This window comes from Scyliorhinus canicula, chromosome 16 (assembly GCF_902713615.1).
Source record: "Scyliorhinus canicula chromosome 16, sScyCan1.1, whole genome shotgun sequence".
NCBI lineage: Eukaryota > Metazoa > Chordata > Chondrichthyes > Carcharhiniformes > Scyliorhinidae > Scyliorhinus > Scyliorhinus canicula.
This window is the reverse complement of record NC_052161.1, coordinates 115,505,685-115,749,477: the sequence shown is the minus strand read 5'-3', so window position 1 is coordinate 115,749,477 and position 243,793 is coordinate 115,505,685. Positions and strand designations below refer to the sequence as shown.

Genomic DNA, 243,793 nt, shown 5'->3' with positions numbered 1-243,793 from the left:
ACTATATAAATGCAAGTTGGAAGGGGAAAGTCACTTACTTGGGGTGCAACGTTTGGATGTGGGAGAGCACCTCTTGGCAAGCCTGTTTGAAATTTTAATACCACATCCATTTTCCTTTATTCAGATTCAGAATCTATTACTTACACATAAATATATTTTAAGTTCATCTGAATGCACCATTTTCAGGTTAAAATACCATCACTTTTAAGGAACATGCTTCAACATTTTGATTATTACTTTCATGTTTTAATAATATCCCCCCCCTCCCACCCCCCCAGAGCTTATGAGGAAATGTGTTTATCTATAGCCTAATGTACAAAGCCCATAATAAATTTATAATCACGGTCATTCTTTAACTGTCAGCTCTGTGGAGTCTGCATCAGCTTTTTCTTGTTGCAGTTGTGGCTGACAGGCCATCTAACTCAGCTGAATTTCTGCATCATTTTACGCAATTCTGAATCACGTCTGTTGGCCATAGCTCAATGTGGTATTCCTGCTGCTGAATCAGACGTCATGTGTTCAAACCCCACTCCTAGGACATAAGGGGGGACTTGGAGATGAGGGGGTAATGTTGGGGGGGGGGGGGGGGGGGGGGTGATTGGGGGGATATGGGGTGGGGGATTTGTTAGTTTTGTTATCTTTGCCGAGGTGTTTGGCTTTTGTATTTTTGTATGTATGAAAAATACCTTCAATAAAAATACTTATAAAAAATATACCTGGGTCAGGAGCACGGAGTCAGTAAAATTTCCACACCTGGGCGAAAGTGCCCCAAATCTTCGGATTTCTGTTCCGGGGTGGGGGCAGGATCGGGTCAGCCAACCCCCAAAACAATTCAGCGGCAGCCGAAGGAACTGCCCGCTGCCATGGCAGACCGATTGAAAAGGCCCACCTTGGTCCACTGGGACTTTGTCCCAGCTGTTAAAAAATAAAACAAACTAATCCTCACCCTTCATGCTCCCTCACCTCCAGGCCCCCCTCCCCACTCCTCATCCATATCTTCTTAGTGAGTTGTTGACATATTCTGTATGCCAGTGAAGCTTTGTGGGGTAATTGTTCACAGTGCCATATAAATGCAAGTTGTTGTTGCTGTGTACAAGTTGGCTGGTGTGCTTTCTACATTATACCCGTGACTACTCTTCAAGAACACTTCATTGACACGTGCATGGCTATGGGTCATCTTGACATTGCTAAAGACACAGGAGGATGTGATTTCTAGGTAGGCCGTGAAGGGAGTGATCGCTCTAATTGGTATTTTTAAAAAGGAATATTTTTATTAAAGGCATTTTTCATATATACATAAATAGCAAAGATAATAAAACTCCCCCATCTCCAAGTCCCCCTCCCTAACTGGTATTATTTGTGTGCAGCCTGCCGTGAAGGAAGGACGTTCCCTTCCCCCTCAGGCGTCTGAACCAAAATGGACTCAAGACAAGAAGTCCAAGGCGCCTTTGCGACGCGTGCGCAATGGGAGCCTGAAAAAAAAAACCGTCTTGCGCGGCGGGCGTGATGACGTGGCGGCGGCGCTCGAGGAAGCCAGCGCACGCGCGGGATGAGAAAGCGGCCGGGCGAAGATGAGCCCAGGTGAGGGGAAGGACACCAGGTGAGAGAGGCAGAGGCAGGATGGGAGGGAAAGGGGGAAAAGACCTCCGAGTGCGGGGGCGGGGCGGGAAATGACCACCGGGCATTAACAGGAGGCCGCGATTCCGGCTCCTGGAATGGTCCGGTATCTTGTTCCTCTTTTCTAAATCTGGTTCACACCCCACCTAGCAACTCCTTAGCAACCTGCCCCCACGGAGCGGGGGGTGGGATGCTGCAGGGAAGGACTCGGCCCACCTCTGGAATCACTTGCACACAGGGTTAAAACACTTCGCCCCTTTCAGCAACGCCTGGGGAAGCTGGTGCAGCGGTTGAGTATCGAGGGTTGCAAATCGTCATTTGCACTGGTCACTCGTCGATCATTGATTATTTCTCTGATTCCACGCTTTATTGGCCGCGAGCAATTTGTAATTGTATACTACCTTTTAAAAACGATTATAGCCCAATGACAGCCCAATGAGACTGTGTGGGGGTGGGGGTGGGGTTGAGCGAGTGAGGACATTTAGGGAAGTGACTGAAAGCTCCAGTACACTCTTCGTTTTTTTAACCAGGCAGATTTAATTGACCGTTGTAGTTTACTTTGTTTTAATTAAATGTTAAAATGCACGAGAGCTGCAGCGAACGATAGCGTGTTATTAGATAATGTGTGTGGTTTTGCCGCCATTAACATTTAATCCATGTTTGGTGCAGTTCAATACTGGTGAATGTTGAGCTGGTAACTTCGAAACTAGTTTCCAGTTGATTCACAAGATTCTGTTTTTGCAATGTCTGCCAAGTTGTGACTGTTAACATTCGTACAACTACTGTGAAGGGAAATCAGTAATTATGTTTGTTGTTATGTACACTGGGTTTTGCAGAATTCTTTTTTCCAATTCTATAAATATTCTATAATTATTCAAGAATAGATAAGAATAAACAAGACTGTTAAGAGACCAAAGTTTTGGCTGGGGTTTTCAAAGCTATCTGGTGACAAAGTGGCTATGTTACTATGCTAGTAATCTGGAGGCTGAACCCAGAGAAGTGAGTTCACATCCCAACATGGTAGCTGGGGAAGTTAAATTCAATTAATAAAATAAATCTGGACTAAATCAGTTGGGAGACTGTGAAATGTTCAGGTTGCTGTTAAAAATACTTTGGGTTCACACACATCATTTTAATATCCTTTAGAGAAGGAAATCTGCTGCCCTCACTCAGCCTGACCTAAATTTGAGTCCAGATCCAAAGCAATATGGGTGACTTTCAATTGCCCTCAAACAGTTTAGCAAGCCACTCGGTTGCATATGGATGGGCAATAATTGTTGCACGAATCAATGATGTCTACATCCTGCAAATGAATTTTGGGAAAACAACCTCACTAAACCCCTCTGATTTGCTGCATTTCATGCATCAAGGGGCCTCCACAAACTCTTGACTGGAAAGCACATTCACCTCTCCTGTGTGAAATGCTCTAGGCTGTTAAATGCTGTTAAATACGTCACGCAAGTTCAAATTGTTATTGATCCAGAAATCATGTGGCCCACAATTAGTTGGCAAGTTGGAGCATTGAGTCTTTGAATGCTATCCAAAAATGCTGTGCTTGGATCTGTCTATAGGTCTGACGTGTGTGTCTGACAGATAATAGTGATTTGGAATTCTGTAGAATTCTTTTATTAAAATCTTTTTATTGGCATTTCTCCTATTTATAAACAATTGTATGTATACATCACATTCTTGCCCACGCTAATTTCCTTTATTATACAGAGGTTTATTTTGTCCTGCATTTAACTGGCCCTATGTACATTTCGCTGCCCTCTGAGTCGGTCTATAGTTCCTCCCCCTTCCCCATTATCGTCACCCCCCTTCGTGACTTCGGCTGTGTTTTTCTTTTGTTTTACAGAAAGAATGGTAAAAGAAGGGGGGTAGCCCTCCCCCATCTCTTGTGGTTTCCCCACCTTCTGTCTGTCTCTCTGCTCCTCCACATTCTTGAGAACCCTGTCGTTAACCCTGTAATCTGCATTCAAATTTGTCCGACCAAAATGCATCACCTCACACTTTACAGGGTTAAACTCCATCTGCCAATTTTCAGCCCAGCTCTGCATCCTATCAATGTCTCTTTGCAGCCTACAACAGCCCTCCCACATTATCCACTACTCCACCAACCTTGGTGTCATCAGCAAATTTACTAACCCAACCTTCAACTCCATCATCCAAGTCATTGATTAAAATCACAAATAGCAGAGGACACATAAATTGATCCCTTTGGTAAACCGCTGGTGACTGGGCTCCAGGATGAAAATTTACCATCTACCACCACCCTCCGTCTTCTATGTGATAGCCGGTTACTGATCCAGTTGGCTAATTTCCCTCTATGCCTTGCCTCCTTACTTTCTGCATGAGCCGACCATGGGGCACCTTATCAAACACCGTACTAAAATCCATGTATACAACATCAACTGCTCTACCTTCATCTATGTACTTAGTTACCTCCTTAAAGAATACAATCAAACTTGTGAGGCAAGACATACCCCTCATAAATCCGTGCTGACTATTCTAGATTAAGCTGTATCTTTCCAAATGATCATAAATCCTATCCCTCAGGACCCTTTCCAATAATTTACCTATGACCGAAGTGAGACAAAACGGTCTATAATTCCAGGGTTATACCTATTCCCTTTCTTGAACAAGGGGACAACATTCACCTCTCTCCAGTCTTCTGGCACTATTCCTGTAGACAGTGAGGACATAAAGATCAACGGCTCTGCAATCTTATCCCTCGTCTCCCAAAGAATCCTAGGATATATCCCATCAGGCCCAGGGGACTTATCTATCCTCGGGCCTCTCATAATTTCTAACACATCTTCCTTCCGCATATATACCTCCTCCAGCCTACCAGCCTATATCGCACTATCCTCAACAACATGGCCCCTCTCCATTGTGAACACTGAAGAAAAGTATTCAGTTAGGGCCTCTCCTATATCTTCAGACCCCATGCACATGTTCCCGCTACTGTCCTTGACCGGCCCTAACTTCACCTTGGTCATTCTTTTATTCCTCACATAAGTGTAAAAAGCCTTGGGGTTTTCCTTGATCCTACCCGCCAAGGACTTCTCGTGCCCCCTCCTAGCTCTCCTGAGCCCTTTCTTGAGCTCCTTCCCAGCTATCTTGTATCCCTCAAGTGCCCTAACTGAACCTTGTTTTCTCATCCTTGCATAAGCCCCCTTCTTCCTCTTGACAAGACATTCAACCACTTTTGTAAACTATGGTTCCCTCACCTGACCAGTTCCTCCCTGCCTGACAGGGACATACATATCAAGGACACGTAGTATTTGCTCCTTGAAGAAGCTCCACATCCCAATTGTGCCTATCCCTGACAGTTCCTGTTTCCATCTTATGCTCCCCAATTCTTGCCTAATCGCATTGTAATTACCCTTCCCCCAGTTATAAACCTTGCCCTATCGTATGTTCCTATCCCTCTCCATTGCTACAGTGAAAGTCACCGAATTGTGGTCACTATCTCCAAAGTGCTCAACCACAACCAAATCTTACACTTGGCCCGGTTCATTACCCAGTACCAAATCCAATGTGGCCACACCTCTTGTCGGTCTATCCACATATTGTGTGAGGAAACCCTCCTGCACACACTGGTTAAAAACAGCCCCATGCAAACTATTTGAATTATAGTGGTTCCAATCAATATTTGGAAAGTTAAAGTCACCCATGACAACTACCATAGAACATAGAACATAGAACAGTACAGCACAGAACAGGCCCTTCGGCCCTCAATGTTGTGCCGAGCCATGATCACCCTACTCAAACCCACGTATCCACCCTATACCCGTAACCCAACAACCCCCCCCCCCCCTTAACCTTACTTTTTATTAGGACACTACGGGCAATTTAGCATGGCCAATCCACCTAACCCGCACATCTTTGGACTGTGGGAGGAAACCGGAGCACCCGGAGGAAACCCACGCACACAGGGGGAGGACGTGCAGACTCCACACAGACAGTGACCCAGCCGGGAATCGAACCTGGGACCCTGGAGCTGTGAAGCATTTATGCTAACCACCATGCTACCCTGCTGCCCCCTGTGACTACTACACCTATCCAAAATCTGCATTGCTTCTCCACATCTCTGTTACTGTTTGGGGGCCGATAGAAAACACCTAACCAAGTGAATGCTCCTTTCCTATTTCTAACTTCAGCCCACACTACCTCAATAGACAGATCTTCCTCAAACTGCCTTTCAACAGTTAAAACCTTTGGTATAAACTTAAGTGATAACCCATAGCTTATCAGTAGAGAACAATTGTCAATATGAATTATACATTAACCCAGAAGCTGCAACACTTTCAAGAAACAATGGATCCACAGACCAGATTTTAATTCCATTACAATCAATAATCAGATTTCCGCATTTTCAATGCTCGAAGGAATATAGAGTCGAAATTAAAATATGTTTTCTCAAACTACAAACCTTAAGGTAAACCAATCAACTTCAGTACTTTATTTTTGGGTTACGTTTCATGCATTTCTGAATTGCACAGGAACGCGCGCTTCTGTTATCACTCATTAACTTTGTCTTGCTGCTGTATAACCTACAGCAGGAATCAGTGCGTTGCAGAGGGACAATCTGTGTAAAATCGCTGATAAAAGTATCTATTTCTTTTTCGGTACGGTGGAGATTTAAGCCAGGCCTCTACCCTGCTTCTGATGTGAAGGAAAAACACTGACATATCTTCCCACGAGCTTAAACCAATAGAAATGGCCATAGAACGGGTCGCTGGCCCCCATCATGCTCTCGCCGTCATCCTGTGGAAGTCGTTTCTCCAGTGCGATCATACATCTCATGCATTTGTTCCAATCTCTGCTTGAGTTTCTCCAAGGTTGTCTATATTAGAGAAAATATTTGCATTTTAAAAGAGATTTTATTGGATATTTTCATTTTTACAAATAAACCCTTAAAATTGGTACAGTACTGATAAATGGTTTTAGACAAACGAGTACGGAAAAAGACAACACAATTGTCGACAACGCGCCAGCACAATTGACTAACCTTAATCATTAAGCTTGGTGCCTCTGATTTATACAATTATAAAAATACAACAAAACGTATGAGCTAGAGGATGGAGGAGAAGAGGATAAGTCCATGTAGACATGGTGATGCACGTCATCACATGCAGTATTTCAACACCCTGGGCAAGTGCATGGTCAATTCAAGCTCTACTTGTCCCGAAAAATTCCCAAAGTCTTTGGCCCTTGGCTGACCGATGGTTACAGTTGCAATTGCTGTTTATAGGGCAGCACGGTGGTGCAGTGCTGAGCATTGCTGCCTCACGGCGCCGAGGTCCCAGGATCGATCCTGGCTCTGGGTCACTGTCTGTGTGGGGTTTGCACATTCTCCCCGTGTTGCGTGGGTTTCGTCCACACAGCCCAAAGATGTGCAGGGTAGGCGGATTGGCCAGACTAAATTGCCCCGTAATTGGAAAAAATTAATTGGGTGCTCTAAATTTATAAAATAAAAACAATTACTGTTTATATCCAACAAGAATAATGATGAACTATGCAGTAATTACCACTGGATGTCAACAAGCTAACCTACTAACCCCTTTAGCTGTCCCATCCTCTACCCCCACACGTACAAGACAGATAAATATCTGGCCGTGGGTGGGGGGGGTGAAAATAATAAGGATGAAGGTCAAAGGATAAGAGTCTTTGCTTCCAATGGCAGTTCTTTAGCATGCTTTCCTTACAGCACACCAACTGATTAAAAGTCTCCGGTTTACAGCTCGTCATGGTCTCCCTTGCAGAGTCATTCATTCAGCACTTGTATGCAGCAGGCATTCTGGTGATGCACTTTAATTCTTATCAAACTGAGCCTTCAGCTCAAGGTTCGCGTCCAATCATGTATCTTTCTGTATAGACACTTTACTTCACATCAAACCTTGCTTTCAGATCTTGGTTTGACTTCAAGCCTCTGCAGTATCAAGAGAATAACACAGGGTCTTGCTGGAGAGAGAGTCAGCCTCCTGAAGAGAGTTTAGCTGGATCTTTTGGGAGAGAGTTAATTGGAACCCTCCATCTAGGCTGCAGAATCAAAAGTGAAACTGGTGAATTATCCTGCACTGTAATTCACACTGTATTGCATTGTGTTGTATTGTGTCCTTGTGGGCTCTGTATGTGAGCCGTTGCGCTGCTCTGCCCATAGGGGGAGATGAGGAGCTTGTACTGGGCTTCACCCGTGGCTCCACCCATGGCTGCTCCCACTAACCAGAAGCATAAAGTGCTGCAGCAGTAAGCCTGCTCTCAGTTCCTCTGGTCACAGGCTGGCTCAGTTTTAAGACTATTAAACCCACAGTTTACTTCCAATCGTGTGTCTAGTGAATTGATGGTCACATCAATTTAATAGTCTTAGAAAACTTGGAAGAAAACTACGATGGAATCGGCCCTCAAACCTGATCGACTAGAACTCGACCCGCAGGCTGCAGAGGCGAAGGAAATCTTCCTACACTGGCTTTGATGTTTCAAGACTTACCTGGCTGAATCAAGCACTTCCGAGACTACAGAGGAGCAGAAACTCAGCCTACTGCACGCAAGGGTGAGACATCGTATCTCTTCGCAACTTAACTGTACCACCACATATACTGAGGCCCTGGCCATGCTCGACCGAATGTACGTGCGACCCATCAACGAGGTCTACGTGTGGCACATTTTCATGACCCGTCGCCAGCGCCCCATGGAGTCGCTAGAAGACTTCCTGCGCGATTTAAAAGCCCTTGCTCGGGACTGCAATTTTCAGGCCGTAACAGCCTCCCAGCATATGGAACTTGCTGTCCGAGATGTATACGTTGCAGGGCTCCGGTCCAACTATGTGCGCCAACGATTGCTTGAAAAAGGGGCCCAGAACTTGGAGGACACTGTAGAGTTAGCTACAACTACGGAAGTCGCGTTCCGCAGTTTGAACTCATTCCCCGAGGACCAAGCGACCCCATCGTGAGCCTCCGACCAGCGACAGCCCCAGGCCTGCGCCGCGCGGCCACCCACCCACTATGCAGCACCAGAGTGCCGTTCTTGTGGACAGCCCCAACGCGCACGGCAGCACTGCCCGGTATGCCTGGCAAAGTCGAAAACTCCAAACTCCCCCACAGTCCAGAGCACTTGCCTCCCAAACTCACAGGCCCGCAGGCCTCGTAATGCTGCAACGTGTCTGCCGACTCCGCCCCCACCCAACATGTGCGACTCATGGGGGCCACCATCTTGGCAACCTTCCTCCACGCGGCCGGCTACGTGCGACTCATGGGGGCTGCCATCTTGGATGCCATCTTCCTCGCCGCCCGCCACGTGTATCCACGGGGGCGGCCATCTTGGACGGCATCTTCTCCAGCCTCCGAATCTGATCTCGACGACTACAACCTCAGCGGACAGTCATCACGGGGCCACTCCAGCACAGCTGATCGAGCCGCCGACTACCCGCAACTCAACGCAGTGACGTTGGACCAGTCGCATCCGAAACAGCTCCAGAGCTCGATGATGTCCGTTAAAGTCAACGGGTACAGGACACCGTGCCTCTTCGACTCGGAGCACCGAGAGCTTCGTACATCCTGACCTGTTAAGACGCTGTTCGCTCCCTGTCTTCCCTGCACGGCAAACTATCTCCCTTGCCTCGGGCTCACACTCTGTCCACATACAAGGGCGCACTGTCGCGACCCTAACGATTCAGGGCGCCAGCTACGCGAATTTCCAGCTGTACGTACTCCCCGACCTCTGCGCCCCACTCTTACTTGGACTCGACTTCCAATGTAATCTCACGAGCCTCACACTCAGCTTCGGCGGACCCCTACCTCCACTCACTATCTGCAGTCTAGCAACGCTAAAAATCGACCCCCCTCCACTCTTTGCTAACCTCACTCCGAACTGCAAACCCGTAGCCCCTCGCAGCAGGTGGTACAGCCTGCAGGACAGGGTATTTATTAGAGCCGAGGTCCAGCGGCTCCTACACGAGGGAGTTATGGAGGCCAGTAACAGCCCTTGGGGAGCTCAGGTGGTGGTCGTCAAGACCGGGGAAAAGTTCCGAATGGTAGTGGATTATAGCCAAACCATTAACCGGTTCACACTCCTCGATGCGTACCCCCTCCCCAGGATTGCAGACATGGTTAATCAGATCGCCCAGTACCGCATATTCTCCACGGTGGATCTGAAGTCTGCATACCACCAGCTCCCAATCCGCCCGGAGGACCGCCACTCCATGGCGTTCGAGGCAGATGGCCGCCTCTTCCATTTCCTCCGGGTCCCTTTTGGCGTCACGAATGGGGTCTCAGTGTTCCAACGAGCAATGGACCGAATGGTGGACCAGTACGGGCTGCGGGCCACGTTTCCGTACTTGGATAATGTCACCATCTGCGGCCATGATCAGCAGGACCACGATGCCAACCTCCACCGATTTCTCCAAACTGTTCAGAAACTTAATCTCACTTTTATAATACGGAGAAATGCGTTTTCCACACTACCACTATCCTCGGCCATGTCGTGGAAAACGGAGTCCTGGGCCCTGACCCACCTCCCTCTCCCTCATTGTCCCAGAAACTTAATCTCACTTATAATACGGAGAAATGCGTTTTCCGCACTACCAGGCTAGCTATCCTCGGCCATGTCGTGGAAAACGGAGTCCTGGGCCCTGACCCACCTCCCTCTCCCTCATTGTCCCAGGGCCCTCAAGAGGTGCCTGGGATTTTTCTCTTATTATGCCCAGTGGGTCCCTCAGTATGCGGACAAAGCCCGCCCACTATTTAAGACCACACTCTGTCCTCTGTCAGCTGAGGCCCGCCAGGCCTTCAACTGCATCAAGGAGGACATCGCCAAAGCTGCCGTGCGGGCAGTGGATGAATCCGTCCCCTTCCAGGTGGAAAGCGACGCCTCAGCGGTCGCTCTCGCCGCCACTCTGAATCTGGCAGGGAGACCAGTCGCCTCCTTCTCCCGAACCCTCTCCGCTTCAGAACTTCGGCACTCCTCAGTCGAAAAGGAAGCTCAAGCCATTGTGGAAGCCGTACGGCACTGGAAGCACTACCTCGCAGGTAGGAGGTTCACCCTCACCACCGACCAAAGATCGGTTGCCTTTATGTTTGACAACTCTCAAAGGGGCAAAATTAAAAATGATAAAATCCTGCGGTGGAGGATCGAAATCTCCACCTACAATTACGATATTATGTATCGACCGGGGAAGCTCAACGAGCCCCCAGATGCCCTATCCCGCAGCACACGCGCCAGCGCGCAAGACAACCGCCTGAAGGCTATCCACAATGACCTCTGACACCCGGGGGTCACCCGGCTCGCCCACTACGTCAAAGCCCGAAATCTGCCTTTCTCCACCGAGGAGGTGAAAGCCATCACTAGGGATTGCCCGATTTGTGCGGAGTGCAAACCGCACTTCTATAGACCAGACAAGACCCACCTGGTAAAGGCCTCCTGGCCCTTTGAACGCCTGAGCATCGATTTGAAAGGGCCACTCCCCTCGACCAATCGAAATGTGTACTTTCTGAACGTCATCGACGAATTCTCCCGCTTCCCCTTTGCCATCCTGTACCCCTATATGACCTCCCACACAGTCATCAGAGCCCTGCACAGTGTCTTCACCCTGTTCGGTTTCTCCAGCTACGTACACAGCGACAGGGGTTCGTCCTTTATGAGCGACGAGCTGTGTCAGTACCTGCTCGACAAGGGCATCGCCTCGAGCAGGACTACCAGCTACAATTCCAGGGGGAACGGGCAGGTGGAGAGGGAGAACGCGACGGTCTGGAAGACCGTCCTCCTGACCCTCTGGTCCAGGAATCTCCCAACCTCCAATTGGCAGGAGGTCCTCCCCGACGCGCTCCATGCAATTAGGTCTCTCCTGTGCACGACCACCAACCAGACCCCTCACGAATGACTATTTGTTTTCTCTAGGGGCACTACCACGGGGGGTCTCGCTCCCATCCTGGTTGAGGACACCGGGCCCGGTTCTCCTCCGGAAGCACATCCGGGCTCACAAAACAGATCCGCTAGTAGAGAGAGTACTACAGTAGTCCCCCTTTATAACGCGGGTGTTGGGGTCCAAGACAGCCACCCGCGTTGTATCCGAGCCGCGGATATCCATGATGGGGGTTTTAAATTTATTTAAAAATCTATGCTAGCGCTTCCCATTGAGAGTCTATGGGGGGCGGGGGGGAGAGGTCAGACCCCCGTAGACTCACAATGGGAAGCGCTAGCATAGATTTTTAAATAAATTTAAAACCCCCATCGTGGATCCAATTAAAACAGTGTCAATTTCAGCGGCTGGCTCACTTTGATCCGGAGAGGGAAGCTGCTCTCACTGAAACAATCAGCCGGCCGCTGAAATTGACACTGCCCGCTGCTCTCTCCCTCCAATCCAACTTTTAAGTTTTAATGTTTCTGATTGGAGGGAGAGAGCAGCCGGCAGTGTCAATTTCAGCGGACGGCTCACTTTGATCCAGAGAGAGAAGCTGCTCTCTCACTGAAGCAACCAGCCGGCCGCTGAAATTGACACTGCCCGCTGCTCTCTCCCTCCAATCAGAAACATTAAAACTTAAAAGTTGGATTGGAGGGAGAGAGCAGTGGGCAGTGTCAATTTCAGCGGCCGGCTGATTGTTTCAGTGAGAGAGCAGCTTCCCTCTCCGGATCAAAGTGAGCCGGCTGCTGAAATTGACACAACTGACAGTTGGGGTCCATAAGCCCCCCCGCGGTATATCGCGAACCGTGGAATTGCGGAGCGCGGTATAACGGGGGACTACTGTACTACTTCATTCAAACCCCCAATACGCCTTTATTGAATACCCCGACAGCCGTCAGGACACCGTTTCCCTCCGGGACCTGGCACCTGCAGGATCCAACTCCACCACCACCACCGCCGAGGTACCCCTCACACTACACCCCACCCAACCCCCCATGCCCTGCGCCCCCGCGCCTATAGGTTCCCTGCCCATGCTCGGCGCACCCGCGCCTATATGTTTCCTGCCCCCCACCCCCGTCACACCGGTCAGGAATGAAGCTCAGCGGCGCTGAGGACCCGGGTTCGAATCCCGGCCCTGGGTCACTGTCCATGTGGAGTTTGCACATTCTCCCTGTGCCTGCGTCGGTTTCACCCACACAAACCAAAGATATGCAGGTTAGGTGGATTGGCCATGCTGAATTGCCCCTTGATTGGAAAAAAATAATTGGATTCTCTAAGTTTATAAAAAAGAAGAATGAAGCTCGGGCCGAAACACTCCCGGAGTCCACCATCATACCCTCACCGATCGTCACCACCCAGCCACCCGAAGAGGCTGCAACCCCGGTGCTCCGCCGATCCCAAAGGGCGATTCGGCCACCGGACTGACTCAATTTGTAGACCCGTCACCCCCGCCGGACTTGATTTTTTACAGGGGGTGAATGTGGTGAATTACACTGCATTGTAATTCACACTGTATTGCATTGTGTTGTATTATGTCCTTGTGGGCTCTGTATGTGAGCCGTTGCGCAGCTCTGCCCATAGGGGGAGATGAGTTCCTCTGGTCGCAGGCTGGCTCAGTTGTAAGACTATTAAAACCACAGTTTACTTCCAATCGTGTGTCTAGTGAATTGATGGTCACATCAGAAACCAAACTTGGAACCTCATGACTTTAAACATTCCACTGGAACCGGGTCCAATCACCACATGTCACTGGGCAGAGGACAGCCTTTTGGATCAGTTCATTGGCCACCAGCCAAATCAATCAAACCGAGTCATCACTGATGCTAGCCAGTCTAAAACGCACAGCCTTCTGGATCCTTCTGTTTGAATTAACGGTACAGGTCGCTTTCGAGCTTCTTTGTCTTAAAGCCACAGTCCACAAATATTCCATGGGTCAAATATTGAACAGCAAAAATAAAAGATAAGGGGAATAAGAGAATAAACAAGAAGGTCCCTTATAGTAGTGAGTTCAAGATGATGCTGCAAAACGTATGGAAAACCCTGTGGAGCAAGTCATGACATGGCCAACCCTATAAATTTGAGATAGGGGTCCCATACGTTTTGGAATCTTATTTAGAACAGCATATGCAAGTTAGGAACTCCATAGGGATACATTCTATGATTTTATACCAATTCTGCATTGAAGCATATTTCTCGCTAGTCCAGCAGCAAAGGATGTTCTTCCATGCTGCAAAAGGTAGGTCATTATACAGATTTTTTTCTATTTGCATCAATATTTCTCCTATCTGGGAGCCCCAGAATTAGGAATACAGGGTCTAATTCTAAGACTGTGCCGAATATCTCCTCAAGCTCTTTAAGTACACCAGACTAGTAGGATTTAATTTTGACACAGGGCCACACACAGTGTATGTAGTCTCCCTCGACTACCTGTGCAAAAAAAATACACACTTTATTTCAAGCAAGGCTTCTTATTTTTCATATAAATGAACTGGGCATCCTAACAGACAATATGATTGGCAACATCTGTAAAGGATACAATAATCAAGGCAACACATTCATCTTAATCAACAAAATCCTGCCCAACCACGATACCGGCAAGGAGCACTAACAGTTCAGGTGACTTTTTAAAAAATAAATTTAGAGAACCCAATTATTATTCTCTTAACAACCACTGGTTATCCTAAAGTGCTTTACAGCCAATTAAATATTTTAAAAGTGCAGCCAATTGTGATTTGGGGTTCGGTTAGCTCTGTTTGCTGGACAGCTGGTGCGTGATGCAGACGACGCCAACAGCTTGGGTTTCATCCCTGCACCGGCAGAGGTATCCGTGAAGGCCCAACCTTCTCAACCTCCGGTTAAATCACCACCAGTTAGCTCACTCAAAAAGGGGAGACCAGCTTATGGTCCTTGTGGACTATGGCGACTGTAGGATAGTGTCTCGTCCTGAAATAATAATTGTAGACCCACATTTTTATGGGTTTACGATTCTGTCATTGGGTTAAAGGAAATGGTTTTAGCAATAAAAAAATTGAACTTGGCTTTTCCCAAAGGCTGGATTATACAAACATTCCAGGTTGACCTTAAATTCTATCCTTTGTAAACTTGTATTCATCCGAAACTCTGCCGGCCATGTGCTCATTTGCATAAAATCTCATTTACCAGCATTCTGTCCTCGTTGGCCTAAATTGGCTGCCAATTAAGCAGCATCTGATTATAAAATTCCCATCTTTGTTTTCAAATCCCATCGTGGCCTCACCCTCCATATTTCTGTCATCTTTTCCAGCCTCAAACCCGTTGCGATATCTGCTCCTTCAATTCTGGCTTCTTGAACATCCTCAATTTTAATCGCTGCATTATTGGTGGCCATGCCTTCAGCTGCAAACGTCCTAAGCTTTGAAATTCCCTCCTTTAAACTTCACCACCTCTCTTTCTCCTCTTAGATGCTCCCTAAAACCTACACCTTTGATCAAGCTTGCCTGCCCTGATAGCTCCTCCTGTGATTTGGTGTTTGATAACACTCCTGGTACTTTGGGACATTTTGCTGCATCAAAGCCTCTGTAAATGCAAGTAGTTTGGTTTTTGACATTGAGTTTGGGTGTCAAGCAGAAACACTGGTCTGCGTCTGACCTAGGAATGCTTGATGGTGCCATTGTTGTGTCTGAATTGCCTCATCCACCTTTTAAGGAAGAGAACTTTGTGCGAAAGTCTCACAACCCTCTGAGGGAATATTTTCCTCAACTCCATCTTAAATAGAGATTCATATAAAAAGAGCAGCATGTTTTGCTTAATCTGGGAATTGCGACGATAATCCACATTCTAGATATCGCAAAACCTGCACATTGCGCAATTCTCTCAGTACTGTATACTCACTATCACTGTCACAAAGATCAGCTTGTATGTAAACAATAAACCTTGAATCATCTTCTATTTAAAGGCCCGTAAATATATATTTAAGATGTTTTGTTGCATAATGAAGTCTGGCAATAACCAATTAATATTGTTCTGAGGGATTTCACATTTTGTTCCACTTGCAGATAGACTGTAATATCTACATAACGGAAGCAGCACCACCACACAAAAGGGAGAAGTAACTCTGTTCCTTTTAGTGTCAGTTGTGGCTCGCTTGGAGTCAGAAGATCGCGGGTGAGGAATACTGCTTCCTCACTAGTAGGCTTTGTAATCTTGAGTATATTAACAGCAAGTCTTTATTAACTTGTGTGTGTGTGTGTGTGCACGCATACACGCTAATATACTCAAGACGACAATGCCTACTTCATGTGTATTACGTATACTGTATATTATATAGACAATAGAGGCTACAGGTTTGAAGCTGACTCCATCCTACATCTTTACATATCTTTGTCTATCTCTAGATCAACTCTGGCTCTAGGCGTTCTTGCATCACTGTAGGCAAAACTGTACCCCTTTTAGTGTCAGTTGTGGCTCGCTTGGAGTCAGAAGATCGCGGGTGAGGAATACTGCTTCCTCACTAGTAGGCTTTGTAATCTTGAGTATATTAACAGCAAGTCTTTATTAACTTGTGTGTGTGTGCATGCATACACGCTAATATACTCAAGACGACAATGCCTACTTCATGTGTATTACGTATACTGTATATTATATAGACAATAGAGGCTACAGGTTTGAAGCTGACTCCATCCTACATCTTTACATATCTTTGTCTATCTCTAGATCAACTCTGGCTCTAGGCGTTCTTGCATCACTGTAGGCAAAACTGTACCCAGTCCCAAATTAATCCTGTAGGTACCTGATCCTATTACTATACCTTCCCACAAGTCTTTATCCCACAAAATTAGAATTATTTTGGTTTGCTTTAAGTCTTATATTCTAGCTTTAATGTTATTTCAGCATTATTGCTATTACATTATTTGTATTAACAACAATCTTGCTTGACCATCTCCCATGTTCGAGCCCTTCAAGTTACAGGTTCAGAGCACCTGGATGCCTTCTAACCCTTTCGCATCCTGTTCGCCACTGGCGGGAGAGTGGTAGGCCCTGGTGGTTCTGGTTCTTGTTGTTGGCTTGGAGGTTGGACTGACATTTGGGAATGTTCTCGTCTGTTTCTCTTGTTGCTTGATGTTCAACCACACCTGGCTGGTTTGGGGGTGCATGGTTGTTGTTACTCTATCATTTCTTGTGGGGTGGACGATAATGGTATTTGCCTGTTTGGCTGTACCTTTTCTTCTTTTTCCATTTGGGCTGTCGGGAAGCTCTTTGAAGCTGAAGAGGGATATTCCAGTGACAAAAATAAGATTAAATGGTATGATCACCCTGTTATTTTGTTGTTGATGGTGTGAGACTGCTATGACGTTGCAGCATCCCTTGTGGTCTGACATGCTGGCTGAAATCTTCCATATGCAGCATGCTTTGAAAAATCTGGAAACAGGCACTATAAAGACTTCATTTTTTTGACATGTACACCAAGTATATTCACGACTAGATTTCTTTGTTTTATTTAAAAAAAAATATTTTTATTCTCCTTTTTCACAATTTTTCTCCCGAATTTACACCTACCAACAGCAAACAATAATCAACAACAAATATATCAAACCCCATATCAATAACAACGATCCCATCCTCCCACCAACCCCCTAACATCAGCCTGCATGTTAACATAAACAAATGACAAAAAAGGAATATGTGATTACCCATAGCTATCTTTAACATACATAGCCCCCTTCCCCCCCCCCAACTAATGTTCAATGTTATCCAGTTCTTGAAAGTGCAAAACAAATAGTGCCCATGACTTGTAGAACCCCTCCGAGCTTCCCCTCAGTTCGAACTTGACCTTCTCAAGGGTCAAGTATTCCAACAGGTCCCCTCGCACGGCCAGGGCACAGGGTGGAGAGGCCGCTCTCCATCCCAGCAGGATCCGCCTTCGGGTGATCAACGAGGCGAAGGCTATGATATCTGCCTCTGCACCCATTTCCAACACTGGCTGATCCGACACCCCGAATATGGCGTCCTGGGGACCCGGGTCCAGCTTCACATGCACCACCTTGGAAATTACCCTAAACACCTCCTTCCAGTACTTCCCTAGCTTTGGACAGGACCAAAACATATGAACGTGATTAGCGCGGCCCCCCCGCAACGTTCACACACATCTTCTACCCCTTCAAAGAATTGGCTCATCCTTGCCTTCTTGAGGTATGCTCTGTTCACCACCTTCAGCTGTATCAGCCCCAACCTCGCACACGAGATGGAGGCATTCACGCTCCGGACACCTCACACCAGACCCCCTCCTCTATAACCTCTCCCAACTCTTCCTCCCACTTTGCTTTGATCCCCTCCAGTGGTGCCTTACCCTTTTCCAACATAACTCCGTACACCGCTGACACTGTCCCCTTCTCCAGTCCCCTTGCTGCCAGCACCTCATCCAACAACATGGAAGCCGGTTCCTCCGGGAAGCTCTCTATCTCCTTCCTGGCAAAGTCCCGAACCTGCATAGATCTAAACACTTCTCCCTGCTCCAGCCCATACTTCGCTTCCAGCTCCCTCAATCCTGCAAATCGACCCCGAAGAAACAAATCTTTTAGCGTCTTGATCCCCTTCTCTTCCCATTTCCGAAAGCTTCCGTCCCACCTCCCTGGCTCAAATCTGTGGTTCTCCCTAATCGGCTTTCCCTTGACCCTGCCCCCAACCCGAAGTGTTGGCGAAACTGCCTCCAGATTTTCAATGAAGCTATTATTACCGGTCTCCCTGAGTATTTCCCTGGAGCTATCGGGAGCGGCGCCCTTGATGGTGCTTTCAGCCCCGACCCCCTGCACAAACTCTCCTCCATTCTGACCCACTGGGAATCAACCCCTCTGACCCAGTTCCGCAGCTTCTCCACATTCGCCGCCCAGTAGTAGTACATCAGGTTCGGGAGACCCAAACTCCCTGCCTGCCTTCCCCTCTGTAGCAGTACCTTCCTCACTCTGGCCACCTTCCCTCCCCATATGAACGAGGTAATCCTTCCCTCAATCTCACTAAAAAAAGACGTTGGCAGGAAAATCGGTAGACATTGAATAATAAACAGAAATCGCGACAACACATTCATTTTAACCGCCTGTACCCGACCCGCCAGTGACAGAGGGAGACCATCCCACCTTGCCAGATCAGCTTTCACACTCCCCACCAAACTAATGATGTTGTATCTGCGAAGCCTTCCCCACTCCCGGGCAACCTGCACCCCCAAATACCTAAAGTAGGTCCCAGCCCTACGGAATGGCAGCCCCCCCACCCATGCCCACACCCCCGGCCGAGACACCACAAAATACTCACTCTTGTCCAAGTTCAGCTTTTACCCTGAGAAAGACCCAAATACCCGTAGTAACTCCAATATTCCTCCTATCGACGCACTCCGTTCCGACACATACAGCAGCAAGTCGACGGCATATAAGGACACCCTATGCTCTATTTAACCCCCCCCCCCCCCCCGCACTATTCCTTTCCATGCTCCCGAACTTCTTAATGCAATGGCCAACGGCTCAATCGCAAGTGCAAACAGCAGGGGGGACATAGGACATCCCTGCCTCGTCCCATGGTGGAGAGAAAAGTACCTTGAGCTGATGTTGTTTGTGCGAACACTCGCCTTCGGCTCCTTATATAATAGCTTTACCCAGTTCACAAATCTTGGTCCAATCCCAAACCGCTCCAGCACTGCTATCAGGTACCCCATTCTACCCGATCAAATGCCTTCCCGGCATCCAATGCCACAACCACCTCTGTTTTCTTCCCTTCCATCGGTGCCATAACGACGTTCAAAACCCTCCTAATATTCGAAAACAGCTGCCTCCCTTTCACGAACCCTGTCTGATCCTCACCTATCATCTTCGGGAGGCACCCCTCCAGCCTACCCACCAGTACCTTCGCCAATACCTTTGCGTCCACATTCAGAAGTGATATGGGCCTATACGATCCACACTCCATTGGATCCTTATCCTTTTTAAGCAACAGTGAAATCGATGCCTGCCCCAAGGTCTACGGCAGCACTCCCTTCCCTATCGCCCCTTCAAACATCCCCACCATCATCCATTATTCTTAAATTTTTAATAATATTCCACCGGAAACCCATCCGGCCCTGCCACCTTCCCCGACTGCATCCTCCCAATCGCATTTTTTATCTCCTGCTCCAGTAATGCTCCTTCTAATGTAGCCCTGTCCCCCTCCCCTAGCTTCGGGTACTCCAACCCATCTAGAAATTCCAGCATCTCACGGTCTCCCCCGGGTGGCTCTGACCTGTACAACCTCTTGTAAAATTCCTCAAAAACCTCCGGAGCCACCACTAACTTCCCTTCCCTATCCCTTATCTGAAGAGTTTCCCTTGCCACTGCCTCCCTCCGGAGCTGACCTGCTAGCATTATCTTAGCTCCATGTTCATAAACTGCATCCCTTGCTTGTCTCAGTTGGCACACCGCCTTCCTGGTGGATAGTCGGTCGAAGCTCGCCTGTAGTTCCTTCCTCTTTTCCAGCTTCGCTGGGTCTCCATCCTCTGCATAACTCCTATCTACCTTCCAACATCTCATTTATTACCCTCTGCCGCTCCAACCTCTCTTTGTCCACTCTGGCCTTGAACGAAATTACCTCACCCCTCACCACTGCCTTTAGAGCCTCCCAGACGACTGCCTTCGACACCTCACCCGTACAGTTAAATCTTACATATTCCTTAATTACCTATTCAATTTTCTCACAGAATACTTGGATCCCCAAAAGCCCCACATCCAGTTTCCACCCCGGCCTCTGCACTACCCCCTTCTCCAGCACCATATCCACCCAATGTGACGCGTGATCTGACACAGCAATTGCAGAGTATTCTGACCCGTTGACGCCAGCCAGCAAAGCCTTTCCCACCACAAAAAAGTCGATCCGCGAGTATACCCTATGGACTGCTGAGAAAAATGAGTACTCCTGTTCCCCTATTTCTTTGTTTTCGATAGGTCTCACCTCCCTTCAGTGGTGGCGGCTGAGTACTCAGCAATCATTATTTCGGACGCTTTTTGTTGCTTTGTCATTAGCATCTGTCCCCAGCCAATGTCTACCATGGAGATTAGATGCACCACTGTTAGTGAATAAAACATTTTGTGAGCAGATGTCCACTGCCATTGAGGACTATATACAATTGAACAAAACCGAGCCAGTCTCACCTTCCACGCCTTGGAAGGCTCTTACGGTCGTCGTTAGGGGGGAAATTATCTCCTATAGAGTGTATTTGTTGTGGACAACAATGGTGGAAGAGCAGAGGCTGGTGGACTCCATTCTTGTGATGGATCACCAGTGCTCGCTTGATCCTATCCTGGGGTTACTGGCAAGTAGGAAAAAACTGCAAACACAGTTTGAATTATTGTCGACTAACAGGGCGATAAGTCAGTTGCAACACTCGAGGGGCATATTTTATGAATATGGGGAGAAGACCAGTCCCTTTTTGGCTCACCAGCTTAAACGGCAGGTGGCCTCCCTGGAGATCACACAGACACTCAATTTGAGGGTAACCTCGTTTCCATCCTATCTCAGGTTAACGTGGCTTTTGAATTTTTTTTACCGTGGTCCTTATAGATTGGCGCCTCCTGCGGATGGGTCAGTCATGTCTGACATTCTGAACTGCCTACCCATCCCAACTGTTGAGGTGGAGTGGAGCGATGGGTTGGAATTGTCATTACACCTCGATGGCATTTTAAAATGTATTGAATTAATACAATCTGGTCCGAATGGCTTTCCGATTGAATTCTCGAAAACGTTCTCGGAGCAGCTTGTGCCTTTAATTCTGGACATGTTCAATGATTCCCTCTCCTGGGGGTCGCTGCCCTCAACCCTCACTCGAGCCTCTATCTCTCTGCTTAATAGAGACAAAGACACGTCAAGAGTGTGACTTGTGCTGTTCTATTTCGCTTTTGAATGCGGACGTCAAGCTACTCACCAAGGTGTTGGGGCTTCGGCTGGAGCCTTGCCTCCCAAATATAATCCTGGAGGAACGAATGGGCTTTGTGAAGGGCCGACAGTTGTCAGCCATTGTATGTTAGCTGTTAAATGTTGCCCTTTCCCCCTCCTCGGTGCCCAAACCTGAGGTGATAGTTAGTGAAGTGGGAGTATTTATTTGAGATTCTTGTGAGGCTTGGTTTTGGTCACAAATTTATTAGAACATAGAACAGTACAGCACAGAACAGGCCCTTCAGCCCTCGATGTTGTGCCGAGCAATGATCACCCTACTCAAACCCACGTATCCACCCTATACCCGTAACCCAACCCCCCCCCCCTTACTTTTTTAGGACACTACGGGCAATTTAGCATGGCCAATCCACCTAACCCGCACATCTTTGGAATGTGGGAGGAAACCGGAGCACCCGGAGGAAACCCACGTACACACGGGGAGGACGTGCAGACTCCGCACAGACAGTGACCCAGCCGGGAACCGAACCTGGGACCCTGGAGATGTGAAGCATTTATGCTAACCACCATGCTACCGTGCTGCCCTTAACTTGTCTGTTGTACAAGGCCCCCACTGGCAGTGTTCATTCAAAAGTCTTCAACTCTGATTATTTTCCTTTGAATAGGGGCATTATGGAGAAAAACAGGATGGAAAGCGTGATGAAAAGGTGGATGGAGAAATGAATCAATAGGGGAAATAAAAACGGAGTAAAGGTGGAGGAGAGAGTTCACAGCCTGAAGTTGTTGATCTCTGTTTAGTCCGGAAGGCTCTAACATTCCGAATTGGAAGGTGAGGTGCTGTTCCACCAGTTTGCGTTGGGCTTCACTGGAACATTGCAGCAAGTCAAGGACGGACATGTGGACATGAGAGCAGGATGGTGTGTTTAAAGGCAAATGATAAGAATGACTGGGTCCTGTTTGTGGACAGACCAAAGGTGTTCTGCAAAGAAAATACTGGAACCCAAGTAAAGGCAAGATAAAGTCGCATAGTCCCAGATGACCATAGGCTGCTTTCCCCTTTTTTTCCTAAAATTTAAGTATCCTATTTTTTTTTCCAATTAAGGGGCAATTTAGCATGGCCAGTCCACCTACCCTGCACATCTTTTGGGTTGTGGGGGTGAAACACATGCAGACACTGGGGGAATGTGCAAACTCCACACGGACAGTGACCCAGGGCTGGGATTGAACCCGTCTCCTCGGCGCTGTGAGGCTACAATGCTAATCACTGTGCCACCGTGCTGCCTGGGAGAAAACTAGGGGCAGTGCCAGCTTTGTGAAGCCGTCTGCAAAATAATTGGAATAGTGCTGGTAATTGGAGGTGGGCAAATTGTACAGAACTTCCCAATGTCCGTATTTAACTGTGCCATGAATGGACGTTGCTGTCTGATTTACTGCATAATAACAGTGGATGTTGATTTTCTCACTGTTACATGTCACCCAAAATTCATGCTGCTCTTTTCTTCTCTGTCTCATATTCTTGTTTCTGCCATGCAGCAATCACATTCCTGTTTTTGTTCTCCCTCTGACGCAGCATCATGGCAACCTGGATATCATCTTGCCAATTTGCACCATAATCTTAATCTCCAGCTTTAAATGCACATTGACAAATTGAGAGCTTTTGAAAAATTGTTTTTTTTTTTTTAGAGTACCCAATTCATTTTTTCCAATTAAGGGGCAATTTTTTTAGCATGGCCAATCCACCTATCCTGCACATCTTTGGGTTGTGGGGGCGAAACCTACGCAAACACGGGGAGAATGTGCAAACTCCACACGGACAGTGGCCCAGAACCGGGATCAAACCTGGGACCTCGGCGCCGTGAGGCAGCAGTGCCACTGCGCCACCGTGCTGCCAAATTGAGAGCTTTGACGTGATGATGGGAAGGAATCCAGAGTCCATCCAAGAAAAAACATAATCCTGAGATATCGGCGCTAGTCTTGGGAAAATCTGAATTGACAGGCAACCTGCCCAACATCCATAGTTTGGACACCCCAAAAGACTGTGCACATATTAGAGTTTTTATGGTATTTTATAAATTGACTAAAGCTGGGGTCAACAGCACCCAGGCCAACTATTATTTTGCCTGCTTTGGTAATGCAGCTGCAAAATAATCTAAATACTTGAATTTCCATGAAAGGATTAGGCAATTGGGAATTGCCAGAAACAAATGATGCGAGTTAACAAAGGTTTCTGCGATAAGCATACTCTATTGTGACAAGAATATGAATATCTCCTAGCAACTGGCCGGAGCGTGCTACCAAATACCTCGTCATATTTTAAATGTGTTGTTTCCTAACAGAGGGAGATCGGAACTGACTCTTCGCTCATTGTAAAATAATCAATGTGAACCCCGCTGACAGAACGTTAGTGTGGCACTCCACTTCACAATGGAGACCATGGATACTATGGGTAGGAAACTTTGAACAATCTTTTAATTGCTTTAAAGTTTGATTGGTAGTGCAGCAGTGATTACAGATTTGTGGTCTGGGATCTTGCCTGATGAGTTAATGATGTTGGGGTTATGCAAAACGAGTGGAGTTCATTCACAGACGAGCCAGAACTGGGAAAGGCTGCTAGCAAAATTGAGAACTAGCCAGAAAAAAGTTCAGGGAGTGGTACAGGATGTTTATTGTGACTAACTACTGTCTGGGCAGTTCATGTGGCTGCTTCCTCAGAAAAGAGCATACAGTGTCATATAATGCTGAGCATTTTGAAGAACTCTCTTGCATTCTGTTTGTCCCCTTTTGCAGTTTTGCCAGGAAAGTTTCAAGAAGCTTGTGGTGCCTGCAAGTGTTGAATGCAGTATTTTTTGTGTCATTTTGGAACTAAGCAGAAACATGGCGAGCAACATATAGCAGTTTTCCTGGAGACTGCCCGACAATGGCCCTTTGCCCCTTGGCTGCACTATAGTGACATGTTTTGCTTTTTGAGTCAACCATTTCTGTATAGCCATTTGAGGGATGGTTTTGGATTTAGCACTGAGTTTTGTGCGGCAAGCATTACGATGATCTCAAACTTGGGTTGAGTGTCTCAAATGCATCCATAGAAGATAGAGAAGACGAGGCTGAATATGAACAGTGGTCCCCGATTCACCACACTTATACTTTGGGAATAGAGTTGTGAAGAAAAGCTTCATGAAGATGAAAAAGTTACAAGCTATTCTAGTATAAAGATATTGGAGACAAATTGCTTCAACAGAGAATTGCCTTGATTGGTGGCTGTTGGCTTTGGTAGTGCAAGTTAGATTGGGTTCGGCCCACGATGTTGTGCCGAACTTTTGTCCTAGATTAAGAACAAATTAATCTACACCCCATCATTCTACCGTAATTCATGTACCTATTCAATAACCTCTTGAAGGTCCCTAATGTTTCCAACTCAACTACTTCCACAGGAGTGCATTCCATACCCCCACTACTCTCTGGGTAAAAAACCTACCTCTGACATCCCCCTATATCTTCCACCATTCACCTTAAATTTATGTCCCCTTGTAATGGTTTGTTCCACCCGGGGAAAAAGTCTCTGACTGTCTACTCCATCTATTCCCCTGATCATCTTATAAACCTCTATCAAGTTGCCCCTCATCCTTCTCCGTTCTAATGAGAAAAGGCCTAGCACCCTCAACCTTTCCTCGTAAGACCTACACTCCATTCCAGGCAACATCCTGGTAAATCTCCTTTGCACCTTTTCCAAAGCTTCCACATCCTTCCTAAAATGAGGCGACCAAAACTGCACACACTACTCCAAATGTGGCCTTACCAAGGTTTTGTACAGCTGCATCATCACCTCACAGCTCTTAAATTCAATCCCTCTGCTAATGAACGCTAGCACACCATAGGCCTTCTTCACAGCTCTATCCACTTGAGTGGCAACTTTCAAAGATCTATGGATATTGTCCCAAGATCTCTCTGCTCCTCCACATTGCCAAGAACCCTACCCTAACCCTGTATTCCGCATTCATATTTGTCCTTCCAAAATGGACAACCGTACACTTTTCAGGGTTAAACTCCATCTGCTACTTCTCAGCCCAGCTCTGCATCCTATCTAGATCTCTTTGCAGCCGACAACAGCCCTCCTCACTATCCACAACTCCACCAATCTTCGTATCGTCTGCAAATTTACTGACCCACCCTTCAACTCCCTCATCCAAGTCATAATGAAAATCACAAACAGCAGAGGACCCAGAACTGATCCCTGTGGTATGCCACTGGTAACTGGGCTCCAGGCTGAATATTTGCCATCCACCACCACTCTCTGACTTCTATCGATTAGCCAGTTTGTTACCCAACTGGCCAAATTTCCCACTATCCCATGCCTCCTTACTTTCTGCATGAGCCTACCATGGGGAACCTTATCAGATGCCTTGCTAAAATCCATGTACACTACATCCACTGCTTTACCTTCATCCACGTGCTTGGTCACCTCCTCAAATAATTCAATAAGACTTGTGAGGCAAGACCTACCCCTCACAAATCCGTGCTGACTATCCCTAATCAAGCAGTGTCTTTCCAGATGCTCAGAAATCCTATCCCTCAGTACCCTTTCCATTACTTTGCCTACCACCGAAGTAAGACTAACTGGCCTGTTACCTGTTAAAGGAAAATACGAGGAGAAGGGGTGGGAGGGATTTGTTGTTTATTATTGGAAAGGGAGGGAAGGGAGTTTATTGCTATTATTGTTACTGTTTTTATTGATACTTAATATAAAAAAACTGAATAAAAATATATTTTAAAAAAACATAATGGCCTCTCAAAAAAAATGACATCAGAGTAAGCCATCCAAGAACTCATCGAATCACCATTGGTACACACTCAATGTTGTTTATTTTTGAGGTGAACGGGGATGCCACCGACGCCTCGGCCTCCGCGAGGGAGATTCCAGCATCAGCAGCTTTCAGAGTGCCACAATCATTGGCTCCATCTCCGCACATTCCCACAGAGTTGCCCAATTTCTGTAAGCTCTCCACCACATGTGCAGCCTAGTGAGAGCCTGTGTTTTCAGTGGAGCAGAGAGAATAGAAATGTTTTCACATTGTCAACAAATAGAGTAAACGTGTGAGCTAAACCTGATCTGTATGGAGCTGTGGTTCAGAGGAAGCACTGGATCTTTTGTTGGGCTGAGTTCAATTACAATTCAAGGTTAATAATTATTAAAGCCAGTTGATGTTCCAAAAATGGCAGTGTAACATCAAAGGAATCTTAGTAAATCAGCTCTGTTTGTATATTCAACATAAATGTACCTCTTCTAAACTTCAGAAGTGTTTCTAAATATGTACTCGAACTGCAGTTGAATGCATATTTTCATCCTCCCTTCAGTTACAGGTCCACAGTATCTTCATGCCTGTATTTAGGAGATTGCCTCTGTTTTGTTCCACAGTAAATACTGATCTCCTGCCAATAAGAAGTTGTTTTAAAATCATATTTGGCTCCATTTTGTGGACTGAGTAACAGACTACAAACTATACACCGAACTTTACCATTAGACTCTATGCTGCTAAAGCCGTTTTAAGTGAAGATCTAACTTTTTACTCATTTAAAAAAAATACTGCCTCCTTTTTTTTGAGATTTACAAAAAGAGCTGTATCCCCTTCAGGATATCACTATGTAGCGGATTGTCAAATGTGCACCCAGCCCATCCATATCGCCCATATACGCGCCTTCTATCAAACCGGCACTCCAAAAAGTCCTGCATTAACATTCATATACCTCAGTTAGGAATAGACCTAATAAAGCAACTGCAGTTTATTAATGTGGCTACTTTTATATGTCCCTTCCACCAATCAGCTAGAGATTTTTCTATTCTCTGGCTCTCTGTCGTGTTGCTGGTTTCCTGGATAAAGAATTTAACTGCTTGCTGTCTCAGTTTTAATCCATGATTGCCCAGTGCAGTTTCCAACAACTTAGCAGTAGAGAGGAGGTGAAACCATCCTTCACAACTAGTGAAAGGGCTGCACATGAAGGAAACATTTTTAGCTTTGGTGCAATAAGGATTAAACAACATGTCGAACATGTTTTTTCCCCCAGTAGAACATTTCCAAATTCTCTCTCTCTCCCTTCCTTTCTTCTTTCCTAATGTTTATTGGAAAACTATTTCTTGCACAAATCAGCCTTTCAGAATGCACATTAGGCTTGCTTTTGTTTTACGGTGTTGCTCACCTGTAGTTCCAACTTTTGTCATCGACAACTGGACGGAACCCTGCTGATGTTTGGTTTTGAACCTTGAGCAGAAGCAGATCTTTTGCGGTTTCATTTGTGAAAATATTTGTTCATGCATCCCTGCTACTGGACAACTGCACCTGAATGTGACATCCCAGGCAAGTAGTTAAAGAATGCTGGCACTGTGATGCCCTATTTCCAGCTGATACTAGCATTGGAGCTAATTTGTATCAACAGTAAAACTGTTTCCATAGACTTCTTGTTCTAGCCATTTGTTGTTGAAGTATGTGAAGGTGCTGGCAAATTCACCTGCTATACTCCTTAGCTGTGCCATAAAGCAGTTTCCTTTAGAGTTCCTTTTCGATGGTGGTGAGTGACAGGAGGTATGCCTGCTAACCAGCCAACTGTTGAACATCTGGACCTTAGTCTCAGAAATGCGCAAGTGGTTGATTTCCTCCTTCACAACCTGATGAACCAGTTGAGAATATTCAGTGAGTTTGTGAAATCCATTAGAAATGCATGGTGCATCAGCCATGTCATGTTGCAGAATTCTGGAAGAGGTCATCTGTTCTTTCCTCAAGGGTTGTGTTTGGAGACGAACTGAGGCATGGCTGACCCATTGAATGTCATTGTGATGTAGCAGGTCCATGAATTTGATTCTTCCTGCAGTTATTGGAACGGGAGCTGTTCAGGCCTATTGATTGGTTCAAATTGACAGCCTAAGTGACTATGACCATCTTTCACTCGAGGCTGTCTTATCTTAATGTATGCCGCAGTGATGCATGATGATCTGGATCAGGATACTTACAAAATAAATTAGCATCTAATGTTTTTTTTAAAAATATTTTTATTCTCCATTTTCACATTTCAAAATTTACACCCCACCAACAAACAGTAAACAGTAACGAATACAATATCGATCCCCTTGTTAACAACAATGATACCATCCTCCCACCACCCCCCAAACAATGGCCCACATGACAATATAGGCATCAAATAAAACAAAATCTCCCAAGGAGGAAAAAAAGAGAAAAAGGAATCGCCTATGGTCACCATTGACATATGTAGTCCACCCCTCCCCCAACCCTCTTAATATTCAACGCCATCCAATCCCCGAAAAAGTACCGTGACTGACACCCATGAAGTCTCCTGTTCACTGGCTGGCTTAGACTGTCAAGCGTGGAGGCCCCCTTGCCCTGTCCCAGGAAAACCAAGAAATCTCCATTAGCACACAACCCCCGCATACACACCCAGGCCCCAAAGAACCATCATTGCAAATGAAAGTCCCAACTCTTCCCTTGTCCAAATATACAGCATCGACTCATTTATTTCATACACACAAACACAGTGAAAAAATAAAGTTACATGAGGCTACATCGGTACAAGACCCGCTCTCAGTCCCATTACTCAATTCTGTCACAGTCCTTCTGCCTTCACAAACCCCTCCGCTGCTTCCGCCATCCCAAAATAAAAGTCCTTGGATTTGTAGATCACCCTCAACTTAGCTAGATACAGTATGCCACACTGCACCTTGGTGTTGTACAGTGCCTTCTTCACCCGGCTGAAGACCGTCCGCCTCCTCGCCAGCTCCACCGTAAAGTCCTGGAATATACGTATACCAGCTCCAGCCCTACTGCACCTCCCGCTTTTGCTTTGCCCAGCACAGGACCTTCTCCTTCACGCTGTACCTACGGAAACAAACTGTTCCTACTCTTGGCGGCTCACTCGCCTTTGGTATAGGCCTCCACGACCTATGGGCCTGATCCAGTTCGTATCAAGAGGGATCATCCCCCTCCCCCAATAGCTCCGCCAACATCATGGCAAAATACTCCGTCGCCCTCGGGCCTTCCACCCCTTCGGGCAGACCCACGTTCCTCAGATTCTGCCACCTGGATCCGTTTTCCAGGTCTTCCATTTTGGCTCGCAAACCCTTGTTGGTCTCTATCACCCTCCGAAGCTCCTTCCCCATTGAGGTGAGTTGATCATTGTGCTGCGGTAATTTATTTATTTATTTTAAAAATAAATTTGGAGTATCCAATTCATTTTTTCCAATTAAGGGGCAATTTAACGTGGCCAATCCACCTAGCCTGTACATCTTTGGGTTGTGGGGGTTAAACCCATGCAAACACAGGGAGAATGTGCAAACTCCATACGGACAGTGACCCAGAGTTGGGATCGAACCTGGGACCTCAGCGCTGTGAAGCTGCAGTGCTAACCCATGCCACCGTGCTGCCCCCTGTGTGCTGCGATAATGCCTCTTCCACTTCCTTCAGTGACTCACCTTGCTCTTGCACCTCTGTCGCTGCGTTCTATACCACCGTCCTCACCGGGGCAATCTCGTCCTCCACCAGCACTTTCAATACCACCCCCATCTGCTTCTTCATTGCTTCCATGTGCTTTGTGAACTGTTTTTCAAGTTTCACGGCCATCATCGTGGTCATTTCATCTGCCGTGAGCAATGCGGCCTCCCCTGGTGCCCCAGCCTCCGTTTTCCTTATAGTTCCCGCGCTGACTTTTCCACTCCCCAACGGACTTACATTGACCCCCTTTTGCACGGCTGTTTTTTTCCTCACCTTGAACATTTCTCCTCACTGTGCCTCCTTACAGCTTTTTCAGCCTCCGTTGCCCCTGGGACTGGGCGTTAAAACCCCAAAATTCTATTCCCGGAAGGGAGCCCTCCAGTGTGCGGCTGCCTCCCGCCCGCCATCGCCTGAAGTCGTCTAATTTACATCTAATGTTATCTCCAACTCTACCTGAGCTGTGGCTACAACGTCAGTTGGTCAATGGTCAGCTGGTAAGCTTAGAACAGGTTATCTTCTGGCATAAAGTAGTCTCATTCAGACAGAAAAAGAGATCAAATCCTTTTAAATAAAGCAGTTCACAATTCCAGAAATTGGAAATGCAATTCCAGAAATGAAATGGACTACATTTTTATTTGTAAATTCTCAAGCATCCTCGACTCCACTTTCCTGCCTTAACCCCATTACCCTTGGTTCCCTTACTGATTAAAAATCAGTCTATCTCAGCCTTGAACATACTTAATGACCCAGCTTCTACAGCTCTCTGCTGTGAAGAATTGCACAGATACAACACCCTCTGAGAGGAAAAAGTCCCTCATCTCTGTCTTAAATAGGCAACCCCTCACTCTGAGATTATGCCCTCTGGTTTTACACTGTCCCACAAGAGGGAACATCTGTCCTGTCAAACCCCCTGAGAATCCTTTATGTCTCAATATGTTCGTGTCTCATTCTTCTAAACTCCAATGGGTACAGGCCCAACCTATTTAACCTCCCCATATAAGAAAATCCCCCCCCATACCTGGGATCAACCTGGTGAATTCTGGCCTCTTGAGCATCTCTGATTTTAATTGCTCTGCCATTGGCAGTTGTGCATTATGTTGCCTAGGCTCTAAGCTATGGAATTCCCTTCCTAGACCTCTCTGCCGTTAGCATCTTTTAAAAAATCATTCCTTCAAGCCTACCTCTTTAACCAAGCTTTTGTTCATCTGCCCTAACATTGTTTGATGTCAAATTTTGTTTTATAACACTCCTGTGAAATATTTTAGCATGCTTTTTGTTTATTTTTATTTTTTTCATAAATTTAGAGGACACAATTATCTTTTTTTTTCAATTAAGGGGCAATTTGAAAATGAAATGAAAATTGCCTATTGTCACGAGTAGACTTCAATGAAGTTACTGTGAAAAGCCCCTAGTCGCCACATTCCGGCGCCTGTTCGGGGAGGCTGTTATGGGAATCGAACCGTGCTGCTGGTCTGCTTTCAAAGCCAGCGATTTAGCCCAGTGTGCTAAACAGCCCCCTTGGTGTGGCCAATCCACCTACCCTGCACATCTTTGGGTTGTGGGGGTGAAACCCACGCAGAATGTACAAACTGCACACTCACAGTGACCCGGGGCTGGGATTTGTACCTGGATCCTCAGCGCCACAGTCCCAGTGCTAATCACTTGCGCTACATGCCACTCCGTGTTGTTGCAATTGTGTAGGGTGTTGGTGAGACCACATCTGGAGTATTGTGTCCAGTTTTGGTCTCCTTGTTTGAGGAAGGATGTGGTGATATTGGAGTTCAGAGGAGGTTCACCAGATTGTTTCTGTGGATGTAAGAGTTAACGTATGAGGGGAGATGAAAGGGTTGACGTATGAGGAGAGATTAAACAGTTTGGGTTCATACTCGCTGGAGTTTCGAAGAATGAGAGGGGATCAGAATTAGCTATATAAAATACTAAAAGAGATTGATAAAGTAAACATAGACCAAATATTCCTCCTTGTGGGGCAATCTAGAACAAGAGGTCACAGATATAGGTTGCGAGGCAGCAGATTTAAAACTGAGATGAGGAAGAACTACTTCTCGCAGAGGGGGGTGAATATGTGGAACTCGCTGCCCCATAGTGCAGTGGAGTCTGAATCAGTAAATGGTTTCAAGGAGGAGATAGATAGATTTCTGATTTAAAAATGAGTTAAAGGAATATGGGGAACAGGTAGGGAGCTGCTTTTGAGACCAGGAAGAGATCAACCATTAGATCAGCAGGCTCAAAGGACTGAATTGCCTACTTCTCCTAATTCCTATGTTCCTATCATAGAAAGGTTACGGCACTGAAAGAGGCCATTCAGCCCATTGTCCTTGCACTGGACAACGTAGGCAATCACTTCCAGTTGCCTACTACCCTCTGGGTGGAAGAACTCTCTGTCTCTCTCTCTGTCTCTCTCTCTCTCTCTCTCTGTCTCTCACTCTCACTCTCACTCTCACTCTCACTCTCTCACTCTCACTCTCACTCTCTCACTCTCACTCTCACTCTCACTCTCACTCTCACTCACTCTCTCACTCTCTCTACCCCACCCAGCTTCTGACTGAACCGTAAACGTTCCTAGTTCCAACATTATTCACATGTAGACAACCCCCCAAAAGAATCGGTGCTGAGGACCAGACGTTTGCTTCCCTAAAGCACATATGACAATCTGGTAGTTTCATGATCACTATTGTAGATATTATCTTATTATTCTAGATTCTATGAAATTTAAATTCACCAGTAGCAGTGGTAGAACTTGAATTTGTGACTCTGGTTCATTAGTCCATACACTGAATTACTAATCGACTGAGATAACCACTATTTTAACATATGCCAAAGTCAGTCATTCAGAAAATGTTCATTTATTTAGAGTACCCAATTATTTATTTCCAATTCAGGGGCAATTTAGTGTAGCCAATCCACCTACCCGGCACATCTTTGTGTTGTGGGGGTGAAACCCACGCAAACACGCGGAAAATGTGCAAACTCCACACGGACAGTGACTCAGAGCTGGGATCGAACTTGGGACCTTGGCGCCGTGAGGCTGCAGGGCTAACCCACTGCGCCACTGTGCTGCCCGAAAATGTTCGTTTATTTTTTAAAAAAAAATTTTTATTCAAATTTTCAACAAATTTTAACCAACAAAACAGAAGCCAAGAGAAAACAGTAACCCTCCCCCAAATACAAAAGCAATAAAATAACAAAAATAATAAACATGAAATCAAATACCCATCCCCTGTAGCGAACAAGGAACACCCCCAACCCCCGGGTTGCTGCTGAAGTTGACCACCCCCTAATGCTCCGCCGGAAGAACTCTTGCACCGACCCCCTAACGGGCAAACTTGACCCACTCCAGTTTGATAAACCCAGCCATATCATTGATCCAGGATTCCACGCTCGGGGGGCTTTGCATCCTTCCACTGCAAAAGAATCCTGCGCTGGGCTACCAGGGACACAAAGGCCAGAATATCAGCCTCTTTCACCTCCTGCACTCCCGGCTCTGATGCTACCCCGAAAATTGCAAGCCCCTAGCCCGGCTCCACCCTGGAACCAACCACCCTTGACAACGTCCCCGCAATGCCCCTCCAAAAGCCCTCCAACGCAGGGCATGCCCAAAACATTTGGGTGTTGTTTGCTGGGCTCCCCGAACACCTGACACATCTGTCCTTCCCCCAAAGAACCGGCTCAGTCTTGTCCCAGTCATATGCGCCCTATGCAGCACCTTTAGTTGAATTAAACTAAGCCTCGCGCAAGAGGAGGAGGAATTCACCCTCCCCAGGGCATCCGCCCACGTCCCCTCATCGATCTCCTCTCCCAGCTCCTCCTCCTCCCACTTATCTTTCAGCTCTTCCACTGAGGCCTCCTCCCCCTCCTGCATCGCTTGGTAGATTGCCGAGATCCTCCCCTCGCCAACCCACGTCCCCGAGAGCACCCTGTCCTGAACCCCCCTTGGCGGCAACAGTGGAAACTCCGCCACCTGCCGCCTAACGAACGCCCTTACCTGCATGTACCTGAAGGTATTCCCTGGGGGGAGACCCCGCCTCCCCTTCAACTCCTCTAAGGTCGCAAACACCCCATCGAGAAAGAGGTCCCCCACCCGCCTGATACCTGCCCTGTGCCAGCTCAAAAACCCTCCGTCCATCCTCCCTGGTACAAACCGGTGGTTCCCCCGTATTGGGGACTAAACTGAAGCCTTCACCTCCCCCCATGCCGTCTCCACTGCCCCCAAATTTTGAGGGTAGCCACCACCACCGGACTTGTAGTATATCTTGCTGGGGGGAGCGGCAACGGCGCCGTCACAAGCGCCTCTAGTGCCCACACAGGACGTCGCCTCCATCCTCTTCCATGCATCCATCCTCCCGCTCCATCACCCACCTACGTATCATCGCCACGTTTGCGGCCCAGTTGTACCCACATAGGTTGGGCAACGCCAACCTCCCCACATCCCTACCCCGCTCCAGGAACACCCCCCTCGCCCTCGGGGCCTTCTGTGCCCACACAAATCCCATAATACTCCTATTGGCCCTCCTGAACAAAGCCTTCGGAATCATGATAGGGAGGCACTGGAAGAGGAACAGAAACCTCGGGAGCACCGTCATTTTGACCGACTGGACCCTGCCCGCTAGGGAGAATGACAACACATCCCACCTCCTAAACTTCTCCCCCATCTGCTCCACCAGCTTCGTAAAATTGAGCCTGTGCAGGGCCCCCCAGCTCCTAGCTATCTGGACCCCCAGGTATCTGAAACTCCTCTGCCCTTTTCAGCGGAAGTTCCCCAATCCCTCTTTCCTGATCCCCAAGATGCACCACAAACAGCTCACTCTTCCCCACATTGAGCTTATACCCGGAGAAGTCCCCAAATTCTCCAAGAATCCTCATCACCTCCGGCATCCCCCCCCCACCGGGTCTGCCACGTACAACAATATATCATCCGCATATAACGACAGCCGATGCCCCCCCCCCTTCCCCCCCCCCCCCCACCCCCACCCCGCGCACTATACCCCTCCAGCCCCTCGACTCCCTCAGCACCATGGCCAAGGGTTCGATCGCCAGCGCAAACAGCAGGGGAGACGGGGCACCCCTGCCTCGTCCCCGGTACAAACGAAAATTCTCCGACCACCTCCCATTCATAACCACACTTGCCACCGGGGCATCATACAACAGCCTCACCCACCTAATAAATCCATCACTAAACCCGAACCTCTCCAGAACCTCCCAAAGATCTCCCCTCTCCAGCCTGTCAAAGGCCTTCTCCGCATCCATCGACGCCGCTGTCTCCGCCTCCCCATCCACCGCCGGCATTGTTATGACATTGAGAAGCCTCCGCACATTAATGCCTCCCCTTCACAAAACCCGTTTGATCCTCGTGTATGACCAGTGGCACCACGTCCTCCACTCTCCTGGCCAATATCTTGGCCAGCAGTTTCGCATCTACGTTGAGGAGTGAAATCGGCCTATACGACCCACACTGAAGGGGGTCCTTATCCCGCTTCAGAATCAGTGAGATCAATGCCCTGGACATCGTCGGGGGCAAAGCCCCCCCATCCCTCGCCTCATTCAAGGTTCTCACTAGCAGCGGGCCCAGCAGGTCTGAAAACTTCTTATAAAATTCAACCGGGAACCCATCGGGTCCCGGTGCCTTCCCTGACTGCATGCTCCCCAATCCATTAACCAGCTCCTCCAGCCCAACTGGTGCCCCCAACCCCTCCACCTGCTCCTCCTCCACTCTCGGAAACTCCAGCTTGCCCATTCCTCCCTCCTCCACTAGGGGCACTGACCGGTACAACTCCTCATAAAAGGTCCTGAACACTCCGTTAATGCCCCTCGCACTCCGCACAAGACTCCCTCCTCCATCCCTAACTTCCCCATCTCCCTAGCCGCCTCCCGCTTCCGGAGCTGGTAGGCCAGCATCCGACTCGCCTTTTCCCCGTATTCGTATACCGCCCCCTACGCCCTCCTCCACTGCGCCTCCACCTTCCTGGTGGTCAATATATCAAACTCCGCTTGGAGACTACGACGCTTCCTTAACAGCCCTTCCTCCGGGGCCTCCGCATACCTCCTGAACACCCTCACCATTTCTTCCACCAGCCTCTCCCTCTCCCTTTTCTCCCCCCTCTCCCTATGTGTCCTGATGGAAATCAGCTCCCCCCCTAACCACTGCCGTCAGCGCCTCCTAGACCACTCCCACCTGCACCTCCCCATTATCATTAATTTCTAGATGCCACTCTATGCACCTCCGGACCCGCCCGCATACCTCCTCGTCCGACAGCAGCCCCACCTCTAGCCTCCACGTCGGGCGTTGGTCCCTCCCTCCACCAGCTCTAGATTTACTCAATGCGGGGCGTGATCTGAAATGGCTATCGCCGAATATTCCGCACCTTCCACCCCTCGGAATCAACGCCTTGCTCAAGACAAAGAAGTCAATCCGGGAGTAAGCCTTGTGGACGTGGGAGAAGAACGAAAACTCCCTAGCCCCCGCCCTCATGAACCACCACGGATCCACCCCTCCCATCTGGTCCATAAACCCCCTCAGCACTGTGGCCGCCGCTGGCCTCTTACCCGTCCTGGACCGAGAGCGATCCAGTGCTGGGTCCAGCACTGTATTAAAATCCCCTCCCATTATTAAACCCTCCGTCTCAAGGTCTGGAATCCGGCTCAGCATGCGCCGCATGAAGCCTGCATCGTCCCAACTTGGGGCGTACACATTAACCAGCACCACCCGCTCCCCCTGGAGCCTACTGCTTACCATCACATATCTGCCACAGCTATCCGCCACCACACTCTTCACCACAAACGATACTCTCTTCCCCACCAAAATCGCCATCCCCCGGTTCTTGGTCCATTCCCCACAGTGGCAGATCTTCGTCCCGACTCCTTCTAATACCTTCAGTTCCCCTTCGGCCCTTCCAGCAGCAACCCGGTACCCCCCCACCCCTCCTAGCTAGGGCCCTCCCTAGCTGCGTTACCCCTCTCATTGTACTCCCGTAAGTCAGCTGGCTCCTGCTGACCCCGGCTGCTCCCACCACCCCAACGACGACGACCCCCCCCCCCCCCCCCGGTGTAACACTACCACCCGACCGGCACAGTCCCCTCCTGTTCCGGCTCCAGCGCGGGGAAAAGCCCACGCCTCCAACTTAAGCCCCGCCCCTCAACCCAAAGCGCAGGAAGAAAAAGCCCACCCGCTCGGAAAATGTTCATTTATAAAGAATTCACCCCTGTGGCGCTGCAACTTTTGGGTTTGCTCCTGCCCATGTTTGACTTCTGATTCTAAAGAATATTTGTAAATAATCAAAGAAAATCCTTGTGCAGCAAACATCAGTGTCTCGTGTTGTAATAGCCATACTGGAAAATCAGAAGTATACATATGGCTGTGTATAAAGCCCAGCTTTATCTCACTGAATAGAACTGTGCTTTGTTTGTGTTGCCTGCCTAGAGTAAATGTCTGACTCCATTCAGACTCCAGGCAGACTTAAGTTACTGCTCAGTGTGAAAATCTATGGCAAGTTCTTTGATAATATACAGAGGAGCAATTACACCGAACTCCACTCACTGAACTCGTGAAGGGTTACCCAACATGTACATTTTGGGCCCAACATTAATAAGCTTGTGCTTTTTTTGAATTTTTGTGAGGTGACTTCCGATTGCAGCTATGCGGAGCTAAGCCGCATGGCTCTTTTCAGGGCCCCCAACGGTGCTTTTTCGACGATTCCTGATGTGGGAAGGGGTCTGCAGTAGATCCCCAGGGTTCTATGGTCCGGACCAGGAGTGGGGTGAGCAGAAAAGCGGTGGCCGCGCCCCTGGAAAAGCGGGGGAAGGGAAACAAAATGGCGGCCGGCGGTGGCCTCGAGGAGTTGAGGCAGTGGCCGCAGGAGCAGCAGGCGACTCTTCTGCGATGCTTCCAGGAGCTTAAGGTGGAGCTGCTGGAGTCGCTGAAGGCTACCACCAGAGAGCTGATGGAGACTCAGACAGCCCAGGGGGCCGCAATCCGGGAGCTGCAGCAGCAGGCATCCGAAAGGGAGGATGAGGCCGCGGCCGTCGCGGGGAAGGTGGAGATGAACGAGGCGCTCCATAAAAAGTGGCAGGAACGGTTTGAGGAGAAGGACAACCAGTCGAGGCGGAAGAACTAACGGAACCTGGGCCTCACTGAGGGGCTGGAGGGGTCGGACCTGGCGGCTTATGTGGTCGTTATGCTGAACTCATTGTTGGGAGCTGGGTCCTTCCAGGGGCCCCTGGAGTAGGAGGGGGGGCCCACAGAATACTGGCTAGGAGGCCCAAGCCGAATGAGTTGCCCGGGGTGGTGTTAGTGCGGTTTCACCGGTTCGTTGACCGGTAGTGTGTGCTCTGGTGGGCCAAGAGGGAACGGAGCAGCACGTGGGAGAACACGGAGGTGCGGATCTTCCAGGACTGGAGTGCGGAGGTGGCTAAGCGGAGGGCCGGGTTCAACCGGACGAAGGCGGTGCTCTACAGACGGAGTGTGAAGTTTGGCATGGTGCAGCCGGCGCGTCTGTGGGTCACCTACAAGGACCGTCACCATTATTTTGAGTCCCCGGAGGAGGCATGGGCCTTTGTGCAGGCCGAGAAACTGGACTCAAACTGAGGGTCAAGGATGGGGGTTTTGTATGAAAATGTAACTGTGTTTAATTTTTGCTCTGGGGGGGGGGGGTCTCTGTTTAATGCAGGATGTGTGTTGGCTTCAGGGTGATGTCTTTATGTCTTTTTGTCTGGGTCTGGTGGACAGGTTCGGGCAGGGAGGTAAACTGGGAGTGCGGGGAGCTGGTGGTGGGGACTGGCAATGGGAGTTGCCCTAGAGGAGGCGGGGTTGGGCAGGGCGAAAGCGCGGGCTTTTCTCTGGTTTCCTGCGCTGTGGGATGATGGGGGGCGGGGTCGGGGCTGCGAAGCGCGGGCCTTTGCTGGTTGTTATTTTCCCGCGCAAGAGCGGGTGGGGGGGGGGAGGGAGGGGAGGAGGGCCAGTTGATGGGCACGAAGAAGGAGGAGTAGTCCCACGTGGGAAGGGGTCGGTGATGTGGCGGCAGTCGCCGGGGTCAGCAGAAGTTAGCTGGCTCACGGGAGTGCTGCGGAGGGAGGGGCGCGGCCAGGAGGGGTCCTAGCCTGGGGGTGGGGGGGGGGTACTGAGTTGCTGCTGAAATGGCCAGGAAGGAGCTGGAGTATGCTTGGGGGGGGGGGGGGGGGGGGGGGGGGGGGAGGGGGGAGGGAAGAGTTACTGCCATGGGGAACAGGCTGAGCGGGGGATGCTGGCAGGGGATGGGTTATGGCTAGTTAGCAGGGGAGGGGGGCAGGGAGCCCTCTGATCCGGCTGATAACCTGGAATGTGACAGGGTGCTCCGCGTAATGCAGGAGGTAGATGAGGCCTTGGTGGAGGAGCTGAAGGGTAAATGGGAAGAGGAGCTGCGTGAGGAGATTGAGGAGGGGACATGGGCACATGCCCTGGAAAGGGTGAATTCCTCATCTTCCTGTGCGAGGCTTAGTCTCATACAGTTCAAGGTGCTGCATAGGGCCCACATGACTGGGACGAGGATAAGTAGGTTTTTCGGGGGCGAAGACAGGTGTGCTAGGTGCTCGGAGAGCCCAGCGAACCACGCCCATATGTTTTGGGCATACCCAGCGCTGGGGCAATTTTGGAAGGGGGTAGCAAGGACGGTGTCGAGGGTGGTGGGATCCAGAGTCAAGCCAGGCTGGGGACTCGCAATTTTTGAGGTTGCAGTGGAGCCGTGAGTGCAGGAGGTGAAAGAGGCCGGTGTCCTGGCCTTTGCGTCCCTAGTAGCCCGGCGGAGGATCTTGCTTCAATGGAAGGATACTAGGCCCCCAAGCGTGGAGGCCTGGATCAATGATATGGCGGGGTTTATCAAATTGGAGAAGGTGAAATTTGTCCTGAGGGGATCAGTGCAGGGGTTCTTTAGGCGGTGGCAGCCTTTCCTGGACAAACTGACGGAAAGGTAGGGAAATAGGCCGGCAGCAGCAGCAACCCTGGGGGGGGAGGGATTGGGTTTGGTGGGAGGGAGGGAGAAGTGTGTCCATAGGTTTGTGGGATGTGGCGGGTGTTATCTCTTTCCTTTCTGTTGTTTGCTTTTTTTTGTTTTCGATTTAGTAGTTGCTTTTGTGGGGGAGTGGGTGGTGTTCTTGGGCTTTTACAATGGTTATGCTGTTAATATTGTTTTGTTGTTTATATTTTGTGAAAAGCTTAATAAAAATTATTTTTTTTTAAAAAAATGAATTTTTGTGAGAAAGCTTGGATTGAGATATTCCTAGAGAACAAGAATGTGGGGTTTTGAGGGGTAGAGTAGAATCAGAAGAGCAGGGATAAGTAAGATGGGTAGTATAGAAAGCAGAGAATAAGGTTTGAGTGGGTCAGAGGTAGAGTTAGGATGATAAACAAAAATAATAGCAGGAACAATAGGCCAGAAATTGTGCAAAGGATGCTTCAGTGCACACAGAGCAGGAAACAGCAGAGTTCAAAGATTATTTTCTTTTTGTACAAATTTTGTCCATGATCCCATATTCCTTATTCTGCTCACGTGCCTTTTGTTTCTGTGTATTCTACATGAATTATATTCAAAACCTTCAACTCTTCCAAGAAAATTCTGAAATCTCTTGACTGTCCCGTGATCTTTTGGACATTTTGTGTCAAGGCACTGTGTGAATGGAAGCAGTTGTTGCGTGACAAAATTGCGGTGTGGTGCTGAAAGGGTAAACTCTTAGCTATTGGGCGTGGCTCTTAACCGGAGGTGAGGTGGTTCAGGAACAGAATCTGTCGAGGTGAGTTGGTGCAGTAATCTGATAGTTTACCTGTTAAATATTTTTCACTTTTTACAGTCGGTCTGAGTGCTTTTGTAGACTAAGTTTGTTCAGACCTATATCTTGAGTAAAACAGGTGCAATAACCTGAAACAGGGGTGTGCTTTTAGCTGTCCCTTGGCAATGGCTATTGGGCAAATTCTGCGTCTTTTTGGTTAGATACATGTCTGTGGCTGCTGAAGAAACTTTTCTCATCTTTTTAAGATCATTCCTTTTTCTGTTCTGCTTTCATTCTCAACTGGAATTTATCGTCCGATCTTCAGTGTTATGGAGGATGTGTAATTCTAGCATAAATAGCTGTTAGAAAATTAGACACTTGCAGCTAATGAACATTGGAATTCTTTCCTCCCCATCCCATTTTCCTCCATTTCCGAAGTAGTTGATTTGGACAGGACAATATTTTAAAATTGTTAACCCTTTCGGAATTAACCGAAATATTTTAACATTCCAAAGCAGTGGAATATTGGCCATGTGACATTGATATGGGCACGGCATTATTTGTGCTGATTGGTCAGGAGACTCGGGAAGAATAGAGTTTAAATGCAATTCATGTAATGTACATAGAAACAAAGTTAACTTAGCAGAACTAGGGGGTGAGGCGTCATGCAAAATGCAGTATCTTTTCAGAAAAAGTAAAATAAACCCAGAGTTTTTCTTTCATTAAAGTTACAGTGACCGACTGTAGATGACTGTAGAAAAGTTGTCACTGTTAAAAGTTAGGGTGAGGCATTTGGTGGGCTCGGCTGCAGGGTACAGACAGGATGAGTGAAGAAGTCTGTACGAGTTAGACTTGAACCAAGATCTCAAACATTTGTCAACACTTGAGTGCTGAGAAGTTAAAGTCAGAATAAACCTTGTTTAGTTTTAAAAATTAGTTCCTACATCATTTATTACTAACTCGGAATTGCCTTGCGAGTGTTGCGAGTCAGCGGGTGTTGAGGGTCTGGAATCACATTGACCAGGCTGAGTACGGAAACAGTTTTTCTTGGAGACTTCCTAACAGTTCGCCATCTTGCATGGTCATTTTCTGGTCCTAGTCCACAAGTTTTTGAATTCAATTCCCAACTTGTGATGATTTGAATTTGTTTTTTATGTTGCTAGTCCAGTGGCATTGCAACTTGGTTACAGTATCCCATATGGTTACAGTATCCAATGGAAGGAAATGGCTAGCGAGACTCGGTGGGGGAAGAACAGAGCCATGCTTCTAATGGTCTGCGAGTACAATTTTGCTACTTTGACTTCAGCCTCTATTAACAATGATATTACATTTGGTGCTTATGTTCAGCCGATATTTTCCCTCCTTTAATGCAATGTCTCTAATCTATGGAGCTTAATTGTCTGTAATCTTTCCTTATAGTTTATATATTTGTGATTATGTTTACTGCTTTTCCCTGCACTCAAGGAAGTTTTTGGAAATATGATGGTCATAATTGAACTCCCTACACCATTATAGAATATCTGATGAATGTCCTGGCATTATAATAGCTCTTTTAATTGTTTCACCGTATTGTGATAGTGAAATAAGTTTTCTCGTTCAAGTTGGCCATTATCTGGCAACTGGTGCAAATGTCTCCTGCCCCTTGTCAGCCCTTTTTTTTAAATTCCCAGACTGACATGCACTGCTTCATTCGAAATGGGTGATGCAGGGCTATGAGGAGAGAAGAGCCATGAAATTAATTTTGGTTTGCTCTAGTGAAGGCATGATAGGCTGACCTCTCTTCTGTACTGTAAATTTACATAGCTTTATTATCTTCCTTTTAACAATGTTTCTGATATTACCAGACCTCTTGCCAAGTCACCTTGTGTTGATTCATTTCCTTGCATTGTTTATTGATGGTGCTTAATTTTGGTGTAATGTCTAATACAATATTACTTGTCAGTTGCTACTTCTTGATCCAGCTATATATATTTTTTTGCAAATCTTCACTGCTGTATGTATTTTAGTTGCATGCAAGTTTGCCACTTTAATTTGGTTAATGTGTTTGTCAATTGTTTAAATGTGAGACAATGACGTGAGCACAGAATCCTGGTGCTCCACACCCTAGTCTGATATTCGATCTCCCCAGAGCCCTGGATTTCTGTTTTAAACAGCTTTGTTTGCTACCCTGGTTTTCGATATTTAGCTTACCTGGCAGTCTTTCTTTTAACACAAAGCAAAATATTGAGAATGCTAGAAATCTGAAATTAAAACAAAAAATCCTGTGACCCAGTTGCTCGACCTGAAATGTTAAATTCTGTTTCTCTCTGCAGATGTTGCCTGACCTGCTGAGTTTTTCCAGCACTTTTTGTTCTCTTAGTACCTTGTCAAAACTTTCTGTATAAGCCTTTGAAGGTCAAATAAGTCTTCTATCATAGACTGACTGTGTAGGTAACCAGAAGTTTGCCAACTTCCATTGCATCAGCATAACTAGAAATCGTGCTGCCGGAGAGGAGAAAATTGAAATGCTAAGTATCAGCAAGAAATGGTCAATGTAACCATGAGTAACTGTGTAACTATATATAAATGATGTTCACTTGGGATAGATGGAAGCCACACAGATACCAACACACTCATTAAGTTAAAGAGAGCTCAGTGTCCCTGCTACAATAACGATAGGTCCCCTCACCCTTAACTGTAGTTTGAAACTTACTCCTGACACATGCAATGGGCGAAGTCCATTTAAACAGTGCATTTAAAATAAAATGAACTTCGGGTAAGTTGCAATCATTTAAAAAAAAGGTTGTGAGAGTGAGACCCACGCAGACTCTGGGAGAGTGTGCAAACTCTACACGGACAGCGACCCGGGGCCGGGATCAAACCTGGGTCCTCAGTGGCGTGAAGCAGTAGTGGGGCAAGTGTAGCCATCTAAAATGGCCTCCCACAAAGAGTGATGGGAAATGTGGTCAAGCTTGGGACACAGCCTACAATTTGCAAATATACAAGCTGCAGCCCAGACTTTATGCAGAAACTCACACCTGCAAAAGGGCCATTAAAAGGCGATTAAAGGAACAATAGGACAATCCGGTCCATCACATCGTCTCCCAGATGAAGTGGCACCAGCTCCTGCTGTGAGCTCTCCCAGGATTTACCTACTGAGTGCCACCCCAAAATTGATGTGGCAGCCCCTGATTGGATGTAACCGATCAGGGGGTGGAGCCCTGATCACTTGTTGCTCTGTGACAAAGTCACTTCTAATTGAGTCCCATCAGAGGTCGCCAATAATGTTGCTGTTTTTGTCCCAACAGCATCGCCAATACTGTTGGTATTTTTATTTATCTCTGTGAACCACAAGCCTTTCCCTTATATCGATCAAATGACCACACAACCAGTTAGTTAGTTCAAAAGATGGTTTATTTACATACACGATAGTTATCTCAACATGCAAATACAATATCTATCAGCTACAATAACCTATACTTAACTTCAGGGCAACCGGCACTGTGCAAATGGATAAAGGCCTTTATCTGGATTTCACTTGGCTGGTTCGAAGGAAGTGGCTCTGTCTCTGCTGGGGCTCTTCTGTCAGGTAGCGATCGTGGTCTTTAACTTAGCTGGCTGTTCCTGTTGCAATTGGATTGGCACAGGCCGGATCCAAAAGAGACAGAACACATAGCTGCGCCCTCTTTTCTCCCTCTGGGATTTTGCGCTTTTTGTTGTGGTCCTTAACCTTGGACCCAGTAGTTTGACAGCGCTCTGATCACTCGCTTCAATTTCAGCCAATAAAGGGGTGGGTGCCTTGGTAGCTGGGCTGGTCCTTAGCGGTCATTGACCTTCGCAGTTGTGCTTTGATTAAGGGGAGTGGCGCCGATCAGTCTGTGGCTGTACCAGTTGCTTGATTGAGTTCTATTGTCCTGGGAAAATGGGCCATTAAAATACAAACGAGTGTGGGTTTTGGTCAGGTCTGGTTACCTGTGTTTCAGATACACATAGGCCGTGTATCTGTCTGAGTCCTGGGTTGGCCATAATTCCCATGATCCTTTGGCTACATTCCGTCCTTTCGTTCTTGAACGCGAAGCGTGGTGGAGCAACCTATTGATCCCTGTTCATCCTTGGTGTCCGGTCACCCGTGGTCAAGGCAAGGTTCTACTCTACTCTATCTTATGGTTTGGGACATTTACTGAATATTCCATTAATACATTCATAAATTAATTCATCTCTAACGGTTACTATAATTTAGGTCACTATAAAACATTTAATTTAGACGCACAGTTGATCTCTAGCAACGCTATCTAAGCTACTCTCATGCTGCTGGTAAATATCAAAGAACTAATATACAGTACAAATTTAAAACAGCAGCATCACATTTCTACTTAATCCTAATAAAGGTAAAGAGGTACATGGTTTATTTTTAGCAGCGATTGTTACACAAGTTCAATTTTGTTGAATTCCAAAGAAGGGGGATCGGACTGTATATATCGGCGGGGGGCGGGAGGCTTTTGTTCGGCATTTATGGAGTCGGAGTGTCTGAATGACACTGTAGATTATTGCAATTACTAGAAGGACCTCTACTATGTATGAAAAGGGGTTCTATTTGGCAATGTTTTCGCGCCAGGTGGGGGTTTCAATGTCTGTCTTTGTGTGGTGTAGTGTCCGGGCTGGTGTGGGGTTTGTAACAAAGGTTCATTGCGCGCGCAGTTGCAGAAGTCCAGCGATGATCCAAACGCATGTCAGCAGTCCTTGCTTCATCCTGTGTTGTCTGTTTTCCATGCAATCCTGGGGATGTAAGCATAGTATCTGTTATTATCTTTGGTTAATACCTAGTTTTATTAGTCTTTCCTTACTTCAATTACCTGTTATGATTGTCACCATGTGTGACTCGCTCATTTAAAAAAAAATAAATACCATTTTGGAGAGACAAGAAATGCAAATTCTTAAAGTACAGAGACTCTCGCAGCTTGTGGTCGATGCGGGAAGTGGTTGGACAATTACTTTGACCAGTCTTTTCTTTACTTGCAACCAGTGGTGGTTGAGGCTTATCTTAACCAGCCGAATTTCAGGGTGGCCAGTTTTATAGCGTTTCGTCCCAGGGCTCAGAGGTAGTTAGCGTGTAGCAGCGTGTATAGCAGCAGTGATCAGGAACCAATTGTGTCGTACGTGTAAATAGCATGTGGGGAACGACCAGGGGGTTGCGGGAGGTAAAGGAAAGAATGGGTGAGCGTACGGAACGTGGCAAAATACATTCTTTATACCACATCCAAAGAGAGAGTAGAGAAGGTGAAACTAAGGCCTGCCAAAGGCAACGCAGAGTGTAGAGAACCATTCCAGAGCGTATGACGTGAAGGGAACATGAGGTGCGTGTGGGCCTCCGCGGGAGAAGAATGGGTGGTCATGTGGAAACCTATCATAAAGACTGGGAGAACAGTGATCTGTTTCCCAACAAACGTGTGCCTTTAACTGACATTGGGCATCTTACCCTCGAATCAGAAGAGTTATTTTGTGTCGGGCGACATGAATTAAAACCATGTGGTAGAAGAAGAAGAAGGAAAAAGGCAGGCAGGCTGCATTAGAACGTTGGACACCTTAATACTTAGGCGATGTCTCTTTCTCATCATCTGGACACCTCGGGGTTCTGAACCAAACAGTGTTGAAAAAGCATTACTGAAATGAGACTCCGTATCTGAATCATCACCATCTCCCGGTTGCCAGACTCGTGTCTGCCGTTTCTTTGCCTTGGCCGCGTGGGCTGTCGGATGGTCCGAATTATCGTGCCGTACCAGTCTGCAAGAGTTGACGCGGTGCCAAAGAGGGGCTTGTTTGCCGTGAGGCGTAGGGGTGGTGGGATTGGAGGACAAGTTACTGTGGTCGGGTGGTGGATGAGGCAGTGGCTCGGAGAGGGCATATAGGTGGTCAAAGATATCGAAGTCCAGGTTCCGGGGGCTGGGGTGACTGGTGGCAGAGAGATCGCACCAGTGTTCAGGGATAGTAATCAAATCCAGGAGACTCTCGCTGTCGTTGGAGTCAAGTGCAAGGTGAAACCGGTCTGTGGGCGTAGACCAGGGATAAATGCCGTCACGGCTGGGGGAGGGTTGGCGTAGGGGTCGGACTAGGTTGCCGATGGGTGGGGCGTAATCATCTCCTATTGCCAGAGAGATGTGTTGGGAGTGGCTACATTGTGAACTGTAGACTTTTGAGTTGGTTGATGTGGAACCAACCAGTTTTACCGGTGGGGTACTTTGTCTTGTACACGGAGGGCTCACTTTGTCGGAAATGCAGTAGTCCTGTGTCATGTGAGAGTACCTTTAAGAAATGGGTGTTTTAAGAAATGTACCTTTACGAAATGGGTGTTTATCAGTGATGTCAGAGTGTGGGTGGAGCTGGGCCGTCTGTCAGCTTTTTACTTTTGTTTTAGGCTGTTTGCTGCAGGGTGTGTTTTAGTTTTGTTTTCTGTGTTGGAGCTGAAGCCAGACAAAGCAGGTGTACTGCTGTTCTCTCTGCCATGAAAAGACTATCTCTTGATCATTTGGTGAATTCAGAATTATAAATGTTCTCAGTAGTGAATGTAAACCTAATGTGCTTTTTTAAAAAGGTGTTTCTTTTGTCTTCTGGATGTTGTTTGGGAAGTCGTTAAGGATTACTTAGTGTTTTCTTTGGGGGTTGTGTTTGAATTGATGGTTGCTGAGATGTTCACTGTATGTTTTAAAAAGGTTAACTTGAGTTTATAGAATAAACATTGTTTTGCTTTAAAAAATACTTTTCGATTTCTGCTGTACCACACCTGTAGAGTGGGCCGTGTGCTTCCCATACCACAATCTATTAAAAGTTGTGGGTCAGGTAAACCCCATAATACACTTTGGGGTTCTGGTTCATAACACATGCAAATTTGGAGGAGAGGAAAGAACAGGGGCTGTAAAGTGAAACCATTACTTGCTGACCGATTGTGTACTCTACGGGGTTGACGGTTTTGTCTAAGCAGGCTTTACTCTGCTTCTTTCTAGCGCCTAATTGGACAGCTGCAGCGAGTTGTGCCACTTTAATGTTATCTGCAACCTGTTGGACTGCTTTTTCGTGGGTGAGGGTGGTTACTGTAGGGCTTGCCAGATCGAGGCCTAATAAATATTCAGTACCCTTCATGGGCCGTCGGTCATGAGAGTGAGGGGGGTGAAACCTGTGGAACTGGAAACGGTGTTCCGAATAAATATGAGAACAAATGGGAGGACTGTGTCCCACATGGTATTGTTCTGTTGCACCATCTTTCTAATGGTTGCTTTTCAAGTTCGATTCATTCTCTCGACAATGCCACTGGATTGGGGGTGATATGCTATATGGATTTTCTGCTATGGCTGCGAGTTCTGCTGCTTGTGAACCTAGGTGGCCGGGCAATATTAAAGAGATCTCTTCTAGTGGGCGTCCCTGCGCGTCTTCCACGTAAATTCCACAACCAGTAATTCTAACTCCATTTTCGATCGTGGATGAACCGTCTACATAAATTTTTTTAGTATCCCCTGTGGTTTGTGAATTCTGTGTCTTACTGCCTGCTCGTGGGTGTAGTGACTTTGGGATAAAGGGTCCTGTGTGGTGTTGGGCCGCTATGATCTGGCACTCGTGGGGTCCCTGCATATTGCAGATTATCAGACAGAAATGTGTGGGTTTTGGTGCGTTTTACCGTAATGTCCCTGCCTTGTAACAGTAGTGTCCAGCGAGCTGCTCTGATTTGGCTGACTGAACTGTCCTTTTATCTACCGTCTAGTAATAGTTGCGTGGGGGTGTGCTCGGTCAAGATCGTGACTGGGTTGAGGCCTGTGATGTACACAAAGTACTGTACTGCCCAAAAAACTGCCATGATGTGGAGATGCCGGCGTTGGACTGGGGTGAGCACAGTAAGAAGTCTTACAACACCAGGTTAAAGTCCAACAGGTTTGTTTCAAACACGAGCTTTCGGAGCACGGCTCCTTCTTCAGGTGAACGCAAAAAACTGCAAGCAAGTGCTGTTCGCCGGCTGAGAATCCTTGCTCTACGGGGTCTAATACTTTTGTGGCATAGGCAATGGGTCCTAAGTGATCGTGTTGTTCTTGCAGGAGCACGGCTGATAGGGTTCGGTTGGTGGTTGCGACTTCTATGGCATAGGGCAAATCTGGGTCTGGAACTTGTAAAGCGGGGGCTGTGCCTAGGGGGTAAATCATCAATGGCGTCTGTGTGCTGCGGAAGCCATTCCCATGGGGCATTCTTTTTAAGGAGCTCTGAGAGTGGGGCTGCTTTGGTGGCAAACCCATCTATATAATTTCTGCAATATCCTACTGAACCTAGGAATGAACGGAGTGCAGTGACATTTTGGGGCAGGGGCAATTTAACGATGGATTCGAACCGTTTTTGCTCAATTTTTCTCTTCCCGTGGGTAATGATGGTGCCTAAAAAAAGAACCTTTTCCTTTAAAAGCTGTAAGAAGTCTTACAACACCAGGTTAAAGTCCAACAGGTTTGTTTCAAACACGCGCTTTCAGAGCGCAGCTCCTTCCTCAGGTGAATGGAGAGGTATGATCCAGAAACAAAGTCAGAGGTGCCGGACAATGCTTGGAATGCGAGCATTTGCAGGTAATCAAATCATTACAGATCCAGAGAGAGGGATAATCACAGGTTAAAGAGGTGTGAATTGTCTCAAGCCAGAACAGTTGGTGGAATTTTGCAAGTCCAGGCCAGATGGTGGGGGGTGGATGTAATGCGACATGAATCCAAGATCCCGGTTGAGGCCGCACTCATGCGTGCGGAACTTAGCTATAAGTTTTTGCTCGGCAATTCTGCATTGTCGCCTGTCCTGAAGGCTGCCTTGGAGAACGCTTACCCGGAGATCAGCAGCTGAATGCCCTTGACTGCTGAAGTGTTCCCCGACTGGAAGGGAACATTCCTGCCTGGTGGTTGTCGCACGGTGCCCGTTCATTCGTTGTCGCAGTGTCTGCATGGTCTCGCCAATGTACCACGCTTCGGGGCATCCTTTCCTGCAGCGCATGAGGTAGACTACATTGGTCGAGTCGCACGAGTATGTGCCGCGTACCTGGTGGGTCGTGTTTCCACGTGTGTCTGGTCAACTGTATGTGTCTGTAACTGCTAGTCTGCCTGATTTGTCCCAATGTGTGTCACAGACCCAAGTTGTGGAGTCCGAATACCGTCAATCTGGGGAGTTGAACGCCAAGTCGTCTGAACGGGCGCTAACATTATGCATGGGCCTAACATTGTTCCTAGGTGGGGGATTTGGTTGTTGGTATCGTTGATGGTTCGGGGGGGTTTTGTCTGCAATCGTGGGCATAATGTCCTACGTGGCCACAATTGTAACAACCTCATGGTGCCTGTGCTCTGGGGTGCTGACCCTCGTGTCTACCCTCGTTTATCCGTGCTGGGTCCTGGCTAGTCCTAATTAGGTGCATGTTTGCTTCTATGGCGCCCTGATCTGTTTGTCGATGTAGGGTTTGTTCCCACGCTCCAGAAAGTCGTTTAAGTACGCAAACCTCATTGTATGTGTGGTCTGCGGGGTCGTAGTTTACAGAAGCCTTTTGTGGCATGCGAGACTAGGGTGCAGGACCATTTAGTGGTGTCGTCCTCATTTAGGTGTGCGCAGTTCAATTATCCGTAGACTGCCATGAAATTAATCCATAGACAACCAGCAAACGCGGTCGGGTGTTCTCCCTTCTTTTGCCTGCAGTGATTTAAACCCTCGACTGGATCTCCTTTGTTATACCCGATGTCATCTAATATGGCTGTTTTCATTTCCTGTAGGGTTCCTCCTGCTCCATTTTGGTGTTCTGGCAAAGCTGATCTTACGGACTGGCTAAGGCGCATACCTATTAGCTTTACTTCCTCCCTCTCATCAAGGCCGTACATAACTTTTTGTTGGCGCACCTCCTCAAAGAAGCTGTGCTGGTCTGCGGTGGGCTGGAATGGACTAATTTTCATGCAAGCTTCTCTTAATTGGATTATGGATAGTGGGGTGGTGTAAACAATATCAGGCTCCTCGTGATCTGATGACCTGCGTTGTATGGTAACCGGATTCATGGTGGTCGAATTGTGATTGGGGGTGTGTGATGCCTGTGCAGTCCGTGCTGTGGATGCTTTTCTTTTTGGGGCGTGGGGTGTTCGATTTTGATTTCCAGTGTCCTCTACGTATTTTTGGGCGCTTTCGTTTAACTCTTGCCAATTGGGAGTATCTTCCTCATCTAAATCCTGCCCGAAAGTGTACCTGAAGCCATTCTGTACTGAGGGTAGCGACTGTAACTTTTCGGCATTTAGCATTTTCAACGGTACTCTGCCTCTCTTCCTTAGTGGAGTTGTGGAGCACTCTCAAAGCTGCTTTTAAATCTGCGCATTTGCTAGTTAGCTGGGCGACCTGTTGTTCTGTTTCCTCTCTTACCAGGACTGCGCGCTGTGTATCTTGGTAGGCTTTATCATACTGGGTCTGGAAGCTACTAAGGTGAACTAGACAAGATTGATCTAGACAGGATTGATTTCCTTATCCTTAGCTGCTAACTGTTCCCGGAGTTGCTCAATTATCTTCTCGCTTTCGTTACTGTTTCCCTCGTTCTTTTCTTCCTTCTCAATTAACTGCTTACGGAGCGTCTTCATGACCTCCTCTGTGCCTCGCAACTGTGCCAAACAGGACACTATTGCCATCGGCTTTCTGACTTTCCCTACATTTTTCTTGTGGACCTCGCTTAGGTTCTCCCAAGTCTGCCCTATCTTTCCTGGATCTGACTCATCTTCAACGCAAAAATTCAACCAAAGAGGCAGACATTCCCCTTTTAAGTATTTCCTTAACTCTTCCTTCCATATGGGGCATTGCTCTGCTCTGTTGGTCACTGCGACCTCGGGTTCCTGTGGATTCTTCAACCTTTCCATTGCTTTAGTGGCCATTACTTCTCGTATCTCTCTACTTTTAATTTGGGACAGGTGAATAAGGCGGCGATTTGAACAGCGGGTTTGGCTTAAGCTATTTTCCGGCTCACAATACCTCGATAGTTGTACACAATTCTAACGGGTTTACCGTACTCTTCCTGTTAGGTACGCATGCGGTTTAGTACACACTCGATATGGGACTTGCACTTGTGGTTCTTTCTCTTTCTCGCAATTGGATTCAAAATTTGTGTGTTCTCTCGGAGTGACAAAGTCACTTCTAATCGAGTCCCATCAGAGGTCGCCAGTAATGTTGCTGTTTTTGCCCCAACAGCATCGCCAATACTGTTGGTATTTTTATTTATCTCTGTGAACCACAAGCCTTTCCCTTATATCGATCAAATGACCACACAACCAGTTAGTTAGTTCAAAAGATGGTTTATTTACATACACAAGAGTGATCTCAACATGCAAATACAATATCTACTACGAGTTAAACTGCACCTACCAGCTACAATAACCTATATTTAACTTCAGGGCGACGGGCACTGTGTAAATGAATAAAAGCCTTTATCTGGATTTCACTTGGCTGGTTCGAAGGAAGTGGCTCTGTCTCTGCTGGGCTCATCCGTCAGGTAGCGATCGTTGGCCTTGAACTTTGCTGGATGTTCCTGCTGCAATTGGGTTGGCAGAGGCCAGATCCAAAAGAGACAGAACACATGGCTGCGCCCTCTTTTCTCCCTCTGGGATTTCGCGCTTTTTGGGGTGGTCCTTAACCCTGGACCCAATAGTTCGACAGGGCTCTGATCACTCTCTTCGATTTCAGCCAATAAAGGGGCGGGTGCCTTGGTAGCTGGACTGGTTCTTAGCGGTCATTGAGCTTGGCAGTTGTGCTTTCTGAGTAAGGGGAGTGGCGCCGATCGGTCTGTGGCTGTACCGGTTGCTTGATTGGGGTTCTATTGTCCTGGGAAAATAGGCCATTAAAATGCAAACGAGCAGGGGTTTCGGTCGGGTTACCTGTGTTTTAGATCAGGCATTGTCAAACTCGGGGGCGGGACCCACGGGTGGGTCACGGGCAGGTGTCGGTAGGGTCGCGGAGCCATCCGTCGCGGCGCTCCCGATCGCGCAAATCTGCGCACAACAGCTGGTTTTTAATAATGCCGACTGCGAGCGGCCTTCAAAATGGCCAGGAACAGATTAAAAACAAATTCGGCTGCATTGAGCATGCGTGCGCGATCATCATTACGCCTGCGCAAAACCATGCGCATGCGCACCGATGATCATCCGCATGCGCAGTGCGGCCGCATTTTTTTTATATGGTCGCAGCCTTTTCTTTTCAAGTTCGGGGGCCAAAGGGACAAATGGACCATTGGGGCCAAAGGGATCCAAAACCGTTTCCTCCATTTTTGTCAGCAATAAACAAGGTAAGAGAAAATAGTGGGTCCCGAAGGTCGGCCGGGTTGGGTCCCAAAGGTCGGCCGGGTTGGGTCCCGAAGGTCGGCCGGATTGGGTCCCGAAGGTTGGCTGGTTGGTAAAAATGGGTCCCCGGAAAAAAAGTTTGAAAAACACTGTTTTAGATACAGAGGCCTTGTATCTGAGTCTTGGGTTGGCCATAATTTCCATGGTCCTTTGCAGGTGGCCATCTTAGATGGCTGCACACTTGATTGACAGCAGCGACCCAGAGACCGCCCAGAAAAGGGGCAGGGAAAACCCAAGCTGGTTAAAAGGCAACGCAGGCCTGCACTCTTTCTATCTTGGATTGGTCTTTCGCCTGATCTCCGACAGCAGCACAGCTACCAACATCAGCCAAGTTCAAGGACCCGCGACATCCATCGAAGGACAAAAACTGAAAGCAGACGACCTACAAGAACTCCAGCCGCCAGAAGTTAGGAAACAGATAAGGCCGTATCTACTCTATATCTGCCGATCACCTGGAAGTTAAGTTAAGGTCGTTTAAGTGAGTTATTGAGTCCCAGTGTGCATGAACGTGGGATTACTTAAGTAAATAACCTTGTATCTAATAAATAAACTCAGATTCAACTAAAATACTTGTGTGATTATTTGTCCACCGTAAGGGTTAAAACACACGCTGTGGTTATAAAAGAGCAACATAAGTAGCAACCATAGTAGACAGACATCACCAATATGCAAATGGGTAAAATTTCTCAAAGATGCAGGAATATTTCTGAGAGAAATCTTGGAGTGTGTTTTGAGGGAAAATTGGCCTTTCTTGCCCAAATAGGTGTATTTTTAGCACCCCACTACCCCTTCGATCATTAACCTCCTTTTCAAGGCTGAAGAGTCTGATGTTCTCAAACCTTCTTCAGATGGCCTTCGTCTACTCCCAAGGCTTTTATTTTTCCCTGTGGTTCAATTACCAAAACTGAACTTTTTTCGAGGTGCAACCTGATCGAATACTGTACCGCTTTGACATGATGGACTTGGTAGTAAGGGTATGTCACCACTGCATTGCACTGCACTACATTCTATTTCATCAATATAAAGAGTTAACAATTTTCAGGATGAAGTATGGACTACACAACAATTACTCTGTTTGATCCCTCATCTGCAAAACATTCAGAGTCTGCAATTCCTTTCACAACTCTTGGTATGCTCCCTATTCCTGCTCCCTCAAATACAGGGGCACAAGAATGTCACAAAACTGACTTGAGCATTCCATGTTGGACATGACGCGACTATAGGAAGCTCAACACACCATTGGTGTCTGCCATCATAATCAGACACTATTCTATCATTACGCTGCTGGGTAAAAATAACCCCAACCGCTTTTCACCCGAACTCTGTAAATCTCATTCTTTTCTCCCTTCCATCTGCATCTCTAATGCCAAAGGGTAAGAGCTAATGGATTCTTTGTGACTGTGATAGAGCCCACCCTGAAGCTGCCTGTTCCTATGATTCTGGCCTTTTTCTTGTCCTCACAATCTTTCTCTTCTTTTGCCCAATCAAAGGTGGTCATGCCTTCAGCTACTTTAGTACTACAGTCTGGTATTTCCTCCCCCAAACCCCTGCTTCTCTGTATCCCATCCATGGGGCTGGTTTAGCACATGGCTAAATCGCTGGCTTTGAAAGCAGGCCAGCAGCAAGGTTCAATTCCCGTACCAGCCTCCCCGAACAGGCGCCGGAATGTGGGGACTAGGGGCTTTTCACAGTAACTTCATTTGAGGCCTACTTGTGACAATAAGTGATTTTCATTTCATTTCATTCTTAAGACGGACTGTAAATCTATATCTTTGTCCACTTAGTAACTCTTATTTTTTTTCTCTTGCCATCTATTCTTCACCATGCCTCTGTCATGTGCTTTACTATGTTAAGGTTTTCATCATTGTCAGGTCAACCATCCACAGGCTAGCATCTGAGCTCTTCCCTGGCTTGTTTAATGTGTTTGTACTAGTATACTGTAGGATACTAGTGTTCACATTATGATATATTTGCTATGTTTGAATTGTGTAGGACTGGAGATTTGGAAATAGTTGTTCTTAGTTGTCTCGTTGGTGTTAAATCCGGAATCACAGTACCAAAGTCTGTTAGTATCAACAAAGGTATAGACATTCATTTGATCATAGATTTAAACCTTGTATGCAGCCCCCAAGATACCATGATATATCTGTGTGACCCATAACAATGGACAACTTTGGCACCCCTGATGTGGAAGATTTACATTCAAGCCAATTCATTTGTTCTGTGAAACTCTTTCATCCCTTAGAATGCTCCAAATGCTAGTAACCACAAGTGACAGAAATCCAACCACCAACTACAGTTCACTAGTTTTATGCCACTCACAATACACTCCCCAGACACAGCTCAGGTTTGCAAAGACTGAACCAAGTGTTCACATTCAATTGAACAAAGTGCAAAAATGTCACACTTAAAGTTAGACTTTACTGGAATCCTAGTGACTGCAACAATGTTGGCATTGAAGAAAAGAAATCTGTTTGAAAATTAAGTTTTATTGTGGGTCCTCTATAATCATCATCCTGGAACAGCTCAGTATGTGCTGATATAAATAATGGACTGAAATAGTTTTCTTTTCTTTCACAGATAGCAGTAAGCTGCTGAAGGACCAGCCGTCCTGTTATGGTACAGTCCGGCACACCGGAGCCATCATCTCTATGGTAATGTATTGTGGTGAGGCTAAGAAGAATTAAATTGAGTGTCCGGTATTCAATTTTTAAAATTCATTCATCGGATGTAAGCTTTGCTAGCTAGGCCAGTGTTTATTGTCCATCCCTAATTGACCTTGAGAAGGTGGTGGTGAGTTGCCTTCTTGGAGCCGCTATAGTCCATATCATGTAAGTACATCCACAGTGTTTTTAGCGAGGCAGTTTCAGGATTTTGACCATGCAACAGTGAAGGAACGGTGATATATTTCCAAGTCAGAATGGTGAGTGACTTGTCGGGGAACTTCCATGTGTTGGTGTTTCCATGTTACGGCTGCTCTGTCCTTCTGGTTGGTAGTGGTTGTGGGTTTGGAAGGTGCTATTTAAGGAGCCTGGTGAGTTCCCACAGTGCATCTTGTAGATGGGGGTGATAAAGAGCACCCTCTCTAAGCCCAGTCCCCTGCCCTATTCCGTAACCCCAACTAACCACATCTTTGGACACAAAGGGGCAATTTTAGAATGACTAGTCCACCTAACCTGCACATATTTGGACTGTGGGAGGTAACCGGTAACTGTAACCCAGGGGAAACTCAGGCAGACATGGGGAGAATGTGCAAATTCTTCACAGACAGCCAACCAAGGCTGGAATCAAACCTGGGTCTCCGGCACTGTGAGGCAGCAGTGCTAACCATTGTGCCACCCCTGAGGAACTCCTGCAATGATGTTCTAGGACTGAGATGATTAACCTCCAACAACCACAGCCATCCGCCTTTATGCTTGATATTGTGCTATTTGCGCTTATAGCGGCATGGTGACACACTGCTGCCTCACAGCGCCAGGGGCCCGGATTCAATTCTAGCTTTGGGTGACTGTCTGTGTGGAGTTTGTACATTCTATGTCTGCGTGGGTTTCCTCCGGGTGCTCCGGTTTCCTCCTACAGTCCAAAGATGTGCAGGTTAAATGGATTGGCCATGATAAATTACCCCTTAGTGTTAGGTTACAGGATTACAGGTATAAGGCGGAGTGCATCGGTGCAGGGCTGAATGGCCTCCTTCGGCACTGTAGGGATTTTAAGATATGACTACAACTAGTGAAGAGTTTTCTCCTGATTCTCAATTTTGCTAGAATTCCTTAATGTCACTCAGTCAACTGTTGCCTTGATGTCAAAGACAGTAACTCTCACCTTGCCTCTGGAGTTCAGCTATTTTGTCCTTGTTTGAACCAAGGCTGTAATGAGGTCATGAGCTGAGTGACCCTGGTGGAACCCAAACTAAGCATCATTGAGAAGATTATTGCTCGGTAAGTGCCCCTTGATAGTATTATTGATGACCCCTTCCATCACTTTATTGATGATCGAGAGTAGGGGGTGATAATTGGCTGGGTTGGATTTGTCCTGCTTCTTGTGTACAGGACATACTTGGGACAATTTTCCAAATAGCTAGGTAGACACCAATGTTGTAGCTGTACTAGAAGAGTATTCAGTACTGTTGCCATAATATTGTCAGGACCCATAGCCGTTGTAGTATCCAAGTAGTATCCAGTGCCTTTGGTTGTTTCTTGCTATCCCGTGAAGTGAATCAAATATTGGTAGCATATTTGTTTTAAAATGTTGACTGTATTTAATTCTCTCTTGGGAAGACATATAATCTTTTTTTAATGTTGCCCTTCCAGCCCCTCTTAGTTGTGCACCTGTATCTGACTGTGTGAGCATATGATCAGGGTTGCTTTTGAACTGTGTGTGTGTGTTTAAGTTCGTGAAGTGATAAAACCAGCTGAGCTGCAGCAAGTGCTTTGAAAAGAAAAGTACCCCTGTGCTTTATTTCCCTGTTAAGCGATGTATCATTAGGATTTTCAAATGTTCGATGTTAAATGTGCCAAATTATATCATGTCTTTGCAAATGGCCCTAATAGATACTGAGTGGCACAGCTAATTAACTGGAGTCCTAGGGTTTTTGCTGTAATATGAATAACTTGGTACTAATACTGACACACTGTCTGTGCAGGAGGTGACTGGATACCAGCGAGTGCAGTGGCGGGTAATTCTCTGCCATATTCTTACTGTGCTGACGGTGGGAATACTGTGGGTAATCTTTCACTGGAAGCCAATTCTGGAAGTGCTTGCCAAGTGCCATCCCTGCCACCTGCGCCAGTCTGATTGGGTTGTAATCAAGGTAAGTAATAACAAGCTTTTAACATGGAATATAGCTGACATTGTTGAAGATGCGTTAGCTTTCCTGAGGCTGCTGTTGTGATTTTTAGCCCTAAATGTCTGTCAAGGCAGCTAACCACCAATTGTTCAATTACTTGTTGAACTGTGCTTTCTATGATATTGTAGCTGATTGTCTCTCTCTCGCTCTCATGTAAATGGTTGACCTGTTATCAACACTAATGAAGTCTTGACATTGTCCTCCTACAGGATTGATTTTTATTGGATTTAGATGGAAGATAGGATGGTGAAAGCAATGTAGAAAGTTTCCAGACCTCATCCTTGCTTTCTATTTCATGTTGTGACCTCCTGTTTAACAACACACACCTGACTTGTAATGATGAGTCATTTTACTATAAGTAGATACTTGCCTGTAAATATGCTCATTTGAGTGAGTGAGCTTCTTAAAGGAGGGTCATGTTGCCACAGTTCTCTTTTAGGTTGTATACCGAACGTGCCGCTTTAAAGATTAAGGAGTAGCTAGTAAATATTTTTTGTTCTTCTAATATTTTTTGTTTGTATAGATTTCTGAAGATTATGTATTTTAATCATACAAAATCCTTATAATAGTTAGTTTTAAGATGTTTCTTTGATTTACTTCAATTGTTGGTTTCAAAAAATTACATTTGAAGAAATATGTAACGATCAGATTGACTGCAGCTTTTTGCTTAAACTGGTCTCTTGCAGGATTCATTTAACCAGCAGTTCGTAGCCAAGGTTTGGACAGAAGAGGTAGAGGATGACTGGTTAGTTATTTTACGATGACCAGAATTACTGTGCAAGTGGAATGATTAAAACTGCCCTGAACAAATGGCAGCTTTAATCTAGTGTTTATTGGATTTTTTTTTTAAGAAAATATTTTATTGAAGCATTTGGAATTTTCACAGTTATAACAATTTAACATTTCTTAAACAACCGAGCGGGCCAACACACGCAAAAAACATAAAAATAACATCCCCTACTACCCCGCCCTGCTTCCTAATTACCTGTATACAAAGTATCCTGCCCTTGTCTTACACTACCATGCCTCCCATTTCCCCCACCCCCTTTGCTGCTGAAGTTCAATTTTCCTTGAAGAAGTCGATGAACGGCTGCCACCTCCTGGCAAACCCCTGAAATTAACCTCTCAAGGCGAACTTAATCTGTTCCAGCCTGAGAAACCCTGCCATGTCACTGACCCACACTCCTGACTTTGGAGGCTCCAAGTCCCTCCATCCCAGCAAAACCTGTCTCCGGGCCACCAGGGAGGTAACGGCCAATATGTCGCCTCAGTCTCTTTTCCTCCCCCGTCCCAGAATCGCAAGCACCTCGCTTTTTCCCATATTTAGTTTGTAGCCTGAAAACTGCCCAAAGTCTTCCAGTGTCTCCATGATTCCTGCCCCCCCCCCCAACGGGTCTGTAATATAAGAAGTAAAACATTCACATAGAGCGAGACCCTATGCTCCAACCCCCCCTCTCACTATCGACGCCAGACATTTGATGACCAAGGGCTCTCTGGCCAGGGCAAACAGTAGTGGGGAGAGTGAGCATCCCTGTCTTATCCCCCTACAAAGACTAAAATATTCTGACCGGACCCGGTTGGCTCTTACATTGCCACCGGAGCCTGATATAACAACCGGACCGAATCCACAAATCCCTGCCCAAACCCAAACCTGCCTAGAATATCCCATTGGTACTTCCACTTCACCAAGTCAAAGGCCTTTTCTGCATCCATGGCTACTACCACCTCAACCGTGCGCCCCTCCGCTGGCATCATTATAACATTTAAGAGCCGTCTAATGTTGGACGTCAGGTGCCTACCTTTCACAAATACTGTCTGGTCCTCCCCGACTACCTCCGGGACACAGTCCTCTATATGTTTGGCGAGGATCTTTGCCAGCAATTTAGCGTCTACGATCAAAAGGGAGATCAACCTGTATGATCCACAACTCTCTGGGTCCTTATCCCGTTTCAAGATGCGAGAGATCAATGCCTGTGATAGCGTTGGGGGGAGCACTCCCACTTCCTTAGTCTCATTAAAGGCCTTAACCAGCAGTGGCCCCAGTAACCCAGAAAACCTTTTATAAAACTCCACTGGGTATCCATCCGGTCCCGGGGCCTTACCCGATTGCATCACCCCCAATCCGTCTATCACCTCCCCGAGCCCAATTGGGCCCCACAGGCCTTCAACCAGCTCCTCATCTACCTTCGGAAACTCTAGCACCCCATAAAAATCGCTTCATACCCTCCTCCCCGGCTGGGGGTTCCGATTTATAAAGTTGACTATAGAATTCGCGAAACACATTGTTTACCACTCCCGGGTCCACCACCACCATCCCCCTCATATCCTTTACTTTCCCAATTTCACTCACCTTCTCCCGCTTCCTCAGCTGATGTGCTAACATCCTACTAGCTTTCTCCACATATTCGTATATCGCCCCTTTTACCCTCCTTAGCTGCCCCTCTGCCCTACCTGTGGACAGGAGCCCAAATTCCATTTGAAGTCTCTGACGCTCCTTTAGGAGCTTCTCACCCGGAGACTCCGCATATCTCCTGTCCACCTGTAAGATTTCACCTACCAGCCTGTCCAACTCTTCCCGTTCAGTCTTTCCCCTGTGGGCCTGAATCGAAATAAATTCCCCCCCTGATAACCACCTTCAATGCTTCCCAAACCACCTCTGCCGCGGTCTCACCTGTGTCATTGCTCTTTATGTAGCCTCGAATGGCCTCCCTCACCCACTCACAGACCTTATCCTCCGCTAGCAGCCCTACATCTAATCTCCACTGCGGATGCTTCGTCTTTCCTGTGTTCACCCGTAGGTCTATCCAGTATGGGGCGTGATCCAACACCATGATTGCTGAATCAGCCGGTGCGAGTCCAGGTCCGGAATCTTCCCAGCACCTTCCTGACAAACGTGACAACATCCCAGTTTGGGGGGTATATATTCACCAACACCACAGCCATTCCCTCCAGCTTCCCACTGACCATAATAAATTTACCCCCCAGGTTTGCCTCTATCCTTCCCACCTCGAATGCCACCATTTTATTAACCAGAATTGACATCCCCCTTGTTTTAAAGTCCAATCCCGAATGAAACATCTGTCCAACCCATCCCTTCTTCAGCCTAACTTGGTCTCCCAGCTTCAAGTGCATCTCTTGCAACATGGCCATGTCCGCCTTCAGCTGCCTCAAGTGTGCGAACACACGGTCTCTTTTGACCGGCCAATTCAGTCCACGAACATTCCACATGACCAGCTTGGTCAGGAGCCACCCTATCCCCCCTCCCTTGTCGATCAGCCATGATCTTTCCTAGGCCAGCCCCTGGCCCATACCCTGCATCTCACCTGGCCCACCCCTCAGCAGCTACCGTCATCCACTCTCCTCCTCCAACTGGTCCCCTCCTCGTCAGCAGTTTGCCCCCCCCCCCATGTTAATCTTCAGCTCACTCTGCACTTTGCTTCCGAGAACTAGCCCTCCCAGCTAGCCTGCCAGCTCCCGCCCCAGGCGCCTAGCATCTGACCACCTGCTGGTTCCCCCCACCCCCACTCGTAGTATTGGTTCCAGAACAATTGCAAAAAGCACAAAAAAACAAACAAAGAATCCCTCCCAAGGTCCAAGCATAAAGGCCCACCCCTCCTCCCTTAACAAAACCGTATATAGTCAAACACCTTCAAACAGAGCCTGATGGAACAGACCGAGGTAAAAAAAGAAAAATACATGCAGAATCTCAAACAACTTTTTGAACATCGGAAAGTAAATTAGAGAGTGGAAAGACTTTGGTTTTTACAAGTAAAATGTCGCTTCTAACTCAGTTCTCCGCAGTCAAGGTTCAAGATCTTCGTTTTCCCATCAAGTTATTGTCCTTCATTAAGTCTGCCATCTCCAGCGAGCCAAAGTACAGCTCTCGATCCTCATAGGTCACCCTTAGATGGGCCGGGTAAAGAAGTCCAAACTTTATTTGCTTCTCATACAGGGCCGCCTTTACTTTATTAAAACCCGCCCTCCTCTTTGCGAGTTCTGTTCCCAAGTCCTGGTACACCCGGATCTCAGCATCTTCCCATGTGCATCGTTTCCTGGCCCATCTCATGATGCGTTCCTTATCTAGGAACCTATGCAGTCGTACCACCATCGCCCTCGGGGGCTCATGCCCCTGGGGCTTATGTATAAGCGCCCTATGGGCCTGGTCCACCTCCAATGGCTTGGGGACACACCTCCCCTATCAGCTTCTGCAGCATCTTCCCCACATACACACCAGCACCCGATCCTTCCTTCCCCTCAGGCAGACCAATGGTCCGGATATTCTGTCTCTGGAATGGTTCTCCAGGTCCTCCACTTTCTCCAGCAGTCGTTTCTGTTGGTCCTAGAGCATCCCGATATCCTCTGCCATCGTAGTGGACTGCTCCTCTCGTTCTGCCGCCAGCTCCTCCAGCCTCTGGATCGCCTGCCCTGGGTCGTCAATCTCTCCTCCACACGGTCGACCACAGTCCTAATCGAGTCCACTGCCCGGGCCAGGTCCTCCGCACACTCCTTGCGATGTTGAGTGAACTTCTCAGTCAAGAAGGTCCCAAATGGTCCGTTGACCATTAAGCTGGCGAGGTCAGACCCAGCGTCCCTGCCATTGCCTCCTTCGAACTCTGGTCTTGGCTTCCAACCCACTTTTGATTTCTCCTGTTTTGATTTTTCCCCGGGCACAGCTCCATAAAGTATGGTCACCTCCTTCTCTTCTTGCTTTTACACCTTTACTTTTGAAAAATTCCTGTGGAAATCCAGCTTAAAATCCACCAAGAGCGGGAGCTGTCAATTGTGCGACCTTTTGAAATGTGCGCCACCGAAAGTCGCCATTTATTGGATTATTGAGATTGTTACACATTAGATGTACATATACCAAGCCCGGTAGCTGGCCCCGGCCGGGCTAACAGCAGGGGTACCATAATTGGTATCAATGATTTGAGTTGTCAAGAGGGATTTGGCTATGTATTGACCCCTGCTGGGAAGTACACAAAGCAAATGAGGATCGAATCAGACTCTGCTTTAGTGCTCGCCACAGTTGTTTTTTTAGGAAACATTTTATTGAGGCATTTGTAATTTTAACATTTAACATTCTAAATAACAGAGCGGTCCAACCCACACATAAACCCCACAGTAACATACCCCATGCTTGTCACAGTTAAATAGCCCATTCACATTCGCTGCTTAGCCTCAAAAATGAAGAGCAGCTACTTGGGGGTGGGGGTTACTGGGGTCAGCTGGCAACTGTGGAAACCCATCCTAGCAAGAATACAGGAACTAAACATCCTGTAATTTTCCACTGCCAGAATGAGAGAAATTACAGATTATGTTGTCCCTGTTTGCTGAAGGTTATCTATGCAGAATCAAATCCTGTTCTCACCCCACCTTTGTTTCAGCAAAAGATTTAGCTGTTCTCTCCCCATCACCACCACCTCGCTGCATGCTCTAATTGTAGTATCTGCTCCCTACCTTGGCAGACATCCACTGTGCTAGAACTACCCTGACCTCTGCCTCTAGTTTTTAAACAACCAGCTGAACTAGAAGGGTAAACCTTATTAATCTTTGGTGGGTGATCTTCAGGAACTAGGACAATTAGCTAAAATTGGGCAGCACAGTTGCTTCACAGATCCAGGGTCCCAGGTTTGATTCCCAGCTTGGGTCATTGTCTGCGGAGTCTGCACATTCTCCCTGTGTCTGCGTGGGTTTCCTCCGGGTGCTCCAGTTTCCTCCCACAGTCCAAAGATGTGCAGGTTAGGTGGATTGGCTATGCTAAATTGCCCTTAATGTCCAAAAAGGTTAGGTGGGGTTACTGGGTAACGGGGATAGGTTGGAAATGTGGGCTTAAGTGGGGCGCTGTCTCCAAGGGCTGATGCAGACTCGATGGGCCAAATGGCCTCCTTCTGCACTGTAAATTCTATGAATTGGCTTTGATCCTGCCTTGGTCAAAGAACAATGATGGAATTAATGGATAGGTCAATGGTCCAATCCTATGCTTCACATGAAGGAGGATGGCGTAAATGCATGAGGGACAAAATACTGTAATATTTTGAACATTGGAATACTGCTGCTGAAACCTGTCTCGATCTACTTAACCATTACAAGTTATCAGAATGTGTGGCATGCCACCCAGTTCTCTCTTTAATGCTCTTGCTTTTCTGTGTCTCTTTTTTAAAAGTTTTACTCACCCAGTTGAACCTCATGTTGATGATAACCGAATTAATTTAGCCATAGGAGTGCTTGAAGACGATTGGAAGGACACTATTCAACTTCAGAAACAGGAGGAGGTAGGGGATTAGATACTATGACGCCCATATGTGTTATATAAATAGCTTAATATGTATAACAGAGGTAGAATTGTTAAGTGATATGAGTTTGGGCTATCTTTTCCCAATAAACTGCGGTCCAAAATATAAAGCATTTAAATGGCAGTCTCATTTGGAAAAGAGTGGGAAATGGGGGAAAAAAATGTCACACTGGTGTAGCAGTGGAAAAGCTTCTGAAGTTGAGAGTGAAGCATTTCTTTAAATTAGTTCATAGCATGTGGAGGCTGATGGCTATGTCAGCATTTATTGTCCGTCCCTGGTTTCACTTGAGAAGGTGGTGGTGGCCAGGTTTCTTGAACCACTGTAGTCCATGTGATGGAAATCCTCCTCCAGTGCTGTTTGACAGGTTTTCAAGACCTTGATTCAGCATCAGTGAAAACTGATGATATAGGTCCAAGCCAGGTTAGTTGGGAGTTTTTGGAAATGGCTTTCCCCATCTAACTGCAGCCATTGTCCTCTGCATGGTACCGGATTTGGCAGTTGTTGTCAAAGAAACCTTTGCCAGTGTATATGGTACATATTGCAGTCACGGTGCATTGGTGTTGGAGGGAGTGAATATTTAGCGTGGTATATGGGGTGCCGACCAAACAGACTTGCTTTGTTTTCAAGAGTTGAGCTGTTTGAGTATTGGAGTTGCATTCATCCAGGCAATGGAGAGCTTTCCATCACATACCTAACTTGCACCTTGGTGGGGAGGCTACGGGAATCGGGGTGAATCACTTGTTGCATGGTATTCAGTCTCTGACCTGTTCTTGCAGCTTCAGTATGTGCTGGTGCAGTTAAGTTACTAGCTTAATGCTGAATCGCAGGTGCTGATAGTGGGAGATTCAACACCAGCATATTGTTGGGTAAGAGTTTTGGAAATCCAAGTGCACTGTGTTTACAGGTTCCCTGTTATCCACTTTGCTTGTTGCTTCCTCCGAGCTCTGATAAATCAGTAAAACATGATTTCCCTTTCACAATCATGTTGATTTTGTCTGATCCCTAAGCATCTAGGTATCCTGCTATAACCTCCATAATAGAGTCTAGCAATTTCTCTAGTAGAGATGTTAGGCTAACTGACTTATGGTTCCCTACTTTATATCTCACTCCTTTCTTGAATAAAGGTGGTACATTAACTATTTTCCAATCCACTGCAACCCTTCTTGAAACTGAGGAATTTTGGAAGATTATAACCAATGCCTCTACTATCTCTGCAGCCTCTTCTTTTAAGACCCGAATGTGCAGGCTGTCTGGCTCTGGGGACCTGTCAGCCTTTAGGTCTAATATTTTTTCCAGCAGCTTTTCTCTGGTGATGGTGATTGTCTTAAGTTACAACCACCATTTTACGTCTTGATTTTTCTGGCCTTCTACTGCAGTCAGACACACAAAACACCTGTTCAGTTCCCCTGCCATTTCTTCGTTTTCCATGATCAGTTCCCCAGACTTGCTCTCTAGAGGAAAAATGACAGCTTTAGTCACTCTTTTCATGGAATCATAGCATTCCTACAGGGCAGAAGGAGACCATTCGGCCCATTGAATCTGCACTGATAGCTGAAAGAGCACCCTTCTGCGCAGACGGAAAGTGCAGTCTCCAAACAATTACCCAAGGCTGGAATTGAACCTGGGCCTCTGACTCTATGAGGCAACAGTGTTAACCACTGTGCCACCAAGCTGCCCTATTTCCGATTTAAACTCTTGTGGAAACTCTTACAATGTTATATATTATTGTTAGCTATCTCTCATACTCTACTTTCTTGCTCTTTAGTCGTTAAATTTTGTTGAACCCAATTAACAACTATCGTGGAAAAGATAAAATGTCCTAAGGCTGCCTTTTCTTATTATGTGTCATGACTAATTCAGATTTCAATAGTTATCACCACCTGAGCTAACCTGATACTGCTGTGATCGGAGTTTCTTGTAATTTTGTAGCAGGTTCATATTCTAATCTTTATAACACTGCTCTTTCTTTTGAAATAGAAAAATGTGATTCGTTACTACATTTTTGAGTGTTTACGCTACATTTGGATTGAGAAGAAACAAAGCTTCTGCAAACTCAGGTATGTAAACGCTTATAGAAATTCTTGGTGACTCCGCAGGTTACTCATTGGGAATCAGCCTGCTCCTCTTATGGGATTGTACTCTGAACCAGTTTGGAATAGATCCAAATAGTATGTTGGCCTTCATTGCGAGAAGTTTTGAGTACAGAAGCAGGGATGTGTTGTCGCCATTATACAGGGCCTTGGTGAGGCCATACCTAGAATATTGTGTGCAGTTTTGGTCTCCTTTTCTGAGGAAGGATGTTTTTGCTCTCGAGGGAGTGCAGCGAAGGTTTATCAGACGGATGGCGGGGCTGTCATATGAGGAGAGATTGACTAGGTTGGGATTGTTCTCGCTGGAGTTCAGAGGAATGAGGGGGGATCTCATAGAGACTTATAAAATTCTAACAGGACTGGACAGAGTAGATGCAGGGAAGATGTTCCCAATGGTGGTTGAATCCAGAACCAGGGGTCACAGTTTGAGGATTCAGGGTAAACCATTTCCGACCGGGATGAGGAAACATTTCTTCACACCAAAGAGTGGCGAGCCTGTGGAATTCATTACCACAGGAGGTAGGTTTATGCTAAAACTTTGAATATGTTCAAGAGGCGGCTAGATATAGCACTTGGGGCGAATGGGGTCAAAGGCTTTGGGGCAAAAGCAGTATTAGGCTATGTGAATTGCGCTTTCACGTATCTGATCGTCAGTCCAGAAGTAAAACACTCGAACACGTCAGTAACGAATATTCGTTTATTTACGGCCGGGACAAATCTCTAAGCAGTCGGGTAACTACCTTCGAGAAGTGCCAAAATCCCAGAATAAGGACTGTATTTTTATACATTTTACAGCTTAGGGGTGGTCCCCATAAATTCCTAGATACACCTATGATTTGGCAAGGATCCAGAACATGTACATATATGGAATTATTCTTCGAGGTCGGGAGGTTATTTTTGACATAATCATTAGCACAAGTCACTATTAATATTATACAAAGATTTTTGTATCCCATGGCCATCTGGCTTAACTCATTCCAAAGCCCATTCCTTTTACATTTCAATGTTTATTTGTTCCAACTGGTCAAACGAGCTTAATTACGCTATCTCTGCAATAAAGTAACGCTTCCCATTCATTCCATTCTTTGACTTTTTGACCTCTCTGCTTTCACAGATGCGGGTCAGAACATTAAATAGTACTAAAGCCACACTCCCCTCTTTCCATCCCATAACCTTCTGACATCTCTGCTTTCACAGATGCCGGTCAGAACACGCTCCCTTTATTTCATCCCTTGACCTGTTGACATCTCTTTCACAGAGCTTTTCAGAACTGTTATATTAACCCTATCAGCGAAGTTCCAAATGAAATCCACTTCTACATTCCCCCCTTTGATCATTCCTTGATCACATAACACTCAGGATACTTTAGACGGAAATGAGAGCGAGGCGGAGGTACTCCTCCTCTACTAGGCTCCGGCAGGATGCCACTTCCTCATATAGGTCAGGGGTATGTGGAACCAGTTTTTCTTTTTCGTCTAGGGCGGATCTCTGAAGCATCTGTGGTAATGCAGTGGCACCCAAACGGTTGCATAGGCATTTCACACCAGTAGCTATGATACAGAGCAACAAACAGATGGTAACGAAGATAATGAGCCCATGGAACAGGTAAGTGGCCCAAGAATTGGACCACATCCAGCTCCACCAGTCAGCCTGACCGGCGAGTCGCAAGCGCTGTACTCCATCTCTGATATGGGTTACCAGACGCGTGATATTCTCTGAACTGTCTGGAATATAACCCATGTAGCCGTCTGTTCGATCGAGAAAGGAACAGATATCAAGGGAACGCCTCCATGGGCATGGGTCGGGACCTGTGTACATACCCAGCAAGAGGAGACACCCACTTTCTTAGCATAGACATAGGACATAAACAGAAATGAATTCGCCGTTACATGGTGCGTTGCCCGCTTCCTTCTGGAAGGCGAGTAGGGGTGAGTAGTCCTTGATGGTAAAATTTGTACCCTGTCCTTATCAATGCACCGGTGGTTCCACCTGCATGTGTGGCGATCGTACATTAGAACCATGTACCTAATCAGGAATCGGCGCTTCTGGTCGTCGGGAGGAACGGTGGTCGGGCAGTTTCTGATAGCGGTGGTGATCCATCGGAGATCTGTCGTTGTTCCACATCGTGGGGTTCCTTCCCGGCACATGGGTGGGTGTCGGCTTCCGTACAGGCATCTCCTTCTTTCGGATGTAGCGAGAGAGAGCAGGGTGGCGAGTATTGTGACGGCGAAGAGGGGCCTCATCCTGGTACTCATGTTCCTAGGACTTAAAGGAAAAGTTTAGAACATCATGGATACTTAATTAACTTACAATGGTGCATATGTACCCATGCTCTCCGGCCCTCCACTTTTACTGCAGTGGGGGTAGTGAGTAGAACCTGTAGGGGACCCTCCCATCGCGGTTCCCAACCTTTACGTGTCCAATTTCGAATTAGGACATAATCCCCAGGGTTGATGGAGACGTCATGAGTAATGGATGGGACTTCTTCCTGGGTGGCACGAACTCGGGAGTGTAATCCTTTCAAAATTCTAGTTAGTGTTAATATATAATTAGCCATCTCGGTAGTCATGTAATGGAATTGAACATTCCGTGGAACACTGCTGTCCCAAGGCGTTCGAAAGGGTCTGCCATATAGTATTTCCGCTGGGCTTAGGCGAGTTTTTCCTGCGGGGGTGGCACATAGCTAGAAGAGTGCTAAAGGCAGGAGTTTGAGCCAAGTGGCCCCAGTGTCTGCTTGTAGTTTAGCGAGTTTAGTCTTTAGAGTCTGATTAGCCCTTTCCACCACTCCAGCGGCTTGTGGTCTGTAGGCACAATGAAACTGTTGCTTTATTCCAAGCAGAGCACAGAATTCCTTATTGATTTGACCTATGAAGTGGGGACCATTGTCAGAGCTCAGCCGGGCTGGAATTCCAAATCGCGGAACAATTTCTCGCATTAACACCTTAACTACTGTCGAGGCCTTGTTATCCGTAGTCGGGTAGGCCTCGATCCATTTGCTAAAAGTGTCCACAATGACTAACACATATTTATAGCATTGACATCTTTCCAACTCAATGTAATCCATTTGTAGGGTCTCAAATGGACCCTCAGGTAAGGGGGTTGTGCCAGGATCACAGGGGACGGCCTTACCGGGGTTGTGCTGTTGACAGATTAGGCACCGACTGCTAATTTGTTGGGCCATTTCTTGCAGTCGTGGGTGCCACCAGCTTTTTAACAATATGTCCACTGTGGCACGAGCTCCACAGTGAGTTGCAAAGTGTACACATTCGGTCACCCAGGCTGCTAATGCATCGGTCATACATGTTTGTCCTACCGGGGTGACCCACAGCTTATTTTCGATATCATATATACATTTAAGTTTTTCCACATATTTACAGCAGTTGCAGGAGCGTCCTCCTGCATTTGGATTATGTCAGCAATGGTTGGCATAGGTTTTTCAGAGGGAGACTTTTCCGGGGGGGGGGGGTTTAGTCTGCATCATCATTCTAGGCACCATTAGTTTGCCAGATTTAGAAATTTCTTTTGCCTTCTCGTCCGCTCTCCTGTTGCCCGTTTCCACCAGTCCCGTGCCTTTTGTATGCGCTGCGCATTTTATCACCGCTATCTTGTCTGGGAGCATAAGGGCCTGCAATAACTGGGTTACTAACTGCTGGTGTGAGATGGGTGTACCAGCGGAGGTTAGAAATCCTCTGTTTTTCCATCACCGTCTTGATCGATGATTGCATAGCCAGATTGTCTATCCCCCCTTTCGCCGACGGAAGAACTTCCATCGGTGAAAAAGGAACAATCTGCACTCGGGATGGGTATATCGGAGAGGTCGTCGCGAACCGAGGAGACTTCTTGCAACAGTTGCAGACAGTCATGAGTTGGGTCGAGCATGTCTGGGAGGATGCGTCAAAAAGTCAGCAGGGTTGATAGTGGTGCAGTGGGCAAACTGGACTTTCGGGTTATTAAGGAGAGCAATCTCATATTTGTTCTGACGAGCCATCGTGAGATGCTGAGTCTGTAGCTGTCCCAAAAGGGCCGTAACAGAATGGGAACTATAGACAGTGATATCTTGTTGGAGGGTAATATTAGCAGCCGATTGCAGGCTGTTGTAGATAGCTGCAAGAATTTGGGTACAGATAGGATAGCCAAGGGCTACCGGATCGAGTTTAGAGGAGTAGTATGCAACCGGGCGACAGCGGTCGCCGTGGCGTTGGGTCAGGACAGCTGTGGCGCAGTCGGCAAGGACTGTGCAATAGAGCTGAAAAGGGCGATCATATAAGGGTCGACCAAGGGCAGGGGCCTGGAGGAGTGCCTCCTTGAGGCGGTTCTGCTAGTGACTGTTTGTGATCAGCGGGCACTAGGACCCTGCGGAGCCATGCAGTGTCAATTTCAACGCAGCAGTTTCGAAACTGCCCAGCACAAATTCTTTATCTGTTTATTCTGAGACCAATGTAGTTCTGAACATACTGAGTTACTCATAATACTGATCACATTCCAGGGGCGGTGGCGGAGGTGGCTGTGGGGGCTGTGGGGGCTGTGGGGGCTGTGGAGGCTGTGGAGGCTGTGGGGGCTTTTGACGTCCCCCGCAATTGAACAGATGTTCCTCATCCCCATCGTCCCCCTCCTCCCAACCTTGCTTCGCATTGCTGACCGGCGCCGGGGTAGGAGTAGCATTCTTACGTTTCTTATATTCTTTACATTCCCTTTTTAAGACCTCTACTGTTTTAACAATTCCCCCTTTGGTGAGGCCAATACCCAATTTTGAGGCATTTGCCTGCCAGCTAGCCAGTATAGATGCATCTTTCATTAACTGACAGTATTCCCTCCACAAGGCAATTAATTTCTTTGCGGTGGGTTCTTGATAATACAGAAAAATGTGTCATTTGAAACATGAAAGTCTGGCAATATCTGGTTTAAGAGGGTACAGGGAAAGATCCCACAAAAGGTTAATAGCAGCTGCAAAGAGCAGGGTTATAAAATGCAGATTCTTGCTCACAAGCAGGTCTCAGCAGACACACAGGCTTCATGTGGTAAGCTAAAACAATGGCTCACACCTTCATGGAATGTAACTATCTCAGGAAGCATCTGAAAAGCATGGATGAGAGTTTCAATTGCATTAAGTGACGAATGTTTAAAACAGGCAAGTCTTTCAAGTCACAACCAAGTTAAATTTTAGCATACAGCTAAGAGCAAAGTTTCACACCTTAATTGAAATAAACTCTCTTAGTAAACAGCTGGAAAGAATGGAAGATGCTCAGTCGAATTTAGTGTCAATTTAAGGGGTAAAATTCTACGAACATCAAGTTAATTAAAAGAAAATTGGAGATGACCTGGCTACGAGAAACATCATTTAAGTCAAAATCAAAGGCAAAGTTATGAACTGGGGACAATTGGAAAATTAAACGATTTGAAATCACAGAAATAAAAGTTAACTATTGAAACAAAAGCATTTTTTAAATCAAATCTGAGAGGAGACGATATGCCTGAAATGAATAACGAGTTGTAGTAAGATGTTTACATCAAAGATACTTTTAAACTATCAAAGTGAAACAAGCCCATATACAATACAGTCGTTAAAACTTAATAACTCTTCGAAAGAGAATATAAACCCAGGGAGCAGAAGCAGCAGCACTCTGCAACAGCAACAGGAGAGAGAGAGAGAGAGACGCAGCCTGCTGGAGAAAGACAAGGAAAGCAGCCGAGTTTAAACAGCTAATACAACTCAAGAAGACCAGATTTTAAGTGGTTATTAGCTTACTTCACTTCCTTAATAACACAGGACCCAGGACACCAATGCTATTAAGGGGTAAGTAGGTAAAATTCTTCGGTGAAAGTATGGGTTATACCGGGGGATAAGCTCCGAGAACCCCGCCCGTAACTTCCAGAGAACGCTGCCTGGAATCACGGCGGCAGTCCCGTCCGGAGCCCACAGCCCGGAATCGTCCCCTAGCAGTCCTGAGAACTCCGCCCGTAACTCCAGCGAACGCTGCCTGGAATCACGGCGGCAGTCTCAGGCTGCCCCTAGCAGTCCTGGCAACCCCGCCCGTAACTCCAGCGAACGCTGCCTGGAATCACGGCGGCAGTCCCAGGCTGCCCCTAGCAGTCCTGACAACCCCGCCCGTAACTCCAGCGAACACTGCCTGGAATCACGGCGGCGGTCTCAGGCTGCCCCTAGCAGTCCTGACAACCCCGCCCGTAACTCCAGCGAACACTGCCTGGAATCACGGCGGCAGTCTCAGGCTGCCCCTAGAGACGATAACCGCAGGGTTCACTCACTTACCCTCTTTAAAACGGGTTCGCTGGACTGACCTGGATCTCGCAGAGGCTTCTCGACAAACCAACGGCAAGGCTGAGCAACGATCAAACTGGTAGTAGGCGAATACCAAGGTGGAAAACAAATTTTTACTCACGTTGGGGGCCAAATTCGTCCTCTACTTTGAACGAGCTCAGTCGATTACGCCGGTTAGTTGCGCAGACCCCTCTGGAGATCCCCGTACGGGCCACCAAATGTGAATTGCGCTTTCACGTATCTGATCGTCAGTCCAGAAGTAAAACACTCGAACACGTCAGTAACGAATATTCGTTTATTTACGGCCGGGACAAATCTCTAAGCAGTCGGGTAACTACCTTCGAGAAGTGCCAAAATCCCAGAATAAGGACTGTATTTTTATACATTTTACAGCTTAGGGGTGGTCCCCTTAAATTCCTAGATACACCTATGATTTGGCAAGGATCCAGAACATGTACATATATGGAATTATTCTTCGAGGTCGGGAGGTTATTTTTGACATAATCATTAGCACAAGTCACTATTGATATTATACAAAGGTTTTTGTATCCCATGGCCATCTGGCTTAACTCATTCCAAAGCCCATTCCTTTTACATTTCAATGTTTATTTGTTCCAACTGGTCAAACGAGCTTAATTACGCTATCTCTGCAATAAAGTAACGCTTCCCATTCATTCCATTCTTTGACTTTTTGACCTCTCTGCTTTCACAGATGCGGGTCAGAACATTAAATAGTACTAAAGCCACACTCCCCTCTTTCCATCCCATAACCTTCTGACATCTCTGCTTTCACAGATGCCGGTCAGAACACGCTCCCTTTATTTCATCCCTTGACCTGTTGACATCTCTTTCACAGAGCTTTTCAGAACTGTTATATTAACCCTATCAGCGAAGTTCCAAATGAAATCCACTTCTACAGCTATTGAGTTGGATGATCAGCCATGATCATGATAAAAGGTGGAGCAGGCTCGAAGGGCCCAAAGGCCTCTTCCTGCTCCTATCTTCTATGTATCTATGTATTCTTTGGTTTGCTCTTTTTCTTTTAAGCGTGTTTTCTCTATGTTTCCGTTACATTTTCGTGTGGCAATTTATATCTCGTAGTTTGTTCCTGTAACATGGAGATGAAAGGAGGATGTGTACACCATTTACACAAGCAACGCATTTTATGGTATATCATTTCTTCAACATCTTGATGTTTCTCTACATTGTGTAGTAGAAAACAGATTAATGAATCTTATGAGGTGAGAAGTATTCCTATCTCGCCCTACCCTCCAAAGAAATAGCAGTGGTAGACATATTGAGCAGGTGCTGGCAAAAGGAGGAAGTTCTATGTTGATTTAATTTGTATTACAAACAACTGTGTATTTAGGTTTGGGATCAAAAAACATAATTTATTGACTTCCGGTTGCGGCTATGCGGAGCTAAGCCGCACGTTCGGCAGCTCCCGCTACTTAAGGACTTTTGGGCCTTTTTGAGGGCCCCAAACGGCGCTGTCTCGACAAATCCCGGTGGGGGAAGGTGTCTGGAGGAGCATTCCCCGCAATTTATGGTGCTCACCCGGAGTGGGGCAAAGGAAAAGGATGCAGCAGCTCCACAAGAAAAGCGGGGGAAGAAGGACAAAATGGCGGCCGGCGGAACACCCGAGGACTGGTGGAAGTGGGCGCAGGAGCAGCAGGCCTCTCTTCTGCGCTGTTTTGCGGAGCTGAAGGCTGAGTTGCTGGACTCCCTGAATGCAACTACCAACAGGCTGCTTGAGACCCAGGCGGCCCAGGAGGTGTCTATTCGGGAGTTGCAGCAGCAGGCCGCTGAGCGGGAGGAGGAGGCCGTGGTCCTCGTGGGGAAAGTGGAGTTGCACGAGGCGCTTCACAAAAAGTGGCAAGACCGCTTGGAGAAGCTGGACGTTCGCACAAGGCGAAAGAATTTGAGGATCCTGGGCCTGGCGGAGGGGCTGGAGGGGTCGGATCTTCCGTCTTATGTGACCACGATGTTGAGCTCGTTGATGGGAGCGGGGTCCTTCCATTTGCCCCTGGAGCTTGAGGGAGCTCACAGAGTGCTGGCCAGGAGGCCCAAGACAAATCCGCGGGCGGTGCTGGTCAAATGCAGTCAGGTAAGGCGCCGGGGCCGGATGGGTTCCCGGTGCAATTTTATAAAAAGTATGCGGATCTGGTGGGCCCCCTGTTGGTGCGAGCCTTCAATGAGGCATGGGAGGGGGGGGGGGCTTTGCCCCCGACGATGTCGCGGGCTCTGATCCTGAAGCGGGATAAGGACCCCTTGCAGTGTGGATCATACAGGCCTATCTCGCTCCTCAATGTTGACGCTAAGTTGCTGGCGAAGATCCTGGCCACCAGGATAGAGGACTGTGTGCCAGGGGTGATACACGAGGATCAGACAGGATTTGTCAAGGGACGGCAGCTCAACACGAATGTGCGGAGATTGCTAAATGTTATTATGATGCCGGCGGTGGAGGGGGAGGCGGAGATAGTGGTGGCGCTGGATGCAGAGAAAGCGTTTGATAGAGTTGAGTGGGGGTACCTGTGGGAGGTGCTGGAGCGGTTCGGATTCGGGGAGGGGTTCATCAAATGGGTGAGGTTGCTCTATGCGGCTCCGATGGCGAGTGTAGTTACTAATGGAAGGAGATCGGAGTACTTTAGGCTCTACCATGGGACCAGGCAGGGGTGCCCCCTGTCCCCCTTGCTCTTTGCATTGGCGATTGAACCTCTGGCTATGGCGTTGAGGGAGTCAGGGAGGTGGAGGGGTCTGGTGCTGGGTGGGGAGGAACATCGGGTATCGCTGTATGCGGACGACCTGCTGTTGTATGTGGCGGACCCAGAAGGGGGAATGCCGGGGGTGATGGAGCTGTTAGCGGAGTTTAGGGGCTTCTCAGGCTATAAGTTAAATTTAGGCAAGAGTGAGGTATTTGTAGTACACCCGGGTGATCAGGAGGAGGGAATTGGGAGGCTCCCGTTTAAGAGGGCAGTGAAGAGTTTCAGATACCTGGGGGTGCAGGTGGCCAGGAGTTGGGGGACTCTCCATAAGCTTAATTTTGCCAGGCTGGTGGAGCAGATGGAGGAGGAATTTAAAAGGTGGGACATGGTGCCGCTATCGTTGGCGGGTAGAGTGCAGTCCGTCAAAATGACGGTTCTCCCGAGGTTCTTGTTCCTCTTTCAGTGTTTGCCCATCTTTATCCCTAGGACCTTTTTTAGAAGGGTGACTAGCAGCATCATGAGCTTTGTTTGGGCGCATGGGACCCCAAGGGTGAAGAGGGTCTTCTTGGGGTCGGGGGGGCTGGCGTTACCCAATCTCTCGGGGTATTATTGGGCAGCCAATGTGTCGACGGTGCGCAAGTGGGGGAGGGGGCAGCATGGAAACGGATGGAGAGGGCGTCCTGTGGGGATACAAGCCTGGGGCCCCTGGTAACGGCGCCGTGGCCGCTCCCTCCTACGAGGTATACCACTAGTCCGGTGGTGGCGGCTACCCTCAAGATTTGGGGGCAGTGGAGACGACATAGGGGAGAAGTGGGGGGCTCGATGGAGGCTCCGTTAAGGGGGAACCATCAGTTCGTCCCGGGGAACATTGATGGGGGATTCCAGGGTTGGCACAGAGCGGGCATCAGACAGCTGAAGGACCTGTTCATTGATGGGAGGTTTACGAGCCTGGGGGAGTTGGAGGAGAAATTTGGGCTCCCCCGGGGAACATGTTCAGGTATCTGCAGGTGAAGGCGTTTGCTAGGCGGCAGGTGGAGGGATTCCCTTCGCTTCCCGTGAGGGGGGTGAGCGACAGGGTGCTTTCGGGGGTCTGGGTCGGAGAGGGGAAGATATCTGATATCTACAAGGTAATGGAGGAGGCGTCAGTAAAGGAGCTGAAAGCTAAGTAGGAGGGGGAACTGGGGGAACAGATCAAAGACCGGACATGGGCTGATGCCCTGGAGAGGGTTAACTCTTCCTCCTCATGTGCGCGGCTTAGCCTCATCGAATTCAAGGTGCTGCACCGGGCCCACATGTCCGGGTCTAGGATGAGTAGGTTCTTTGGGGGTGAAGACAGGTGTGTCAGGTGTTCAGGGAGTCCAGCGAACCATGCCCATATGTTCTGGGCATGCCCGGCACTGGAGGAGTTCTGGAAGGGGGTGGCGAGGATGGTGTCAAGGGTGGTGGGATCCAGGGTCAAGCCAGGATGGGGACTCGCGATTTTTGGGGTTGGGGTGGAGCCGGGAGTGCAGGAGGCGAAAGAGGCCGGTGTGCTGGCCTTTGCATCCCTAGTAGCCCGGCGGAGGATCTTGCTACAGTGGAAGGATGCGAGGCCCCCAAGCGTGGAGACCTGGATCAATGACATGGCGGGTTTTATTAAGCTGGAGAAGGTCGAATTCACCCTGAGAGGATCGGTACAAGGGTTCTTTAGGCGGTGGCAACCTCTCCTCGACTTTCTGGCTCAACGATGGGGTACTGGGACAGTAGCAGTAGCAACCCGGGGGGGAAGGGGAGAAGGGGAGAAGGGGGGGAGATGACTATGTTTGTTTATTTAATTTTAATTTATTTTTAAGTTCTCTTGTTGTTCGCTGGGTTTGGGGGGGGGGGTGGGGGGGATGTGATACATGCGTTGATATGGTCTTGGGGGTGTTACAGTTATTATGGGGTTATTTTGTTGCATTTCATTGTTTGTTTGTTATATTTTCTGTAAAAAATTCCAATAAAAATTATTTAAAAAAAAAAGAAACATAATTTATTGAGCAGGGTGCCACAGAAGGTTAAAAGGCAAATTAGGAATGAGCTGACAGCACCGTGGCGGCAGTGGTTAGCACTGCTGCCTCATGGCACCGAGGTCCCAGGTTCGATTCCGACTCTGGGTCACTGTCCGTGTGGAGTTTGCACATTCTCCCCATGTTTGCGTGGGTTTCGCCCCCACAACCCAAAGATGTGCAGGGAAATGGATTGGCCACGCTAAATTTGCCCCTTAATTGGAAAAATGAATTGGGTACTCTATATTTATATTTTTTAAAAATAGGAATGAGCTAAATCAGAAAGTGCTGATTAGATGATGTCAAGTCTGGTTTTGGAAAGCTAAGGAGGAAGGAAAATTGTAGGAGTGAAAGAGTTCCACAATTTTGTGGTTTCAGGCTATTACTATAGCTTAGTTTGGTGACTAGTATAAGATGTGCCTGGACAGTTGACTGACCAAACCTTGAGTAAAACCTGGAAAAATATAGATCAATGTCCAGCCACGGTTTCTCATCATACCTTCATACCGTTACCTCCTATGTCCCCCAAGATTTATTTTTGGCCATCTGCTCTTCCCCCATCTATATGCTGGCCTTCGGTGACATCCACCGACTTGGGTCAGCTTCTACATCTACATTGATGTTGCCCAGCTCTAACTCTCTTGCTATTTCTTTTTTTGTCAGACAGCTTGACTGATATCCAGAATTATTTGTTTCAATTAGCCATTGGTGAGACCAAAACCATCCTTTTGGACACTGTCAAAAACTCCGTAACCATGCTGCTGTCCTAGTCTGGTAACAAACTTGCCTGATTGACCTCCTGCCCATCAGCCAGTGTAAACCCTTCTACTTCTCAATCTTCCCCCCCCCCCTTCCTTTAAGACTATCCTTAACCCACTGCTTCCACAAGCCTTTGCTCAGTATTCATTTTTCACCGTTGCAAAGCATTTTGGAACATTATCTGTACGTTATTATTGATATGTAAATGCAAATTTATCATGTGTACAATTTCAATGCTAATCAGATTTTTTTTGTTGCAGTGTTCTTGAAGAGTCACTGACATGCGAAGACATTCACAGGCAGCAGAGGGGTCTCAGCAAACACAATCAAAACACAAAGTGAGTACATAGCAAATTTATTGTATCTAAAGAGATGGAATGTTTTGCAGAAATATCCCTGCCGGGTAAAGCTCTGAGGAGGGGATCTCGCCTGTTTAATGGTTGCTTGTTACAATAACATGAGTGATGGTGATATAGTCTAATTTGTATCCAGTTAAATAGATAACTAATTTTTGCACATACTTCCTATTTTTTTCCAGAGGATTTGTGCTGTTGAGACATACACATTAGGGAATGCTGGAATTAACACTTGGTAGTTGACAACTTTATTTGCTTAAAATCCGCAAAGAGGAAGGTGCAACTCTAAAGAGTACATGCTGACCTGTGCTGAGTTAGCCATTATTTGCCGGGGCAGCTGTTGGAACATAGTCATTCAGCCCCCCGAGCCTATTCTGCTACGCTCTCTGGTCAAACTCCATTTGCGAGCCTGCCTTCCATATCCCTTGATACCCCTGCTCAACAAAAGTATATTAATCTTAGTAATGAACGTTTCACTTGACTCAGTTGCAGTGCTTACAATTTCTCTGCGTGTTTCTGGTCTACTGCAGGAAAATATCAGCTTGGATTTCAGGCTGCTTGCTTACCCTGGCTGAAAAGTGAATTTGTATTGGCCATAGGTGAGAGCAAGATCAGATTTGGATGTGATGTACTCCCTGGATGAATGGATTGCTGATATTCATTGTGTAGGTCCCACCACAGCAAATCTGGAATTAAAAGTCTAATGATAACCATGAAACCCATTATCAGTTGTTGTAAAAACTCATCAGCTTCACTAATGTCCTTTAGGGGAGGAAATCTATCATCCTTATCTGGTCTGGCCTATATGTGACTCCTGATCCATGGTAATGTTGCTGACCCTAACTGCCCTCTGAAATGGACTAACAAGCCACTGAGTTCAAGGGCAATTAGGGACGGGCAATAAATGCTGGCCTTGTCAACAATGCCCACATCCCATGAAAGGATAAAAAGATTATTGAGTAAAATCCCAGAGGGGTATTTGTATTCATGAAGCCTGGGCACCTCAAGAGTCTGCTTCTTCGGGAGATGAGGATATAATATGAAATAAAATAAAATACGTTTACTATTTAATTATGTCATCGAAGTAGACACGGGGCAATAACTAAACATGTGCGACACCATAAGCATATAATAGTCACGTGCTTATGTGTCCATTTCATCTCCAGATTCACACAAGGATAGTCAAGTATGCAGAAAGCCTGATAAGGTACAGAATATGTGCCCATCATGTTATCAGTTATTTGTTATTATCTTGCAGAAGACGGGTATATGGACTAAATGTGATTGATGTGCCTGTAAAAACATACTTAAGACTCTTGATTGAGGAGGTGAGTAAAGGTCTTACTTATAGAAAATAGTACAGTTTGTGGGTCAATTGGGAAGTATAATGGTTACTCATTTTGCAGGGACATGCTGACATAAGGTACTCGGGCTCCAAAATTCAGTGTGCTTCGTCAGAGATGGTTTGTACTCCCCGTGCATGCTCCTGATCTCATTCATGTTGTGCATAGATTGAAATGGGACTTGGCACTTCTGCACAATGGAATTAGTGCACCACACAATTGCTCGTAGAGAGGCAGTACCCTCATAGTATTAACCCTTAAAGATACTCTTCCCATTTAAGTGGGACGGTGGGGTTGCACACAGTGTGGGTCTGTGCACAAAAATGATTCTAGCTTTAGTGTGTGTGGTGTGATTGGTTGTGGCACTGCAGAGCAAATGATGTCTGTGGAACCTTCATGTAATGTTCAACAATGATGCAAGAAAAAAGGAATGAACTTTGAAAACGGTGACTCGCAGCCCTTTTGCTTTTCGGTGTTGCTGCTCTTTGGGCTTTTCTGGTTGGATAATTTTTCATTCAATTCTGAAGCTGTGGGTTGTAGTTTTAAAAAAAATTTAGAGTACCCAATTCAATTTTTCCAACTGAGGGACAATTTAGCGTGACCAATTCACCCACCCTGCACATCTTTGGGTGTGAAACCCACGCAAACACGGGGAGAATGTGAAAACTCAACTCGGACAGTGACCCAGAGTCCGGATATGTTGTAGTTTTTAAAAGTAATTTGATTTTTTTCCATTTCAGGTGCTGAATCCTTTCTACATTTTCCAGATTTTCAGTATTATACTTTGGATCACAGAGCGATATTATTACTATGCAGTGTGTATCCTGATCATCTCAATAATATCCATTGGTATATCCCTATACCAGACGCACAAGGTACAACATGAAGGAACAATTCACAGGATTGGCTTCTGTGTGACAGACCTGAAGACCATTACTGGAAAGATGATCAGTTTTGGTGTCTTGATATCATTTTAAATATGCTCATTTGGCTGCCCGGCTGGTTCGTGATGTGGAGCAATGCCAAAGCACGTGTTCAATTCCCATACTGTCTGAGAAACCACCTTCTCAAACTGCCCCTTGTTTGAGGTGGGATGACCCTCAGTTAAATCACCACAGGCAGCTCTCAAAGAGGAGAGTGGCCTATGGTCCTCTGAGACTGTGGTGCCATTTACATTTATTCATTGTAAACCACCTTTCTAAAGTGTGGTGCAACTGCAGATTCCCAGCATTTTGCAGTGTTTTTCTTGTAGTTTTCACAAATAATATGGAATTAGGTTAAATGGCTACAAATCAAATCAAATATTTTAGATTACACAATGAATCTAGACGTTGTATATTGAGGTACTGTTAACTCAGGAATCCATGTCACTACCTCCAAAACATTTTGATCTGAGATAGTCATTATTACTGTTACATTATTTGGTATGAGACAACCAAAGCAAATGTATCCTGTGATATGATACTGATACAGAGATGAGAGCTTCCAGGTCAAATCTCCAGAATTAGCTGAGCTGAGTCAGGGTTCATCACAAAGAACAATACAGCACAGGAACAGGCCCTTCGGACCTCCAAGCATGTACCGGTGACGATACCAACCTTTGCCGAAACCCTCAGCACTTCCTTGTGCTGTATCCCTCTACCCATCCTATCCATGTGTTTGTCAAGATCACCTCTGGTTTAAGGAAGGAAAACATCTGCCAGGCCTCCGCTTCTCTTTAGTGAGAACTGAGAAACGTGTGAAAGGTAGCTGATGAAAGATCGATCACGTTCAATTGTGATACCCTCCATGGCTTAATAACCAAATTGTCACTGTTAATACCAAGAATATGAAAGTCATTATGAGCTGCATAAGTGCATTCCATGGAGCCTCAAGGGTCTTGCACACAGTTTAAATCAATGTTCCCCATATTTATATATGTTTTGAGTTACTGATACCCAATAACTCTTGCTGTCCTGATTTGGGATTTAACCACCAATGAGGCATCAATGCAATGGACAGGTCTTTGCACAGCTTTGGACCCACAAAATGAAAACTGGAGAAATCAGTGAAGAAGGCAGATAAACACTGGTAGGACTTGAGCCCTTATGGCATAATTTGGGGGCCTCATTGCTAGATCAGAGTTGGGATAATCTATACTTTCACGTGAAGAATGACTATGTAAACGAGATGCGGCAGGACCTCTGGCCTGTCAGTGGTGGATTATAACCTACAATCAGCAGTCTGAATAAATTGGGGGAGATTATTTTAAAAGAAACAGTACTGATTTAATGTGCTGATTGCCTTGTAGACATATCATTAGTACGAGAACACAAACCAGAGGGAAGTATGAGCAAATCATTGAAATCCCACAGCTGCAGAAACAGGAAAGGCTTACACTTCACTGAGCAGCATAAATTCTAGATTGCAGGATTATGGTAGTCAAAAGGAAGCAACAGAGTAGCCCAATTTGCACCCAAAGCTTGATCGAAGAAATTAGGAAATAGACAAAAGAGAAATTGGATCAGTAGATTAAATTTTAAGAGGAAACAAACAATGTTGATAAATTAGTTTTCGTATTGAGCATTGTTTGAAAGTTTTGCTGCCTTCTACTTTTATGTTGAATTATTCTGTGGTATGATGGAGCTTGGACGTTTGACACTCGGATATAAAAATCCTAGAAAATGGCAACAACATTGTACAATCACTTTCAGATTGATATAATATCTTGTTGCAGCAAACATATATTTTTAAAAGAAAACCTGTACTAAACAAGCACAAGTATAATTACTGGCTTTGAAACAGTAGGGTGGCATGCACACATGCAAATTAGGATGAGGAAATAATTCAGTTTGTAGCATCTGAGGCAAGTTATTATTTAGTCATAGTCATAAGAGTTTTACAGCAAAAGGTCCTTTGCCCTTCATGGCTGTGCTGCCCATCAAGCACCTATTATTTTAATCCGAATTTCCAAACGCTATGGTGTTTCAAATGGGAAGATTCCCACCTCTACCACCATGGGTAGTGAATTCCAGATTCCCACCACCTTTTGGTGAAAATGTTCTTCCTCAAATCCCATCTAAATCTCCTGCCCCTTATCTTAAATTTATGCCCCCCCCCCTTGGTTATTGCCCCCTCAACTAATGGGAACAATTTATTTCTATCTATCCTATCCATGTCCTTCATAATTCTGTACACCTCAATCAGGTCCCCTCTCAGTCTTTTCTGCTCTAAGGAAATCAAGACAAGCCTAACCAGCTGAGTGCCAAAATTATATGCCCAACGGTGGTGTCTATTACCTTTTTTTATTTACTTATAAAGATTGCACTTTGTCTCATGTGGCTAATGTACTAGGCATCATAGCTGACATAGTCACTGATTGTAACTGTTATCTTCTGTGCAGCAAAGTGTAACATTACGGGATATGGTAAAGCTAACGCTCAATGTCCGGATCCACCGAGAAACTGGAGGTGAGTGACTGATGCTATTACTGTATAATACAGGGCAGTACATTGGCTGGATTGTCTTACATAATGGGCAATTGACAGTGTAAAATTTGTTTCCAGGCAGTAACAAGTGGGATGCAGGTGGTGCTTAAAAGAAATGAGAGTATCTTTGTTGATAGGGTATTGGCAATGCGCTGCTCATTCCAGTATTGAATTCTAGAGATAACGGTATCTGGTTCAGTCCCTTTACTGTTAACTAATCTCAGTTCCGAGCTTTAGGGATATAGAAACAGGAGTTGGTTATTTAGCCCCTCTAGCCTGATCAAATAGATTTGCACCTCAACTAAAGAAATAAAAAAATTGAATTTGGCGACCACATCCTGAGTACTGTGTACAGTGTTGGTCTCCTTCTTTAAGGAAAGATGTAAATGCATTCGAAGCAGTTTATGGGAGGTTTACTACATTAATATCTGGAATGGGTGGGTTGTCTTTATAAGGAAAGGCTGGACAGACTAGGCTTATATCCTATGGAGTTTAGAAGAGTAAAAGGCGAAACATGTATGATCCTGAAGGGATTTGACAGGGTGGATGTGGAAAGGATGTTTTCTCTTGTGGGAGAATCCAGAACTAGGGGCCACTGTTTAAAAATAAGGGATCATCCATTTGAGACAGTTGGGTAATTTATTTTTTCTCTCCGAGGATTGGGAGACTTTGGAATTCTCTTCCTCAAATGGTGGCTGAGACAGGGACTTTGAATATCTTTAAGGCAGAAGTAAGTAGATTCTTGATGAGCAATGGATTGTAAGGCTAGTGGAGGAAGGCAGGAATGTGAAGTTGAGGTTAAAATTAGATTACTGGCCCTTTTCCATCGCCGCAATGGGCCGCATGCACGCTCCTGACGAGGGCTTGTCCCAGTCAGCTTTACCCTACTGACATAGTGTGCACAAGCTGACATCGGATGATGTGAAGGAACAGATTCACAAACTGGCAAAGAAGGGCCTCACCCCATCACAGGTCGTTGTGATCCTTCGGGATTCCCATGGTGTTGCTCAGGTGTGTTTTGTTACTGGGAACCAGATTCTCAGGGTTCTGACGTCTAAGTGACTTGCTCCAGACCTTCCAGAGGAGTTATATCATTTGATAACGACTGCCGTTGCTGTCCGCAAACACTTGGAGAGGAACAGGAAGGATAAAGATGCCAAAATCTGTCTGATTCTTATTGAAAGCAGAATCCGCAGGCTGGCTCGTTATTACAAGTCCAAGAGGGTGCTTCCACCCAACTGGAAGTATGGATCTTCCACAGCTTCAGCACGGGTGGCCTAAAAAGTTTCTTAATTGAAATAGAAGCAACATGCTGCAGATGCCAGAAATCTGGGGGGAAAAGTGCTGAATAACTTAGTGTGGCGGAATCTGTGCAGAGAGTGGAATAGTTAACCTATCAAGTGAGCTTTCAACACTTTAACTGATTCTCCCGCCAAAGATGTTGCCAGGCCTGCTGTGTTTTTCCAGCACTGTTTTTATTTCATGTTTCTTCATTTGGACTTTTGGACCTGAAAAATAAAATGCTTATTGTGTTAACAAAAAAGCAGGCGCAAGGGGCCAAGTGGCCTATTCCTGCTCTTAATTCATATTTTCGTATGTGGACAGCGCAGTTATTCTGCCAATGGATTGGACCTGAAAAACGATGTGAAATAGTTTTTTTTTACATTTAGAGTTCCCAATTCATTTTTTCCAATTAAGGGGCAATTTAGCGTGGCCAATCCACCTACCCTGCCCATCTTTGGGTGTTGGGGCAAAATTCTCACAGACGCCGGGAGAATGTGCGAACTCCACACACACTGATCCGGGGCTGGGATCAAACCTGGGTCCTCGGTGCCACAAGGCAGCAGTGCTAACCACTGCGCCACAGTACCGCCATATGAAACATAGTTAATATGTTTTAGGTGGTTATTACTGTGATTATTTTAATGGAATGTTTTTTTTAACATATTTTATTACAAATGTATTCAAACAGTTACAAAACATACCGTCCAGAGAACATGCTCCCCTTCTCTCAATTTAAAAGTTTGTAGAATTTTGTCGTCATCCCCCGCTCCCACGATGAACAGCTCCTCGAACTGGGCACTAACAGCCCCCACCTTGCCTCAAAGCCCTCCGCTGAACCCCTCAGTTCATACTTGATTTTTTTCCAAACGGAGAAAGGCGTATAAGTTTCCTTCCCAGGCCGCCACTCCTGATGCCTTTACCGACCGCCATTCCAATAAAATGCTTCGCCGGGCAACCAGAGGAGCGAAAGCCTTGCCATCAACATTCCCCTCTCCTGCAGCTCCGATATCCCGAAGATTGGCACCATAGTGCCCGGCCCAACCTCCCCACCCACCATTTTTGTTAATGTCGCGAACACTCCCGCCCAGTATTTCTCCAACTTCTTTTAGCCCCAGAACATATCTGCATGGTTTGCTGGCTCCTGCCCACACTTCTCGCACTTGTCTGCCACCCCCTGGAAGAACCCACTCATCCTCCCCCGAGTCACGTGCACCCCACGTACCACCTTGAACTGTATCAGACTTCTCCTCGAACACGAGGAGGTTGAGTTTACCCTGTGTAGTGCCTCACTCCACGCTCCTCAGTTTATCTCCCCTCCCAGCTCCCCCTCCCGTTTCTCCTTAATCATCACCACCTGCTCAATCTTCGGCAGCTTGGGGAACCATTTCCAGACCTCCCGTGCAAATTCCTTACCTGAAGGTGTCTAAATTCACTTCCTTTTGGGAGCTCTAGCCTCTCCTTCAGCTCCTCTATGCTTGCGAATCTCTCTTCCAGGTACAACCCCCCCCAAAAGAAAATCCGTGGTTCTCAAATGCCCCCTCAGCTGGTACCACACCTTCATCATGGACTGTACAACTGGGTTCTCTGTATATTTCCTTGGCACCACGGCAACGGCGCTGTTACCATATCCCTCAGGCCGGACACCCTACAGGATTCTTCCTTCATCCTGACCCATTCTTCCCCCTCCCTCCCACCACCACCTCACCTTCTCTGCGGTCGCCACCCAGTAATAACGCAACAAGTTTGGCAACGGCAAACCCCCCCCCTTCTGCTGTAATAGTGTCCTCTTTACCCGTGGCACCTTCCCCGCCCACACAAACTCTGAAATAACTATCTAACTTCTGGAAAAAGGCCTTTGGTACAAAAATTGGGTATGTCTGGAATATGAATAAGAACCTTGACAGGACAATCATTTTCACCACTTGGACCCTCCCTGCCAGAGTCAAGTGCAACATATCCCACCTCTTAAAATCCTCCCTAGTGTCCTCCACCAGCTTTGTTGGGTGGCATTTATGCAATGTCGCCCACTCTCCCGTTACCTGTATCCCCAAATATTTGAACCTATCCCTGGCTACCTTGAATGGTAGCCCCCCCCCCCCCCCCCCCCCCCCCCCCCCCCCCCCGCTAAGCTGGCTTTCCGACCCAGCTCATTCACTGGGAACACCTCACTTTTCCCCACGTTCAGTTTATAACCTGAGAAAGCCCCAAACCCCTCTATTAGACCCATAATCCTTGCATGATCTTTTAATGGAATATGTTAATAAATACCCATCTTGCCCTTCTGTTCCTGCTGAGTATCTTATCAATCCTTTTTAAAAATAAATTTAGAGTGCCCAATTCTTTTTTTATTCCAATTAAGGGACAATTTTGCATGGCCAATTCAGCTACCCTGCACATCTTTGGGTTGTGGAGGCGAAACCCACGCAGACATGGAGAGAATGGGCAAGCTCCACATGGGCAGTGATCAGGGGCCAGGATCAAACCCGGGTCCTTGGTGCCGTGAGTTACAGTGCTAACCACTGCGCCCCTGTGCTGCCTATCTATCTTATCAATCCTATTAGAACCCCCGGATGTTCAGTAATTTGAAATTATAGAGCACCATATATAACTGTTCTTTTACCTATAAATACTAATCTTATTTCAAGCAAATTCCATTTTATGCTATGTCAACAGATGTCGACCAAATAGCACAGAGACACATTTGAGTACAAACAGGTTAAGTGTTTGTATAAGAATTATACAAAGTATAATTTCTACTATAGTGCTGATTTGCTCAATCTGTAAAAGCGCTCATTCTGTAAAAGCACTCAATCTGTAAAAGCGCTCAATCTGTAAAAGCGCTCATTCATTAAAAGCACTCATTCTGTAAAAAGCGCTAATTCTGTAAAAGCACTCAATCTGTAAAAGCGCTCATTCATTAAAAGCACTCATTCTGTAAAAAGCGCTAATTCTGTAAAAGCACTCAATCTGTAAAAGCGCTCATTCATTAAAAGCACTCATTCTGTAAAAGCGCTCATTCTGTAAAAGCGCTCATTCTGTAAAAGCGCTCTGTCTGTAAAAAGCGCTCTGTCTGTAAAAAGCGCCCTGTCTGTAAAAAGCGCCCTGTCTGTAAAAAGCGCCCTGTCTGTAAAAAGCGCCCTGTCTGTAAAAAGCGCCCTGTCTGTAAAAAGCGCCCTGTCTGTAAAAAGCGCCCTGTCTGTAAAAAGCGCCCTGTCTGTAAAAAGCGCCCTGTCTGTAAAAAGCGCCCTGTCTGTAAAAAGCGCCCTGTCTGTAAAAAGCGCCCTGTCTGTAAAAAGCGCCCTGTCTGTAAAAAGCGCCCTGTCTGTAAAAAGCGCCCTGTCTGTAAAAAGCGCCCTGTCTGTAAAAGTACTAAAGTACTCATTGTCATATACTGAATTCAGCATTTTTTAATGAACTAGACTGTGGCCTTGTCTTTGAGATATGCTAGCAAGGAATTGCAGACTGTCAACTGTGTGCTGATAATGGGTTAATTGTTTGTTTTGCAGAAGAGGAAATGGTAAATTCTCAGGACTTAGTACCTGGCGACTGCATTGTGATTCCTGAAGGTGGGATTCAAGTCCCATGTGATGCTGCACTCCTAACTGGAGAGTGTATGGTCAATGAGAGCATGCTTACAGGTGACACTCAAATTGAAACCAGTTATTTTTTTTCCTTCTTGCCATCCTAAAGGTGCTGTCTGTCTGGTCTATAGGTTCCACAGGTGCCAGTTACACTGCAGCAGTCTCACCCAAGTGACTGTTCATGTGTGAACCTAAATGATGAACTTTAGAGCATTATTAAGACACAAACCCAATTTTGTACGATTTAAGTCTACACAATTGCATTTTCCCATACGGTTGATTGATTCAAGTTATATAAAAGGATTCCTGGCTATTGTTTCTCCTCCCTGGTTCGTGAACATGCAGCACAGACTGAATTGTGGGAAATTTTCTTATTGAACGTGGACTGTTGTGACTTCCTCCCTCTGAATTTCCTCTTGAAATTGGTGACTGGCTTCTGAATGAAGCATCTGCTGCCCGGGTAAGGGAGATACTTTTGAAGTCTGGAAACATTTGTCTTGAACCCAAATGGGAATGTAATGCTACCAACACTGTTTCTTTAAGCCTCACATATTAGATAGACATAATTCCTCATAACTGTTGGGAATACTTCTCAGAACCGTGTTAATGCAGTGCGAGTAGCATAACGTATATCCTTGCATTTATCGGTTTGCTGGTTAAGAATGGAGTAAACAACTTATTCTGCTTGTGCAGCAATGACCTCATAGGCCAGTGTTAAAAGGCTTTCGTTAGGTAATATTTTCAGGTTTGTAAATTCATTTTTATGGGATGTGGAGTTCACTGGCAAGGTCGTCATTTGTTGCCCATCCTGTAGAAACAACCATTATCACTAAGGAGATGGTGTTGGGCAAACTAATGGGGCTAAAGCTAGACAAGTTTAGTTTTTTTCTTCTTTTTTTAAATATAAATTTAGAGTACCCAATTCTTTTTTTGTTCTCAATTAAGGGGAAATTTAGTGTGGCCACTTCACCTACACTGCACATCTTTTTGGGTTGTGGGGGTGATATTCACGCAGACATGGGGAGAATGTGCAAACTCCACACCGACAATGACCTGGGGCTGGGGTCGAACCCGGTTCCTCAGCATCGTGAGGCAGCAGTGCTAACCACTGTGCCACGGTGTCCCCCGCTAACCAGCTTATAGTTACCCGCCTTCCATCTACCTCCTTTTTTTTTTCTTTAAAAAAAAAAAATATATCAACAAAACAATATAATAATAAACACCCCCCGGCACCCGTAACTCAGCAAGAATCTCCATCACCTCCGGCATTCCCCCCACCGAGTCTGCTACATACAACAGCAAGTCGTCCGCATACAGCGACACTCGGTGCTCCTCCCCCGCCCTCGCACCAAACCCCTCCACCTCCTCGACTCCCTGAGAGCCATGGCAAGAGGCTCTATTGCCAGCGCAAAAAGCAAGGGGGACAGGGGGAACCCCTGCCTCGTCCCACGGTGGAGCCTGAAGTACTCGGACCTCCTCCCATTTGTCGCTACACTTGCCATTGGGGCCTCTTAGAGCAACCTCACCCATTTACTAAACCCCACCCCAAACCCGAACCTTTCCAACACCTCCCACAAGTACCCCCACTCAACCCTGTCAAAGGCCTTCTCCGCATCCAATGCCACCACAATCTCCGCCTCTCCTTCTGCTGCCGGCATCATTATAACATTTAGCAGCCTTCGCACGTTAGTGTTCAGCTGCCTCCCCTTCACAAAACCCGTCTGATCTTCATGTATCACCCCCGGCACACAGTTCTCTATTCTAGTGGCCAAGATCTTCGCCAGCAACTTGGCGTCTACATTCAGCAGTGAAATCGGCCTGTATGAACCGCACTGCAAGGGGTCCTTATCACGCTTCAGGATCAGGGAGATTAGTGCCCGAGACATCGTCGTGGGCAGAACACCCCCCTCCCATGCCTCGTTAAAGGTCCTGACCAACAGGGGGCCCAGCAGGTCCGCATATTTCTTATAAAATTCAACCGGGAACCCATCCGGTCCCGGTGCCTTCCCCGACTGCATGTGGCCAATCTCACTGACCAGCTCCTCCAACTCGATCGGCGCCCCCAGTCCCTCCACCTGCTCCTCCTGCACCCTTGGAAATCGGAGTCTGTCCAAAATATTCTCCATTCCCCCTCCCACCGCCGGTGGCTCCGACTGGTACAGTTCCCTATAGAAGTCCCTAAAGACCTCATTGACCTCTGCCCCTTGCCGCACCACATTTCTATCTCTATCCTTCACTCCACCAATCTCTAGCCGCGTCCCGCTTATGCAGCTGGTGCGCCAGCATCCTGCTCGCCTTCTCTTCATACTCATGGACCGCTCCCTGCGCCTTCCTCCACTGTGTCTCTGCCTTTCTGGTGGTCAATAAATCAAACTTGGCCTGCAAGTTACGCCGTTCCCCCAGCAATCCCTCCTCCGGGGCCTCCGCGTACCTCCTATCCACCCTCAACAGCTCCTCCACCAGTCTCTCCCTCTCCCATCTCTTCCCCCCCCTCTCCCTATGGGCTTGGATGGAGATCAGCTCCCCCCTAATCACTGCCTTCAGAGCCTCCCACACCATCCCCACCTGGACCTCCCCAGTATCATTGACCTCGAGGTACCTCTCGATACATCCCCGAACCCTCCTACACACCACCTCATCAGCCAACAACCCCACGTCCAGACGCCAAAGCGGGCGCTGGTCCCGCGCCTCCCCCATCTCCAGATCCACCCAATGCGGAGCATGGTCCGAAATCGCGATAGCCGAATGCTCGGCCTCCTCCACCCTCGGGACCAGTCCCCTGCTCAGAACAAAGAAATCAATGCGAGAATAAACCCTGTGCACATGGGAGAAAAAGGAGTACTCCCGAGCCCTCGGCTTCCCGAACCTCCAGGGATCCACTCCTCCCATCTGGTCCATAAACCCCCTCAATACCTTGGCCGCCGCTGGCCTCCTGCCTGTCCTTGAACTAGAACGATCCAGTAGGGATCCAGCACCGTATTGAAGTCCCCCCCCCCCCCCCCCCCCCCCCCCATGATCAAGCCCCCCACCTCCAGGCCAGGGATGCGACCCAACATACGCCTCATGAAACCAGCATCATCCCAATTTGGGGCGTACACATTAACCAACACCACCCTCTTCCCCTGCAGCTTACCGCTCACCATCACATATCTGCCGCCACTATCAGCCACAACCTCAGACGCCTCAAACGCCACCCTCTTCCCCACCAGAATCGCCACCCCCCCGGTTCTTCGAGTCGAGCCCTGAGTGGAAAACCTGCCCCACCCACCCCTTCCTCAGACGGACCTGGTCCGCCACCTTCAGGTGGGTCTCCTGGAGCATGGCCACGTCCGCCTTCAGATGCGAAACACCCGGGCCCGCTTAACCGGCCCATTCAACCCCCTCACGTTCCACGTAATCAGCCGGATTAGGGGGCACCCCGTCGACTAGCCATAACCCATCGACTGCTCGCCCCTGGCCATCACCCATTCGGCCCGTTTCCCACGGCGATAGAACCTCATCCCGACCCCCCCGAACTCTCCTCCCTGGCCAATCCAGCAGCAACCCGATATCCCCCCCCCCCCCCCCCCCCCCGGGCTAGGACCCCCTCCTAGCCGCGACGCTCCCTCCACAGTACTCCCGTGAGCCAGCTGACTTCTGCTGACCCCGGCAGCTCCCGCTCTAACTCCGACCCCTCCCGATATGAGGTCCCCCCTCCTCCCCTGCATCAGCTCCTGGGCACTGCTTCAGCACGGGAAACCGGTCCAGGGGCAGATGGAAGGATCCTGCCACCACCAGCGAGTTCAACATCACGGCCACATAGGCCGGCAGGTCCGACCCCTCCAACCCCTCCTTGAGGCCCAGGATCCGCAGGTTCTTCCTCCGTGACCGAAGCTCCATCTCCTCAAACCGATTTTGCCACTTTTTATGAAGTGCCTCGTGTATATCCACCTTCCCCACGAGGGCCGAAACCTCCTCCTCGTGCTCAGAGGCCTGCTGCTGCAACTCGAGTATCGCTGCACCCTGGGTTGTCTGGGTCTCCAGCAGCTTACTCGTCGTCACCTTTGGGATTCCAACAACTCCCCTTTCAGCTCCGTGAAATAGTGCAGAAGGGCCGCCTGCTACTCCTCAGCCCACTGCCTCCACTCCTCAGGGGCTCCACCAGCCGCCATTTTGTCCACCTTCCCCCGCTTTTCCAGGGGAGCTGCTGCCGTTTTTCTCCTCGCCCCACTTCGAGTCCGAACCATAAATCCCGGGGGGTTTTGCTCCAGACCCCTTTATCCACCGGGAATCGTCGAATCAGCGCCGTTTGGGGCCCTTAAAAGAGCCCACAAGTCCTTTTAAAGCGGGAGCTGCCGAACGTGCGGCTTAGCTCCGCATAGCCGAAACCGGAAGTGTCTCTACCTCCTTTTTTAAACAATGGCGTCACATTTGCTGTTTTCCAATCTGCTGGAACTTCCCCAGAGTCCAGCGAGTTTTGGTAAATTATCACGAGTGCATTTGCTATTTTCCCCGCCATTTCTTTTAGTACCTTGGGATGCATTCCATCAGGACCAGACTTGTCTACCTTTAGCCCCATTCGCTTGCCTAACATTGTCTCCTTGGGGACAATGATCGTTTCTAGGTCCTCAGCTGCCATATCCTCCTTGCCAACAATTATTGGTGTGTTATCTGTGTCTTCCACTGCGAAGACCAATGCAAAATACCTATTCAATGCCTCAAGCCATTTTCTCATGTCCAATTATTAAATGTCTCTTTTCATCCTATAAAGGACCATTGTTTACCCTAGCTACTCTTTCATTTGAGATATTTATAGAAACTTTTGCTATTTGTTTTTATATTCTGAGCTAGTTTATTTTCATTATCTATCTTACTTTTCTTTATAGCTTTTTTTGTTGTTTTCTGTTGTCCTTTAAAGATTTCCTAATTCTCTAGTTTCCTTCTAGTCTTTGCCACTTTGTATGCCTTTTCTTTCAATTTGATACCCTCCTTCAATTCCTTAGATATCCATGGCTTATTATCCATTTTCCTACAGCTGACGGTATGTGGTAACCAGTTGGAAGTTTCCTTGCCCGTGTTTGACCTGAAGTTATGAGACTTCATGGGGTCCGGAGTCGATGTTGAGGACTCCCAGGGCAACTCCCTCCCACCTGTATACTATTGAGCCATCCAGCCCTGCTGGGTCTATCCTACCAGTGGGGCAGGAGATACCCAGGCATTGATGTCTGGGACATTAACTGTTAGCCCTCAGATGTTAGTAAGGAGAACTTTGCAGTGTTGACTTTGGGTTTGCCGTTGCTGTTTCCAGTGCCTAGGTGGTCCATCACTGTTCTTTCCTTTTTATTGACTTTGTTAGTGGTTTTGATACAACTGAGTGGCTTGCTAAGACTTATCATTTAATAATCAACAATATTGTTTTGGATCTGGAGTCACATGTATGCTGGACCAGGTGAGGACTGCAGATTTCCTTCCCTAAAGGACATTAGTGAACCAGCTGGAATTTGTTTTACAACAATCGAGAATGGTTTTATGGTCAGACTTTTAATTTCAAACATTATATTGGATTCAATTTCCACTATCTGCCATCCACCATCTGGTGGGATTTGAACCCGGGTCCCCAGAGTATTACCCTGGGTCTCTGGATCACTAGTCCAGTGACAATGCCACTACACCACCATCTACCCATGTTAGTAATGTGGAGTGGGTTGTACTTTTTCTGACCTTTCTGGATCTCTCCTGCGAAGAGAAATCCTGTTTTGGTTTGTCAGTACCTCAACCTGTCCCAGTAAATCTTTGCTGGCGTGGGATTGTTGCACCTTGCAATATGTATTGAAATGTTTCCTTTTTTGCATCTGAAAGAATGGAGAAGGAAAATCTGTTTGCGATTTTTAAAATATGCTTTTTAGGAGCAAGGAAAATTAACTGTGCAGTTTCATGGCATTTTTGGAAGAGAAAATGGAGGTTAAAATAGGAGGGCAATAGTGATGGTTAAAGAAAATAGTTTTTATGGGATGATTAAAGAAAAGATGTACAGTAAAATGTTTTGAGGAGAGAATTTGAAAGGGATGCAGTAACTTGTCCAACCTGCGGCAAATGAGAACTGTTAAAGGGACACTCGTGTCATTAGCACTATCAGAAAATGTCCTATAATTTGCACTGTTTGAATGATCTTTGGAAACATTAGGGTGAACTATATTAATGGACCGAGGAAGAACTTGCTACAAACAGGTTCCTTATTGTAATACAGTGAAAAGGAATCAGTACTGCTGTAATATTTTGCCAGGTGAGTGCGTGCCGGTGATGAAGACCCCTATACCTGATCAGGATGTGAACTATTCCTCTGAAGAACACAAACGGCACACACTCTTCTGTGGAACTGAGGTCCTCCAGTCAAAGAACTACAGCATGGATCAACAGGTGGTGGCTGTCGTAGTGAGAACAGGTACTGAGTGGGCAGTGACAGCGGTCGGGTAAAGGGAAGGAAAGAATGCAAATGGCAACTGTAATTCAGGACATGCCTAGTAATAGATATTGTTAACATAATGGTAGCGGTGAGATCTTCCATTAAAATCATAAAGCATCTCATGAGCTTGGCTGCATGTTATCGAAGAACACAGTGACTTATTTTTGTGTTGTTCGATCACAAAATTTGATATGAGCACCCCTTCTGGCATGTGCCAGGAGGTAGTCTGAAACTTGATGGCCTTTCAGGGCTTCATACTTGTTAGTGTCACCACTGAAGATTGTTGATCTGAAAGTGGAGGAAGGCAAAATTGAGGATGTGACGTAAAACACCTAATTGTCAGAGATAAAGGTGGAAATAACAACAAAATGCCGTAAATATTCAGGTCAGGCAGCAATTGAGAGAGAAATTGCGCTAACATTTCAGGTCGCTTTTGAGTTGTGGGGGTGAGACCCACGCAGTAATGGGGAGAGTGTGCAAAACACCACACAGACAGTGACCCGGGGCCAGAACTGAACCCGGGTCCTTGGCGTGTGAGGCAACAGTGCTAACCACTGTACCGCCCCTTCTGGAGGACCTGATTTGTGAAGTGCTGGAAAACTTCAGCAGGTCTGGAAGTATCTGCAGTAGAATTACAGAGATAGAATTAACGTTCTGAATCCAATATGACTCCTCATTGGAAGAGTCTTTTAAGTGTTTACTCCACTTTTTTAGTGCTGATTGTTTTATCAGATTACCTTTAACTGTGCCAGTTGGATTAGGAAGTGTAGCATTTTTATTAAACATGCAGGTTTGGGTCATTGCTTTCTATTAAAATACTGTTCTCCAATAACTAATGTTCACAGTTGACTCTGAAGTGAATTTACATTGAAATGCCAAACTCATGTTGCAAATCAACATGTTGTAGTCTAGTATCGTGGCATTCTGCCTCATTGTCAGTTTTGTGCGTTTTCTGTTTGTGCTTTCTAATCTGAGACAAATCCTCATATCCCTTTGTTCCTGCAGGCTTTTGTACTGCGAAAGGAGAACTGACCAGTTCTATTCTGTACTCAAAGCCTCTAGGATTTAAATTCTACAAAGATGCTGTGAAATTTATCTGCTTCCTTGTAGTGCTCGGTAAGCTGTGTGGTTTTTGAAGGGGAGAGTTGTGCTTTTGGTGTATGCATGGATTTTGGAACCTCTGTTTCCCCCTTGGCCTGCACTCAGTTCCTCTCAGAACAACTGTAACAGAGATCAGAGATGTGTTTATCTTCAAAAATAATTGTTGTACAAATTAATAAAAGTATTCAGCACAATGAGATGTGAAGGGCCATTATGATTCACTAACTCTCATACCTCCTGTATTGGCAGATATAATGTAAGAAATGTAATTATTTCTGATTGGATAGACCTGTCTCTGATCAGGATCCTGTATGTAAAAGCTGCTTTACCCTTGCTGCTCATTTTAGTTAGATTCCAAGATGCTGTTATCCATCAGTTTGCGTCGTTAAAAACTCGTTCCCCTAACCCAGCAATGATTTATTTGAGAAAAAAGAGACAAGATTTAATAGGTTATATTGGGTTGCAGTGCATGGATGCTGTTCTCCCAGACTAGTACTAGTTAAGTTCACAATATCGAAGCAGTGTAGGATGTACTTTATAATGACCTAACGCTCTTGATGGCTGCCTTAAAGCCAGTGGATGGACTTGGGAAAGACAAAATCCAGTTTGGTTGTGATGCCATCTATGGTCAAACATCCTGCCAGTACTTACTAGATTCATAGGTAAAAAGTGTCCACTTGGCACGGTACAAAAGAGATTTCTGCACAGTTGGCATTGAACCCCAATATGATTCCATCAGGAGCGGAGACATATTAAAAGGTGTCAGCAAGGAAATTGGATGATGCAGTTACCACACTACCCAGCAATTGGAGCATTTGGTACAAGATATATAGTTGGTGATTGGGTGTAATTCAGGGTTAACAGTTTTTTTTTCTTTTTGCAGCTTTAATTGGGGACATATACAGCATTGTGATTCTAGAGAAGCAGCATGTAAGTATTTTGAGCTCTTCCCATCTTCATTGATTGCCAGCGTGTTTGCAGGTCTTGGGTTTATATATTTGAATATAGACCAGTCACACTTTCCTTGTAATTGTAGCAAACACATTGCAAATCCTCAACTCCAGGAGGATTGGATCCCAGAATGTGGTGTACCATAAGTATCAACATTCTATGGTTTGTAGAGCTGTCAGAAGGTTTCTCACCCACGATGCCCCACACACTCAGTTCTCTTGGTTGTGCTGCTATGGAGAGATCTTGACCAGAGATCAGGTTCTTCTCACTAAAGGGAACGGAGACAAAGTCAGGAAATGCCACTCTTTGCATGCCGTAGAAATTCAGAATTGAGAAGTAGACAGCAGGTCACAAACTTATGAATTCTTGTATATAGTTTATTTCTTCCTCCAGCCCTGAGATTTTAGTTTATTTTCAGCAGGAATTCTAAAATTGTGGCAAGTCAAAGTATAACTGAGTGAAATCTTTGCAGGCAGGCTGCCTAGCAGTATTGCTGCGATTGTCTTCAGAAACTCTATTTCCACTTTCTGTTCAGTTTGTTGTCGTAAGGGGCTGGTTTAGCATACTGGGCTAAATCGCTGGCTTTGAAAGCAGACCAAGCAGGCCAGCAGCACGGTTCGATTCCAATACCAGCCTCCCCGGACAGGCGCCGGAATGTGGCGACTAGGGGCTTTTCACAGTAACTTCATTTGAAGCCTACTCGTGACAATAAGCGATTTTCATTTCATAATGGCTCCTGCTGTTAATGCGCTGCGGCTTTGGGAGAACCTGGTATTCAAGGGATGGAAAGGCTCTTTAATGTCACCTGCCAGTTACTTTTAAAGTAGTAGCTCAAATAAGATAGGTTTATTGACATAACCCACATGGAAACCACCAGACATGAAGTATCTCAAAAGAATGATTCTCTATGACAAATGCTGAGAGCTCGGGAATAAATTTCCAATGTTGTTCTTGACATTCGAAACGTAGGAAGATTTCAGGCAAAATTGATAGTTCTAAGGGAATCACTCTGCTGCGTTTAAGATGTCACTGACCTACAACACCCAGAGAAACCCCAGATTTACAGGCCCTTTTGTAATAGTACCAAGGACAGTTAATTGAACAAGCAGATTTTAGGAACAGTAAAAAAACTGAACTTATTCACCCGTCAGTGGTCATTTAACGTGAATTTTTGGAATAAGTGATTCAGCTTGTGATATCTGAGGAGACTGATTTCACTGAGAAAAATATTTTCCACATATAGTCTATGTTCCAGGAACTAGTTGAGGCTAATGGGGAAGATAACAAAGTATTTTTAATTTACTTTTAGGTTACTGGCTGTTGCAATGGAGACAGACACTTGAGGGCCAGTGTTCCCAATACCTGCTACCAACACTGAGCCTTCCTGCCTGGAACATGAATTGCAAAATCCTAGTGATCATCCCGTGTTTCCTAATTTGTGCTCCCAGTGGGGAGGTTCCACATCAAGAATGCATTTGGGAAACAGCCCCTTTAATACTTGGATGCGATTCATTTTGTTGTCCTTTCCTGTAATACGTGTGTTCTCCCTCTGCTACTGCAGGTGTCTGTGGGACGACTGGTGAAACGTGTCCTGGATATCATCACTATCGTTATTCCGCCTGCTCTCCCTGCAGCTATGACTGTTGGGACTATCTATGCCCAGAACAGACTGAAAAAATATGGAATTTTCTGCATTAGTCCACCACGCATCAATATCTGTGGCAAACTAAAACTCATTTGCTTTGATAAGGTGAGGTAGATGATGGTTGATGCCAGTGATTGAATGGAATTGCGTCTGTAAGCACTATTGATGCATTGTTGTGTATGAAATGATGGCAGTCATTCTTAAAGTTATTATTTTTACTCTCAGACAGGAACACTCACAGAAGCAGGCCTGGACATCTGGGGAGTTGTACAGGTGGTTGACGAAACCTTTGAGCCAATTGTTCATGACATCCGGCATACTAGCGGTCCAATGCTTCATGCACTGGCCACCTGTCATAGTGTCACCCTTTTGAACAACCAGCCAATTGGTGACTCGCTTGACCTGAAAATGATTGAGTCAACTGGTTGGGTGAGTCGGCCATGTTTTCTAGTGTGCTTATAGTTCTAAAGGTGATAATAAAAGTAGAATCTTTGCATGACTCAAAAATGCAGCTTCCCAAAAAATATCTACGGTAGGATAGCTTGGACTCCAAATTTAGGGTGTGGTTTTCTAGTTGTTTGAGTAAGCTAATTATATTTGGAGTTATAAAGCATCTAATGTTGAAACATTTCCGACATGCTATTTATAGAGTAAACTATACAGTGATTTAGTGTTATTTGGGAAAACGTGCTACCATTCTGCCCACAAGATCTGTAAGCTCCCACAAATGGCAGCAGCAAGATGAATGAGCAATTGATTAGTTTGTGGTATTGCTGATTGATGGGGTGATGTTGACCAGGGCACTGGAAGAGCTCCTCGCTTCTATTTATAAAGTGTCATGGGATTTTTTTAATTCGTTAAACCAAACCAGGCACTTGCAACTGTAGACTAAAGGAAGATCTTTGACACTTCTTTTTCATTCCTGGCTCCTTATTTGACTGAACTAATGGCATCAAGATCAAACCGCAATGTAAAATGAATCATTTTGTTGTCCTGCCCTCCATTGCTCCTCAGCTTTTTTCACCCCAAGGTCATCCAACTTTAGAGGAGACAGAGTCAAGGTTATCTGGTGCATGGTGTTCAGTAGCACCTTGGTGGTCATTTTCCATCCAAATGTCTGATCCTCCCTCACTGCATGGGTAAACACCTGACTCCGACATGATTGCTCTCATCATGTGGCAAAAAAAACCATGTTCTGTTGACAATGACATTACTCCTGGGGCATCAACATTCAAGAGTGTATCTGGGAAATTGTGGTAGCTTTGTGTTGAACCTTGATTTCTCTATGTCTTAAGTTGCATTCAATGCAGCTGTTCTGACTGTGTAAGCTTTGCTGATTTTTTTGTATTATGAGTTGGTCTGTAAATGACTTCTATTTACACTGATAGAGCCTCCTCTACTTTTAGATTTTGACAGATGAGATTACAGAGTCCGATATTGTTTCAAGATTTGGAATGAAGGTTGTGTCTGTCATAAAGCCTCCGCCACTGGAAGAACAGCCTTATGGGAATGTAAGTATTGCTGGTTAATGCTTGATGTTGTGGCAGTATTTAGCAATGTTATTAATCAAGCCTCCAATTTCATAATATGGCTCATTTATGCTTGCTAGAAATGACATACATTCATAAACAGGAACCCATTTTCTGCAAGCAAAAGGAATATGTTCAAGCCTTGTCCCATTCCTTTCTCCGTGGCAACATCCTGGACAGTTGGATTTGATTTGGCAATCAATCAATTGTATATTCTTTTTCCCTAGTACAAATTATTGTCATCGTTTGAAATTTGGCTTTCTTTTTTTTCCCTTATGAGTGCATGAGGAAAAACTTTGGCAAGAATTTTCTGACAAGGCTTGACAGAGTAGATGCTGAGAGAATGTTTTCCTTGTTGGGGAATCTAGAACTAGGGGACACTGTTCAAAAATTGGAGGTCTCTCATGTAAGTTGGTGATGAGGAGAAATTTATTCTGAGGATTGTTGGCCTCTGGAATTTTCTTTCCCAGAAAACAGTGGAAGTTGGGCCATTGAGTATGTTCAAGATTGAGTTGGACAGAATTTTGATCTACAAAGATTTCTGAGGTTATGGGAGACGGGCAGAAAATTGGAGTCGATGCCATTGTTGGATCAGCCATGATATTGAATGGTGGAGCAGGCTCAATGGGCTGAATGGTCTGCTGCTCCTAATTCTTGTAATCTTATGAATAGAGACTTTAGTTTGTGGAAAAGCTGCAATGGTTCAGCTTCAGCATTATTCAATCTTTTATTATTCCTGACTGGCAAATCATTTAGTCATCGACTTATAATGATTAAAGTTAGCTAACACCAGTGTTGTCAATAGACCTCCGTAATTTCTAGTATATAGGATGACAAGGAGGAGCGAAAATATGTCAGACATAAATCTTTTTAAAAAAAATAATTTTTATTGAAAAATTTTGTATTTATACAACATCGAACCGTAATAAAATACCATTAATAACAATAATAGCAATCATAAACACTCGCCCCCTCCTCAATGAACAACACAACATATTGACAACAACTTCAATTAACACAATGTTAGGTTACGTAACCATAGAAAAAAAATAGAAACCACAATAAGGAACCCCCCCCCCCCCCCCCCCGGGGTTGCTGCTGCTTTTGACCAAGATACTGTACCTATCTTTGAGCCAGGAAGTCCAGAAAAGGCTGCCACCGTTTATAGAACCCTTATATTGATCCTCTCAGGGCAAATTTGACCCTCTCCAATTTTATAAATCCCGCCATGTCACTGATCCAGGTCTCCACACTTGGGGGCCTCGCATCTTTCCACTGCAGCAAGATCCTCCGCCGGGCTACTAGGGACGCAAAGGCCAAGACATCGGCCTCTTTCGCCTCCTGCACTCCCGGCTCCACCCCAACCCCAAATATCGCGAGTCCCCACCCTGGTTTGACCCTGGATCCAACCACCCTCGACACCGTCCCCGCCACCCCCTTTCAGAACTCTTCCAGTGCCGGGCGTGCCCAGAACATATGGGCATGATTCGCTGGACTCCCCGAACACCTGGTGCACCTGTCCTCACCCCCAAAGAACCTACTCATCCTAGTCCCGGACATGCGGGCCTGGTGCAGCACCTTGAATTGGATGAGACTAAGCCTCGCAAATGAAGAGGAAGAGTTGACTCTCTCCAAGGCATCCGCCCAAGTCCCGTCCTCTATCTGCTCCCCGAGTTCCTCCTCCCATTTAGCCTTCAGCTCCTCCACTGACGACTCCTCCACCTCCTGCATTACCGTATAAATGTCAGACACCTTCCCCTCTCCGACCCACACCCCCGAAAGCACTCTGTCCATCGCCCCCCGCGAGGGCAGCAGAGGGAACTCCTCTACCTGTCGTCTAGCAAACGCCTTTACCTGCAAGTATCTGAACATGTTCCCTTGGGGGAGCCCAAATTTATCTTCTAGTTCCCCCAGGCCCGCAAACCTCCCGCCAATAAACGGGTCCCTCAATTTACTGATGCCCACCCTTTGCCACCCCCTAAATCCCCCATCACTGTTCCCCGGGATGAACTGATGATTTCCACCTAATGGAGCCTCCATCGAGCCCCCTGTTTCCCCCCTACGCCGTCTCCACTGTCCACAGATTCTTAGGGTCGCCGCCAGCACCGGGCTCGTGGTATACCTCTTAGGAGAGAGCGGCAACGGCGCCGTTGCCAAGGCACCCAGGCTTGTACCTCTACATGACGCCATCTCCATCCCCCCCCCCCCCCCCCCCCCCCCCCCCCCCCCTCCATCACCCATTTACGCACCATTGACACATTGGCCGCCCAATAGTACCCCAAAAGGTTGGGCAGCGCCAGCCCGCCTCTATCCCTCCTTCGCTCCAGGAAAACCCTCTTCACTCTCGGAGTCCCATGTGCCCACACAAAGCTCAAAATACTGCTAGTCACCCTCCTAAAGAAGGGCCTGGGGATGAAGATGGGCAGGCACTGAAAGAGGAACAAGAATCTCGGAAGCACCGTCATTTTGATGGACTGCACCCTCCCCGCCAACGACAATGGCAGCATGTCCCACCTCTTGAACTCCTCCTCCATCTGATCCACAAGCCTGGTGAAATTATGCTTGTGAGAGTCCCCCAGTCCCTGGCCACCTGCACCCCCAGGTACCTAAAACTCTCCCCTGCCCTCCGAAGCGAGAGCCTACCAATTTCTCCCCGATGGTCTCCAGGGTGCACCACAAGCACCTCACTCTTGCCTAGATTTAGTTTATAGCCTGAAAAGGTCCCAAACTCAGCTAGCAGTTCCATCACCCCCGGCATCCCTCCCACCGGGTCCGCCACATACAGTAACAGGTCATCGGCATACAACGACACCCTATGTTCCTCCCCACCTCGCACCAAACCTCTCCACCTCCCTGAATCCCTCAATGCCATCGCCAACGGCTCGATTGCCAATACAAACAACAAGGGGGACAGGGGGCAACCCTGCCTGGTCCCTCGGTAAAGCCGGAAGTACTCCGACCTCCTCCCATTCGTGGCCACACACGCCATCGGGGCCTCATATAGCAGCCTTACCCATCTAATAAACCCTTCACCAAATCCAAACCTCCCCAACACCTCCCATACGCACCCCCACTCCACTCTATCGAAAGCCTTCTCCGCATCCAGCGCCACCACTATCTCAGCCTCCCCCTCAATCGCCGGCATCATGATGACATTCAACAATCTCCGCACATTCGTGTTCAGCTGCCTTACCTTCACAAAACCTGTCTGACCCTCGTGTGCAACCCCTGGCACACAGTCCTCTATCCTGCTGGCCAGGATTTTTGCCAGCACCTTGGCATCTACATTAAGGAGAGATATGGGCCTGTATGAACCACACTGCTGGGGGTCCTTGTCCCTCTTTAAGATTAACGAAATCAGCGCCCGCGACATTGTCGGGGGCAAAGTCCCCTCTTCCCACACTTCATTAAGTGTCCGCACCAGCAAGGGGCCAACTAGGTCCACAAACTTTTTATAAAATTCCACCGGGAACCCATCCGGCCCCAGCGCCTTCCCTGACTGCATCTGCCTGATCCCATTAACTAGCTCCTCCAGCTCAATCGGCGCCCCCAACCCCTCCACCTGCTCCTCCTGCATCTTCGGGAAAGATAGCCCGTCGAGAAACCTCCATTCCCCTCCTCTCCACCGTTGGCTCCGACCGTTACAGTTCCCCGTAAAAGTCCTTGAAGACCTCATTCACCTCTACCCACTTCTGCACCACATTCCCACTCTTGTCTCTCACTCCAGCAATTTCCTTAGCCGCATCCCGCTTGTGGAGCTGATGAGCCAGCATCCTACTCACCTTTTCACCATGTTCACACACTGCCCCTTGTGCCTTCCTCCACTGTGCCTCCGCCTTTCTAGTGGTCAGCAAATCAAATTTAGCCTGTAGGCTGCGCCTCTCCCCCAACAGTCCCTCCTCTGGTGCCTCCGCGTACCTGCTATCTACCTCCAGCATCTTCCCCACCAGTCTATCCCTCTCGCTCCTCTCCCTGTGTGCCTGGATGGATATCAGCTCCCCACGAATCACTGCCTTCAGGGCTTCCCAGACCATCCCCATCTGGACCTCCCCCGCATCATTCACCTCGAGGGACCCCTCAATACTTGCCTGGACCCTCCTACACACCTCCTCCGCCAACAACCCCACATCCAATGGCCACAACGTGTGCTGGTCCCGCACCTCCCCCATCTCCAACTCCATCCAATGCGGAACGTGGTCGGTGATTGCAATGACCGAATATTCGGCCTCCTCCACTCTCGGAATCAGTCCCCTACTCACCGCGAAGAAGTCGATCCGAGAATAAACCCTATGTACGTGGGAGAAGAAAGAGTACTCCCGTGCCCTCGGCCTCACAAACCTCCATGGATCCACCCCTCCCATCTGGTCCATAAACCCTCTCAGTACCTTGGCCGCCGCCGGCCTCCTACCCGTCCTTGAACTGGACCAATCCAGTGAAGGATCCAACACCGTATTGAAGTCCCCCCCCCCCCCCCCCCAAATCAGACCTCCCGCCTCTAGATCCGGGACCCGTCCCAGCATACGCCTCATAAAGCCTGCATCGTCCCAATTTGGGGCATACACACTAGCAAGTACCACCTTCTCTCCCTGTAGCCTGCCCCTAACCATAACATACCTACCCCCCTTATCCACCACCACCACCTCAGATGCCTCAAACGACACATTTTTCCCCACCAGAATCGCCACTCCCCGGTTCTTCACATCCAACCCAGAGTGGAAAACCTGCCCCACCCACCCCTTCCTCAGATGGACCTGGTCCGCCACCTTCAGCTGGGTCTCCTGAAGCATTGCCACATCTGCCTTTAGCCCCCTCAGATGAGCAAGTACCCTCAACCACTTCACCGGCCCATTCAATCCTCTCGCATTCCAGGTGACCAACCGGATCAGAGGGCGTCCTGCCCCCCTCCTCCGTCGACTAGCCATAGCCCCCACAGCGACAACACCTCACCTCTGTCCCCCCCGGCCCACGCCAGCTCCTTCCTGACCCTGCCAGCAGCAACCCGGTATTCCTCCTCCTCCTCTCCCCCCCCCCCCCCCCCCCCCCCCCCCCCCCCCTCCCGGGGCCGCGAACCGTCCTCCATTGTACTTCCGTGGGTCAGCTAACATCTGCTGACCCCGGAAACTCCCGCCAAGAACCCGACCCCTCCCAAAGTGGGATCATCCCCCATCCTGTCCCTCCTCCAGGCACCGCTCCAGCGTGGGGAAGAATCAGTTAAGGCCCCCCCCCCCCCCCCCCCCCCCCCCCCCCCCCCGTCATCGTCTCCACCCCCCAGCCCCGCAACGCGGGAAACCAGAGGAAAGCCCGCGCTTTCGCACTGCCCCACCACACCCTTCTGACGCAGCTCCCAAATACCAACCCCACTCCATACCCCCAACCCGATATAGAATACAACAAACCCCCCCAACCCTCCCCGCAAGATACAAAACTCAAACAATGCCCCCCAACAAAAAAAAACAGAACAACACCCCAATAAATAACCATATCAAAATTACAAAAATACAGAAAAAGAGAACACAGCAACAGAAGAAACCAACAATAAAGCATTACAACCGACCCCCCAACCCCTAGTTCGAGTCCAGTTTCTCCGTCTGCATGAAGGCCCACGCCTCCTCTGGGGAATCAAAATAATAATGCCGGTCCAAATAAGTTACCCACAGGCGTGCAGGCTGCAACATTCCAAACTTTATCTTCTTCTTGTAGAGCACCTCTTTTGTCCGATTAAACCCGGACCACCGCTTAGCCACCTCCGCACTCCAATCCTGGTAGATCCGTACTACCCCATTCTCCCAATTGCTGCTCTTCAGCATCTTGGCCCAGCGCAGCACGCACTCCTGATCACTGAACCGGTGGAACCTCACCAGCACCGCACGCGGGGGTTCGTTCTCCTTAGGCCTCCTGGCCAGTACCCTGTGGGCTCCCTCCAGCTCCAGGGGCAGATGGAAAGATCCTGCCCCCACTAGCGAGTTCAGTATCGTGGCCACGTAGGTTGTCAGATCCGACCCCTCCAGCCCCTCCGCAAGGCCCAAGATCCTCAGATTTTTCCGCCTCATGCGGTGATCAAGCTCCTCAAAGTGGTCTTGCCACTTCTTGTGGAGTGCTTCGTGCCCCTTCACCTTACTCACGAGGACCACGGCCTCCTCCTCTCGTTCAGTGGCCTGCAGCGCCTGGATGGCAGCACCCTGGGTCGTCTGAATCTCCGAGAGCTTTTTATTTGTTTCCTGCAGAGAGCTCAGCACCTCAACCTTGAAATCTGCAAAACAGCGCAGGAGAGCAGCTTGCTGCTCCTGGGCCCACTGCTTCCACTCCTCTGGTGCTCCGCCGGCCGCCATCTTGGAATCCTTCCCCCGTTTTTTCTGGGGAGCTGCTGCCGTTTTTTCCCCCTTTCCACTCCGAGTTCGAGTCATGAAATGCGGAGAAAGTCGATCAGCACACCTTCTCCCACCGGGTGACGTCGAAAAAATTCCGTTTTGTGCCCTAAAAAGAGCCGAAAAGTCCGTTTGAATCGGGAGCTCCCAAATGTGCGGCTTCCTACGTCATTGCCGCCACCGGAAGTCTCAGACATAAATCTTACGCACAACTGAACTAGACTTGTCCAGTTAGTAGGTGGTAAGGTTATGATTCACAGACCAATATAACTGAAATTAGAGAACTTTTATATAAAATGTATATTATTATTTCTAAGAAAAAAGGTTTTTACAAGTCTCCGAACCACCTCAACCAAAAAAATAACGAATGAATGTAATCTATTAATAAATATGTCCCTTGATTTTTAATCTAGCTCATCTTTGTGTTCTTGGCTGAGTCACACTCCCATGTTTAGAGTGAGTGATTCAAAATTGTCCTGGAGTTTCCTAAAGACTGTTCAAAAAGGCAGATAAGTCACACAGACTCCAGATACAATTATTTACAGTGTGTGCTATTATCTGATCACGTCAGCAAGGATTCTTGCTCCTGGTCCCCGTCTAGTGGTTGTAACTTGGGACAGAATTAAAGACAGAACTAGGCTTGGCTGTTAGATCTTCCATAATTAGCCTACTGCAGTTCACGGTTTTAACTCAAATATAAAGGATGCCCTGTTGGACGAGGCAGCAAAGGGTGGACAGTGTCCTTATAACTGGACCCCGGCTACAACCAGGAAAGATTGGAGAGAGAGAAAGGGGTGAACCTTGTCAAAGTTGTTAAAGCCCAATATCATATGTGATGTGTTAGCTGCTGCAGTGTGATATTGTTGAGATGGGATGTGGTTGACCTTCAGATTGTATTGATTTCCAGAGTACAGCAAGATGACATGAAAGCAATGTCCCTGAAAGTGGATGGGTAGCAGGGCCCAATCTATAACTTTGGTACATTTTTGTGTTTTCTCCCCATCTCCTGCAGAAACAGGGGGTGAGTTTGGGGATTCTCCGTCGTTTTCCCTTTGCTTCAGAGCTACAGAGGATGAGTGTGATCATAAAGAAATCAGACAGTTCGCCAGTAGAGGTGTACATGAAGGGTGCACCTGAGATGGTTGCCAGCCTCTGCATAAAGGAAACAGGTAACTGACTGAAACTCACAGCCAAGGATTTATACTGCATATCACAAAAATATTAAACAATTCAAGGATGTTTAGATTTAGTTGCATTTAGAACATAGAAAGATTTACGATGCAGAGCACACCAGGCCCATCATGTTCATGATGGTGAAGAGAACTATCCAGTAGTATGATCTCACCTTCCAGCTCTTGATCTACAGCCAGTAGGCTACAGCACTTCAAATGCATATCCAAGTGTTGTTTAAATGTAATGGGTTTTTGCCTCTTGTACCTTTTCAGGCAGTGAGTTCCATCTGGGTGAAAACAATTGCTGGAATAGTTTTATGATAACTATCAGTGGATTAGGCAGGGCTTTGGTCTATGGAATTGCGTATACGGAGTGAATGATCAGGTGTTTGATTCATGGGATTCTGTGCATTGTTTGAAATTAGACCGATTTATTTCTGTGGAGCTGCCTGCGTTTAGAACATAAATATATACACGTACACTTTTACTTCCAGTTCCTGTTGATTTCTCGGAAATGTTAAGGTACTACGCCAGAGATGGGTACAGAGTTTTGGGACTTGCATACAAAACACTGAGCCAAGAAATTACCTTTGGGGCAATACACAAGCTGGAAAGGTGCGTAGCTAATTTAATAGCCAACGCTTCTGAGTTTTCATCTCTTGTTCCTCACTCATGTCAAAAGCCCAGTTTTTTTTATTCTTTTTAAAAAATTTAGCGTACCCAATTCATTTTTTCCAATTAAGGGGCAATTTAGTGTGGCCAATCCACCAACCTTGCACATCTTTGGGTTGTGAGGGCGAAACCCATGCAAACATGGGGAGAATGTGCAAACTCCACACGGACAGTGGCCCATATCTGGGATTGAACCTGGGACCTCAGCGCCGTGAGGCAGCAATGCTAACCACTGTGCCACCGTGCTGCCCTCAAAAGCCCAGTTTAACAGACTTTATCAACCCCACACCACCCTGTGTGAAATTGAGACTCGTTACATCGCCTGCTGTTCTCTTTTCACAGGGCCTCAAAACTCTGGAACCCTTCATCCCTTGGTTTGTTTTTTATTCCTTCCATGATCCCAAAGTTGGTCTCAACTAGTCATTACTCTCTTACTGTGGTGCTGTAATATGAGCTTTGAACCCTCTCCTTGGTTTCTAACACATCCCTCTCTAATTTGAGTGTTTGAATATATTTAAACTTGAGTGTAACCCCTGGAGCAGTAGGTTCCACCTACGTGTGTTGCACACTGGGCTGCACTGTCTGACTGAATTGCAATAGTTATTGTGTTTTCTTTGGACAGAAATTCTGTGGAGAGCGAGATGATATTCCTGGGATTCCTCATTATGCGAAATATTTTGAAACCAGAAACAAGGCCAGTAATTGATAGCCTGAATCGAGCCAATTTTCGGACTGTAATGGTGACAGGTATGAGGCATGGATTGTGTGAGGTGACAGTTATGAAGTGTGGATAGACATCTCAGGCCAGAGGAAAACTCTTGGCTCAAGTATTTGACCAGCCAGAATGTTGATCAATCACACTGCCCTATGTTGGCCCCTGATCCTACTTCACCCGTGCAATAGTCAAAATCTGTATTTTTTGTTCTGTTGATCTATCCTTTTTCTGCACTTTTCTTAATCGTTTTCTCCTATAATTGGAGATGCTGATTTTCTACTGGGCTACGGTTCCACGGGTAGCAGCAATGTTATGGTACCTCACCCAAGTAAGGACTGTGTCTGAAAGTGTATTCAAGACATAACATCAAGGAGGGGCATCACAACACCCACATCTCAGCAGAAGTCCTTGGAAAATGATCAGAAGCAGGAGCTCTGATTACTCCCATTCCTGCTAGCCCAGAGGTGCTGTGTTAATTCCAGGCCATTAAATACAGCTACTGGCAGAGATCAGCTAACTTGAATCCAAGCCAAGCAGAGAGTTTAAACAAGAACAAAGAACTTCCCCCTGTAAAAAAAAACTTCCCCTGCACATCTCCACTGAACCTATCCCTACTCACCTTGAACTTCTGCCTCTTGTAATTGTAATTTTGTCCCTGGGAAAAAGCCTCCAAATGTTCACCCTATCTATACCCCTCATAATTTTTATGAACTTCTATCAGGTCGGCCCTTCACCTCCGTCTTTCTCGGGAGAACAATCCCAGTTTATTCAATCTTTCCCCATTGCTAATACCCTCCTTACCAGTCAACATTGTGATAAACCTTTTCTGTACTCTCTCCAGAGCCGCCTCGTCCTTCTGGTAGTGTGGTGACCAGAATTGGGCACAGTATTCCAAATGTGGCCTAACCAACGTTCTATATAACTGTAACATAATTTGAAAGCTTTTATACTCGACACCCCGTCGTATGAAGACAAGTATGCCATATGCTTTCTTTACCATCATTTCCACCTGTGCTGCCACTTTTAAAGGTCTGTGGACCTGCACGCCCAGATCTCTGTATGTCTAGGCTCCTGATGGTTCTGCCATTTATTTTATAGTTCCCACCTGAATTGGATCTACCAAAATTCATTGTCTCGCATTTTCCCGGGTTAAATTCCATCTGCCATGTCTCTGCCCCATTTTGCAGCCTATCTATATTCTGCTGTATTCTCTGACAATCTTCATCACTATCCACAACTCCTGCAATCTTAGTATCATCCGCAAACTTGCTAATTAGACCAGCTACGTTTTCTTCCAAGTCACTTATTTATATATATATATATATATATATTGTGTTGCTCTGTTTCTCTGGTTATAAATATGGCGGTCAGTATGGTCGCCTTTCTCAATCCGAATTATGTTTATGCCTTCGAGTCGGCAGGTATCTCTCGATACCACCACAAGGTTCAAACCCGAATACTGATCAAAGAGCCAATACACCAGTTAGTTAGTTCAAAGTCAATACTATTTATTTACACACACAGTAAGATCTACACATGCACAAAGTACTACAAACTAAACTATCTCTAATGCTAATGCCTATACTTAGCTTCGGGTGCCCACTCAGTCAGAGGAACATGGCCGTTGTTCGGATCTGGGATTGTTGGGTTCGAAGAGGTGCAGGAGAACCGCTCAGGTCGTCTGTCTGGTAGCGAGCGTTGACCTTGAACGTACTTGCTTCTGGTGATGCTGGTGGACGGGTCTTTCCGCTTTGAGAGCCAAGTCCAAGAGAGCGAATCTCTCGTGGGGTTCCTTCTTATATCCGGAGGGGCTTTGCGCGCTTTTAGGCGGGCCTTAAACTTGGCCCCAATTAATTGGGCCGTTTCTCGATCACTGGTATTGATCTTGACCAATAAAGGGGTGGGTGCCCTGATGGCTGGGCATGTCTTTGGTGGCCGTTGGCCTTGCTTTGTTTGTGCTTTCGGCTGGGGAACTGGCGCCGGGATGTCTGAAACAGTATCGGTTGCTTGAGTGTCTTTCCTTTGTTCCTGGAGGTGGGCTAATTGACCTATAGTTTCAATTCCGTCTGGGAGCTGTCTCCCCAATATGCATACAGGCTTTGTGCCTGCTTGTTTTCCTAACATTGTTCACAGTTCCCTATATTCTTTGATGTGGAGATGCCGGCGTTGGACTGGGGTGAGCACAGTAAGAAGTCTTACAACACCAGGTTAAAGTCCAACAGGTTTGTTTCAAACACGAGCTTTCGGAGCACGGCTCCTTCTTCAGGTGAATGGAAAGGCTTGTTCCAGAAATGTTTATATAGACACAGTCAGAGATGCCCCGGAATGCGAGCACCTGCAGGCAATCAAATCATCAAAGATGCAGAGAGAGAGGTAACTCCAGGTTAAAGAGGTGTGAATTGTCCCAAGCCAGTTCAGTCGGTAGGCCTCTGCAAGTCCAGGCTTGTTGGTGGGGGCCGAATGTAATGCGACATGAATCCCAGATCCCGGTTGAGTCCGCATTCATGCGTGCGGAACTTAGCTATAAGTTTTTGCTCAGCAATTTTGCGTTGTCGCGTCTCCTGAAGGCCTCCTTGTAGAATGCTGACCCGGAGATCAGAGGCTGAATGTCCTTGACTGCTGAAGTGTTCCCCAACTGGAAGGGAACAGTCCTGCCTGTTGATAGTCGCACGATGCCCGTTTATTCGTTGTCGCAGTGTCTGCATGGTCTCGCCAATGTACCACGCTTCGGGACATCCTTTCCTGCAGCGTATGAGGTAGACTACATTGGTCGAGTCGCACGAGTATGCGCCGCGTACCTGGTGGGTGGTGTTTCCACGTGTAATGGTGGTGTCCATGTCGATGATCTGGCATGTCTTGCAGAGATTACCCTGGTTCTTTGTTCTTTGTGAGCGTCCATTTTGTATTCTGGAAGTGGCCATCCCAGATGGCTACATTTGCAAACAGCAGAGGTCCCAGTACTGATCCCTGCGGAACACCACTAGTTACAGACCTCCAGATGGAAAAACACCCTTCTACTGCTTCCCTCTGTCTTTTATGGCCAAGCCAATTCTGAATCCATCTAGCTAGTTCACCCCTGACCCCATGTGATTTAATCTTTTGCACCAGCCTGCCATGAGGAACCTTGTCAAATGTTTTACTAAAGTCCATGTAGACAGCATCCACAGCCCTTCCCTCATCAATCATTTTTGTCACCTCAAAAAACTCAATTAAATTAGTGAGTAATGACCTCCCTTGTACAAAACCATGCTGTCTGTCGTTAATAAGACCATTCACTTAGCCCCTATCTGAGAATCCTTTCCAACAATTTCACTATCACTGACGTCAAGCTCACTGGCCTATAATTGCCCGGATTATTCTTGCTACCCTTCTTAAATAACGGGACAGCATTGGCTATCCTCCAATCCTCTGGATTTCTCCTGTGGCCAACGAGGAAACAAAGATTTCTGCTAGTGGCCCAGCGATTTCATCTGTTGTCTCCCTCAGCAATCTGCGATAGATGCCACCTGACCCTGAGGACTTGTCTACCGTTAACACATCTGACACTTCCTCCCTCGAATAACAACCTGTTCTAAAATGTTTACACATCCCTCTGAGACACCACCAAACAACATGTCCTTCTTTGTGAATACTGATGCAAAATAGTCATTTAGGATCTCACCTACTTCCTTTGGTTCTACACATAATTTCCCTCCTTTGTCCTTGAGTGGACCAACTCTTTCTCCTGCTACCTTCTTGTTCCTATTATATGTATAAAATGCCTTGGGATTCTCCTTAATCCTGTCTGCCAAGGACATTTCGTGACATCGTATTGCCCTCCTAACTCCCTGTTTGAGCTCTTTTCCACTTTCCTTTTATTCTTCAAGTGCTTCATCTGTTTTTAGTTGCCTAGACCTCATGTATGCATCCTTTTTTCTTTTTCACTAGACCTCCCCACTTTCCCTGGTCATCCACGGTCCTTGAATCCTGTCTTTCCTTTTCACCGGCACATGCCTGTCCTGCACTCCCAACAACTGCTTCTTAAAAGACTCCCACATGCCAAATGTGGATTTATCCTCAAACAGCCTCTCCCAAACAGCCTCCAAATCCTGCCTATTCTGGTTGTCGTTAGCATTCCCCCAATTTAGCACCTTAACTCTAGGACAATAATCGTCCTTTTCCATGAGTATCCGAAAGCTTACATGTTCCCCCACTGCAACTTTGATGACCTGACCGGGCTCATTCCCTAGTACTAGGTCCAGTATAGCTCCCTCTCTAGTCGGACTATCCACATATTGTTCCCAAAAACCTTCTTGGACACACTTAACAAATTCCTCACCATCCGGACCCCTCACCCTAAAGGATTTCCAGTCAATGTGGGGAAAATTAAGTCTCCCATTTCTACATCTATCCATAATCTGCTGTTGCTCGTTCTGGGTGAGTGTGCTTAACACTCAATTTGGCTCTGTTTCGTTACTTAGCTTTGGAGTCGCCAGGTATCGTTAAGATACCGCCACAAGTTTCAAAGTCAAGTTCAAAGCAATAAAACTATACACCAATTAGTAAGTTCAAACAAATGAGTTTATTATAATACAATTATAAACTACTCATGCACACGCTAAGATGACTAAACTATTCTTACCACTAAATAGACCAATACTTATCTGAATAAGGAACTGCCGGATCAGGGGACAAGGCCTCTTGCTCTGCACTGGGTCCGCAGACTTCAGGTTGGTACAGGTTAAAAGGGGTCAGGAGTGTCTATCTCTGGTAGCGATCGTTGTGAGACACTTACTTGCTGGTGGCTGCTGTCCGAACCTCTCCTCTCTCTCGGTCAAGGTCTTCTTCGGTAAAGGCTGGTCGAGAGGGCTGGTCAAGAGAGGAGGGTTGGTCAAGAAGAACAAACTGTTTGGGACCTGTCTTTTATAGGTCCCAGGGCTTCGCGCCCTTTTTGGCGGACCCTCTATCTGCTGGGGATCGATTGGGTCTCTTCCCAATCGATTTGTTTGAATCCCCCCAATAGTGAGGCTGTCCCTCGGCTACTGGGCGGGCCTTCAGGCGCTTTGTCTTCGAACCCCGCTGTTGCTGGGGTGTCTCGCTTCCCATACAATGTTGCAATCACTTCCCTATTTGTGTCCTTTGTCCCTGGGATCGTTCTATTACTATGCTAACTGTCCCGGAGATTGCCTCATTAGTATGCGGAATGTTCGTTTCGGTGCGGTCTGCTCTCTTAGCAGACAGAATACACAGTGGCTTGTTGCAGCCTGCTTGTGCTGCAAACTTTGTCCATTTTACCCTGCAAGCTTTGCGTTCCTCCATTTTGTATTGAGGGAATGGCCAACTTCGGTGGCTACACTGCTTGCATATCTGTTCTTCAATTTCCCGTGAGCTGTTGGGAGGCCTGTAATACACCCCCATCATAGTGACTGCCCCCTTCCTGTTTCTGAGTTCTACCCAGTGTCTCATTACTTGATTCTTCCAAGGTGTCCTCCCTCTGTACAGCTGAAATATGTTCTCCAACCAGTATTGCAACTCCCACCCTTCATGGTCTGTATAAGTAAACTCCAAATCCTAACCTCTAATCGGCTACTGCAATTCCAATTTTCCATTTTAACAGTTAACACAGACACACTATCTCACACAAGGAAATCCTCAGCTCTGTATTTTACATCTGAAGTCAGTACATGATAATGAGGGTCTTTTAATGCACAGTCTTTTCCTTTTTAAAAAAAATAAATATCTTTTTATTCTCCACGTTTTCAACAATTGCATCAAATAAACAACAAAAGAAAAACGAGCACAAAACCAATCCCCAGAAATCCCCTCAATATACAATCCAATACATCCATTTGTGCATTCCAGGTAAAAGTTAACAACAAACAGTAAAACGGTCGACCCCCACCCCCAAGTGTTCAATGGCAACCAGTTCTCCAAAGTGCATGATACATAGTCTCCTTGAATTGTAGAACCCCTCCTTCATCCCCCCTCAGATCAAATTTCACCTTCTCAAGGGTCAAAGATTCTAGCAGGTCCCCCTGCCATGCCAAGGCACAGGGTGGAGAGGCTGACCTCCACCCCAACAGCATCCGCCTCCGGGCAACTAGTGAGGCGAAGGCTAAAACATCTGCCCCACGTATCCACCTGCAGCTCAGGCAGGTTTGACACTCCGAAAATGACCTCCAAGGGACCCGGTTCCAAGTCCACATGTAGTACCCCTGAGATGATGCTAAAGACCTCCCTCCAATGCCTCTCCAGCTTCGTACAGGACCAAAGCATATGTACATGGTTTGCGGGGCTAACAGACATCCTCCACTCCCTTGAAGAGTCGGCTCATTCTCGCCCTCGTGGGATACACCCTATACATGACCGTCAGCTATATTAGCCCCAACCTCACGCATGAGGTTTACTCTTCGTAGCACCTCACATCACAAACCTTCTTCCATTACCTCCCCCAACTCTTCATAGAATTTACCGTTCAGAAGGAGGCCATTCGGCCCATCGAGTCTGCACCAGCCATTGGAAAGAGCACCCTACTTAAGCCCAAACCTCCACCCTATCCCCGTAACAAGTCGAACCTTTTTGGACATTAAGGGCAATTTAGCATGGCCAATCCACCTAACCTGCACATCTTTGGACTGTGGGAGGAAACCGGGGCATCCGGAGAATACCCACACAGACACTGGGAGAACGTGCAGACTCCACACAGACAGTGACGCAAGCTGGAATAGAACTTGGGACCCTGGAGCTGTGAAGCGACAGTGTTACCCACTGTGCTACCGTGCTGCCCTCTCTTTTTCCCTTCCCACTTGGCCTTAATCCCTTCGATGCACACCCTGTCCTCCTCCAGAATCTTCCCGTAAATCACCGACACCACCCACTTTTCCAACCCCCTTGGCGTCAATCCCTCTTCCAGCAATGAAGGGGCCGGCACTATCGGGAAGCTCAGAACCTCCTTCCTTGCAAAGTCTTGGAGCTGCAGGTATCGAGACCGTTCCCCTTGCCCCAGTCCAGACTTCTACCTCAACTCTTCCAACCTCGCAAAACATCACCCCCAGGAACAGATCTTTTAATACCCTGATCCCCCTCTCCTCCCATCTCCCAAACCTCCCATCTAGCCTCCTCGGCTCAAACCTGTGATTTCCCCTGATCAGCATCTCCTCTGACCAAGCCCCCAACTTAAAGTGCTGCCAGAACTGCCTCCAAATCCTCAGCATTGCCACCACCACCGGACCCCTAGAGTACATGCCCGGGCCATCGGAAGCGATGCCCCCCCCCCCCCCCCCCCCCCCCCCCCACACACACACACACACACACACACACACACACACACACACACACACAACGGCCCAACTCCCCACCTTTTCCACGTTCGCCGCCCAATGATAGTATAGTGAATTCGAGAAGTCCCCACTGGTGAGTCCATCTTCCTGAACCTGGCTTACCCCCCTCCCCCCCCAAACACACACACACACACACACACACACACACGAATGAGGTGACCAATTTGTTGTCTACTTTATAGAAAGCCTTTGGTTAAAAAGACTAGCAGGCACTGAAACAGAAACAAAACACACGGCAGCACATTAATTTTAATCGCCTGCATCTGGCCCACCAACAACAGAGGGAGGTTGTTCCACCGTGCCAAGTTAGCTTTCACCCTCCCCACCAAACTAGTCAAATCATATCGACGGAGCTTCCCCCCCCCACCCCCCAATCCCACGCTACCTGCATCCCCAAATACCTGAAGTGGGTTTCTGCCTTGCAAATGGTAGCCCCTGCCCCCTGCCCACTACTGGCTGGGACGCCACAAAATACTCCTCCTCCAAATTTAATTTATATCCTGAAAATGACCCAAGTCTTTAGAGATGTCCCATTATGTTCCCCACCGACATACTCGGCTCCGAGATAAACAACAATAAATCGTTCGCGTACAGGGATGCCCTCTGTTCCATTTATACCCCCCTCACGCACTATTCCCTTCCACAGTCCCGAACTTCTTAAAGCAATGGCCAATGGCTCTATTAGAACATAGAACAGTACAGCACAGAACAGGCCCTTCGGCCCTCAATGTTGTGCCGAGCCATGATCACCCTACTCAAACCCACGTATCCACCCTATACCCGTAACCCAACAACCCCCCCCTTAACCTTACTTTTATTAGGACACTACGGGCAATTTAGCATGGCCAATCCACCTAACCCGCACATCTTTGGTCTGTGGGAGGAAACCGGAGCACCCGGAGGAAACCCACGCACACAGGGGGAGGACGTGCAGACTCCACACAGACAGTGACCCAGCCGGGAATCGAACCTGGGACCCTGGAGCTGTGAAGCATTTATGCTAACCACCATGCTACCCTGCTGCCCTCAATTGCTAATGCAAATAGCAGGGGAGGGACAGAGGACACCTCTGCCTGATTCCCTGGTGCAGAGCAAAGTACCCCTAGCTCATTTTATTTGTGGGGACATTCGCCATTGCTTCCCTATATAATAGCCGTACACATTCTGTAAATCTCAGCCCAATCCCAAATCTCTCTAGGAACTCTATCAAGTACCCGCGCTCTACCTGATCGAATGTTTTTTCCGCAACGATCGCCAACACCACCTCTGTCTCCTTTCCCTCAGTCCGCATCATAATTACATTTAATAGTCCACTATTATTCGAAAATAGCTACCTTCCGTTCACAAACCCTGTTTGGTCTTCCCCTATCACTTTCAGGAGGCACCCCTCCAACCTAGCCACCAGCACCTCCGCCAGTATCTTGTCGTTCATATTCAATAATGATATGGGCCTATACGACCCACTCTCCGCCGGGTCCTAGTCTTTCTTTAACAGCAGGGAGATCGAAGCCTGTTCAAAAGTTTGGGGTGGCACACCCCCTCCCTCAACACCTCCTCAAACATCTCCACCATCAGTGATGTCAATTTGTCTTTGAACGTCTTACAGTACTCCACTGGGAACCCATCTGCCCCCTCCACCTTTACCTATTGCCTCCTTTACCTCCTGTTCCCTCACCAACCCTTCCAACCTGGCCCTATTTTCCTTCTCTAGCCTCGGATACTCCAACCCGTTCAGGGACTCCTTCATCCTCACGGTAGCATGGTGGTTAGCATCAATGCTTCACAGCTCCAGGGTCCCAGGTTCGATTCCCGGCTGGGTCACTGTCTGTGTGGAGTCTGCACGTCCTCCCTGTGTGTGCGTGGGTTTCCTCCGGGTGCTCCGGTTTCCTCCCACAGTCCAAAGATGTGCGGGTTAGGTGGATTGGCCGTGCTAAATTGCCCGTAGTGTAAGGTTAATGGGGGTTTGTTGGGTTACGTGGGTTTAAATCGGGTGATCATTGCTCGGCACAACATCGAGGGCCGAAGGGCCTGTTCTGTGCTGTACTGTTCTATTCTCTATTCTATCCCTCATTCCTCTCCCAGTAGCTGCAACCTATTCACCTTTAATAAAACTCCTCAAACACTCTATTAACCTGCTCCGGAGCCACCACCCAGTTTCCCGTCCTATCCCTTACCTGGACTATCTCCCTTCCGCCGAAGTCAGCATATGCCCCACGTTCTCCACATATTCCTAAACTGCTCCCCTCGCCCGCCTCAGTTAACGCACTGCCTTCCTCGTAGACCACCGGTCAAAACTAGCCTGGAGCTCTTTCTTCGGTCCAGAAGGGCCGGATCTGCATCCCTCATGTACCTCATGTCCCTCATGTCCACCTCGCAGCATCTCTTCTACCAACCTTTGACGCTCCTGCCTCTCTTTATCCACTTTGGCCTTAAATCATATCACCACCCCCCTCACCACCGCCTTCGGGGCCACTGCCTGTGATACTTCTCCTTTACAGTTAAACCCTCAATCACTTTTTTGCGATCTCATAGAAGCTTTGGTGGCCTAGCAACCCCGCATCCACTCTCCACCCCCGCCTCTGGGTTACCCCCCTCTCCAGGACGACATCCACCCAGTGTGGTGCATGGTCTGAAATCGCTATTGCTGAGTACTCTAATCCCTTAACCCCAGCCAATGATGTCTTCCCTACCACGAAGACAGGCTGCGACCTGTCCATCCTCGGCTCTTGCACTATATTCCAATTCTCTCCCACCATCAGCTTGTGTGAGTCCAAGTCCGGGATGGCCTCCAGCACCTTCATCACAAACCCTGCATCAATCCAGTTAGGGCCACGCATGATCGCCACTGCCACCAACCTCTCCAACGTCTGTGTTACTATTGCGTTACTATTACTAGCCCCCTCGTCCGCCACCACCATCTCCATCCGGAACCCCTCACGTTGTTACTCACCAACATCACTACCTCCCTGAGCCCTACTATCGAACCCTAAATTAAATGCTTGGTTCCCCCAGCCCTTCCTGAGCCTCACCTAATCTTTTGCCTTCGAGTGAGTCTCTTGTAACATACCAACATCAGCCGTTAAGCTTTTTAGTGCGCAAACACCCGCAATCTCTCAACTGCCCCCCCCCAACCCAAACCCCTCGCGTTCCACGGGGATCTGATCAGGGGTGTCTCACCCCCCCCCCCCCCCCCCCCCCCCCCGTCCCGTCCCGTCCCGTCCCATCTGCCATCATCATAACTCCGGGCCCTGCCCACTGGGCTCGGCACACTCCATTCCTTTGTTGCCAGCGAGTCCGCCCCCCCCCTGAATCCTCCCAACCACTTCCTCTTGAAACCATCTCTCCCAGTATCGATCCCCTCCCCCCATTTTTCACACCTCCCAGGCCCATCGAAACCTATTCGACCAGCTCTGACCGCGCCCCCCCCCCACCCCACCACCACCACACTCCCGTTCATTAGCCATCTTAATCTTGCTAGTGTGGAGGCCCATGCCCAGGACCCCCTCATCCCAATGCCGTCCCCTGCCCAGTACCAAAAGCAAAATTCCCTTCAAATAAACGAACCCATTGCAAACACGCAAACCCCCAAAAACCGCCATTGCAAACAAATCCCAACTCCGACCCTTCCCAAATAGTGGCGTGTGGCGTGGTGTATCCAGCGAAACTGGCATCTTCACACCCTTAAATCACAAATGACAACATAAGATAGAACTATATACAACCTTCTACCCCCCAACCCTCGGGCCAAGACCAGACCCTAGTACCATTTCTCATTTCTGCCCCAGTCCTTCCGCCTTCACAAAAGTCTCCACCATCTCAAAGTAAAAGTCTTGTGAGTTGTAGGTCACCCTCAACTTCGCTGGATACACCACGCCACACCGCACGTGACTGTTGTACAGTTTTGACATCAATTGCCTGAACGCGGCCCTCTTTCTCGCCAGCTCCACAGTTGAGACCTGGTATATGCTTATCCCACCTCACCTTGTGCTTCGGTTTCGCCCAACTCGGGACCTTGACAATCACATGGTACCTGTGAAAACAAATTATTACCGCCCATGGCGGTTCATTTGTCTTCGGTTTTGGCCTCAGTGACCGATGCAGGAAAACTATTGAGCCACATCTATAATATATATATTTTTTTATTAATTTTTATTGAAAATTTTTGAAAAATATATATCAACAAAACAATACCATAATAACAATAATAATAATAAACACCCCCCGGCTCCCGTAACAACGCATCTAACAACCCCACCCCGCAACCCCAATAAACAACAGAATAAATTAACAATAAACAAATTAACTTAAACACTATCCCCCTAAACCCCCCCCCCCCCCCCGGTTGCTGCTGCTGCTGACCTAGTACCTTATCGTTGAGCCAGTAAGTCGAGGAAAGGCTACCACCTCCTAAAGAACCCTTGTATCGACCCCCTCAGGGCGAACTTGACCCTTTCCAACTTAATGAATCCCGCCATGTAATTAATCCTGGTCTCCACACTGAGGTCTCGCATCTTTCCACTGCAGCAAGATCCTCCGCCGGACTACTAGGGACGCAAAGGCCAAGACATCGGCCTCTTTCGCCTCCTGCACTCCCGGCTCCACCCCAACCCCAAATATCGCGAGTCCCCAACCTGGCTGGACCCTGGATCCCACCACCCTCGACACCGTCCCCGCCACCCCCTTCCAGAACTCCTCCAGTGCCGGGCATGCCCAGAACATATGGGCATGGTTCACTGGACTCCCCGAACACCTGACGCACCTGTCTTCGCCCCCAAAGAATCTACTCATCCTAGATCCAGACATGTGGGCCCGGTGCAGCACCTTGAACTGGATGAGACTAAGCCTCGCACAGGAAGAGGAGGAGTTCACCCTCTCCAGGGCGTCCGCCCATGTCCCCTCCTCAATCTGCTCCTCCAGCTCCACCTCCCACTTAGCCTTCAGCTCCTCTACTGACGCCTCCCCCATATCCAGCATTACCTGATAGATGTCAGACACCTTCCCATCCCCGACCCACACCCCCGAAAGCACCCTATCCCTTACCCCCCCGCGGGGGCAGCAAAGGGAACCCCTCCACCTGTCGCCTAGCAAATGCCTTGACCTGAAGGTACCTGAACATATTCCCCGGGAGGAGCTCAAACTTCTCCTCCAGTTCACCAAGGCTCGCGAGCCTCCCGTCAATAAACAGGTCTCCCAACTTCCTAATGTCCGCCCTGTGCCACCCCAGGAACCCGCCATCCATGTTCCCTGGGACAAACCGGTGGTTCCCCCGCAGCGGAGCCTCCACCGAGCCCCCCACTTCCCCCCTGTGTCGCCTCCACTGCCCCCAAATTTTGAGGGTGGCCGCCACCACAGGGCTCGTGGTGTACCTCGTTGGAGCAACGGAGCCGTTACCAGTGCCTTCAGGCTCGTGCCTCCGCAGGACGCCATCTCCATCCTTTTCCAAGCTGCCCCCTCCCCCTCCATTACCTACTTGCGTACCATCGAGACATTAGCCGCCCAATAGTACCCAGAGAGGTTGGGCATCGCCAGCCCCCCTCTATCCCTGCCCCGCTCCAAAAAGACCCTCGGAGTCCCATGCGCCCAAATAAATCCCAGAATGCTGCTGTTCACCCTCCTAAAAAAGGCCCTCGGAACGAAAATGGGGAGGCACTGAAACAAAAACAAAAACCTCGGGAGCACCGTCATTTTAACGGACTGTACTCTACCCGCCAACGACAATGGCAGCATGTCCCACCTTTTAAATTCCTCCTCCATCTGCTCCACCAACCTAGTAAAATTGAGCTTGTGCAGAGTCCCCCAGCTCCTAGCCACCTGAACTCCCAGGTACCTAAAACTCCTCACTGCCCTCTTTAGCGGGAGCCTACCAATCCCCTCCTCCTGATCTTCCGGGTGCACGACAAACAGCTCACTCTTGCCCAGGTTCAATTTATATCCCGAGAAACTCCCGAACTCAGCAAGAATCTCCATCACCTCCGGCATTCCCCCCACCGGGTCTGCTACATACAACAGCAAGTCATCCGCATACAGTGACACTCGGTGCTCATCCCCCCCCCCCCCCTCGCACCAAACCCCTCCACCTCCTCGACTCCCTGAGAGCCATGGCAAGAGGCTCTATTGCCAGCGCAAAAAGCAAGGGGGACAGGGGGCACCCCTGCCTCGTCCCACGGTGGAGCCTGAAGTACTCTGACCTCCTCCCATTTTTCGCTACACTCGCCATCGGGGCCTCGTACAGCAACCTCACCCATTTAATAAACCCCACCCCAAACCCGAACCTCTCTAACACCTCCCACAAATACCCCCACTCAACCCTGTCAACGGCCTTCTCCGCATCCAATGCCACCACAATCTCCGCCTCTCCTTCTGCTGCCAGCATCATTATCACATTTAGCAGTCTTTGCACGTTAGTGTGAGCCACATCTATAATATGACCTTGTTGAAGAAATTGTCAACTGCTCGTTTTTTTTGTACTGAAACACTGATGTTTGGTGATCATTGATGACATCACAAATTGTGCTTCATTCTATTATGTGCAATTTCAGAGGATGTTATTCATAGCCAAAGAGAAAATGCTGGAAAATCTCAGCAGGTCTCACAGCATCTGTAGGGAGAGAAAAGAACTAATGTTTCGAGTCCAGATGACCCTTTGGCAAAGGTGTCATTCATAGGCCTGTGGTAACCAGGCAAGACCATTATCCTGACGGTTTGAGTGTCCTTATTGTCATTAATATGGTTGAATCCTCTTCCTTCCAGGAGATAACATGCTGACGGCTCTGAATGTTGCCAGGAATTGTGGAATGATAGATTTGAGGGACAGAGTTATTTTTGCTAATGCCTCCCCACCCTCCCGTGATAACCCTGCTTGTGTGAAGTTCCTGCCTTCAGAGCCGTCATCCGCCCAGCAGAATGGAACAGAGGTAGGTATTTATATTTGCATAGAACCGGTTTATATAATTAAGCTTCTATATATATATAATTATGCTAAATTATTAACTATGTTATAAAATTATTGTGGCAGCACCAGCGGATCTGGACTACACAGCCTGAATCAAAGGATTTATTTGTTGAAACAAGTCGGCCATTATTTTGTTACTGTGTATCTGAGGTGAAGTGTCAGGCTAATAGAATAGAAGAGGTACCATTGGCTTTAAGAACCTGTACTGAGGAAGGGTCAACTATGGAACGTATATTCCTCCATGTTGAACACCACTTGGACAAAACGCTAAAGGGTGGAAAGACCTCATAATGTACTCTGGTTCAAGGACTTCAGTGTCCATCACCAAGAGTGACTTGGTAGCACCACCACAGACTGAGCTGGCCACGTCCTAAAGGGCATAGCTTCTAGATCGAGTGTGCGGCCGGTGTTGAGGGAACCAACAAGGGGCATAAACACCCTTGAATTCATCCTCGCCAACCTGCTTGCTGCAGATGAACCATGACAATATCAGTAGGAATGACCACCATATATTCCTGGCAAAGACAAACTCTCATCTTCACCTTGAGAATACCCTCCACCATGCTGTGTGGCACTACCACTGAACTAAATGGAATAGATTTTAATCACATCTAGCAACCCAAGACTGGGCAACCATGAAGTGCTGTGGGCAGCAGAATTGTACCCAACCACAATCTGTAAACTAATGGCCTGGCATATTCTCCACTCTACCATTACCGCCAAGCCAGGGGATCAACCCTCGTTCAATGAACCGTGCAGGAGGCCATGCCAGGAGCAGCACCGGGCATACCTGAAACAGGTGTCAACCCGGTGAAGCTACAACACAGGACTATTTGCATGGCAAACAGCATAAGCAGCAAATAATAGACACAGCTAAGTGATTCCTCGACCAATGGATCAGATCTGAGCTCTGCAGCCTTGCTGTGAATGGTGGTGGACAATTAAAACAACTCACAGCAGAAGGAAGCTCCCTAAACATCCCTGTTCTCGATGATGGAGCCCAGCATATTGATGCAAAAGATGAGGCTGAAGTATTTGGGACAATCTTCAGCCAAATGTGCCAAGTGGATGAACCATCTCGGCCTCCTCTGGAGGTCCCCAGCATCACAGATGCCAGTCTTTAGCCTAGCCAATTCAATTCACTCCCATGTGAAACGGCTGAAGACAGTATATAATGCAAGGGCACCGACAATATTCAGGCAATAGTTCTGGAGACTTGTTCCCCAGAACTTGTTAAACCCATTGCCAAGCTGCTTCAGTACAGCTACAACACTGGCATTTACCTAGCAATGTGGAAAGTTGCCCAGGTATATCCTACACTGAAAAGCAGGACAAATCCAAACTGGCCAATTACCACCCCATCAGTCCACTTTCGATTATCAATAAAATGATGGAAAGGGTCACCAACAGTGCTCTCAAGCGGCACTTGCCTAGCAATAACCTGCTCACTGACCCTCTGGTCAAAGGCCTGGAATTCTGTGGTGAGTAACTCACCAAAACCTGTTCACCATCTACAAGGTACCAGCCAGGAGTGTGATAGAATACTTTATAATAATAATCATCTTTTTTACAATGATCTTTATTATCACAAGTAGGCTTACATTAACACTGCAATGAAGTTACTGTAAAAAGCCCCTCGTCGCCACATTCCTGCACCTGTTCTGGTACTCAGAGGGAGAATTCAGAATGTCCAAATTACCTAACAGGCACGTCTTTCAGGACTTATGGGAGGAAACTGGAGCTCCCGGAGGAAACCCATGCAGACACGGGGAGAACATGCAGACTCCACACAGCCAGTGACCCAAGCCGGGAATCGAACCTGGGACCCTGGCGCTGTGAAGCAACAGTACTAACCACTGTGCTTGCTACCGTGCCCCATACCTTGCCTGGAGGAGTACAACTCCAACAACACTCGAGAATCCTGGCACCATCCAGGACGAAACAGCCCGCTTGATTGGTGGTGCTTCCACCAACGACACACGGTAGCAGCAGTGTGTACCATCTACAAGATGCACGGCAGGAACTCGCTAAGGTTCCTTGCAGCACCTTCCAAACCCATGACCACTACCATCTAGAAGTACAATAGAACATAGAACAGTACAGCACAGAACAGGCCCTTCGGCCCTCAATGTTGTGCCGAGCCATGATCACCCTACTCAAACCCACGTATCCACCCTATACCCGTAACCCAACAACCCCCCCTTAACCATGACGCCAGATATATTGGAATACTGTCACCTGGAAGTTCCATTCTGACTTGTAAATATATCACCATTCCTTCACTGTCGCTGGGTCAAAATCCTGGACTCCCCAGCACTGTAGCTATATTGCATGGACAGTAGTTGTTCAAGAAGACAGTTCACCACCATCCTCTCGAAGGTAATTAGGGATGGAAAATAAATGCTGGCCTAGTCAGTGATTCCCACATCCCATTCATGAATGAAACAACATGAGAAATAGGACCAGGGACTGATCATTTGGCTCCTTGAACCTGCTCTGCCATTCAACAAGATCATGGCTATTCTGACATGGCATTAACTCCACATTCCCCAGGGCAGCACGGTGGCCTAGTGGTTAGCACAACCGCCTCACGGCGCTGAGGTCCCAGGTTTGATCCCGGCTCTGGGTCACTGTCCGTGTGGAGTTTGCACATTCTCCCCGTGTCTGCGTGGGTTTCGCCCCCACAACCCAAAAATGTGCAGAGTAGGTGGATTGGACACGCTAAATTGCCCCTAAATTGGAAAAAATAATTGGGTAATCTAAATTTTTTTTTAAAACTCCACATTCCTGTCGGCCCCCATAATTTATCACTCTTGTGTAGATTAAAGATCTATTAAACTCAGCCGTGAATATAATCAATGACCCGCTTCCACGGCTTCCACAGAATTTCAAAGACAAAATTCCTCATTTCCCTCTTCAAAAGGAGACCCCTTTTTTTTTCCAACTTGTACCCCTTCGAGGTAGACTCCTCCACAAAAGTAAACATCCTCTCAGCATTTAACCTGTCAAGATCCCATGGACTATTTTATGTTTCAATAAAATCATATGTTATTCCTCTAAACTTGAGTGAGTATCGGCTCAACCTTTCCACGCAAGACTTTATTTAGCCTTGTGAATCTTCTCTGGATGGGTTGCCTTGGAAGATGAAGTTTACCATAGCTTTTGAGATCCTGGGAAAAAAAACTGTTTAAGAGTAGGAATGACAGTGACGGGTCTCGAATTAAACATGCACGATGCACTGAAAAGGAAGGGCACATAATTAGGAGAAATTTCTTCACAACAGAGTTGGGAACCTTTAGAATTCTCTGCCCCAGAGGGTTGTGGATGCTCCATCATTGCCTATGTTTAAGGCTGCAATAAACAAATATCTGGTGTCTAGGGAATGCCGGGATATGGGAAGTAGATGGCAAAGTCCCATACTGGCTTACCCGAACAGGTGCCGGAATGTGGAGCTTTTCACAGTCACTTCATACTTTTGACAATAAAAGATTATTATTATTATAAGTGGGGTTGAAGCCCAATATCATTCTTGAGCAAGCTTGATGGACCAGGATGGTCTATTCCTGCTCCTATCTTCATAGAATCCCTACATTGCAGAAGGAGGCCATTCGGCCCATCGCGTCTGCATCGGCCCTTGGGAAGAGCATCCTACCTAGGTCCAATCCCCTGCTCTATCCCTGTAATCCAGTAACTGCACCTAACCGTTGGGCACTAAGGCGCAATATATCAAGGCCAATCCAGCTAACCTGCATATCTTTAGACTGGGAGGAGATCAGAGCACCCGGAGGAAACCCACGCAGACATGGGGGGAAAAAGTGCATCCTCCACACAGACAGTCACCTGAAGCTGGGATTGAACCCAGGTCCCTGGCGCTGTGAGGCAGCAGTGCTAACCACAGTGCCACCGTTCTCTTGTGTCCTTGTGTATACTAGGGACTAAATGGTGGAAATAAGGTGAGAGCTGAGATGTTTGTGTGGGGTGGTGGGGGGGTGATGGCTTATTTGCACGTGGCTGGTTTGTAGTATGGACTTGGCCTGTGACGTTTTGATCGATTGTCATATGAATTGTTCCAGCAGCAACAGCCTGGAAACCACTCTTTGGAGCAGTCTTGCTATCACTTTGCATTAAATGGAAAGTCTTTCGCAGTGGTTTACGACTATTTCCCAGATCTGCTACAAAAGGTGAGAAGTTTGATTTTCACTGTGCATTAACTGTAAATTTGGAAGGAAGACTGCATGTTGTTTAATACTCTGTCCTCCGGTTGATATCTGAAACACTAATGCTAATAAGAGAGGCCCAGAGTCTCGTAGTACTGAGGAGTGCAGAACTAACAGGGTGGTGTGGCAGAGAACTTTGTAATACTGAGGAATGTACATAAAACTGGGTTTGTTTGGGGATACAATACTGTTTAAATGGGAGAGGTGCAGTGTCTCTGAACCCTGTTGATTCAGTTAAGTACCTTTCAGTGTTACAAAGTCTGTGAAATTGAGGAGTACGGAGTCCAATGCTGAAGGTACAACTTGTATATTATCATAAGGCTCCTTGTGTGAAATCCAGTTAGAGTACTAACTGGAATATGAGAAAAGTCTGTATAATAATGGATTAATGTGGATATTTTTAATCTGCTTTATTTATTCATGCTTTTCAGATCCTGATTCGAGGCACTGTTTATGCTCGAATGGCTCCTCATCAGAAGACGCAGCTGGTGGAGACCTTACAGAAATTGGAGTAAGTTCACAATTGAATGGTTAAATGGAGTTGGAAAACAAGAGATGTGGCTCCAGCATTTTGCAGTGAAGTGCATATAATGTAATCACAAAATACTTTAATGTTTTGAGTTGAGATATATGGTGAGGTTGAGGGTCATGCCAGGAGCAGGCACTCATTGGTAGGCTATTAATAGCTGGTTACAGAACCTAAATGGTCAAGGCCAAGAACAAGGTCACCCACCTGTTGTTTTGACCAAAGGTAATGCAGGGACTAGGGAACACACATCAGATATTCCCCAGGAGACATTGGGCTGGATTCTCCATTTGGGAGACTAAGTCCCCACGGTGGTGTGAAACCGGTGATGTTTTGTGCCAGGAAAACGGGCGCAAAACGACCACCAATTCCCTGCTCCGGAGTGGGGGGGCTGCTAACAGGGAGGCAGCATAGAGCCCCCGGCTCTAGCTGCCGAAACAGCCTGCAGAATTGCCAGGTCCTTGGCCGTGCTTCATGGCCGCGCCATGCTTCATGGCGGACTCGGCCTGCGGACCCAGACCACAAAAATAGTACCCCCCTTCGGCCGCTCGCGTGCCCCGGACCATACCCCCACAGTGCCCCCAGCCCCGAATGAAGACTCCAGCCTCAGCTATGTACAGAAATAAGTATTTTTAGGTGGAATGAAGGTTTCCACATTTGATTATTTCTTTAGTGTGGTACAACCGCAAGTAGCCCACTGTATAATATGTGGTGTGTGTTACTAGTAACTCCGTTAACAACGATGGGCTGTTTCTAGGAGGTTAAATTCCAAGCATTAGATATAAAACTCCAGATACATCTTGTGCTTTTGTGTTTAAGAATCAGACTGCAGTGGGGTTTTGTGTATTGCTCGATGATATTGCAAAGTCCTGTTTAATGTTCACCCTGTTTCTCCAGCTACTCTGTGGGAATGTGCGGAGATGGAGCCAATGATTGTGGCGCTCTGAAAGCTGCTGATGCTGGAATCTCCCTCTCGGAGGCTGAGGCGTCGGTGGCATCCCCATTCACCTCAAAAATAGACAACATTGAGTGTGTACCAATGGTGATTCGGTGAGTTCTTGGCTTACTCTGATGTAGTTTTTTTTGAGAGGCCATTATGTTTTTTAAAAATATATTTTTATTCAGTTTTTTTATATTAAGTTTAAATACAAACAATAACAATAATAGCAATAAACTCCCTTCCCCTCCCTTTTCAATAATAAACAACAAATTTCTCCCACCCCTTCTCCTCGTATTTTCCTTTAACAGGTAACGGTGATCAACTCTTTAAAGTGTAAAATGAACGGCTGCCATTGACAGTAAAATTTGTCAATTGAGCCCTTTGTGGTATATTTAACCTTCCCAAGATATAAAAATTCCATTAAATTTTCAAGCCATAATGAGGCATTGGGTGGAGAAGATGATTTCCATTCTATTAATATCCGGCCATGAGTATTCAGTGAGGCGAATGCTAGAACATCAGCTCCTGCCCTTGTCTGCTACTCTGGTAGATCTGAAATCCCAAATAAGGCAGGTATTCGGTTTAATTTGTAGAATGACCGACATGGTGCTGAATAAGGAGACACAAAACTCCATGAGTTTAGGACATGTCCAGAACATGTGTAAGTGATAGGCAGGGCCAATTTTACACCGTTCACAATTTTACTCATTTTGGATTTAGTTAAGTGGGCTCTATGTACAACCTTTAATTGCAATAATCCTCATCTAGCACATGATGATGTTGAATTTATCCTTTGTGGAATTTCAGACCAAATCCGATATAGCTCGGATCCCAGTTCCTCTTCCCATTTGGCTTTTATTCTGTAAGGATGTAGCTTCCTCTGCAATAAGTTTCCTGTAAATTCAGACTTATTTCCTTCCTTCCCCGTTAATGATGGAATTCTTTCCAATAATAAGGCGGGTGGTCTTACCGGAAAAGATGAAAATATATTTTTTGTGAATTCATGTTCCTGCAAATATTCAACTTTGTCTGTTTGTGAAATCCCAAATGTCATTACTAATGCTTCAAAATTTGTGAATCGGTTCCCCACAAAGGAATCTTTCATTACAGTAATCCCTTTTTTCTCTCAACTTTGTAATTTACTGACAAGTTTCATCGATTTAAACATATGATTTGGATACATTGGCATCAGATTTGATACCTCACTAATTTAAAGTGTTGGCGACTCTGTCTTTTTAATATGCATGCTACTACTGGATTTTTAGAATATTTGCCAGGAGAAAAGGGTACGGCAGCGGTTACCATTGCCCGTAATCCTGACTCTACAGGAGCCCAACTCCATCCGTACCCACACCTCCTTTCAATGTATCATACCATCTTAGCACCTTTTCAGTGTTTGCTGCCAATAATAATACAAAAAGATCCGGTTGTGCTAAGGCTCCTGACTGTTGATCCTTCTGGAGAACTGTTTTTCGGATCCTTGCTACTTTTCCGGCCCAAATGAATGTCAAAATCAGACTCTTATTCCCAGAAAAAGAATTTGGGTAAAAATATCGATAAGCACTGAAATAGAAATAGAAAACAAGGCAGGATATTCATTTTTACTGATTGGATTCTGCCTGCCAAGGACAGAGGGAGATTATTCCATCTTTGTAAATCCGCTTTAACCGTACTTACTAAACTTGTAAAATTCAGTATCGAAAATGGGAACTTATCAGACAAAATGGCAACACCCCTAAATTCACTGCTATCTTGCTGAATGACAGGGAAACATTCAGGATATAAAATAAATTTGGGAAAAATGAGAGAGTCCCACATCGTTTCAGTAGTGTCATGATATCATCTATTGTGGGGATAGGGTCTGTTACATGTGAAAAAAGATCACTAGTGAAGAGGGATAGTTTATGTTATTATCCCTTACTATCTACTTGACAATCTCAAAGCAATCTCAGTTCAATTGCTAATGCAAATAGGGAGGGGGGGATCGAGCACCCCTGTCTCGTTCCCCTTTGTAACTGAAAATATTTAGAGTTCGTATTGTTTATGCGAACACTATAGCCACTTATGTAGTAACCAACCCCACTATAAGTTAAGGTCCTATTCCAAACTGTTCCAATACTGCCAATACTACCTCACGGTAGCATGGTGGTTAGCATCAATGCTTCACAGCTCCAGGGTCCCAGGTTCGATTCCCGGCTGGGTCACTGTCTGTGTGGAGTCTGCACGTCCTCCCCGTGTGTGCGTGGGTTTCCTCCGGGTGCTCCGGTTTCCTCCCACAGTCCAAAGATGTGCGGGTTAGGTGGATTGGCCATGCTAAATTGCCCGTAGTGTAAGGTTAATGGGGGGATTGTTGGGTTACGGGTATACGGGTTACGTGGGTTTAAGTAGGGTGATCATTGCTCGGCACAACATCGAGGGCCGAAGGGCCTGTTCTGTGCTGTACTGTTCTATGTTCTATGTTCTATCTTGTCAAAGGCTTTTTCAGCATCTAATGTCACAATCATATCCTGTTCTTTTCCTTCTGTTGGGGACAGTATCACATTTGATAGTTTTCTCACATTAGATGACAAGTATCTATTACAAACCCGTTTGGTCTTCCTCAATGATCTGTGGGAGACATCTCTCTAACCTAAATGCAGGTATCTCTGCCAGGATTTGGCAACTACGTTTAATAATGATATCGGGCGATATGACCCACATTCTAATGGATCTTTTTCTTTCTTTAATAAAAATAAGATTGATGCTTGCATCATTATTTCTGGAAAAAATCTTTTTACAACTGAATCTTCAAACATTTCTATTAGCAGTGGAATTAATCTATCGGCAAATTATTTATAAAATTCTACTGGGAAAATATCTGGCCCCGGTGCTTTCCAGTCTGCATCTGCCCTATTGCTGTTCTAACTTGATTTCAAATGGTATCTCCATTCTTTCTCGATCCTCCTCCTTTATTTTAGAAAAAAACAATTCCTGTAGAAAATTATGCATATCTGGTTCCTCGACAGGTAGTTCCGATCTATAAAGCTTCTTATAAAAAGCTTCAAATGCTCCATTGATTTTTGTCCGGTGTTGAGACTAAACTACCTTCAGATTCTCGAATCTGTGTTATCTCCTGGAGAGGTAGCTTGTTGCCTTAGTTGACCTGATAAAAGACGGCTAGCCTTGCCCCCATATTTGTATATTATCCTTTTAATAATAACAATCACTTATTGTCACAAGTAGGCTTCAATGAAATTACTGTGAAAAGCTCGTCGCCACATTCCGGCGCCTTTTGGGGGAGGCCGGTACAGGAATTGATCCAGCGTTGCTGACCTTGTTCTGCATTACAAGCCGGCTATTTAGTCCACTGTGCTAAACCAGCCCCGGAGCGTCATAACTGTTGTGTTGCTTTATCGTAGAAAGTAAATTAAACTGCATTTGTAGTGTTTTTCTTATAGCCATAAATCTCTGGTGTTGCATTTCTTGAGTATTTACCATCTATCTCCAGAATGTCACCCATTAAGTACTGGAGCTCCTCTCTTATTTCCTTGTCTCACTGTGCCTTAAATGAAATTGCTTTCCCTCTCATCACTGCTGTTAAAGCTTCCCAGAGTTCTGAAGGTGATACGTCACCATTTTTATTGAATCCCACGTATTCATCAACTACCCGGGTAATTTTTACACAAAATCCTGGATCAGCTAATAATTCTACATCTAAAGTCCAAGTTGATTGTTGAGCTGGACTTATCTCAAATACCACATCTACCAGGTGTGGAGCGTAGTCTGATATTACTTTGATGTGGAGTTGCCGGCGTTGGACTGGGGTGAGCACAGTAAGAAGTCTTACAACACCAGGTTAAAGTCCAACAGTTTTGTTTCAAATCATTAGCTTTCGGAGCACTGCTCCTAGATGTGGAATTCCTCAGATCCACCTGAGGAAGGAGCAGTGCTCTGAAAGCTAGTGATTTGAAGCAAACCTGTTGGACTTTAACCTGGTGTTGTAAGACTTCTTACTGATATTACTATAGCAGGGTATTCAGCATTTTTCACTCATGGTAACAAAAGCTCTCCCGAATATAAAAAAGACTGTGCGTGAATACACGTTCTGTACCGGAGAGAAAAAGGAGAATTCCTTACTCTCAGGCAGTAGAAATCGTCATGGATCTGTTCCCCCTCATCTCTTCCATAAATGCTGTCTTCGAAAGGACCAGTGATTTTGGATTGGATCGGTCTAATTTTGGATTTAGAACATAATTCATATTTCCTCCTATTATTAGCTGATGTGTATGTATATCAGGTATCATAGCAAGCATCTTCTTGATAAACTCTACGTCATCCCAATTTGGGGCAAAACGTTCACTAAAACTACCAACTTGCCTTCTAATGGTCCAGTAACTATGATACATCTGTCCCCGTTGGTCTATTATTACCATATCCATATGGAACTGAATCTTTTTATTAATAAGTATTGCCAGTCCTCAGTGTCAAAGCCTCAGTGAAATAATCTGATAAACCCAACTCTTCTGACGTCTAATTTGGTCTCTTACGCCTCTTACGCCGAGGTGTGTCTCCTGCAACAGCACCATATCATCCCTTAAATTTTTTAGGTGAGGGAAAACTCTTGCATGTTTAACTGGGCATTCCAAACCTCTTCCATTCGTTGCAACTAATTGAATTGGTGGTTTTTCACCCCTCCTCAATTCAGCCATTTATACCGTAAGGGCTCATCCTTTTTGTCCACCAAATTTCCGAAAGTGGAGCATATCTTAAATGTTTCATTATTCTGTTTTGTAAGTGGAATAGTTTATTGATCATTGTCAGCACTTTATCCCCCCCATATATCTTTTGTCCCTTTATCCCAAAAATCTATTCCCTATTAAACTAACCCTAACCCTAACCCCAAACCCCATTCCCATAACATTCAAACCTTCTAGGCTATAAAAAGCTGTACAGGTTACCTAAGCCACAGCTTTCCCCCCCTATCTCGCTCCAGTATACTAGCCATTTTAAATAAGCTAGTATGGTAGCTTCCCTGCCAGAGTCTGTTTTATCTGAATAAGTAACAAAGAACAAAACTAGAAATTATTCAACATTCTTATTCCCTTCCACTTAAAATATCCTCTTTTAAAAAAAAAAGACAAAAGGGAGCAAAAAACCTCCACATTAACCAATAGTCATTTCAAATTTAATTAATTGTATGGTTAAAAAAAAACACGGAGAGAAAAACCTCCACATTGACCAACAATCATTTCAAATGTAATTAATTCTACAAAAAAAGGGGGAAAAGGAAAAATGAATATATAAAGAAAAATATTAAACATTTATAACAACAACATCTTAACACAGGCACATCTCAACCACAAATTAAGTCTCGTATAAGTCATCTTGGTTTAGTCCAATACCTTCAGTTTCTATAAATGCTTTCCCCGATGTTTCAAAAAACTATTTTGGGTATTGTATGTAACCCTCAATTTTGCCGGGTATACATACCAAACTGCAATCCACTGCGATAAAGAGACTGCTTTGTTGCCAATTCCGCAACGGCGTCTTGATAAATACGAATATTGGTACCTTCCCATCGCACCCCTCGATTTTCTTTTGCCCATTTTAGGAATCAATCTTTAGATTGGAAGCTAGAAAACATATTATCACAGCATATGGTAGTTCATTCTTTCATAGATTTGCTTGAAGTGACCAATGGGCGCGATCAAGTACAATAGAGGGTCCTTGTTTCTCCTCTCCTATTAATTGATTATTAATTTCTTCAGCATCTCCTTGAAATATTTAGTCGGTCTTGAACACTATTCCTTCCTCGACCTTCCTTAGGTTATTCTGTCTTAATCTATTTTCTAGGTCATTAACCTTTTAGGCCTTTGTTTTGCTCTTCCATTTATCGTAATTCAGTATTATTAATGCTATTATGTTGATTCTTAGAATTATCACCAATTTTACAAGCTACAATCAAAAACAAGGGCCAGCACAATGGGTGAGGACTGGTGCCACTAAATACTGTTACCATACTCTATTTGTGCCAGTATGTGAATCACCTGCACAATAACTCATTCTCAGACCGTAGCAGCAGAGTCTGTGTTTTCTCAGATTGGATAGGTTTCTCTGTTCAGTCCCTTGGTGCCAGTTCCAGTGTAAAACAAGATCTTCCTCCGTTCCTTGCAGGGAAGGTCGAGCCTCTCTCATCACATCTTTTGGAGTTTTCAAATACATGGCCATGTACAGTATGATCCAGTTTGTTACCGTGCTCATCATGTACTCAGTAAGTATATATACTAATGGATATACGTATCAGTCATCGAATATGCTAGACATTGAATAATTTTGTCTGGCTTATTTCCTGGCGAGCAAATTAGCTACAGTGAGAATTAGAAAGAGGCTGGTTGGTACAGTGCTTGATTGGTGCTGGGCCCTGAAGCAGCGGAAGATGCGAATTTGCTGCCAGGATCATCCACCTGATCATAGTTCATAGAATTTACAGTGCAGAAGGAGGCCATTCGGCCCATCGAGTCTGCACCGGCTCTTGGAAAGAGCACCCTACCCAAGGTCAACACTTCCACGCTATCCCCATAACCCAGTAATCCCACCCAACACTAAGGGCAATTTTTGGACACTAAGGGCAATTTATCATGGCCAATCCACCTAACCTGCACATCTTTGGACTGTGGGAGGAAACCGGAGCACCCGGAGGAAACCCACGCACACACGGGGAGGATGTGCAGACTCCGCACAGACAGTGACCCAAGCCGGAATCGAACCTGGGACCCTGGAGCTGTGAAGCAATTGTGCTATCCACAATGCTACCGTGCCGCCCAAATGGCTGTTCTATTTGTGACAGCAAATTGGGCAGCTCCAATATACCTGCAGCTAGTTAAAGAACAGCACTGACCCAGGGTTACAGGAGATTCTCCAGTCATTTTGCCTGCTGGGAGATTTTGGTGGTTTGGGGAAACTGCAAAGAAGAAGAGTAAAAATAAGGAAACCCCCTCCTTCTGAATCATTTCACCATCTCCTTTTGAAGACATTGATGCACCCTGCGATCCTTTTCCATACATGCCAGGTGTTGCCCTACTGACCATTCTTCCAGGTTTGAGCCTACCCTCCCCTGACATCTACCACACCTGACTACTTCCAGCCAATGTAGAATCTCAGCTGCTGATCCAACAGGACCAGGATACTGATTTTATTTTTGAAGCTTTTTTTGAAGAAAGATATTATGTTATTATGTTGCCTCAGTGTATCACGTGGTTTCACTTGTGGCTATTATTCTAATTAAGTTATACTTTTTGTTTTAAGGTTTAAAATTTTTTATTAAATGCAGATCAATTCTGACTTGGGCGATTGGCAGTTCCTGTACTTTGACCTGATTATCACTACGACTGTAGCCGTCCTTATGGGTCGAACGGGGCCCGCAAAGGAACTTGTGGCACAACGACCTGCGGGGAGCCTGATCAGCATTTCGGTCCTGGGCAGCCTGCTGCTGCAGACCGTATTGGTTATACTGATTCAGAGCCTCACCTATACAGTCACTACCACTCAAAGCTGGTACGTATGCCACCGTTGTCACCAGATTTACAGCTACCCTCTAGAAAAAGGAAAGAAGTTGCATGTAAAATGTACTAAATACTGAGCCATAAGGATAGTTCTGTATTTGTCTAGCTTGATGTTGACTTGAATGATTCATCTTGGATGGCTGGTAGAGGTATTCTATGGTTAGCGAGAGGATAATTATGTGCGATTTTTGCTCCTGATCAGTATCTGTTGGAGGTTGTGTGCGAGAGTCAAATGAAGGCAAATCACTCACGCCACCTTTAAAAGGCAGAGACAGGACGTACGGACATCGACAGTTAGAGACCTTTACACCGACGGTATACAACACTGGACGAACCGACGGAGAGTTTTCTACTAATTCAGATATTCAGATACCTGCAGCTTGAAAACTTCCTACAGAAGGAGACAAGGACATACCCGTGGCCACCGCAACAGACACTATTCGAAGAAGTTCTGGACGTAGACATTTTAGACAGAGGGACTGTAATTACATGGACAGACGACTGATCGAGAGGGCTGACGCTGAACTGGACGCATTGAGAAGGAAATGGGAGGAAGACCTGGGGTTTGAAATAGGGTCAGGACTCTGGAGCGAAGCATTACATAGGGTTAACTCCACCTCCACATGCGCTAGACTGAACCGAGCGCAACTAAAAATGGTACATAGAGCCCACTTGACCAGAACCCGAATGAATAGGTTCTTCCCGGAGGTGGAGGACAGATGTGAACGGTGCCAAGGAGGCCCGGCCAACCACGCCCACATGTCCGTCTTGCCCCAGACTTGCTGGGTACTGGACTTTTTCGAGGCAATGTCCAAAGTGGTGGGTATGAGGGTGAAACTATGCCCGAAAGAGGGGGGGGGACACGAGAAAGTGTAGCCAAATCCAGCGAGAGAAAAAGGGGGCAGCGGGGGGGGGGGGGGGGGGGGGGGGGGGGGGGACAATGGCGGAGAAACAGAAGGGAGAAAAGAAAGGGGAACACTAACGGGGTAGAAAACACAGGAATAGACAACAGCCACAACAAATACAGCAAGATGAAAGGTGGACAAAAGAACAGGAAGAAGGAAAGGTCCAAGGTCGAAGCTCATGCAAATAAATAAAAAACTGACCGGAATGTAAATAGCATTAGGGGCACCCTCTGGTGTCACCACCTTGTAAAAAAAAAATACTCATCTTGTGTATATTTGTATTTATACCATGTATAACAAAACCCAATAAAAACATTTTTTTATTTTTTAAAAAAATATGGGCAAGGACAGATTTACCTGTGACTTTCGGAGGTTTGCCCGCATTCACTGTTTAGACTCCTGCACCAGCAATCAGTGTTAGATTATTCCAGTGGATGGGGGGAAGAGAGAAGATAGGAAACATGAAGGGGTCCCAACGGGGGGGGGGGGGGGGGGGGGGGGGGGGGGGGGGGGGATGAGAGAGAACCTCACATTGGCTCAATTTTATGAATTTTCCTGTTGTTGGATGCACCATTGTGCGAAAACTTTAGCATGCCTGTTCGGAAATTGTCCCGTCTATCTATACGAGCAGCTGGTCAATCTTCTGCGGTGAAAAAAACATGAATTTGTCAAAGTGTTCTGGTCATATCAAAACAAAAAAGAGAATTGAGAAGTAAAACATGAATTTTTTTCTACAACTGGACACCAGATGAGGTCACCTAACTAAGGCTTGGCCGCTGGCATTCCTGCTCTGGTGTTTGGTTTCCACCTCCCCTCAGCAGCAGTTGTCACTGTGCAACAGCAGTCAGGCTGAATTAAAATAGTTCAGATATAACCACGGATTCACCCTTTGTGGCTTTTGTGTTGTAAAGTGGCCTAATGTTATAGCGGATTGCATTGCACTGTCCCTATCAACAGTTTTATAGATGTTTTTGTGTTTATCTGAAGGTTTGTTCCTGGAAATGTCAGTTCTTCCAACAATGGACTCCCGAACTACGAAAACACTGCTTTATTCTGTGTGTCTGGGTTCCAGTACCTCATCCTGGCAACAGTACTTTCCCAGGGACAACCCTTCCGCAAACCACTTTATTCCAATGGTATAAGTATTGGAGCTACATATGGTTTGTAAAGGATGTGATAAAAGCATTGTGTATTTAACATTTTGCTGTTTTATTATTATCTCCCTATGCACCATAATATTATCTGAAAGACCAGGTAATTGATTTGTTCGCTTGGCTGATGGCACCTTCTGCTAGAAAATGTGTAAGAACAGCTTGAAGCTGCCAGTTTCTCTACCTTGGAGATGCCTGACATTATGAAATTCAGGAATATTAAGAGACATAAACATCAGCTGTTTCAGTACAGCTGCAACACTGACATCTACTGACACGTGGAACAATGACCTGGTGACTGAAAAGGACAAATATCCAAGTCCTCTACTTAAAGCTGCTGCAATATAATTATTATATTTGCTTAACTGCACCAGCCATACAAATGTGAGCTACAAGAGTTCTGTGGCAAGTAACTCGCCTCCTGACTCCTCAAAGCCTGTCTGCCATCTTCAAGGCACAAGTCAAGACTGTGATGAAATATTCTCCACTTGCCTGCATGAGTGCAGCTCCAACAACACTCGAGAAGCTCAACACATTCTGACACAAAGCAGCCCGATTAATTAGCATGCCACTCACCAAATTAAACATTCATTTCCTCCAACACCGATGCTCGCTGACAGACGTGCGGACTATCTACAAGATGCACTGCAGCAACTTGCCAAGCCATCTTCCAAAGCAGCGACCTAGGACGACAAGGGTAGCGGGTGCATGGGAGCACCACCACCTGCAAGTTCCCCTCCAAGCCATGCACCATCCTGGCTTGGAACTATATCCCCATTCCTTCACTGTTGCTGGGTCTCTATCCTGGAACTCCCTCCCTAACAGCACAGTGGATATACCCCTCAGGTGGACAGCAGCTGAAGTTCCAGGCGGCGGCTCACCACCACGTGCTTCAGGAAAATTAGAGATGGGCGTCCGATGCTGGCTGAGCCAGTAACACCCACATCCCGTGAACGAAATTTGAAAAATCATTCCGGCTACTGTGACTGAGGAAATGGGTTTGGGCCCCTTTGGCCCCAATGATCCCTTTGGCCCACCGAACTTGTTAAAAAAAAAGGCTGGGACCGTATAAAAAATATGCTGCCGCACTGCGCATGCGTGCCCGATCATTGATGCGAATGCGCATGGTTGTGCGCATGCGCACTGATGATCGTGCACGCATATGTAGTGCGGGCGAGTTTTTTTTTATATGTTCGTGGCCATTTTCAAGGCCGCAGCAGCCGGCATCGTTAAAAGCCGGCTGTTACGCGCGGATTTGCACGATCAGGAGCGCCCCGACGGATGGCTCCGTGACCCACCCGCGGGTCGCGCCCCCGAGTTTGACAATGCCTGCTTTATAGTGTTATTACATTGTTTGCTACATTAAAAGAAATGTTTGACTGACCTCTGCATTTTTCCTTCAGTGCTGTTCCTGATTGCATTGATTCTGCTCTACACTCTAATGGTATTTCTGACGTTTTCCCCACTTCAATTCATCCGCACGATTCTACAGCTGATGCACATCACTGATCTGAAGTTTCAATTTTTGTTGTTGGGATTCGCAGCATTGCACTTTGTCACTGCTCTTCTATTTGAGGTAAGAAACAGCTTTAAAGAACATTGTTAACATTTAACTCTTAACCTGCTCAGTTAACCACCCTAGACGGAGTGAGAAATCCATACCCTCCTAGATAAACAGGAACTCCATAAATGAACAACCAGCAGGAAGGGGCATGAGGTCCTGCAGCAGGAGTTCAGGGAGCTAGGCAGAAAGTCAAGGGTTGTAATCTCGGGATTACTCCCTGTGCCACGTACCACTGAGGCTAGAAATAGGAAGATAGAGCAGCTACACAGCTGGTGTAGGAGGGAGGGTTTCAGTTATCTGGACCACTGGGAGCTCTTCCAGGGCAGGTGTGACCTCTATAAGGACGGGTTGCATCAAAACTGAAGAGGCATAAATATCCGGGCCGCGCGGTTTGCTAGTGTCACACGGGAGGGTTTAAACAAGTACGGCAGGGGGGATGGGTACCGGAGCAATGGGTCAGAAGGTGAAAAAATTGAGGGAGAACTTGGAAATAGGGACAGTATGGCTCTGAGAAAGAGCAGACAGAGATGTTGCTGACAACGGCGGGACTGGTGGCCTGAAGTGCATATGTTTTAATGCAAGAAGTATAGCCGGTAAGGCAGATGAATTTAGAGCTTGGATTAGTACTTGGAACTATGATGTTGTTGCCATTACAGAGACCTGGTGGAGGAAAGGACAGGATTGGCAGCTAAACGTTCCAGGATTTAGATGTTTCAGGTGGGATAGAGGGGGATGTAAAAGGGGTGGAGTAGTTGCGCTACTGGTTAGGGAGAATATCACAACTGTACTGAGGGAGGACACCTCAGAGGGCAGCGAGGCTATCTGGGTAGAGATAAGGAATAAGAAGGGTGCAGTCACAATGTTGGGGGTTTACTACAGGCCTCCCAACAGCCAGCGGGAGATAGAGGAGCAGATAGATAGACAGATTTTGGGAAGGAGTAAAAGTAATCGGGTTGTTGTGATGGGAGACTTTAACTTCCCCAATATTGACTGGGACTCACTTAGTGCCAGGGTCTTGGATGTGGCAGAGTTTGTAAGAAGCATCCAGGAGGGCTTCTTAAAACAATATGTAGATATTCCAACTAGGGAAGGGGCTGTACTGGACCTGGTATTGGGAAATGAGCCCGGCCAGGTGGTAGAAGTTTTGGTAGGGGAGCATTTCGGGAACAGTGACCATAATTCAATAAGTTTTAAAGTGCTGGTGGACAAGGATAAGAGTGGTCAGAGGGTGAAATGAGCTAAATTGGGGGAAGGCTAATTATAACAATATTAGGCGGGAACTGAAGAACCTAGATTGGGGGCGGATGTTTGAGGGTAAATCAACATCTGACATGTGGGAGGCTTTCAAATGTCAGTTGAAAGGAATTCAGGACTGGCATGTTCCTATGAGGAAGAAGGATAAATATGGCAAATTTTGGGAACCTTGGATAATGAGAGATATTGTAGGCCTCGTTAAAAAGAAAAGGGAAGCATTTGTCAGGGCTAGAAGGCTGAGAACAGATGAAGCCTGTGTGGAATATAAGGAAAGTCGGAAGGAAGCAAGGAGTCAGGAGGGCTAAAAGGGGTCACGAAAAGTCATTGGCAAATAGAGTTAAGGAAAATCCCACGGCTTTTTACACGTACATAAAAAGCAAGAGGGTAGCCAGGGAAAGGGTTGGCCCACTGAAAGGCAGGGGAGAGAATCTATGTGTGGAGCCAGAGGAAATGGGCGAGGTACTAAATGAATACTTTGCATCAGTATTCACCAGAGAGAAGGAATTGGTGGATGTTGAATCTGGAGAAGGGTGTGTAGATAGCCTGCGTCACATTGATATCCAAAAAGACAAGGTGTTGGGCGTCTTGAAAAATATTAAGGTGGATAAGTCCCCAGGGCCTGATGAGATCTACCCCAGAATACTGAAGGCAAGAGAGGAAATTGCTGTGGCCTTGACAGAAACCTTTGGGTCCTCACTGTCTTCAGGTGATGTCCTGGAGGACTGGAGAATAGCCAATGTTGTTCCTTTGTTTAAGAAGGATAGCAAGGATATTCCAGGGAACTACAGGCCGATGAGCCTTACATCAGTGGTAGGGAAATTACTGGAGAGAATTCTTCCAGACAGGATCTACTCCCATTTGGAAGCAAGTGGACGTATTAGAGAGAGGCAACGGTTTTATGAAGGGGAGGTTGTGTCTCACTAACTTGATAGAGCTTTTCGAGGAGGTCACAAAGATGGTTGATGCAGGTAGGGCAGTGGATGTTGTTGTCTGTATGAACTTAAGTAAGGCCTTTGACAAGGTCCCTCATGGCAGACTGGTACTAAAGGTGAAGTCACACGGGATCAGAGGTGAGCTGGCAAGATGGATACAAAACTGGCTAGGTCATAGAAGGCAGAGAGTAGCAATGGAAGGGTGCTTTTCTGATTGGAGGGTTGTGACTAGTGGTGTTCCGCAAGGACCTTTGCTGTGCGTAGTATATATAAATGATTTGGAGGAAAATGTAACTGGTCTGATTAGTAAGTTTGTGTACGACACAAAGGTTGGTGGAATTGCGGATAGCGCTGAGGACTATCAGAGGATACAGCAGAATTTAGATAGTTTGGAGACTTGGGCGGAGAGATGGCAGATGGGGTTTACTCCGGGCAAATGTGAGGTAATGCATTTTGGTAGGTCTAATAGAGGTAGGGAATATACAGTAAATGATAGAACCCTCAAGAGTATTGACAATCAGGGAGATCTAGGTGTACAGGTCCACAGGTCACTGAAAGGGGCAACACAGATGAAGAAGGTAGTCAATAAGGCATGCTTGCTTTCATTGGCCGGGGCATTGAGTATAAAAATTAGCAAGTCATGTCGCAGCTGTGTAGAACCTTAGTTAGGCCACACTTGGAGTATAGTGTTCAATTCTAGTTGCCACACTACCAGAAGGATGTGGAGGCTTTAGAGATGGTGCAGAAGAGATTTACCAGGATGTTGCCTGGTATGGAAGGCATTAGCTATGAGGAGAGGTTGAATAAACTTTGTTCTCACTGGAACTAAGAAGGTTGAGGGGCGACCTGATAGAGGTCTACAAAATTATGAGGGGCATAGACAGAATGGATAGTCAGAGACTTTATCCCAGGGTCGAGGGTTCAATTACTAGGGGGCATAGGTTTAAGGTGCGAGGGGCAAGGATTAGAGGAGATAGATGTATGAGGCAAGATTTGTACACGGAGGGTAGTGGGTGCTTTGAACTCGCTGCCGGAGGAGGTGGTGAAGGCAGGGACGATAGTGACGTTTAAGGGGCATCTTGACAAATACATGAATAGGATGGGAATAGAGGGATACGGACCCCGGAATAGGATGGGAATAGAGGGATACGGACCCCGGAAATGTAGAAGATTTTAGTTCAGACAGGCAGCATGATCGGCGCAGGGTTGGAGGGCCGAAGGGCCTGTTCCTGTGCTGTACTTTTCTTTGTTCTTTGTTCCTCTCCATTCTTCAGCAAAGCATGTCAGTGATAAAAGCTTTCTCCAATCTGCATAAAAGGGATATCTGAAGATCCCAGAGAATTCAAGTGTTTTTTACTTTTAACCTTTAAATCTCTAAGTTTCTAGGTAGTTAAAAACGTGTCCAATCCCCCCTCCCATGTTGAGCTCCCTGGTGACAGAGAGGGTAAACCAATGCCCAACTTTCTGTGGTGTAGCAACTGCCATCCTGAATCGGCTGCTGATTTCTCTTTATCTGGAGGTGTCTGGGCTTGGTATACCCACTTCTCCACTGACGTAGGCCAAATTCAGGGACTTGAGGCATCAGTGACATGGTGGAACTCTTTCCCTAACAGCACTGTGGGTGTACCTACGCCACCAGGACTACAGCGGTTCAAGAAGGCAGCTCACCACCACTTTCTGAAGGTCAATTAGGGATGCGCAATAAATGCAGACTTAGCCAGCAACACCCACATCTTGGAAATGACTTTAAAAACACAATCAGTATACTGAATCTCTTATAGTTAGTATGCCTTACATCCAAATGTCAGGAAATGTAGCAAACTGCACCACCTGGTGGTATGGTGCGCAGCATTTACTAATTAGGTTACCAAATGCACAGTGTGTGGCACTGTTGCTTCACAGCTCCAGGGTCCCAGTTTTGATTCCCGCTTGGGTCATTGTGTGGAGTCTGCACATTCTCCATGTCTGCGTGGGTTTCCTCCGGGGGCTCTGGTTTTCTCCCACAAATCCCGAAAGACGTGCTGTTAGGTAATTTGGATGTTCTGAATTCTCCCTCTGTGTACAAGCGCTGGAACGTGGCGACTATGGGCTTTTCACAGTAACTTCATTGCAGTGTTATATGTATAAATTAGCTGGCCGTTGGAGTTGGTTAATGGATTAATGCAGATTAGAAGCCAAAGATAAATAAGAATCTTTAATTATGGATCTGTTTGTTATTGGCATTTAACTATGACCTTATTTGTTTTTTTCAGATAGCTATAGACAGCGGCTTACTAAACCAGTGCGTACGGCCCTTCTGCAAGAAAAAACATTCCAAAAAACTGTTCAAAAGACTCGAGAAAGAACTTTGCTGCAATTTCACATGGCCTCCTCTCAATGAAGTTATATATGCTGAATCAGGGCGGGTTGTCCACTTTGAATAATGCATTCCACAGAAACAGGCAGAGGGAACAGGCTCAGATTTTAACAAGGAAAACATTACCTGTATTTCACCAAGGATGTTTAAAATGTATGAATTTCTGCACAAAATGGCGTAAAAACAACATGCAGCTGGAAACGAATCAAACTTGTGACCCCCCCCCCCCCCCATAAAGTCTGGAAGGAAAAATGTCTGGTGGCTCATGAGTGGATCAGGCCAGAATTTTCCCTCTGATTACTATCTCCTCTATTGGATAGGCGTGTCCGGGCAATCTGAAAACTTAGGACAAACTCCAGTTTTTTTGGCATTGTGGCAAGTACTCCATTTTTTAAAAACAGGCAATGGTTTCCCCATATTGTGGGAAGCTGGGTTCTGAAGTTTGTCTCTAGAAACTGTTATGTCATTATTTATTTATGCACTACAATTTGCAAAGATTTTAACCAAAAAGTGGTGGGAAAATACAGGTTCGGGTCAAAATATTGTGTCGGAGTGGGTGGGCACTCAAAATCATTCCCTTTCTTGCAAAATTTGGCAAGCTGCATTATTAGATCCAGGTGAGCTCACTCCCATCAATTTGGATATTGTTTTGTTAAACTGATAGATGAAGAGTGAAAGTTGTGTTTTCTTGCGTTAAAAAAATATTCCTCCAACCCATATTTATTTTAATCTTAAGTGAAGACCTAAGTAGAGATTCAGTTCTACTGACGCTTGTAGCCCACATGTATCTAATTAGTGTCCATTTTCACTTCACCGAGATGGTGTATGTGGGGCCAGGATGAACGTGCTTCCTCAGTTTAGCCTGATCATACTCTCTGCTGAGTACTTTGCAATAAATTATAACGTTAGTTCATTTCTACCCACTTTTGCCACCCCCATTTGTACCATCAGACCAAAGATTGGGTGTGTTTATTACATGAATGATTTATGCCTACTGTACAAAGACACACCCAGCTAGTTAACTCTGCAAGCAGCAGCTTGGTCCTTGCTGGAGTAGGGATTAAATTATAAAATGATTGAAGTGATGAATACTGACTCAATTATGTTTAATCTGAGATTACTGCATTCTCATACAAGTGAGACTAGGTCAATTGAATCTCTAGATTGTTGGCATTTTACAGAAACTAGGAGAATTTTCAACAAAAATGTAATCGTGATTCCAGAAAACAAGTTGTAATTGATTTAACTCTGTGACCTGGAATATGTTCTAGCATGTGGAGTGGATGAGGTTCAGTTAGCCTTGATCATCTTCATTGGATTCCTATCTCACCATAATGTGTTACATTTACCGTGGGGAAAAATGATCACTATCCAGCATCACTGACATGACTTCAGTACAAAGGAAAATCTGGAAGATCATGGTCTCCAAAAATAACCTTGCAATTTAAACATGGCGTATTTTATCTGTCAAGGGATAACGGTGTCAACCATCCTATTACTTCGGAGGGTAGTTTTGCAACGCTGATAGGGCAAGATGACCGAATCTCTCTTGGCTGCTTTTATGTAAATAGTATCCCAATTTCAGACTCTCTCTTTTATTGGAGAACAATCCTGATCCACTCCCCTTGCTACATTTAACCAGTCTTAATACATGTAGAATATTTTTTGACTTGTACAAAAACTGATTTTATATTAGTTTTTATAGGGGGGGGGGGGGGAAACTATGTACAATTTACAGGATTTTTCTAAGTGCTGTTACATTTTGTGCCACTTTTTACAAAGAGCATTCCTGCTATGCAAATGCTTTATCCAACTGTACAGTATAGATATATATAAGATTTTATTTCTGTGCCTCAACTATGTCATTGAGAATCAAATCTGTCCAGCAACCCTCATTAGGATTTTCTGACCCATTTTCACAGATACTTCATTCCAGTGTTAATGTAAGCCTACTTGTGACACTAATAAAGATTATAATTGCTATGCATTAGAAGTTAATACATCTCAACCTGGACTGCAAATCTGTGGTCTCCATCTTCCCAGCTCTAACCTAATCTGCACTAAATTTCATTGTATTTGACAGTGAAACTCCCACCTCTCCCTCCTTCAAAAGAAACCCCCTTATTCTTGGAACAAGCTTCGGTCACCCATTTTAATATCACCTTTGTTACACATCTAATATGCCATTAAAGCACCATGGGATACTTTTCTTAATTAAAGATGTAAATTTCAGTTGAGTTCAAGAACAAAAGATGGGGTTTCTGTACTTGACTGTTTTATTAAAGAAAATACAGGTAACAAGCTGAATTACTTGGCAAAATTATTTATTTTGTCTTCCATACATGAAACAACCACTTGAACTCGTACAATAGATATATCCAGATATGCACAACTATGCAGCTGCAGCCTTGGATTTATACACTGTCATCATTTTCTTAATCTCAGCAATCGCTAGACCTGGATTTAGACCCTGAAAGGTAAAAGAATCAAATTACTTAATTCAAATTGACAGCCATCGATGAAAGGCATTGCACACATTGGAGACATTAAAGTTGGTGGCAAAGGAACAAGCTTGCCTTAAACTCAAGTGTTCATTCACTTCAAACCTTGTCTTCTGTCTTTTCTCCACCACCACCAGTCTCTCTCTCCCCTCCCATCATCTGACAGATTAGCGATCAACTAACTGTCTATCTGGAGGCTTGCTCCCTCCTGTTAATATTCAAGGTGGCCCCTTCCAACCCTGAGATATCTGCACTTGTACAATTCTGGCCTCTTTCCAATTATTTTCAACCATTAGCAGCCCCATCCTCAGCTGCCCATGTCCTAACCCATCATCTCCATTAAGACACTCTGCAAAGCTTACCTCTTCTAACTAAGCTTTCAGACACTTGTTCTGATATCCATGTGGCTCAATGTAAATTTTTTATTTGACAATGCTCCTGTGAAGTATCTTGTAAATGCAAGTAGCTGTTTTACTATTCAGTTCAACTATTCCAGGAAGTTGTTTCTAAGAATAATTATTCCTTCCATAAGTCCTTGACATTTGCAGTGAGATCTGGTCTTCCAAAATACCAGGCTTCTTGTAGTTGCATGAACACTTAGATATAGAGAAATACAGCACAGAACAGGCCCTTCGGCCCACAATGTTGTGCCGAACTTTTGTCCTAGGTTAATCATAGAATTTTGGACACTAAGGGCAATTTATCATGGCCAATCCACCCAACCTGCACATCTCTGGACTGTGGGAGGAAACCAGAAACCCACGCACACACGGAGAGGATATGCAGACTCCACACAGACAGTGACCCAAGTCGAAATCGAACTTGGGACCCTGGAGCTGTGAAGCAATTGTGCTATCCACAATGCTACCGTGCTGCCCTTAAGAAGAAATTAATCTACACTCCATTATTCTCCCCTAATCCATGTACCTATCCAATAGCCGCTTGAAGGTCCCCAACGTTTCTGACTCAACTACTTCCACAGGCAGTGCATTCCATGCCCCCACTACTCTCTGGGTAAAGAACCTACCTCTGACATCCCCCCTATATTTTCCACCATTTACCTTAAATTTATGTCCCCTTGTAATGGTTTGTTCCACCCAGGGAAAAAGTCTCTGACTGTCTACTCTATCTATTCCCCTGATCATCTTATAAACCTCTATCAAGTTGCCCCTCATCCTTCTCCGTTCTAATGAGAAAAGGCCTAGCACCCTCAACCTTTCCTCGTATGACCTACTCTCCATTCCAGGCAACATCCTGGTAAATCTCCTTTGCACCTTTTCCAAAGCTTCCACATCCTTCCTAAAATGAGGTGACCAGAACTGCACACAGTACTCCAAATGTGGCCTGACCAAGGTTTTGTACAGCTGCATCATCACCTCACGGCTCTTAAATTCAATCCCTCTGCTAATGAACGCTAGCACACCATAGGCCTTCTTCACAGCTCTATACACTTGAGTGGCAACTTTCAAAGATCTATGAACATAGACCCCAAGATCTCTCTGCTCCTCTACATTGCCAAGAACCCTACCGTTAACCCTGTAATTCCGCATTCATATTTGTCCTTCCAAAATGGACAACCTCACACTTGCCAGGGTTAAACTCCATCTGCCACTTCTCAGCCCAGCTCTGCATTCTATCTATGTCTCTTTGAAGCCGACAACAGCCCTCCTCACTATCCACAACTCCACCAATCTTCGTATCATCTGCAAATTTACTGACCCTCCCTCATCCAAGTCGTTAATGAAAATCACAAACAGCAGAGGACCCAGAACTGATCCCTGCGGTACGCCACTGGTAACTGGGCTCCAGGCTGAATATTTGCCATCCAACACCACTCTCGGTCTTCTATCGGTTAGCCAGTTCATTATCCAACTGGCCAAATTTCCCATGCCTCCTTACTTTCTGCATAAGCCTACCATGGGGATCCTTATCAAATGCCTTACTAAAATCCATGTACACTACATCCACTGCTTTACCTTCATCCACATGCTTGGTCACCTAAGGCAAGACCTACCCCTCACAAATCCGTGCTGACTATCCCTAATCAAGCAGTGTCTTTCCAGATGCTCAGAAATCCTATCCCTCAGTACCCTTTCCATTACTTTGCCTACCACCGAAGTAAGACTAACTGGCCTGTAATTCCCAGCGTTATCCCTATTCCCTTTTTTGAACAGGGGCACGACATTTGCCACTCTCCAATCCTCTGGTACCACCGCTGTTGACAGCGAGGACGAAAAGATCATTGCCAACGGCTCTGCAATTTCATTTCTTGCTTCCCATAGAATCCTTGGATATATCCCGTCAGGCCCGAGGGACTAGTCTTTCCTCAAGTTTTTCAAAATGCCCAACACATCTTCCTTCCTAACAAGTATCTCCTCGAGCTTACCAGTCTGTTTCACACTGTCCTCTCCAACAATATGGCCCCTCTCGTTAGTAAATACTGAAGAAAAATACTTGTTCAAGACCTCTCCTATCTCTTCAGACTCGATACACAATCTCCCGCTACTGTCGTTGATCGGACCTACCCTCGCTCTAGTCATTCTCATATTTCGCACATATGTGTAAAAGGCCTTGGGGTTTTCCTTGACCCTACCCGCCAAATATTTTTCATGCCCTCTCTTAACTCTCCTAATCCCTTTCTTCAGTTCCCTCCTGGCTATCTTGTATCCCTCCAGTGCCCTGTCTGAACCTTGTTTCCTCAGCCTTACATAAGTCTCCTTCTTCCTCTTAACAAGACATTCAACCTCTCTTGTCAACCATGATTCCCTCACTCGACCATCTCTTCCCTGCCTGACAGGGACATGCATATCAAAAACACGCAGTACCTGTTCCTTGAACAAGTTCCACATTTCACTAGTGTCCTTCCCTGACAGCCTATGTTCCCAACTTATGCACTTCAATTCTTGTCTGACAGCATTGTATTTACCCTTCCCCCAATTGTAAACCTTGCCCTGTTGCATGCACCTATCCCTCTCCATTACTAAAGTGAAAGTCACAGAATTGTGGTCACTACCTCCAAAATGCTCCCCCACTAACAAATCTATCACCTGCTCTGGTTCATTACCAAGTACCAAATCCAATATGGCCTCCCCTCTGGTCGGACAATCTACATACTGTGTTAGAAAAGCATCCTGGACACACTGCCCCATCCACTATTTGATCTAAAGAGTTTCCACTCAATGTTTGGGAAGTTGAAGTCACCCATGACTACTACCCTGTGACTTCTGCACCTTTCCAAAATCTGTTTCCCAATCTGTTCCTCCACATCTCTGCTGCTATTGGGGGGCCTATAGAAAACTCCCAACAAGGTGACTGCTCCTTTCCCATTTCTGACTTCAACCCATATTACCTCAGTATGCAGATCCCCCTCGAACTGCCTTTCTGCAGCTGTTATACTATCTCTAATTAACAATGCCACCCCCCCCACCTCTTTTACCAGCCTCCCTAATCTTGTTGAAACATCTATAACCAGGGACCTCCAACAACCATTTCTGCCCCTCTTCTATCCAAGTTTCCATGATGGACACCACATCGTAGTCCCGAGTTCCGATCCATGCCTTAAGTTCACCCACCTTATTGAAGTATACACACTTCAACCCATCTCCTTGCCTGCAAGTACTCTCCTTTGTCAGTGTTATCTTCCCCACTGCATCACTACGTGCTTTGGCGTCCTGAATATCGGTTTCCTTATTTGCCGGACTACAAATCCGGTTCCCATTCCCCTGCCAAATTAGTTTAAACACTCCCGAAGACTACTAGAAAACCTCTCCCCCAGGATATTGGTGCCCCTCTGGTTCAGATGCAACCCGTCCTGCTTGTACAGGTCCCACCTTCCCCAGAATGCGCTCCAATTATCCAAATACCTGAAGCCCTCCCTCCTACACCATTCCTGCAGCCACGTGTTCAACTGCACTCTCTCCCTATTCCTAGTCTCTCTATCACGTGGCACCGGCAACAAACCAGAGATGACAACTCTGTCTGTCCTGGCCTTTAACTTCCAGCCTAACTCCCTAAACTTGTTTATTACCTCCACACCCTTTTTCCTACCTACATCGTTGGTACCAATGTGCACCACGACTTCTGGCTGCTCACCCTCCCCCTTCAGGATCCTGAAGACACGATCTGAGACATCCCTGGCACCCGGGAGTCTCGCTCGCGACCACAGAATCCCCTATCTATTGCCCTAACCATTGAATCTCCTATTACTATTGCTTTTCTATGCTTCCCCCCCCCTTCCCTTCCGAGCCTCAGAGCCAGACTCAGTGCCAGAGACCTGGCCGCTAGGGCCTTCCCCCGGTAGGCCATCCCCCCCCCCCCCCCAACAGCATCCAAAACGGTATACGTGTTTTGAAGGGGAACGGCCACGAGGGATCCCTGCACTGTCTGCCTGTTAGTTTTCCTTTCCCTGACTGTAACCCAGCCACTCTTGTTCAGTACCTTGGGTGTGGCTACTTCCCTGTAACTCTTCTCGATAACCCCCTCTGCCTCCCGGATGATCCGAAGTTCATCCAGCTCCAGTTCCTTAACACGGTCTCTGAGGAGCTGGAGTTGGGCTCATTTCCTGCAGGTATAGTCAGCGGGGACACGAGTGGTATCCCTCACCACCCACATCCTACAGGAGGAGCATGAAACTGCCCTAGCCTCCATCACCTCTTACTTTACAGAATTAGCTGCCCCGTAGACCAACTGGACCTCCACCCTCTGACTCTGCTTCCAGTCAGCTGTACTCTAAATTCCTGGCTCCCTTCACGCTCTTTGATAAATATAGGAAATGAAATGTAAGGAGCACCTTACTCCCTCCTCACCTAACTCCCTCAGTCACCAAACTCTCACTGTAGCACTCAAATGCAACCAGTTCAGCACTCCCTCAGTCACCAAACTCTCACTGTAGCACTCAAATGCAACCAGTTCAGCACTCCCTCAGTCACCAAACTCTCACTGTAGCACTCCCTCAGTCACCAAACTCTCACTGTAGCACTCAAATGCAACCAGTTCAGCACTCCCTCAGTCACCAAACTCTCACTGTAGCACTCAAATGCAACCAGTTCAGCACTCCCTCAGTCACCAAACTCTCACTGTCGCACTCAAATGCAACCAGTTCAGCACTCCCTCAGTCACCAAACTCTCACTGTAGCACTCAAATGCAACCAGTTCAGCACTCCCTCAGTCACCAAACTCTCACTGTAGCACTCCCTCAGTCACCAAACTCTCACTGTAGCACTCAAATGCAACCAGTTCAGCACTCCCTCAGTCACCAAACTCTCACTGTAGCACTCAAATGCAACCAGTTCAGCACTCCCTCAGTCACCAAACTCTCACTGTAGCACTCAAATGCAACCAGTTCAGCACTCCAGTGCAAACAAAATCTGCACTGTAATTAGCTCAGATTTATACTGTGACTCTAGCCTCTGAAAACTGGCCTAAGCCAATTAACTAATTAACAAGCTCCAGCTGCAAGTACCTACAAGTAGAACCTTGTTTAAAGCTGATTCAAAATTCACCTTCTTATTGACCAAATAGTAACTTTTAAGTTAATTAACTAAATAAAAGAAATTTAGACTTTAAATAAAAATGAACCCTTATACTCCCTCAGTCACCAAACTCTCACTGTAGCACTCAAATGCAACCAGTTCAACACTCCAGTGCAAAACTTACCTTTGGACAAGCCCTTGTGCAGTTCATGATGGTGTGGCAGCGATAGAGGGAGAAAGGATCTTGCAGCTGAGCTAACCGCTCCTCTGTGAACTCATCTCTGGAGTCAATCATCCAGCGATAGGCCTGAAATTTAATCAAGATCAACCACAGTCAGTAAAGTAGATTTGGTTCAAACTTTATGGAAGTAAATATCCTATACTAGTAGTTTCATCAGAGGAACAGTAACCAAAACATGAAGAGGTGCCCACAAATATCAAAGATGGAGTTTGCCCAACAATTATCCAGTGAACACAATTAAATATTACAAAAACATCAGGTTCATAGTATCCTTTAAAAAATAAATCAATAATTGAGGGCTAAATAGATCTCCCATTCAATATTCCCAGAATTTACAGAGAAATAATTTGAATGTCAACATTTGTGGTTCAGAAGGTTGTGGGTTAAAGATCCAGTGCAGAACTACAAGTACAAATTCAGGCCAATGGTTTAATCCAATAATTAAGGGTGTCTTGGGTTGCCATGTTGTGGTTGACACCTTATCTGCCTGTTCTGGTTTCTGGCATTATTCAAAAGCACATTGAAAATTCAACCAACAATCCAAAAACAAAATTAATCAACTATTTGCAAAACCTCAATCAGATTTGCAGGACACAGACAGCATTTACAAAATTTAAACTAGTTTCCTTATAAGCATCCAGAGACTCGAGTATTGGATTCCTACTTAGATTGCAAAATTCATTTTACTGGATAATGTTTTAAAAAGTGTGAAAAATAAATTTCAGGAAATGGCATATAAATTTAGTCTAAATTTGATTTGATGAACCCTTTTGTAAGAATAATGCTTACTTCATATCCATTTCTCATCTTTGAATTCATTCATGTTCACAATATTTTCTCCCATCCTCCAAAAAAACTCCCAATTTATGCAAAATTAGCAGCCTGCATGTCCCACTCTTTCATCACTTCCCTCCAACTCTATGTTCATAGAACATAGAACGATACAGCGCAGTACAGGCCCTTCGGCCCTCAATGTTGCACCGACATGGAAAAAAACTAAAGGCCATCTAACCTACACTATGCCCTTATCATCCATATGCTTATCCAATAAAATTTTAAATGCCCTCAATGTTGGCGAGTTCACTACTGTTGCAGGTAGGGCATTCCACGGCCTCACCATTCTTTGCGTAAAAAAACCCCACCTCTGACCTCTGTCCTATATCTATTACCCCTCAATTTACGGCTATGTCCCCTCGTGCTAGTCACCTCCATCCGCGGGAGAAGGCTCTCGCTGTCCACCCTATCTAACCCTCTGATCATTTTGTATGCCTCTATTAAGTCACCTCTTAACCTTCTTCTCTCTAACGAAAACAACCTCAAGTCCATCAGCCTTTCCTCATAAGATTTTCCCTCCATACCAGGCAACATCCTGGTAAATCTCCTCTGCACCCGTTCCAAAGCTTCCACGTTCTTCCTATAATGAGGCGACCAGAACTGTACGCAATACTCCAAATGCGGCCGTACTAGAGTTTTGTACAACTGCAACATGACCTCATGGCTCCGGAACTCAATCCCTCTACCAATAAAGGCCAACACACCATAGGCCTTCTTCACAACCCTATCAACCTGGGTGGCAACTTTCAGGGATCTATGTACATGGACACCGAGATCCCTCTGCTCATCCACACTACCAAGAATTTTACCATTAGCCAAATATTCCGCATTCCTGTTATTCTTTCCAAAGTGAATCACCTCACACTTCTCCACATTAAACTCCATTTGCCACCTCTCAGCCCAGCTCTGCAGCTTATCTATGTCCCTCTGTAACCTGCAACATCCTTCCGCACTGTCTGCAAATTTACTCACCCATCCTTCTGCGCCCTCCTCTAGGTCATTTATAAAAATGACAAACAGCAACGGCCCCAGAACAGATCCTTGTGGTACGCCACTCGTAACTGAACTCCATTCTGAACATTTCCCATCAACTACCACTCTCTGTCTTCTTTCAACTAGCCAATTTCTGATCCACATCTCTAAATCACCCTCAATCCCCAGCCTCCGTATTTTCTGCAATAGCCGACCGTGGGGAACGTTATCAAACGCTTTACTGAAATCCATATACACCACATCAACTGCTCTACCCTCGTCTACCTGTTCAGTCACCTTCTCAAAGAACTCGATAAGGTTTGTGAGGCATGACCTACCCTTCACAAAACCATGCTGACTATCCCTAATCATATTATTCCTATCTAGATGATTATAAATCGTATCTTTTATAATCCTCTCCAAGACTTTACCCACCACAGACGTTAGGCTCACCGGCCTATAGTTACAGGGGTTATCTCTACTCCCCTTCTTGAACAAAGGGACCACATTTGCTATCCTCCAGTCCTCTGGCACTATTCCTGTAGCCAATGATGACCTAAAAATCAAAGCCAAAGGCTCAGCAATCTCTTCCCTGGCTTCCCAGAGAATCCTAGGATAAATCCCATCAGGCCCCGGGGACTTATCTATTTTCACCTTGTCCAGAATTGCCAACACTTCTTCCCTACGCACCTCAATGCCATCTATTCTAATAGCCTGGGTCTCAGCATTCTCCTCCACAATATTATCTTTTTCTTGAGTGAATACTGACGAAAAGTATTCATTTAGTATCTCGCTTATCTCCTCAGCCTCCACACACAACTTCCCACCACTGTCCTTGACTGGCCCTACTCTTACCCTAGTCATTCTTTTATTCCTGACATACCTATAGAAAGCTTTTGGGTTTTCCTTGATCCTACCTGCCAAAGACTTCTCATGTCCCCTCCTTGCTCGTCTCAGCTCTCTCTTTAGATCCTTCCTCGCTTCCTTGTAACTATCAAGCGCCCCAACTGAAACTTCACGCCTCATCTTCACATAGGCCTCCTTCTTCCTCTTAACAAGAGATTCCACTTCTTTGGTAAACCACGGTTCCCTCGCTCGACCCCTTCCTCCTTGCCTGACTGGTACGTACTTATCAAGAACATGCAATAGCTGTTCCTTGAACAAGCTCCACATATCCAGTGTGCCCAACCCTTGCAGCCTACTTCTCCAACCTACACATCCTAAGTCATGTCTAATGGCATCATAATTGCCCTTCCCCCAGCTATAACTCTTGCCCTGCGGGGTATACTTATCCCTTTCCATCACTAACGTAAAGGTCACCAAATTGTGGTCACTGTTTCCAAAGTGCTCACCTACCTCCAGATCTAACACCTGGCCTGGTTCATTACCCAAAACCAAATCCAACGTGGCCTCGCCTCTTGTTGGCCTGTCAACATATTGTGTCAGGAAACCCTCCTGCACACATTGTACAAAGAACGACCCATCTAATGTACTCAAACTATATCTTTTCCAGTCAATATTTGGAAAGTTAAAGTCTCCCATAACAACTACCCTGTTACTTTCGCTCTTTTCCAGAATCATCTTCGCCATCTTTTCCTCTACATCCCTAGAACTATTAGGTGGCCTATAGAAAACTCCCAACAGGGTGACCTCTCCTTTCCTGTTTCTAACCTCAGCCCATACTACCTCGGAAGAAGAGTCCCCATCTAGCATCCTTTCCGCCACCGTAATACTGTCCTTGACTAGCAACGCCACACCTCCCCCTCTTTTGCCCCCTTCTCCGAGCTTACTAAAACACCTAAACCCCGGAACCTGCAACAACCATTCCTGTCCCTGCTCTATCCATGTCTCTGAAATGGCCACAACATCGAAGTCCCAGGTACCAACCCATGCTGCCAGTTCCCCTACCTTATTTCGTATACTCCTGGCATTGAAGTAGACACACTTCAAACCACTTACCTGAACACTGGCTCCCTCCTGCGAAGTCAAATCTGTGCTCCTGACCTCTATACTCTCAATCTCCCGTACCCCAAAACTACAATCCAGGTTCCCATGCCCCTGCTGAATTAGTTTAAACCCCCCCAAAGAGCACTAACAAATCTCCCCCCCCCCCAGGATATTGGTGCCCCTCAGGTTCAGATGTAGACCATCCTGTCTATAGAGGTCCCACCTTCCGCAGAAAGAGCCCCAGTTATCCAGAAATCTGAATCCCTCCCGCCTGCACCATCCCTGTAGCCACGTGTTTAATTGCTCTCTCCCTATTCCTCATCTCACTATCACGTGGCACGGGCAACAACCCAGAGATAACAACTCTGTTTGTTCTCGCTCTGAGCTTCCATCCTAGCTCCCTAAAGGCCTGCCTGACATCCTTGTCCCCTTTCCTACCTATGTCGTTAGTGCCAATGTGGACTACGACTTGGGGCTGCTCCCCCCCCCCCCTTAAGGACCCGGAAAACACGATCCGAGACATCACTTACCCTTGCACCTGGGAGGCAACATACCAAACGTGAGTCTCTCTCGCCCCCACAAAATCTCCTATCTGTGCCCCTGACTATTGAGTCCCCAATTACTAATGTTCTACTCCTTTCCCCCCTTCCCTTCTGAGCAACAGGGACAGACTCCGTGCCAGAGGCCCGTACCCCATGGCTTACCCCTGGTAAGTCGTCCCCCCCACAAGTATCCAAAACGGTATACTTGTTACTCAGGGGAACGACCGCAGGGGGTCCCTGCACTGACTGCTTCTTCCCAGTCCCTCTTACAGTTACCCATCTATCTCCAGTCTTTGGTGTAACTACTTCCCTGAAGCTCCTATCTATGACCCCCTCTGCCTCCCGAATGATCCGAAGTTCATCCAGCTCAAGCTCCAGGTCCCTAACACGGTTTTTGAGGAGCTGGAGTTGGGTGCACTTCCCACAGATGAAATCAGCAGGGACACTGACGGCGACCCTCACCTCAAACATTCTGCAGGAGGAGCATTGTACTGCCTTCCCTGACATCACCTCTAGATTTAAAAAAAAAACAAGAAAAAGAAAAAGAAAGGAAGAGCTTACCTGATATTACCTCAAACCCTGCTCCCGCTGAAAGATAAGCAAATTTAAAGGCACTCACTCACCTTCACGACAAGCCCCTGCTCCCACTTCCCAACCACCGTGGGGGGGGGGGGGGGGGGTTGGTTAGAGGAGGAGGTAGGGTGGGAAACACTCACGAAGTGTTTCGGGTTTAACTGTCACTTGACAACAGCCCCTCCACAAACCACCTTCAACTTAGGCTGACCGCACTGCACGTATGCAAATTTCCCCAGAACAGCTGATCAGTAGCTCTGCTCTGCTGCCCTCTGCTGGATGTTTGCCTTCACTCAAACTCCTTGGGTCTCCTTTGCAGGTTCACCTTCAACTTAGGCTGACCGCACTGCACGTATGCAAATTTCCCCAGAACAGCTGATAAGTAGCTCTGCTCTGCTGCCCTCTGCTGGATGTTTGCCTTCACTCAAACTCCTTGGGTCTCCTTTGCAGGTTCACCTTCAACTTAGGCTGACCGCACTGCACGTATGCAAATTTCCCCAGAACAGCTGATCAGTAGCTCTGCTCTGCTGCCCTCTGCTGGATGTTTGCCTTCACTCAAACTCCTTGGGTCTCCTTTGCAGGTTCACCTTCAACTTAGGCTGACCGCACTGCACGTATGCAAATTTCCCCAGAACAGCTGATAAGTAGCTCTGCTCTGCTGCCCTCTGCTGGATGTTTGCCTTCACTCAAACTCCTTGGGTCTCCTTTGCAGGTTCACCTTCAACTTAGGCTGACCGCACTGCACGTATGCAAATTTCCCCAGAACAGCTGATCAGTAGCTCTGCTCTGCTGCCCTCTGCTGGATGTTTGCCTTCACTCAAACTCCTTGGGTCTCCTTTGCAGGTTCACCTTCAACTTAGGCTGACCGCACTGCACGTATGCAAATTTCCCCAGAACAGCTGATCAGTAGCTCTGCTCTGCTGCCCTCTGCTGGATGTTTGCCTTCACTCAAACTCCTTGGGTCTCCTTTGCAGGTTCACCTTCAACTTAGGCTGACCGCACTGCACGTATGCAAATTTCCCCAGAACAGCTGATCAGTAGCTCTGCTCTGCTGCACTCTGCTGGATGAGTAGTTCATTTAGTTTCTTTCAACGTGCTGAATTTAAAGGATTCTGCCCCAAAGTTCTTAGAGTCCACTCCAGCACCATTGCACTGAAGATAGGATCAATTATGTAAAATGCCACAAGTATGATTGAAGCAGGCTCATTTCATCTGTAAGTGTCACAAACCTCTGGGCTAGTGCATGCCCAATTCTAGCCCCACTTACCCGGAATCAAAACAGGGGCAAAATTAGATTTTATTTAAAATACCCAAGGTCCTCGGTGGAGCCCAATACAGGTTTGTAACTTTACAACACAAATAACCTTTTATTATGCATAGTATTATAGGGGTGGCGCAGTGGTCCCAGGTTCGATCCTGGCCCTGGGTCACTGTGTGTGTGGAGTTTGCACATCTCCCAGTGTCTGCATGGATCTCACCCCCACAACCCAAAAGATGTGCAGGGTAGGTGGATTGGCCATGCTAAATTGCCACTTAATTGGAAAAAATAATTGGATATTATGTACAGTATTATTAAACAGGCAGAAAATACAACTACTCCAGGCATTGTCAAAGTCAGGGGCACAACCTGCGGGTGGGTCGCGGTTGTGTGTCAGGAGGGGCGCAGAGCCCTCCATCGTGGCGCTCCCAATCGCGCAGATCTGCACGCAACAGCCGGCTTTTAATCACGCCGGCTGCAAGCAACCTTCAAAATAGCCATGAACATATTTTTAAAAATGAGGCCGCACTGCGCGTGTGGCCCGTTCATCGGTGCGCATGCGCAGTACGGCCGCATTTTGTAATACGGTCGCAGTCTTTTTATTCGATAAAATGCAGAAACTGAAAATGTTTTCATCCTCCAGAAATTGAAGGTTCACCACATTTCACTTGAACATTACAAGGTAAGAGAAAATGGTGGGTCACGAAGGTCGGCTGATTGGTAAAGAAGGGCCCCCGGAAAAAAAGTTTGGAAAACACTGATCTACTCCACCTTTCCTGACCCCACTTCCTAACTTGTTTTATATAAAAACAGAGGAGAATTAATATAATAATAAAAGATAAGGATTTTTAAAATGTATTTTATTCTAAACTTATAAACGGTTAGAAACCCATAAACAATTCGGGGAGCAAACTCCCCAACACATGACTATAGTTTGTACAAATATTTTCACCCCCCTCGCCGAACAGCTCCACAAACATAGCCACGAACACCCCCCACCTTGCCTCAAAACCCTCCGTTGAACCACTCGTACTTGACCTTTTCCAGTCGAAAAACGTCCTATCCGTCCTCCAGCCAGGTCAACACCCCCGGCTGACCACCACGCCAACAGAATTCTTCACCGGGCAATCAGAGGTGAAGGCCACAACGTTGGCCTTCCACCATCAGCTTCAGCGATATCCCAAATATCACCACCAAAGGGCCTGTCTCAATCTCCTCCCCCACTATCCTTGCTAGTGCCGTGAAGCACCCGCCCAGAATCTCTTCAACTTTTTGCAGCCCCAGAACATGCGTGCCTGGTTCACTGGCCCTGCCTTCTCACACTCGTCTGCCACTCCCTGGAAGAACCCACAAATTCTTGCCCAAGTCATATGTACCCTGTGCATGACCTTGACCTGTATCTGGAGGTCGCATTTGCCCTTCGTAGGGTCTCATTCCATACTCCCCAGTTTAGCTCCCCTTCACATTTCTCCTTCAACCTGCTCACCTCCCTGCTCTCCGATCATGCCCTCCCCTTCCACATCCGGAAGCAGCAGTCACTCCAACAGGGAGTACCTCTGCAACCTGGGGAACTCTTTCCAAACCGCGCAAAGTCCCTTACCTGCAGGTACCTAAACTCACTTTCTCTCACCTGCAGGTACCTAAACTCACTTTCTCACCTGCAGGTACCTAAACTCACTTTCTCTCAGGAGCTCTATCCTCTCCTTCAGTTCCTCTATACTGCAAAACCCTCTTCCAGGTACAGATCCCTCACCTTAACCAGCCCCACTTCCTTATAATACCATCTATCCACCCGGCTCGAAACAGCACTGCCAACCCAATATCCCTTCTATCCTGAAATGCTTCTTCAGCTGGTTCCAGACCTTTACTGTGGACTGCATCATCAGGCTCTCCTCATATTTCCTTAGTGCCATTGGCAATGTCGCCGTCACCATAACCCTCGAGCTGGACCCCCTACAGGACTCTTCCACCATCCAAACCCATTCTGCCCCTTCTTCCCACCACAGCCTCACCTTCCTCACATTCACTGCCTAGTAATAGTGTGGCAGGTTCGGCAATGCCAACCCTCCCTTCTGTCTCTGTAACAGGGTCCTCTTAACCTTTGGCACCTTCCGTGCCCATACAAAGTCTGAGATAATCATATCTAGTTTTTGGAAGAAGGCCTTCGGTGCAAAGATCGGAAATTTCTGGAATATAAACAGGAACCTTGGCAAATTGTTCATCTTCACCATTCTGCGCCTGATTCTGGCAGGGAGATTCCATGTGTCCCACCTCTTCAGATCCTTCCCAACCTCCTCCACCAGATTTGTTAGATCCCATTTATGTAGCATCGCCCATTTCCCCGCCACCTGAATCCCCAGGTATCTAAACCTATCTCTGGCTACTTTAAATGATGACCCAACGTTCACCGGGAACACTTAACTTTTCCCTACAGTTAGCCTATATCACCCATAGTTTCACCAGGTAGGGCACCCCAAACCGCATCTGCCGTTGCTATGATACCGCCTTGGCCCTGTTGAACCCCGCACGCAGTTTTGCCAGTTCAGCTCCATGTCCTGGCATATTTGGACCTTGTTCCCCTCCCATGCACAGTTCTGCTTCTCCCTAGCCCGCAAGATCTTCTTTCCCCACAAACTTGTGGGAGTCTCACGATCACCGCCCGCGGTTGTGGGGGTGAGACCCTAGCCAGGATCGAGCCCTGGTCCTCGGTGCCCTGAGGCAGCAGTGCTAAACACTGTGCCACCCTGGAGGTGGACTTTAATCCATTGCCCAGGACACCACATAACAGAAAAATATCTGGAAACTTGTCTCTTCATTTCCCTCAGACTCTAACTCCTGCCAAATCATTTGCCAAAAGTCTACTCCTTCTACAGCAACATCTTCATCACACCAACAACTACTGCACCTGATAATAAATCCCACTCCAATTGTACTTCATACAAGAGAACAGGAGTATAATGTCCACTTACCCCATTCACTAATACCTTAGCTTTCATTGAACTGGGTGGAGGGAAAACCAAATCCCTCTCCAGTAAGAGTTTGTGTAGAAGTGTACCTTAAAATAGTTGTGGGTTTGGCTACATAATTTGATGAAAATGGGGTGATCTTCCCCTTAGAAGAACCCTGTATAATCTCCCATCTACCTCATTTGTCACACCTGCACCCATAGCAGTGCAGGTCTCCTGGTTTTCGCTAAAGCTACAATTAACCCCATAGCCCCTCTTTTGTTCCCTTTTCAGAATTCTTCTTATAAACCCCAGCAAGTTCCATGGCTTTCCTTGCAACATACTGAACAAATGTGTCCCACTTTATTGCAATGGTAACACCCAGGCCTTTGACTCTCACTTCCACGTTAAGGAGCTTCCTAGTCTGAAGAAATCGAGCATTCCCAGTTACCCATTCCTCATCTTCGCTACCTGCCTTCCTTTCCCTGTCCCACTTCCTATCCGTTTCAAAATTATAGGAGTGACGGAAAATTTATGGATCAGCTCAAAATCAGCCATTATCGCTGCTTGTCTAGTGGTTATATCCCTTTGGTCTTCAACATAAATTCTGATCACAGAGGTAGTGAATTCTTAGAAGTTGTCCAAGACAATGATTTCTCTTTAGCGCTTCATGGGTAGTTTCAACCCTATTACGATCCCAGGCCAGACCCCAACAGTGGCTAGGATACTGGACCGAAATCCCAATATTTTAGTTTATTTTGTAAGACTGCGGAAATAATTCTTTGCTCCAGGAGTGATTGCACAAAGAAATAGGTATTTGGTATTTTAAAACGTAACATTAATACTCTATTAAACTCATCCACATCACACCTGAAAATAACTTAGAATTATGCCTTTACCAATACTACTTACTGCAGTAAATACAATATACTTAATTACTATCTCTATTCCCAATTAAACAACAAGAAAGAAAAAAAACAGGGCAGCACGGTGGCACAGTAGGTTAGCCCTGTTGTCTCATGACACTGAGGTCCCAGGTTCAATCCCGCATCTGGGTCACTGTCCGTGTTTGTGCGGGTTTCGCCCCCACAACCCAAGGATGTACAGGGTAGGTGGATTGGCCACGCTAAATTGCCCCTTAATTGGAAAAAATGAATTGGGTACTCTAAATTTTTTTATTTTTTTTAAAAAAGAAAATAATATACATCGCTTAATCTCCTATATCCCAATGGCAGAGTAACACTTGCTTTCCGGAACAGATTTGTCTCTTGTTAGAACCCCTGCAGACTCTAGCTGGATGTCTTAAAGACCTGTTTCAACTAGTTTGTTTCAGTTTCTCCCAGACAAATCTGCACTGCTTTAAATACTATTAATATTTTTTTAATAAACTATCCTACCGTGGAAGCAAAAGACTTTACTTGTGGCCTAAAGGGTAGGGAGATCAGAACCGCAACTCAAAAGCTCTCTCAAAAAGTCTGAATACTTTCTAGTTCGACCCAGTAATGACCATCTCTCCAAAGTGAAAATAAATGAACTCCCCAGGATGAAAACTCCTCTCCAGGTGAAAGCTCCCCAGGGACTCCGCTACTCAAACAGCAGTGCATTAGTCCATGCATTAGTCAGGACCGAAGCGGGGCACAGCCGGCGGCAGCGACCAGCGACCTAACCACCCCCACCAGGAGGACGCGGGGTGCGAAGTGCGGGAGCCCGAACGAAGCAGCGGGGACCGAGCAGCGGGGACAGAGCAAACCCCCAAAACCGGCAGCGACCACCACGAGGCAAGGCCAAAGAGACTGGACAAAAGCCTCTCGCTCTCTCTCTCCTGGGTGAGTGGGGAAAGGAAGAAAAAAAAAAGGACTTTTATTAAAAATAACCAAAAGAAAACTGTTAAAGAGAGAGGGGGGGGGAGGGGTATACATACTATTTTCTCTCTTTTTACACACTCTCCCATCCAAAGTAAGCCCACCTGAGGAGTTGCATAAAAGAGGGAGGGGAAAAAATAATAAATAAATAAATAAATAAAGTGGTAAAGGAAAGAAGGGAAGAGAGGAGGGGAAAAAAAAGGAAGAGACAAAAAAAATAAAATTAATAAAATAAAATAAAAATAGGGTGCGGAAAAGGGGGGAAAAAGAAAAACAAGGGGAGAAGAAAAGATGAAAGGGAAGGGGGAGAAAAAAATGCCAGAAGGGAGCCAAGGGAGAGGGGACACCAGAAGCAGACGGGACAAGGGGCAAGCCAGCTCAGGCGAGCGAATCAGCGCACGAAGCGGCGGAACGGATGTATCGCCGCATCAAAAAGAGCTGGACCGACAGGTACCCTCTCCCCTGGGGCCAGAGGGTGGCTGGAATTGGAAGGCAGCCTTTACCGAGGCACTGAGGGAGCAGCTGCAGGTAATCAAGGCAGAGGTGAAAGCAGACGCAGAGGCCGCAGTACAGGAAGCAGTGGCCAGGGCCATGTCAGGGGTGCAGCAGGCTCTGACCAGATTGGAGGTGAAATTGGATGCCCAAGGGGAGAAACTGGAAGCCCAGGAGGCGACCATTAAGGAGCTGGAGAAAGCAGCGACCGACATGAGCGACCGGGTCACGGCCCTGGAGAGGGAAGTGGCGAAACTGGGCGCAACACAGGGGAGCCTGAAGGGCAGGGTAGATGACAGGAAAACCACTCGAGAAGGCAAAATGTAAGGATAGTGGGCCTGCCAGAGGGGACTAAGGGTAGAAACCCCACAGCATACGTGGCTGAGATGCTTGGCAACTTAGTGGGGAGGAACACTTTCCCCATCCCACCGGAAATGGACAGAGCACATCGGTCGCTGCGCCCGAAGCCCAAGGCAGGGGAACAACCGAGAGCAGTCATAGCCAAACTGCATCGGTACCGGGATAGGGAGACAATCCTGCGCTGGGCCAAGGAAAATAGAGCTTGCAATTGGGAAGGGCACGCCATCCGAATCTATGAGGATCTTGGAGCAGACATAACTAAGAGACGGGCTGAGTTCAACAGAGCGAAAGCAGCTCTCCACAGGAGCAGAGTGCATTTTGGTATGCTGTACCCAGCGAAACTCTGGGTCACATACAGGGAATATTTCTTTACAGCCCCTGCTGAGGCGAATAGGTTCGTCGAGGAGCACGGGCTGGAAAACAACCAGGGACGAGGGGCCCCTGGCAAGCAGCAACGACACGTCGACGGGGGGGGGGGGGGGGGGGGGGGGGGGTTGGGGAGGGGCGAGGCAATGCCAGCCCGCACCCCCCCCGGCAGGAACACCCAGAGCAAAAAACAAACCACTGCCCAAGGGACCGCTCCAGGTGGGAGGCCAGGCCCCAGTACGAGGGAACGAGAGTATTGGAGAAGGGAGAGCAGGCGAGAAGGGTGCTAGCGGGAAAGCTAGCGCCGGGGGCACGCAACAAAGCAGGGCCGCAGCGCACCCCCAACAGGGGGGGGAAGGCGCCAGGCAGGGGAGGGGGGGAAACACCCGTCAAAGTCGGGAGAGCAAACGGGGGAGGAGGGAAAAGGGAGAGACCGGGGGGGGGCCACACAGGGAGCGAGAGACCGGGGAGGGGAAATGCAGGGACGAAGGGACAAAAGAGGCCAGAAAAGGAACAGGGCTACAAATTGCCACAACCAAGGGCTCGAAACAAGGAACCGCTGCAAGCACCCACCCAGTACGGTCTGTGGGTGAAGGGGGCCCCCAGAGTGCAGGGGACGGCCATGGCGGATGCCCCCGGGACAAGGGGAAACCTCGGAGCGCAGAGACCCGACCGCACGGGGAGAGCAGTGATAGCGGCCATCCTGGACGGCCCCCTAACAAAGGGAAACCCTGGAGGGCAGGGGCGCGTCCACCAGATAAATATGGTTAATCCCACAGGAACGAGGGGGCAGAAGCCCCCTACCAGGATAATTACCTGGAACGCAAGGGGACTTAACGGCCCAGTGAAGAGATCTAGAGTCCTCACCCACCTCAGAAACAGGAGGGCCGACATAGTCTTCCTCCAAGAGACGCACCTGAGGGAGCAGGACCAACTGCGGGTAAGAAAGGGCTGGGTGGGACAAACCTACCATTCCTGCTATGGGACAAGGGCCAGGGGGGGTGGCGATCCTGATCGGCAAGAGGACAATGTTTAGGTCGACAAAGACGGTCACAGACCCAGGGGGGCGGTATGTCATGGTCAGCGGGGCCCTGGATGGGGCACCGGTAGTTCTAGTCAACGTGTATGCGCCCAACTGGGACGACACGAGTTTCATCAAAAAGACCATCGCAGAAATCCCGGACATAGCGACGCATTGACTAATCATGGGGGGGGGGGGGGGGGGGGGGGGGGGAAGACTTCAACTGTGTACAGGATCCAAAGACAGACAGATCAAACCCCAAAACGGGGAAAACCTCAAGCATGGCAAGGGAACTCAGTCACTTTATGGAGCAGATGGGAGTGGTGGACCCCTGGAGGTTCGCCCACCCGGGGGAGAAAGAATTCTCCTTCTTCTCCCCAGTACACAACGTGTACACCAGAATTGACTTCTTTATGGCGGGGAAAACGGTGCTTCCAGGGATAGACAAAGTGGAGTACTCCGCAATTGTGATATCAGACCATGCTTCACACTACATGGACGGGCAGCTAGAAACGGGAAGGGCCCAGCGCCCCACATGGAGGTTGGACGGTGCCTTACTAGCCGACAAGGCCTTCAGCGAAAGGATAGCGCGGGCCATAGCAGAGAACACGGAGAACAACCAAAACAGGGAGGTCTCACTCTCCACGTTCTGGGAAGCGCTTAAGGCCGTAATAAGAGGGGAAATCATTGCCTTCAAAGCGCAAAGAGATAGGGAGGAAAGGGTGGCTAGGCAGAAGCTGGTCGACTCCATACTGGAGGTAGACCGTAAATACTCCCGAGGCCCCGACCGTAGAGCTCCTGGCGGAGAGGAAAGAACTACAAAGGAACTTTGACCTGCTCTCCACCAGGAAAGCAGTGCACCAACTCCGCCAGGCGCACGGGACCCTGTACGAACACGGAGACGAAAGCCAGCCGCCTGTTGGCACACCAGCTGAGAAAGCAAGCAGGCACCAGAGAAATTGTGCAGATCAGGGGTACCGGAGGCACATTGGAAACAGAACCAGAGAGGATTAACAAAACCTTCAAGGCCTTCTACCAAGAGCTGTACACCTCAAAACCCCCGAACGGGGAAGGCTGGGATGAACCGGTTCCTTGATGGACTGGACATACCAGTCGTGGGAGAGGGCAGAAAACGGGACCTGGAAGCACCACTAGCACTGGGAGAGATCATGGAGAGCATTAGCTCCATGCAGACGGGGAAGGCGCCGGGACCGGACGGATTACCGGCGGACTTCTACAAAACATTTGCGACAGCGCTGGCCCCGCACCTGCGGGAGATGTTCACAGACTCGCTAGCTAGGGGCACACTGCCACCCACGTTAGCACAGGCCTCAATCTCGCTGATACCTAAGAAAGACAAAGACCCAACGGAACGTGGGTCATACAGACCCATATCTCTGCTGAACGCAGGACGCCAAAATACTGGCCAAAAGGCTAGAAGACTGTGTACCTGAGGTGGTCACAGAGGACCAGACGGGCTTCGTCAAAGGTAGACAGCTTACCTCGAACATCAGGCGCCTGCTGAACGTGATAATGACCCCCTCCGGGGAGAGAACACAAGAGGTGATCATCTCCCTGGACGCAGAAAAGGCCTTCGACAGAGTCGAATGGAAATACCTCAGAGGTACTGGAGCGGTTCGGGCTTGGAACAGGGTTCACTGCTTGGGTAAAGCTCCTATACAACGCTCCCATGGCGAGCGTATGGACCAACAATACCAATTCCCAATACTTCCAGCTGCACAGGGGCACCAGACAAGGATGCCCACTGTCCCCGCTGCTGTTCGCACTAGCAATCGAACCGCTAGCAATCGCGCTCAGGGCAGCAAAAAATTGGAGGGGGATCCGAAGGGGAGGCAGAGAGCACAGAGTCTCACTCTATGCAGATGATCTGCTCCTCTACATCTCGGACCCACAAATCAGCATGGATGGAATCATCGCGCTCCTGAAAGAGTTTGGAGCCTTCTCGGGCTACAAACTCAACATGAGCAAAAGCCAGATCTTCCCAGTACACCCGCAAGGGGGAGGGGGCAGCACTAAAGGGGCTGCCGTTTAAACAATCCCGACACAAATTCCGCTACCTGGGGATCCAAATAGCCCATGACTGGAAAGGGATCCACAAATGGAACCTCACCAGCCAGACGGAGGAAGTAAAAAAGGACCTGCAAAGATGGAACACACTCCCACTCTCCCTCGCGGGGAGAGTCCAGACGATCAAAATGAACGTACTGCCCAGGTTCCTCTTCCTGTTTAGATCCATTCCGATCTACATCCCCAAGGCCTTTTTCAAAGCGCTGGACAAACTTATCATGGCGTTCGTATGGGGGGGTAAAAATGCTAGGATCCCAAAGAAGGTCCTACAAAAAACAAAATCCAGGGAGGGGCTAGCCCTCCCGAACCTACAATTCTACCACTGGGCGGCAACAGCCGAGCGAGTAAGGGGATGGATCCAGGAGCCAGAAGCCGAGTGGGTGCGTGCGGAGGAGGCCTCCTGCATGGGGACCTCCCTCTGGGCCCTCGCCCAGCACTCCCACCCCACCCAAAAAACACTCCAGCAGCCCAGTGGTGACAGCCACCCTCCAATCCTGGAACCAACTGCGGCAGCAATTTGGCCTGACCAAAATGTCGGACAAGGCTCCCATCTGCAACAACCATAGGTTCACACCAGCACTGACTGACGCCACCTTCAAAAGGTGGAGGCAGGACAGGGGGACACCGACAGTCAGGGACCTATACACGGATGACAGGATCGCAACACTGGACGAACTGACAGTGAAATTTCGGCTAGCCGGGGGGAACGAGCTACGGTACCTGCAGCTCAAAAACTTCTTACGAAAGGAGACAAGGACGTACCCACAACCGCCACGACAGACACTACTGGAAGACCTACTGGACGCAAGTATCCTAGAGAAAGGGAACTGTAGCGACATGTATGACCGACTGGTAGAAAGGGACAACACCGTACTGGACGCAACAAGAAAGAAATGGGAGGGTGACCTGGGGATTGACATAGGGTGGGGACTCTGGAGCGAAGCACTGCATAGGGTCAACTCCACCTCCACGTGCGCAAGGCTCAGCCTGACACAACTAAAAGTGGTACATAGAGCCCAGTTAACAAGAAACCGTATGAGTAGGTTCTTCCCGGAGGTGGAGGACAGATGTGAACGGTGCCAAAGAGGCCCGGCCAACCACGCCCACATGTTCTGGTCTTGCCCCAGACTTGTGGAGTACTGGACAGCCTTCTTCGAGGCTATGTCCAAAGTGGTGGGGGTGAGGGTGGAGCCATGCCCGATAGTGGCGGTCTTCGGGATTTCAGACCAGCCAGATCTATTCCTGGGGAGGAGGGCGGACGCCCTTGCCTCCCTGATCGCCCGCCGTAGAATCCTGTTTGGCTGGCGGTCAGCAGCACCGCCCAGAGCTGCAGACTGGCTGTCCGACCTCTCGGAATCTCTCCAAATGGAGAAAATCAAATTCGCCATCCGAGGGTCAGACAACGGCTTCCACAGAACGTGGGAGCCATTCATGCAATTGTTCCGGGACCTGTTTGTGGCCAACGAACAAGAGAAAGAATAGTCGGGTGGCCAAGAATAAGGGGAAAACGGACAGGAATCGGGGGAAGATAGCCGGGGGGGTGGGGAGTGCTACGGGTTTGTTCGCATGGTTTTACGCTTATTTCTTTTTCTTGTTAATTTATTGTTTTTGTATTGGAGGGGAGGGGTTACTGTTTTTCTCTGTTGTGATAAAACTTGTTGTTGAAAACTTGAATAAAAATTATTCCAAAAAAAAAGGATGGACAAAGCCTCAAGCGACAGTCTGATGGCAAGCTAAGGCCCAAAACCAAATTGTAAATAAATGCCTATAAACATGTGCTTCGGCCATATTGGGGAATGTAAAATATGTATGCCGGTTAAAGGGGGCGGCCACAGTTGTTGTTATGAAGATGCTTACCTGTAAATATACATGTTAATTTTTGCGTGTTTTCTTTTCTAATAATTTGTAATTTGTTAGATATAAAATATGAAAACTCAATAAAAACATTTAAAAAAAAAATTTCACCTGTGGTTCCTAAAAGCTTTCTAGCCTTGCAAAACAAGATTCTTTTAAAAACATGACTACTACAGTCAAACACAATCTAACCCAGGCTGTTAACCCTCAAATTGTCGAAAGTAAATAATCCACTGTAACTAAAATCCCTCATTCGTCACAATCCCAATGTGCATACCCACCTATTAAAATTCTTCTGCTTAACCCTTTCAAATTCAACAAAAGTCTGTTCCAGCAGTTTCCTTAAATTCAGAAGCTTTTACTTATGTGCCTCCAGAACTAATTAATATGCACCCAGAATAACCGTTTGTACCTTTATCACAATCTTTAGATTCCCCACCTGACAGGGAAGCAAACTTCCTGCGCCCACCCCAAAGTTTACTTTGCATGGGTAATGTTCACTTTTCCTTCGGCCGCTCCATTTGAGTTGATATTCTCTTTCTCTCCTTTTCCCTTCTTTTGCTAATCCTTCCATTTCCACATCAATTTCCTCATTTAAATTTCCTTTTGAGAAGCTCTTTCTTCTTCTCCCCCGCATCTGCAATAAAAAATAAATTCCCCCTCATGCTCAAACTGCAGCAGAATTCTCTCCAGATCGGTTTCCCCACCAGAAAGTGTTTTTGATGCTACACTACCTGGACTACTTGTTCTCCTGTGTTTCTAACAGACCCAAGCACTCAACTAATCCATTGCATATCTCTGCCTTCTTAATTTTAACTGGCACCTCGACTTTTAATTCACTTCCAATTCAACTAAATTATCTTTTCAAAGTCCTTGTAAATAAACCAAAGACAAGTCCTCCACCTGAAGAAAGGGTTTAGCAGTTTCCAGCTTTAGCAGTTTCCAGCGCCATCCTGTTATGCTATTATAAATCTGGTGCCTCTTTAATAAATACTGTACCCCAAATCGTCACAGTCTACTGTTCCAAAGATTCCAGGACGAACCCCCAAACTATGTAACAACACCCTTGTCTAGTACATAGCCAATTTCATTTAGCCCAGAGTCACAACATGGGTGAAATCAGATTTTATTTAAAATAGCCAAGATCCATGGTTGAACCTAATAAACTACAATAACCAGGTTTGTAACTTTACAAGTAACCTTTTATTATGTACAGCCCCCCCCCCCCCCCCCCCCCCCCCCCCCCCCCGCCCCATTGCCCACGCTCCAGGAAAGTCCTCCGAACCCATGGAGTCTTCCCACTCGCACAAACCCAGAGATCAGTGCATTGAACTTCTTAAAAAACAACTTGGGGACGAAGATTGGGAGATTCTGAAACAAACAAAAATCTTGGCAGCACTGTAATTTTTACTGTCTGCAACCTCCCTGCTAGCAATAGTAGCAACACATCCCACCTCTTAAAATCCACTTTCATCTGCTCCACCAGCCGAGCCAGGTTCAACTTGAGCAGCTGTGCCCAGTCCCACGTCACCTGGATACCCAAGTATCAAAAGCTCGCCCCACCACCCTAAACGGCAACTCCCCTATCCTTCTTTCCTGCCTTCTAGTCTCAATCAGGAACACCGGGCTCTTTCCCATATTCACCTTCTACCCCCAAAACAGGCCGACTTCCTCTAAAACCGCATGATTCCTCTGATACAGCCCCAACGGGTCTGAAATATACAGCAACAGGTCGTCCTCACACAATGAGACCCTGTGATTGACAGCCCCCTCCCACTCAATCCTTCTTCAGTCTCTCGATGCCCTAAGCTCCATTGCCAGTGACTTTATTGCCAAGGCGAAGTGCATTGCGGAGAGCGAGCACCCTGACTTGTCCCCTGATGCAGCCCTAAATACCCCGAACGCACTCGGTTCATCTGCACACACGACCGGTGCCTTATACAGCAACGGAACCAATCTAAAAAAATCCTTACCTGAACTGCCCCAACATCTCCAGCAGATACCCCCACTCCACCCAATCAAACGTCGTCTCCACATCCATCGCCACCACTACTTCCACCTCCTGCTCCTCCGAAGGCACCATGATTACATTAAGCAGTCTCCTCATGTTCCCCATCAACTGCCTCCCCTTCACAAAACCCATTTGATCCTTGCCTATCACCCCCGGTACACAGTCTTCAATTTGCAAGGCCAGCACCTTGACGGCGACATTCAGTATTGACATTGGACAGTGCGACCCACACTGCTCCGGATCCTAATCCTTCTTTAATATCAGAGAGATGGAAGCCTGCGACAATGTAGGGGGAAGTTCCCCCCCTCTCTCCCTCGCTTCATTATACGCCCTCACCAGCAGTGGCCCCAGGTCCATCCCAAACCTTTTGTAAAACTCCACTGGGAAGCGTCTGACCCTAGGGCCTTCCCTGCCTGCATCACCGCCATACTGCCCATAACCTCCCTGAATCAACTCCTCCTCCACTGTGGGAAACTCCAGCCCGTCCACAGAACATTGCACCCCCCCCGGAGGCTCTGACTCATATAACCTTCTATAAAATGCCTCAAACACACCATTCATCCTCACTCTGCCAATCTCCCTCACCGCCTCTTTCTTCCTCAACTGATGGGCCAACATTCTGCTCACCTCCCTTTACTCGTATACTGCCCCTCTGGCCCTTCACAACTACACCACCACCTTCCCTGTAGGCACGAGCCTAAACTTAATCTAGAGCCTCCGTCTCCTTCAACAGTCCTGCCTCCGGCACCTCCGAAAAACTCCTTCACCCTCCCAAACCTCAATGGGTCATCCCAGCCCTGCCAAAATGTGCTCCACAGACCACTTCAGTTCCTTCACCGCTACCGCCACCCTCGACTACTTGGGACTTGCCCGGTTCAAGCTCTGTTCTATAACCGTATTAAAATACCCCCTCCATAATCAACCGGTGCAAGTCCAAGTCAGGAATCTTCTTCATAACACTCGCCTCAAAATCTACATCATCCCAGTTTGGGGCATAGACATTTACCACAATCACCAGCATCCACTCCAACTTTCCACTAATCATCACATACCTGCCCCCGGATCAGCCACAATGCTCCCCACCCGCTTATTCGCCATCACCGCTATCCCCCTCATCTTTATATCCAGCCCCAAATGAAACACCTGCCTATGAAACCCTTCCTCAACCTCGTTTAGTTCCCTATCTTAAGGAGCGTCTCCTGCAAAAAAAAGCCACGTCTGCCTTCAGACTCCTCAGTTGCGACCGTTTGACCGGCCCATTCAGCCCTTTCATGTCCACATGACCAGCCTGGTTCGGGGGGGGGAGGAGGGAGAAGAGAGAAACCCACCCTCTGATGTCCCCTGTCATCGATCCCTTTCCAACTGCACCACACCAACCATATCCTTGTCAGCAATCCTCCAACCCCCCCCCAACCAAAGAACTAGCCGTCTCCCCCCCCCCCCCCCCCCCCCCCCCCACCGTCCCTTGGCAACCCCCACATCACTCCCGTTAGCTAGCCCACCCAGGTAGCATGGTAGCCCCCATCCTCACTACCTCCCCAGCTCCCCTCACCATACATCTCTAAAGAGCAACAAAAGGTGCATTCACCATCATTGCTCCTGATGATAAATCCTGTCCTCCAAACAGACCACCATCAAAATGTTTAAAGAACACACAAACTCCTCCCAAGTTCAACGTCCTCAGACTCCACCCAATCCACTGACCCTCACAAACTCCATCACCTCTTGCGTGCCGAAATAATGCTCTCGCATCTGGAAAGTCACCCACAGGTGGGCCGGGTACAATACTCCAAACTTTACCGTCTTTTTTAAAGACGGCAGCCTTGGTTTCCTCTTTGCCAGTTCTGCTCCAGGTCTTGGTACACCTGCAGCTCATTCCCTCGCAGGTACATTTCCTGGTCTTGTTCTTGTCCAGAAAGCAGTGCAACCATACCTCCATTGCCCTCGGCGGCCTCCTCACCAGCTCCCAGGCTGCTCGGTCGACCTCCAGGGGCCGGTCAAAGGCCACCTCCCCCATCAATTTCTCCAGCACCTTAGTCTTGTACACACCAGCTTCCATACCTTCAATCCCTTCAGGCATCCCAACAATCCTGATGTTCTCTCTCTTCCCCCCCCACTTTCTAACTCGCCCCACTCTCTACAGACACACACGGACAAAAAACACAAGAGAGAAAGGATGGTGGAAAGAGAAATAAAATAGAATCAGACTTCCTGACCAAATCGGGGGTGGCCCCGCTTTAGCGATGCTCCGCCCCCTTTAAAGCGGCGCACTCCAGCCAGGTTTCCAATGGCGTGGGTCTCTCATGGTCTCATCCGTCAGGAACTCGGCGTGATGGCTGCGGACTCAGTCCAGCGGCGCCACAGTCGTGGGAGGGCCGATCCGCAGGCAGGGGGCGACTTTATTAGAGGCTGGGGGGCACTGTGGGGGGTGGTCTGGTGTGCGAGCCGGCCAAAGGGCGGCCACTATTTAGCAGCTGGGTCCGCGAGCGTCCTCCGCCATGTAGGCCAGCGCGGCCACTGTACGCCGTCACCGTGCGCATGTGCGGCTACGGAGCCGGCATTTCTCCGGGGCGTATCGGCAGCTAGAGCCAGGTGCTCTACACTGCCTTGCTGCTAACCCCAGAAAAACTGGGAATCGCTGGCCGTCTTGCGCCATTTTTTCTGGTATAAAAGGCCACCGTTCCCACGCTACCACGGGGACATAGCCCCAGAATCAGAGAATCCAGCCCAAGGTCTTTGATGCACAGGGATGATAGGTCTTCGTGTTGGTACTTCTTCCTTCGAGGCTTGAGGCAGTTTTCTCGGACAAGCTTGTCTTCTTTTTCTGCAGACTCAGCATCATTTCAGGTTCACAGCAAAGGATGTGTCAGGCACTAACTGCTCTCAGAATAATACAGCAGTTCTTTCACGTCAGCAAGCAGGAGAGAGAGTGTTCCTTCTGCTAAGTACTCTCAGAAGGCATCACACAGGATTCAAATCACTGACCATTGTCAGGCAGAACAATGTCCTTGGCCAACCCACCGCCTGCCAGTTAGCCAATTTAACCAACTCCCTCCTCAACCGGTTCCGAAGATCCACCCGGTGCCAAAGAGCCTGGCTTCTCCTCTCCCAAACATGAAACCTAGGAACTCAAGTGTCCTGGCAAGCAGACTGTTTCAACTTTGAGTCTTCTGCTTAAAAACACATCTTGATAATGGATCCACGGACCAAAATAAAACAAATGGGAACAAAGGAACTAAACAGAAATTACTCTTACTCCAGGGAAATCTGGATAACAATTTGAAAACATTAACACACAGGGCTTTAAAATCAGTGGGATTAATCTAGCACAGACATGATGGGCTGAATGACATCCCTTCTCTATACTATGGGGTCTATTAAACTGTAGACAGGGAACTGCGTGAATAAATGTTCCCAAGTACAACAACAACAACCTGTATTTGCACAGCACTACAAATGTACTAAAATGGCACAAGGAAGGCACTTCACAGGAGCATAACAAAACAAAGTAAGATACTGAGATACAAGACATATTGTCAGTTGACCAACACAATGAAGGAAGTGTCTTAGAGGAAAGAGGTGGAGATTTAGGGAGGGAACACCAGATCTTGGGGGCCTAGACGGCTGAAGGCACAGCCACCAATGGTAGAGCAATTAAAATGGAGAATGCACTCAAGGCCAGATTTAGAGGAGCACAGATATCGCGGAAGGTTGTGAAGTTGGAGATTAGCGAGATAGAAAGGGGCAGGGCCATAGAGGATTTGAAAACAAGGATGAACTTTTAAAATCCAGACATTGATGACTAGGAACAGATGTAGGTCAACAAGCAGAGGGTCACTAAGGGAATGGGACTCGCTGCAAGTCTTGACACTGGCAGCAGCATTATATATCAGATACAAACAACCAATCTCTAGCAGTTAAAACTCCCTGTGAAGTGTGTAAGGATTCTAATGGAATAAAATGGATTTACCTGCATCAGGACAGCAGGACCCAAGTACTTATCTGCATTCCACCAGTAGCTGGGACAGCTGGTACTGCAACAGGCACAGAGGATGCACTCATAAAGACCATCCTGAGAAAAACAAAACAAGCATATTTCATTCAACAAGCAAAACTTCTGCCCATATTCCTTCGGAATGTATAATTCTCTATAAAAGGTGTCCCAAACACAAAACAGCTGAAGGTGCAATAGTCAGAAATGTGGGGTAGATTTTTGTGCAGCTCCTTTAACGCGAAAACAGTATTTACAACAGCATGGGCAAAATGTGATCAAATTAGACACAGTCATCTACAAAGTACCAGCCAGACATCATGTGCAATATTAAAAAGGACTTAAGACATCAGTCTAGTTTGAAGAAAATAATCTCCTGTGTACCACAGCAGCAAAATACAGGTGTGTTCATATTTACAGGTCAAAGCCTGTCCTCAGTTGTGACCAGTCTACCACACTGCGAAATGAATATGGAGCGTTTCGCTGATACATTTGGTGATGTTCTTCAGAGGTTGAAATCAATGTGTCCAATGCTTAAAGTAAAGATCAAATGCAGAGTCAAACATTTCTGAGCCCCAACATGCTCTTCATGCCAACCTTGTTTTATTGTGACGGGTTAACACCCCTCTTCCCACTGTTCTCAGTTTAAAGCTTGCAGTTTTGGCTACTGGAAGAAAGACTACTTGTTCTATACAAGTCATCCTGTGGCCTTACCAGTTTCTGTCTATCCTCTATTGATTGCAGGTACTGCTCCTTGCCCCCTTGAGATTCATCCTTTCTCTTCAGGTATGGTTGAATTGACTTGTATTGAGCATAGAAGTTACTCAGGTCCTGGAGAAAAAAGGTAAGCAAGTCAAACCCAATCTAAAAACATCAGCAAGGCACTCAAGTGGCACCAAAATGGAAATTATTTTAAGGGACAGATTTAAGGCCATTATACTAAGCAGCAGGATAGTCCAATGACAGGTGAACTTTGGAACGTCAGAAAACATATTTAGAGCCACAATTTACCAGACAGTGAGCCTGTAATTTTAGCCCAGTCATTGTGGAGAGCTGTTTTTACAGGGGAACACAACAGCTAAGTCAACAGGTGCCTTGGAGCAGATAACTCATGTGATAAGCAGAATTACACAAACATCCTGAAATGCTGAGCATTCAATAAACCAAAGACTCAAGTTGAATATTCTAAGACATACAGATGATGTAACTTACAACATTTTTTTCAACGCCATGTGGCTTTTCACGATTTCAGGGTGCAGCAGCAGAGTTCGCTGCTGCTGATTGCAAGTTGAATGTTGCAGAAAAGCACACAATGGGGTCCAGGAACCCTGCTGCAGTGAACAGAAGGATACAGAGGGAACAAAGGGGCAAGAGTGGGAACTAACCGGAACAAGATCCTTCACGACATACATGTGAGGTAGTGGGTAAATCTTAGTCACTTTGCCAATATTGCTGTCAATTTTAAAGGTACAGGCCAAGGTGTTGCCACCGTTGATGTTCATGGCACAGGAGCCACATATTCCTGAGAACAGAAATCCATGTATGAAATCCATAGTTGATCATGTTTTCTGAACACTTTCACTAAAGCTTCACACTGCTAGCTCTTCAAATCTGCACAACAATCTGTTTAAAATAAACTAAACATACAAGTCAGTCAGTCTAATCAGCTCCAAAAAGAGACAAAAATGTACTGGCTTTTCTATTTAAAAATAAATTAAGCTATGACAGGTCAAACTACATCAGAATAATGCTAGATAAAGCAGAGGGCAGCACGGTAGCACGGTGGTTAGCATTAATGCTTCACAGCTCCAGGGTCCCAGGTTCGATTCCCGGCTGGGTCACTGTCTGTGCGGACTCTGCACGTCCTCCCCGTGTGTGCGTGGGTTTCCTCCGGGTGCTCCGGTTTCCTCCCACAGTCCAAAGATGTGCGGGTTAGGTGGATTGGCCATGCTAAATTGCCCGTAGTGTCCTAAAAAGTAAGGTTAAGGGGGGGGTTGTTCGGTTACGGGTATAGGGTCGATACGTGGGTTTGAGTAGGGTGATCATTGCTCGGCACAACATCGAGGGCCGAAGGGCCTGTTCTGTGCTGTACTGTTCTATATCTATCTATCTATTAGAACTGTAGCATTGGCACGAGCTCTACAGCAGAGACCAACAGAAGAATTTTAATCCTCTGTCCTAGACAGGAGGGACAGCAGGGTGCAACTGTTTAAAAATAGGAAACTGAACCTCAACACGCCTACTCCCTGTTCAACTGCAGCACATTTGGGGTCAAATAAATATCCCAGAGGTGGATTAATAACATTTAAATGAGGCTCTATGACTTGTCTTTTGTCAGCAATTTAGATACAATGTCTCCAACACAGCTTTCCTTGGGTAACCTGGTAGATTAAGGGAGGCAAAAGTTCCCAATCCAACAGGCAGGTGCCTGTACATAATTACCTCTGGGTTAAATGAAGCACAAGTGCTTTCCCCTCAACATAACCTGGTGCAATTTGTTTGCCTCTTTTCCTATGTTACATTCGGTCTCTGTCCCTCTTAGCCCTCCCTCAAATCATGTCCCTTGGCCTTGAAAATGTCCCAAGTGGTCAATGGCTACTGTCTTATATATGTAACCTTTTATACACACATCAGCTAGCACTCAATCTGGCCAGCTACTGAGCGCGAATAGGAGCAAAACACAAAACAAATTCTAGTCAGAAGCTGTCATTAAATTCAGATGGACTTCCTCATTCCCAACACGGTAGTATGGTGGTTAGCATAAATGCTTCACAGCTCCAGGGTCCCAGGTTCGATTCCCGGCTGGGTCACTGTCTGTGCGGAGTCTGCACATCCTCCCCGTGTGTGCGTGGGTTTCCTCCGGGTGCTCCGGTTTCCTCCCACAGTCCAAAGATGTGCGGGTTAGGTGAATTGGCCATGCTAAATTGCCCGTAGTGTCCTAAAAAGTAAGGTTAAGGGGGGGGTTGTTGGGTTACGGGTATAAGGTGGATACGGGGTTTGAGTAGGGTGATCATTGCTCGGCACAACATCGAGGGCCGAAGGGCCTGTTCTGTACTGTTCTATGTTCTATTTCCAGGTTCCTGATATTTAACAAGGGCCAGCACTCCTTTCTCGTAAATATTGCTGCTTCAGTTTGTCTGATCCCACAACCTCCATTTTAAGTTATAGAAATTACTCAATCCACTCAACAATATGGGGATCTAATTTTGACCGTGTCAAACACCTCATTCTAAGCAATAGATTACCACCTTTCAGAATTCTGCTTCCGATCCCAGATGTTTGCAGCTGTAGAACCTCAACCACAAAAGTTAACGTATGCCTACGCATCATTGCCACGCAGCAAGGGATTATGATCTCGCAGCAGCAGCTAATGAAGAAATAATTAGAAACTCAATTCTTGACTGAAGGTTCATTGGGCATATGGGGCATTTTTTTAGATGCAGCTCTGGCCTGAAGTATGGACATTGGGCACAAAGAATGGTCACAAATACCAACTCATACTTTGGGCATTTTCAACAGGAAACCACAAGCTTCAACGGAACATTGAAATGTTTAGGCCAAGGGGAGTCAATTGTTGCTGACACTGGAGTGGTGTTGCACCCAAGATGTGCATATAGGTCATTCAAGAATTGTCATTCTCCAGTGCTCATATAGGCTGTTATTAACTATGCTAATGATTGTTTTAAGAATTGTATTTAACAAGTGTCGAGATGTATACACTAACCTTGTCTAAAGCCCAATTTCTATTCACAGAAACTTATACAATACTAATTTTATTCTGAAATGCAGACACTGAACTGTCCATCTCTCTATGAGACATATACACACACACACACACTGATGTACACTTAATTCTCACCCTCTCTGCAAGATCTTCGGAAGGTCAATGTGGAGTCCACCTCATTCTTGATTTTGATAAGAGCATCCAGTACCATCGGACCGCATCTACATATTTGGTGTTACAACAGAAATATCAGTTTTAATTCTCTGAAACACAACTTGTATTTGTATGTCATCTTTAATGTAGTTAAAAGTCCCAGGGGCACGTCACGCGAACTTAGTCAGACAAAAATTGACAGAGCCAAAGAAAGAGACACAAGGCCACCTGATCAAATGGTTTCAAGTCTGTATTAAATAAGGAGAGGGATGGATACAAGGTTGTCAAGAGGGAATTAAAAAACTTCCAGTTTAGAAGACTGGAGACACACCCAACAATGCAGGAAAGGAAGGAAACTAATCCTCTACTGCTGGAGGAGGAGAAAGATTACAGAATACAGTCGAGATATGAATACAAGACTTAGATCCATATCTTGGGAGTGTTACCAAAGGAACAAGAAAATCCAGAAGGAATTTTAAACTTCTCTGCTTGTCAGTACTCTCTTAACTCTTGAGGTTAAATAAACTCGGGAGAGTTTAAAGACAGGCTGTTTGTAAGGAATGGACTTGGCAGATCAGAAGGCCTTTTTTCATTTCTCTCACTATACATTTACTGCTCCCAACCCTGCTGGAAAACAATCAAAATCACCCTTCCCAAGGAGCACCATGACAAAGAGCGCACCATCATATTAAAACCCAAATAAATTAGAAATAACTTTAATGATGACCATGAAACTATTGTTGATTGTTGTAAAACAAAAGAACCCATCTGGTTCTCTATGTCATTTCGGGAAGGCAATCTGCTACCCTTACCCTGTCTGGTCTATATGTCACTCCAGCCACACAGCAATGTGGTTGACTCTTAAAAGCTCTCTGAAATGTACTAGCAAACCACTCAATTCAAGGGGAATTAGGGAGGGGAAATAAACGAGGTCCACATCCCCTGAACAAATTTTCACAGGGGAGGCAATGGCGTAGTGGTATTGTCACTGGTCTAGTAATCCAGAGATCCTGCATAATGCTCTGCGACCCTGCCATCCTTAACTGGTCTCATCTAATGTTTCTCCAGATTCACAGCAATGTGGCTAACTCTTAGCTGCCCACGCAAGAGCAATTAGGGATGGGCAATAAATGCTGGCCCATGAGTGAATTTAAAAAAGCACTGTCTGTCCAGTGCATTCAGATGAGAAACCTGGTGCACTTCCTTTAACGATACTCACGCATTCAGATCAATGTCATAGGTTTGCATACGAGGCTTGTCGCCAGGCTTATCAGGATTCCATCTGTAAATTGCAAACTTCTTAATGCGAGATTCCGCCTGTGCAGAAGGTGCAGCAGCCGCTGCTGCTGTCTGTGCATTGCGGGATGACTGCAATGGAACGTAAAGCTAATAGTCAATCCATGAACCATATCCAAACAACTAAGTTTCTCTTGTACACAAGGCCAAAGATCATTACAAAAAAATACACCTACTGGATTCGTCTAGCTTGCCACTAATATTTCAGGAACCAGGGCCACGAGAATTACCCTAATTAAGTAAAATCCCCCCTCCCTTCTGGGGCATAGTTTGTGAATCAGATGATCCACCTTTTTGTGCAAGTATAATTAGCTTTATTGGTGTTGAGGGACAGCACAGTGGTTAGCACTGCTGCCTCACGATGCTGAGGGCCCAGGTTCGATCCTGGCCCCGGGTCACTGTCTGTGTGGAGTTTGCACATTCTCGCCATGTCTGCGTGGGTCTCACCCACAGAACCCAAAGATATGTAGGGTAGGTGGGTTGGCCATGTTAAATTGCTCCTTAAATCGGAGAAAAAAAAGGAGTGGGTACTCTAAATTTTAAAAGAACCTTCGGGCAGAACATATGGGCATGATTGGTTGGGCCCCTCTCACACCGCTTGCAACTATTCTCAACTACCTCAAACAGCTGGTCATCTTTGCCTTCGATAAGTGCACCCTGCACAATCCCCATCTTCTGCCAGCCTCCCTTCTTAAACAGGGGTGTTACATTAGCCATTTTCCAGTCCTCTGGGACCCTCCCTGCCTCCAGTGATTCCACTAATGGCTCCACAATCTCCTCAGCTACCTCCTTTAGAACCCTGGAATGTAGTCCATTTGGTCCAGGCGATATATCCACCTTCAGACCTTTCAGTTTCCCCAGATCCTTTGATTTAGTGATAGCCACTACACTCACCTCTGCCCCGATTCTCCTGAAGTTCTGGTATCCCACTGGTGTCTTCCACTGTGAAGACTGATGCAAAGTAACTATTTAGTTCTTCTGCCGTATCTTTGTTTCCCATTACTACTTCTCAAGCCTCATTTCCAGTGGTCCAATTTCTATTCTTGCCTCGCTCTTACCTTTCATATATTGAAAAATATTCTTGCTATCTTCTTTTCTATTACTATCTAGCTTACACTCATTTTATCATCTTCTCCCCCCCTTATTGTTTATTTAGTTGTCCTCTGCTCGCTTTTAAAGACTTCCCAATCCTCTGGCTTCCCACTAATCCTCACCACCACGTATGTTTTTTCTTTTGCTTTTATGCTGTCAAGGATAGAATAAAAGCAAAAGAAAAAACTAGTGGGCTCTGTCACAAGCTGCTCCAAAAATCCACCTCTTAAGACAGTCCACAAATTTATTTTCTTGGGATCCAGTACCAACCTGATTTTCCCAGTCCACCTGCATATTGAAGTCCCCTTAAGAATTTTGTGTTTCAATTGCATAACCCCTTATTTTTCTAAATTATAGGGGATCTATGCCTAGTCTACACAATCTCTCCTCAGAGAACTGTCTCCCTCATCCCAGGAATAATCTAATGAAACATCATACTCCCTCTAAAGTATATCCTTCCTTAGCCAAGATCAAAAATATGCATAGTTCACAAGGGGTGTTCTCAACAAAGCCCACTGCAAGACTCCTTTACTTTAATATGCCAATCGTTTGTATTAAAGGCAAACATGCTTTTCTAATTGCTCGCTATACCAACATGTTCACTCAAATTTGTGTACAAGGAAACCTAAATCCCTCCCAACACTTCTCAGTTTCTCATCACTTAAAAAGAAATCAGATTTCCTAATTTTTCAACAAAATTGGATAACTTTACACTTCTCCATATTATAGTTTATCAGCTATGTTCTCATACATGCACTCACGTAACCTGGCTTTATCCCTTTGTAGCTGCTATGCATCCTCCTCACAACTTACAAGGTTGATGCAAACTTTTACAATACTTGTTCCCCTCATCCAAGCCATGGATATGGATTGTAAATAACCGAGGCTTAGCACTGATCATTGCAGTACCCAATTAGTTAAAACCTGCCAAACCCAAAAATGACTTCATAGAATCATAGAATTTAGAGTGCAGAAGGAGGCCATTCAGCCCACCGTGTCTGCACCAGCCCTTGGAAAAAGCACCCTACTTAAGTCCACACCTCCAGCCTATCCCCGTAACCCAATCTAATCTTTTGGACACGAAGGGGCAATTTAGCATGGTCAATCCACCTAACCTGCACATCTTTGGACTGTCGGAGGAAACAGATAGACATGGGAAGTGCAAATCCAATCACCCAAGGCCAGAATTGAACCTGGGTCCCTAGAGCTGGAGGCAGCAGTGCTAACCATTGTACCACCATGCCGCCTGTTTTCCACCCGTTAGCCAATCTCCAATCCATGCTAACATGTACCTCCAAACTCAAGCCCAAAATTTATGCAAATAATTTTGGGCACATCTCAGGAGGAACATATTGATCTTGGATTGCAAACTTACCAAAATTGGACCACAACCTAAATAGTTAAACTGTGAACACAGGTTGCACCTTTAGGTGTATTAGACATTGAGGGGGTATTTAATCAGAGGTGCCTAAAATGGTAACAATGGAGTAGATACGGAGAAGTTATTCCCTCTGGCGGTGGAATCCAGGACAAGGGTGCACAACCTTAAAATTAAGTGCTGAACTATATTATAGCACAATGCACCTTTTCAAAGGAAGGGCTAATTGGTGAGGACGGAAGGGCAAAAATGCAGCAAGGTCACAGTCACAAAGGTGGAGGTTGAAACGCAATTGCTGGAATCCACAGAGCTGTAGGAACCGTGAGCACAGGTCTTATTAAATCACTTCGATGGGGGAAAAGTTATGGGTGTGTGGGTGGGGACAGCAGGTTGGGCAGTTCATGCTTTTGAGTTTCCTCTTGAAAAAAAAATCATATCCTTTGGCTCAATGATCCTCAGCAAGCTTGGCGCACTAACTCCCAAGTTCTTCTGTGGAAAACAGGATCCAGTGCAGGTCGACGGGGCCAGATGATCTCTCCAGCCTTACATGTGTTTTCCGGGAGTACTTGTCGCTTTTGGGGGCAGGGAGGGAGGTTGCTTAGTGTTGGCCGTCGCCGCCTCAGCGCTGATGACCTTCACAGGGCACCGGTGCGGCCATTCCCTTCCCCCAATCCGGGTATCATCCCCCGAGCCCCCCCGCCTGGGGTCAGAGGTCACCCCCCTGGATACCGCTTGAGACCCCTTCTCTCCTCACCTGGAGACAGAGCGCCCGCCGCTGCACCCAGGCCCCGCTCCGTCTCAGACACACCGCCGCCATCTTCAGGGGGAGTGGGACGGACGGTGGGGGGGAACGATGGCCGGCGTCGGATCTCCGCGAATAAACCGGCTCCGACGGAAGGCGGAATCCGGAGGCGTTCCCGTCAAGCCCAGCACTCCGGAGGCGGCGAGTGTCAATAGTGTCCTCCGACGGAAAACACACACGATCGGGCGCTCGCGCCCTGCGGCGTCCGCGTCGCCTCCCAGCTCTTAAAGGGGCAGCAGCCTCAGGGCCCCCAACACTTGCTCACCCAGAACCAAAGCTGGACGTTCGAAACCAAAATGCCATTTGCAGGAAAAGCTCTGGCAGCAGGAAACAGCGACTACCTTTAACGTAATGAGACGTCCCGCGGTGCTGCTTCACAGTAACTTTCTACGGATAAAAACAAATTACTGCGGGTGCTGAAATCTGGAACAAATAGAAAAGGCTGGACAATCTGAGCAGGTTTGACAGCATCTGTGGAGAGAGAAGGGAGCAAATCTCTCGAGTCCTGATGACTCTTTGTCAAAGCTTTGACAAAATCAGAAAATGCTGGACAATCTGAGCAGGTCTGACAGCATCTGTGGAGAGAGAAGGGAGCTAACCTCTCCAGTTCTGATGAATCTTTATAGAATATAGAACAGTACAGCACAGAACAGGCCCTTCGGCCCTCGATGTTGTGCCGAGCAATGATCACCCTACTCAAACCCACTATCGACCCTATACCCGTAACCGAACAACCCCCCCCTTAACCTTACTTTTTAGGACACTACGGGCAATTTAGCATGGCCAATCCACCTAACCCGCACATCTTTGGACTGTGGGAGGAAACCAGAGCACCCGGAGGAAACCCACGCACACAGGGGGAGGACGTGCAGACTCCGCACAGACAGTGACCCAGCCGGGAATCGAACCTGGGACCCTGGAGCTGTGAAGCATTTATGCTAACCACCATGCTACCGTGCTGCCCCTTTGTCAAAGCTTTGGTCCAAAGATGTGCAGGTTACAATAATAATCTTTATTCATGTCACAAGTAGGCTTACATTAACACTACAATGAAGTTACTGTGAAAATCCCCTAGTCGCCACGTTCCGCTGCCTGTTGGGGTAGATGGAGGGTGAATTTAGAATGTCAAATTCACCTCACAAGCGCATCTTTTGGGACTTGTGGGAGGAAACTGGAGCACCCAAAGGAAACTCACGCAGACACAGGGAGAACGTGCAGGCTCCGCACAGACAGTGGCCCAAGCTGGGAATTGAACCCAGGTCCCTGGTGCTGTGAAGCAACAGTGTTAACCACTGTGCTACAATGCGGTTAGGTGGATTGACCATGCTAAATTACCTCTTAGTAGGGTTACTGGGTTACGGGGATCAGGAGGATGGTGTGGGCTTAAGTAGGGTGATGTTTCAAAGGGCCAGTGCAGACTCGATGTGCCAAATGGCCTCCTTCTGCACTGTAGGATTCTGATTATGTATATTATGACATTCAAATGTCCTTCAAAACAGTAGAATTATTACTACTGCACAGGCCAGACACAATTTACAAAACCAGCTAAGCTCTTATTTTAAGTCACTGAAAGCTGCACAGAATATTAAACACCATGTTTTTCCTTAATTGTTGGTACGTATTGGGAGACACTTGCAAAAAAAAAGACAGTCACAAAGATAACTAGTTCATGCTACTGAAGTCAATACACACTCATATATATGCTCATAATATATGAAGGCATTAGTTCATCGCCAATTTAAAAGAAAAGTTATTTTTAATAAACTATTTTCTGTTTCAAAAACAATACAAATTCAACAGTAAAAAAACCAAAATCTTTGCAAACATACACACTTGGCATCATTACAACTGGCTTTTTCTTTTAAACTGCATCAACAAATCAAGTCTAGTCACTGGTTTCCGAAGACTTCCAGATCACCTTACAGGTTTTGGTGTAGAGTCAATTTTTGGACTGAAGGTTTTGGTTCAGTGCTGAAAAATGGCCCTTTTTCTTTTTCAGAGATTTGGTACTTCAAACACTGAAATCTGAACTGGTTTACATGCTGGTAGGAGCTGATCAAGCGCTCATATTTTGGTACTTCCTCGCTGGAATCATGTGACCTACATAGGACATTTCTTAAGATTCGATAAATTGTATTGAAGTATCATTTAGCTTTTCAGTTTAAAAAAAATAATTTAGTGTACCCAATTATTTTTTTCCAATTAAGGGGCAATTTAGCACGGCCAATCCACCTAACCTGCAAATCTTTGAGTTGTAGGGGTGAAACCCACACAGACATTGGGAGAATGTGCAAACTCCACACGGACAGTGACCTGGGGTCGGGATCAAACCTGGGTCCTCAGTGCATAGGCAGAAGTGCTAACCACTGCGCCACCATGCCGCTCTCGAAGTATCATTTAGTTCTACAAATCTGAACTACATTTCCTACATCTGTTAAGAAACCTATACTCTCCTTCCGAGCTCAGAAACACTGATCCCCGACAAACCTCAGGCCTTTCACATATGTGTTGGCTAGGAAATGGCTGCATGCGCATATATCAGCTATTTGACGTTCTTCAGGCAGAGGACCGGCCCTGCATATCTGTGCAGATGAAAGAAAGGACAAAAGAGTACAAAAACACAGGTTAGATGATCTGCAATAGAGTACTTTTGTTGAGTTAGACACAGGAGGGGGACAAGGAGAGGTTCCAAAAGGATGACCCAGGCAAGATACAAAAATGGACAGAAATAGATCCCATTAAGTTATAGGAGCACAGAAATAGACTCCAAATGAAAGAAAAATCTGCGGTGAGCAGACGCTAAGTAAAGTGGGCACAAGAGAAGCCCTGAAATCTGAGAAGGCAGCCAAAATTGGTCACAGAATCCCTACAGTGCAGAAGGAGGCCATTTGGCTCATTGAGTTTGCACCAACCCTCTGAAAGAATACCCTACCTCGATCCACTTGCCTGCATATCTTTGGATACAAAGGGGCAATTTAGCATCGCCAACCCACCTAACTTGCACATCTTTGGACTGTGGGAGGAAATCAGAGCACCCGGAGGAAACCCATGCAGACAATGTGTAAACTCCACACGGGCAGGCACCCCAGGCCAGAATTCAACTCGAGTGCCTGGTGCTGTGAGGCACCAGTGCTAACCTCTGTGCCTCCCAATGCTGCAGGCCTTTGGGGGCAAAGATACCCCTTTGGAGCAGTGTTCTGCAGAGCATGGCGGAAGATCTGAAATTGTGCTTGATAGGTACAGTTCGAATGCACTCTGAAATCCAGGGAAATTAATCTCAGAAGGCAAGATTGAAACCTTGCGAGGAGCGTAATTGTTGAAGCTGTCAAAGTGGGAGTGACTTTTGGAAAGAATTCTAAGGTGTGACCTCCAAAGATGGAGGTTGAAAATCCTCGTGAAAAAGTTGAAGCTTCAGTAAGATTGATTGGTTCACAATATGACTAAAGTGTGAAGAGTTGTGTGTCTGTTAATTTACCCATATTTACCCTGAAGTATAGATCCAGAAGGTACGAAGAAAAGTAAATATATCTACATCAACCTGTCCATGTAATAAAAGTATTTTTCTTAATGGACAAAGGCTTAGGCTGACTTGCCTGTCTAGTCGTGACTCATACCAGAGGAATTTACAACCTTTAGAAATCAGCAGGGACCTCGTCATACTAGATACGCTAATGTCCCGTGTGACTAGAAAATCAAATTCCAAAGAAACGCACCAACATCCGTTGCATTTCTATGGTATGTCTGCAAGGGCAAAAGTAACCCTGATTCCTCAATTAACTACCTCAAGATTTAGACCTGGCAAAATACATCTGTTGTCCAGAACTCAGGAGTAGATGTGGGAGGTATGTCACATGACCTCCCCAAGCTGCTAGAACCTGTAATATTGCCATGTTGGACTGAACTCGGGCAGTCTACCAATTTTCCACCTAACAGGTAGTAGGAGAAAGCTCTGTCCGGGGTAAATTGCCTGGCCCTCATCTACGCCGTGTACCAGAATATCAGAACTCCTGTATCTGTGCCTATCCGGCTCATTCATCCCTACGTGCCTTCTGCCATAGTAGGAAGTCATCACTTCTGGAAAGACAGATCACCCTGCAACAGTTTCAGCCTGCTAACCTCTGATGGAATACACCATTGGACTTTTGATTCTAGATTCTGAACACAAGTGAAATCATAACTCTTATTTTTATCGTGCGATGCACGATCAATAACTCTCGAAGTGAGATTGGAGCTAAATTGAAGGCTTTATTAGACTAAATGTTTCCCCCAGCAGCGCAGGTACAGAATGCTGCAGCTAGGGAGACATAGACTCTTACTGGCGGAACCAGAAGGCAGGCTTCACCAATGATCTTACTGTCTCAGGTACCTCCCACACCAATGATCTTACAGCATCAACCTAGGTACCGTAATACCTCTAATACCGACTACCACATTCACCCCTGTTAAAAAAAAAAGTCCGGCGGGGGTGGTGGTTTCGCGTTATACAGTGGTAGAGGTGATGGTGGTAACCGTCGGTGGTACAGTGTTTTGCCTTATTACATGTCACAACTATTTACAGTATTCATTTACATGCACATATCAAAATGAAGCAATTAGTCGATCGGGGGCCCTGGTTGTCCTCTGTGATCGTCGCAGATTCGGGGGTGATGTAGGCACTGGCTCGGACATCCGTGACTCCGGGAGCGTGACTTTGGCTTCTTCAGCAGCTTCATCACCCCTGGGTGGGACCAGTGGAAGAACCGATCCACCTGGGAAGGGGGCAGCCGTGGGGTGCGCCGGTGGGAGGGAGGCTGGGGTTGGTGTGTGGGGGGGGGGTGCCAGGTCCCATAGGGAGACCGTATCCTGCCGGCCATCGGGGTACGCCACGTAGACGTACTGGGGGTTAGTGTGAAGGAGGTGGACCCTCTCAACCAATGGGTCCGACTTGTGCGCCCGCACCTGTTTGTGGAGCAGAATGGATCCAGGAGTTGCCAGTCAGGTTGGGAGCGAGGTCCCGGAGGAGGATTTCCTAGGGAAGGCAAGGAGACGTTCATGAGGTGTTTCGTTAGCCATGGTACACAGCAGTGATCAGATGGAGTGAAGTGTATCGGGAAGGACCTCCTGCCAGCGGGAGACTGGGAGATTCCTGGACCGTAGGGCCAGTAGGACGGTCTTCCAGACCGTTCCGTTCTCCCTCTCTACTTGTCCGTTTCCCCGGGGGTTATAACTGGTCGTCCTTCTCGAGGCAATGCCCTTGCTGGGCAGGAATTGACGCAGTTCGTCGCTCATGGAGGAGGACCCCCTATCGCTGTGTATGTAGGCGGGGAAACCGAACAGGGTAAAGATACTGTGGAGGGCTTTTATGACGGTGGCTGCGGTCATGTCGGGGCAGGGGATGGCGAATGGGAACTGGGAGCATTCATCAATCATGTTCAGGAAGTATGTGTTGCGGTCGGTGGAGGGGAGGGGCCCTTTGAAGTCCATACTGAGGCGTTCAAAGGGACGGGAAGCCTTTACTAGGTGCGCTTTCTCTGGCCTGTAGAAGTCCGTCTTGCACTCCGTGCAGATTTGGCAGTTCCTGGTGGCGGTCCTGACCTCGATGGAGTAGGGCAGGTTGCGGCTCTTGATAAAATGGAAGAATCGAGTGACCCCTGGGTGGCAGAGGTCCTCATGGAGGGCCCGGAGTCGGTACACTATTGCGTTGGTACATGTTCCACGGGATAGGGCATCAGCAGGCTCGTTTAGCTTCCCGTAACGATACAGGATCTCGTAGTTGTAGGTGGAGAGCTCGATCCTCCACCGTAAGATCTTATCGTTCTTTATTTTGCCCCGCTGTGCATTATTGAACATGAAAACTACCGACCATTGGTCAGTGAGGAGCGTGAATCTCCTGCTGGCCAGGTAATGCCTCCAGTGCGCACATCTTCTACTATGGCCTGGGCCTCCTTTTCAACGGAGGAATGACGGATTTCTAAAGCACGGAGGATGCGTGAGAAGAAGGCCACGGGCCTGCCCGCTTGGTTGATGGTGGCCGCCAGAGCTACGTCGGACGCATCGCTCTCGACTTGGAAGGGAAGGGATTCATCGATTGCGTGCATCATGGCCTTTGCGATGTCTGCCTTTATGCGGCTGAAGGCCTGGCAGGCCTCTGCCGACAGGGGGAAAACCATGGATTGGATTAGTGTGCGGGCCGTGTCGACATAATTGGGGACCCACTAGGCGTAATATGAAAAACATCCCAGGCAGCGTTTCAGGGTCTTGGAGCAGTGGGGGAGGGGAAACTCCATGAGGGGGCGCATGCGTTCGGGATCTGGGCCTATGACTCCATCATGCACTACGTAGCCGAGGATGGCTAGACGGTCGGTGCTGAACACGCATTTATCCTTGTAGGTTAAGTTAAGGATTTTTGCGCATGGAGGAATTTTTGGAGGTTGGTGTCGTGGTCCTGCTGGTCGTGGTCGCAGATGGTGACATTGTCGAGGTACAGAAACGTGGCCCGCAAACCGTACCAGTCAACCATTCGGTCCATCTCCCGTTGGAAGACCGAGACTCCATTTGTGACACCGAAGGGAACCCTTAGGAAGTGGTAGAGACGCCCATCTGCTTCAAATGTAGTGTACTTGCGGTCGTCCGGGCGGATGGGGAGCTGGTGGTAGGCGGATTTGAGATCCACCGTGGAAAAGACCTTGTACTGTGCAATCTGATTGATCAAATCAGATATGTGGGGGAGAGGGTACGCGTCAAGCTGCGTATACCTGTTAATGGTCTGACTATAATTGATAACCATCCTGTGCTTCTCCCCAGTCTTTACAACTACTACTTGAGCTCTCCAGGGGCTGTTGCTAGCCTCGATAATACCTTCTTTCAGTAACCGCTGGACTTCCGACCTAATGAAGGTCCGGTCCTGGGCACTGTACCATCTGCTCCTGGTGGCGATGGGTTTGCAATCCGGGGTGAGGTTCGCAAAAAGGGAAGGCGGGTCGACCTTGAGGTCGCGAGGCTGCAGACAGTGAGGGGAGTATAGGGCCGCCGAATTTAAAGGTTAAGCTCTCGAGATTGCATTGGAAGTCCAATCCCAGGAGCGTGGCAGCGCAGATGTGAGGGAAGACATAGAGTCGGAAATTCTTAAATTCTCTTCCCTGGACCGTGAGATTAGCTACGCAGAACCATTTGATCGTTACAGAGTGAGATCCGGAGGCCACGTAGAATCTTTGATTAACTGGGTATACGGGAAGAGAACAGCGCCTTACCGTGTTGGGGTGTATGAAGCTCTCTGTGCTCCCCGAGTCGATCAGGCAGGATGTTTTGTGTCCGTTGATGAGCACGGTCGTCGTCGCATTCGAGAGAGTTCGGGGCCAAGACTGGTCCAGGGTCACCGAGGCGAGTCGTGGTAGAAGCTGAAGATTTTCCTCGGGCGGTGTGTGGTCATCCGAATTGGGGTACTGAGACTCCAGCCAAGATGGCGGCGCCCACGGGTCGCACATGGCTGGAGGTGGGCAAGATGGTGGCGCCCACGCATTGCACGTGGTCCCTGGGGAACAAGATGGCGGCGCCCGGGGCCCGCACGTGGCTCGGGAAATTGAAGATGGCGGCGCCCACGGGGCCTGCAGAGAGAGTTATGGCGGCGGCCCTGGTTCGCCCCCGGAGACAGCGGCGACCGCCCGGGCCTGGCATACCACCACGAAATGGCCCTTTTTGCCACAGCCTTTGCAAATGGAGGAGCGGGCCGGCAGCGTTGTCGGGGGTGCTTGGCTTGCCCGCAAAAATAGCAGCGGGGCCCCCCCCGGGGTTGTCTGGCAGCTGCACGGCACAAGCATGTGGGGGGATGGGGGATGCATCGGGGTCGGCCGTGGGTGGGTTCCATGCTGCCCATGGGGCTGCCGCACGGTCGGGGACCTACGCGCAGGCATTGCGGGAGGCCACATCTGGGAGCTAGCGAAGGCCCGTGCCTCCTTGAGGCCTAGTGTCTCTTTCTCCAGCAGCCGCTGATGGATTTGGGAGGACAGCATACCTGCAACGAATGCGTCCCGGATTAAAGGTTCTGTGTGGTCGCTGGCTGAAACTTGCGGACAGTCACAGTCCTATCTAGTACCAGAAGTGTGCGGTAGAATTTGTACAGCGATTCCCCCTTGTCGCTAGCAGATGTCGGGCGTAAACCTGATTTACTGGGCGAATGTAGTGTCCTTTCAACAGGGCCATCGCAGCCTCAAAATCGTCCGCATCCTCGATGAGCGTGTAGATATCTGGGCTCACCCTCGAGTGGAGAACTTGCAGTTTCTGGTCCTCCGTGGGTGTAGTCGTGGCCGTCCTGAGGTACCCGTTGAAGCACGCTAGCCAGTGTTGGAAGGTTTCCGTTGAGTCTGCCGCGTGGGGGCTAAGCTGCAGACACTAAGCTTGATGCAGAGCTCCATTCTTCAAAATCTAGTCCAATAAATTGATGCACGATCAATAACTCTCGAAGCGAGATTGGAGTAATTCAAAGGCTTTATTTAACTAGATGTTTTCCCCCAGCAGCGCAGGTACAGAATGCAGCAGCTAGGGAGACACAGACTCTTGTACTCCGCCTTGCTGTGTGGAACCAGCAGGCAGGCTTCACCAATGATCTTGCTGTCTCATGTACCTCCCACACCAATGATCTTACAGCATCAACCCAGGTACCATAATGCCTCTAATACCGACTACCACATCGTGGTCTTGCCCTGTGCCTTTCTTTCCTTGATCCTTCTTTTATTGTTTGAGTACAAAAGGGACAGACATTGCACAACCCCCCCAACATTTTGTGCGTTTGTAAAATTAACCAACTTTTAAAATTTATCTTATCTTGAGTTTGCTGTGGAGTTATTAATAGAGGATAGGATCACTCCAAATTGAAGGTTTAGGGAAAGTGTGTGATTTGTGAATGGGGTTCAGAATATGAAGATGCTCATTTGGTTTGAAACTGCATTTGTGTCATACTGACACTATTAACTGAACTATTTGTGTTCAACTTTAATAGAGACTTTTGGCAGAACCAGACTCAAATCATAACCTTCTCTTTGTCAAAAAGACAAGTGGGCAGCACGGTAGCATAGTGGTTAGGACAGTTGCTTCACAGCTCCAGGGTGTCAGGTTCGATTCCCAGCTTGGGTCACTGTCTGTGCGGAGTGTGCACGTTCTCCCCGTGTCTGCATGGGTTTCCTCCCACAGTCCAAAGATGTGTCGGTTAGGTGGATTGACCATGCTAAATTGGCCTTAATGTCCAAAAAAAGGTTGGGTTACGGAAATAGGGTGGAGGTATGGACTTGGGTAGGGTGCCCTTTCTAAGGGCCGGTGCAAACTCGATGCGCCGAATGGCCTTTACACTGTAAATTCTATGATTCTATGAAAAGCATGGCAGGAATATACCCTGTAATGGAGTATAGAACCATAGAATCCCTACAGTGCAGAAGGAGGCCCATTCTGCACCAACCCTCTGAAAGAGCACCAGCCTGTCCCAAACCCTCACTCTATCCTATCCCGGTAACCCCACCTAATTTGCATATCCTTGGACACTAAGGGCCAATTTTATCATTTCCAATCCACCTAATCTGCACATCTTTGGACTGAGAGAAAACCCACATAGACAAGTAGGGAGAATGTACAAACTCCACACAGTCACCCAAGGCCAGAATTGAACCCGGGTCCCTGGCACCATGAGGCCACAGTGCTTTTAAGAACATTTTTTAAAAAAAAATAATTTTTATTGAAACGTTTTGTATTTATATAACAACAACGAACTGCAATAAAATACCAACAATAACAATAATGATAACAGTCATAAACATTCGCCCATCCTCAATGAACAACAAAACATATTAATGAAAAACTTAAATTTAACACAAGAACATTTTTTGAGTACCCAATTCATTTTTTCCAATTAAAGGGCAATTTAGCGTGGCCAGTCCACCTAGCCTGCACATCTTTGTTTGTGGGAGCAAAACCCACACAAACATGGGGAGAATGTGCAAACTCCGACATGGACAGTGATCCAGAGTCAGGATCGAACCTGGGACCTCGGTGGGTGGGGCAGCAGTGCTAACCACTGTGCCACCATGCAGCCCCTTTAGGCCGCAGTGCTAAGCACAGTGCCACCATGCCACCCATGTATGAAGGTGTTCTATACATCAGCAGAAAATTGGGATGATTCGGGGGACGAGGCAGGGTCCACTCTCGCCTTTTTGCCTTGGCTATACAGCCACTGGCGATGACGCTGAGAGCGTCGAAGGACTGGCAGGGGATAGTATGGAGGGGGGGGGGGGGGGGGGGGGGGGGGTGTTTGGAACACAGGGTCTCGTTGTACTTGGACGATCTGCCTCTGTACATTTCGGACCCGCTGGGGGATTAGAGGACAACGGGGATCCTAGAGGAATTTGGCTAGTTTTCGAGGTATAAATTGAACATGGTCTTTCCAATTCAAGCCCGGGGGCAGGAGAAGAGGCTGGGAGAGATGTCGTTCAAAGTGGTGGAAGGGAGCTTTTGGTAATTGTGCATCCAGATGGCACGGGATTGGGAGCAGCTGCACAAACTGAATCTGGCTCAATTGGTAGAACAGGTGAAGGGGGACTTTAGAAGGTGGGACATGCTCCCATTGTCACTGGTAGGGAGGATGCAGAAGGTGAAGATGACGGTTCTCCCGAGGTCTCATATTTCAAAGCCTTCCTGTTTTTATCCCCAAGGCTTTCTTCAAGAAGTTGAATGCGGTGATATCAGGCTTTGTGTGGGCGGATAAAACCCCGCGGGTGGAGAAGGTGCTGCTGGAGCAGGGAGCGGGCTGGCCCTACCGAAGTTTATAAATTATTATTGGGCGGCAAACATAGCAATGGTCAGGAAGTGGGTAGTGGGGGAGAGGTCGGTGTGGGAGCAGGTGTAAGCGGCCTCATGTAAGGGCATGTGTTTCGGGGCACTGTTAACGGCGCCTCTGCCTTTCTCGCCAGCCCGGTACTCCATAAGCACGGTAGTAATGGCTGCCCTGAGGGTGTGGTGGAAGCACATGGGGGTGGAGGGGGCCTCGGTATGGGCACCAATTTGTGGCAACCACCGGGGGGGGGGGGGGGGGGGGGGGGGGGGGGGGGGGGGGGGGGGGTGCGAGATGGGGGATTTTGGGGGTGGCAGTGGGCTGGAATTGAGTGGTTTGGGGATTTGTTTATAGATGGGGGCTTTCCGTGTTTGGAGGAATTGGAGGAGGAGTTTGAGCTGCCTAGTGGGAATGGGTTCTGCTACTTGCAGGTTAGGGACTTTGTGCTGAGGCAGGCTTTGACCTTTCCGCACCTGCTGCCCCAGGGGGTACAGGACAAGGTAGTGTCGAAAATGGGAGTGGGGAGGGGAAGGTATCGGAAATTTTATAAAGAGCTCATGGATTGGGAGGGAGCCCAATAGGGGGAGTGAAGCGAAAGTGGGAGGAAGAACTGGACAGGGAGTTGGAGGTGGGGTCATGGGAGGACGCCCTGAGGTGAGACAACACGTCCTCACTGTGTGCCAGGCTTAGCCTGATACAATTTGAGGTGGTCCACCATGACTGTGGCCTGGATAAGCAGGTTCTTTGAAGGGATGGAGGATAGCCGTGTGCGGGAGGGCCCGCGAATCATGTCCATATGTTTTAGGTATGTCCGAGGCTGAGGGGATTTTGGCAGGGATTTGCCGACGTCCTGTCAAAGTTACTGAAGGTAAGATTCCGAGTCCAGAGGTAGCAATTTTTGGTGTGTCGGAAGACCTGGGAGTCCAGGGGTTGAGAGAGGCTGATGTTTGGTCTTTGCCTCCCTAGTAGCCCGGCGACGGATCTTATTGGCGTGGAGGGACTCGGAAACCCGGAAATCGGGGGTATGGGTTAGTAATATGGCTGGGCTTCTCAGGCTTGAGAAGATCAAGTTCGCCCTGAGAGGATCGATGCTAGGGTTCACCCGGAGGTGGCAGCCGTTTATCGATTTCTTTGGGGAAAATTAAGCTGTCAGCAGTGGCTGGGAGGGGAGGGTAAAAGAAAAGAGGGAGGCATGGGGCGTTGGATAAGGTGGGAAATGGTTCGTGGGAAACTGGGTTTGGGGAATTGTGTGTGTAAGCCATGTTGGCTGGGTTTGGTTGTTGGTTGGGTGTGTGTCGTTCACTTTAATTTTTTTTCTAGAAAATTGTTAAAATTATAAATGCCTTACTAAAAACATTTTTAAAAAAGTTTATTTGATGATCCAGCAGCAGAGGACTATGAAAGTCTGACCACTGTAGTTCACAACAAAGACAGCAGTGAAGAAACAGATGATGGGCAACACGAAGAAGACTATGAAGGTCTATCCACATTATTTCCTACTAGTGATGTAGCAGCCACTAGTAGCATTCAAGTTGTGCAGGATAAAAGCAAGACTGACAGATCTCAGCTGGACTCGACAAAGGCTGATAACAGAAGTGCAACAGTGAACAGATCACTTGAGAGCGCAGTAATGACGAACAGCCAACAAGAAGATGGAGACTTTGTGGACAAGTTGACTCCAGATGTGGAGCACCAAGAGTTCAAACATACATCCGATCATCCAATGGGAACTGATACCACAAAGCTTGACGAGACATCAGATAATCCTCAGGACACGGATGGTAAACAAGTTAAGATTGAAACAACCAAGCAACAAGGAACTGATTCTGAGCACACCAAGAATAGTTCTGGTACTACAAAATATACTCAGAGGTACGACTGTGATACCACAGGACAATTCAATGACACGTGGTACTTGAATGACGACAAAGTGTTCAAACTTGCAGGCATGCTTGACAAGCCATACAAGATGGGCAGCAATCCAGTTGACAACCGGACAAGGGACTGCAGCACAGTTTATGTAACACAACTACCAGGCAAGGTACATAGATCATAGAATTTATAGTGCAGAATGAGGCTATTCGGCCCATTGAGTCTTCACCGGCCCATGGAAAGATCACCCTATCTAAGCCCACATCTCCACCCTATCCCCGTAACCCCATCTAACCTTTCTGGACACTAAGGGCAATTTAACATGGCTAATCCACCTAACCTGCACACCTTTGGACTGTGGGAGGAAACCGGAGCACCCAGCAGGGGAAACCCACGCAGACACGGGGAGAATGTGCAGACTCTGCACAGACAGTGACCCAAGCCGGGAATCGAACCTGGGAGCCTGGAGCTGTGAAGCAACTGTGCTAACCACTGTGCTACCGTACGACAGATAAATGCGTGTGGACTATACCAAGTTCACGCATAAAGGCACCAATGTCGGGAAGAACAGGACATTGTTTGGATGGCAACATCACAAATACAGAAAGCGACCATGTCAGACTACGAACATGGTTAAAACATTTTTATTTTAAAAAAAATAATTTTTATTCAAATTTTCATATTTTCACAAAAAAGAAAACAATAACAGAAAATTCTAAGAACAACTCCCCCCCCCCCCCCCCCCCACCCCGGTTGCTGCTGCTGCTGACCTTTTGTTTTTACTGTTCTGCCAGGAGATCTAGGAATGGTTGCAATCTCCTGAAAAACCCTGCACTGACCCCTTTAGAGCAAATTTCACCCTCTCCAATTTAATAAACCCCACCATATCGTTGACCCAGGCCTCCACGCTTGGGGGCCTCGCATCCTTCCACTGAAGAAGAATCTTCCGCCGGGCTACTAGGGACGCAAAGGCCAGAACACCGGCCTCTTTCGACTCCTGCACTCCCGGGTCCACTGCAACCCCAAATATTGCGAGTCCCCAGCCTGGATTGACCCTGGATCCTACCACCCTCGATACCGTCCTTGCTACACCCTTCCAAAATTCCCCCAGCGCTGGGCATGCCCAGAACATGTGGACATGGTTTGCTGGGCTCCCTGAGCACCTAATACACCTGTCCTCGGTCCCAAAAAACCGGCTCATCCTTGTCCCGGTCATATGAGCCCTATGCAGCACCTTAAACTGTATGAGGCTAAGTCTCGCACACGAAGAGGAGGAGTTCACCCTTTCTAGGGCATCCCCTCCTCAATCTCCTCACCCAGCTCCTCCTCCCATTTATCTTTCAGCTCCTCCACCGAGGCCTCGTCTACCTCCTGCATCACCTGGTACACTTCCGAGATCCTCCCCTCTCCAACCCATACCCCCGAGAGCACCCTGTCCTGAACCCCACGCGGCGGCAGCAGAGGGAACCCCGCCACCTGCCGCTTGACAAACGCCCTTACTTGCATGTACCTAAAGGTGCTCCCCGGGGGGAGCCCAAACCTCCCCTCCAGCTCACCCAGGCTCGCAAACTTCCCGTCTATGAACAGGTCCCCCAGCCTCCTGACACCTGCCCTGTGCCAACTCAGGAACCCGCCATCAATTCTCCCCGGAACAAACCGGTGGTTCCCCCGTATCGGGGACCCCATCGAGGCCCCCAGCTCCCCCCTGTGCCGCCTCCATTGCCCCCAAATCTTGAGGGTAGCTGCCACCACCAGGCCCGTGGTATACCTCGTTGGAGGGAACGGCAGCGGCGCCGTTACCAGCGCTTCCAGGCTCGTGCCCACACAGGGATGCCATCTCCATCCTCTTCCATGCTGCCCCCTCCCCGTCCATTACCCACTGACGCACCATCGCTGCGTTGGCAACCCAATAATACTCGCAGAGTTTGGGCAACGCCAGCCCCCCCCCCCCCCCCCCCCCCCCCCCATCCCTGCCCCGCTCCAAGAACACCCGTCTCACCCTTGGAGTCCCGTGTGCCCACACAAACCCCATAATGCTCCTGTTAACCCGCCTGATAAAGGCCTTCGGGATAAGGATGGGGAGGCACTGGAACAGGAACAGAAACCTCGGGAGCACCGTCATCTTGACTGTCTGCACCCTACCCGCCAAAGACAGCGGCAGCATGTCCCACCTCTTAAACACCTCCTCCATTTGCTCCACCAGCCTTGTGAGGTTTAGCTTATGCAAGCCCCCCCAGCTCCTGGCCACCTGAACCCCCAAGTACCTGAAGCTCCTCTCCGCCCTTTTCAGTGGGAGCCTCCCAATCCCCCCCTCCTGGTCCCCCGGGTGTACCACAAACAGCTCGCTTTTCCCAAAGTTAAGCTTATACCCTGAGAAATTCCCGGAGAATCCCCATCACCACTGGCATTCCCCCCACCGGGTCCGCCACATACAACAATAGGTCATCCGCATAGAGCGACACTCGGTGCTCCTCCCCACCCCGGACCAGCCCTCTCCAATCCCCCGACTCCCTCAGCGCCATAGCCAGGGGTTCAATTGCCAGCGCAAAAAGTAGGGGGGACAGGGGACACCCCTGCCTCGTCCCTCGGTATAGTCGAAAATACTCCGACCTCCTCTTATTCGTGGCCACACTCGTCATCGGGGCCTCATACAACAGCCTCACCCAACTGACAAACCCCAACCCGAACCTTTCCAGCACCTCCCACAAGTACCCCCACTCGACCCTATCAAAGGCCTTCTCCGCATCCAGCGCCACCACTATCTCTGCCCCCCCTTCCACCGCCGGCATCATAATAATGTTCAAGAGCCTCCGTATATTAGTGTTCAGCTGCCTCCCCTTCACAAACCCCGTTTGATCCTCGTGGATAACGTATGGCACACAATCTTCTATCCTCGTGGCTAAGATCTTTGCCAATAACTTGGCGTCCACATTCAGGAGCGAGATCGGCCTGTATGACCCACACTGCAGGGGATCCTTGTCTCGCTTAAAGATCAAGGAGATCAGCGCCCGAGACATCGTAAGGGGCAAAGCCCCCCCCACCCCCCTCCCTCGCCTCGTTGAAGGTCCTAACCAACAGGGGGCCCAGCAGGTCTGCAACGCCTTGTAAAATTTAACCGGGAACCCATCTGGCCCCGGCGCCTTCCCCGACTGCATGTTCCCTATCCCTTTAACCAGCTCCTCAAGCTCAACTGCACCCCCAGACCCTCCACCCGTCCGTCCTCCACCCTCGGGAATCTCAGCCGGTCCAAAAAGCGCTCCATCCCCCCTTCTCCACCGGAGGTTCGGACCGATATAGTCTCTCATAAAAGTCCCTGAAGACCCCATTAATGTCTACCCCCCCTCCGCACCACATTTCCTCCCCGGTCCTTAGCTCCACCAATCTCCCTAGCCACATCCTGCTTACAGAGCTGGTGTGCCAGCATCCTACTCGCCTTCTCCCCATACTCGTACACCGCACCCTGAGCCTTTCTCCATTGAGCCTCTGCCTTTCTGGTGATGGTTCAAACATTTGAATGTAACACAGTACCACAGTGAAGAATGAGTGCATTCTCAACTTTGTGGACTGTAAAAAGTTTGAACAGGTTAAACAATTTTTAGCTCGTACTCAATTTCTTGTAATGAACAGATAGTGATTTTGATTTATGTTTGTAACAATCTCCAATTATCTTATAGACAAGCAACAGGAACAAGTGAACATATATAGTCATTGGTAGGGAACACAATTATGCATTTATGATTAATACTGCATGATATGAGAGTGAAAGAAAATGTCTCAAACAAGCAAAATAATTTAGAAAGAAAGGGGGATTTGGTATCGTACATGAAGGCAATGCAAGGGTTAATGAAATGTATACAGACAGCCACTAGAGAGAGCTAGTCCGATGAGTATGTAAGGGAGGATGCTGTGCCTTGTAGGACGGAAGGTTGGCAAGGTGGTAGCAGAAGGAGTGAGGAGTTAGCTAGACAGACTGAAGATAGTAAGAGAGAGCAGATAGTAGTTTAAACTGGTGGTGTGTTTAGATGTAGATGAGAGTAGTTTATGTGTTATTTATTAGCTGTATGTTTCTGTGGGATAAGTATAGAATCCAGTTAGTAGTGTTAATGAAAGTAGTTTTGTTTGTTAACAAAGCTTGTTTGATCAACACTACGCACCAAAGCCACCCAGGCAAAGTAATACAGAGAACAACACACCTACATGCTTCTACTCTGCCCGGGGGGAACTCACTCACTCCTGTCATGTGACCCTTTAAGCTGCCATGTCGTCACGTGACTACCCGGTTTTCAGTAAGACTTTGTGCTTTTGGTCAATTTAATTGGAATTTTTCATCTACCAATCGATACACAAATCCGTCTCGTAATGCACAACCTAAGAATGTTGCAATTGAATGATAAAGTCTGAAGTGCCGCAATGTACTCACCAACAGTTTTACTACTTTTCTAGTTTCTGGTTCCAAATTTGTACTTTTCCACTATCTCGAGTGAGTTAAGGCTGAAACGTTCCTCCAGTTTGGTGCTGATTACTTTGAAAGACACATCTTTTATCTTGTTGGGAGCAACACTATTTGTTTGTGTGCATGTCACTTCTGGACTAGTCTCAATTAGCAAACTCAAAATTGCTTTCTTGCACCCACAAATTCTGAGCTTGGACCTCTTCACTTTTACCCTTTGAGATTTAAAATTTTATTAGCATTGAAACATTTCTCCATTCTTTCAATATATAAACTGAATATTTCAGAGCTCGCTCATATGTTCCTAACCTTCCAGTGTATCCTGTGAGTACTGCCACATTGTCCTGTTTCCAAATTCCTTAGTCATCTAAAAAATATTGTACTGTGGCTGACCATAATAGTGATACAATGCCATTCAGGTTATTCATGAAGGCCCGCCTTCTAAACCTTGCCCCTCACCTGCAGTGTGGCGATCCTTAGGTTAAACCACCACCAGTCAGCTCTCCCCCTCAAAAGGGGAAAGCAGCCTATGGTCATCAGGGACTAATTGCCGAGGTAGAAGAAAATCACTCATTGGAATCAGATGGACATTTGAGCCCTGCAGCAGCCCATTCAACGGAGTGTGGCAATGCAGTGTCAGGAACAGTGAGGCTCACTGCAATCCAGTTGAAATCTTACCATTCGAGCAGGTAAGTTACTGGCAACCAGCTGATTTTGTTCATCACAATCCTACTGCTGTTTGCTACCAATACTTTAGCGCTTTGATTCCATCTCATAGCCAAAATCTGCTACATGTTGGGAAGCACCTGCAAGTTCACACGTTTATTAACATGTGAATGCTCATAACATGAATACATTACACTTGTGAATCTATTTCCACCTCTCCTGTACACATGTAACATCTCTGGAGAATGTCACTGTCCAGTACCCATCCCATCTGGTCATTATTTATATGTGATCCATTATCCAGGGTCAGTGGATGGTTCAACTGTGAGGGCAGCACAGTTGGGTCAGATCCTGTCTTCACTTGATGTGCACATTCAGGGTCATAGTGATTTTACTTGGCTTTACCATAAAAACTCCCCGCCCAATTTTAGAAGTGCCATCACCATCCCAGCAATGATCACCACAGACTGGCATGCAAACATTGGAACTCATGGCAGCCAGCTACTCTGTCTATAAACGCAAGCATACAAGATAGAAGCTGGTGGAGGCCACTTAGCCCCTCGATCCTGCTCCGCCATTAAATAAGATCATGGCTGATGTAATTGGAACTTTTAAAATTAAAGTTTTAACATTTTATATAAAATTACAATAAATACAAAACAGAAAATACGAACAATAACCCTTAACCAAACACAAACACCAAAATCTCCCAAAACGACTCTTCAATCTAAGAAACAACAATCTAAGAATCCCAGAAGAGCCAAAAGTGACCAACTCTTTGAAATACAATGCAAACCAGTGTTTTTCAAACTTTTTTTTCCGGGGACCCATTTTTACCAACCGGCCAACCTTCAGGACCCAAACCAGCCAACCTTCGCGACCCACGCTGTCCTACCTTCGTCACCCACGCCGGCCGACCTGCGCGACCCACCATTTTCTCTTACCTTGTTTGTTGCTGACAAAAATGGAGGAAATGGTTTTGGGCCCCAATGGTCCCTTTGGCCCCCCGAACCTGGAAAAAAAAAGGCTGCAACCATATTTTTAAAATTGCAGCCGCACTGCACATGCATGCCCGATCATCGGTGTGCATGCATAGTGCGGCCAAATTTAAAAAAAATTTTCCTGGCCATTTTGAAGGCCGCTTGCAGCCAGCATTATTAAAAGCTGGCTGTTGCGCGCGGACTTGCGCGATCAGGAGCGCTGCGACGGATGGCTCCGTGACCCACCCGACACCCGCCCCGAGTCACGCCCCCGAGTTTGACAATGCCTGATGTAAACGGCTGCTATCTCCGTTAGAACCCTTTCATCAACCCCCTCACAGTGTATTTGATCTTCTTGTGGTGGAAAAACTCCATTAAGACCCCAGCCATGCTGATGCACTCGGTGGTATTGCTAGCTTGCAGCCCAACCAGATCCGCCTCCCCGCCATCAATGGGGCGAAGGCAAGGCCTCTGCCCCCGCACTCGTCTGCAGCTCCAGCACATCCAAAACTCCAAATATAGCCAGACCCAGACTCCATCTGAACCCAGAGAGCCCCCAGATTTTTGCACCATCCCAACGCCTGGGTTTACTGCCCAAATAAAACCGGAGATAAGCCGCTTGACCCTTTAGAAAAAAGACTTGGGCTAGAACATTGGGAGACATTGAAAAGACAAAAATCTCAACAAGATATTTATCTTAACCGATTGGTCCCAGCCCCCCCCCCCCCAAAGATAATGGGAGGCTATCCCACCTCTACGGATCTGCCTTAACTCGACTCACCAGGCTTGTATAATTCAACCTCCGGAGCCGCGACCAATCCCCAACCACCTGGACCCCTAAGTTCGAAAACTAGTCCCCGCTAACTGAAACGGCAACCCCCCCCAAATTTGTGATTGTAACTTCATCCCCACATTCCTGCCTACCCCTGATAATCTTCCACCCCTTCGGTAATGAACAATCGATGCAGCTCTGCCTTAACAATATTCAAAGTCTCTGCTTCCACTGCCTTTGAGGAAGAGAGTTCTAGAAACTCACTACCCTCGGAGAGAAAAAAATTCTCATCTCTGACTTAAGTGAGCAACCTCTTATTTTGAAACCGCGACCCCTTGTTCTAGATTCTCCAACAAGAAGAAATCTCCACCCTGTAAATATCCCCCAGGATCTTATAGGTTTTCAGCAAATTTAGCATTCACATCAGTCCCTTCATCCAAGTCATTTTTATAATTTATAAAAGTTTTTTTTGATAAAATTTAGAGTGCCCAATTATTTTTTCCAATTAAGGGGCAATTTAGCTTGGCCAATCCACCTACCCTGCACATCTTTGAGTTGTGGGGGTGAAACCCACGCAGACACGGAGAGAATGTGCAAACTCCACACGGACAGTGATCCAGGATCGGGATTCGAACCCGGGTCCTCAGCGTCGTAGGCTGCAATGCTAATAATTTATAAAAGTTGAGGTTCCAGCACTGGTCCTTGTTGCCCACCACGCATTACATCCTCTCAACTAGAAAAAGACGCATTTATGTAAACTTTCTGTTTCCTGTTACCCAGCCAATCTTCAATCTATGCCAATTTGTTACCCCCTACACCATACGTTTTTGTTTGACATAATCTTTTATGTGACACATTATCAAATACCTTCAGTAATTCTAAGTACAGTACATCTACCAGTTCACCTTTATCCATAGATCATGTGACTCCTTCAAAGAACTCCGATAAATTGGTTAAACATGATTCCCCTTTCACTAAACCATGTTGACTTTGCCTGATCGCCTTGAATTTTCCCAAGTGCCCTGCTATAACACCTTTAATAATGATTTCAACATTTAAATCTCTTTAAATGTCTGTCACTGAACATCTCTTGATCTATCCATTAAGCATATTTGCCAATTCACTTTAGCTAACTCTACTTTCATGTCCTCATAATTGCCATTAGTAGTCAAACTAAATGTGAAATTCAATCATATTATGATCGCTGTTACTTTGGGGTGCCTTCATTCTGAGGTTATCAATTAATCCTATCTCATTGCACAATATCAGGTCAAGCAATGTCTGCTGTCTGATTGGCTCCAGACCATGAACACGTGGAAACTATCCTGAAAACATTCTTTTTTTAAAACTAAATTTTAGATGAACATAATTAGATAAACATGTTTCTTTTCCAATTAAGGGGCAATTTAGCGTGGCCAATCCGCCTAGCCTGCATATCTTTTGTGTTGTGGAGGTGAGACCCATGCAAACACAGGGAGTATGTGCAAACTCCACACGGACAGAGACCCAGGGCCTGGGACCTCAGCGCCATTCCTGAAAACATTCTATGATCTCATTCACGTTACCTTGGCCCACTTGATTTTCCGATCTATATATGCAAGATTAAAATCCCAATGACCATTGTAGTACCTTTCTGACAAGCTCCCATTACCTCTTTTATAACCTGTCCCACCATATAGTTTTAATTACGGACCTGTAAAACACTCCCACAAGTTACTTCTTACCTTGATAATTTCTCATCTCAACCCAAACTGCTTCGACACCCTGATTACATGAACTTTGGTCATCCCTCTCTACTGTCACATTCAATATTCAGATCCCAATCTGTATCATACTTCAGCTGTCATAGCTATCAGGGGCAGAATTTTCCGATCCCCCGCAGGGTCGGGGAATCGCCCGGGGCCTTCGTAAGTCCCGCCCCCCGCCGTGGCCGGAATTCTCCGGAAGTCCCGCCGCTGTCAGGCCTCTCCCGCCGACGTGGTTTAAACCACCTCTGGTGCCGGCGGGAGCAGGCTGCGCGAGCGGGTCCGGGGGTGGGGGGGGGGGGAAACGATCGGACCCCGGGGGGGGTGCACCCACGGTGGCCTGGCCCACGATCGGGGCCCACCGATCAGCGGTTGGGCCTGTGCCGTGGGGGCACTCTTTTTCTTCCGCCGCCGCCACAGCCTCCACCATGGCGGAGGCAGAAGAGACCCCCTCCATCGCGCATACGCCGGTGGTGACGTCAGCGGCCGCTGACACTCCGGCGCATCCGCGGACTCACGCCAACCGGCGAAGGCATTTCGGCTAGCCCCGATGCCGGTCGGCGGGGCGCCAAAGGCCGTTCGCGTCGGTCGGCAGAGCGGGAGCCACTCCGGCGCGGGCCTAGCCCCTAAAGGTGCGAAGAATTCCGCACCCTTGGGGAGGCCTGACGTCGGAGTGGTTCTTGCCACTCCGGTACGCTGGGACCGCCTCACCGGGTAGGGGAGAATCCTGGCCCAGATCATACTTATGAATATCGATTTGCACTGACTTGTCAAGAGAAAATGTTCAATAAAAGACATTTAATCCACATTCAGTCCATGTATAAACAACTATCTAGCCTTAAGGAAATCAGAGATTGAACACTCTACAATGTGAAAGATCTTGGACGGGATTCTCTGACCTCCCGTGGATTGCGCAACGCCGCTGTGACGCCGGGTCGCCATTCTCCGATGTGTGCAAAAATGGGCGCCCGTGCATGGCGCCCCGCCGCAGGGAGAATCGCCAAAAACGGCCGTAGCGGCGATTCTCTGATGGAGCAGGGATTCTCCAGGCTGGACGGTATAAAACAGCGTCAACCAGTCGTGCTGGCTGACGCTGCGGGAGGAGTTGGGTGACGGCGTGGAGCAGCCCCTGGGGGGGCGGGGGGGGCGGCGGTTGACTGCGCTGGGGGGCGGGCAGCCCGGGAGGGGGAGTGGCACCACCGTGTCTGCGGGCAGTGTGGGGGAGGCTGCCGGGGGTGGGGTGGGGTCCACACATCGAGGGGTGGGGTGGGGGGCTACACATCCTGGGGTGGGGGGTGGTCCCACATATCCGGGGGTGGGGGTCCGACACATACTCTGCCGGGGTGGGGGTGGTGAAGGAGCAGTGGGGGCGACAAAGGCTGTGGGCAGACACAGCCCGCCACAACAGGGTGGACCCAACGGCCAGAGTCCATGACGGTGGACTGTCCACCCAGTGAGGGCAGTGCCACCACACAGTGGCCCTGGCAGGGGGGACGGCCGTCATTTCTCAGGGTACCGAGGGGGCAGGGGTGGGGCGCATGCTGGGAACTGGGCTGGCCATATAGCCCATGGCACCTGGTTGTGGAGGGGTGTATACCAATGCTGAAACCCTGTCTACTCCCACCCCCTACAGATCAATCAATGTTTAGCCATCTCCCAGCGTTGTTGGCCGCCGTGGCGGGGGCTGCTGCCCTGTATGAGGTCCAGTGGAAGCTGGAGCAAGGGCGTGACAGGGAGGTGGCGGAGCCTGTTGAAGAGCAGCAGGCTGCAGGGGGCATGTGCAAGCGGCCCCGGCTGCAGGGCCACACGCCCAAGAAGTGCAGGAGGAGCACCACGCCGTGCGGGAGCCATAGCACGAGGATAACGAGGAGGAGTGTGTGTCACGGCCACGGAGGCGCCTGATGCAACAACGTGTGTACCGGCCCTGCATGCCCTTCGAAGAACTCCCGGAGAGGGCATGCAGTAGGAGACTTCGGATGAGCCGGGAGATAGTCGCCCACATCTGCCACTTGATGGCACACCTGGAACCGGGGACATGCCCTCCCGGTGGCCGTCAAGGTGACGGTCGCCCTCAACTTTTTTGCAACGGGGTCGTTCCAGTCATCGAGTGGGGACTTGTCCGGCATCTCCCAGCCATCGATGCACAGGTGCATCCAGGCCATCACTGACGCCCTGTATGACTTCGCGGACCGGTACATACAGTTCCCTGTGGACCGTGCCCACCAGGATGCCCGCACAGCGGGTTTCGCCGCAGTTTTCCAGATACCCATGGTGCAGGGGGCGATCGATGGACTGCAGATCGCCATGCGGCGCACCTCGGAGGAAAGGGCCATGTGCCTGAACAGGCAGGGTACATATTCAATGAACATGCAGGCGGTCTGTGACCACAGGATGATGATCCTGCAAGTCTGCGCCAGGTACCCTGGCAGTGTGCATGACTCCTTTATACTGTCCCAATCGTTCATCCCCACCATGTTCGAGGGACCCCCACCCCCCTCCGCCTGCGGGGCTGGTTGCTGGGCGACAGAGGTTATCCATTGCTGTTGCAGCTGATGACGCCTATACAGAGACCGCAGACCGACACGGAGCGCCATGACAATGATGCCCATGCAGCAACCAAGAGTGTGGTCGAGATATGCTTTGGGCTGCTGAAGATGCGCTTCAGGTGCCTGGACCGTTCTGGGGGGGCCCTCCAGTACCCATCGGAGAAGGTCGGCCGCATCGTCGTGGTCTGCTGCATCCTGCACAACATAGCCCAGCAGAAGGGCGATGTGCATGAGGAGGAGGAGGACGGTCAGGATGAGGGGAACTCTTCTCCAGATGAGGGGGATGGGGAGGGGGATGCAGATGCACAGGACATGCGGGATGGACGGCAACAGGAGGCTGCCCAGTGTCGCCGGCTGGGCCAGCAGGCACGGCTGTCACTTGTAGCTGCACGTTTCGGCGACCATGGTGTGGGTCAGTAGTGATGGGCATGGGCACAAACAGCAGAGTTAGGCACCTCCCCCACCACCGACCACCCTCATCTCCCCCACCACTGACGACCCTCGCCTCCCCCACCACCACATCACCCGCATGCATACCACCCCTCCATGACACATTCACCTGCGGCACAACGGGATGGGGGGCACACGGTTGATGGTTAAGCGGGTCTGGTACAAGGCATGGAGGATGATGACAGCCCGCCCTGCGATGGGCTCCGAGCCATACATCGTTCGACAATGTCTGACTCATGGGCACATCAAGCGCGCACCCTGCACGCGGCCCAGACACTGCATCCCATGGCCCTGTCGTATGGCTGGGGGCGGGTTGGCATGGGAGAACCATGGGGGGGGGGGGGGGGGGCACCCCCGCATGCACCGGACAGAGTACAGAGGCAGCTCACAAACGTGTGGAATGTGTTTAATAACAGATGTCCTGTACATGTGCCCTAGCCCATTTAACTAGTCTGTGCCCTGCACCCGTGCCAACTTACTCATCAGTGTCTACCTTTCTGGCCTTACGGGCCCTATGACTACGTCTCGGTGTTCCCCCAGACGGTACAGCAGAACTGGAGGTGGACTCCTGTAATCCCTGCCCTGTGACTAGGGTCCCCTTTGGCGGCCGTTTCCTGGGACGGCCCGGCCTGGATGGGCCAGGCTGCACCTCGGGCAATTGGGATGGTGTGGTGCCACCCTGTTCTGCCCGCTGCCCACCAGATGCACCAGGGACAGTAGGGGGAGTTAGGGGTGGCGCGGGGTTCCGGCACCCCCAATGCAGGGGGAGCCGGAACGGGTCCCAGCACCTCCTCCTCCCTCGGGGTGCCCGGTGGCCCACGGGGCTCTCCATGGGATGGGGGAGTGAGTGGATCCAACACCCGGGGCACCAACACCTGGCGCTGCCAGTCCTGGAGGCCCGCGCTGGTATCGACCTGGATCTGGACGTTTGCAGGCATGGTGCTCAGGGAGTTCACCATCCCTGTCTGGCTCTGTACAACACCGTCCATCACCCGGGCAATGGTGCTGATGCTCACAGCGATGGCCTGCTGGTACTGGGCCATGGACTGCTGAGACCGTGCCAGGTTGTTGAATGCCTCTGCGATATTCAGCTGGCCCCGGCTCATGGCTGCCTGTGAGATGGCAGCCCTGTCCTGGGCCGCGATGGCCGCGTGCACAGATAGCCCCAGGCCTTGCAAACTCAGTCCCATGCCGGACACCGTCGCCACCATTGTGTGGTGTTGGCCTGTGTGGTACTCATGACCGGCGCCATTTCCTGCTCCTGTCGCGGATGCACTCCTGCACTTGCGTCTGCAGGTGCTGGAAACCGGCCGTCACATTCTTACGGCCCGGATCCCTGACTGCATCGGGTCTATGGGTGGGCGGGGGATCTCCAGGAACCCGGACCCGTCTGGGCGGCAGGTGTTTGCCGAGGCTGGGCTGCCCTCTGACCGTCCGGCCCCTCGACTGCTCCTACCTCCATCTGCTGTACCGGATCAGCTGTGTGGTGCAAACCAGTTAGTGTCCCAGAAGCCTCATCACTAAAATGGTGAGAGTATCTGTGGTGGCGGAGGGTGCAGGGGGAAGCTGTGACGCAACGTCAGTGTCTTCATCGGACCTGAGGTCGGGAGTACCCTGTGTGCTGGTGGCCTGGGTCGTCATGTCGTCACTGGACTGGGCCGGAGGGCTGTTGTTGGAGCTGCCCTCCCCATTGCTGCTAGAGTCCCTGCGGGCTGACCACCCAGGCGCTGGCCAGGGGCCGTGTCTGCCAGGTTCTCCGGGTCGGTCACCGCGTGGCCCTGCGACACACAATACACCATCTTGGTTAGGCAGGTGGAGGGGGATGTGGGTTGCGGTACGGGATGAGGGGGGAGTGCTGAGGGGAAAGGGCTGAGGGGAAAAGGCTGAGGGGGGGGAGTGCTGAGGGGAAAGGACTGACGGGGGAGTGCTGAGGGGAAAGGGCTGAGGGGGGAGGGCTGAGGGGAAAGGGGCCAGGCAGGGGGGGGAATCTCACTTGGTGGCACCCCCCCGATCTCAGCATGGGCAATCTCCCGGCTCTCGGGTGCACCAGCTATGTCCAGTGCCCTCTGCTCATGTACGGTTCGGGCCGCAAGTCAGGCCCCCCCCAGCCGGTTCGGGCATGCTCTCGTTGGTAATGGGCGCTCTTCTCCTGGGGGGGGGGGGGGAGCTGGTGGTGTGGGGGAATGACAGCAGTGTTAGGCGGTCCGATGCATGCGGTTGGATCTATGTTGGCATGGGTGCACAGAGCACACGGCCAACATGGCTCGCATGGGTGGCTGCAGCCATGCAGGTCATGGCTGTGGTTGGACCGTCTCCCCGGGGAGGGGATGGGTGTCACACATGTGGGGGGTAGGGGGGTTGGTGCCATGGGCACATTGCTGGGTACTCACCCTGGCTGCCCTCAGTAGGTCATTGAGCTTTTTGCGACACTGCTTGCCAGTCCTGGGTGTCAATGCGATGGCACTGACGGCCAAGAAATAAGTGAGAAATAAATTTGCCTGTCAGTATAAAAGTTTTGAATCAGTTGATCCGTAAAAAGAAAAAATAAACAATTGTAGGGAAGGTTTTCAGTCACTAGGTGTCAGTATAACAAAAACAAACTAGACCTTCTCTCAGTTTTTTTTATTACTTTATCAGAGTTACAAAGCCAGAGCTCAGAGTGTAGACAGGGGAAAACCCCTAATCCAGCTCTTTGCCTGCTCCAAAAACCAGTTCAAATTGAATCCAGTTCATGGTCCCCACAACAGAGACATACCAGATCCAGGCATTACACCTGACCCCACGCTCACCTTGGCCAAAAGACCGAGAACCTGCACTGCCAAACATGATCAGACTGCCGGATCCTTGTTATGTACTTCACCCAATTAGGGAATGCTATCTGTACATCACTCAGATTGTTCTAGTTGTATATACATTCATATGGGATCGGGTGTTTTATCATCCTGCTCCATTCATACCATCTGTCATATTTAAACTGCCTCTGAAGATCCTCTTGCCCTAACCCTGTATGGACATTTTTCTTTCTAGTTTCTCTGTCCCCTCATGCTCTCCAAATGCATCCTGCCCATGAAACCTACTTCCTGCTCCATTGACCACGTTCATAGGGAGGTGGGTGGCGTAGCCTGTGGGCAGCACGGTAGCACAGTGGTTAGCACTATAGCTTCACAGCACAATGGTCCCAGGTTCGATTCCCGGCTTAAATCACCTGGTTTGTGTGGAGTCTGCACGTTCTCTCCGTGTCTGCGTGGGTTTCCTCCGGGTGCTCCGGTTTCCACCCACAAGTCCCAAAAGACGTGCTATTAGGTCATTTGGACATTATGAATTCTCCCTCTGTGTACCAGAACAGGTGCTGGAATGTGGCGACTATGGGGCTTTTCACAGTAACTTCATTGCAGTGTTAATGTAAGCTTACTTGTGACAATAAAGATTATTATTGTCATTTGACTAGTAATCCTGTGACCCAGGCTTACACTCTAGGGACCCAAATTTGAATCCCACCATGGTAAATGGTGAATTTGAATTCAGTAAAAATCTGGAATCAAAAGTCTAATGATGACCATGAAGTGTTTGTCATACAAGCCACCTGGTTCAAGGAAACCTGCCTCTGAAACAGCCTAGCAAGCCATTCAGTTCAAAGACAAGTAGGGACTAGCCTAGCCAGTGATGCCCACATCCTGCAAATTAATTTAGAAAAATGTATGTGTAATTCTACATTCTTGACAGAAGCAGAGAAAGCAGGCCCTTCGAGGCTGATAACTATGCAGCAATCAAAGTGACTACTTAAATACATTAAAAAATATATGTTTAGAGTACCCAATTCTTTTTTTTCCAATTAAGGGGCAATTTAGCGTGGCCAATCCACCTACCCTGCACATCTTTGGGTTGTGGGGGCGAAACCCACGCAAACACGGGGAGAATGTGCAAACTCCACACGGACAGTGACCCAGAGCTGGGATCGAACCTGGGACCTCGGCGCCGGACTACTTAAATACTTAAGGGCCTTAATGGGGAGATGATGGGTCTCCTGGCCGAGGCCCTGCTCTCCATGCAATTTAACGCTCCCGCCCCCCCACCCCGCTCTGCCCACCCCACCTCCAAACACATAAAATCCTGCCCTATGTTATCTCCTAGATGTTGCAATTATTTAATTAGATACTGGGCAGTAGATGATATGAGGTGACTGGTGAATCCAAATTCAAGAGACTCCCTATTGTAGAGCTCTTAAAATTTGTAATAAAGGTCCAGGGATAGACATTCATGTGGTGTGATAATGTAAAACAGGTGCGAGTGAATTAGCAACCTATTTTATTTCACTCCCGATTTTTTTACCCGATTACTGATTTGTCATTTTACCTATTATGCAAAGTTTAAAATGTAACCCCCCCATTCCCTGGGTTAGAACTTTGCGTGCAAAAGGAGCTCTCGCTCAAGCGAACTGAGGCTGGTGAATAGTGGGAGAAGCCAATAATGAGATCCGTGCCAGGCGCCAAACAGTTTGCGATTCAACCGGCCCACTCCCCAAAGCAAAATCAGGATCTCGCCGGAGCGTGCCGAGAAACCAATTATCACCACTTAAGCCCTATTTCCATACAATTAACGGGAGCCACCCCACATCCAACGGCCTCCTGTCATTCAGCGGCCTTCCCAGCAAGTGCTCACGCTGGCACTGATTAGAAACGTGAACCTAGTGGAAGGGCTTCTGTGGAGAGCCAAAGAGATGAGTAGCCATCTTTGCTCACAGGTAACGAGCCTGTGGCACTGAGCTTGCTGTGCTGCCCCAGTTCTCAGTGGGGCTGTTGGGGGGGGGGGGGGGGGGGGGGGGTGAGGCGCTTGGGGGGGGGGGGGGTTAACCAGGAGGCAACTACTCGCGGAACGATGCCAACCCCTGGATCATATGTACTCACTCGGGGGCCACACTTGTCTGCCCCACCGACCACCCACAACCCTCACCGACAGCCAAGGCCTCCGGCCGTGAAGCTGAAGGCTATAGCTTAGGAATTGGCAATCGTGGTTAAGTGTGCACGCATACATCCCAAATGGATCCCCGTGGGTGGGCGGGCCATATAGCATGTGGGAGTCATTGCCTAGCATCCCAATCAGACTCTGATGCCTGGACACTGCCTGAACACTGCGGGAGGCAACACCACAAATGCAGCAGCCAATATCCAAACACCCAGGGGATGGGACACAGCTTCGGGGAGCATGTCCATGGCTGGAGGGTGGGTGAGTGCCACAGGGAGAGGACCAGCGACAGGTCCAGTTGACGTTGTGAGCAGGTGTCCAGGGTACGGGGTCTTGGGTCAGGTGAGGGAGGCATTCTGGGACGGGGAGGTGGGCTCAGTGGCGGAATGGAGGGTCCCGGGGTAGGAGCCACCACAGTTTGTCAGTCTAACCCTCTCCCAATGCCTTACAGATATTGAACACTATGGCAGAGATGCTGGATGCAGACGTTGCCCTCGTGGTGCTCATGCGAGGTGATGCGACCAGACACCGGAGTAGGCGGCAGCAGCAGCAGAGTCTGCAGATGCTTGAGGTGGCGGACCATGTGCCGGTCCCCGTCCCACGCCCTGAGGACCCAGCTGCCCGTCAGCTGTATGGGCATGGCCCAGCACAACCAGTGCCACCTTGATGGCTGGGATGTGTGTTGTTACGGAGTGTAATGTGTATATGCAGCTGCAGCTTGCCAGCCTCCCAAGTGTCGATCACAGACCCACGTATCCGGCACCATTTTTCAGTGGAATAGAGTGTGTCCCACACGGCACCGGTGCCAGTCCCTTGAAGGAGGTGCGGATTCTTAAGTCCAGCAGCCCACCGCCAGTCTGGGTCCTCAACCGTCAATTGCAGGAGAGCTTTTCCTGCAGAGACAAAGAGAGGGCATCGTTAGCCACACGCGTGGCTCACAGTAGTGGGTGGGGAGGGCTTGCAGGGAGAGTTGGGGAGGGGGGGTTAAAGGGGGGGTGGAGGGAGGGTTGAAGGGGGAGGGGTAGATGACACAAACATTGGCTGTGTAGTTGACAATGAAGATAACAGTTGGCTCTAGAATGATATCAATGGTTTGGTTGAGTGGGCAAAGAAATAGCAAATGGAATTCAATCTGGAAAAATGTCAGATAATACATTTGGGAGGGCAAATAAAGCAAGGGGCTATTCAATAAACGGGAAGATATTGAGAGGGGTTGAGGAAGTTTGAGGGCGGCACGGTGGGACAGTAGTTAGCACTGCTGCCTCTCAGCGCCAGGGACCTGAATTAAATTCCAGCCTTGGGTCACTGTCTGTGTGGAGTTTGCACTTTCTCCCCGTGTCTGCGTGGGTTTCCTCCCACAGTCCAAAGATGTTCAGGTTAGGTGGATTGGCCGTGCTAAATTGCCCTTAGTGTCCAGGGGTCTGTGGGTTAGGTGGGGTTGTGGGCTGGCAGATGTAGGATGGGAGCCTGGTTAGGCTTCTCTTTCAGAGGGTCGGTGCAGACACGATGGGCCGAATGGCTTCCTTCTGCACTATGGTGTTTCTATAATTCTAAGTGGCTTGGAATACATGGCCACAGGCCTGGAGGTGGCAGGACAGGTGGAGAACAAATGGAATGTTTTCCATTATTGGGTTAGGTGTTGAATACAAAAAAGGGCTGTAATTATGGAGCCATTACTGGTTAGGCCAGGGTTCTTCAGTCATCCTTCGGGACCCACACCGGCCGACCTTCCCGACCCACACCAGCTGACCTCCGTGACCCAACATTTTCACTTACCTTTAATGTGACAGGTGAGCCTGCTTGCTCCTCACGACCTCACTTGCTTTGTTACTCAATGTTACATTTTTGATAGTGATTTAAGATCTGCATCGGTTGAAAAAAAAATCAAGAGGTTTGTCCTTGAACTCGCCATGTTTAATCTTCAAATTTCTTTGACGATTTCACTGGATTAAACTTTCATTTGCCAGTGCTTCCATGCATATAACACACATGAACTTTGAATCCTGATTTGCAGTGGCAAATTTAATAAGCCATACCTCAGGTAATCATCTTTATGCGGCTTCATTCCTGTTTTCAGCTTCTTCTTCATGGCTTGTTCACTAGAGGCCTTGGAGGTCACACCAGCACTGCTGGCAGCTGAAACATGGAGGATTCTCTCTCCCCAGAACATGCAATGTCAGTGTTTGGGGCGTGTGACCTGCTCTCTGTCGCCGCTTCGTTTGCTGAAAGAAAACTGGCCTTGGACAGCACTCTGACATCAGGAAGAGACTGTCCACCCACTGGGCTCTGAGCCTGCGCACTGCTTGATCCGGCACGCATTCGCGGGATGGCCGGCAATCTCAAAGTCCATCGTTGCCGGCATTTATAAAAGTGGGAGCGGCCGTTGGGCGTTCCTACCGTGACCAGGAACGCCACGACTGATCACCCCGTGACTCTCATGAAACCTACCCGCGACCCACACATGGGTCGTGAATCTGAGGTTGAAAACCCCTGGGTTCGGCCAGAGCTGGAATTTTGTGTACAGTTCTGGTCACCATATCACAGGAAGCGCATAATTACTCTAAAGCGAGCACAGAGGAAATTAACAAAACAGTGGCATGGGTTTGAAAATTGCAGCTATTAGGCTCATTTAAATATGCATTCACTTGATTCTTCAGGGGCCCGGGGTTCACCTGCAGGCCTGGGAGACCTCGCCGGGGCAAAAGGGAGGGTACCAGGGGGCATACCCAAGGTTGGGGGGTGAGGGGCAGTCACAAAAACAGGGAGAGAGTCTGAAAGGGGGGGAGAGGGGAAGAGCAGGGCAGGCAGTCAAAATGGCACTACGATCTGCGAGGAACCTTTCCTGCTGGCGAGCCTCAGGCACACCCCACTAAACCCGCCCTTCAGCAGACTTCAACTCAAGTCTGCTGAATCATGTCTAGAATTTTCATGCAGTAACTTGCAATGTCATTGGATTATTTGCATTATACAACAGCTCAGAACACATTTTAAGGAGTAAACGGTAAAGGATTCTGTTTAACGGCGAACGGTAAAGACAGAGGTGCATACAGTGCTTAGCACTGTTGCTTCACAGCGCCAGAGTCCCAAGTTCGTTTCCTGGCTAGGGTCACTGTGCGGAGTCTGCACGTTCTCCCCATCTCTGCGTGGGTTTCCTCCGGGTGCTCCGGTTTTCTCCCGCAAGTCCCGAATGACGTGCTGTTAGGTGAATTGAACATTCTGAATTCTCCCTCTGTGTACTCAAACAGGCGCCGGAATGTGGGGACTAGGGGATTTTCACAGTAACTTCATTGCAGTGTTAATGTAAGCCTACTTGTGACAATAAAGATTATTATTATTATTATCTTCGACTTATTTCTCCACTAATTTGTAAAGTGGAGAAAACAAAACTTTTTCAATTTATTAATTCATTGATTAGAGAGTGCCACTGGTAAATCCAGCATTTATTACCCATTGCTAATTGCCTTGAGGAAGCGTTGGTAAGTTGCCTCCTTAAACCTCTGTAGTCCATGTGGTGAATGGTACTCCCAGAACACTTTGTTAGGGAATTCCAGGATTTGGGTCCAGTGATGATGGAATGATGATATGTCTAAATCTGGTTTGTGAGTGACTTGGAGGCAAAGTGTTCCCATGCGCCTGCTACCCTTGACCTCAGGGGCGGATTTACAACAAAGCACACCATGCCTAAATGACAGGGGGACCCCCAAAATGCAGGATAGTGCCAGAGCCCACCGAAGCACCGCTCTGTCATCTTCAAGCAGTATTGTATGTGGTTTGCCAAACTGTTGGACATCAAGCGACTTACTCTTTGAAAAAGGCAGTCAAACTGTTCATCCAATCAGAGACCTCCCTGTATTTGCTGCTGATAGGCTCACTTGGAGGCGGTGGGAGCATAGGCAGAGGAGATTCTGAATGGCTGCACAACTTTGGAGGCCCCTCCCGCTGTCTGGCTGACACTCATCCTCCTGGTAGGGTGCCTGGGGGCCCTGGCATGACTCCTGCAGAAGATGGGGCACCTGGAGGGAAATCAAGCTGCTTCATCCCCGTGTCACTTACATCCTGCTGATGCCCATCAGGGTGTGTTGTCATGGACTGTAGAGCTGAGCCCAAATCCGGTAAGACCTGCTAGACCTAGGTCTCCATGCTAGTTGCCAAACTTCTCATGGTGGCCTCGAGCTGTTCACATGTCAGAGCCACGACATCAGAGAAAACGGGCGAATGGAGTCCTCCATCATTGATTGATTTGATTTATTGTCACATGTACCGAAGTACAGTGAAAAGTATTTTTCTGAGGCCGAGGGAATGTACACAGTACGCACATAGTAGGCCAAAAGAACAATCAACAGGGTACATTAACAAATGGTACATCGACAAACAGTGATTGGTTACAGTGCGGAACAAGGGACCAAACAAAGCAAATACATGAGCAAGAGCAGCATTGGGCGTCGTGAATAGTGTTCTTACAGGGTACAGATCAGTCCGAGGGGGAGTTGTTGAGGAGTTTTGTAGTTGTGGGGAAGAAGCTATTCCTATGTCTGGATGTGCGGGTCTTCAGACTTCTGTACCTTCTGCCCGATGGAAGGGTCTGGAAGAAGGCAATGCCTGGGTGGGAGGAGTCTCTGATAATGCTGTCTGCCTTCCTGAGGCAGCGGGAGGTGTAGACATAATCAATGTGAGGGTGGCAAGCTTGTGTGATGCGTTGGGCTGAGTTCACCACACTCTGCAGTTTCTTGCGATCTTCTGAGCAGTTGCCATACCAAGCTGTGATGCAGCTGGATAGGATGCTCTCTATGGCACATCTGTAAAAGTTTGTGAGAGTCGATGCAGACATGCCAAATTTCTTTAGCTTCCGTAGGAAGTAGAGATGTTGTTGGGCTTTCTTGACTGTTGCATCAACGTGAGTGGATCAGGGCAGACTGTTAGTGATGGTGACCCCCCAGGAACCTAAGGCTATCGACCATCTGACCATCTCCACTTTGGATCCATTGATGCAGACGGGGTTTTCAACATTCACTGTTGTCTGACGACGGACTGTTGAATCTTTGTCTGATGATCTGTCGCCAATCTCTGCTACATTACATGAGCAATCTCTGTCCTAACCATTAGGGTTGGCTGCAGCCTCCTGCAATTCCATGAGGGCAATGGTCTCTGCCATTCCTCTCCCGGTCTGGGCTAACTCTCATTTCTGTGTGCCAGCTTGCCCTGTATGAAGACAAAAGACATTGATCTGAGGGATGGAACTGAGGCTGGGTGAAAGGCATGCCCCCCCCCCCCCCCCCCCCCCATGTGTGGATGGAATGTGAGCAACATGATAAATGGGAAGGTGACGATGTGAATGTGTGGGAGTATGAATGTTGACATGTGTCCCATGCTAATGGATGTATGAGATCTGTGAGGGGAGTAGCTGTTTGAGCACATGATGTCACGCTGAGTGTTTGATACCAGAGGGAGTTGAAATGGGCCCTACTCTTGACCGGGGGGGGGGCTGGTAATGAGATTGCTGTGCTTCCTCGAGCCTTTTGCCTCTGGGTTCCTGACATCCTGCATGAAAACAAGTGGCTGGAGAGCATGGTTTGAAAGTGTTGCATGGTGTTTAAACATGGCACCGAACCTTCGAACCCGCCAGATGATAGCGGATAGAAGAATCAGCTCCCCACCCCTCAGGTGATTCGGAGAGATGCTTGTCCATGCATAATTAATGAGGCTCCAAGCATGGAATTGGGCATGAGTTCATGCTATTCCGGCCAGTGAGAACGACACCACCAGAAACACTCGCCACCACACTTTGATAGGTAATGGCTAATATTTAAGGAACAAATGCATGCATTGCAACAGTTATACATTTCATTCTGGCACCAAAACACAGCTTTAGTTTTGTTTTCACAGAAGAATACACAAGAATACACAAAATTTCCCAGAAATACTAGGGGAGCTAGGGTCCAGTGAGAAGGAGGAATTGAAGGAAATTGGCATAAGTAAAAAATTGAGAAATTAATTGGGTCTCAAAGCTGCTAAATCCTCAGAGCCTGATTATCTACATCCCAAACTATTAAAGGAGATGGCCACGGAAATAGTGGATGTGTTGGTTTTCATCTTTCAAACTTCTGTGGATTCTGGAATAATCCCTGCAGGTAGGATAGTGGAAAATGTAACCCCACCATTGAATAAAGAAGGCAAGGTGGGAGAAAACAGACAAGTTAACCTAACATCAGTAGTAGGGGAAATGCTGGAGTGTGATAACAGGACACTGAGCAAATATCAACAGGAAAGGGAAATCATATTTGACAAACCTACTCCAGTTTTTTGAGGATGTAACTAGTAGAATAATTAAGAGAGAACTAGTGGATGTGGTGCATTTGTACTTTCAGAAAGCTATTGATAAAGTTCCTCATAAGAGGTTAGCATGCAAATCTAAAGCACATGGGATTTGGGTAATATAGTGGCGGGATTGAGAATTGGTTAGCAGAAAACAGAGTAGGAATAAATGGGTCTTTTTCAGAGTGGGAAGCGGTGACCGGTGGGATACCACAGGGGTCAGTGCTGAGATCCCAACTATTAACAATATATATATCAATGATTTGGATGAGGAAATAAAATGTAATATTTCCAAGTTTGCTGATGACACAAAACTAGGTGGAACTGTGAGTGGCAAGGAGAAAGTAAAGAGGCTTTAAGGCAATTTAGGCAAGTTGAGTAAGTGGGCAAATACATGGCAGATGCAGTTTAATATGGATAAATTTAAAGTTATCCACTCCATTAGAAAAACAGAATGGCAGACATAAATGGTGACAGATTGAGAAATGTTTTAAAAAATAAATTTAGAGTACAGTACCCAATTCTTTTTTTTCCAATTAAGGGGCAATTTTCGTGAGGCCAATCCACCTAGCCTGCACATCTTTGGGTTGTGGAGGTGGAACCCACGCAAACACCGGGAGAATGTGCAAATTTCACACAGACAGTGACAGAGAGCTGGGATCAAACCTGGGACCTCAGTGTCGTGAGGCTGCAGGGCTAACCCACTGCGCCACCGTGCTGCCTTAGATTGGGAAATGTTGATGTACAAAGGGACTTGGATGTTCTTGTGCACCAATCATTGGAAGCGACAATGCAGGTGCAGGGAACAGTTAGGAAGGCAAATGGTACTTTGGCCTTCATTGCAAGATGATTGGAGCATGGAGCAAGGATGTCTTACTGCAGCTGTACAGGGCCTTGATGAGACCACACCTGGAGTATTGTGTGGAATGTTGGTCCCCTTACCTAGGAAAATACATACTTTCCATAGAGGTTAGACATTCATCAGACTAATTCCTGGGAAAACAGGATTGTTGTGTGAGGAGAGGCTGGGTTGACTGGGCTTGTATTCACTGGAGCTTAGAAGAATGAGAGGTGATCTTACTTCAAAAAATACAATTCTGACAAGGCTTGTCAGACTGAATGCAAGGATCATGTTTCCCCTGGCTAGGGGGTTCTATAACAAGGGGGCACAGTCTCAGGATATGGGGTAGGCCATTTAGAACTGAGATGAGGAGAAATTTCTTCACTCAGAGAGTGATGATTCTGTGGAATTCTCTACCATGTAAGGCTGTGGAGGCCAAGTCATTGAATGCATTTAAGAAACAGATAGATTTCTAGACACAAGAGGTTCCAAGTTGTATGGGGAGAGAGTGGGAGTATGGCGTTTGGATAGAGGATCAGACATGATCACATTGACTGGCGGAGCAGGCTCACTGGGCCGAAAGGCCTACTCCTTTATTCTCTATTTCTATTATTCCTGTACTGTGCTTACTATGAGGGTCGGTTAGCTCAGTTGGCTGGACAGCTGGTTTCATAGAATCGTAGAGTTTATAGAAGGAGACCATTCAGCCCATCGAGTCTGCACCGGCCCTTGAAAAGAGCATCTTACTCAAGCTCACACCTCCACCCTATCCCCGTAACCCAGTAACCCCCACCTAATCTTTTTGGACACTAAGGGCAATTTAGCATGGCCAATCCACCTAACTTGCACATCTTTGGACTGTGGGAGGAAACCAGAGCACCCGGAGGAGGTTTGTGAGGCAGAGTGATGTCGACAACGTGCATTCAATTCCAATATCCACTGAAGTTAGTGATGAAGGGCCCGCCTTCTCAACCTTGCCCCTTGCGTGAGGTGTGGTGATCCTCAGGTTAAGTCACCACCAATCAGCTCTCAAAGGGGAGAGCAGCCTGTGGTCCTCTTGTGGCAACATTTACATGGTCTGTGCTTACGCATTTCTTTGTCACTTATTTAGATTTCCCAAACATACAAGAGTTGTCTAAGATTATTATGGGCGCGATCTTCCAGCCTCGTTATGATCTCGCTCAGGCAAAACAAGGCCGGGAATAGCGGGAGAAGCCAAAAACAAGAACCGCGACAGGCGACAAACAGTTTGCGAAGCAACCAGCCCGTTCCCGTAGGTGAAATCGGGATCTCGCCGCAGCGAAGAGAGAAACCAATTATCACCACTCAAGTACAATTTCCATTCAATTAACGAGAGTCACCTGCCTCCTGAGCAAGTGCTCACCTGGCACCGATTAGTACTCCTTTTGGAAAACGTGAACCTGGCAGAAGGGCTTCTGTGGGGAGCTGAGGAGGTAAATAGCCATCTTTGCTCACAGGCCGGGGAGGGTGGGGGACCCTCGGCTGGGGTGGGCCACCATAAGAGGGTGGGGGAGGGGGGGGCACTGGGGGGAGGGCAATCGCTTGCGGCACCATCATGCCATCCCCTGGATTATTAACCCGTTCCGGAGGCAACCAGCGACTCCCACATTCTGTAAATGAATAAAAAAAGATTTCTTAGAACCTGCAATATCTGTTTAGGCATGTAAGCGTTGGGTTGGACTTTCTCCAAAATCTCTTTTCTCGTGCAACTAGTTGGAACCGTTTCTGAATGCTGGCTTTTAATTCTCTGCTGCATGTTTTCTGTAACTTCTGCCAAGCAATTAATCCTGATGACGTTTGAGTGATTCACTGATTTTAAACTGTGAAATGTCTTGGGTCTTTCCTCCCGAGGGAGGACAACCTTTTTTACAGACTGAACTACAGTTTTTAAAAAATTATTCGCTAAGTATAAAAAATAGGCATAATTATTGCAGGAGAGAACGGGAACCAATTCACGAGTGATCAATATAACCCTCAGTATATCTCTTTCTAGCACATCATATGGTCTCTTGGGGTGGAACAACTTCTTTAGGTTAATCGGATAAGCCTTCTTGCAGTCTTCGGCAATTATGAATAAATTCACTGGTCCTACATTCAAATGGAATATGAGGCGGAGAAGCAGGGTTATAGTCCTGCCTAATGTTCCCTTCACCTTTAAGTGTCTCGTAAAAGGAAAGAATTGACAAATTGTTCTTTTAATGTTGAGCATGATTCCCCCACCACATTATGCACGGCTCCAATCCCGTTGCCTCGGGTGCGTGTGGGAGAGGCCCAAAATAGGTTTCGCGCAGGGCGCAGTGCAACCAACCCGCTATGCCGGGCGTGATCTGGATCAGGCCCTCGCCAGAGTGATCCAGATGATCATATTTAAATGATCCATTAGGCTCATTTAAATATGCACAGCCCTTTTGAGTCTGCATTCTCCCAGCTCCTGGTATTCACCGACTGCACCAGCCAGGCCTTAGGCTGGCACAAATTAGTACTGGTCTCCACTAATGGAGACCTGGCTTGAAGGCGGGGGGGGGGGGGGGGGGGGGCTAAAGATGGGGGAAGCCCCCAGCGACCTCATAGTGGGGTATGCTCGCTTGGGGGAGGGGTCCGATGACCCGACGCCCATGAGGATGAATGGGTGTGGGGTCGGGAAACCCTCATGTCTGGGTGGAGTAGCGGTGGATCACATGGACTTTTAGTGATGGTGGGGGGGGGGGGGGGGGGGGAGTTGCCTCTCTGGGATCAATGGGTTGTTTGTTGCCTATGTCTGCTGCGGGTCATGATGTCCGTGGGTGGCAGCTTTGGCGACCCCTCCACTTATGGAGCTGGTCTTTCCAACAACTTCAGAATTTTTTTCAGCAGTGGGGAACTACGGTCACGATCTGCCAGCCAAGTCCCACTGGAACCGGGGCGCAACACAGCCGGTAGATTCCGGGAGAGGCCTCACCCGGGATTCCCGATGGACTTTACACCTCGCGAGATAGAACCATATCTTGTGACGGCGCAATCTGGGTCCCGCCCACAATGGGACCAGATTTAACAGCCACCTGGCATCTACCAGCCGAGTGAAGAGACACCAGTTTGGCGCAATTCAGTACTGGTCCGGTACAGGGTGTCCGGCTTGCACCGGAGGTCGGGAGATTGTGACGCCATTTAAAAATGTTGTTAGCCCTGCTGCCTCACGGCGCCAAAGTCCCAGGTTCGATCCCGGCTCTGGGTCACAGTCCGTGTGGAGTTTGCACATTCTCCCCGTGTTTGCGTGGGTTTCGCCCTCACAAGCCAAAGATGTGCCGGCTAGGTGGATTGGCCACGCTAAATTGCCCCTTAATTGGAAAAAATGAATTGGGTATTCTAACTTTAAAAAAAACTGTTGTCCCAATCTCTTCCTGCATTGAAATTACACTGAGTGTGGCCTCGGAAGAGGGCTCATTCCCTGCCGAGGCACTAAAAAGAAACAGAGTACGGTGATAACCCCGCCCAGAACAGACTAATCTCCCCCCCACTGCTGACAGCTTAACTTTTCCCGAAGAAGTCGATAAACGGCTTCCACCGCCGGGCAAACCCTTCCACAGAGCCTCTCAAGGCAAACTTTATTTTCTCTACCCTGAGAAACCCTGACAGGTCACTCTCACACAGTCTGGTTCAGGGGGCCCGAGTCCCACCATTCTAACAATATCCGTCTCCGGGCTACCAGGGAGGCATTGGCCTCTCTCGCACCACCCCCCCCCCCCCCCCCCCCCCCAACCCCCGGACTCCCAGGTCTTCTGACACACCAAAAATCGCCACCTTTGGCCTCGGGACCACCTTCGCCTTCAGGACCTCCGACATAACGTTAGCAAACCCCTGCCAGAATCCCCCAAGCTTTGGACACGCCCAGAACATGTGGACATGGTTCACGGGCCCACCCGCACACCGCCCACATCTATCCTTCACCCCTTCAAAAAAACTCATCATCCTGGCCACAGTCATGTGTGCCCTGTGGACCACCTTAAACTGTACAAATCTAAGCCTAGCACATGATGAGGATGCATTAACTCTCCTCAGGGCATCCTCCCGCAGCCCAGCCTCCAACCTCCTACCCAACTCTTCCTCCCACGTCCGCTTCACTTCCCCTATCGGGGCTCCTGACACCTTCCCCTCCCCTACCCCTGTTCTTGACACCACCTTATCTTGTAACCATTGGTGCGGCAGGTGAGGAAAGGATATCTGCCTCTGAACAAAGTCCCTCAACTGCAAAAATCAGAACTCATTCCCGACGGGCAGTTCAAATTCCTCCTCCAACTCTTCCAAGCCCAGAATAATAATAATCGCTTATTGTCATAAGTAGGCTTCAATTAAGTTACTGTGAAAAGCCCCTAGTCGCAACATTCCGGCACCTGTTCGGGGAGGCTGGTACGGGAATTGAACCCGTGCTGCTGGCCTTGTTCTGCATTATAAGAAAGCCGCCGTTGATGAACAAATCCCCAAACCGCTCAACCCTCGCCTATGCAGAGGTTAGGGTTAGGGATGGGATGTTAGGGTTAGGGTGGGATGTGCTACTGCTATCGGTGGCGAAGCGGGTGCAGACAGTGAAAATGACGGTGCTGCCATATATTTTTCATCTTCATCCCCAAATTATTCTTTAGGAAAGTTAATTTGTTGATCTGGGGGCTTGCTTGGGCGGAAAAAACCAACAGGTTAAGAAGGTCCTGTTGGAGTGGGGGTGAGGGCGGAGGGGGGGGGGGGGGGGGGGTGGTGTGGCTGTCCTTGCAAATCATAATGAATTATTATTGGACAGCAAATAATGCTATGGTAAAGAAGTGGGTAGTGGGGACGGGGTGGGGGTCGGCGTGAGGGTGGATGGAGGCGGTACAACGGATACGGGTTTAGGGGCATTGTTGACAGCACCTCTGCTGTTCTCGCCAGCCAAGTGCTCCACAAGCCCGGTGGTGGCCCTGCTGGTGTGGGGAACAGTGGCGGCAGCATTTGAGGTTGGAAGGTGCCTCGGTGTTGGCACCGATTTGCAGTAATAGATTTTCACCAAGGGAGCTGGATGCGGGATTTTAATGTTGGCGATGGAGAGGGATCGAGCGGTATAGGGACCTGTTTGTGAGTGGCAGCTTTTCGAGTTCAGAGGAATTGGAGGAGGAATTAGAGCTGCTCAGTGGGAATGGGTTCCGCTATTTGCAAGTACAGGACTATGTGAGGAAGCAGGTGCCGTCTTTTCACAATCTGCCTCACCCAGGACTACACAATAAGGTGGTGTCGAAGGAGGGTGTGGGGGAGGGCATGGTGTCCGAAATTTACAAGGAGTTAATGGACTGGGAGGGAGCCCTGATAGGAAAAGTCAAGAGGAATTGGGAAGAGGTGCTGGGGAGGGAATGGAGGTTGGGTTGTGGGAGGAGGCTCTGAGGAGGGTGAATGCATCTTCTTTGTGCGCGAGGCTTAGCCTTATCCAATTTAAAGTAGTTCACAGGGCAGAGATGACGGTAGCCAGGATGAGTACGTTCTTTGAGGGGGTGGAGGACAGGTGTGGGCAATGTGTGGGGAGGCCTGCAAACCATGTCCATATGTTTTGGGCATGTCTGAAGCTGAAGGGATTCTGGCAGGGATATGCAGATGTAATGTCCGAGGTGCTGAAGGTGAAGGTGGCTCTGGGTCCAGAAGTAGTAATATTTGGTGTGTCGGAAGACCCGCGAGTCCAGGGGGCGAGAGAGGCCAACGTTGTGGTCTTTGCCTCCCTGGTAGCCCGGAGACAAATTTTGCTGGAATGGAGGGATTCGGGTCTGCGGAAGCCAGGGATGTGGCGGAATTCCTAAAGTTGGAGAAAATCAAGTTTGCCTTAAGAGGGTCAGTTGATGGGATTGCCTGGAGATGGAAGTCGTTCATCGATTTTTTCAAGGAAAATTGAGGTATCAGCAACTGATGGATAATGGGGTTAAAATGGGACGGTTAGGACGGGAAGAGGGGGAACGGCAGGGAAATCGGGGTGTTCGGGTAGTTATTTTGTATGAGATTTTTGTTTGTTCTTACTCTTGTGATGGTCCGTGTTTAATGTTGATTTAAATTCCTTAATAAAAATATTTCTTTTGAAAAGGAAGGGAGAGAAAAAAGGGAGAAATACAGACCAAATGTAACATTTCCATGTTTGCTGACGACACAAAACTGGGCAGAATTGTGAGATGTGAGATGGATGCAAGGTAGCTTAAGGTGATTTGGACAAGTTGAGTGAGAGGTTAAACACATGGCAGATGCAGTACAACATGGCAAAATGTGAAGCTATACATTTTAGTGTGAAAAACAGAAAAAAAGAGTATTATTTAAATGGTGATATGTTGGGAAATATGGATGTACAAAGGGTGTCCTTGTACACCAGCAAATAAAAGTGGTGAGGCAGGTGCAGCAAGCAATTAGGAGGATAAATGATATGTTGACCTTCACTGCAAGAGGATTTAAGTTCAGAAGTAAGGGTGTCTTACTATAGTTATTCAGGGCCTTGGTGAGACTACACCTGGAGTGTTGTGTACGGTTTTGGTCTTCCTCCCTAAGAAAGGATATACTCACCATGGAGAGACTCCAGCGCAGGTTTTCTGAGCTGATATGAGGGTTGATGGGACTCTCCTGTGAGGAGAGATTGGTTAAACTGGGCCTGTATTCACTAGAGTTCAGAAGGATGAGAGGAGACCTGACAGAAGCATATAAAATTCAAACAGGGCTGGACAGACCAGATGCAGGGAAGATGCCTCCCTGGTTGGGGAATCTAGAACCAGGAGATATACAGTCTGAGGATTTGCGGTGGACCATCTAGGACTGAGATAAGGAAACATTTCTTCACTCAAAGTGTACTAAACCTATGGAATTCTCCACTTCAGAAGACGGTGGAGGCCTAGTCACTGAAGTATTCAAGAAACGGATCGATATTTTTAAAGATTTTAATGGCATCAAACGCTATGGGGAGAAAACTGGGATATTGCCTTGAGATTGAGGATCAGCCATGGTCATGCTGAAAGGCAGACCGGGCTTGAAGGGCCGAGTACCTTACTCCTGCTCCTAGTTTCTGTATACCTTTGTAGGGCTCCAGCTTCCCACCCCTCAGTCTTTCCTCTGCCTTCCATTCATCGGCATCCTCCTCGATCTCCTTGACCCTCTACCTTCCATCGTGCATCTTCGCCCTTTCCCCAGTCCTTGCACAGCCTTTCCTCCCTGCTGGATTCAACAATTATTTAGGGGGTCCTTTAAGAAAATCAACTAAATCATTGTTCCACTGAAACAAAAACAGTCGTATAATCGACTTGTAAAAAATGAATAAACTCTAGAACCCTGTTCTATAGAGTCTGACAATGTTTCAAAGATGTACCATACAAATATGCTTAAAGAAGAGATACGAAGATACTTTTTGCTTGCCGCTAGATTCTCCGCTCCTGCCCACTATAAACCCCGCCGAGGGCAGGGTGAGATAATTTCACCCAACGCTTCTATTGTACTAGCAGAGGAATGAATTTCATATGAATCGGCAAAGCATTTGGTAATTTCGAGGCTTAATCCTCTTTTTTTTATCAGGCTTGAATGGACATGGAGCTATGCCTCTTGTGAAATGTGACAAGGATAATTAGGCTACTTCTGAACCTGGCAACAGAGATGACGCAGTTCCCATATTTGAAGCTACGTGTTTGAACACATGCCACCCGAGTCAGGTACAGTCACGCTGCTGTGTCTCAGATCTTTTAGAGTACATTTAAAAATTGTGATGCAACACAAAAGAAATAAAGTTAGCAATAGAAACATTGGGTGGGATTCTTTGGCCACGTCCGCCTGGCGTCAGAGGTTCCCACCTGAGGTTAATGGACCTTTACATGGTCCGTGTCCCGCCCGTGGTGATCTAGCAGAGGGCGCGGCCGAAGAATCCAGCCCACTGCCTTAAAAACGGATTGTACTGAGAAATGTGGATGTTGCATTCCTGTTACAGACATGTCTAGAATGGTCCCGAGGACCGCAGGCTCCAAATCTCTACCACCTGACGATGAACTCCAGCTTTATATGTCAACTTTTGAAAATAAGCAAACACAGGTCTTTTCGCACAACTTTAATGAGTTTTCCATCCCATGAGTCTATCTGTCTGAGTCTCTACAGTGGGAGTATATCTTACTTAAACTCCTTCATTGTTCCATTCCCCACAATGCTTGGTTTTTTTTAAAACCAAGCCTCTAGAAATTCTTTCACCAATTTCTGAGTTTATAAAAAAAAATTCTTCACAGAGAAACTCCGGCTAGATAAGGAATTTGTAATTTTGCCTTCAGTAAACAGTGTACTTGAGGAAACCTAAAAGCTCAACCTCAAGGGGCAGCACCCTACCCCCATGCGCAGGCCACGTGCAGTCCGTGGGAACCACCATCTTTAATGCCACCCGCCATGTGCGCCCCATGGGCACCGCCATCTTCGGCGCCATTTTGGACGGTGCCTCAGGACCCCTGCTTGTCTGGAAGTGCGTCTGGCCGTTCATCGCCCGCCGCTACCTCCACCACCGCTGACGAGCCCGGGCCTCCCAGCATCTGCCGCAGATCGCCTCGGTCACCCTGGACCAATCCCGGCCCTGCAACCTCGCGACCACAACGACAACAGTGAAAATCGATGGGCACAAGACGTCCTGCCTTTTTGACTCCGGGAGCACAGAGAGCTTCATCCACCCCACGACGGTAAGGCGCTGCTCCCTCGCGGTACACCCCGTTACCCAGAAAATCTACCTGGCCTCCGGATCCCATTCCGTGGAAATCCGGGGATACTGCATCGCGACCCTCACCGTCCAAGGCGTAGAGTTTAGCAACTTCCGGCTCTACATCCTCCCCCACCTCTGCGCTGCCCTGTTACTCGGCCTGGACTTCCAGTGCCACCTCCAAAACTTAACCTTAAAATTCGGCGGACCCTTACCCTCCCCTCACCATAAGCAGCCTCACGACCCTTAAGGTCAATCCACCTTCCTTGTTTACGAACCTCACCCCGGATTGCAAACCCGTCTCAACCAGGAGCAGACGGTACAGTGCCCAGGACAGGACCTTCATCAGGTTGGAGGTCCAACGGCTTCTGCGGGAAGGCATCATTGAGGCCAGCAACGGCCCCTGGAGAGCCCAAGTGGTCGTAGTAAAGACTGGGGAGAAGACCAGGATGGCCATTGACTGCAGTCAGACCATCAATCGGTACACGCAGCTCGACGCGTACCCCTTCCCACATGGTCAATCAGATTGCACAGTATCGGGTCTTTTCCACAGTGGACCTGAAGTCCACCTACCACCAGCTCCCCATCCGCCTGGAGGACCGCCAATACACTGCGTTCGAAGCAGATGGCAGCCTCTATCATTTCCTCAGGGTCCCCTTCGGCATCACTAATGGGGTCTCGGTCTTGCAATGTGAGATGGACCGAATGGTTGACCGGTACGGACTGGGGGCACCTTCCCGTACCGAGACAATGTCACCATCTGCGGCCACGATCAGCAGGACCACAATGCTATCCTCCTAAAATTTCTCCAGACCACCAAACTCCTTAATCTCACGTACAATAAGGAGAAATGCGTGTTCCGCACCAACCGCTTAGCCATCCTTGGCTATGTCGTGGAAAATGGAGTTCTAGGGCCCGACCCCGACCGCATGCGCCCCCTCATGGAACCCCCTCTCCCCCACTGCCCCAAGGCCCTGAAACGATGCCTGAGGTGGGTCCCTAACTATGCAGACAAGGCCCACCCACACATTCAGTCCACAGTTTTTCCCCTGACGGCTGAGGCCCGCCAGGCCTTAAACCGCATTAAGCCAGACATCGCAAAGGCCACGAGTCCCTCCCCTTCCAGGTCGAGAGCGACGCATCGGACGTAGCTCTGGCCGCCACCCTCAACCAGGCGGGCAGGCCTGTGGCCTTCTTTCCCCGCACCCTCCATGCCTCCGAAATTCGGCATTCCTCTGTCGAAAAGGGGGCCCAAGCCACTGTGTAAGCTGTGCGGCATTGGAGGCATTAGCTGGCCGGCAGGAGATTCACTCTCAAAGAAAAGAACAAAGAACAAAGAAAATTACAGCACAGGAACAGGCCCTTCAGCCCTCCCAGAGATAGAGTTGGTAACAGGGGCCAACGGACTGTTGCCTTCATGTTCAATAATACATAGCGGGGCAATATCAAAAACGATAAGATTTTGAGGTGGAGGATTGAGCTTTCCACCTATAATTACAAGATTTTGTATCGCCCTGGGAAGCTCAATGAGCCCCCTGATGCCCTATCCCGTGGTACATGTGCCAGCACACAAGTGGACCGACTCTGGGCTCTCCACGATGGCCTCTGCCACCCGGGGGTCACCCGGTTCTTCCATTTCATCAAGGCCCGCAACCTGCCCTACTCCATTGAGGAGGTCAGGACTGTCACCAGAGACTGGCAGGTCTGCGCGGAGTGCAAGCCGCACTTCTACCAGCCAGATTGAGTGCACCTGGTGAAGGCCACCCGCCCCTTTGAGCACCTCAGCATGGACTTCAAAGGGCCCCTCCCCTCCACCGACCTCAACACATACATTCTGAATGTGGTCGATGAATACTGCCAGTTCCCTTTCGCTATCCCATGCCCTGATATGACTTCTGCCATGGTCATTAAAGTTCTCCACAGTATCCTCACCCTGTTCGGTTTGCCCACCTACATCCACAGCGATCGGGGATCCTCCTTTATGAGTGATAAGTTGCGTCAGTTCCTGCTCAGCAAGGGCATTGCCTCGAGCAGGACGACCAGCTACAAATCCCGGGGAAACGGGCAGGTGGAGAGGGAGAACAGGACGGTCTGGAAGGCCATCCTGCTGGCCCTGCGGTCTAAAAATCTCCCGGTCTCCTGCTGGCAGGAGGTCCGCCCCGACGCGCTCCACTCCATCCGATCACTCCTCTGCACTGCGACTAACGAAACCCCCCATGCACGTCTCTTTGCCTTCCCCAGGAAGTCCACCTCCGGGGTCTCGCTCACAACATGGCTGACTGTCCCTGGACCCATCCTCCTCTGCTAACACGTGCGGACCCATTAGTCAGACCCTTTGGTCAAAAGGGTCCACCTCCTACACGCTGAACATTCAGCCACTGAACATAGATCATAGATCATCATAGAATTTACAGTGCAGAAGGAGGCCATTCTGCCTATCGAGTCTGCACCGGCTCTTGGAAAGAGCACCCTACCCAAGGTCAACACCTCCACCCTATCCCCATAAACCAGTAACCCCACCCAACACTAAGGGCAATTTTGGACACTAAGGGCAATTTATCATGGCCAATCCACCTAACCTGCACATCTTTGGACTGTGGGAGGAAACCGGAGCACCCGGAGGAAACCCACACACACACGGGGAGAACGTGCAGACTCCACACAGACAGTGACCCAAGCCGGGAATCGAACCTGGGACCCTGGAGCTGTGAAGCACTTGCGCTATCCACAATGCTACCGTGCTGCCCTTAAACATTCAAACCTGCTGATGAGAAACGCGTTAGTTCCGGGCATAGGGTCTGATTACATCCGCCAGCGTTTCGTAGAAGGGGCCACGCTGGACCTCGCGGCGACCAAGAAACTAGCGCTCTTGCTCACGGTCGCCTCACGCAACGCACAGGTTTATGCCCCCGACCGCATGGCCCATCCCCCTGTGCATCGTGGATCCCGCCAACGACCACCCCTCGTGGACCCCATCAGTGACCGCCCCCAGCCAACCCCAAGCCTGCGCCGCGCGGCAGCCAACCAACCCCGGGGGACCCAAGTGCTACCACTGCGGACTGACAAAACACATCCGGCAGCGCTGCCCGGCGTGGAGCGCGCTCTGCAAGGCCTGTGGCGAGAAGGGACATTTCGCTGCAGTGTGCCAGGCCCGCTCAATCACCGCTATTGTCCCTGCACCCCCCACATGCGGCCAGTGGGCTCCGCCACCTTCCTCTCCTCAAACCACGTGCGGCCCAAGGGCACCGCCATCTTGCTCCACCCACAAAAAGTGCCGCCGCCATCTTGCTTGCCTCAGAACCAATGGGTGACGCCATCTTGCCTGCCCCAGGACACGTGCGGCCTGTGGGCGCCACCATCTTACCCGCCTCAGGGCCCCTGCCCGTTGGGCACCTCATCGGGCCACTCATCGCCTGCAACCGCCGCCGACCAGCCGCGCCTCGCTTCCGTCACGATCGACCAGTCTCGATCGCACAACCTCGCGACGGCGTCGACAAAGGTGAAGGTCTACGGGCACGAGATATCCTGCCTTTCGGACTCCGGGAGCATTGAGAGGTTCATCAACACCGATACGGTAAGGCACTGCTCCCTCAAGGTACACCCCGCTAACCAAAGAATCTCTGTGGCGATCCGGGGATACTGCACCGCCACACTCACCATCCAGGGCGTAGAGTTCAGCGGCTTCCGGCTCTACGTCCTCCCCAACCTCTGCGCTGCCTTGCTACTCTGCCTGGACTTCTAGTGCAACCTCCAGAGCCTAACCATGAAATTTGGCATGCCCCTACCACCCCTTACTGTTTGCGGCCTCACAACCCTTAAGATCGACCCGCCTTCCCTGTTTGCAAACCTCACCCCGGATTGCAAACCCGTCACCACCAGGAGCAGACGGTACAGCGCCCAGGACAGGACCGTCATCAGGTCTGAGGTCCAGCGGCTGCTGCGGGAAGGTATTATCGAGGCCAGCACAGCCCCTGGAGAGCCCAAGTGGTAGTGGTGAAAATAGGAGAGAAAAACAGGATGGTCGTTGACTACAGTCAGACCATCAATCGGTACACGCAGCTCGACACGTACCCCCTTCCACGCATATCTGATATGGTCAATCAGATTGCACAGTACCGGGTCTTCTCGACAGTGGACCTGAAATCTGCCTACCACCAGCTCCCCATGCGTAAGGTGGACTGCCCATACACTGCATTTGAAGCAGACGGCCGCCTTTACCATTTCCTTAGGGTTCCCTTCGGCATCACCAATGGGGTCTCGGTCTTCCAATGGGAGATGGACCGAATGGTTCACCGGTACGGGCTGTGGGCCACTTTCCCGTACTTGGAAAACGTCACCATCTGCGGCCACGACCAGCAGGACCACGACGCTAGCCGTTCCAAATTTCTCCACACTGCCACTCTCCTCAGGAGAAGTGTGTGTTCAGCACGAATCGATTAGCCATCCTCGGCTATGTGGTTCAGAACGGAGTTCTAGGGACTGACCCCGATCGCATATGCCCCCTCATGGAACTCCTTCATCTCCACTGCCCCAAGGCCCTCAAACGATGGCTGGGGTTCTTTTCGTACTACGCCCAGTGGGTCCCTAACTATGCGGACAAGGCCCGCCCGCTTATTCACTCTACCGTTTTCCCCCTGACGGCCGAGGCTCACCAGGCCTTCAACCGTATCTAGGCCGACATCGCCAAGGCCGCGATGCACACAGTCGACGAAACGCTCCCCTCCCAAGTCGAGAGCGATGCATCAGACGTCGCTCTGGCCACCACCCTCAACCAGGCAGGCAGGCCCGTGGCAATCTTTTCCCCCACCCTCCATGCCTCCGAAATTCAGCACTCCTCCGTCGAAAAAGAGGCCCAAGCGATTGTTGAAGCTGTGCGACATTGGAGCATTACCTGGCTGGCAGGAGATTCACTCTCCTCACTGGCCAACGGTCGGTCGCCTTCTTTTTTAACAACACATAGCGGGGTAAGATCAAAAATGATAAGATCTTGAGGTGGAGGATCGAGCTGTCCACTTTTAATTACGAGATTTTGTATTGCCCCGGTCAGCTCAACGAGCCCCCCGATGCCCTGTCCCGAGGTACATGTGCCAGCGCACAAGCGGACCGACTCCAGACCCTGCACGACGATCTCTGTCAGCCAGGAGCCACCTGCTTTTACCACTTCATTAACGCCCGCAATCTGCCCTACTCCATCGAGGAAGTCAGGGCGATCACCAGAGACTGCGGCTCTGCGCGGAGTGCAAACCGCACTTCTACCAGCCAGACCATGCGTGCCAGGTGAAGGCCTCCCGCCCCTTTGAATGCCTCAGCGTGGACTTCAAAGGGCCCCTCCCCTCCACCCACCGCAACACGTATTTTCTTAATGTGGCCGACGAGTATTCCCGATTCCCCTTCGCCGTCCAATGCCCCGATATGACGTCTGCCACTGTCATCAAAGCCCTCAACACTATCTTCGCTCTGTTCCCCGCCTACGTCCACAGCGACCGGGGATCCTCATTTATGAGCGATGAGCTGCGCCAGTACCTGCTCAACAGGGGCATTGCCTCGAGCAGGACGACCAGCTACAACCCCAGGGGAAATGGGCAGGTGGAGCGGGAGAATGGGACAATCTGGAAGGCCGTCCAGCTGGCCCTACGGTCCAGAAATCTCCCGGCCTCCCGCTGGCAGGAGATCCTCCCCGCGCACTCCACTCCATTCGGTCGCTTCTGTGCACTGCGACTAATGAAACCCCCCATGAACGTCTCTTTGCCGTCCCCAGGAAGTCCACCTCTGGGGTTTCGCTCCCAACATGGCTGGCAGCTCCAGGACCCGTTCTCCTCCGCAAGCACGTGCAGCTCCACAAGGCGGACCCGTTGGTTGAGAGGGTACAGCTACTCCACGCAAACCCGCAGTACGCCTACTTAGCGTACCCGAAGGCTGCCAAGACACAGTCTCCCTCAGGGACCTGGCACGAGCTGGGGCCCCACACCCCCCCCCCCCCTCTGCCGCTGCGCCACTCATCCTCCCCCCAGCGCACCCCACCACAGCCCCTACTCCAGGACAATCCGTCCTCCCCTTGCTCCCACCCGGGGATGAAGCGGATTTCGACACGCTCCCAGAGTCACCGAAGACCAAGCCGACGCCTGAGTCGCCACGAGCACTGCGGCACTCTCAACGACAGATCAAGGCGCCCGCTCATCTAAATTTGTAACCTTCTCTGTAATTTAAAAACCAATCTGTATGTATATAGTTCTCCACCACCCCCGCTGGACTCATTTTTAACAGGGGGTGAATGTGGTAGATCCCTGCCTGCTGGCTCCGCCCAGTACGCGGAGTATAAATGTGTGTGCTATCCGAACAGCAGCCATTTCGCCAGCTGCTGTAGGAGGCCACACATCTCTGTGTAATAAAGCCGCGATTACTCTCGACTCTTGTCTCGTTTTAATTGATAGTGCATCAGGCAGTGGAGAAGTAGATTGTCTTTTTGATACAGGAGCGGAGCTAACATGCTATCCTCGAGAATATGAAAAAGTATTTCCTCTGGATTACAAAAAAACTGTGGCCCACGGTATTGAGGGTGATCTATTATTGACTATTAAAATAACTCACTCTCACAGGCAGCCATGTGCTAGAGCTGCCTGGACATCACAGCGGCGCTCCTCAGCGTGGCCCAGTCACAGCAGGCCATTGCTGAGAGCTTTGGCGGCATTGCCTAGGCTGGCGTGGCGCACATTCAGAAGGAGGTGGCCCACACACAGAGGGACATCGCCCAGACCCAGAGGGACATGGCTGATGTGGCACAGACCCTTAGTGTGGTGGCACAATTGCAACATGATGTGGTGCAGTCCCAGACGGAGATGGTCCCCTCCCTCCTCCGTGCTCCATGGTCACGAGCATGCAGACCCTTCGAGACCAGAGTGGGCCTCCAGGACTGGCAGCGCCAGCTATTGGGGGGGCCTCAGGGGATGGCTCCGCTCCCCCCCCTCCCCCCCCGCCCCATAGAGTAGCCCAGGGACCATTGGGCACCCCGAGGGAGGAGGAGGTTCTGGGGCCCGTGTCGGTGACCCCCGCAGGGGAGGTGTCGGAACACCGCAGCACCACAGACCCCCCTGTCCCTGGTATATCTGGGGGGCAGCGGGCAGAATCGGGCGGCATGCCACCCGGGACGCCCAAGCAGCAGCCGGGCCCAAGCAGGCCGGGCCGCCCCAGGAGACATGCGCCAATGGGGACCCATGTTGCGGGGCAGGAGTCACAGCAGGCCGCCTCCACTCCTGCTGTACAGTCTGGAGAAACACCTCGGCATAGTGTTAGGGCTCCGTAAGGCCAGAAAGTTAGACACCAGGTAAGTTTGCACGGGTGCAGGGCACAGTTTAGTTATCGGGGCTCGGGTACAGACTGTATATATTTGTTCACAATAAACATATGTTCACACCGTTCAAACCTGCTTCTGTACTCTGTCTGGTGGGTGTGGGGGTGGAGCAGTCAGTGCTGACCTGTGGGAGTGGGGGGTGGGGCGAGTTAAGGATCCGTGGTGGGACCATGCTCCTCCCCCCCGCCCTGACCGTCCCCAGCACTCCCTGCCCAGCTATTCGACAGGACCGTGTGATGGACCTGCCAGCTCAAATGCAGGGATCACCCGGGTGAAGGTGCTACTGTGGGCATGTCAGACATTCTCAAACAATGTGGAGCATGGAGCTCATCGCAAAGTGGGCTGTCATCATCCTCCATCCCATGGACCATGGACTGTCACTGATAATCCAGTGCCCCCAGCTCGTAGCGCCGCAGGTATGTATAACAGAGCGGGTGTGCATGCGGGTGGTTTGGTGGTGTGGGAGGTGATGGGGTTTGGTGGTGTAGGAGGTGAGGGTGTGTGGGATGGTGGTGTCCCCACTCGGAAACTGGAAGGACCCCATCGTGTAGAAGTTGGGGGCGACCGTCACCTTGATGGTCACCGGGAGCGGGTGTCCTCCCCAATACCCCTGCGGTCCCAGGTGTGCCATCATCTGGCAGACATGTCGTACTGTCTCCCTGCTCATCCGCAGTCTCCGTCTGCATGCCTGGTCCGCCAAGTCCTCAAATGACAGGGGGTTGCGGTACACGTGGGGCCTCATCTGGCACCTCCTTGGTATCTCCTCCTCCTTGTCCTGTTAGCCCGCCCTCCAGCCTGTGCGGCTGCCATTTGCCTCGCTGCAGCCCGTTCCTCTGCTGCAGTCTACGCTGCTCTCTGAGCGGCCTCCGCTCATGCTGCCACAAGGCTTCATGCAGAGATGTGACCATCGCCACAATGGCCAGCATTGCGGGTTGATGTCCAAATGCCTGATGTCCAAAAGCCTTTCACCCCCTATTGTCTGCGGGGGGAGGGGGGATGAAAGGCCAACATGTTAGCATGGCGCATACACCCGTGCCCAAGCAGGTGCCATGGGCTACACGGTGGCCCCGGTTGGAACTGCGGGCCACACCCACGCATGTTCCCCTCCCCCATCCACCCCTGGAACCCAGCCCCATCAGTGCCCCCAGTCCTGGCGTCCGTCCCTGCTCCCAGGGGCACAGTTGGTGCCACAGACATCACTGGGGGTTGCCGTTGGTGTGGCCCTGTTTGTTCCCCCGGTGGGTAGCTGCCGATTGGGTGGGGTGTTCAGGGGCGGGAGTGGGCGGGCCGGTGTCACTGTGTGGAACTAGGGGTCGGGGTGGGTGGCCAGCAAGATGGCCACTATAATGGTGATCGGTGCCTGGGCACCGCCCCTGTCCTGAGGGGGACCCCGCACCGCCCCTGTCCTGAGGGGGACCCCACCCTCCCCCTCCTCCTCCCATCTCCCTCCCCTTCCCCGGCCATGGCAAGCGCCCCCACTGCAGCCAGCATGGCCGGTGTCCGAGCCGGCAGCCTACAGTCATCCCACGGCATTTCCTACCTCCTCTCTCTCGCTCAGCAGCCAGGACCACGCCGTCGGGAAATCAGCCCATCCAAGGCGCTGAATCGCGGAGGCCCCGGACTATCGGGCGTCAAGCTTGCTAATGATATGCCTAATGTATTTTCAGGCCGGGCGGCGAGTGCCGCATTTACACCATTTGGCCGGCGTCTACCTCGATTTTGGAGTCGGCTAACGGAAAATCGAACCCCATGAGTCTGGAAAAAGGGTTCCGTTCAGTAAAGCAGGAAACAGAGAGAAAGTCTCCAAATTAAAGACAGAGCTGACTTAGAAATGTTGGCTTGCGAGAAGCCAGATATCCAAGGTGAAAGATGTTGGTGAGACCACACTGAAGCCTGTGAAGCGGTGATGTTCTGTTAATAGAATCATAGAATCTCTGCAGTGCAGGAGAAGACCTTTCAGCTTATTGAGTCGGCACCGACGCTCTGAAAGAGCACCCTACCCAGGCCTCCTCTCTATCCCTGAAAGTGCATCGAATCTGCACATCTATGGACACAAAAGGGCAATTTGGCACAGCCAATCTAGTTATCTGTAGTTATATTGGTAGCTTATGCATCCAGATCAAAATTCCCATATGTTGATCAAAAATATGCTGGAATCATGCCTTTAGTCTGAAAACATGACTCCTTGGGCTGGATTCTCCTCTACCCGGCGGGGCGGGGGGTCCCGGCGGGATGGAGTGGCGTGAACCACTCCAGCGTTGGGCCGCCCCAAAGGTGCGGATTTCTCCACCTTTAGGGGCCAAGCCCTCACCTTTAGGGGCTAGGCTCGCGGCGGAGTGGTTGCCGGCCGGCAGAAGTCCGCGCATAACCAGGAGCGTCAGCGGCTGCTGACGTCATCCCCGCACATGCGCTAGGGGGGGTCACCTCCGCGTCGGCAATCGCGGAGGCTATAGCCAAAGCGGAGGGGAAAGAGTGCCCCCACGGCACAGGCCCGCCCGCGGATCGGTGGGCCCCGATCGCGGGCCAGTCCACCATGGGGGCACCCCCCGTGGCCAGATCGCCCCGCGCCCCCTCCAGGACCCCGGATCCCGCCCACGCCGCCTGGTCTCGTCGGTAAGGGAGGTGGTTTAATTCACGCCGGCGGGACCGGCATTACAGCAGCGGGTTTTCAGCCCATTGCAGGCCGGAGAATCGCCAGGGGGGGCCCGCTGACCGGCGCGGCACGATTCCCGCCCCCGCTGAATCTCCGGTGCCGGAGAATGCGCCGGCTGGCGGGGGCGGGATTCACGCCGCCCGGTCGGAGATTCCCGCCCCAGGTTCCCGTCAATCGTTTTGACTTAAATCACCTCAACAAGGATCTCAAAGATCCCAATTTAGACAGGAAACATCAGTGCTTGAAACTGACACACACGAACATCATTCATACACAAGCAGTGAAACATCTCAAGTGCTTCGAAACAACAATAAACAAATGAATTACATAAATATCCTTGCATTTTCCTTTCCATGTTCAGGTATCTGTAATTAAAATCTCAAGGTCAATTCCCCAGAAAGATAAACCCTAATGATAGGGGCAGCATGGTAGCATGGTGGTTAGCATAAATGCTTCACAGCTCCAGGGTCCCAGGTTCGATTCCCGGCTGGGTCACTGTCTGTGTGGAGTCTGCACGTCCTCCCCGTGTGTGCGTGGGTTTCCTCCGGGTGCTCCGGTTTCCTCCCACAATCCAAAGATGTGCGGGTTAGGTGGATTGGCCATGATAAATTGCCCGTAGTGTCCTAATAGTAAGGTTAAGGGGGGGAGTTGTTGGGTTACGGGTATAGGGTGGATACGTGGGTTTGAGTAGGGTGACCATGGCTCGGCACAACATCGAGGGCCGAAGGGCCTGTACTGTTCTATGTTCTATGTTCTATAACATAACTCTGCAAATCTCCACATAACAAACGAAACACACCCATTCTTTTGCTCGTAAAGTTCACAGTTAATCATCAACCTTCTCTCACTGCGACAGAATCTTCTCATATCTTGCCCAGTTGGTCGGCAATTCTTTCTGGGGAATTGACCTTGAGATTTTAATCACAGATACCTGAAGGCAACATACCCAGACCAACGGGTAAAACTTTGGGGCAGTTAGGGAAAATAATGAAAAATAAAACAGTAAAAATAAATAGTCTCACACCACAAAAGCAATGCACCTCACCAGAAGGTTTCGGTCAGGAAAATCTTGCAATCCCTGATCTCGAGAATCCAGCACAACAGGGAAGCACTTGTGAGAGGTCTCTATGCAACCAAATTCATCCTGTAGGAATTTAAACTAATCAGTATGTCCCAAAGTGTTTCCCAACAAGTTAAGTAGTTTTTTATAAAAATATTTTTATTCAACATTTTTACAGTACCTGACAAACAAAAAGACCAGTAGACACTGGAACAGGAACAGAAACGGTGGCAAAATATTAATCTTGACTGCCTGCACATGTCCAGCCAACGACAAAGAGAGACTATCCAACCTCCCTAGAACCTCCTTCATTTTTCCTACCAGGCTTGTGAAATTTAGCTTACAGAGTACAAGTTAAGTAGTTTTGTATTGTGGTCACTGTTGTCATGTAAGAAAACACAGATAATTGCACTCAGCAAACTCCCACACAGCCATCATGTACTGTATTAAGTTTTTAGTCACCAATGTTGAGGGACAAATATTGGCCAGAACATAAGGATAGTTCTCCCCCCTTTGTCTGGTAGCTCCATGCCATTTTTTACATCCACCTGAGAGGGCACACAGGAGCTCAGTTTAATGTCTAATTTAAAGAGCGCCTCTGAGAGAGTGGCATTCCTTCAGTACTGCGTTGATGTGCCAGCCTTGATCTTGTGTTCAAGTCTCTGGAGTAGGACATAAACCTTCTGACTAGAGGCAAGAATACTACTACTGAGACAAGAGCGGCAATGAGGAAACAGTGAAAGAAACAAAGAGTGAGGCAAAAGGAACAACTAAGCTGAACAAAATGTGAAACGTGTAAGAGTAGATTGAAGAAGCTAAACATACAAATGAATTGACCGACTGATTAGGGGGCAGCTGCAAACCACATTTATAAGAGGACAGTCAGACAGAGGGAAAAGAGACAATGAGGGAGGAAAAGATCCAGCAACAAATAGAACAAAATAGAGTCATCGCAAAAGAATTTAGGCGGGACTATCCAGCCCCAACTGCCAGCAGGATCAGCCAGTCCCGCTAAAAGTTAGGGGATCTTTGGCTGGGCTGCCGACTCTCCTGGACGGCACGATAGCACAGTGGTTAGCATTGTTGTTTCACAGCAGGGACCCGGTTTTGATTCCCAGCTTGAGTCACTGTCTTTGCGGAGTCTGCACGTTCTCCCTGTGTCTACGTGGGTTTCCTCTGGGTTCTCCAGTTTCCTACCACAAGTCCCGAAAGACTTGCTTGTTTGGTGAATTGGACATTCTGAATTCTCCCTCTGAGTACCCGAGCAGGTGTCGGAATGAGGCGACTAGGGGATTTTTACAGTAACTTCATTGCAGTGTTAATGTAAGCCTACTTGTGACACTAATAAATATTATTATTAAATCCTTGCCGTTGACTTTTCATCTGAGCAGTACCTTGGAACTCTGTATTCTCCAGAGGCAACAACCAAATATTTTTTAAAAATTCTTTTTAGGGAATGTGGACATTGCCGGCTGAGCCAGGGGGCATTTAAGAGTCAACCACATTGCTGTAGTTCTGGAGTCACATGTCAGCCAGACCAGGCCAGGGCTGGCAAATTTCCTTCCCTCAAGGACATTAGTGAGTCAGATGTTGTTTTACGACAATTAACAATGTTTTCATGTTCATCATTAGACTCCAGGGGTGGAATTCTCTGACCCCCCGGAGGGTCGGAGAATCGCCCAGGGCCGGAGTAAATCCCACCCCCCGCCGTGGCCGGAATTCTCCGCCACCCGGGAATCGGCGGGAGCGGGAATCGCACCCTGCCGATCGGCATGCCCCGCACGGCGATTCTCCGGCCCGCGATGGGCCGAAGTCCCGCCGCTGACAGGCCAATCCCGCTGATGTGGTTTCAACCACCTCTGGTGGCGGCGGGAATGGCGGTGCAAGCGGGCCCCCGGGGTCCTGGGGGGGCGCGGGGCGATCGGACCCCGGGGGGGTGCCCCCACGGTGGCCTGGCCCACGATCGGGGCCCACCGATTGGCGGGCGGGCCTGTGCCGTGGGGGCACTCTTTTTCTTCCGCCGCCGCCACGGCCTCCACCATGGCAGAGGCGGAAGAGACCCCCCACCGCGCATGTGGCAGTGGTGACGTCAGTGGCCGCTGACGCACCAGTGCATGCGCGAACCGGCGAAGGCCTTTCGGCGAGCCCCAATGCCGGCTGGCGGGCGTCAAAGGCCATTGGCGCCGGTTTTGGCGCCAGTCAGCGTGGCGCCAACCACTCCGGCGTGGGCCTAGCCCCTAAAGGTGCGGAATTCTCCGCACCTTTGGGGAGGCCCGACGCCGAAGTGGTTGCCGCCACTCCGCTACGCCGGGACCCCCCGCCCCGCCGGGTAGGGGAGAATCCCGGCCCAGATTTTTATTGAATTCAAATTTTGTCACCTGCCTTGTTGGAATTCCAACACAGGTCCCCAGAGCATTACCCTGAGCCTCTGGATTGCCAATCCAGTGACAAATCCACTCCACTACATCCTCCCCTGTCATTCCTTTCCACTAATTAAAATTAATCCACATATTACCTCAACTTGCCAGGGTTATAATGGAAAAGTGATCTGTTTTTTCAAGAAACATGTGACGCCTTATAGTGCTTGGTGTGCACCAGTCAGACCTAATGAAAGATGATTAAGCCAGTTGTGTAACAAATAAATTCAATTCAGCATTGCAAGGAACAAAGATGGAAGCCATACCATGGGAATGACCAGAACAGGAGACAGTGCTGAGAACATTGGCGTCAAAGAAAGGAATTTTCAAAAATTCATTTATAGGATGTGGGCATCGCTGGCTAGGCCAGCATTTATCGCCCATCCCTAATTGCCCTCGAGATGGTGGTGGCGAGTTGCCTTCTTGAATCGTTGCAAATTAACGACTGGATGTACCGTAGTGAATCGAGTGCCACAGGTTGGGCAGCAGAAGTTTGAAAGTGTATTTGAAAGTAACTTGGGAGAGAGTCCACTTTCCTGAAGCAGTTTAAAAGGAAGTGCGATGGGAAGGAGGTGTAAATGGCCCTGTATGCTGTTAACTGTGCATTAATTATATTTAATTGTTTGCAGGTGGTGGGCATTAACTGAACATCCCATTCTCAATCTCCTATTAATAGACATGGACTAAAATTGTGATTGTAGGAATAGGAAGTGTGTGTTAGTAATGTGTGACTATATAAATAAATTGAAGTACGTAAACTCAGTTGTATCCTTCACTAACTGAATTTTGGTATAGAACGTCAGCAATTATGATAAATAGATTGTTATATTCCAAAAAAGTAGTTGGTGAACGATAGAACCGGAACAAATTTTTACACACAATGAGAATTTATTTGCAGAGTGACACATCATAAACATCCGCCTACTAACCCAACGACACAGTTTCAGCTTGTGCTTACTGAGTTTAAATTGTGTAATTGGGATTCAAGCTTAATTGAAAGTAGCCATGGACAACACTAAATTTTATTGGTCATAACTTTAAAGTGTCAACTTACATTTTTCAAATAAAGTGAACATAAAAAGAAAAGTTGACCTCCCAATTCTTTAATTGCTGCTGGATATGGCAGAATGTTCAGAAAAAAGTGCTCTATCAGTCTGCAGGTCCCATGAAACTTCCTTCTTGAAGGTTACTGCTCA

General features: G+C 48.1%; 2 protein-coding genes, 1 long non-coding RNA gene and 1 pseudogene across 6 annotated transcripts; 3 read left to right on the top strand and 1 right to left on the bottom strand.

Annotated features, from left to right (window-relative positions):
- Window positions 1–1,504: 1,504 nt before the first annotated feature.
- On the top strand, window positions 1,505–146,243 carry atp13a2 (ATPase cation transporting 13A2). Of its 4 annotated transcripts, none has more exons than XM_038773148.1 (30): window positions 1,505–1,600; window positions 23,740–23,849; window positions 55,560–55,633; window positions 57,622–57,789; window positions 58,512–58,570; window positions 63,989–64,097; window positions 66,096–66,175; window positions 78,237–78,314; window positions 79,591–79,660; window positions 80,416–80,550; window positions 83,058–83,124; window positions 87,933–88,064; window positions 94,270–94,428; window positions 95,455–95,565; window positions 96,434–96,480; window positions 98,063–98,251; window positions 98,372–98,575; window positions 99,553–99,657; window positions 107,053–107,209; window positions 107,707–107,827; window positions 108,507–108,631; window positions 122,669–122,832; window positions 126,947–127,051; window positions 127,519–127,598; window positions 128,511–128,663; window positions 134,707–134,803; window positions 135,863–136,086; window positions 137,987–138,135; window positions 139,554–139,726; window positions 144,153–146,243. In XM_038773148.1, the coding sequence occupies exons 2-30, from the start codon at window positions 23,828–23,830 to the stop codon at window positions 144,321–144,323; spliced, it is 3,528 nt and encodes a 1,175-aa protein (XP_038629076.1). In that variant the 5' UTR covers window positions 1,505–1,600; window positions 23,740–23,827; the 3' UTR covers window positions 144,324–146,243. The 4 variants fall into 4 exon arrangements, with proteins under 4 accessions (XP_038629076.1, XP_038629073.1, XP_038629077.1 ...); XM_038773145.1 differs by having other exon boundaries at window positions 126,944–127,051; XM_038773146.1 differs by lacking the exon at window positions 1,505–1,600 and adding an exon at window positions 22,213–22,232 and having other exon boundaries at window positions 126,944–127,051.
- LOC119950590 lies at window positions 83,977–84,427 on the top strand (annotated as a pseudogene).
- Window positions 146,244–146,563: 320 nt separating the features above from the next.
- sdhb (succinate dehydrogenase complex, subunit B, iron sulfur (Ip)) lies at window positions 146,564–184,277 on the bottom strand. The gene is made up of 8 exons (XM_038773150.1): window positions 183,983–184,277; window positions 180,682–180,830; window positions 179,445–179,530; window positions 176,971–177,107; window positions 176,300–176,416; window positions 175,565–175,666; window positions 152,413–152,535; window positions 146,564–146,726 (listed from the first exon to the last, which is right to left on the bottom strand). Exons 1-8 carry the CDS (start codon window positions 184,043–184,045, stop codon window positions 146,649–146,651), a joined length of 855 nt encoding a protein of 284 aa, XP_038629078.1. The 5' UTR covers window positions 184,046–184,277; the 3' UTR covers window positions 146,564–146,648.
- On the top strand, window positions 183,504–241,715 carry LOC119950591. Its single transcript, XR_005457364.1, has 3 exons — window positions 183,504–183,549; window positions 227,970–228,103; window positions 241,634–241,715. It is a non-coding gene; the product is annotated as an uncharacterized LOC119950591 (long non-coding RNA).
- Window positions 241,716–243,793: the final 2,078 nt, after the last annotated feature.

Coding starts and splice junctions, on each gene's coding strand:
- sdhb (XM_038773150.1), bottom strand. CDS start 184,045: ATGGCGGCGGTGTGTCTGAGACGGAGCGGGGCCTGGGTGCAGCGGCGG. Junction 180,831..183,982: donor GGCGGGCGCTCTGTCTCCAG/GTGAGGAGAGAA, acceptor GTTCCATTGCAG/TCATCCCGCAATGCACAGAC. Junction 152,536..175,564: donor GTCCTGCTGTCCTGATGCAG/GTAAATCCATTT, acceptor ATTAAATTTCAG/GCCTATCGCTGGATGATTGA.
- atp13a2 (XM_038773145.1), top strand. CDS start 23,828: ATGGAGACCATGGATACTATGG. Junction 95,566..96,433: donor CTGCTTCCTTGTAGTGCTCG/GTAAGCTGTGTG, acceptor TTCTTTTTGCAG/CTTTAATTGGGGACATATAC. Junction 108,632..122,668: donor TCGGACTGTAATGGTGACAG/GTATGAGGCATG, acceptor TCTTCCTTCCAG/GAGATAACATGCTGACGGCT.